The following is a 230,636-nucleotide window of genomic DNA, read 5'->3' as shown; positions in this document are numbered from 1 at the left end:
ACCCACTAAGTCAGCCAGGCGCCCCTAAAAAAACCAAATTTTCAAATTAAAAAATATTGTTGAAAAACGCTAACCTTCATCTGAGCTTTCAGGGCACCATAACCACTGATTATCATGAAAAAATTTGAAATATTGCAAGAATTACCAACATATGACACAGAGACCCGAAGTGAACAAATGCTGTTGGAAAAATGGATGCCCACAGGCTTGCTCCAGGCCGGGTTGCCACAAACCTTCAGTTTGTAAAAAATGCAATTTATCTGCAAAGCGGAATAAAGCAGATTGGAATCCCCCCCCTAACCCCCAAACAACCCCAGGAAGGCAGAATAGAGTGAGGTCTGCCTATATAGAATTCAAGGGTGGAAGAGGAGCAGACCCCCGGACGTGTGCTCTGAGATGGGCAGGGAGGGGGGATGGTGCAGAGATGGGTGGCTTTAGGCACAGAGGAAATGGGACGGGGTGGTGCCTGGTGCCCGCCCGAGAGAGGAAACACAGAATGGAGGTCAAGCCAAGCCATGGCACGGACCCAGGGGGATGCGGCACCCGTCACTGTGGGGGCCGCTCCGCTGGGATTGGGGACGGGTGTCTGCAGGGCCGGGTGGGGGGAGATGGGGCGGGGAGGAAGCCCTCCAGCGGCAGCGAGAGAAAGTCCAACCTCCACAGGCGTTCCGCGCCGCCAGGCCGACCTCCCACTCCCAGGGCGGGCACCGACGGAGCGGCACTGCGGAACCTGCGCGCCCGGAGACAGGTAGGAAAGCGGAGGGACAGGGACCGGGCTGCAGGGGCGGGTCAGCCCGGGGCCGCCGCAGGAACGCGCCCCGCCCGGCCCGCGGGCAGAGCCGCGTCGGAGGAAGTGGGGGATCCCGGAGGAGACCCCGCCTCCGGCTCTGTCCGCCAGGTCGCCGCTAGGCACCGCGCGCCCTCGGGCGGGACTGGGAGGTCACCGGCGGGCAGGAGACGTGGGCAGCCACGGGGACTCGTGCTGGGCAGCCGGATGCGACCCGCGGCCCCGCGCCCACGCCACCCGCCCCCTCGGACCTTGGCTGGGTGGGACGCCGTTCCCGCGCCGCCCAGGCACCGGGCTCCGCAGACCGAGCGCGCCCCTCCCGGAGGCGCTGCCAGGGCCAGCACGTGCGGGTCGCCCCGGCGCCCCGCGTGGGAGGCGCACCTTCCCGCCTTCGGGGGCTGCACCCGGCGCGATCCCGGCTGGTGGAGGGGCGCGGGGACGGTTCCCGAGCTGCGAGGGCGGGCCGCGGGCGCCTCCTCGCGACCGAAGCCGGGAAGATTGCTGAGAAGGGGGCGACGGGGAAGGGCGTCGCTCCGGCCTCGGACGTCCGGGTGTCCGCCAGGGGCGTGCGGGGAGGCGGCTCCCGGCGCGCAGGGACCCCGGGCACGGGTCCTGGGCCAGCCCCCGCGAGGAGGCGCAGACCGGCTGGGCCGCGGAGCCCCCGGGCCGCCGCTTCAGCCCTGATCAGGCCCCGCCGCGTTCCTCGGAGACACGACGTGAAAGGAGCCCACACGGCCGGCCGGTGGGCGCAGAGGGCCGGGCCCTCGGGCAGCTGGGGGAACCCCGCAGAGTAGTCCGGTGCCCGATACCCAAGGCTGGCCCTGGAGTCGGACGGTGTCTTGTTTCTGTTTTTCTCCCAAGTGAATTGAAATAACCTTTCTGGCTTTGGGGACCTTGGGATTGCCGCTGTGGGTCTTGATCTGGTGTAATTGTCGCAGTGGCGGTAGAACCTAGTAGGAATTATAAGTGCAGCCTTTCCTCCCGTCCTTTCCTCAGTCTCCCCCTTGGCTCTGCGCGCCTCCGTCCCTAAAGGCGGTGTCCTTTAGAGAACCATCCCTGGTCGCTCGTCTTGTCATTAGTCCTAAAATGCGGGCCTCCCCTCCCTCACGCTGCATTACAGGAGCGCGGGCGCAGAGCGGAGGTCGGTCGGGGTGGCGGTACTCCCCTCACCCCTCCACCCCCCCCTCACCTGCTAGCCCCAGGAACCTCTGATTTGACTGAAAATAATGACTAAATGAATCACTGTTTGCGCTAAGTTAACGAAGCATGTACGTCGCTAAATGTGCCAGGTGACATTTTGCTGAACTTGGCTAACGTATGCTGCTTTGTCCTTGCAAAATGAGGTCATTTTATACTTAAAAAAATTTATGACACTGGTAGAATTACAGATTTTTACATTTAAACGTGCAAGTCAGTACTTGTTTAATGTTTTGTACTGAAGGCGCATATTGCTTATGTCATTCTCCAATAGTGACATGTACACACACGCACAGATGCACATACTGTGCACGGACAGCACACACTGCTTGCACACTCACGCCACACTACACACATACACTGTGTACACGCACATGCTTCACACACTTCCCTGGACTCGTGCACACACTACACTCCCGCTGAGTCAGCCACAGCCTGCACAGGGGCGTGCGCGCACCCCCCCCCCCCACACACACTGCTTACAGAACCGACTTGTGGAGCTTTTCTTGTGCAGAGAAATGCTGACTTGGGTTTAAAGTAGGATACAATTGACGTTTTTAAAGCATTTGAGTTTTAAAAGCATCTTTGGAAAGTTTTTTTTAAAGCTTTTATTTTATTTTTTAAAAATATTTTTTTTTATTTATTTGAAAGAGAAAGAGAACAAGCAGGGGGAGCTTCAGGCAGAGGGAGAGGGAGAAGCAGACTCCCCACGGAGAGAGGAGCCCCATGCGGGGTCAATGCGGTGCTCGATCCCAGGACCCTGAGATCATGACCTGAGCTGAAGGCAATCACTTAACCGACTGAGCCACCCCGGCGCCCGCCCCATTTGGAGAGTTTCTTTGGAAAAAAAAAAATTATATATATATACATATACATACATACATACAGGAGCCTGGGTGGCTCAGTCGGCTGGGCGTCTGCCTTCGGCTCAGGTCATGATCCTGGGGTCCTGGGGGTCCTGGGGGTCCTCGCATCGGGCTCCCAGCTCAGCGGGGAGCCTGCTTCTCCTTCTCCCTCTGCCTGTCGCTCCCCCTGCTTGTGCTCCGTCTCTCTGTCATATAAATAAATAAAATCAATTTAAAAATAAGTTTTAAAAACAACTGGCATAACGGCTTTTAAAAAAGGAATCTCGTGCTAAGTTAAAACCCGTGAGACTGATTGCTCTGATTCCGAACCTGTCTCTCCGCAAGTATTTTATTGCCCTCTCTTTTTCCCCTTTGAAATCCTGGAGGAAGGTACTCTTGAAGTTTAAGAAGCCAGGAGTAGACGGGCCTTTTCTCCCCCACGTGAGAGCCACGGAGCCCTGCAGCCTTCCCTCTCGTCCGCCTGCGTCTCTGCGGTCCCCTGCGGGCAACCGGGAGGGAGGGACGCGTCCCGCCCGCCGGACCGCAGACGGAGCCCCGGGCCCGCCCCGCCCGCTCCAGCGCCGGCCTCTCCCGCAGGCGGAGATGCGGCTGCTCCTGCTCCTGCCCCTGCTGCTGGCCCCGGCGCCCGCGTCCGCGGTGAGTGCGGCCCCGTCCCGCCCGGCCCCCGGCTGGAGAGCGGGGGTGGGGGAAGTGCCTCAGCGGGGAGGACACCCTAGGACGAGGGACAGCCTCCCCGCCGCAGCCTGGAGCCCGTCTCCCCGCGTCGACCACCTGCGGAGAGGGCCGAAGAGGGGAAGCTGGGGGGAGAAGGCGAGCCCTGGGACCCCCAGCTCTTTCAAAAAGGGGTGCAGCCTTGAAGCGGCCTGACCAAGGGACCCGGAGCTGCCCTCCCCCCTGCAGGCGCAGTGTGCAGGACTGGCAACTTCCCACCGCCCTCCTCCTTCAGAAGGTGCTGGGTGCCCCCTAATGCTGGGACCCTCCCCACCCCGGGGGTCGTTTTCCAAGGTGGAAGAAGTGGAGGGGGTTAGTGAAGGCACGAACCAAGGTGCAGTGCCCATGCCTTCATCTGCCTGGGACCAAATTGGGCTGTGCCTCAGCTTGACTGTGTGTGCTTAGACCCCGCCCCCCTGGGGATTTAGCTCTAGCTAGAGCAGGGATGGCCAGTAGAACTTTGAGATGATAAAAAAAAATGTCCTAAAACTGTGCAGTTCTTACAAACACTTGGTTCTGTGGCCACTGAGCCCATGAAACATGGCGATTGCAACTGAAGAATTAAGTGGTTTGATTTGATTTTAATTAACCTAAATAGCCACGGGTAGCTAACGGTTACCACATTATAGTGCAAACTTGGAGAGTGGACATAGGAGCCAACTAGTGATCAGAGTATCTGTTTTGTTAATGGGGCCCAAAGGACGGGGCTCCCTGGAGACCGAACCTGGATCCTGAGGTTATACAAGAAACCTTCTAGGAGGCAGGACCCATCTCTGCGGAGGGGAGGGTCCCCAGAGGTGGGCTTCCTCTTGGACGCTGCTCCTGCCAAGCTTCTCCTGGCATTGACGGGATGGAGGGCACAGAAGCAGCCAGGTCCCATCGGGCCCCCGGAGAGCTCTTCACAACAGGAGCCCCACAGCCCTGCCCACCCCTCTGTGAGGCAGGCCGTCCTTGGGGAAGGAGAGCAAGGGAGATGCCACCACTGTGGAGTGTGAGTCAAGGATGAGAAGGGCTGCAGGGGCAGGCAGAGAGGGACATCAGTGGTGCTCAGTGGGCACTCCTCCAAAGCCCCATCGACCCAGCACTGGCCACAGTCAGAGCGGTAGGTGGGCCAGAGGCCTCCTTTCTCATGTCCTCTCCATCACCTGCCAGCTTCCCAGCAGTCACCTCTGCCACCCCGTGGTCGTTGAGGTCCCTGGCACAGGCTTTCCCTGGTGCCTGGCTCCATGACGGCCCCGCTCAGGTGGACACTGTCGTGCCAGGACCCCAGGATGAAACCAGAGCTCCTCCCTAACTGCTGCATGACCATAAGCAAATCAGGCCTTCGATTCCCTTTCACTGGGGGGCATGACACTCACCCTCAAGTTACTCTGCAGGTGAAATGAGTCAAGGTGTGCAAAACGCCCTGGGTCCTCTTAGGTGCTTTCTGCCTTAGAAACACCTGAGTAACATTTCTTGGCCTCCTGCCCACAGCAGGTGAGCTCAGGTGGGGCCGTGAACTGTGAACTCGCCTGTGCCCCCTCCACCCAGGCCAGGGCTCAGCTGCCTCCAGTTTCTGGCGGTAGCAGGGGGTGGGGTGGAGCCACCACAGGGTCCTTTCTGAGTGCGGACAGGGTTTAGGGAGGAATAAAGTGCAGATGCAGCCTGGCCATTGGGCCCAGGCGCCACCCATCAACCCCAGGCTGGTCAGGGGTGGCTTCCTCTGCCTCCATTCCCACCCCTCACACCCTCTCTCGCACCTACCCCTGCACAGTGTGGCCCTGGGAACAGCACAGCAGGAAAGAGGGCCCCTGAGTTGCCTTGAGGGGGTTAGTCAGAGGAGGAGGGGCTGGGGGCAGAGAGCAGCAGGAGCAGGTGGGGGCAGGCCGGCAGGAGGGTGGGCTGGACTAGCTCCTTCCAGCTCCCCACCAGCAGCTCATGGTTTGGGTAATTACCGAGAAGAAAACGTGCCTGTGCCGCCCGTGGCTGACGCCAAGTGTGCTTTCTTTCCTCGGAGAGACAGCGGGAGGGGATCTAGCAGGTGGCTCCCTCCCTCCTGCCCGCTGGTACCCCCCCCCCCCCAGTGGCTATCGGCCTGGCGGGTGCTGGGTACTGGAGGCAAGGGCGCGTTTGTAAGGCTCTCAGCCCCCTACGTGAAAGCTGGCTAATTCTGTGAAGGAGTGTTTGGGGCGCCTGGCGTTTGCTCAGGGAGAGGGAACCCCGGGCTCCCGAGGTGAGGTAGGGGAATGTTTTTAGGCAGTGGCCCTCTGGTGAGCCCCAGGGGGCTCTGAGTGCCGACTCCACTTCTGAGTGCGTCTTTTCCTCCAGGCTCCCAAGGTGAGGCGGCAGAGTGACACCTGGGGCCCCTGGGGCCCCTGGAGCCCCTGCAGCCGGACCTGCGGAGTGGGCATCAGCTTCCGGGAGCGCCCCTGCTTCTCCCAGAGGTAGGGGGGGCTGGGCGGGGCCAGCAGGCTGGTCAGGGGTCCGCTGGGCCTGGCCAGCTGCTCTGGCAGAACCCTCCGAGCTGTGGGTTTGTGGTGGGAGCAGCATGGATGGAGTACTTGAAATCAAGTCGTTCCCTGCTACACTCTGATTTCAACAATGAGCCTTATTTCAGGGGAGCTTGAGCCAGGCCTGCCCCCCCCCCCCCAGTCACTAGCTCCGAATGCTGTGTCTGGCCTGTGGCAGGTGCTGTAAATTCTTGGTGAACGAATGTGCCATCTTCAATTCCTAACCCGTGCAGTTTCTCTTCCTTGGCCTCTTTGTTACGTATAGACGTCTCCCACTTTAAGTGAGGTATCTGGCACCTACTATGTGCCCTGCACTCTGATAGCTGAGGCACAGAACAGGGGGGGGGTGACTCTTTGCCTGTCGGTGGGTTGAACTCACTATTCCTGAGAACCTCGTGTGTGGAGCAAGAGCCATGAGCTCTCATTCCAGGCACCATATGCTCCGTAAATAGCAGGTGGGTATGTATTACCTCTTCTTTTATCTCCAAAGGCAGAATTTGGGTCTTCTCTGGAAATTTGCTCTAAGAGGCAAGGTAGCCCCAAGTTAGAGGAACTCCAGGATAGACTTCTGAGTCTAGTTTTTCCCAAGTATAGACTCGGGTCTCATTATCCCTACCTGAGGGGTCTTTGTGTGCAGGCAGCCCTCCTCTGCCCAGTGTGGCCTGCAGGAGAGCCCTGGCGGGGGGTGTTGGTTCACGGGGTTCGGGTCTTCCCGGTGCTGTCATCCTCAGGAGAGACGGGGGTTCCAGCTGCGTGGGCCCTGCCCGGAGCCACCGCTCCTGCCATACCGAGGTAAAGCCCGAGGGAGTGGGGACGCCAGCTTCTGGGACCCCCTACCTGGCTGACCTCCCAGTCCCCGGGTGTCCTCCCGCAAGTGCACAGCCTGGGCTTCAGGAAGCCCCTTCCTCACCTCCCACCCAAATGACAGCCTCCCCTCAAGTTCAAGCAGCTCAAAGCCCCTGCAGGGGAGCGCTCAGGAGCCCTGGGGGCCTACACGCAGGTCCTGTGCTTCTGGGGTGAGGGGGAGGTGGTTGGTGGGGATGGGTCAGACCTCCCCACGTGCAGTGGGGTGGGCGGACCCCCATGGAGGCCCCACCTGCCCCTCCCTTCCCCACTGGCCCCTGCAGAGGTGCCCAGCCGGCGCCAGGGACTTCCGGGCCGAGCAGTGCTCCCAGTTCGACAGCCAGGACTTCCAGGGAAGGCGGTACAAGTGGCTGCCCTACTACGGAGGTGAGTGGAGGTCCCAGTGCCCACACCCCCGCAGCTGCACCCTGCCTCGTCCTGTGATCTCTTCTGTACATTGTTCCGGATCTCTTCTGTACACTGATTTTCCATTGCACAGTGCTTACCACAATATGATAGATGCTCTGTCAAATGCATTTAAAAACTCTCAGGACTCCCAGCAGTGCTCACAGCAACACAGTGGGGGGGGGGGGGCTCGTTTTGAGGTCTCTCCATCCTTCTTTCCCTTTATACATTTTCAAACAAAGCCTCCAGGCCATGTCTGTGCCATTGCTTTGCACCCTGCTTTGCTTGACCTGCTCCGGAAGCATTCCTCATGGTGCACAGAGGTCCTCCTGATGCCCACAGGCCGTGGGGAGGAGGGGTGCTGGTAGGGCTGGGCCAGGTTTGGGCCAACTGCAGGTGGGGCCTGAAAGGGGTTTGGTATGGCAAGAGCGCATTCACTCGGGATCTCTAGGGCCCAACGGCGTACTCTGAGTGGCTTTGAGGAGGGTGGGTAATTTTTAGAGCATTATAATTTAAGAAAAAAACACATGAGAGAGAGAGAGGGTGAGAGAGCGGGAATGCAAGCAGGGGGAGAGGGAGAGGGAGAATCCCAAGCCGACTCCATGCCCAGGGTGGAGCTTGATCCCACAACCCGAGATCACGACCTGAGCTGAGATCAAGGTTTGGCTGCTCAATGGACTGCACCACACAAGTGCCCTAAATATACCCATATAGAAAAACCAGACCACAGAGGAAAGGGTCACGGGGCGGGGGGTGCCTTCTCTGTGCTGGAGGTGACTGCATTCCTATTAGCACTTTTGGCTGTTTATTTTTTATTTTATTTTATTTTTTAAGATTTTATTTATTTATTTGACAGCGAGAGAGGGAACACAAGCAGGGGGAGTGGGAGAGGAAGAAGCAGGTTCCCAGTGGAGGAGCCCCATGTGGGGCTCGATCCCATAACACCAGGATCACACTCTGAACCCAAGGCAGACGCCTAACAACTGAGCCGCCCAGGCGCCCCACTTTTGGCTGTTTAAACAACGTGCTTATAATATTTAGATGGCTATAAAAATTAAAACTCCTAAATGAACTTGACCCCACATATTTCATAGGATTTGGTCTAGCATTCCATTCTAGTCCTTTTCACGTTATTTTCTCGATATACACTTATATATTTGTAACTGTTACGTAGCCCCATTCCGCAATGTGTGGGAGAAGCGTCTCCCCGTGTTATTTTAAGTCCCCGTACTTCACGGCGTAGCCCACATGCATAGTGGGCTGGTAGTAGTTGACATAGAGGAGTGGATTGTTAACACTTGTTTATAAGGGACTAGCTTTTTCCTGGTCCTGGGATTTTTCTTCTACTTGATCCCCAGAGAGGCCGTAGTTTTGTTTATGTCACTTCCCATGGGGGTGGGGTGGGATTCTGACTGTCTGGGGGAGCCCATTCAAGGACGTTCTCCCCCCCCGCCAGCCCCCATGCTTCTCTGTGCCCAGGATAGGACTTGCAGCTTGCTCGGGATCTCAGCTATCCCCTTTGTCCACCTCAGCCCCGAACAAGTGCGAGCTGAACTGCATTCCCAAGGGGGAGAACTTCTACTTCAAGCACAGGGAGGCTGTCGAGGATGGGACGCCCTGTGAGCCTGGCACGCGGGACGTCTGTGTGGATGGCAGCTGCCGGGTGAGCCCCCCCACCTGGGGGCTGGCCTGGGGCTTATTTCACCGTGTCTCCCTCCCCTGCACCAGCAGGGCCGGTGGCTCTCACCAGCTCGATGTCTTCTCACGACCAGCTCTTAGGTGTCTTTGCATCACAGATGCCCTGCGACCTTCCTCCTTTTGCCCTTTGGAAACGGGCACCGCAGTAGGAGCAACCCTCTGGGTGGCAAGTCACAGAAACCCCGCTAACTGGCAAAGGGGAAGAAAGCCACTGAGGGATGGGCTGGCTGGCTGCAGGGACTGGACTGTCTCCTCGCCTCTTGGCTTTACTCTCCTCTGGGTCCGCACGGGGATCCTGTGAGGTGTGCACATGGCCACAAGCAGCTTCCAGCTCCGGCTGGAAAGGGCGCCCACTTCCCAGGAGTCCCAGCGACCCGGGGTTGCCTCGGATTTGTCTTGGCTGGGGACGTCCCGTGAACCGCTCTCTCGGAGCAGGGCATGGAACCCACTGATTTGCCCCACCCACTGTTGGGAGCTCTATCCAAACTGGGAGAGAGGGGGCCCCCAAAGGAAAATGAGGTATTGTTGCCAGAGAAGGGGAGACGGGTGCCAAGCTGATGGGAGAGGTAGACCGTCAGCCACAGGCCAGACCCAGTGTTCACTCGGCCTCAGTGGCTGATGAATAGCTCCTGCCTCCTCCCTGATGTGAGCGTCGACCCGGGTTCAAATCCTGCTGTGTCTGTGACACCTTCTGGTGTCTTTTCTCTCCTCATCTCTGCTTGGTAGGTCGTCGGCTGTGACCACAACCTCGACTCCTCAAAGGAGGAGGACAAATGTCTGCAGTGTGGGGGTGACGGCACGACCTGCTATCCCGTCAAGGGCACCTTTGATGCCAATGACCTCAGCAGAGGTGGGGGTCCTGGGGGAGGGGGGCACAGGCAGTTGAGGCGAGGGTTTGTCGCCTGGCCCTTCCTTGCCTGTCTTCCGTTCCAGCTGAGTCACCCTGGGGGCCCAGAGGGGGTCTGATCTGGCACTCAGGTCATGCCTCAGGGTGGAGGTCAAAGCCTTTCACAGGAGCCTGTGGGCTCCGGCTAGTAAGGCCCTCTGCCCAGGTACCCAGTGTAAGCTCACACTGCCGGCAGGGTGCCCCTCCTCACCCCTTCCCCCTAGTCCCCAGCTGTCCCCTCCCCCTTCCCAGTCAGTGCGGGTGCCCCAGCCTGTCCACCCTTCCCGCCCTCCTAAAGTTGCTTCCCCCTTCTGGAGGACCCCTCCCCGAGCAGCACACCCCTGCCTGTGTCCTGCTTGCCGGTCCCTGACCCCGACTGTGCTGCCAGGGGCGTGGGTGGTCTCAGAGTGTCTCTGCCCCCGCAGGCTACAACCAGATCCTCATAATTCCCACGGGGGCCACCAGCATCCGCGTGGAGGAGGCGTCGGCCAGCAGGAATTTCCTGGGTGAGTGCGGGCTGGGGCAGTCTGGGCCGTGGCGGGACAGCGGGTCCCTCCGCGGCAGCTGACCGGTGGCTCACCCCTGCACAGCGGTGAAGAGCGTGCGGGGCGAGTACTACCTCAACGGGCACTGGACCATCGGGGGCGCCTGGGCCCTGCCCGTGGCCAGCACCGTCCTGCACTACGAGCGCGGGGCCGAGGGGGACCTGGCGCCGGAGCGGCTCCTCGCTCGCGGCCCCACCTCCGAGCCCCTGGTCATCGAGGTGAGGGGCGCCCAGTCCCCCGGAGGCCGAGGGGGAGGGTCCCGGGGGGGGGGCAGGCCTCAGCGAGGACCCTCCCGCCCAGCTCCTCAGCCAGGAGCCCAACCCGGGCGTGCGCTACGAGTACCACCTGCCCCTGGGCAGCCCCCGGCCCGGCTTCCGCTGGAGCCACGGCTCGTGGAGTGACTGCAGCGCCGAGTGCGGTGGAGGTGAGCCATCTGCATGTTGTGGGGGCACGTGGGGGAAACCCAGGGCTGGGGGACTCCATGTACCACCCCCATCCCCAGCCCCCACCCCCAAGCTGAGAGAACCAGCGGTGGCTTTCCCGAGGTGCTGGTATCTCAGAGGAGACCTGATTCTGTGTGCAGCAGAGGCCCGGCCGGGAGTGGATGACCAGCTGTCAGAGCGGGGCCCCAACACCCCAGATAACACCCCTCAAGCCTCAGTTTCCTCCTCTGTAAATTGGGGGATGATGATGGCACTTATCCTGGGGAGTCATTTGAGGCTTAATCAAGACGACGCTTGGGATGTGTGCAGAATAGTGCCCAGCCCGAGAATGCATCGGGTGACTGCTGACTGACCACCTGCCCTCGATGGCCGGGCCTCTGCAGGTCACCAGTCCCGCCCAGTGTTCTGCACCACTGACAACGAGGTCTACCCCGACCACATGTGCCAGCCTCAGCTGCGGCCGGCTGACCGCCGCCCCTGCAGCACTCACCCTTGCCCGCAGACCAAGCGGTGAGGCCCTTGCAGCCCCTCCCCCCATGGTGGGGCCCAAGTGCTTGGGTGGGAAGGCAGTGGAGTCTCGAGGCTACTCTAGGTGTTGAGCAAACAGTTGGGTGTCCAGGGCTCCCTACAGCTGTGGCGGAGGGGGGAGGAGGCAGCTGTCACTGGGGGAAGCAGTGGAGGGGGGCATAAGCGTGAGATCCGGGGCTATTCTGTCCACCTGTGTGTGCCTACACAGTGCCCAATGTCCAGGCTGATGGTGGGAGAGTGGGGGAGGGCACTGGAGGCCCTGTCCAAGCCGGCAAGGAACTTGGCTCGAAGGATGCCAAGAAGTGGGCCAGGGACTGGGTCACAGGGCCGGTGGGCATCAGCAGTGCCTTTGTTCACGCATGAAGGACCTCTTATCTGTACCGGCCCAGAGCGTGGCACCTTGCTGGGGCCCAGCGTGCATCCGGGGGCAGGTAATCTGCAGGCCGCAGCCTCCCCGCGGGGCTGGTGCCGTCCTTCCGCCCTCACGGCCTTGGTGGCAGTGGGCCTTGCAGGGTGGTGGCAGGCTTGGCTTTGCAGGGTGCAACTGGGGCTGTCTGTTCCTCCGGTGCCTCAGGGCCACTCCACACGTGGGTGAGCATGGCTCCTCTGGGAGATGCCCCCAACTAAGGTCAGATACAGAGGCAATGGAGTCTGGCTGGGATGACAGGGGACCTGGTGAGAAGGAGAACAGGGGACACAGGTGGGGATAGGAAAGCTAAGAGGGGGGCAGCCAGGCTCTGTGTTGTAGGGACCAGTCCTCTGTGGCGAGAGATGGCAAGCAGAGCTGGGGGGGCTTGGCCTTTTATGCAGAGCTTTCTGCCCGCCCACCTGTACAGGCCCAGGTGTTAGGATGGGCCAGGTTGGGGGATCCCCAGTCCACTCCTGTGTGTGACAGCTGGTGCTCCCTTGGGCCTGGACTCTGGCCCCTGCTGCTGGGCCAGCCTTACCGGGTTCCTGCTCCCCGCCAGCTGGCAGACGGGGCCCTGGTCGCCCTGCTCAGCCTCGTGCGGCGGTGGCTCCCAGTCCCGCTCTGTCTACTGCGTCTCGTCTGATGGGGCTGGCGTCCAGGAAGCCGCTGAGGGGGCGGAGTGTGCAGGCCTGCCTGGGAAGCCCCCCACCACGCGGGCTTGCAGCCTGCAGCGCTGCGCGGCCTGGAGTGCAGAGCCCTGGGGAGAGGTGAGGCCCCTCCACGATTGGGCTGGGGCGGGGGAGGAGGAAATCAGGTGCCGGGTCTATGGGCGGGGGTGCGGCGGAGCTGGCCTGGGAGGCTTGGCCTGAACTGGGGAAATAGATCCTGGGAGGTAAAGTGACCTGCTAGGTCGTCTTGGAAGCTGTTGCCAAGGCTGGGGCCAGGATCCCAGGCAGGGCGGGAAAGGCTTTGTCTTGGCACGAAGCTGCAGCTGGGCACCTTGCTTGGGGGTGAGGGGGGAGCTGACACTGTCCAGGGCTGCGGGTCACTGCTTCCAGCACCTACATATGTTCCAGCCTTGAACAAGGGAATGTGGAAAATGTCCCTAAGCTTGGCGTCAGCAGGTGTGGCATAGGCTATGTGACCTCAGAAGAGTGGCTCAGCCTCTCTGAGCCTGGGAGCCGAACATGGGCCGTAGGGTATCGTCCGCCCTCCCTGCCAGGCAGGTGGGCCTCCAGCTGTCTGACCTGGCTAGGCTCCTCCGGGCAAGGACCAGCTCCGGCCGACAGCCTGGTCCTTGCAGTGCTCTGTCAGCTGTGGTGCTGGGGTCCGGAGGCGGAGTGTCACTTGCCAGAGCGATGAGGGGTCTCTGCTCCATGCCACAGCGTGCTCCTCGGAGGACCGCCCCCCCATCACTGAGCCCTGTGTGCGTGAAGACTGTCCCCCCATCCATGACCAGGCCTGGCATGTTGGCGCCTGGGGTCTAGTGAGTGCTTGCCCACTTCACCCATCATCCCTGCTGCCCAATCCTGGTCCCTTGGGTCTCTGACGGGTGGCTGGACATGTGACCATCCCTGGGTCTGACCTGCATCACCTTCCCCCTACCTCTCTTCCTTGCGGGGACCCCCAGCCTCGGGGTCTCTTTTTGTGAGCCTGTTCTCTCTTCCCACGCCCACCCCGCGGGCCCCAGTGTTCCAAGAGCTGCAGCGGGGGGACTCGGAGACGCCAGGTCATCTGTGCCCTCGGGCCGCCCAGCCGCTGCAGGAGCCTGCAGCTGTCCAGGCCCAGGGAGGTGGAGCCCTGTAACACACAGCCCTGCCATCTTCCTCCAGGTAAGGGTGGGGGTGCGGGTGCAAGGGGGAGAGGCTACCGCCCCACCTCTCTCCCCAGCACAGACCCAGCCAGCACTTTCTGTGCCCTGGCCGCCCCCCCTGCCATGCTCTGCTGCTGCATCCGCGTCTGCCGGAGCCTTTGCCATGGGCAGAGGGCAGGTCTGGGCCACCTTACCGGCTGGCCCTGTTTCCCCAGCAGAGGCAGCACCCTCCTCCCGCATCCCGGCCACGGCCATCCGTGTCGTGCTGCAGCGATCGTGTCTGGCTTGTCAGGCCTACTAGCTAGGAGCTCCTTGAGCGCCAGGTCCCTGCCTTCCTCCTTGCTGTTTATACCCACCCTGCACCCCAGAACTTAGCAGGAGCTGGGTACTCAGTAAATGCTTGTTGAATGACTGAGTGAGTGAGTGCAGAGGAGGGGGTGGTCCAGGAAGGGCTGCCCTCACACACTGCTCCTGCCCTTGTCTTCCCCTTCTCACCCCCATCCCCACTGGCAACGAAGACGTGCCAGGCCCGAGGAGCTGCAGGAGGAAGGGCCCAGAGGCCAGAACTTGCTTGGTGTGAGGATGTGCTATTGAGGAAGAACGTGGGTTGGGGCTCAGCTGAGGGGTGAGTGGGCATGGTGGCCTTCTGATACCGCACAGAGGTGTGTTTGGCCTGGACGTGCTAGTGGTGGGGGCCCCGTGAGCCAGGATGGTGGAGTTCCAAGGGAGGCACGGGGCACGGTGGCTAAGAACCAGTGACCTGGACTTAATAGCGAACCTAAGTTTAAATCTCTACTCCATGGCTGACCAACTGTGTGGCCCTGGGCAAGCACCTCTCCTCCCTGATTCTCGGTTTGCCCATCTGTACGGGGGTTAATAAGAGTGCTTCTCTTACGGTGAGTCACTTAGCACCATGTCTGAACACACACAGAGCTCGGTAAGCAAAGGGGTGGCGGTGGTGAGGCCGTGCGGGAGCTCTTGGGTCAGGCTCCTGGGGTGCCTCAGCCTGGCCGGGTCCTCCTGGCACCATGGACGCCTTCCTGGAGGAGGTGGCCCTGAGCCTGCTCCCAGAGAGGCATTCACATAGGTAGAAAGGAAGGAAACAAAGCGTTTCCGGCCAGGCTGAACTGTAAAAGAAATAACCTTAATGGCGATTTTTGTAAAGTAATCTATGTTCATTGCGGAAAATTTGGAGAAATTAGGAAAGCAGCATAGAGACAAGTGAGATGGCCCTAACCCCATGCTTTACTGGGATCAGTGGTTAGTGTGCTGCTTTGCTGGGTGTGCGGGATTCTGTATGTGCTTTGCCCCCTTACAGCCACTTGGTGTGTGAACGTTTTCCAGTCTCATGATTTCTCAACAGAAGTCCGTTATGGGTGGGAAGTCAGAATTTAGGTGGTTTCTAGGGTGCCTGGGGTGGTTCAGTCGGTTAAACATCTGACTCTTGATCTCAGCTCAGGTCTTGATTTCAGGGTCCTGTGTTCAAGCCCGGTGTTGGGCTCTGTACTGGGTGTGGGTCCTACTTAAAAAGAAAAAAAAAAGAAAAAAAAAGAATTACATTTAAGGGCGCCTGGCTGGTTCTGTCAGAAGAGCAAGCAACTCTTGATCTTGGGGTTGTGAGTTTGAGCTCCACGTTGGGTGTAGAGATTGCTTAAATTTTTTTTTAATTTAATGTTTTATTTAACCTTAAATATTTTTAACAGGTACTCAGTATAAAAATTATAAATAGGATATTTTACATTCTTTTTTCACAAGATTAAAAAAATTAATCCAATGTACTGTCCACGTAACACCTTAATTCAGATGCAAAATTTCGCCGGCATACTTGATCTATATTTAGGTTTTATAGAGCGTGCCGTTGGAAAAGTAGATTCACACACCCAAGCTGGTTCAAACATACGCATTTTCTAATAAAGGAATCATCAGTTTTTAAGTTTAAAATTAATTCTAACTAGCATAAATGTAAAATGTAGTTTCTCAGCCACTCTGGTCACATTTCAAGCACCCAGTAGCCCTGACGGAGGCCAGCGGGGGCCCCAGAACCTGTCCTCAGCCAGGATGTGGGGGTGGTGGCCGAGGTCTGTCCAGGGGCTGGTGCTTTTAGGGCTGGGGACTCAGGCTGGGCTGCAGATTAAATTGTCTAATAGGCCCAGGAGAGCCACTGAAAGCTTTGGAGCTCAGCAGTGACACCCTGAAAGGTCTTGAGGACAGACGTGGCACCTGCCTGAGGGCCAGACTGAAAGGGAGGCCGTTGGAGCGGGAGCCTGGTGGGGAGCAGGCTGCAGAAATCCAAGCACCAGCAAAAGCCATGAGAACGAAGGGCCAGGCACTTGCCCAGCAGAGCCAGGTGCCCAGAGGGGGTATGGGAAGCGGTGCTGGACTCGAAGCCTGTGAAGGTGGAAGAGAAGAGTCTCAGGAGGAGAAGCTAGGGGTGTACTCCCGGGCTGGGTGGGGACTGGGGCTGCAATGCTGGAGGAAGGTGCGGGCGGAAACGGTGGAACTGGGGGAGAGAATGGGCACCTGCCTTGACCCAGGGTTTGGCCTGGGCGGGATGGAGAATGAAATGAAAACAAAGATTTTATTGCATATCTACTAGACTTTTCCAACCCTAAATTATTTTGTAAATACTCCCTGGAGACTGGCAAGATGTAGTCCAGAGGGGGATGGAATTTCACCTTTTTTTTTTTTTTAAAGATTTTATTTATTTGAGGGAATGCGTGAGAGAACATGAGCGGGGTGGTGGGGGTGGGGCAGAGGGAGAGGGAGAAGCAGACTCCTGCTGAGCAGGGGGCTTGACACGGAACTCAGTCCCAGGATCCTGAGATCATGACCTGAGCTGAAGGCAGATGCTTAACGAACTGAGCCACCCAGGCGCCCCTTCACTTCTTTTCTATAACTTTACTCCATTATGCAGTAGTGTGCTTACTGTGGAAAATCTGAAACGCACTAACAAATAGAAGGAAGGGAACCTGCCACCTGTTGCCCTGCCCCCCCACCCCCCCAGTGCTTGGAACCATGAGCATTTGGGGTGTGTCCTGTTAACGCATCATTACAAAAATTCTTGTCATCCATATTTACTCAGTCTTCTGCCTTGTTTTCTCCATTTTATGGCGAAAAATCTTGTTAATAACTCTGAAGTGGTAAAATATCATACCATAAAATTCACCCACTCTAATGGTAATTCATGATTTTTAGTAAGTTTACCAAGTTGGATAATATGGTAAAGTTTTTTTGTTTTTGTTTTTTCATGTTTCTGAGCAGCCCCTAATCCAATTCCCCAAGCTGGGAAGACAGACCGGGTTGTTTAATTCCAGCACAGTTACCATACGCTGTAGGTATTGTATTAGTTTCACGTGTACGATATAGTGATTCAGCAGTTCTGTACTCGGTGCTCATCATGATATGTGTGCTCGTAATCCCCGTCACCCGTCCGCCCACCCTCCTCCCCGCTGGTAACCATCAGTGTGTTTTCTGGAGCTCAGAGTCTGGTTTTTTGTCTGTCTCTTTTTTCTCTGTTGGTTTGTTTCTTAAATTCCACATATGAGTGAAATCATTCAGTGTTTGTCTTTCTCTGACTGATTTTGCTTAACATGATACCCTCTAGAGCCCTCTGTGTTGCAAATGGCAAGATTTCATTCTTTTTCTTGGCTGAGTAATATTCCAATTGGTGGCGCGTGCGCGTGTGCGCGTGTGTGTGTGCATGCGCACGAGCACACACACATACAATTTCGTCTTTATCCGCTCATCTGTGGGTAGACACTTAGGTTGCTTCTGTATCTTGGCTGTTGTAAATACTGCTGCCATAGACATAAAGGTCCATATATTTTTTTGAATTAGTGTTTTTGTATTCTTTGGGGAAATAGTAGTGGAATTACTGTTACATGGTAATACTGCTTTTAATTTTTTGAGGCAGGGTGGTGAAACATTTTAAACATACAGAATAGCTGAAGACCTACCTAGTAAGCAGCCGTGTGTCCACACCTGAAGTCTATAATGACTATTTTGTTATATGTGCATTTTCGTGATCTCCTTTTGTTCCTTCATCTATCATTCAGATTGTGTGTTGTTGTTGTTTTGAAACAATCCAATTGTTTTTAATATGGAATTTTTTTCTTAAGACGCATTTCTCAGAGCATACAGTTTTAACCACGGGGAAGCGCGTGCTTGGTGCTATTTTGTGTACTCACGATGCTGTAAAAGCACCATATTTCATCACCCGTAAAAGCTCCCTGTTCACACTACCTGATCACTCCCCACTAACCCTAACCCCCTTCCCCGGTCACCTGATCTGCCTTCTGTCGCTTCGGGTTTGCCTCTCCTGGGTATGCCGGGTGAAAGGAGTAGCACCGCTTCCTGCCAGCCTCTTCCGCCCAGCGGTGTCGTTGAGGTCCGGCCAGGCTGGAGCGTCCGTCGGCACCTGGTCCTCTCTATGGCTGTTAGCAATTCTCTGGGTACCGCAGCCGGCTTACTCATTCCTCAGCGGCTGCACATTTGGGTTGTTTCCGGCTTTTGGCTCAAACGAATACGACTGCTGTAATCACTCGTGCGTGAGTTTCTGCGTCGACCTTTGTTTTCATCTCTCTTGGTTATACCTCCCGGAGTGGGATTGCTGGTCTGTGATGACTCTGGGTTTAACCTTTGGAGGAATTGCCACACTGTGTCCACAGTGGCTGTACCGATACACATTTCCATCTGCGACACCTGAGGTTTCCAGTTCGTCCACATCCTCCCCAATATTTACTATTTTGGCCTTTTTGATTAGAGCCCTCCTAGTGGGTGTGAAGGAGTATCTCCTTGTGGCTTTGATTTGCATTTTCCTAATGACCGATGACTGGAGCATCTTTTCATGTGTTTATTGGCCCTTTGTCTATTTTCTTTGGAGAAATGTCTATTGAAGTTCTTTGCCCATTTTTATTTATTTATTTATTTTTTAAAGATTTTTAAGTAATCTCTGCACCCAACATGGGGTTGGAACTCATGACCCCAAGGTCGAGAGTCACATGCTCTACTGACTGAGCCAGCCAGGCGCCCCACTTTGCCCATTTTTTAATTGGATTGTTTGTCTTTTCATCAATTCCATCTATAAGTATCATTTTTTGTTTTATGTAGTTGGGATCAAACATAGATACTAATTTTATATCTGGCTTTTCTTTTGCTGAACATGTAACATTAGCTTTTTCTAAGTGACTAAAGACTCTTGAAACATGGGAAGCGTGTTTTATGAAATGTTCACTTCTGCTGTCCTGGGTGCCCCAGGCCCTGCCTGAGCAGTGGGGTGACAGCACACGGAGGTTAGGGTGGCCCCTGCTCAGGCCTGCCTGCCTGCTCCCTGCAGAAGTCCCCAGCACTCAGGACGTGCATGCCAGCCCCAGGGATCCCCGGATGTCTTTGGGCCCTCACGTGGCCCCCACCTCAGGTGAGAAGCTCAATGGAAACCCCCAACCCAGAGCCCAGGAGATAGAGGTTGAAGGTGGGGCAGGTGGTTTGGGGGGATGGAGAAGGTGGGTCTGGCATGGACAGATGGAGGTGAGCAGCCAGTTGGATACCTCATGTGTCTTTTCCTTCTTTCTAGATTCCAGAGACCACTGGTGGCTCCCCCAGGAGCAACCCTCGGTCCAGGGTAATCCCAGAGGAGCCCAGGGCCTCCACCTGCCAGGCCTAGCCCCCTCTCTGCCGCAGTCCCCACACCGGCAGCCCCTGCGGTCTGGCCTGGCACCCCAAGACTGCAGACACAGCCCCTATGGGTGCTGCCCTGATGGCCACACCACATCTCTTGGGCCCCAGTGGCAGGGCTGCCCTGGAGCCTCATGTCAGCAGAGCAGGTAGGGGCCTCTTCCTCTTCACCAGGTCGGAGAGGGAAAGGTGTGTGCTGTTGGGGGGGGGGATGGGCGCGGTTGGTATCTGACGGGGAGGCCTGCGACTCTGCACAGAGAAGGGGGTGGGGGTGGGGTTTGCAGAGCTCAGGAACAGGACTCTGGAGGTGTCTCTGGCTTCTGTGCTTGTGTGGTCTTGGGGACTCGGCTTTCTGTCTCTGATCTTCCTCATGTGCAGAATGGGGGTAAAAAATCTCGCTCTTGCTGCAGAAGTCGGCCTGTTGAGGCTCTGGGAAGGCACATGGGTATAATTCTAGCTTTCAGATCCAAACCAGTCTACTAGTGTCTCTGGTGCTGGAGTGCTGAGAGCCCAGACTTTGGGGCCAGCAGTCTGGGGGGCGGGGCGGGAGTCTCTGCTCAGCCACTTACCGGCCGTGTGCTGGGTGATGGGGCCAAGTTCCTTAACTTCTCTGATCTTGGCTTCCTCTGCTGAGATGTGGGAACACTGACGGCCACCGCCAAGGTTGCTGTGAGGACAGAACCGTCCCACGGTGCCTGGTGCATGGAAGGTGCCCTGATCCCTTCCTTCCCCGCTGCTGGCCGATGGAGCTGAAGCAAGCGCTGGGGTCCATCTGCTGTGACTTTGTGCAACCTCCCTGGGGACCTGCTACGTGCGCAGGCTCGGCGAGTTTCCGCCCTGTTTGGGTGGGGGGTGCAGTTGAAGATCCGTCAGGTATCAGGGCTCCGCCTCTGCCTGCTGGGTTACTGCTGCCTCCCTGGCAGCCTCAGGGGGTTGGTGGACGGCCTGTGTGCAGGGACACGCGGTCTCCCGCTTGGATCCTCGCTGCTCAGCCCCCAGCTTGGGGAGCCTCGGAGCCTGGTCCTGGGATGCAGGCAGCTTGGGGGCCCTGGAAGGGTTGGGGATCGGGGGTGGGTGGTGAGGAGACAGCTCTGTGATGCCTGTCTAGGTACGGGTGCTGTCCCGATGGGGTGTCTGTGGCTGAGGGGCCCCATCACGCTGGCTGTGCAGGGTCTTACAACAGTGACAGCGCCGCCAGGAGAAGGCCGGGGTCAAGAGCGGTGGCTTCCTCGGTAAGTGATGGGCCAGGAATCCAGCTCCCAAGCCTGCTCAGTGCCGCTATGATCCAGGCTCTCTGTCACTTGGGCTTTGGAGAAAGGAGGTCCTTGAAGGCTGCCAGCCCACAGAGCTTCTGAGATGGATCTGGGCTGGAGTGGGGGTGTGTGTGTGCAGGGGCTTCATCTGATCTTGCCCTGGCCTCATCTCCCCTGGGGCTGGGGTTGCGCATCATGGGCTCATAATTCTGTCCCTCCCTCTTCCTGTCCTCCTTCCCCAGGCAGCCTAGAGTCCCTACCACGAGCCAGACCTATTCCCAACATCCTAACTCTGGGCTTCCTCCCCAGGCCTCCGAGGCCCACCAGTCCCAGGCTCAGCAGAATGAGCCCAGTGAGTGCCGGGGCTCCCAGTTCGGCTGTTGCTATGACAACGTGGCCTCTGCTGCTGGCCCTCTTGGGGAAGGCTGTGTGGGCCAGCCCAGCTATGGTGAGTGGGTGCCCCTCCATCCTTCGTGGTGAGTAGGCTCTGGTCCCCCTTGGTCCCCCTTGGTCCCCCACACCTGCACAGAGCCCCACCGGGAGCTTCCTACTAGCTCGGTGATTCATTCATTTCTTCAGATATTTACTGATCACTTACTAGGTGCTGGGTCAGAGAACGGTGCTATGTTGTTCTCGTTTCCAACAGTTTGCACTTGAGACCACCTGCCTGCTTGTGGGAGTCGGGGAGAGCTGTAGGCAGGGACCCCACAAAGGAGGGCGTGTCCTGCCCATCCCCCACCCCGGAGCTCGGCCCCCTCTAGAGGCAGAGATGGAATGGTGGTCAGGCCAGCATGGACAGGGTGTCCCCACCCTGCCTGGATGCGTCCTGGAGGGAGGTACCTGAGGCCAGAGCATGGAATGTGTGGGTGGCACTGCCAGGGACTGTCATGGGGAGCTCAAAAGCCAGATGGGCTGGTGGTCAGGGTCGGCAGGAGGCTGGGCCCCTGGGTGGGCTTTAAGCAGGGCCAGCCACAGTCACACAGAGAGGAAGAGCAGGCTGTGCTGGGGAGGTGGGAGGTTGGAACGGGCAGGTGGGGGCGGCTGCAGGTGGGTGCGAGACTGGTGAGGGGTCCTGGGAACAAAGGCGGGCCCCTCACTGGGCATCTTCACAGATGTTGCTGGGAGCTGAGGGCTGGGGTCTTATCCTGAGCTAAGCACGTCAAAGCCAAGCCCTTAGACTGCTCTGTGCGTGCACGCTTGGGACCTGGGTCAGGCATGGGGAGGAGAGGGGCACGAGGGGGCCAGTCCAGGTTGCTCATGGCCCGGACCTTCTGGAGGGCTCTAGTTCTGTGGGTGGAGGTGGATGGGCTGATTCTGGAGCCCAGGTAGGTCTGGGCAGGGAGTGGACTCTGCCCCCAGTGCCAGGTCAGGCGCCTGGGCAGGGGTGTAGACGTCCCATGAGCTGGGAAGGGCCTGGCTCCTAAGTCTGAGGCAGAGGGGATGGTGGGTCCTTGTTGGCAGGGCTCTGCTGGGCAGCGTCCGCGGCTTGATGACACTCCCCCTCCCTGTCCCCTCAGCCTACCCTGTGCAGTGCCTGCTGCCCAGCGCCCACGGCTCCTGCACAGACTGGGCTGCCCGCTGGTACTTCGTCCCCTCCGTGGGCCGGTGTAACCGCTTCTGGTACGGCGGCTGCCACGGCAACGGCAATAACTTTGCCTCTGAGGAGGAGTGCGTGAGCAGCTGTGGGGGGCCTCAGCCTGCACCCCGAGGACCCGAGCCCGGGGCCTCTGGCCAGAGCACCCGCATAGACGGCGCCGGCGGCAGTCCTGGGGGCCAGCAAGAGGCCGGCTGGCACAGGACAGGGACCACAGTCCAGACGAAGCCCTGGCCTTCCGGTGGTCTCTGGAGGCGAGACCAAGAGCCGGGGCCAAGGGAGGAGTCCCACAGCCAGGTCTTCGGAGGATGGCCCTGGGGCGGGGAGCTGGGGCCCAGTGCCCCTGGACTGGGCGGAGATGCCGGGCGACCAGCGCCGCCCTCCCACAGCTCTTCCTACAGGTGAGGCCTCCCTCCCCCAGGTCAGGGGCTAGGGACCCCAGGCCAGGGGCTGCATGTGTCGGAGCTAAACCCTGAGGTCTTCGGGCCCTCCCTCCCCATCCCTAACCTCAAGTCCTCCAAGCAGCCCTGCCTGGAGGGCCTCGTTCCTGCCATCGTACGCATGGGGAAGCTGGCGTTGGAGACAGGAGACTTGCCAGTAGATGGTGTTGCCATCTTGGTCAGACCTTGCTCGTACACCCCAGGTCCTGTCTGGTGGGAAAAACTTACAGGCTTCATGACCTTCGGCAAGTCCTCCAATTTCTCCAAGCCTCAGTTTCTTGACCTGTAAAATGGTGATACTCTCTTTTAGATTTAGCGTGGGTTCCAGTGTCTTGGGACTGTGTCATGAGAGCTTTGGGGAGAGTAAAATGAAATAAATGAAACTTTAAATTCCAAAGGAGTCAAGCATGTGGTGTAGTTCCCCACATGTACCTGGCGTGAGCGGTGTTTCCCCGGCCTCTCCATGCGCTGGGCTTTGCACCTACCCTGCTGCTATCACGGGACCAGGTTGAGGTAGCAGCGTCCAAGGGCATGGTGGGGAGGATGGAGAGGGGGGAGTCCCGAGGCCACGGACTTCTGGAGCTTGGCCTCACAGGGGACCCTCTGACCCCGAAAGTGCCAGAGACAGGATGGGCGCCAAGCTCTCTGTGGTGGGACCCTGATGAGGGGGAGTCCCCAGTCCTGGCACTCAAGCCATCAGTGCAGGTCCTCACCCCCCACTCCCCAGGGTCAGCTTGGCGGGCCTGCAGCCGTCCCTGGTACAGGCGGCCCGGGGCCAGTTGGTGCGGCTCTTCTGCCAAGATGACACCTCCCTGGAGCCCCACGCCAGGTGGCAGAAAGACGGGCAGCCCATCTCCTCTGACAGGTGTGTGTGTGGCAGCTGACCCCCCCCCCACCCGCCAGCGGCAGCCCCCTGATGTTCCCTGGGATGGGAGGGTGCAAGCAGGGCTACAGTCCCCTCTGGGAGGAGTGTGCTGGGGCCTGACGTGGGCTGGGCGTATTGTCCTCAGGAGCCCACAGCTCAGGCCCCCTCCTCCTCACTCAGGCACAAGCCGCAGCCCGACGGCTCCTTGGTCATCAGTCCCCTACGGGCAGAGGATGCTGGCATCTACAGCTGTGGCAGCAGCAGGCCAGGCCGTGACTCTCAGAAGATCCAGCTCCGTGTCACAGGTCTCCAACCCCCCCCCCCCCCCGCCCGCCCCAGGGATTCTCATGGGCCCCAGGTGGGAGGCCCTGGCTGGGAGGGCCTGAGCCAGCGGGCTCCTACACTGGAGGGGCCCTTCCTGCTGGCAGGGACCTGTGCTCCAGTCAGGCCGAGGTGGAGGTCTTGCCCCTGGTGGTGCTCATTTTTCCACGTGTCCCTGGCCAACGTCATGGCCCCCCCTTCCTTCCACCACATTCTCCCCACAGCTCACCCCTTCTCCTGGCCTCATGACAGGGGGTGATGTGGCCGTGCTGTCTGAGGCTGTGCCAAGGCACTTCCCTCAGACCAGGTTCCCAGCCCAGGGCCACAGTCCTCGGGACTCCAGCCTAGTGGGGGACAGAGGGAGCCTATGGGCATCCTCCTTGCAGCCTCGGCCCACCACCAGGTAACAGCACAGCAGTGCCGTCCTGCTCTCAGCCTGCCCCATTGGACGGCCAGGGGTGATGGGGGTCTCCGTGGCAAAGGAGGGGAGGGTGGGTGGGTCACAGGGCTCTGCCCGGTGAGGACGAGGGAGACGTGGCTCCCTGAGCACGGCCTCTTAGGAGGAAGGGGAGCCCTCTGCCCCTCCCTGAACAGTTGAGGGTGGTCTGAGGCCCAGGACACAGGCTGAGGGAAGGAAGCACTAGGAGACAGAGGGCCTGCGAGGGCCTGGAAGGAAGTTTATAGAGGGGTTGCAGAGGGCTGGAGGGCCCAAGTCGAGGACCGAGTAGCAGAGGTAGAGGGCAGGGAGGTGACCGTCAAGATTCTGGTGCAGTGGGGGCAGACGGTGGGGAAGGCAGGGAAGCCGGAGGTGGCTTTTAGACTGCTCCAGGTCATTGTTGGTGGTGTTCTGACCAGAACAAAGCCGCTCTTTTAGGAAGCTCAATCTGGCAGGAGAGAAGAAGGCCGGGGGGGCAGGGGGGCTTGTGTAGATGGCTGTGGGGTGCTCGCTCTGCAGGCTGCTTCTGGACAGGAACCAGCCTGGGGTAGTGGACGCCCAACCAGGCCAGCGGATCTGGTTGACCTGCCGTGCTGAGGGCTTCCCACCCCCAGCCATCGAGTGGCAGAGAGACGGGCAGCCCCTCTCTTCCCCCAGGTTTGTGTTCAGCTCCTCTCTTAGCCCTCCTGTCCCACCCCCAGCCCCTGACCCTGTGCAGGCCTGGGGGAGGGAGCTGCCAGGTGACCCCTCTGGTCAGGCCTGCAGGACTCCAGGAGCAGTAGTGCTCCTTGAGCAAACCACCATTTGGGTCAGTATGGTTAGTGGACAGAGGCGATGGGCCACATTGAGGTGGGGGCTTCTTTTATCCCCGTTTCACACACAGGAGCTTAACGCCACACAGCTCCTAAGTGGCAGAACCGAGATTTGAGCCTACGGAGTGAGTATAGCAAGAATTAGAAACCCACACCAGAATTATTTTGTATCTGGAAACTTGAAATGATTTTTTTATTGTCAGGCTTAAAAGTCAGGCAGCTCCGAATAAACGCGAGTGCCAGCAGCTGGAGGGCCTCAAGGCCTCCGCTCAGATGGCCCTTTGCTCAGACCCCACGGAACAGTAGGGGCCACTCAGCCCCTCCCCAGGCAAAGGAAGACCCTGCCAGCCCCCTGGGATGGAGCCACCTGACTGTTCTTTGTCCCTAGACACCAGCTGCAGCCCGATGGCTCTCTGGTCATCAGCCATGTTGCTGTGGAAGACAGTGGCTTCTACGCCTGTGTTGCTTTCAGTGGGCAGGACCGAGACCAGAGATGGGTCCAGCTCAGAGTTCTGGGTAAGGTGGCGGTCCTGAGAAGGGTGAGTGGGGCTAGTGACCTCTGAGGTCAGGTGGCACAGGTGGGGCAGGACTGACGAGTGGCCAACAGTGCTTCCTTCCTTGGGCCTACTAGGGGAGCTGACCATCACAGAGCTGCCCTCTACTGTGATGGTGCCAGAGGGTGACACGGCCAGGCTGCTGTGTGTAGTGGCAGGAGAAAGTGTAAACATCAGATGGTCCAGGTAAGGCTCTACTGCACACAGGCCTGACCCTCAGGCCCTCACACCCGAAGCTGTACAGGCCAGAGAGGTGGCCCACCTCTCTGCAGGGATATTGCGGTTCCCGCCCTTCATTCTTCAACTCCTGCCTCCAGCAGAGGGGGCGGCAGCACCCTCTTCCCGACACGATGAGGCCCCACAGGACTGCTCTCTCTTGGTTGGGCTACACCAGGGTTTCTCAGTCTCGGCACTATTGATATTTCAGACTGGATAATTTTTTTTTTAAAAGATTTTATTTATTTATTCGACAGGATAGAGACAGCCAGCGAGAGAGGGAACACAAGCAGGGGGAGTGGGAGAGGAAGAAGCAGGCTCATAGCGGAGGAGCCTGATTTGGGGCTCGATCCCATAACGCTGGGATCACGCCCTGAGCCGAAGGCAGACGCTTAACCGCTGTGCCACTCAGGCGCCCCAGACTGGATAATTTTTTTTAAGATTTTATTTGAGAGCGAGCGAGCAAGGACACAAGTGGGGGGGGGGGCAGAGGGAGAGGGAGCAGCAGGCTCCCCGCTAAGCAGGAACCCAATGAGGGGCTCAATCTCAGGACCCTGGGATCATGACCTGAGCCAAAGGCAGACGCTTAACTGACTGAGCCCCCAGGCGCCCCGACTGGATGACTCTTGATTGTTGGGGCTCGTCCTGCGTGCTGTAGGATGTTCAGCATGCAGGCCGTCTACCCACTAGATGCCAGGAGGACTCCCTCTCAAGTCACGACAATTGACAAAGTCTAGAGACGTCTCTTAATGTCCCCTGGGTGGCATAATCTGCCTGTGGGGTTGAGAACCACGGGGCTATACTCAGCTTTGGGGACTTCAGTGGTCTTTTACCCCAGATCAGTTGCTCTTTTATTCATTCTTTCAGCAAACATTTCTTTGCCCCCTTCCTCCTGACTGTATGTCAGGAATAGCCTAGGCTCCGGGGATCGTGGTGTCATCTGAGCCCCCCAGATACTCCCAGACAGGAGATGACCCAGTGTCCCCTGAGCTCCAGAGGTTTGCCCTCAGTGCCATCTGTGCACAGAGGACTGAGGCTGCCTCCTCTCTGGGGGAATCAAGGAAGGGGTGGCCACACACGTGACTTTGGCTGGGCCTTGAAGACTGAGGAGGGGAAGGCTGTTCTTGACCAAGCCTCAAAGGTGAGTGTTGCAGATGACGTCAGGATGGGAAGGGGCCTGCGCGCAGTAGGGAGGGTGGCCAGGAGCCTCTGTAGGCTTCTGAGCGGCTGTGCTCCATGCAGACCTGCCCTGGTCAGGTCCGGCCTTCGATGATTCTACCAGGCCTGTATATTCAACGTGGCCTCTCCCTGATCTTTCTAGCAGTAAACATGTTCAGGCCTCCCCTCTTCAAAGCAAGACGAAAGATACCCTTCTCTGACCCTGCATGTCCCTGTAGACTCTGGCCTCATCTGGAGTCTCCCCTTTGTGCACAGCTGTTCATGGTGGTTGTCTCCACCTGCTGACCTCCCTACTCACAGCAGCTCACGTCCACCCCCACTCCAGGGATATTGCCCTGTTCCCAAATCTTTTGGACAAATATCAATCCCCACATGACCTGCAGTGTTCTTCCGCTGACCTCTTGCGCCTCCGACATGCTCCCTCCCCTTGGTTCCAGGAAACTGCTGTCCTCTGGTGTTCTTCCTCTTTTTGCTGGCTGCTGCTGCTGTTTTTCTGGCTGGCTCATCTTCTCACACCAATCCTTCAGAGGCTGGGGCACCTCAGGGGCTGTCCGTGGTCCTGGGGTCTAACTTCACCTTGGGTAACCTTGTTGGCATGTGGTTTCCAGGCTCATCCAGTGCTGATACACTGTCTGGATCTAGACATCAAATCCAATGCCCCCTGGTATCTCAGGACACCCAAAATGCAAAATGGTGGAGGGGCACCACTATTACCCAATAACCCAAGCCCGGAGCCTCTGTCATCCTTCATTTCTTTGCCCCCACCTCGCACATCTGAACTTCACCCATGTGTGCATGTCTGCCGTGGCCACTTTCCTGCTGTCTGCTTTCAGGCTTGTCCTTGCCCCAGTTGGCGAGCCTTTCCAAGGGCCGAAACTTGGTCAGTCTTGCTTAGCCCTCCCCCTGCACCCCCCCTAGGGTCCAGGCCAAACTCCTGTCTAGGCTGTGTCCACTTCCCTCCCTCCTCTGACTTCCTCAGGGAAGGCACCCCTAAACGCCTGTACCCCAGCCCCATGCCCTCAAGGCAGGGAGCGCTATGTCCCTCACCTAGCACAGGGCCTGGCACCTCATGACTGCTTGAAAGACCTTCGTTGATGAAAAGCGAGAGCAGGGTTCCTTTGTGGCTCAGGAGGCAAATTCATACTAACTTAGATCAGTGTGCTCAGTCAGGGTGAGTTGACTTCACTTTTATTTTGCTCTGAGAATGCTGTTTCTGACACCCTGACCCATCTCTTTCTTGAGGGTCATCTGTCCACAATGATTACCTCCTCCCTTTGTCTCCTGGGCCCTGGCCAGCTCTCCCAGTGTCTTCTCCCCTCCAGGAATGGGCTGCCGGTGCGGGCTGACGGGCACCGTGTCCACCAGTCCCCGGATGGCACACTGCTGATCCACAAGCTGCAGGCCAGAGACGAGGGCTCCTACACATGCAGCGCCTACCGCGGAAGCCAGGCCGTGAGCCGCAGCACCGAGGTGAAGGTGATCGCGCCGGGTAAGAGGCCGACGCCAGGGACATGCTTGTCCCGAGAGCTGGCTTTGTGCTGCCCAAGGCGGGGGAGGGCACGCTCTGCGGTCTGGGGCGCTCTTGCCCGAGTCCTGGCTCACGTTGCCAGTTCCTGGTAGCAACACCTGTGGCAAGGGACTCAACCTTCCCGAGCCTCCCTCCTCACATGTGCAGCGGGCGGCACCACGGCTGAGGGAGCTGTGCTGTGGGTGAAGGAGATGGTGCCGATGATGGGCATCTGGTAACAGCTAATAGGTGATATCAAATATCATTTGGACTTACTGACTTTGAGAAATAGGATTGACCTGAATTTCACTATAATACTCAAGGCAGACCGTTACATGTGTCCATTCTAATCAGGGTGGCAAAAAAATGGTGCTGTGATTGAAAAGTGCCTTTAGGACTCTGGACCATATAGCCCAGGAAGGAAAGGGCAGGGTTGGTATCACCCGTCTTACAAGTGAGACAGATACCCGGAGACCTTATGTGACCTTCCCACGAGTCACACAGCAAATCAGGGGCTAAGCGGGACTAGAGCCTAGTCCTCATATTTAATATTGTTTTCCTTAAATGATAATACTCGTAACTGGGCAGAATTTTACTTGCATCATTCTGTAGTTTGATATCTTAGCTTTATGTTCTCCAGCTCTTGCTCAGAGTTATGTATCAGTGGACCCAAGGACTCTGTTGTAAAACAGTTTCATAGCATTAAGACAGAAATGCTGCTAGAGCTGTTACATGACACAGTGCTGGGACACAATTAGATGCAATCCAGTTTGAGAGCTGTTACGATGGGAAAATCAGTGCATCTCAGCATTGCTAAGATAGACTGTGGTTTAATGTTGGATTCACAAGAGCTCTATAGTCAAGCCAGAGGGCAAGGGGGACAGGAAGGTCCTTGGTCTGGGGTCACTGACTGACCAGCAGGGCAGTGCCTCGGGCCGAACTGCCGGTTCTCATGAGGCCTGAAGCAGACTTTTCAGGAGCCCTCTCCTGTGCTGTCTGCCTGGATGCTCACAGTGGTCAGGGCCGCAGCACTGCACCAGGAGAGCTGCTATACCCAGGGGTACTGGGCCTGCTGCCTCCTGCCTGCTACGCTGCATGTGGGAAGTGGCCAGCGCTGGAGGCTGAAGGTCTGTGGTAGGAATGTTGCTTAGTGAATCAGACTGACATGTAGGCTTCCAGTTTCTGAGCTCCTTAGGACAGCCACTGGGACTTGACTTGAGTCCCCAAGACCCAGCTCAGTGTGATGTGAGCTGGGTGATGTGCTTGGCTTGATGACTGAGTGCAGGTGTGCAGGAAGCATGACTTTCGCAAAAGCGCTAACCCTCGGGCGCCATTTTTCACCTCCGCCCTGCCCAGGAGATTGATCTCTTGTCTACATACCAACCAAACTTAGGAGACTTGAGACAAACCAGAATGCAGATTTGTGTGAGAAAGAGAGCTGTCAGAGGACATGTTCATGTTTGTGGCTCATTGTAGACACATCTACATGGGAAGCCAAATTATAATCAGAAACCTGTTTGATGGCAAAGTCTGGTGGGGCTCCTGCTGATGTGTGGTCGCACGCCGAAATGTCTGACATGACCTGCCCCCTGGACAGGACACCTTTCTCCTGCCCTCTGCTGGATAAGTGTTGCTCACCTCCTGTTTTGTGGGCACCTTTCCTGACTAGAAGCTGTCTTTCCCCTATTTCATTTTGTTGATTATGCTTTTTGTGGGGTCTCACTGCTTGAGGCTGCCTCGCTGCCTGATTCGTGGTCTGATGGCAAACTGAAATTAGTATTAATGTCAGGGTAGCGGGCCTTGAGCTAGTCCTGCTCTGGTGTAAAGGACATGCTTCTGTTGAGGACTTGCCAACCTTCTTGCCTAAAAGACCGGGGTGAGAAACAGAAAAATACTGTAGAGATAAAACATAGGGGCTCACTCACTTTTCTGAATGAGACGGAATGAGGCTATGAAGCAAAATATGGTGAAGCACTCAAATTTTAGCCATGGTCACTGTGTGCCCAAGGTGCAGTTCCCATCTCCAGTTCACGTGAGGAGGCACAGGCAGAGCGCTGAAGTAACTGGGCCAAAGTCACCTGGCTGGCGCCGGCTCCAGCGCTGACATGCTTAACCACCATGCTGGGCACCTAACCTCTGGGCCCTTGACAGGCCCCGGGGCTGCCACTGCTGAGAGAAAGTCCATATCAAAGTTATTGATTTTTTTTAAAACAATATGCATAAATGGTATTTATATAAATGTAGGTACAACTGACCCCTGAGCCAGCGATGAGGGGTCCCCACCCTCTGTGCAAAAATCCACACAGAACTTTGACTCCCCCAAAACTTTACTAATGGCCTGTTGACCAAAGCCCTACTGATAAGTTAGCACATGTTTTATATGTATTATATACTGTATTCTTACAGTAAAGTAAGCTAGACAAAACGTTAAGAAAATCCTAAGGAAAATACAGGTACAGTACCGTACAATATTTAGTGAAAATTCAAACCCCTGTTTAAGGATCAGCTGTAGTTAGTACTCTCATTATACTGCTATTTCACACCTGTACAGAATCAGGTACTAAGACTACTCAGGTATAATCTTTTTGTTGTATTTTGGGAGGAAGCAGGGGGAGAGGAGATGAAGATGAGCCCCACGAGGTCTGACTTTAGGGAAGGTGCTATTCAGGCCTAAGCCCAGCTGAGTCAGAAGAGCCCTCTCCGGAAAGAAAAGGAAAGTTAACTAGATGAGGCCACTTCAGCCCTAAGATGAAGCAGTGGAATAAAACACCCACAGGGATTTTTTTTTTTTTTAATCTCCGTGCCCACTGTGGGGCTCAAACTGCCGACCCCGAGATCAAGAGTCACTCGCTCTACAGACCCAGCCAGCCAGGCGCCCCTCTCACAGGGATTGTTAAGTTACTGAAGCTCCTAGCACATTCAGAGGGGGCAGCAGCCAGCATTTTGTGCTTAGTGCAGTGTTAGGCTGTTCTCCTAGTTACCTTGCCTCATGCGCGCTTGCTCTCTCGGGGGGAAGTGGGAAAACTGGGAAGATGGGCAACGAAGTGACTGAGATAAACGGGCTACTGACGGCACAAACCTTTTGCGGTTAGAGGAAATCAGCAGTGAGAGAAAAAGAGAGGACAGCTCTAGCCCAACTCAAAATTTTACTTAGGGCTGATCCCCCCACCCTCCCTTCCCAATCCAGGGGCTAAGGCAATTGTCATTCAGCTCCTCAGGTCACAACAGCAAGGGTAGGGAGTTAATTTCAAGAGCTGTGTCACCCTGGGTCATGAATGCCTGAGAGTCTGCGCTGGGCTGAGGCTGCGGGACCACTGCATGCCCAGAGGGGGCCCACGGGGGGTGGGGGAGGGGACGCACACAGGTGTTAAAGGCGTCCGACTACAGGGCAACTGCACTTTTTGGAAATCTGGCAGTTCTGCTGCTTTCCTCTTAAGGCAAAGAAAGGGTCGGTGGGACTTTTCCGCCTCCACAGTGTCTTCACCCCTTTGTCTCTCCTGTTGTCTCCGCAGCACTGCCCACCCAGCCCAGGGACCTGAGCAGGGAGTGTGTGGACCGGCCAGAGCTGGCCAACTGCGATCTGATCCTGCAGGCCCAGCTGTGCGGCAATGAGTATTATGCCAGCTTTTGCTGTGCTAGCTGCTCCCGCTTCCAGCCTCCCGCGCAGCCTGTCTGGCAGCAGCGATGAAGGCGTGCTGCAGCCCCGGTCCTGAACAACTCTAGGGCTGTGGTCTCCGGCTGGCAAAGGGCTCTACCCTTCAGAGAAGGGTCCTTGCAGCCCGGCCCCCCGCCGTGTTGCGCCGCAGCAGAAGCTGGCACCCACCTCCCTCTCCGGCACCGCAGGCAGCGGTCAAGAGGAATCTGCTTGGATAAGGACACCCTTTATGGCTTCCCTCTAGCATTTTCTGTTATACAGGATCAATTCACTGGGTTCTAAAGTAAGGTATCAGGGTTCTCAATTCATTTAAAGCTGGGTGGGGAGCTGTGTAATAATGGTTTCAAAGTTAACATGTATCTCACACGGCGCACACTAATTCCTACCGTGTCAGGCAATTTTTCTTTGCTAGAACTCCCATCGCATCTAGGGTCAAACGATGCTCCACTGCTCTAGTCCACCTCACCCTTCCAGGCAGTATGGCAATCAGCTCCAACCTGTACGTACAGTTAACGGCATGTTTGTGAAAGCTCTTGCCAAAGTCAAATACGACACGTAAGGCTCAGGAGAGGGATGTGGGATGAAGGAGCAGCAGCGGATGATGAGAACACGACAGAACTGGGGGAGCTCCTTCCTGTCTCTCCTCAGGAAGCCAGTGCCCGAAGCCCTCCTCCTGAGGCCGACATGCAGAGCCTGCTTGTGAGGGTCCCCTCACTCCTGTATCAAGCTGACAGACCTCCTATGTGCAGTGACCAGCTGGGAGCCTCTCCTCCCCAAGCAGGAATCTGTGAGGCAGAACCAGACTATTAAAAATAAGCATCAGCACAATAGGGGAGCAAAGAAGGGGAAGGCAATATATTAACAACGAAGTGGTTTCAGAAATGGTTTGAGTTGGAAGAAGTCCCTCTCCATCTCTCAGAACCTCCAGTTCCTCGCTGCTAAATGAGAGCCTGGATTCAATGAGCTTCCAGGGCCCTTTCCACTTTAACCTTCTATACATCCTCCAGAGGACTGGCTGGACCTAAGTGATTGACAGGTTATTCTGGGACATAGGAAAGATAGGCCTTACAGGGAAAGCTGACTTATTTCCAACACACGGGCTGGAAAGGAGACCAACTGCATCAGGGATGAGTGATACTTTGTGGTCTACCTCTCATTCAACACAGGAAACATGGGTTAAGGGCAGAGGTATTTTTTTCTTCCCACTTAAAAAAATACAGAAGAGGACCCCCTTCCATTTACCATGGTTTTGCTGGTTTTGCTATACAAATTGGAAACTAAGGGCTACTTTCTTGGACTCCCCACTTCTCCCCAATTGGCAACACATTCAGAAGGTAAGTTAGCTAGCTCTTCTCAGAACTAGTCACAGAGTAGTGGGCTAAGGTTAGAGGAAAGAGTAACACTCAAGCTAGACCAGTGGTTCTCAACCTCTTCCATATTGGGAACTTAAAAAAAAAAAAAAAAAACACCAACCTGGGTGTTCACCCCCCCCTCCGCCTTTGATTTAACTGGCTTGTAGTATGGACCAGCGTGAGGATTTTAAAAGCTCCCCAGGTGATTCTAGTATGTATCCAAGGCTGAGACTCATCACTCCAACAGGGCCTTTCAGAAGGTGAATCTTGTTCCGGTGTATTTTCTGATTACTAGGCTGGGGGGTGGAGGGTGGGGCTGAGAGTCTGTACCTCTACTCAGCTCCTAGGTGCAGTCCATGCTCCTGGTCCAGACCACACTTGGAGCAGCAAGAATCTGACATCAGAGAGATGCTTAGGATCAACCAAAGCCTAAAGTATAAACACAAAAGTGAATTTTAAGAATATACTAGTCCTGATGGGCAAAATAGATGAAGGGGATTAATCCAGAGGTACAATCTTCCAGTTATATGTCATGGAGACGGAAAGTCTACCACAGGGCATACAGTCAATAATATTGTAATAACATGTATGGTGACCACACTTATTGTGCTGAGCACCACGTAATGTACAGAACTGCTGGATCAATATGCTGGACACCTGAAACTAACACTGTACGCCAATTATACTTCAATAAAAAATAGTAGTCCCAACAAAAGATTATCTAGCCACCAAATCAGAGTTCTGTAGCAGCAGCAGAATGGAGCAAGAACAGACCAAAAAGAACTAACAAACAGTGAACACATTTGCTAATAAAGAAAAGGGGAAAGACCAGCCCTTCATGGGCAAAAGCTTCTACCACGAACATTTATTTTTGTTAAAGCAGATTATAAATTCTCATCAGTACAAATATATATAACTTACATTTGATTGTAAGGCCAACGTTCAAAAGTAAAAATGAGATGGGATCTCACGTTGTTACCAGAGGTCAAGAGGCCACAACTGGCAACGGGATGTTCTGCTCACCACAAGTACGGGGGCGGACGCACACACGGCTAATAAAACTAGAATCTCCATCCCCACAAAACTTGTGGGGACAAAACCTAAAGGACAAAACAAAACCCACCAAGACCCACATGACAAACCAACACAGTAACCTGCGTTCCCGTAGATGGATGTGATTACGTCATTGTCACCTTAGTGTTAAGTAGAGGATTAACATAAATTGCAGCAGTATATAAAAGAAAATACATATTCTCTATAGTGTATTTAGATTGATTCCATTAAAATAATGACATTAGAATTTCATCACAGGTTTAAAACCAGGACAATACTGCTCTTTCATTTTCTTTAAAACTACAACCTAGTGACTGTATTGGTCATATGCATGATTGTTGCTGCAATGTGCTACTTACAATGAACGATACCAAATAAGCTAGGGATCCCATCTGCAACTCCCAACCTTTCCTCTCTCCACTTCAACAGGCATCACTGATAAATCAATCTTATGTACAATTTCTTACAGCTAACCCTTTTACCTTTGGCAAGATTACTTACAACTCATACAACTTTTTTAATATTGAGAACTATTTAAAATATTCTAAATGCATAAAAATAAAGATTTTGGCTTTTTTTGGATATATATTTATATTTATTCTTAAAGTGGAAGCTCAACTTTACTCCTAAAATATAGCTCTGTTGGGCAGCTGCTGCTGTGCCCTCCTGGGAATTCTGGCGGCACAGCCTGCCTCTCGTCCCCAGCCCAAGCACAGGCCACCATGTTCTTGATCTCTAAGACAGGCCAGTACTGAGAGGCGGCAGGTGAATGGCCTGAAAAACAAAGGGAGATTGTTTTGCTTCCCGTTGTGTTTTATATTCCAGTAAATGTGCTTTGAATACAGATTCCTGTTCAGATACTTCTGCCTCTCTGTTGCCAGAGATTTGTAAGGGGCTGAGGGAGGAGGAGGGGAACAGAGGGCAACATTTCTTTGACTTCTTTAGCCTAACTGCAAGACAACTCTTCTCTAGGAATGTTTTTTCCATTTTTTTCAAAATCACCTCTCCTAGCACTCTCTGTCTGGACATGCTCCTTGGGACCTTTGGGATTAGTGAAAAGTATACTGATTGGGAACACAAAGTTCCCTTTGCTCCTTTGACCTCTGCCCCTGCCCTTGCCTAAGTACGGACAAAATACATAAGCCATAGAGACTGCTTAAAGTTCAATTTCAAACGTCTTCTGTAAGTCACTGGAGAAAGGATTGGTGGGAGAGGGGTTAGTACGCTGCTTGGACTTGCTTTCTAATGCAGCCCACTGGGCTTCAAAAGGATCTACTGGGCAGGTGCCTGCAGGAACCTCTGTGTGCTTATCCCCTGAGGCCAACCTGCCATCGTCTACACCATTGAAAGCTGCAGAACCGTTGAGGTGCTGAGCAGGTGGCTTAAAGAAGGGACTGGCAGTAGTACTGCTTGTCTCATACTGAGGGAATGTCTGCTGCTTGACCAGGCTGGGAGACTGATGGGGGTGGGCGGCTTGCGGGTGGCCTGCAGTGCCAAACACGTTGGCTACCATCTGGGAGGGAGTGATGCCCACCACAGGCACATTAGGGGCTGGATAGGGCATCCCATTGGCCACAGGATAGGACTGGGCAGGGACAAAGGCTGGCTGCAGGGGTGGGACCACACCCACTGGCACGGGCTGAGAGGCGAGGAATGCATTCCCTTGGAAAGGCGGCGCTGGCTGGGTCATGGCAGTGGGTGGAGGCGGCTGGAGAACTGGCTGCAGAGGAGCAGCTGAGGCCTGGGGCTGCTGAGCCCGGACGCTCTTGGACACCTCTTCTAACCAGCGGTCAGCCTCAGAGGGAGTGCGTCTGTGACCAGCCTGGAAGAGACCTGGAGATGCAGCACCAGAAGATTGACCCCACTCGGTCCCTGGGAATGAACAAGATGGAGAGAGACAAAAGAATCAATCTTTTGGGGCTTCCTTCCTGCCTGATAACCTTGGTTACCTGAATGATCCTAACATGTGGAACAAGTACTCCGATGGGATACTTTGCAGTTCTGGCCGGTGGGAGAAAAGTCTCTATTACCAGCCGACGAAGTGTTGTTTTAGGACAACAGGAACCTGTCAGACCATGCTGCTGTCTCGGCCACACTGAGAAGCTGTCTAGATAGGGCTCGACTGCATGGAACGAAGGCAACTGGCTAGCATCAGAAACCAGCTTGCACATGCCCTAAAGAGCCCAAGGTGATTCACCTTCTGCTTTAACAGAATAGAAAGAAAATAACCAGTGACTTTGTGCTGTACCTCGTGGCCCCTGTCTCACTTCAAGACACATGTTATCCTTCAGGTGAACTGCCTTCATTACTATTTAAAATTTGTTCTGATTTTACAGTTAACAAATGTTCACTGTAGGAAAACTGGAAAGTACAGAAAAGCAAAAATGAAGTATTTTTGGCAGCCCTTCCTGTAGGCCTGCCACGGGCATGTCTACACATCTCCAAATTCAGTGGTCGACTCAAGGCAGGGCCCAGGAATCTGTATTTTATGAAAGCTCTAGGGGGTGGCTCTGTTTCATAGTCCTAAGAACTATCGAGTCTCATCTCTTGAATTCCTCTCCTTAACCATCTTTTCCTAATAGTAGTGTTTTTCCAGGGGGGAGCATACTGTTCCTGAAAGGATTCCTCCCTGGTTCCCACTCAGGTAAATAGCTGATTGCTGAACCGGCATCACTCATCTGATCCCAGAATCCTCACCACCATCCATGGCCACCTTACCCGAATGTGTGGCTGCAATTCCCTTGTTAGCAGCATCAGGGGCATGGGCCCAAGGGTTGGTTTCACGCACAGGCATTGCTACGGGTGCTAGAGCAGTATGGGCTGGCTTAGCAGCAAGCACATGGAAGGCTGAGTCAGTGCCATTAGCTACAATGGGAGCAGACAACATCGATGGAGTTAATTCATGCAGGGTGGACGGGTGACCCCCTGGAGCTGGGTCGGTCAGGCCAATGTGCGATACTGGTGGAACAGATAAGACAGAAAAGATGGTGTTGGGATAACCATGCCATCTTGCAATGGATACACAAACCTTTTGGCAAAGAGGGAATTAGAGGTTGTAATTAAAACAGCTATACTGATAAAAATGTCAAATGACTGTTCTAGGAAAATATGTGTAGAGGGGGAGAGGGAATGAAACCTAGAAAAACAATTCCCAATTAAGTTGAACAGAGCTGCTTTGTCTTACAAGCAGCAAAAATCTATTCTAGATACAGCTTAGCCTTTGGCATAATGATGTAGATAAAGCATTTCCTTCTCCTACCACTTTTCCAAAGGATCAAATTATGCCAACAATAACAATGGGTTAAATATAATGATCCCTTATGATCATTAATAATACTTCATTAATAGTACTTCACTGTGCATCATCCTATTTAATTCTCTCAAAAACTCCGTAAGGCTGGTATACTCATACTATAAATGAGAAATCAAACTTGGTATAGGTTTTCATTTGCTTAATAAATGTGTAATTCACTACAGAATTTCATCTCTCTTTTTTGAAGATTCTTCCCCTCAGTAATGTTCATACTATCTCAAAGTAATACTATTCTTTCCTCTCTCTTTTTTAAAATCTCTTAACCCTGCTCCTTTACTCCAGACATCTATTTCATCAGTTTCTGTTCCTGAGCCCAGCTCTCTATCATATTTAGTATGCAGCAGACAAGCAGGCAGCTTCCCCTGCCCTACGTTTGAATCATTCCCTCTTTAAGACTAGGCAACCATGCTTATGGCATTGGTACTATTTACCCCAGGGCTCGTCTAAAAGACCAGCTCACCCATAGACTGGGAGCCCCTTAAAGCAGGGAAAGGACTATGTTCTAGTCAGTTTTGTACATCTCATTATAAATAGGTACAGAGGCAGCAGAACGTAACAGGTATGATATTCAGAAAGACCTGGGTTTAAATCCTGGCTGTGCAATTTGGGTAATTTACTCAATCTCTCTGAGCCTCATTTTCCTTAACTGTAATGCTTACCTCAAAGGGTTGTTGTGGGGATTAAATGAGATGAGAAAATGCATGAGTCCTTTCCAAGGTGTGGCAGGCACTGTGCTAATAAGTGTTCAATAAATTGTGCCTATTATTGGTATTGTAAATATGTGTCAGATGAAATGAAAAGCCATTTGGTGCACATGATTATAATGGATTTGTTGTTGTTGTTGTTATTAAAAAGAGACTCTCTGAAGGAAAGCATATAGTAGCTTCCTCTGAAAGGAACGGGGTACTGTCTCCACAGCAAAACTTCTGAGCTCTTTCTCAAAAGAAATGAAGAAATGGTGTTTATAAGAGTTCAAATTCTACAAGTCTGTAATTTAAATTATATATAGACTCTCTGTGGACTTCAGAGTCAATACCAACTATTAACTCGGCATCTATGAAAACAACTTTTAGTATCTCCTCAATGCCTTTACAAAGGCAAATTTTAGGACACTTGTTATAGTAGATGAAATGAACTAAAGAGCCAAAAGAAATGCCTTTTTTCTTTATGAGCCTCTTGTGACAGGGTGGAGACTAGGTGAGTCCAGGCTTCTCAGCCTCGACACTACTGACAATCTGGGCCAGATAATCTGTCGTGGTGAGGGCAGCTATTGCGTGCACTGAAGGACGTTTTGGAGCACCCCGAGGCTCTATGCAGATGACAGGAGCAACCACCCCCCAGGCTGTTACACCCAAAAATGTCACCAATGAATGCCAAATGTTCCCCCAAGGGGGCAAAATTGCACTGGATTGAGAACCACTCTGCTAAAGAAAGCATACACTGGAACCAACTCTGAGGACTGCTGCTTCTAGAGAACTAGCTGGATACTCTGACACTTAACAGTTAAGTGGCAAATAAAGCCGTGGGTTGGGGACTACAAAAGCTCCTAACAGAATGGGAGCAAAGATGACAGGTACGTGCAAAATGATGAATGCAGACACTCTAGGACCCAGGAGTGGGGACAGAGCACAAAGACATTGTGGAACAGGCGAATTAACGAATCTGAGACATTATCAGACAGGGAAATTAATGGGTCTGACCAGCTCCTGGGAAGCTCAGGATGCCAACCTAGAGTCAGTGAGCCTGTGCCATAAGTACAAGCTCCAAAGAGAACAACTGAACGGGTCAAGAGGGCACCAACCTTGAAAGGCAGGAGACTGCGGTGCTATCACTGTCACTGGTTTGGTCATTGGGGCAGATGAGAAGGGATCCTCGGAGGGTGTGCTGAAGGCATTGGTGATCTGTGAGCACAGGGAGCTGATACTCTCTGCCTCTCCTTCTACTTCTGGCACTGCAAGGCAAATAGAAAATGGCTCCAGACAGAAAAACTGAATAATCCTGAAATATAACAGTATGACACAAGGTGGCATTTTATAATGCACCCTTATTTGTGAAAGGAAAAGTCTCCACTGTCAAGTGGGTCTATAAAAGCAGCTTCAAAAAATTGATATAAAATGTCAACAATTCATGTACTAAGGACTATCTTCCTCCCTGCCAATCCCCAGATTTATTTCCTTTCCTATGTGAAACTACCGAGAACTTGGTGTTCTGTTTTTGTGCCAGTTAGCTGGATCTTTCTGGAAGACAACTGCAACCTGTTTGTTTTCCAACTAGTTCCCAAGGTCTAAGTACAGTTCTGGAGCCACTTAGTAACTCCATCAGGAAATGGGTTAAAATGAGGCGTACCAGTGCAGCTCTTTTGCTCTGTAAGAAGCTATGACAATGTCATCACTCGTTTTTTCCCAAAGTAGCAAAGTATGGGGCCCCTGGGTGGCTCAGCTGGTTAAGCATCCAACTCTTGGTTTTGGCTCAGGTCATGATCTCAGGGTTATGAGACTGAGCCTGCGTCAGGCTCCGTGCTGGGCGTGCAGCCTGCTTAAGATTCTCACTCTCCCTCTCTCTCTGCCCCTTCTCCCACTTCCCCCCCGCCAAATCTAAAAAAATACAAAAACAAAAAACACCAAAGTATTAAGTATATGAACTGTGATAACATGAAAAAGCAAACTGAGGTCTAGGACCCCAGAGGTTTTGTTCTTAATGTTGATGCTGGGATACTTCTGGGGAAGCTGAAAATGTGTGCGCTGAACCTTTGTTTTGCTCAGCTATGAATAGTTTTTGTTTCCCATCTGCTCCAGAGGGAGACTGAAGACAAGGTCCTGAAAGCATCTGGAATTTCCCCAAACAGGAGCTGAGAGCTGGAAAGACAGTTGGTAATCATCTAGTCCATCTAGTCCAATTGTTGTGTAGGTCTAGTCTCATCCGTCAAAAAAAAACCTCTCTGGACTTTTATATACCATCAGTGGGAGTGTCTTAGTGAAACACAGCTTCCTCATATCCTGTTATGGCACTGGCTCGACATGTCTCAGAGCAAAGTAAAATAGAGCCCAACAAAAGCACTGACCAGATCTGACACTTTAGCTCCGGATCTTATGATGAGGACAGAGCTACCAGGGCTGGCTCAGCCGTACAGGGGCCACACAAAGGCCTGTGTGGCAGTTCTGAAAGGTAATGAATATGTGTGAGCAAGCCCACTGTCTCTGATGAACAACAGATTTTCGAGTTAAACAGGAAACCCGTTTAGAGTTTCCTCTGTATGGAGCCAACGAGCCACAAGGACAATGAGCACTTATCCATTTCTTCTGGTACATCTGACAGTAATGCTATTTGAATAGATGTGTTTCCAAAGCCTTTTAAATTAATTCTCTGTTGGGTCCCAAATGGTAGAATAAGAACAGAAACTTGAGACCCTTGATGTTTGGAAGCAGGCTGGCTGAGAGGCAGTGTACTTCCATCAGGACAAACCGCAAACCTTGTAGCTCAGTCTACGAATTCCCATCGTGGCTCTGTTACCTATTTGTTGAAGAGAGATGAACAATTCACGTCCCCCTCCACGAACCTTAGTTTTCTCCCAGTGGGTAGTAACACAAGATATACATAACCATCAACCGGCCTCAGAGAGAGGGGGTGGCTAGTTCGATGGGATTAGCGTCTCCACCGGAAGTGACGATAATGCTTCAGTGCTAGAGCACCAGAGAGTCCGGGGGATGCTGTATTACCTGCATTCTTTATGGGGAAATCAGTCTTCCTCTGCATAGTGGAAGGCAACTCGTTGATGCGCAGGGATAGCTGGCGTTTAAAGGGTGACATCTTCTGGCTAAGAGCAGGAAATCCTCGGAAAGAGCCTTGGCGAGCAAGTTGTTCAATGGGCGCATGCCGGCGTGGGATGGCATGAGGATTGTTCGTCTCCAGAGAGGCAGCGGCATCCGAAGTGGGAGAGGTGGGAGAGGACGGGGATGGGGCAGCACTGCCAGGGGCCACTGATGAACCAACAACTGTCTTATCTGTTTCAGCTCAAGAAAGTCAAGAGAAAGAGGACCTTAGCAGTCTTCAAGTAATTCCAGCTTATACAGCCGAGGAACTCAAAACCCTCCTAGTTCCTTTTACCCATGTCCTTCCCGGCGTTTCTTAAAGGACAGGTTAGAAGCAGGGCTCAGATCTCCTACATTTCAGACAGATAAAAGGTTTAATATCCTACTACATGTCATGGCATATCTACTAAGACACAAATATTAGATCTTTGATTCTCTTGCAGTGATGCATAACTTAAGACTTGAAGACACTGACCAAGATTTAAAAAAAAACCCCAGCACCTACGAACTCCTAATGTGACGTCCTTTCAAGAACGATGATTCATAGTTCTCAATGTTTGTTCACTTGGTTTTTGGGGGAGAGACGACTTTGGGAGTGCCAGAGTCAAAAAGGTTCAAGCAAGTATAAGTTAGATTAGATGTTAAAGAATGTCATAAATCAGTCTTTAAATCACAAACAATGTGCATTTGTGGCTCATCAGAATAAAAGCATACAGAGGTAAAATTTTAAATTGGATTACACCTAAATACAAAACTATTTCCCTGTGAGCACCCGCTGAGTCCCATTCTGACTGTGGTAAATCTCTGCCTCCGCTCACCATCCTCTAGATGTTACAGGACTCAAACACCTTGGCAGTCGCTATGTGTAACAAAGAGCATTTTTGGGTGGTATTACAGAATATGCTTCCAGTCTGAAAAATCACTGAAGCACACTAAATAATAGCTATACATATTAAATTTTCTGATAAAAATAGCATTTTTAAAAATTCTTTGGTATCTGGCACAAATGTTTAAAAGAAATTTTTAAAAATCATAAGAATTTAGTTTCAAATAAAATATGTATCTTTTTTTGGCTTAAGAATTAGAGTTGTAAAAAAAAAGCACGGAAAAAAATAAAAAAAAAGAATTAGAGTTGTTTGGGTCAGTAGTAGATTAACAGTGTTCTCTAAAATGGCTGGTTTAGAACTGAAAGGATATAGTAAAAAATGAGCAAGATTTTATTAATGTATATTTAAACTGAACTGTTTAATTCCAAAACATTCCTTGTTGGTTTCAACTCCAGCTGTACACAAGAATGCGAAGCATTTTCCCTAAGCCCTATCACGTACTTCTCCAATACACTCAAACCCGACTTTGGACGACAGACTCCTGAGTAACTTGAATGCCTGCACAGGCATTTCTGCTATGCTGCCATGTGTACCTGCAAAAAATTCACACTCTGCAAAATCACACACTAAAGTTAACAGGACTATGGGAACAAGATGGGTTAGCCTCTCAAAATCTATGGACTTTTCTCACTGAAGCACTAAACACAGCCATCATCTAATAAAAAGGGCACTGCTGTGAAATCTCTGCCTGCATTTGTACCCAGCATCACTATCAGTGGGCCCTCTGCAGCCTAAAGCTGGAACTTGTACTTCTTCCTTCAAGATGTAGGTCCTTGCTAGCATTTGCTTCTCAGAGAGATCAGATGCATCAGAATCAGAAGTCCATTCCAGGATGCAGATCTCCCCAACTTTGTTTTTAAACATGGGAGGTAACAGAAGGTTTAAAAAACTTTTTTAGATTTACAGTACCAATGACTACGAATTAGCTCAAACCACAAATAAGTCTGTTTTTACACAAGGCAAAATGTTGGGAACTCCAGCTTAAAATTATAATTTAATAGATCACTCCGGCTAAAATTAAATGAATAAATTATCTTAAGTAATGCTTATGATACTTCCTTGTAGTGGGCACTGTGCTTTTGCGAGCAGCCCCCGACACCTCCTTATCAGTCAGGCTCCCTCAGTGCAGCTTCTTCAAATGCATTCTCAGCCTCCTCCCCAAGATAGCTTCTGGTAATGCAAACAGTAAACAACTTGGAAGCCACCAAACAAGCCATTCTAAAGGAAAGGCCTTTGTTTAGGTTTTCAGGTTTGTTTTGAAGGTCTTCATGTATCGCTAAGAGTTCTCTCTGACTGTGAGAAAGCTTACTGCTGTGAGCTTCCACATATTAACCTGCAGGGAAAAACAGCTCAAGTAAACGCAAGTTGTAGCAGAACCGACTGTACCTTTCTTGGCATCTTGGATTTGTTTCATAATCTCCTCTCTTTCTGCTTGCTCGGTGGCTGTTGTGACACGGAATGATCCTTCTCTTGTAAAAGTGGTCCGACTGGCATCAAAAGTAGCAGTCACTCCACATTCCTTCTCCCGCTTCTGCTTCCGTTCTAAACAGGCTGCAAAAGCACAGCCTACTGCATGACTCAATCTTTCACCCTGTACATAACAGAAGGTTTAAAAAACTTTTTCAGAGTTACAGTACCAACAACTATAAATTAGCCTGGACCACAAATAAGTCTGTTTTTTACACATGGCAAAATGTTGGAAACTCCAGCCTAAAAATTGTAATTTAATAATATGGCAAATTAAATGAATAAATTATCTTAGGTAATGCTTATGATACTTTACTGTAGTGGGCACTGGGTTTTTGTGAGCAGCCGCTGAGACCTCCTTACCAGTCAGGCTCCCTCTGTCACTGATGTTAGCTCCGGCCATCAGCTCAGGAGACACCACTCAAGGTCTGAAGCCCTAAGTCTTGACACAAATCCTGCATTTGTCATTTAGGGGAACAGTGGTAATATGTACCAAGCATTTCTAAGAAACTACTAGAAAGGCAAGGCAAGTTTCAGGAGCCTAAATAGACTGTCACCATATCTAGGAACAAAAGATGCAAACTTAAAACTTTGGATAAACTAAATACAACTCCAGAGATGACTGGGGAAATATGAAAAGGAAAGCTTAGCTTTCTCAGTCTCCCCTTTCCAAATGCTCCCCTCCCCAAGCACCCTTCCCCATTCTAGCCCCCCATCACTTTGATGCTTTCTCCCTTACTTTGCCTATCTTCTCGCTCTCTCTTACTCCAACTCTCCCTCCCAACCACACACAGGCAATAGTTAAAGCAGGTTTTCATCCATACTCCCTACTTATAAAGGAATTAAACAGATAAAATTGATTTGTGTGTGGGAGGAAAAAAGAACTTATATAAACTAAATATTGTTTTAAAGATATACTGGATAACCTACAGTAAAATTTAATAAACTCAATGGATTATTTTTATCAGGGCTATCTGTATTTTAAACCATACCCCTAATTGTGGAATAAAAAAATTACAGATAATACAGTAACTGCTGGCATCACTAATAGTGAGAAGAGATATTTGAGAACAGGGAGTCCTTTGTGGAATTTTCAAAATCACACCATGTAGGCAGCTACTCCTACATATGGTTCTGAGCATGTAACTTCCCTGAATTTTATATGCCAATATCAGATACCATAGGAAATTATGAAATGCCTTTTGTCAGACGAATATAAACTGTAAGATTCACAAAACTGCTTATTAAAAATGGACAGTTATTTTTTATTCATCCACATGAGTTTCCATCTAACTTCTTAGGAGGATGATATAAGGGTAGGGCAGTGAAGCATGAAATAGGAGGGAGTACAAATGCAGAACCTGTCTGCATTTGAACAGCTCTGTTACAAGAACAGAGTTAGAAGCTTATTATTTCTCCTAGGCCTAGGGCAGAAGTTCTTGAAGACAGACCCACCCCAAGCCCCATCTGGCACCCAATGAATTTAGAAAAACTCTGAGGGTGGGGCCTAACAAACTATTTTCATTTTATTTTTATTTTTTAAAGATTTTATCTGTCAGAGAGAGAGAGACTGAGCATACAAGCAGGGGGAGCAGCAGGCAGAGGGAGAACCAGGCTCCCAGTAGAGCAAGGAGCCCAGTGTGACCCTCAATCCCAGAACCCGGGGATCCTGACCCAAGCCGAAGACAAACGCTTAAATGACTGAGCCACCCAGGAATCCCAGCTGACAAACTGTTTTAACAAGCCCTCCAGTGATTCTGATATAGGATGACCACTGGCCAAGGAGATTCAAAGAGCCTGAAGGACCAGGATTTGACAATAAAACAGTGTTTTAATTAATGTAAGGGAACTTTTTGGATTTTGTTTAGTGATAACAAATTACACTGCTTTATGACTTACTTAAGGTCTGAGAGACAGAAGAAGAAAGTAGTTTATTTACTTCAACTAGTTCTCAAAGCACTGTGTCAAACCAAGGAGGAACAGCTTTGAAAATATTAGCCATCATTTTTAGGGCCATGACTGTGTGCCAGACCCTATACTAAGAGTTCTTTTACTAATTATCTAATTTAGTCTTCATAACTGTTATCTCCATTTTATAGAAGTGGAAAGTAAGGCCTAAAGAATGTTAAGTAACTTGCCCCGAATCTCACAGTTACTAAGAACCAGAACCAGGCCTGAAACCCAGATCTGAGTCAGAGCCTGGACTCTTTTAACAGTTTAAACCACTGTCTCCAAAAGCTTTTTTTTTTTTTTTTAATTTTTTAAAGATTTTATTTATTTATCTGAGAGAAAGAGAGAGAGAGAGAAAGAGAGAGCACGAGCAGGGGGAGGGGAGAGAGGGAGAAGTGGACTTCCCACTGAGCAGGGAGCCTGATGCAGTGCTCCATCCCAGAACCCTGAGATCATGACCTGAGCAGAAGTCAGATGCTTAACCAACTGAGCCACCCAGGAGCCCCTCTCCAAGAGCTTTGAAAAACATTTTGGTAAATTTTAGAGTATGGCCACCACTTGCCTTTCAGATAAACCCTGGCAAGAATTTATTGAGTTGTAGCCTTCAGGAATGGCTATACTGCCTTACTCTGTCTGGACTTTAAAAAACTCAATAATTATAATTATACACTCAATGCTCTACTATAGTTAAGATCATCATCATCCAAGAGACTTGTCTTTTATGTCAGAATTCTGGGTAATTTACATGAAAGACGATAGGTTAATTCTTCTTCTTTTTTTTTTTTTTTAAAGATTTTATTTATTTGAGAGAGAGAGCATGGTGGGGGCGGGGGGGGGGGCAGAGAGGGAGAGGGAAAGAAGCAGACTCCCTGATGAGCAGGAAGACCAACACAGGGCTATCATGACCTAAGCCAAAGGCAGACACTTAACGGACTGAGCCACCTAGGCATTCCTAATTTTTCCCTATTTTTAAACAAAAGCAAAAATTTCTACTATGCAGCAATTTCTGGCATAGTTCATTGTACCATAATTTAGTCTTTTTTTTTTCTATTTATTTTTCTTTTCTTCTTTCTTTTCCTTCCTTTTTTTTTTAAGTAATCTCTACCCCCAACATGGGGCTTGAACTCATGACCCTGAAATCAAGAGTCACATGTGCCACAGACTGAGCCAGCAAGGCATCCCAGTATTTCTATTTCTTTATTAACTGAAAATATATCCCAACTCAGTTCTTTCATTTGTAGAATTCCTTTGGCAATAAATGTATAAGCACCTTTTAATGCCAATGTCTTTTTTTTTTTTTTTTTAAGATTTTTAAAAATTTGAGACAGAGAAAGTGACAGAAAGAGAGAGAGAGAACATGAGCGGGGTGAGGGGCAGAGGGAGCAACAGACTTCCTGCTGAGCAGGGAGCCTGATTCAGGGCTCAATCCTAGGATTCTGGGATCATGACCAGAGCCAAAGGCAGATGCCCAACCGACTGAACCACCTAGGTGCCCCTAATGCCAATATCTTCTACCCAAATGTATTAGCAAACAAATACATGTAAGAATCTTGAAAAGAGTTTTTTAAAAATTATGTTCAGTTAGCCAGCATATAGTACATCATTAGTTTTTGTTGTAGTGTTCAACGATTCATTAGTTGCGTATAACACCCAGTGCTCATCACATGCGCCCTCCTTAATACCCATTACCCTAGTTATTTTTTTAAACATTTTAAAAAGATTTTATTTATTTTATTTATATTTATAAAAAATAATATTTTTATTATTTAAACATTTTTTTAAAGATTTTATTTATTTATTCGACAGAGACAGCCAGCGAGAGAGGGAACACAAGCCGGGGGAGTGGGAGAGGAAGAAGCAGGCTCTCAGCGGAGGAGCCCGATGCGGGGCTCGATCCCAGGAATCCGGGATCACACACTGATGCGAAGGCAGACGCTTAACAACTGAGACACCCAGGTGCGCCCCCCCCATTACCCTAGCTCTAATAATGAAAAGTTCCAAGTAAAGGTTAGCCGCCACCATCACCAGAGCACTTTTACTTTCCTTTAATGACCTTGGATCTTGGCTAATCGTGTGACCTCTGTGAGCTGCAAAGTCACACCAAGAGTGCGAACTACCTAAATAAAAGGAATGAAAGCAGGCTAGTTTAGGCACTTCCAAGTGCTTTAAGAACAGGTACTTACAAAAAAAACGTAGTGGAAATTGCTTGGCTGAGCCAACCCAGGGTGAGTTTAGCTAGCTGAGGCTAGTCATGATGGAATCTACACTGTTGGACTCACCGTGTCCTTGACAGCCATGAAGCAATGACAGATCCAGCGCCGAGTGGTGCCGTCACGGCATATGTAAGAGAAGGCTCTATCAAAGTTCCTATCTGGGGCACAGAAAGAAACTTTTTCTATTGTCTGGTCAACTATGAGGTCCTAGAAAAAGGGAAACACAAAGGAATAGAGGATTTACCAGGTTATTCAAGCTTCTCAGAATAAACACAGGATGTTCATTTCACAATACAGAGTCTCTAAAATTAATGCATCGAGACTATGAAATAGTGAGATCTGAGGTCAGCAGTCTGAATACTAAGAATGTGATGTAGAAGAGATCCCGAGAGGCACTTTGCCCAGATGCTTCTCTCACTTCATCTCCACGTTCTAAACATACGCTTGCTGATTTTAGTTTTATCATAGTACATTCCATGTACAATTTGATAATATATGTAAACTAATATATTTCATCCAATTCCCATATAACTTATATTAACTTAGTGATCATTTGAGTATGATTTTCTTTATTTACTTGCTAAATGGCATTGTATCTACACAGCATAAACATTACACAAAATGTTTTTGAAAATCTTGAGGTTCTTTATGTGATACTCCCACAGCCCAGAATCCCTAGATGCTGAGATGGGGCTGTAAGTGCTAAAACAAATGACCAAACAAAATGGCTTTTATAAAGCATCACTATGAGAATTTCCGTTGCTCCAAAAACTTGCCAGCCAACTTTTAAAAATTTTGCAATTCTGGTGGCTGGTTATGATTTTATTTTTCATAACCTTGATTACTATGAATTTCCTCTTTAGCAATATGATTCTTCAAGTCTTTTGGATTGTCTGTCATTTTTCTTATTGATATGCAGGGGTTTTTATACATTCTAAATATGAGCCCTTTATAGATTATATACATTGAAAAATTTCTTTTCTATTTGTGATGGGTCCAAGGGTGAAAAGGCACCAATTACTCTTTTCACTAAATGTGGAAAGAACCAAACTAATTAATGCCAGCGCTATAAGTAGCCACCAGGGGGCAATACCACTTTCGAACTGGTATAAAACAAAAACCACCTCGATGTACAACACATTTCATCTAAAACGCTAAAGAAAACTATACAAGTTCTTAACAGCAAGCTAATTAAAATGATCACTGTTTCCAATAATAATGATGATGATGATGATGATGGTGATGTACATTAAGACTACTGCTTCTCTTGAACTTAAGAAAAGGGGGAGGCTCAGATGGAAGGTCAAAAGAACTAATGCAACTATATTAATAGTTATACTTAAAATGTATCAGATAAGTTATCCATCAAAACTGCTCTTTAGCTGCCACACTACCTCCCCCTTACAGTGACATATGTTTTTGAAAAATTGCCTTCTTGTTAAAATTTCTCCAAACTTTAGGTCTCTTAGGAAATTTTAATTAATGATTAAATGTGCTTATATAACACTTAATGCTCTCTAAGGTCAGAGTCTATGTCTCTGTTCTTCTTCAGGCATGTAGGATCGCTTTCTTTCAAATGCAAAATGCCATCTATGATATGAAATATTGTATAGATTCTAAGTAAATGTTAACCAAATGAGCCATTTACTAGTCCTTAAGATTTTGCTTAAACTGGGTTTTTAGTTAAACAACGGGTTAATCATTTCTAACATCACTTTCTAAGAATATAGTTCCCTTTATTAAGGAACAAGAAGAAATTTCAGATGTGGTCCCTTTTTTTTTTTTTTAACTTTGGTAAAAGGTCTATCATGTTTTACAGCAAATTTGTGGGGTAAATGCAAACGCTTACTACACTAAACATGCGATTATGTAAAGCAAAATGTTGAGAGAATTCTATTTTTCATAAGGCAAATGAATAACTAAATTTGTTTTCCAAACACTAGTATCTCAGAGACTGTACTTTGGACAAAGTGGAAGGATACAGAGTGACTAAAGCAGCTTAACGGCATTATATTTTATTATTAGGGATTTAAAAAAAACCATGAGCAGTAACATTTAAGCTCATAAAATTTTTACCTTAGTTTTCTCATCCACAACTCTGAGTCCATCTGCTGACACCCACAGGACTGCCTTAACTGCTTTCTTTCCAGTCTTTTAAAGAGAAAGCAAAAAGGAAGGGGGGAGACACAAACATATAATATTAAAAAAAAAAAAAAAGGTCATCTTCCATAGAAAATACTGACTTCTGCCTTCCAAAAGTCACAAGTACAGATGGAGTCCAAGTTCAGGAGGGGTGCCCAAAGCCAGATACTCAAACCAAACTGCAGAAACATTCAGGAAAAAACAAGCCAAAGCCATTATTTTAGAAACACAATGCAAAACAATAAGATAAAATTAAGTAAAGGGGAAGGGACAGGTGGACTCAAAACCAAGATATCACATTCCATAAAGGGCAAAGAATTTGCAATTAGATTCTTCACCCCTTTAAAAAAATCAACCAAGAAAACCAAGAGTCAGATAAATATTAAATACATAAGGAGTTACACCACAAGTAGCCTCTACAAATGTATTTACAGTAAAAAGTATTACATAGGTCTAAATTGAGATGCTGACCTATCCTTTGACTCCAATGTGTACAGCAGAACCCTTGGTCATCTGAAATTTTCATGTTAAGCACCCAAGAAATCTTCATTTTTCCTTTAACAACCTTTAAAGACCATTATTTCTTCTCTCAGGATTAACACAGAACTGGTTTAGTTTTTAATTTGATATTAAATTCATGAAGACATTTTGGGGACATAGGAGGATTAAAAAACTTGAAAAAATACTAATATTATTACATGAGTTCTTTTTACTGGCTGAGAAAAGACTTCTTTTGGCACACAAGAATCACGAGAAAACAAGCTGGTGTATGCTTTCTCCTGTGATGGAATGAAAATGGGACAGCGGGACTTTGTAATAGTAATTTAATAGTAATCAGCTTCCTGTCTCTTCAACTGCTCCCAGGATACAAGCAAAATAAAACAAAAGCAAAGTAAGGGCTAAGAATAGGTATCAGATTATAAAAAGTATAAATCAAAAGGAATCTGGTAGTAAAATTGCAGCAGCAGCCTCTGGAAGGTCCAGAAGAGGATAAAGAAATATCTACCACTCTCCTCTGCATGTGTCCAAGCCCAGTGCTCCTCCACATTTATTTAAATGAACTGTGTGCTCCACTCCAGGCTCATCATCTCCACCATCACCAGGCATCTGATAAGAGCCTATTACATGCCAGCCAGGGGAAACACAAGAGTTGACAATCCACTGAAAGGTGACACTTAGATAAGCAAAGAATAAATAATACAGTAGTAAGTGTTATAGTAGAGCAGCAAGCAATGTATAATGATGCCAGAAAGGAGGCATGGTCAAATCTATTTGTGGAATCAGGAAGGTTATTTGAAGGATTAGATCAGAGTAGGTACTGAAATAATTTTTCTAGATGCACAAGGTAGGGGTAGGGAGGCAGGGAAGTGACAGAGGTAGTGGATGTGATAGGCAGAAGCAGGAGAGCAGCACAGGACCATGGAAGCAAGCAACGTAGCAAGTCTGGACTCTATAAATACTTCAGTGTGACTTGAGAGTGAGACTGGTGAGCAAGGAGCAGTGGGAGATAAAAAGTAGGAAGACTAGTCATGGAGGGCCTTGTATGCTTGCCGAAGAATTCTATCTTAATTCTGTGGGCAATTAGGAGCTACTAAACGAATTTTTAAATGCATTTTAAAATATCACTGTGGCAGCAGTGTAGATGGATTGGAAAGAGACTGACAGGAGGCAGACAGACCACAACACGATTCCAGATGACAGAATGAGGGTTAAGCTCTCTTTATTGAGATAAGGGTAGAGATGAGAGAGTTTTAAATGCAAAACATAAGTGAGAAGCCAGAGGATGCCTCTCAGATTCCTGGCTGGGGTAATTAGGTAGAGAGTCTCGGTCCCACAACTAAGAGAACAGAGGAGGTGCAAAAGCAAGTTTAAGGGGGGAAGAGTAAGATTTCAGTTTTAGAAAAGCGAAGTTTGGGATGCCTATGCAATATACATCGGTAGCGATGTATAAAAGGTAATTGGATACATAGATCTGAATCTCAGCAGAGAATTCTAAGTTGGAATTTTAGTTTTGGGAAATATCAATCATAGGAGTAATAAGAGGGCAAAGGACAGGAGAGATTATCAACAAATAATTGGGAGAAGATGAGTCTTTGAAATATCAGAAAAGGAAAAACCAGAAGGACAGGAGAATGGAGAGACTAGGGCTATTGAAACTAAGGGAGAAGGGTTTCAAGAAGTAGTAGGGGGTCTAAAATGTCAAATGTTGCAAAGTGATCAAGCAAGAAGAGATGTGAAAAGTGTCCACTGGACTTAGCAATGACGAAGATGTGGTAAAGTGGTAAAGGCTGTCATAGTTAATTTTATGTGTCAAATTGGCTAGGCTATTATTGCACAGTGTTTTTTGTTTGTTTGTTTGTTTTGTTAAACAGTAATTTAGATGTTGCTCCGAAGATATTGTGTAGATGTGATTAACATTTACAATCAGTTAACTTTAGGTAAAGGAGATTACCTTTGATAATATGAGTGGGCTTCATCCAATCAGTTGAAGACTTTAAGGGTTAAAAACAGGTTTCCCTGAGAAGAAATTCTGCCTCAAGTCTCTAACATAGAAATTCTGTCTGAGCTTCCAGGCTGCTGGCGGACCCCACAGGTTTCAGACTTGCCAGCCCCAATAATTACATGAGCCAATTCTTAAGTCCCTACCTCACTCTATATGTACAGACAGATACCTAAATATATACATATACATATGTGTGTGTGTATATATATGCACAAAGAGAGAGAGAAACAGATGGTGGTTCTATTTCTCTGGAGGTCCTAATACAGAAGTGGAAGTCAGCCTAGGATAAGTTGAAAAGTAAAAGGCAAGAAGTGTCTGTAAATATTCAATACTCTCTAAAAAAGCTTTCCTAAGCTTTTGCACAGCAAAGGAAACCATCAATAAAACGAAAAGGCAACCTACTGAATGGAAGAAGATATTTGCAAATGATATATCTGATAAGGGGTTAATATCCAAAATACATGAAAGAATTTACACAACTCAACACCAAAAAACCCAAATAATCTGATTAAAAATGAGCTGAGGACTTGAACACTTTCCCAAAGAGATACTGATGGCCAAAAGACACATAAAAAAGATGCTCCATATCACTAGTTATCAGGGGGATGCAAATCAAAACCACAGTGAGATATCACCTTAGACCTGTCAGAATGCCTAGAATCAAAAAGACAAAAAATAACAAGTGTTGGTGAGGAGGTAGAGAAAAAGGAACCCTCATACACTGCTGGTGGGAATATAAATTGGTGCAGCCACTGTGGAAAGTAGTATGGCAGTTCCTCAAACAATTAAAAACAGAACTACCCTAAGATCCAGCAATTCCACTACTGGGTATTTACTTACCCAAAGAAAATGAAAACACTAATTCGAAAAGATCTATGCACCCCTATGTTTACTGCAGCATTATTTACAATAGCCAAGACATGGAAGCAGCCCAAGTGTCCATCGATAGATGAGCGGATAAAGAAGAGGTGAGATACACACACAGAGAGAGGAACATTACGTAGCCATAAAAAAGAACAAGATCCCGTTATTTGTGACAATATGGATGGACCTACAGGGTATTACGCTAAGTGAAATAAGTCAGATAGAGAAAGACAAATACTGTATGATTTCACTTATATGTGGAATTTAAAAACAAAACAAACAGCAGAAACAGATCCATAAATACAGAAAACAAACATGGCTGACAGAGGGGAAGAGGACGAGGGCATGGACAAAATGGGCAAACGGGAGTGAGAGAGATAGGCTTCTAGTTATGGCACAAGTAAGTCATAAGGATAAAAGGTGCAGCACAGGGAATATAGTCAATGGTACTGTAATAGCATAGTAATAGATGGCAGCTACGCTTGTGGTGAGCATAGCATAACAGGATTTGTTGAACCACTATGATGTACACCTGAAACTAACGTAACATTGTATATCAGCTATACTTCAATAAAACAATTTAAAAGTTGGAAAAAAAAGTTAAAAAACAGGTGCTGGGACCCCTTCCACACAGCAGTGGGTACCTTTACAGAAGAGATTCGAGTGGGGCTTGGACAGTCACCTTTGGCTTTTGCACCCAACCAGATGATTTGCCTTCAGGCTCACAGCCTTCAAAGCACTTCACTTGATTTTAAGATTTTATTTTTAAGTAATCTCTACTACCCAACGTGGGGCTCAAACCCACAACCCTGAGATCAAGAGTCACACCCTCTACTGAGCCAGCCAGGCACGCCAACTTCATTCGATCTTTATCTGTATTGGTCCAGGCTCTTGAGTCAAGAAAGCTTACAAGGCAGCTTTGACTAAAGATGATTTCCTTGTTTAAGAAATTCACCTTTCAAAAAGACATGAAAAAATAGTATCACACACACACACACACAAAAGTATCACCAAGATTGTTACTTCGACAAATGGAGAATAAATTTGTAGAAGAAAACAAGGAAAAGCCATCTCAGATGCAAACACCTGAGACTGCTTTTTTAAAAAAACCTTAGTCATGGGGCACCTGGGTGGCTCAGTCGGTTAAGTGTCTGCCTTCAGCTTGGGTCATGGTCTCAGGGTCCTGGGGTCAAGCCCCACATCGGGCTCCCTGCTCAGTGGGAGGCCTGCTTCTCCCTCTCCCTCTGCTCCTCCCCTCCTGCTCAAGCTCACTCTCTTTCTCTCTCTCAAATGAACAGATAAAATCTTAAAAAAATAAAGTAAAAGGAACCTTAGTCTTGGGGCGCCTGGGTGGCACAGCGGTTAATCGTCTGCCTCTGGCTCAGGGCGTGATCCCGGTGTTCTGGGATCGAGCCCCACATCAGGCTCCTCTGCTGGGAGCCTGCTTCTTCCTCTCCCACTCCCCCTGCCTGTGTTCCCTCTCTCGCTGGCTGTCTCTATCTCTGTCAAATAAATAAATAAAATCTTTAAAAAAAAAAAAAAAAGGAACCTTAGTCTTTTAAAGGATATAGAAGCAGCAGAGAAGTCTTTACAGACCCAGATTTACCCAATTCCACCACCAGAGGTGGTTTCTCTTGAGACTCTTCATTGGGCAGCAAAAGAATATATTGTCAAATGGGAACCGTTTCTTTTAGGAAGAGCACCATACACTATTGGTGTTGAAAATGAAAATGAAGCAGAAAGTACCATTCCAAATGAGGTGCAGTGGTAACTTCTTCACACAGTCTTTCAAAAAACCTGTTTAGTACGGTTGAATATTAAAGAATATGCAGGTCATTTTAGGAACTTTAAAAATCGAATATGCTCATATTGTTATTACCTCCTCAATGACAATGAAGATATGAGAATCTACTGACAAGTCTTAGGTTATCACTCTGAGACCTACTACTTCACAGTCATGAATTTGCTTTCTTCCAAAACCATGGAAGTGTTAAGAGCTAACACTGAAAGATGGACTGTTTATTAAGTAAGTCACTAAATGAAAAAACTATGATAAAAAATAAGTAAGTTTTCTACAAAAAGAAGGAGAGCTACAGGGCAATGAGAGGCAGAGGATCAAGGAAGATCTTTTAGAATTATGATAAACTAGCATGATATACTAGAAACAGAATGGGCTTTGGTATAAGATGAATAGTCTGAAATCAGTGCCACTGTTCATAAGCTAAGCAAGTTACAGAGCCCTCTGAGCTTCCATTTCTTCATCTATAAAGTATCTGTAGGATTGGTAAAAGGATCAGAGATATATACAGCACCTGAAGCTGAAAGAGGGTAATAAGTAATTGATAGCCATTTGTCATCAATAGTAATTTAAAAAAACTTCTCCCAACAATGAAGCTCCTTGAAAGACACACTTTCAATAGTGAGAACATATCATGCTTACATGATGAATGAGAAAAGCCACTGGAAAATGGAGACTGAAGGCCCAAGAAAGAGAAAAGTCCTCTAGGAGGTGGGATAGGATGGAGCTAGAATACAGGTTTTAGACTGGAAGAGGGATGTCCCTTCCGTGAAATGGAGTGATAGAGTGAAGCTGAGTAAAAAGAAGACAGATTTATAAAGGAGGGAGTTCAAGCTGAGGAAGTTCACTCTGGAGAGCCATACATTTAGCTGAGAAGGAGATGAGATTACCTGCTTTACTCTGCTGGGGAGAGGAAGACAGACAGGCACACTGAGATGGTAAACATGTATAACAGCAGTATAGGGGCTGCACAGCATAGTAACTTGGAGCATAAACTCTGGAACCAGGCTGTTGTCTGGGTTTGAATTCTGGTTCTGACACTTACTAGAATGACCAAGGGCAGATTACTTCTCTAAGCTTCAATTTCCACACCTGTATAATGATGTTAATTTCACATACTTTATGGGATGATTATGAGAATGAAATAAGTTGATACATGTAAAAAGGTTTAGAACCAGGGTGATTATATAATTTACTGTTCAAACTGGACCCTTTGAAAGTGAAAGGGGGCACTATTAAAACCCAGAAACAGGTGTTATCCTGGGACTATTTCAGACAAATTGGGACTGTAGTTACCCCACCACCAAGAGTAACTGCCCATATTTAACTAACTCTTACATAGCACTGAGGAGTTTGCTACAAGGTAAGCTCCATGAGGGCAGGGGTTTTTCCATCTTTATTGTTCACTGCTGTATCCTCAGAGCTTAGAACAATGCCTGACACAGCACGAGAGTTAAAGAAATATTTCTCGAAGGAATACATTTGCCAAATTATCTATTGTAGGGGATAGGAGACAGTTGATCAGTGACACAGAAGACTGCCAAATGGCACTGAAAATCCTGTGTAAGGAACTGAAATGTGCAGCTTTATCAAGCCATTCATTGTGCAATCGTTGCCTGCAGTGTTCAGTGTCTAAAGCAACAGACAGGACTAATTCCAGGTTGGGAGAATGAAAATAGAAAAAAAAAAATCAAAGATTATTTGCTTGATTGATTTAAAAAAGTTTTCATCTAATGTGGGGCTCAACTCGTGACCCTGAGATCAAGAATTGCAGGCTCCTCTGACTGAGCCAGCCAGGTGCACCTCAAAGGTCATTTTTGAATGGAATTGTTCATTCAGTCTCCTTACCATATATAGCAAAATGTAACATTTTCTTGGTCCAATTATACTGTTACGAAAACATCTCTGCGTTTTGAGGTATGTCTATATAATAAACTTTATGGTGCTGTACTGAGGCACTGTATTTGTCATAGTTCATGGCCTTTGATTTTCTAAACGGGGGAAGAAAACATAACATGGATTCTTCTTGCATTTGTTCCTACTTTGGGTGCTGATTCTTAGATGTCTCGACAGTCTGCCACAATATAGTTACTTCAAACAGGTATTGAGATATTAACACTCAAAGATACCTGCAGTTGAATTCAAATCCAGACTTCATCATACAAATTCTATAGCAGCAATGCTTCCGTACTATTTGTGCACTTTACAGTCTTTCGTTCCGATCATATAAACTAAGATCCTCAGCACTTTTCAGAAAATTATAAAACTCATAGAAGAAAGTTTTTGTTTTTGTTTGCCTTAAAACTGTCTATTTAATCCACTATCCAAGGAAATAAGGTCAAAGCTAACAAAAAGACTGAAATATAAAGATAACCCAGAGTAAGTATTAAATATAGAATTCAGGTACATCTTAGTGACGCAAACACCCTTTTACAAAAAAAGACTACATAATGCTTCAGAAACTAATAAAATGTAGTAGCTAGGGTAATGCAGATGTGAGACATGAAGAATTATTTCATCACTTGTTCCAACACTTTCTATTTCAAAAATAATTTCACGGTTATAGGTAGAATTCACACTGACTAGTCAATTATGAAAAACACAGTTTTACAACAAAAAGGAAACCACTTATTCTTCAAGCAAAGAAGATGGGTTTAACATGCACAGAACTTCAGTAACTTCAAATTTAAATTGGTAAAATCTGGGGCGCCTGGGTGGCTCAGTCGTTAAGCGTCTGCCTTTGGCTCAGGGCGTGATCCCAGCGTTCTGGGATCGAGCCCCATGTCAGGCTCATCCTCTGGAAGCCTGCTTCTTCCTCTCCCACTCCCCCTGCTTGTGTTCCCTCTCTCACTGGCTGTCTCTCTGTCAAATAAATAAATAAAATCTTAAATAAATTGGTAAAATCTGGGGGTGCCTGGGTGGCTCAGTCGTTAAGCGTCTGCCTTCGGCTCGGGGCGTGATCCCAGTGTCCTGGGATCGAGCCCCGCATCGGGCTCCCTGCTCTGCTGGGAGCCTGCTTCTACCTCTCCCACTCCCCCTGCTTGTGTTCCCTCTCTCGCTGGCTGTCTCTCTCTGTCAAATAAATAAACAAAATCTTTAAAAAAAATAAATTGGTAAAATCTGAAAAGGATCAGGCTAACCTATGAGTGAAAGATGATAAATGTCAAGTATAGCTGAGCTATTAACCACTCAACTCTCTCTATATCCAACTTAGAATTTTAAATTAACATCTGCCGAATAAACACCTTTTATTATGGGCAGACATAAACCAATACAGGAATTAAGCAGGCTCTGACACTGGAGAAAATGATAGCAGGCAGTGGATCTATTACAAACTGCTGAATTAGGACACTTGTACTGCAAGTAAGAGAAATGCACAGGTAATCTTCAAATGAAAACACCAATGAAGAAACACAAAGTGGTTGCAAAAATGACGCAGAAATAGTAACTTGACCTCAGTACACTGAAAGATCACTTTCCTCTAAGTATAAAAGGTACTCACAATAAAAGGCAATTGAAATAGTTAATTACAAAAAGAACTGCCCTCTACCTACCTATCCCCAGAGGGTTTTTTTGTTTTTGTTTTTGTTTTTGTTTAAAGTAGATCCCACTTAAAAAAAGAAAAAGGATGATGATCACATGTTAGTGGTATTCCTGGTAGGCAGATAGTCACAGTTGCTCTTCCACTTTACATATTGGTATCATCTAGGGAAGTACTTCAGATAAGTTTTTAAACTGTTTAAATCAGAGACTGGCAAACTTTTTTAATGAGGACCATACGTCAGATATTTAAAGCTTTGCAGGTTATAGAGTCTATGTCACAATTACTCCACTCTGCCATTGCAGCACAAAAGCAGACATGGACAATATATAAACAAATGGACATAGCTTTGTTCCAATAAAGCTTTATTTACAAAACAGTGGGCCATAGTTTTGCCAGCCTCGGATGTAAATCTTCATGGTTCCTGGAAAGTGATCATTAATTAAATCTTTTTGGAAAGACAATTCGTTACATTGAAATAATAGACCTGTCTGAAATTATGCCCCTGAATTATTCTTTCTTTTCTTCCTTCCCTCCTTCCTTTCCTTCCCTCCTTCCCTTCCTTCCCTCCTTCCTCCCTCCCTCCCTTTTCTCCTCCTCCTCCTCCTCCTCCTCCCCCTTCTCCTCCTCCTTTTTTTTTTTTTTTTTTAAAGATTTTATTTATTTATTCGACAGAGACAGCCAGCGAGAGAGGGAACACAAGCAGGGGGAGTGGGAGAGGAAGAAGCAGGCTCATAGCGGAAGAGCCTGATGTGGGGCTCGATCCCATAACGCCGGGATCACGCCCTGAGCCGAAGGCAGACGCTTAACCGCTGTGCCACCCAGGCGCCCCTCTCCTCCTCCTTTTTGAAACAAATGTGCTTAAATGCTATCTAATGTTTTAAACTGCAACTCAGGGGGCACCTGAGTGGCTCAGTCAGTTGGGTGTCTGACTCTTGATTTCAGTTCAGGTCATGATCTCAGGTTTGTGAGATGGAGCCCTGCCTCAGGCTCTGTGCTGGGCGTGGAGCCTGCTTAAGATTCTCTCTCTCTCTCTCTGCCCCTCATCCTACCCCTCTCTAAAAATAAATTTAAAAAATAAATAAACTGCAACTCAGATCTCAGTGCTGTCCAACTCCAAAGTTCTATGAGTCCCAAGACCACCAATGAGAAAAGAATATGTAATTAATCAACATAACTACAACTGTTATTTAAGGGCAAGATAATTCTGCTGGGCGTATGATAGATAAGAGCAAAAGGTTAAGCAGCTGTTCTAATGTTTAACCCTAAGCAAGAAACACTATAAAGACACATGGGAAGCATAATATGGCATAACTATGAAATGTTAAGAAGCAACTGCAGCAAAAAAACCAATCTGGGCAGGAGAGGCAGAGCAAGTTACTCTTTCTGAGCAACAGTGATTTCCCATTCTATTGTCTACAAACCAAAATGATTTTCAAGCGTCCCCAATGTGTAAAGAATCACTGGTCAGTCTTTCTGTCACACCTACACATAGAGATAACCCAGTCATTACAGAGTACAGAGATAATGACACACTAACAGGCAACATGAGATGGTATGCCTTGTAATAAATGAACAAGAAACTTCTTTTCTTTCACAGAAAAATTGGCTTTTTTTAAAATCTGAAAAGGACCTTAAAGTCTATCACTTGATATTTGAATTTCTGAACAGAATCATGTAAAGAACAAATTTTGTTTCCTAATTCCCAGATACAGTGAATACTCTGTAAAGAACAAAGGAGCAAAGGGGAAAGAAACACAACTTTCACCAGTATTTGAGACTGGCATTATCTCTAATGGCTGCTTCATTTACACTACAGTAATCCTTTTAATCTGGGACACTAACATACACTGTATTTCCTGCACTATAAGTAAGAGGAGACTTGAAAGGCTTTCAGGAAAAAATAAGGATGGTAGCAGACAGCATGCAAGATGAAGCAAAAACCAAAGGAAAGATTTCTGGAGGTAATTCAGTGCTTCCAGTTCGCCACATCACTTTTAATTGAGGGGAGAGGGGAACCTAGGGACTATTCTAATATTAAGTTCATATTTCAAATATATATATAATACCAGACAGAAAATTCCACAGGTTTCAACCTGCCTGAAACCAAATTCATCATACCCCTCCTCATAATGAATGGCTCCCCAATCATCTTGGTCAATCATACCCAAAGCTTGGGTCATATTTTCTGATTCTTTCTGTATATCCCTAGTTTGAATGAATGAATGAATGAATGAATGGGAGCATATTTTTCTCTCATCCCAGTGGTCCTGTAAATGCTGTTCCTTCTGCCTGAAATGCATGTCTCCTCTAACTTAGTTTAACTAGAAGTCATTGCATTGTATATCAGCCTGAGGTGTCACCTCCTCCTAGAAGCCTTCATCATAACCTCTCACATTCATTCTTCCTTTCTGCTCCAAGTAATACCTGTTCTTGTCACATGTTTTGGTAAACATTTCTTTACCTGTCTGGTTCCTCCCACTACAGGGTGAACTTGAAAGCAGTGCATTTGTCATTCATTCATTTGTTCATTCACTAACTCAAATATTTTGGAGCAGCTACTGTGGAACACATACTACTTGAGGCACTGAAGATTCCGCAGTGAAAATAGGTGAAGATTTCAGTCTTAAGAGAGCTTATGTTTCAGTAAAAGAGATGAATAAGTAAACTGTATGGTATGACAAATGGTGATAAGCCCTATCGGAAAAATAAAGCAAGGAAGAGGAATACTGAGTGTGTGTACATGGAGGAAGGTGGTATTTGGAATTTAAAATAGGGTTCTCAGTGAAAGCCTCATTCTTAGTGAATGCCTCACTGAGAATGGGGCGTTTGAACAAAGAATGGAAAGACATGAAGAAGCGAGCCATGCGTATATCTGGCTTCACAGTAGCAGTTATAGCAAGCACAAACAGCAGAAGCATACCTGGTGTGCTCAAGGAATAGCAAGGAGGCTAGTGTGGCTGGAACCGAGGGAGTGAGAGTAGGAGAAGATAGGAAAAGGGACAGAGGGAATTAAAAAGACTTCGGCTTTTATCCTGAGTAGGACAGGAAGCTACTGGAGGATCTGGAGCGTGGAGCAACATAATCAGCCCTCTGTCTTAAAAAGATCACTCAGGCTGATATCTTGAGAACAGATGGCAGGGGGGACAAAAATGAAAGCAGGGGAAGAAGAACACTACTGTAATGACTCAGATGAGAGGAGAAACCGGCTTGGACCAGGGCAGTAGTGTGGCAGTCGTGAGACAGGAAATGTTGATGAGATATGGATACAGAGTATAACAGAAAGAGAGGAGTCAAAATTAGATCCAGGATTTTTGGCTAGAGCACAGGTACAGAGTTGCTCTATACTGAGATGGGGAAGATTAGGGGAGAGTAGTTTGGGAGGGACAGATTAGGAATTTGTTTTGTGACATGTGATGCAAGTTGCCTGGTGTAAAGTGTTTAATGATGATGACGATGATAATAATACCTAACACTTATCCACTGTGGTAGGGTGTTTTGTACACTTCGCTTATATTTACTTATTTAATCTTCACAACAATCACATGAGGTTGGTATTAGTATTATCCTTTTTTTTTATAGGTGGGGAAATTGAGGTACAGAATAGTTAAGAACCTTTCCCAAGGTCACAAAGCTAGTAGGTGGCTGAGCCACGATTAAATGCAAGCACCTGACTCCCTAGAGTCTATGCCCTTAACCCCTATGCCATATTGCTTCTACGATGGAAATACCACCAAGGAGTTCAGAGAAGATGTCTGAAGATAGAAGTTTCAGTCATCAGCATAGAGATGGTATTTAAATCCATGACACTGCATGAGATCATCAAGGGAGAGGTGTAGGTAGAGAAGAGTCCACAGACTGGGAAGCAGGCAGCGTATGAGGGAAAACCAAGAACATGATCCCTGAACTCCAAGTGAACAGCGTTTCATAGCAGGAGAGGAACAGACTACGACAAATCTACTAATAGGTCAGATATGGTGGTAGTAGGATCCTTGGAATAACGATACAGAAGAAAACTTAATAGGAACAGCTTTGGTGGAGTGGTGAGGGTAAAAGGCTGATTAAATAGGTGTAACAGAGGAAGGGAGAGCAGAAACTTAAGGCACGAAGAAACATTTTTTTAAAAAAGACGATTTGTTTTGATCCACTATAGAAAGAAAAACTGAAATGGAAAAGTGTGCGGGGAGCATTGCTGGAGTAAGTTTAAGAGCTGGAATAGTAAGACTCTAGTGGAGAAGCTGGCCTCGGCTGGGAACACAGACAGTTCATCCCTGCATAGGAGGGAAAACAGAGCATACGGGCATGGATGTAGGTCGGTGAGGAGCTGTGGTGGCGGCACATGGGAGAGTTTTCTTCTGATTGATTCTATGTTTTCAGTGACATAGGAAGCAAGGTCATCAGCCAAAAGAGAGAACAGAGTAAGAAATTCTGGAGGCTTAAGGAAAAAGGAGGAGGTGTCAAATAATTACCTAAAAATGAGACAGTAAATGAATAAAAAAAAAAATGAAGACTGTCTTGATCCTCTTTGTACCTCAACAGCCTAGCAGAGTCCCTAGTGTGTTTTAGACGCTGTGACTTCAGCTTGAGAACCACTGTGTTTCTTGGGTTTTTTTTTTAAGACTTATTTATTTGAGAGACAGAAAGAGAGCACATGAGTGGGAGGAGCAGAGGGAGAGAGAGAGAGAATCTCAAGCAGACTCTGTGCTGAGTGCAGAGTCTGACATGTGGTTCAATCTCATGACCCTGAGATCAAGACCTGAGCTAAGTTCAAAAGTCAGATGCTTAACCGACTAAGCCACCCCGGTGCCCCATTTCCTCACTTTAAAGAAAAGGATCCAGAATGTAGGTAAGCACTAAGTATGATTTGTTATAGAGAAGAAAATCTGGGAAATCTCAACTAGAACGCAGATGTGAGTACACGTACTTAAGAGTAGTCATAAATACCACACAGTGTTTACTGTTTAGAATTAGGTAAAAACAATATAACCACATATTACTTTTCAACCATGCGTTCTCCAAAACATAATCATTTCTAATTATGCCATTTAACAACTGAAAAAGTGTAAGAACATGAGAAAAATATATTTGGCAGTACATTAACAGGATCTGCTAGAACAGATATAATATTTTTGGTGATTTTTATATAGTTAAAGTGCCCCTCCCCCCTTCAAAGTGACATAATAGCTCAGGGAAGAATTCACAAACTCAGATGCCTACAGGATTAAGAGCAGGCAACAAAATGAGTGAAACAGGCTGCATGTAAGGACAATAGAGAGTTGCAGAGATTGTGGCCAACAGGCAACCGAAGGGTACTGTGGCTACTCAGCTCAAGCCACTGCTGCCACATAGAAAGCATTCCAGTTTGTCAGATCTTCTAATTCTTTTTTTTTTTCTTAAGATTTTATTTATTTATTTGACAGAGACAGAGACAGCCAGCGAGAGAGGGAACACAAGCAGGGGGAGTGGGAGAGGAAGAAGCAGGCTCCCAGCGGAGGAGCCTGATGTGGGGCTCGATCCCATAACGCCGGGATCACGCCCTGAGCCGAAGGCAGACGCTTAACCACTGTGCCACCCAGGCGCCCCAGATCTTCTAATTCTTAAGATAGATATTCTACTTTTTATGTGAAAACTTTCAGTGTTTGAAATTTTGGCAACTAACTCAAACTTATAAACTGTGCTCAGGCATACAAAGCATGTTTGTGGGACGCATTCAGGCCCTTGAGCTATCTGCTGTACTTCTGATGAGAGAACATCAATATGGAGTAGGTGAAAAATACTGCACCAACTTTCAGAAAACCCTGGTTTCAGGGTAGGCACTGCCCTTTACTACTAACTGGGTGACCTCTTTGAGCTTGTTTATTCATTTGTAAAATGTAATTTCATGAACTATCCTGTTTTAATTCATTGAGTAGTTGTGAGTAGCAGATTAGAAAGTAGGTCAAAGCCTATCATAAAGCTCTGTGTAAATATAAGCAAATAGCTGTGAGATAATGGAAAATATATATTGGTCTCTGCCCCTGGTTCTGGGCACAGAGCTTCTGAAAACCTTATACTTTCCTAATTTCCCAAGCGATAAGAGCACTGTGAGCATCCCTTGTTCTAAAATGTGGTCTTTGACTCCATCCCTGACACAGAGCTCCTAAAGCCCTTGTAAATTCCTAAGTGATAAGAGCACTAGGAGCAACTTTTGTTGGATGAGACAACTCTGGGTAGGCTGCTAGATAAGGGCTGCTCATCAGAAAGAACAAGCCATGATGAGCAGCTTGGAATTTTTAGCCCCACCTCATATGCCATCCTCCAGAGAGGGAGAAGGGCTAGAAATGGAATTAATAATTGGTCATGCCTATATGAAGAAGCCTCCAGAAAACCCCAACAGTACAAGGTTCAGAGAGCTTCCAGGTTGGCAAACACATCATACCAGGAGAGTGTCACACTCCCTCTCCACAGGGACAGAGGCTCCTGTGCTTGGAATCCTCCCAGACTTCACCCTGTGTAGCTCTTGGTCTGGCTGTTCTTCTGTTTCTGTTATCACATATTTTAAATAAACTAGTAAATGTAAGTATTTCCCTAAGTTCTGTGAGCTGCTCTAGCAAATTAAACCTGAAGAGGAGGTTGTGGGAACCTCCAATTTGTAGCCAAACTGGACAGACATTGTAGGTAACCAGGAGACCTATTACTTACGGCTGGCATGTAAAATAGTGTGGAAGCAGTCTTATGGGACTGAGCCCTTAACCCGTGGGATCAGACACTATCTCCAGGTAGGCAGTGTTAGAACTGAGTTAAATTGTGAGATAACTAGCTGATGTCACAAAAAATTGCTTGGTGTATGGAAAAATATCTCATTTGGAGACCAGAAATGAAGTGTTTTGTGTGAGCAGTAAAGGAAACACACAAGAGAAAGACTCACAGGAGATAACTGAACTGAATTTTTCTAATATGATGGCTTTAAAAAGAGAACTAACGGGTAGCCTAAGAACATTTCATATCTCTGTATTCAGTCATTTCCTCATAAAATGTAAATGCAGATTACTTAGCTCATGGAGTTCCTCAAATATATTAAAATTATAAAATCTTTTTCAAGTGTTAACTGCCATGTAATTACTTGGTTAATCAAGTATTTGCTTGGTATGTCCAAATAAACTAACAAACCTGTATACAGTACTTCCTAAAAAGCTGAGTACATTTTTGGCTCTCCTAACAACAGTGAGCAATTTAATGTAGCTAGTTTGGAAAAAGTTATTTCAGGTTTTCAGGTTTTTTTTTTTTTCTTTCCTGTTTTAAGATGTGTATAAGCGGGGCGCCTGGGTGGCACAGTCGTTAAGCGTCTGCCTTCGGCTCAGGGCGTGATCCCAGCACTCTGGGATTGAGCCCCACATCAGGCTTCTCCGCTAGGATCCTGCTTCTTCCTCTCTCACTCCCCCTGCTTGTGTTCCCTCTCTCGCTGGCTGTCTCTCTCTGTCAAATAAATAAATAAAATAAAATAAAATAAAATAAAATAAAATAAAATAAGATGTGTATAAGCTTACATGGGCTAAATAATACAGTTCTGTAAACAGACTCAGGTTTATCTGTTCCCTATGGTGAACGCTTATGGAGGCACTCCTCCCATCAACTGGTGCAGGAATAGAGAAGTGACCGGTTGGTCAGATTCAGGAAACAACTTAGGAAAACGAGGAAGCAGTCCTCCTGGTCATGATTTATAAATTCAGATTCAGGTCTAATAATCCTTTCACCTCTACTTTTATGTAAATACGTTTAATGGAAACACCTCTTGATAATTGTTGTTCTCTTTATCTTGGACCACTAAATCATACATGCTGTGAAGGCTAAGAAAGTCTCAAAATTTATAAGAAACTTTTTAAAAAACTCCCTACCAATAGTTAATAATATTGTAGTAACTTTGTATAGTTACAGATAGTAAGTACACTTATCATAGCAAGTGTCTCGTAATTACTTATAAAATTGCTATCTCGTACACCTGAAACTAATACACGTCAACTATACTTTAATTAAAAAAATAAACTCCCTATCATATACTGTTCTATGAGATTCTCCATTTTTAGTTTTCATTAAACCAAAATTGGCCTGGCAAACTTGACAAACCAAGTCTCTTTCACCAGCCTATTTCTTGTAGCTTAGTGTGGAAGTGAGCTGAATGATGGCATCTTGAAAGATTTAAAAGGCTCCATTTTAAAAGGTTTTTCAAAAAAAAATAAATAAATAAAAGTTTTTCATTTAAGAGCACATTTCTGGTAAGATTATGGGTAATGCTTTTTCCCTGTTGGTTTTCCAAACTCTTTAAATGACTTAGTATAATTTAAAAAATTGTATGTTAGAATAAAATCACCCTGCCAATAAAAAGAATTCTCCCCTCAATAACAAAAGAATTCTGACAGTCGCATTTGTTCATAGATGCTATAATGAGACTGTTCAGCATCATTTGTTCCCTTTTTAAAAATTTTTTAAAAATATCTTATTTATTTATTTGAGAGAGAGAGAGCGCGAGCAAGTGAGCACACAAGCAGGGGGAGTGGTAGACAGAGGGAGAGGGAGAATAAGGCTCCCCGCAGTGCAGGGAGCCGACTTGGGGCTGGATCCCATCATGACCTGAGCTGAAGGCAGACACTTAACCGACTGAGCCACGGGGTGCCCCACCTCCCACCTTTTTAAAAGTTGTAGTTTAAATTCCAGTTAGTTAACATACAGTATAATATTAGTTTCATGTCAACAATTGAGTGATTCAACATGTCCATATGACAGCAGTGCTCATCTGCTTAGCATCTTTTAAGGAAACCCTGTGAGAGTAAAATTCAGTAGTATGATTTAAATATCTCCAAATTAATAAAATGTTAGTTTGAACCACTGAAAAAGACTCTTTAAAGCCTTAATAAAAAAGTAAATTGACTAGAGGTAAAAATCCAAAGTTAAATTACTACCTTCAAAGAACAAAGAAAGTGAAATGAGTTTATATGAAGCTATTTATTAGCATCTTTTAAGGTTAAATCTTTTATTTTTTAAAAGATTTTATTTTTAAGTAATCTATATACCCAGTGTGGGGTTCGAACCCATAACCCAAGATCAAAAGCCACATACTCCACCGACAGAACCAGCCAGGCACCCCAAGGTTAAGTCTTTTAAACTTTGGTTGTAACTAATATGAAAACAGAATAATTATAAAGCATAGTGATTAAGAATGTGAGCTCTGGAGTCCAATTATCTGGGTCCAAATTTTAGCTTCTACCACTAATTATGTCTGTGAATTTGGGCAGGTCACTTCCGTTTCCTCATTGTAAAACAGGGAGAATAATAATTTCAGCGTTATTTTAAGGATTAAGTGAGATGATTCCTAATTTTCTTTCTCATGCCATATAACATTTATCATGTTGCAAAGTGCAGTGAAACAGCTAAGAAGCACAGTGTGACCCAATTCAGCTACTCTGTAGGTACACCATGACTCCATTCTGTATAGCAATGAATACTGCCACTTTGGGATTGATTTCAAAGTGAGAGCTAGTTTTGTTCCCTAACGCCATGTTTTACAACTTTTTAAGTCTTCTTGTGGTATGTTTTTTCTATAAACCAAGTCAGTATTTTCTATAATTAGCCATCTATACAAGGTCTACACAGGTTTGTTTTACTAAAGTAGACATATTAAAAACTGATCACTTGGAATCTAGTTTAAATTGTATAATAATTATGGTGATGTGAAAATGCTTTGAAAAATTCTATTTGGAAAAGAATAAATATCTACAAAAAAACTTCCTTAACAATTATAATGCATATTTATACAGTTGACCCTTAAATACCATTGCACTGTGCAAATTTACTTATATGCAATTTTTTATAAATACAGTACAGTACTGTAAATGTATTTTTTCTTAAGATTTTAATAACATTTTCCTTTCTCTTGCTTACTTTACTGAAGAGTACAGTATGTAATACATATAACATATTAAATATGTGTTGATCAGCTATTTATGTTACTGGTAAGGTTACCAGTAGGCTATTACAGTTAAGTTCCTGGGGAGTCAAAAATCATACAGGAATTTCTGACTTCAGAGAGGTTTGGAGGCTCTGACCCCTGGCACTGATGCAAATGTCTATAGGATTAATTCTTTCTAGATATGGACCTGTTGATTTAACTCAAACTCAAAATGTCTACTAAGAAATTTTATTGCAACGAGTGGGTAAATGATATGACTTTCTCTTTCAGACTGACAGCAGTAACTGAATCAAGCCATTCAATCTAAAGTCTCTTCAAATCTGTTTATAAACACATTTATAAGTATAAAGGTGACATACCTGAACGTGTAAAAACCAGCCACAACTAACATATTTACTTGAGAATAAAATGGAAACTATTAGTTCTTTATTTTTTTTTCAGGATTGTCATCTACTTTATTTTTTTATAATAATTTTTTATTATGTTATGTTAGTCACCATACGGTATATCCTTAGTTTTTGATGTAATGTTCCATGATTCATTAACTATTAGTTCTTTAAAACAAATTTCCAAAGTAACAAAACCACCCAGTAAAAAAAAAAAAATTGATGGGATTTTTATATTCGCATTAACTCTTAGTAATTTATATCCAATGACAGTAGTGTTTTCTTATACTGTTTCAGTCTAAATTATTTTCTAGCACTTACTTAAAACTAAACAATGATAAATTCTGACACAAAAATGTTAGAAATGTATTTACCTATTTGTATATATATTCTTAATTCTAAGGAAATCGGGACATTAAATAATCATTACTTGAAAAGCATTTACAGAAGGAACATACCACACAATGACAGATTATTTGGTAGACTACTAATGAGGATAATTTTTCTCAGATTAGCATCCCAGGCTAAAAATGATAGAATCCCCAAAGATAAGTTTATGTACTTCCACTCACTTCACCTGAAATTTAATTTAGATTGAAAAAAAGCATTTGCATTGAATATAAAATCTGGGGTACATTCAATTTCCACTTGAACTTAATATTTCTTCCCATTTCTCTGTCAATACTGAGCACTAAGTAAAACCCACTTGTTAAAAATCCACCTAATATGCTAATATGAACAGCTTTGCAAGATCAAATTAAATTTATTTTAATACCTAGCCTTGAGGACATAATACTTTTTCAATCTATTTGCTTTCTTTATGGAATTTTAGTATGAACAGACACACAGTTAATATCATAGATAGCAACTTTCCAATTTATTAATTTCCATATATCAATTCCTATATTATAAAGAAATGAATGTCAGTGCTATACTAGGGGTGTAACTCCTTATAAAGCAAGCACGAATGTGGCATCAAACTTACTTTTCCAAAGAAGCCTTTGAAGAACTTCCTTTCCTGGAGGAACAGGGGGACAAGTCGAGCGCTATTATTGTATGGGCTAAATGTCCCAGGGTTTCACACCAATAAGCACATACAGAAATGGGGTAAAAGGCAAAGTAGGAGTAGGGGAGGGCGTGAGAGTTTTAAAGAGTTATCCATACCAGGAGTGACAGGGAAAAAGGACGGTGCATGAAAATGCAGGGAAACATACTGTATGGCCTAAGAATCCATGGAAAGAGAAGAAATCAGAACCCGCACCCGTGCAGAGCAACTAGTTAGTTTAGTAGTCTCTATTTACTTTTGAAACAGAGATTATCCAAATTTGGCAGCAGGGAAAAAGATTAAGACATATTGGTTTGGTGAGATTTGTATTTTAAATTTCCTAATACTGAGTAGTAAACACATTTTTCAATTTCCATATACATTTTTCAATTTAAAAATCAGTGGTCTACTATATGGAAGTCATCAATTAAAAAAAAAAACAGTCCACATTTGAATAACCACATAATCACATAAAAAATGCAACCCATAAAATTAAATTATGAGTGTGCAGCAAGAATTTTTGTCAGACTTTTTCTTACCAAGTTCAAGATTTCACTTAAAGAATCCTTACTCATCCATTGGGATCAATTTGTAAGTATGTGTATGTGTGGGCTGATCAATTCCACAACAATCATGGGGAAATAATAGATATGTTCTATTCCAGAAAATAAATTGTCTTTAAAGAACACAAAGCTAATGCTTTCACTGCAGATGAAAAAAATACATCTGGGAACCAAACAACATCTGTGGACCACAACTGAAATTTTAAAAATAGGGTTTTGTTTTAAAATGCTACTGTTTTAGGGGCGCCTCGGGGTGCAGTCGTTAAGCGTCTGCCTTCGGCTCAGGGCGTGATACCAGCGTTCTGGGATCGAGCCCCACATCAGGCTCTTCCGCTAGGAGCCTGCTTCTTCCTCTCCCACTCCCCCTGCTTGTGTTCTCTCTCTCACTGGCTGTATGTCTCTGTCAAATAAATAAATAAAATCTTAAAAAAAAAATGCTACTGTTTTAGAATAAACAAACCTGCATTGGCTGTTATAAGTATGTAACTCTGAAACTATGTAGCTAAGAGAGACATAGCTATCTATGGTTCCAGCACCAATTCTTAAGCATGTAGAAACTTTAAAGCTGGCCACCATTTAAGATCAGAAGAACTTATGCAAAGTAGATGTGTTCTAACCCAAGCTACCTTAACTTTACATTTCCTAACTTTGGTTGAACTATTTAAGCCTTTAGTTTTTATAATCAGTTTTTAATGTTGGATAAGTATCTAGAAAAAGACAACTGTACAGAAATTTTACTCTCTCAGACAATTTATAAACTCATTCACTACTCTCAAACGCTGAAGAGTTTGTTTTCTACCTAAGTTTTGAAAATCCCAAACAGCATCAAATATTTCCAAAAAATGTTTTGAGCTTAAGCTGGAAAAACAATAAACTGGGGTAGTTATTGCAATAAGACTGCTTATTTCTACTGCCAAGTTTGGTGACCCTAGTTTTGTTAGACTGTGAGTGACCACCAGCTTTTAAAGATGCAGCCAAAGTTAAAAGATTCACAATTCTTGAGGGATTGTGAGGTAAGGGAAAGAGATCTGTTAATATTTAGTTCAGCTCCCAGAAAAGCTCTTGTTAAACATGTAGTCTGCCCTCTTTTCATAAAAGACCTCAGTTGTTAATGAAAAAAGTTGACGTGCAAAATGCATTAAAAGATAGTAATTAGAGAATATTAGTGCTTAAAAAAAAACAAGTTATGATTCTTTTACCTGCTAAAACAAGAACATATATTAAAGCAAATATATCAAATAGTGAATAAAAAACCAACATATTAGAAACTGTCAGTATAATGAAACTAGTCTAAAACCAAGACAGAGAGGGAGAGACATTTAGAGACAATGGGAAGAAAAGACCTTTTAAAAGGAAGAGCATTTTGGACCAATGTCAAGCAAGATAACCAAGGCCCAATACACTTTTTACAAAATAGACTGATAAATGACAGTACTACTCACCCTGCAACTGACTATGTCAATAAAGGTACTGAAAATGGACAATAGTCATTTCTGTCATTTATCCAATACAATCTAAGTCCCAGTGTGGCTATTTGTGCACTTATATCACAAAGTAAATGAGTTGGAAATAGCTATAACTAACTTTTATATCATACAAAAAGAATTTAAACATATTTATGCTCTGAGAAGCAGATTTAAAACTTAATCTTGAAAAAAAAGGCGATCTTGTTTAGTTATAATATCTTTTCATTTGAGAATATTAATTATGCAAGTAACTTCTTGTTGATGTTACAGTGATCCTGAATAGTAAGGGACTAATTTGAGGATAAATAAGAACTATACTTGCAAATTATCTGGCTTCTTCAATTATTCACAAAAAAAGCTCCAGAATGTCACATTTTTAGTTCAAACATCATTCAAGTGATAGGTTTAAGATGTTTGTTTTGCTACTTAACTCGTACATCTGAGCTATATAATTCTTTAAATTTTAAAACTCTGGCATTCAAACTAGTTCCATAAACATGTTATTTCTTCTTTAATCTGTAAGCTTATATACTTCTACATTTGCTTCCATTTATTTGAAACTCTAAGGAAGAAGACATAGCTTTTGGTACATAACCATCTGGTACAGCAGATTATAAATGTTTGTTAGATGAATGTTTGGTAAGGCAGGGAGGCAACTAGAAATTTCTGTATAGTAAAAATATGAAAAGAAGACAAAAATCTCAAATATTTGTGGATGAATATGGTCTGAGAAGAACAACATCCTGAAGACTTCCAACTTTCTGCAAACTTCTCAGTATAGCATTAGAAAGAGTATTTATAGGAGGAAGTTTTACTGAGTATAATAAACAGAAAATTGACTCCAGTTACCCCAAAATTCAATCTAATTTTTTAAATTCATGTTTACCTATGTGAAATTATACCTAACATTTACCCCAAGTTTCTTGGACAGCATTAGTCTGAAAAATTTTAAAGAACTTCTTGAATGAAAAGTTCAGAAGTGGTCAATTTCCCCCCAAAGTTCTGAAGTTTAAGTATGTACAGAAAAGCAATCAACATACATAAAACTTCATATTAGTCATAAATGACCATAGGGAAATAAGGATCATTTAGAGATATACAAAAAGGTTTCATAAACTTTAAAACATTAAATGTAAGATATGGTTATGATAATTGTTATGAGATTTGACTTGACCATATTGAGGACTGAACTGTTTTCTATATAGTCCAGAATTAATGTTTGAGTGGCTACTATGTGCCAGACACTGTTCCAGGCACAGGTATAATTTCTTAAATGGCAATTTGGTTTCTATTTCTGGTGAAAATAAAGCTTATTAAATTTAATTGTCTAAATAGTCTTATACCTCAAATAATCATGCTTATAGTTTATAATCTTCATGGTTAAAAAAAAATAAAAAGGTGGGACACCTGGGTGCCTCAGTCAGTTAAGTGTCTGCCCATCAGGTTCCCTGCTCAGTGGGGAGCCTGCTTCTCCCTCTCCCTCCGCCACTCCCCCTGCTTGTGCTCTCTCTCTCTGACAAATAAATAAAATCTTTAAAAAATAATAAAATAAAAAAATAAAAAGGTAAAATCCACTCAATTAAAAAAATTATTTTTTAGGGGCGCCTGGGTGGCGCAGTTTTTAAGCGTCTGCCTTTGGCTCAGGGCGTGATCGCGGCGTTTCGGGATCAAGTCCCACATCGGGCTCCTCCGCTGGGAGCCTGCTTCTTCCTCTTTCACTCCCCCTGCTTGTGTTCCCTCTCTCACTGGCTGTCTCTATCTCTGTCAAATAAATAAATAAAATCTTTTAAAAAAATTATTTTTTAAAAAGTTTATTTACGTAAGTAATTTCTACACCCAATGTGGGGCTCAAACCCATGACCCCAAGATCAAGAGTCACATGCATTTCCGACTGAGCCAGCTAGGCGCCCCTAAAAAAGTTAATTTTAAAACTAAATGGTGAATAGTGGTTATCTCTGTGATTATAAAAAATTTTACATACTGTTTTTATTCATTTGTATTTTACACAATGAACTTATCCTATCTATATAATGAAGAGATGCTTCTAATTAAGAGTAGGCTAAAAAAAAATAGTTAAGAGGATTCACTGCTCATTAAACTAAATACCATTTAATATCTTCTGTGCAAATGAAAACCATCCCTAGTTTCCCCTTATTTAGAGAGTGAACATGAAGCCATACTCTGAATTAAAAGACTTTCTAAAGGCTCATTCCACAATGACCTTCTACCTGTAAGTTAAGTAAGTTATAAAATTTTGATATCTATTTGTAATTTGTTTCAGGTCTATTTGTCTATTCACTGATTTGCCTGTTGTTTTCAGTTATGATGTTTAAATATTCTTTAATGACTAGTAGGACAAATCACTGTATTACTTTTAAAATTTTCTAAGCTAAACTTATTATTCTAGTGAACTTAGAATTATTCTGTTAAAGAAGAGATTGAATTTATGTTTCTTGGAAAATTACACTGTGTGAGGCTGCATTTAACTGGAGAATATATTCAGGTAGACATGACAAGTCTATAAATTAGAGCTTCACATACCATAATAGATGAAAATAAGTCCTTTTAACATTAATGATGATTAGAATAGGAAGGGCTTCAATCATTTAAGAATTTAAATGACCAAAATCTGAGGAAAATGGTACATATGTAAGTATGTATATGTACATGTCTCTACATATTGGTTTATTTTTTTAGTTCCTTGTATACTATAATCAGTTATTTTTCTCCTCCTTTCCCTTCTACAACAGATTCACAGACATTTGTTCCAAAACACAATACACTTCTCTAAGTTTGTTGTTTCTTTAATCTTGTATCTTTTATATTGAGGGATTATAGATGAGATGTCATATAAAATGTACCAAGCAGCAGAAAAGTTTTGATTAAGCAAATTGAGGGGGAAAAAAAAAAAAAAGCTCTCATTAGTAGCCAAACTTGTGGCAGCCTACCATACCAGCAAACCCAAAGCAAACAAGTATTTAATGCTGTCTGGGGCAAGGGCATGCAGAAGTAATGGTTAAAGCTTTCATAGCAAAGGGAGGAAAAGGCCACACACTGGAGAGAAGGAAGGTTGTGAAGAAGACTGTCAGAGTTGATGAGACATTCTTCAAACCTATCCAAAATATGATATCGACACTTAAATGTGAACCTTTATGAACTCTGAATCCATTCTCTCCTTTTATTAAATACACAAGCATGTGCCTGGGATTTATTCTATGGTATAACAGGCAAAGAAAACATTTATCCTGGAAAAGGACTTCCCATTTCAAGTATGCTGAAGTTTGTGCAAAAGGCAGGGGAAATACATTGTTTATGTTAGAGGGGTGTACAGAAGGAAACTGGAGAGTAGTAGTCAAGATAATAAGCCCTCCCCCAACCGTAAACCTCACTAGCCATCATCACAGATAACTCTATCTTCTGCTGCTTCTTACAGTAAATTTAACACCAGTAATTTATAACCCAGTTATCACAGTTAGGTTAAGACACTAACTGTAACAGTTTTCTCTTGGTTTTAGGACATTATTCACCTGTAAGATTTCATACCACTTGTTTCATACCACTTGTTTCATTATCCAAAAGGTACTTTTGTCTGGCCTAAATTGACAAAGTAGGTCTTTATAATTTACGCCTTTGGATGGATAACATGAGATGCTCTTTATTAGAGAGCCCACATCTTTGCCTTCAGAGAAACCCTGGTCTTATTGGATAGTGAATCACTAAAATTTACTGAGCAAAATCTCTTAAGAAAATATTTCGGTATATAAATCAACAGTGGCAACCATCAAATACATACAGCTTTCAGTCTTTTTACAGCATCTTCACAGATGTGCATTCCTCTTGACTCATCAACTTCTACATGGCCAAGGTACTGCAGAAAGAAGAAAAAAGGGTTACTGCTATGCTTACTGAGTAGCTACCATAAGGTAGGTATTAGCTGGAAGAAAACTGAATATTGAAATTTCTGCACTCAAGAAACTGCCACTGTATAAGAGTTAAGATGTTACTTTACTTACCCTCAGTGTCCTCATATGAATGAGATTCAGAATAAATGTCTCAAAGAATTGTTATAGAGAAGTGAAAAAGTAGATGGTGGGCACTAAATGTTACCTAAATTTATTGGATCTGAACATAATAGCCTATGCTAGACACAGTTGCTTTATCTCTGAACAAAAATAATCCTAAAACAAACTGTATGTATATATATGTAAATATGTATACACACATATTGAAAAAGGCACAAATAAAAACAACAGTTATTCAAAGGCTGAAGAGATCCCATATTCCTCTTAGGGGAACACATAAGAGCAAGGCAGAAAACTAAACAAATTTTAATAAGCAATACATTTAAGCTTTAAAAGATGTGCAGAATTTGAAGAGGCAAAAATCGAAAGGTTGGGAAACTATTTTAGGTAGAGAGAACTTAATAAAAGTTATAGATGTGGAACAGCATAACTGTTATCAGCAAGGATTCCTGTTTGGCTAGGATATGAGGCATGTACAACTGGGAATCTGAATGCTGGAATGAGTCTCTACTTAATTCTAGAGTCGAGAGAGAGATAATAAAGCTTCCCCCCCCAAAGTAGTAATGCAATTCAAATTGTACCTTAGTATGGGAATAGCCTTGGGTAAGATAAAGCAGAAGGGATGATGAAAAAATTACAAAAGTGCTCTCTTCTCAAAGGAAATTTATGGTCTGGTTCTGGGTACAATTGAGTAGACCCACTCTTCCCTGTCCCACTCATTGAATGAAACCTTAAAACCTGAACAGAAAACATGGAGCACCTATTTCGAGTCTCTTTTGTAAAGAGTAGAAAAGATGAGTCCAAGAAGAATACCGGGATCCAAAGTATTTCTGGATTGGCAGGGAGTTTACCTCCCACTCTCCTCCTCCATTTTCCCCCTTCCCCTTTTTGATACTTCCAACTTGAACTTAACACAGCCAGAAATCCAAAAGTGTGTGCTGTGGCAAAGAAAGAACTCTGGGAAAAGCACTCTAGCTGTGGCTCAAGGATCAGATAAGGAAACGCCTTATCCTCAGAGAGAGTATAGGAATCTCCCTCCCTTTTATTTATCTGTTTCCATTGTCCTCTCACACCCCAGCTTCCCAAGATATCCTATGCTAGTGGTAGCAATGGAAACCTGCAAGAGCCACATCTCTGAGAGACGGGAACTTTCCTCTCGTCACAGTGAAATTGTGATTCCAGGAAGATGGGACCAATGCCCTTTCTGCTTTTTTCCCCTCTTTTGTCTATCTCCCATCATTTGGCCCTGCATGGAGGTGCATTTCACTGTGAAACTCACGGTAGAGCAGAATAACAAGAGCCCCAGGAAACACAGGCATAGACAGCTTAAGTAACTTGCCCAAGGTCATTCAGCTAGTGAACACTCAAACCCAAGCAGCTTGATTCAGAACACTCTTACAGGGGCGCCCGGGTGGCTCAGCTGTTGAGCATCTGCCTTTGGCTCAGGGCGTGATCCCGGCGCTCTGGGATCAAGCCCCACATCAGGCTCCCCCGCTGGGAGCCTGCTTCTTCCTCTCCCACTCCCCCTGCTTGTGCTCCCTCCCTCACTGGCTGTCTCTCTGTCAAATAAATAAATAAAATCTTTTTTTTTATTAAAGATTTTTATTTATTTATTTGACAGAGATAGAGACAGCCAGAGAGAGAAAGAACACAAGCAGGGGGAGTGGGAGAGGAAGAAGCAGGCTCATAGCAGAGGAGCCTGACGTGGGGCTCGATCCCAGAACACCGGGATCACGCCCTGAGCCGAAGGCAGACGCTTAACCGCTGTGCCACCCAGGCGCCCCAATAAATAAAATCTTAAAAAAAAAAAAAAAAAAAAAAGAACACTCTTATAATGCTTAACATGGAATTTTTTCATTTTTACTAAAATCTTTCCAATACTAAGTGCATAAAACCAATAAATTAAAATCAATTTAGGAAAGCACTCGACTTCAGGTAACAAAATACTTGAGGCATCTATCATAAAGATCATAAACTAAGACCAAAATGTCTAAAGAATTATAACAGCTGTAATTCTGAATGAACACTATATAAACAGCAAGAATGCTCACCTTTTAGTGAATCAAATAATGTACTATATATAAATAGTTCTAAGTTGAAAGAATATAATCTCTTTAGGGCAAATCTGAATAATACGAAATCCAATAAGATAAATTTACATATTCTATTTTGGGTTCTCATATGCAATGAATTTGGCTACAAATTTTACACTTTCTATCTAGATCCACATTTAGTTACATTCTTTGGTTTTACAGATGACCAACAGTGGTAATGTTTTCTGAAACTCAACATCACTGAAGCCATTATGGATATTGAGTATACATAAGAACCTCAAATTTTAGGGGCGCCTGGGTGGCTCAGTCGTGAAGTGTCTGCCTTCGGCTCAGGGCGTGATCCCGGAGTCCTGGGATGGAGCCCCACATCAGGCTCCTCTGCTGGGAGCCTGCTTCTTCCTCTCCCACTCCCCCTGCCTGTGTTCCCTCTCTCACTGGCTGTCTCTCTGTCAAATAAATAAAATCTTAAAAAAAAAAAAAAGAGAGAACCTCAAATTTTAGAGAATTTCTAAACTACTACATTAAAAATAATATATAGGGGCGCCTGGGTGGCACAGCGGTTAAGCGTCTGCCTTCAGCTCAGGGCGTGATCCCGGTGTTATGGGATCGAGCCCCACATCAGATTCCTCCGCTATGAGCCTGCTTCTTCCTCTTCCACTCCCCCTGCTTGTGTTCCTGCTCTCGCTGGCTGTCTCTATCTCTGTCAAATAAATAAATAAAATCTTTTAAAAAAATAAAAAATAAAAAAAATAAAATAATATATAATGTTTCATATCAACAAGAAAGGATGCTGATAGCAAATTTTCACCAGTGTACCTCTATCTGGCTCACTACAGGATAGCTTTAACACTAGATTCCATATTTAGTCATCTTTGCTTATCTTTTTTACATTAAATTAGAAAAATTTTAACTCAAAATTATAGGCTATCAGAAATGTCAAGTGTTTGGTAGTTCTGTCAACTAGTTCTAGATTTTCAGAATGATTTCACAGTCAGAAATAAGGAGTACGCCCTCACTGAAGGCTGCTTTCCATCAGATGCTACAGTGATAGGTATATTACACTCAAATTCTGGAAAGCTCTATTTTTTTTGGCTTAGAAGATAATGATGAATGGATGTTTAGATACCTCTTTGGATGAATTAAGCTCGAAAAAGGATTTCTTTGTGTTTTGTTGATATTTGAACTTTTTTCAAAGACCAAAAATAAATTCTCAATTTCCTGGTCCAATAAGTAAAGAAAATAAAGCAGTGGAAAATAGTAACCTGCATCACTGTTCTGACATTTTAAGAAATTCTGACATCTCGCTCTTAGCACCTTGTCATATATACTGCTAAGTTCTTTTAGTCTGTTTTGGTTTTTTTACTCTATCCCTACTTACTGACTTGAAATGCCAAATATATATTATTAAAAACTACTCTATCCTGGACATTCTATTTTGTTCTATTGTTATTCCTATTTTAATACCACAACATGTTCATTATAGTTTAAGAACGCTTTAATATGTTTTGGAATGATCACTTTCACTAATTTTAATTATTTCCTGGCTTTAATCTTTGGTATCGGGGCGCCTGGGTAGCACAGTCGTTAAGCGTCTGCCTTCGGCTCAGGGCGTGATCCCGGCGTTCCGGGATCAAATCCCACATAGGGCTCCTCCACTGGGAGCCTGCTTCTTCCTCTCCCACTCCCCTGCTGTGTTCCCTCTCTCGCTGGCTGTCACATAAATAAATAAAATCTTAAAAAAAAATAATCTTTGGTATCAACTTTGGAATAATTTTGTTCAATTCCTGTCCAAAAAACCCTTGGTGGGTTTTTGCTTTTTTTTTAAAGATTTTATTTATTTACTTGAGAAACAGCGAGCCAGAGCGCACAAGTGGGGTGGAGGGACAGAGGGAGAGGGAGAAGCAGACTCCCCGCTGAGCAGGGAGCCTGACTTGGGGCTCAATCCCAGGACCCTGGGATCATGACCTGAACCAAAGGCAGACACTTAAGCAGCTGAGCCAGTCAGGTGCCCCAAATCCTTGGTGTTTTAATTAAGATTGCCTTGAGTTCACTAGTTTAGAAAAACTGACATTATAATACTGACCTATTTCATCTAACAGTATTTATTCAAGTCTTTTATGTCTCTGAAGTTTTATGGCAGCCTTCGGATACACTCTTGTACATTTCTTTCTAGAGTAGTAAGCTCATTCCACAGCATTGCACCATTTAACATTCCCATCAAAATGTATGAGGGTTTCAATTTCCCCACATGGTCACCAGCACTTTATTTTCTCTCTTTAAATTATACCATCCTCCTAACAGGTATAAAGCAGTATCTTGTGATTTTGATTTGCATGCTCCTAATGACTAATGATATTGAGCATCCATCTTTTCATGTGCTAATTGGCCATCTGTGTATCTTCTTTGGAGAAATATCAATTCACATCCTTTGCTCATTTTTTCTTCATTTGACCTATTTATATTTTATTTTTTTAGTTTTTATTTAAATACCAGTTAGTAGTGTAATATTAGTTTCAGGTGTACAATATAGTGATGCAACACTTCTATACATCTCCCAGTGCTCATCACAAGAAATGCATTCCTTAATCCCCATCACTCATTTAGCCCATTTAGCCTGTCCCCCCACCCACCTCCCCTCTGATAACCATCAGTTTGTTCTGTATAGTTAAGAATTTGTTTCTTAGTTTGCCTCTTTTTCCCCTTTGCTTGTTTCTTAGATTCTGCATTAAAGTGAAATCATATGGCATTTGTCTTTCCTTATTTATTTCACTTAGCATTATACTCTCTACCTCCATGTTATTGCAAATGGCAAGATTTCATTATTTATGGCTGAGTAATATTCCACTGTATATAGACACCACATCTTTATCCATTCATCAATGGATGGAGACTTGGGCTGCTTCCATAATTTGAATATTGTAGATAATGCTGCTATAAACATCTGGGTGCAGGTGTCCCTCTGAATTAGTATTTCTGTATTCTTTCGGTAAATAACTAGTAGTGCAATTGCTGGATCACAGCGTAATTCTATTTTTAACTTTCTGAGGAACCTCCATACTGTTTTCCAGAGTGACTGCGACAGTTTACATTCCCACCAACCCTGCAAGAGGGTTCCCCTTTCTCTGCATCCTTGCCAACACGTGTTGTTCCTTGTGTTGTGTTGATTTTAGCCATTCTGACAGGCGTTAGGTGATACCTCATTGCAGTTTGGATTTGATTTGCATTTCCCTGATGATAAGTGATGCTGACCATCTTTTCATGTGTCTGTTGGCCATCTGTATGTCTTCTTTAGAAAAATGTCCATTCATGTCTTCTGCCCATTTTTAATTAGATAATTTATTTTTTGGGTGTTCAGTTTTTTAAGTTCTTTTTACATTCTGAATAGAAACCCTTCATCAGATACGTCATTTGCAAATATCTTCTCCCATTCCATAGGTTGCCTTTTAGTTTTGTTGACTGTTTCCTTTGTTGTGCAGACGTTTTTTATTTTGATGTAGTCCCAATAGTTTATTTTTGTTTTTGTTTCCCTTGCCTCTAGGAGACCTAGAAAGAATTTCCTGTGGCCTATTTCAAAGAAGTTACCACCTGTGTTCTCTTCTAGGATTTTTATGGTTTCAGGTCTCACATTTAGGTCTTTAATCCATTTTGAATTTATTTTTGTATACAGTGTAAGAAAGTGGTCTAGTGTCATTCTTTTGCATGTTGCTGTCCAGTATTCTCAACACCATTTGTTGAAGAGACTGTCTTTTTCCCACTGGATATTCTTTCCTGCTTTGTTGAAGATTGACTATATAGCTGTGGGTTCATTTCCGGGTTTTCTATTCTGTTCCATTGATCTATGTGTCTATTTTTGTGCCAGTACCATACTGTTTTGATTACTACGGTTCTGTAATATAACTTGAAGTCTGGAATTGTGAGGCCTCCAGCTTCTTCTCTTTTAAGATTGCTTTGGCTATTTGGGGTCTACTGTGGTTCCATATAAATTTTAGGACTGTTTGTTCTAGCTCTGGTAGACAATGCTGTTGGTATTTTGATAAAGATTGCATTAAATGTGTAGAATGTTTGGGTAGTATAGACATTTTAACAAAATTCGTTCTTCTAACACATGAGCATGAAATGTCTTTCCATTTCTTTGTGTCATCTTCAATTTCTTTCATCAGTGTTTTATAGTTTTCAAAGTATAGGTCTTTCACCTCTCTGGTCAGGTTTATTCCTAGGTATTGATTTAAATGAAATCTCCTTTGTCTCTCCTCCTGGAGCTCTCATTAGGCCTGTTAGTACTACGGGCCTTTTTAATTTGTTCATCCATTTCCTCATCTCTTTTTTGGATTTCCTCTTTATCACCTTGTGTTGCACTCTGGGTAACTTCATCAAATCTATCTTCCAGTTTATCAACCCTCTTTTCAACAAGCCTAATCTACTATTGAATCTATCCACTAAATTGCAGTAACAGTATTTTTCATTTTTTAGAAGCTTAGATTTGATTCTTTGTCAGATCTATCCCTTCTTTCTCACGGTCTTATTTTTGCCTTATGGGCTGAATTCATTTATGTCTCTAATGATTTTATATATACATATTTTATAGTAACCTCTATAGTCTATTAATTCAAGTTCTTTCAGCGCTAATCTTCTTGTCCTTTATTGTATAATCCTTATTGTATCTGCTACATATGATTTATAACTTTTTTTTAATTCTAAGTTCATTTTTACAAAGCTCAACTTTTCTGGAAAAAATTCATACATTTTGGATTATGGAGTGGTTTTACATTGGCTTCTAAAAGGTACCACAGGTGTAGTAGTAGCCTGACCTATGGTACATTAATTTGAGGATTCTTACACCATGCCAGTTATAGCATACGAAGTCCAGATCCACAGCTTCAATTTTTGGTGGGAGACTCCTTTTTTTCACCCAGGGTCTGAGCACAGGTAAGCTTCTATTTTTTTAATTTTTGTTTTTTGGGTTTTTTTTTTTGTTGTTGGTGGTGGTGGTGTTTTGTTTTGTTTTGCTTTTTCTTCTAGTTCTCTATTTCACTGATTATAAATCCCACTGAAGGTGCTGGTTCTACGCTGCGTTCTCAGTTCTAATGCTCTGTTTTTTATGAGACCAGGACCTTCAGAATGAACGTTAAAGCGAAGGTTCTAGCTTACAAATCTATCTCCTAGACTAGTGCCATGCCAGCATGATTCCTGCCTTGCTTTCAAATTCCCTCTTAATTTCTGGTAACTGGAGAAATCTGTCTTTATTGAAAGCTCAGCTGTGCTTTGAGAGAATTTCTATGTTAGCTTAATCCATGTTTTGCCAGAGTCAGAAGACCTATAATATTTCCCAACAAAACTAACTGGTTTGTCTATGTATTGATTCTAGTGTATCTTATAAGTAGTCAAAATACTGGTGTTCCCTATCATTTTAAACAGGGTTTTTTTGGTGATTTTCTAGGCTTTTCAGAGAGATAACATCTGCAGAAACAAACGACAAAAAAAAAAAACTGTTGCTTGAATTCCCACTTTTATAGTTTTTATTTTCTTATCCAAAGGCACTTATCACTATTTGGAAATCAGTGTTGAATAATAGTGCTACTTAAGAGCAACCTTATCATCCTCCTAAATTCAATGTAAATGTTTCACTCTGCATGACTCTGGGACAGTTTTACTTATTTAAAGGATGTATTATGCTATTCCTATTTTGCTAAGAAGATTTATTGGGATTGAATTATATTTTAGACTTTTTTTTTTAATAATAAAGTCTTTTTTTTTTTAAGATTTTTATTTATTTATTTGACATAGAGACAGCCAGTGAGAGAGGGAACACAAGCAGGGGGAGTGGGAGAGGAAGAAGCAGGCTTCCAGTGGAAGAGCCTGATGTGGGGCTCCATCCCGGAACGCTGGGATCACGCCCTGAGCCGAAGGCAGACGCTTAACGACTGCGCTACCCAGGCACCCAGGCGCCCCTATATTTTAGACTTTTTAAAAAAATTAGATGTAATCCACATCACATAAAACTAACCATTTAAAAGTGAATAATTCAGGGGCGCCTGGGTGGCTCAGTTGTTAAGCGGCTGCCTTTGGCCCAGGGCGTGATCCCAGGGTTCTGAGATCGAGCCCTACATCGGGCTCCCTGCTCTGCTGGGAGCCTGCTTCTTCCTCTCCCACTCCCCCTGCTTGTGTTCTCTCTCTCGAGGCTGGCCGTGTCTCTCTGTCTCTGTCAAATAAATAAATAAATAATCTTTAAAAAAAAAAGTGAATTATTCAGGGGCGCCTGAGTGGTTCAGTTGGTTATGCGTCCAACTCTTGGTTTTGGCTCAGGTCCCAATCTCAGGGTCATGGGATCAAGCCCCGTATTGGACTCTGTGCTCAGTGCAGAATCTGCTTAAGTTTTTCTCTTCCTCTTCCTCTCCCCCTGCACTCTCTTTCTCTAAAATAAGTCTTTTCAAAAAAGAATTTCAAGTGAATAATTCAGTGGCACTTAGTACATTTAAAATGTTGTGCAGTCACCACCTTTATCTAGTTCCAAAACATTTTCTTCACACCAAAAGAAAAATCTGTATGCATTAAGCATTTGCTACGCATAGCTGCACTTCCCCAAAGCCCCTTAACAACCAATAAATAGCCTGCATTCTGTCTTTATGGATTTACCTATTCTGGATATTTCATATAAACGAAATCATACAATATGTGACTTTTTGTGTCTGGCATATTTCACTTAGCATATTATTTTCAAGGTTCACCACACTGTAGTATGCACCATAGTTTGTATGTCCATTCTTCCACTGAGGGATATTTGGGCTGTTTCTACCTTTTGGCAACTATGAATAGTGGTGCTATAAACACGAATTTGAGTTTTCAGTTCTTTGGGGTATATAACTAGCAGCAGAATTGCTGAGTCATATAATTCTATGTTTAGCTTTTTGAGGAACCACCAAACTGCTTCCCACAGAAACTGAACCATTCTACATTCCCACTGATAATGCATAAGAGTTCTAGTTCACCACATCCTCACCAATACTTATTTTCCATTTATTTGTTTGTTTGTTTGACGTAGAGCCATCCAAAGTGGGTGTGACGTGGTACTTCATTGTGGTTTTGATAGGTATTGCCCTAACGACTAATGATGTTGAGTATCTTTTCATATATTTGTTGGTCATTTGTACAACTTCTTTGGAGAAATTTCTATTCCAGTCCTTTGCCCATTTTTAAATCAGGTTCTTCTGTGTACACACACACACACACACATATATATATAACATAAATATATAAAAATCTATCTCCTGGATACTAGACTTTTATCAGACATGTGATTTCCAAATATTTTCTCCCATTCTGTAGTTGTCTTTCCACTTCTTTGATAACTTCCTTTGGTGCACAAAAATTTCACGTTTTAATTAGATCCAGTTTATCTATTTTTTCTTTTGTTGCTCATGGTTTTGGTGTCATATCTAAGAATCTATTGCCAGATCCAAGGTCATGACAATTTACCCCTATGTTTTCTTCTAAGAATTTTATGGTTCTTATTCTTATATTCTTATGTTAACTTTTAATTTTCTGTATACAGTGTAAGATAGGGGTCTGGCTTCATTTTCCTTCTATGTGGAAATCAAGTTGCTCCATCACCATTTGGTGAAGAGACTATTCTTTCCCTGCTGAATGTTCTTGGCACCCTTGCCAAAAATCAGTTGGCCATACATGTACAGGTTCATTTCTGTACTCTCAATTCTATTACATTGTTCTACACATCTGTCCTTATGCCAGTACTACATTGTTTTGATTACTATAGATTTGTACTAAGTTCTGAAATCAAGAAGTCTGAGTCCTTCAACTTTGTTTTCATTGCAGTGATGAAGTCCTTTTCTTCTCAGGTCCATCAACGTGATGAATTATATCAAATTTCCTAATACTAAATCATTTATGGAATCCTGAATTAAACCCTATTTCAGTCTTTAGTATACTTTTAGATCCCACTTGTTCTATTTTTCTGCCTACTTTTTTCATTTATATCCACGTGTGGAATTGGTCTATGGTTTTCTTTTTGTTTTGTGCTATCTTTGTTATAGCAGGATTCTGTTAATGTCATAAAAAATCTGGAAACCATTCTCCCCCCCCCATATGCTCGTGTATAGTTAAACAGCATAAGAATTTTCTTTCTTTCTTTTTAAACAATTATGCCTTTAAAAAAAAGAGAATTATTCTTTGAGGTTTTTAAGGAACCAAACTGTGAAACAATCCATAATCTGTCTTCTGGGGGAAACGGTTTTGGGGTTTTAAAAACACTCTCTGGGTGCCTGGGTGGTGTAGTTGATTAAGCGTCCAACTCTTGGTTTTGGCTCAGATCATGTTCTCAGGGTCTTGGGATTGAGCCTGCGTCAGGCTCCATGCTCCATGTGGAGTCTGCTTGACATTCTCTCTTCCTCTCCCTCTCACGCTTGTGCTGTCTCTCTCAAACAAATAAATAAATAATAGTAATAATAAAATGAGAAAGTAGGGTTTTACAGTCTTTTAGTTACTGAGATATGAATATAGGTTTCAAAGTGTTTGCGAGGGATTTCATCCTATCATTTTGATCAATCCAACTGGTCACTTATGGGTATTTATGCCAGAAAAAAAAAAAAAAAAAAAGGTGAGGGAGACTTAATGGAAAGGACAGAACAAAAATATCTCCCATACAGACTGACCTCTTAACTGCATAATCTATTTTGGAAATGCAGAGATGGAAATCAGTGTTGTGTTTTCCTAGCCGATGAGAAAAACATGCCCAGTGAGATAAACATTATTAAAGAGGTCTCTCTTCTTCTCTGAGACACTATCTCACTGAAGAATTGCAGCTGATTTATGCTTTAATGGCTAAAATATTTGACACTGGGACTTCTTTTGTCTGTATGCCTTTTCCAAACTCCGTCTGAGTAAGGGACTTTTATTTGCAAAAATGAACTTTAGAAAAACTAGTGTGTGGAATTTCATTCTTGGATGAATTAAGTCATTTTTCCTTTTCTGGAAAAAATTATTTAAAAAGTAGTCCCCCCCTGTTTGGGTAATGTAGGCCATGAGAAGAAATGCACACAGCTCTGATATGAGAGAACATCTAGTCAACAGTTCCCAACATTAGCAAAAAATGACATCATAATCAACTTATAAGAAGGTGTAAGGCAGGGGCGCCTGGGTAGCGCAGTCCTTAAAGCGTCTGCCTTCGGCTCAGGGCGTGATCCCGGCGTTCTGGGATCGAGTCCCACATCGGGCTCCTCCGCTGGGAGCCTGCTTCTTCCTCTCTCACTCTCCTGCTGTGTTCCCTCTCTCCCTGGCTGTCTCTCTGTCACATAAATAAATAAAAAATCTTTAAAAAAAAAAAAAAAAAAAGAAGGTGTAAGGCATATTATCTGATATATATAACCTGTATTATATTGCAAATATAGGATGCAGATGTATAGAACATGATATCAAAACTTGTTTGGGGTCTTTAATCAAAGAGGAGTAGTTAAGTCAAATTATAATGGATTACTTTTATGTATAAATTTGGAGTACAATTACATTTGAACAAGTCACCTGACCTAAGTATATGTATTAAATCTAATCACAGCAGTTTAAAGCTGTAAAGAACTTAAAGAGATTCAAAACCCTCACCTTTGAAAGGTGGCACTAGGTGTCAAAAAAAGTTAAGTGATTTGCACAAGGTCATATAACTAGTAAATTAACAGAGCCAGGAATAAACCTTTGATCTTTTCACTTCTAGATCTTTCTTCTTTCAACTATCTATCTTCTTTTTACTATCTCACATTACTTCTGCAACTCTCCTATTTAAGTAATGGTGTATAGTTTACTGGTCTTATATACTAACAATGTCATTCTTCTTAAAAAAAAAAAGGTTGATCAAATAGGAACGGTCATCCAATTTTGGTAATGTTGTTAATGGCTCAATATTTCGTTCACAAAGGAAATTACCCTGACTTTCTAGTTAAACTATACAACTGCTAACCAAGCAGTAGACAAGGGGGATTTTGCTTTATAGAAATATTATAGCTGATAAGTAAAGAAAGGGTAACAGAATTAAAGTATCATCATTTTGCAACCCTTAATGAATTAATAATCCCGGGCAATGATCATGAATGGCTATAGTCATCACAAATAGATAATCAGCTATTGTGTGTCTTCTGATAGTACATGCCATCAATGAGGTATTCCTAGAAAAAAAAAAATCAAAGCTAAATCTGATCAAGTCTCTAAAAACCAACTCACAAGAATTACAGGAAACAGAGAAACATGTTAAAAATGAATTTTGGGCATTTTCAATTTGCTGAAGAGTGAAGAATTAGAATTCCGGACCAACCAGAGGAATAGGTTCCAGTGAACACCAAAGTATTTCAGTTTAAACACAAGAAAAGAATGTCCTAAAGGGAGATGTAAACCAGAAGTAGACAGAGCCTTGCTAAAACTGTAATCCGGCCTCAGTTCTGTTAACAAAAAACCTAACAACGACAATATGAGAAAGGAAAATTACCATCCATTCTGACTCAAAAGCACAGATGCGAAATTTTGGAACAAAATATTAGCAAAGAGAATCCTGAAATATACTCAATAAACTCCACTTGACCATTATAGATACTGATCAAGTTGAGTTTATTCCAGAATGTAAGGTTAGTTGACTATTCAAAAAAAATCAAGTAAGTATAATTTACCACCTAACAGAATTAAAGATAAAAATTATGTAATCATCTCAAAATTCAGTTTCCATTCATAATTTTAATAATTTTTAACCATGAACAGAAGGGAACTTGTTTAATCTGATAAACTATGGTAAGACTGAAAATGAGGCAAGAATTCTTGTTATCGCCAATTCTACCCAAAGTTATAAACATCATAACATAAACATGCAATGAAGGGACATACATACGTACACACATACATACATAAAAGTATAAGGATTAGAATATAAGAAATACAATAATAATTATTCACAGATTATATAATTGTATTAGTAGAAAACCCAAAAGAATATACAAATAAATTACTAGAATAAGTGAGTTTAGCAAGGATACTAGATATAATTTTAACATACAAAAGTCAATTGTATCATTTTGCAAAATATACAAATATCAAATCATTGTTGTACACCTGAAACCGATATAATGTCATATGTCAATTATATCTCAATTTTTAAAAAGTCAATTGTATTTCTATAATAGCAATAAGCAGAAAATGAAATTTTTAAAAAGTTACTGTTTGTAACAGAATCAAAATTAAATGCTTGATATTATCCTTCATTCATGAATCTACTCTTCTACCAATGGTCTTTCCCAAAATAACGTATGGCAAGTCTATCCTTCCCATTTCTCAGATCAAAAACCTTGGCACCGCCCTTGACTTCTCTTTCTCTTGATTGACACTCACAAATTTAATCCATCCATAAATACTATCAACTCTATCTACAAAATATATCCAGAATCTGACCCCTTCTTACCAATTCTACTACCATCACCCTGATGGAAGCCATCATCATCTTTGTCTGGATTTTCACAATAGCCACTTAACTGATCTCTCTGCTTCCACCTTTGCTCTTCTCTACAGCTGATTTTCAGCACAAGAATCAGAGTAATCCTTTTAAAATATAATTTATATAAAGTCATTCCTCTGCTCAAAATTCTCCAATGGCTTCCCATTTCACTCTAAATAAAAGCCAAAGTCCTTAAAATAGTCTATAAGACCCTATACCAGTGGTTTCTCAAAGGGGAGTATTTAAGAAATATATGAAGGCATTTTTGGTAACAATGACTTGGAAAGTTACTCCTAGGTAGTATACATAGATGATATCCTGCTTCCTGTATGACATCTGAATGCACTACTGGACACTTAGAATGGATAAAAAACTTGTCATTATTTAGACTCCAACTCCATTTTACATATATACATACACACACAATTAGGGTTAGGGTTAAATTAATAGTTTCCTTAGTATGTTAGGGGTCAGAGGTGGAAAAAAGGAGGTAGGTAATTCTTTTACATCTTACAATATTTCTTCTACATGAATTAGTCTTCTTATATTTTTAGTTTTTTTTGGGGGGGGGTCAGTTTTCGTCATTTATATAACCCAAGAGTATTACCAATTTTATCCATGTTTTCAAGTTTATTTGCATAGAATCTTAATTTTTAAAATGTCATTGATATCTGTGAGTTTTTTCCCATTTTACTTTTTATTCTGTGCATTCGTGCTTTTTTTCTTGATAAAGTACATTTAACAACTTCTCATTTGGCATTAACACTATGCACCAAAATCATCATCTTTTTTTTTTTTTTTAAAGATTTTATTTATTTATTTGACAGAGAGAGACAGCGAGAGAGGGAACACAAGCAAGGGGAGTGGGGGAGGGAGAAGCAGGCTTCCTGCCAAGCAGGGAGCCCGATGTGGGGCTCGATCCCAGGGATCAAGACCTGAGCTAGAGGCAGACGCTTAACGGCTGAGCCACCCAGGCGCCCCCACCAAAAATCTTCTGAAATACAGACTATACCTGTTATATGGTAGGTAAACCATGGATCAGGACCTAGCTTATTAGAAATACTGAAATAGTAAGAGCTCTACTTTCTGTACCATGGCTCTTTGGTTACATGCAAAATAAGAAAAGCTTGTGTGATACTGTGATTTACAAGAAATACAGATTTTGTCATTCAGATGACCACAGTATATTTCTTATATATATTTGGTCTTGGTCCACAGTTCCTGACTCACAGCTGCCCAGATCCTTGGAATTTCCTGAGTATTGAAAGTGATAAAGGTGTCTTTTGTTATGTAAAGGAGGCAACTTTCGGAAAGTATCTAAGGGTGGCAGCTGGTTGCCTCGAGGACCAACCATGTGATTAAAGGATGGGCTCTGCCAGTCCCACCTCCCAACCTCTGGAAAGAGAAGAGGGACTGGAGACTGAATCAGTCAATGACTTAGTCAATTATGACTATGTAATGATGCTGCCATAAGACAGTTTTAGGCCTTCCTTTTGAAGAGTTTCCCTACTTGGGTAATCACAACACTTCCATATGCCATCAAGCCAGGCCCCAAGCTCCATGAGGATAGAAGCAACTTTATTCAGGACTTCACCCTATGTACCTATCTCACCGTTGATTCATAGCCTTTATCATGTCCTTTCATAAACTGTTAAATGTAAGTGTTCCCCTGAGTTCTGTGAGCCGGCTCTAGCAAATTAATTAAACCTAAGGAGATCGATGGATCTCCAATCTGTAACTGCTTGTTCAGAAACACAGGTAACAAACAGCCTGGGACTTGTGACTGGTATCTGAAGTATGGGGAGGGGGTGAGGGGAAAGTCTTATAGGCCTGAACCCTTAAAATGAGGAATCGGTCTCCAGGTAAGACAGTGTAACAATTAGGTTGAATTCTCAAACACTCTACTGGTGTCCGAGAATTGTTTGGTGCTGCTGTTCTAATGGCCAACTCGCCCCCCCCCCCCCAAATCTGTTATTAAAATACTATCTCTTGTAATTTCTAACACAATGGCAATCCTTACCTTTTAAAAAGAAGTGGGCCCTAGAACAACTTGGCAGATCGCTTAATCAGCAATATTAGTCCAGGAGGTAAACACACGCAATTCCAGCATTCATATGCTCAATTCTCCATTTGGTCTATCCTATTTGTACATACTAGCACACTTCCTGGTTTAGGATTAAACCTAAAACCAATGGGATAAGAAAGTCCTTCCATCTCACTTAACAGTGAGTTAAATTAGATCAATTTACAAACAACACTAATAAGCATGAATTCTGTATCCAGTCCCTTAAGCCTCTATTCTTCCAAATTTAAAGATTTTATGAAATCCACAATCTACCTAATTGAAGGTCCACTTTAGCATTCTACAGATATTCTACATAATCAGAGAATTAAGATTTTAACTACAAATCAAAGGATCGATGAACTGGCTTAGATTCCACCATTTTAACAATCCCCAAAAAATTTTTTTTAAAGATTTTATTTATTTATTTGTCAGAGAGAGAGAGAGCACAAGCAGGGGGAGTGGCAGATAGAGGGAGAAGCAGGCTCCCCACAGAGCAGGGAGCCCGATGTGGGTCTCGATCCCAGGACCCTGGGATTATGACCTGAGCCAAAGGCAGATGCTTAATCAACTGAGCTACCCAGGCATCCCAACAACCAAAATTAATACTAGCATTTTAAAATATAATGTTAGCAATCAATTACAAGTAGTCTTAGTATATTACTTTAGTTGATGAAGCATACTGTTTTAATCAGAAGATCTCACAATTTTTTATCCCAGGACCCATTACACTGAAGACTACAAAGCATTTTTTTGTATGTCAGTTACACCTACTGATAATTTTACTATATTAGAAATTAAAACTAAGAATCTTACTTTTAAAAATTGAATTCATTGAATAATGATAATAAACTCCATTACATGTTAACAAAAACAACATTTAAAAATTTTTTAAAGTTTATTTAAGTAATCTCTACACCCACCATGGGGCTCAAATCTACAACCCTGAGATTAAGAGTCGTATGCTCCTCCAACTGAGCCAGCCAGGCGCCCCCATTTTTTAACTTTTAAAAGTTATTATTTTTTTAAAATTTTAGTTCCAGTGTAGTTAACTACAGTGTTATATTATGTTCTACTTTTTTGAACACAGGGGATATTATGTTCAAGTTTTAATGTCCTTGTCTACTAATTCTAGCATTGGTTATTTCTGGGCCTATTTCTCTTTGATTTTTCTCCTTATTTTAGGTTATATTTTTCTGCTGCTTTGCATGACTGGTAATTTTGAACTGGATGCCAGACACTGCAAATTTAACCTCTTTGGGTGCGGATATTATTGTATTCCTATAAATATCCATGACCTTTGTTCTGGGATACATTAGGCATTTTGATCATTCTGAGGCTTAATTTTAAGCTTTGTTAGGTGGAGTCAGAGCAGATTTTAGTCTAGGGTAAATTTTTATCCACAACTTAAGCAATATCTTTCTAAGCACTTTCCACAATGTCCTATGAATTAGTGATGCAGGCAGGCCAGGTCTGAGGACCCAGAGGGGGTCCCAGAGGACCAGCCAAGAGGGTCCTTGCCTTCTGGAAGGATGGAAATCAGAGACAAGCCAGCAGGAGGTGAAAGCAGAGTTTATTGAAGATATATACATAAAGAGAAAGAGAGAGAGATATAGAGTATCTGGGACAGTTGGAAAGGAAAAGAGCATGAATCTCCCATAAATGACATTTTTAATGAAAAATAACTGTATTTTCCAAAATGAAACAATTTTGTGAGAAGAGTGGCATTGTTTCACATTTCTGCAAATCTCTCTAACATCTGGCTTAAGAGAAAATTGGATTCTCAAATTTGCATCTACATTCAATCTGTCAGAATATGCTGTTTGGAAGTATATAAAGAAACTATGGCTGGGGCGCTTGTGTGGCTCAGTTGGTTAAGCGTCTGCTTTCAGCTCAGGTCATGATCCCAGAACCGTGGGATGGAGCACCAAGTCAGGCTCAGCAAGGAGTCTGCTTCTCCCTCTCCCTCTGTCCCAACCCCCACTTGTATGCGCATGCTCCCCCTCTCTCTCTTGTGCTCTCTAATAAATAAAATATTAAAAAAAAAAAAAGTATGGCTTCACACAGATATATAGTTGGAAAAGAAAGTACATCAGGATCCCACAAAAGGTTTTGGGAACTTCACTTAAAGAACCACTACATTAATTTTTAGGTAATACCTGACTTCTAACATTAAAATTCCTCCTGTGGGGCGCCTGGGTGGAGCAGTCATTAAGCGTCTGCCTTCGGCTCAGGGCGTGGTCCCAGCGTTCTGGGATCGAGCCCCACATCAGGCTCCTCTGCTAGGAGGCTGCTTCTTCCTCTCCCACTCCCCCTGCTTGTGTTCCCTCTCTCACTGGCTGTCTCTGTCAAATAAATAAAAATAAAATCTTTAAAAAATAAATAAATAAAATAAAATTCCTCCTGCATTAAAAAGATTATCTTGTTATTCTAGCAGAATTGCAAGACAAGTTTTGAAACCTACTTTACTCTAATCATTACTTTAATACTAAATTATTATACTTACATAGGCACCAGTATACTTAAACATACATGGCAGAGATCAAATGAGTTGTCGTTTCGCTTGACTACTGTCCAGTAATCTCATTTCTATTCCTGGTAATTGCATATTCTAGATCTCCCATTCTATGGAGTAGCTATTCCACTGTCTTCAAAAGTTAACTCCACGACTTCTCTCCTTACTCTTCTACAGATCTCTTCACTTCCTATTTCCTTGAGAAAATATGTCTTTAAAATAAAACTCCATCAATCTTAAGCCACCAAAACCATAAATTTAAGTGCATTTATTCCCCGTTTTCCACCTTTGCTACTGTTAAAATAGAAGCAGCATCCTTCCTCCATCTAAAACTAATCCACTCTCTACGCGCTTCTTTATAAAGTCCCTTCAGTTATGTTCAAGTCTCTCCTACATTAAACACAAGATTCAACATAAAATTAAACTACCAGTGATTTATAGACTTTAAATGAATAAACTTTATGGTATGTAAACTATATCTAATAAAATTGTTAAAACAGTTTTAAAACCACAACACACAGAGTTTCTCAACCTCACACTCCCTTTGTTATTCTGCCTTTCTGTTCCCCTTTGAAGACAAACTTTCATTAAAAAAAAAATTAACCACCTTGTTGAGATTTAAGACACATAATGAACCATATATAAAGTTACAATTTGCTGAGTTTTTGTATATACCTGAGAAATCATCATCACAATCAATATAATAAACAGCCATCAACACCAAAAGTTTCCTTGTGCACTTTGTAATACTTCCCTTCCACCCCTTCCCATCCTCACAACCTTGTCTGACAAACTTCTTGAATTAGTAATCTCTAGATTTGTCATCTTCTTCCTTATTTAGCATCCATTCACTCCTCAATCTAGATTCCATCCTCAGGACTCCCTGTACGTGCTATCATCAAAGTCACCACGATTTTCAAATTTTTAATCTAATGAATTTCATTTCTTCCTTGATCTCTTTACAGCATTTGACCACTTTCTCCTTCCTTGAAACCTTGCCTTCTGAGATCATACTCTTCAGGTTTCCCTTTCTACCTCTCATTCTTACTCTCCTTTGAAGATACCCATTTCACTGCCTGTCCCTTCTGTGTTTGACCTAGGCCTTCCCTTCCTCTTACTTCCTCTAGGCAATCTCACTTACTCGTGACTTTAATGGTAAGTTATATATAGTCAACCCTCATTATTCAAGGATTCCATATCTGCAAACTTACCTACTTACTAGAATTTATTTGTAATCTCAAAATCAAAACTCATGGTGCTTGTGGTGAGTGGGGATCTGCATGCACACATCTCATAGGCACCTCAAAAGGAATTCATCTCTACCCTCAAACATGTTCTTCCTCAGTGAGCATGCCCACCACCCTACTAGTTGTCTACATGGGGAACTTTTTACATCAACTCATTAGGTTCAGAATTCAGTGGTCCCTAAAGGCAAGGACAGATAAGACATTATTTTCCCAGCTATATTTGACTGAGGAAATTTATCTATTTTTAGGCTACCAAAAATTATTTCAGGTTCTGACTCTCCTATCCAACCACATGTCACTTGTATATGCGTGCAGGGTGGGAAGGGAAGACAGATAAGGGGTGGGGAGCCACAACATAGCAGAGAGGATGAATGTCTTGTAGAAAGATTTCAAGAGGCCATCTGGAGAAGACCATACAAAGAACACCCTAAATAAGTTCCCCTGTCTGCATAACATATAAATCTTACATCTTATACGTTTATCTCTAAAGTACATCCCATCAGCTGTTTCTTATGACAAATGACAGTAGCACTGAATGATACTGAATCTTCTTTATCTCACACAAAATACTTAAAAGCTGGAGCGCCTGGACAGTTGGTTGAGCGTCTGCCTTCAGGTCAGGTCACGATCCCAGGGTCCTGGGATCGAGCCCCACATTGGGGCTCTCTGCTCAGTGGGGAGCCTGCCTCTCCCTCTCCTTCTGCCTGCCACTCCCCCTGTTCGTGCTCTCTCTCTGACAAATAAATAAATAAATAAAATCTTTAAAAAGAAAATACTTAAAAGCTGTGTACTTCATAGCCAATTGGAAGTGCTTCAATTTACTTTACTTCAATTATTTCAATACTGTATACCAGCCTCTCAGAATCCTGTGAATGAGGTTTTTAAAATATACATATATGCTTATTATTACAAATATGATACATGCTCATAAGAAATGTCACTAGTTCCAAAGGATATACACTGAAAAGTAAAAAGATCCCCAATCCTTCATTCCCATTCTCTAATTCAGATTTACTTGTGTCTTCTTATAGATATTTCTCACATATATAAGCAAATAGATTTTTTACTTGTTAACTATAAACAGAATCATATTATATACATTGTCCTGTGCCTTGCCTTTATCACCTAATAATACACTAAAGTTACCTCTCTGTGTGAGCATATCAGAGAATATTCTTTCATGTTTCCTATGTCAATGACTGTCACCTCTATCATCAGTTTGGGACAAGAAACCAGGTGTCATCCCTAACACCATTCATTCCCTGGGTCCAGTACATTTCCAATTCCTGTTGCCTTTATCTCTTAATTAACTCTCAATTTACTTCATTTCTTTTCTTCTCCACAGTTACCACCCTAGTCCACAGTAAACATTATCTCTCCTTTGGATTACTGTAATAAACTTTCACCAGACTCTTCACAACCACTATGGACTACCTCCAAACCACACCATACCCAGAGTCCCAGTTTAGGAAGATGAAAAGTTCTGGAGATGGATGGTGCTGATATCTGCACAACAGTATGAGCGTCATTAATGTTACTGTACTACACACATAGAAATGGTTAATATGGTAAATTTTATGTTATATATTTTACCACAATAAAATAATGAACCCCATCCCCCCAGCAGGTAGTGGCTTCCTATTATTATTCTTAAGGTCCCAAATTTTCAACATGGCCTATGAGGCCCCACCCTACTTCTTTCCAGGTTCATCTCATCTAACTTCTTATACTCAGCCTTCCCTTTTTAAAATGCATTTATCTCAGTTTATAATCATATATTATTAATGCAAATATCTAATTAAAGTCTGTACTCCCACAAGGAGAATATAAACTCTACAAAAGCAAGAACTGTCTTTTTGTTTACCACTTAGCATATGCCTGGTACACAGTACGTATTCAAAAAAATTTACTAAATGTATGAATATAGATCTACCTTGTTCCCTTTTTAAGAGTGGCAAAGAATTCCACTTAATGTCTGTCTTTTCTCTCTCTCTCTCTTTCTTTCAGCGATAATACAAAGTTTATTGAGTGATAGAGTACAAAGCTCCCAAAGAAGGAGGGGACCTGAGAGGGCTGCCCTGGATGTCATAATTTCTTTAGCAAATCCCAGAATGATGGGCATTTAACTTATTTCCAGGGTTTTGCTGTCAAACAATGCTCATGACCACTTGAGCCAGTGTATCTATGAATGTACTTAAATGTAATTCTTTTTTCATTTGTTTCAAGTTTTTATTTAAATTCTAGTTAGTTAACATATAGTGTAATACTGGTTTCAGGAACAGAATTAGTGATTCACCACTTATATATAATGCCCAGTGCTCATCACAAGTGCCCTCCTTAATTCCCATCACCCATTTAGCCCATCCCCTACCCAACACCTCCCCTCCATCAACCCACAGTTTGTTCTCTATAGTTAAGAGTCTCTTATGGTTTGCCTCCCACAACTTTTTTAAGTTTATTATTATTTTTTAAAAATTAATTTCCATACCCAATGTAGGGCTTGAACTCACAACACCGAGATCAAGAGTTGTATGCTCTTCTGACTGAACCAGACAGGTGCCCCTTAAATGTAATTCTCTTTTTTCTTTTTTTGTTTCTTTTCTTCTTCTTCTTTTTCTTTCTTTTTTTTTTTTAAGTAGGCTCTATGCCCAGCATGGAGCCCAATGCAGGACTTGAAGTCATGACCCTGAAGTTAAGACCTGAGCTGAGATCAAGAGTTGGATGCTTAACCAACTGAGCCACCCAAGTGCCCCTAAATGTAATTCTTAAATGTAAAATTTCTGGTCAAATGAAAAGTGCATTTAAAATTTTAACTGAGGGACACCTGGGTGGTTCAGTCAATTAGGCATATGCCTTCAGCTCAGGTCATGATCCCTAGACCCTGGGATCGAGTCTCGCACTGGGCTCCTTGCTCTGGGGGGAGCGTGCTTCTCCCTCTGCCTGCCACTCCCCCTGCTCATGCTCGCTCACTCTCTCTCTCTCTCTGACAAATAAATAAATAAAATCTTTAAAACAAAATGTAAACCCCAAGTTTTAAAAATAACATAAAATTTTAACTGATATTTCCAAATTGCCCTCCTAAGAAGTTGCAATTTATACTCTAAGTAATCAACAATGTGTAAGAGTTCCCATTTCCACAATACTCAATTCGTATAATAATCAAAATGAGCCTACTCTTTGGGATGAGGTTGGGGGAGGTAGCAGAGAACAGTGTTAGTTTTTAAGTATGAGGGTTTTTTTCATACTTTAATATCATACCCAAAATTTTAAATTAAAATATTTATCATTCCTATAAAAGAAGTTTCAGCAAACAAATTAAGTAGACAAAGCTAAGTGATTAGGAAAATGCTTAGTTATTGACAGACTGTGGGAAAATTTGTGTATTTTATTTTATTTTATTTTTTTTTAAAGATTTTTTATTTATTTATTTGGCGGAGATAGAGACAGCCAGCGAGAGAGGGAACACAAGCAGGGGGAGTGGGAGAGGAAGAAGCAGGCTCCCAGCAGAGGAGCCTGATGTGGGGCTCGATCCCATAACGCCGGGACCACGCCCTGAGCCGAAGGCAGACGCTTAACCGCTGTGTCACCCAGGTGCCCCCCCCCTTTTTTTTTTAAAGATTTTTTATTTATTTAAATTTGTGTATTTTAAAAACCATGCATTTATGGGGCACCTGAGTGGTGCAGCTGGTTGGGCATCCAACTCTTAGTTTCGGCTCAGCTCATGATCCCAGGGTTGTGGGATTGAGCCCCCATGTTGGGCTCCTTGCTCAGCGGGGAGTCTGCTTGAAATTCTCTCTCTCCCTCTTCCCCTCCCATGTGCACACGCACTCATGCTCTCTCTTAAATAAATAAATCTTAAAAAAAAACCACGTATTTATTTAACCTGTAGATTCTACAAATCACTTTTCCTGTCATACAAATTTTTTCCTTTCTGAAGGTTCAGGCTATTTTTCAATCAATGGTGCTGAGGCAGTACAAGGAGGAGAAAATCACAGTAAGAATATTCACACATAAGAAGATGTAGAATGTAGGTGAAAATGTTAACATTTTATATTAGACTAAATTTTTTTCTTGAAGATATTAACATTTTGGTCTAGTTCCTTCTACATTTTTGCACCCACACTTATATCATCTCATAGAATGCTTATATAATTATAAATTGCTCTTCTCACTAAACAGTATAGCATGTACATTTCTTTCACGACTTTTAAATGTTACCCTTTTTCTCCAGAGTGTCAAGTAGTAGTAAGAAAAAACACCTGTATGGCACCCCCTTCGCTACATCTTCACTATGTTCTTAACTTCTTTGAGCTTCCATTTTTTTTTTTTTAAAGATTTTATTTATTTATGTGACAGAGAGACAGCCAGCGAGAGAGGGAACACAAGCAGGGGGAGTGGGAGAGGAAGAAGCAGGCTCATAGCGGAAGAGCCTGATGTGGGGCTCGATCCCATAACGCCGGGATCACGCCCGGAGCTGAAGGCAGACGCTTAACGACTGAGATACCCAGGCGCCCCTGAGCTTCCATTTTCTGATCTGACAAATGAAGGAATTTGTTTAAATGCCCTCTGTACAGTTAACAGTTAAAAGATTTAACTCTTTTAAAAAGATTTTCTAGAACATACCAGGCCTGTATTTAAGAAAACAGACTCCTGCTCCCTCTGCCCTACCACTTAGTAAGTATATCCCACTCAAAATAATTTGATTCTTGATAATTTGGGATTTTTAGATATTTCAGGATTAGTTTCTTTTTTTTTTTTTTTTTTTTTTTAAAGATTTTATTTATTTATTTGACAGAGCGAGACAGCTAGCGAGAGAGGGAACACAAGCAGGGGGAGTGGGAGAGGAAGAAGCAGGCTCCCAGCAGAGGAGCCTGATGTGGGGCTCGATCCCATAACGCCGGGATCATGCCCTGAGCCGAAGGCAGACGCTTAACCGCTGTGCCACCCAGGCGCCCCTCAGGATTAGTTTCTAATCAGAAGTGATCTTATTTGTAGCGATTCCAGATTACAGATCAGAAATTCCTAGTTAAAATACAAAGAGAAAAAAGTCACTAATTATATTTTTCTTATTAATTCTACTTTGAAGCAGAAGATGAAGGGATTAGTTTTTAGAGAGTTTTCTTTTAATTGTCCTAATCAATGGGATTTCACATGTAATAGGCTGTCAATTCTTTTCCACACCTAGAATTATAGAAATATGAGCTCTTACCTTAACAGGAAAGCTACATTTTCCAGTACGAACCCCTTCTTCATCTGTCTGCCACTGATGTGGACGACTGGCCTCTGGAACATAAACATCTTTCTTTCTCCTAAAACTTTGCCGTAGTTTGTTCATTTTAATTTTCACAACCTGCAGACAGAGTAGAAGAAATACAAAAAAGAAGTTATTACCTTCTCACATATTTAAACTTTGGATTACCATGCTGATAAAAAAACTAATGTCCCAAATGAAACATTTTGGTTTAACAGAAAATGAGCAACTAGTATCCTTCCTCCTAGAGTAAGTCTAAGCTCAAACAAATCATTTCACTTTTCAAAATAACAACTATAATACTAGTTCTTAAAAAACTACAATAACCTCTAAGATTTGAAAAGATGTTATTCAAAGAACTTTCAAGCATTTTAACTGTAACAATTCAATGAGTACTCCTATTGATCTACCCCTCAAATCCATTCTAATTCCTGAATAAGGAAATCTGTACATGTAAGCCAAATTATAGACTGCTAACAACTTCTGAAAACTTTCATACTTATTACAAAAACACCTTCCTAAACACTAAAATTTAGGGACCTTTTGGCTTACTATTAGAAAACATTAAACAAAGCAGGAACTATAACCTGTTTATAAAACATCTTTATAAAAAGGAAGAAAATAAAGCTTCTTTTAAACATGAAGAAGAGGGGTGCCTGGGTGGCTCAGTCAGTTAAGCATCTGCCTTCGGCTCAGGTCATGATCCCAGAGTCCTGGGATCAAGCCCCACGTCAGGCTCCCTGCTCAGTGGGGAGTCTGCTTCTCCCTCTGCCTCTCCCCAGGCTTGTGCTCACTCTCTCTCTCTCTCAAATAAATAAATATAACATTAGAATGTACTTTCATATCTACAATCATTACAGAATGAAAGTAAACTAAGAGCTTTCGATTATAAAAGTCCAAGTCTCACCATTAACACTGTAAATTAAAAGGTATTAAACTATAGTCAATTTTTTGTTTTGTTACTGGAAGAGGTAACTCTCTAATGCTTTCAAAGGTACAGGAGAAATCACAAATCTACAGGGAAGGAAGACCTAACTGATAAGAAAGAACAGAACATTCCAGTGAATAAACATAATGGATGTGTCCCTTTACAGAGGAGACCTCAAAATCTAAAACCAATACCTGTAGTTTTCTATTAAGGAACACAGCATTGCTCATTCTTTCCCTGAAGGGATTTAACCACCTCAGCCAGCCTAAGAGAGATCTTAACTTTTGAAAATGATGTGACAAAGCTATGTAAAGGAAACATCCTTTCTGTCAGGAGTGTTAAATAGCAAGGGATTAAACATTAATTCTCACATGACACCAATGAAAGACTTGAAAATCAAAGTTTGCATTCTGAGGAAAATCATTTTGTATCTTAAAATGCATAATGTCACAGCAGAACTATTACTAAATTAGCTAGTTTATACAGACAAGCCAATCTTACCACACATCTTCTTAAAAGGTAAAAATTCTGACAAATGGCAATGTAAAAAGTCCCTGGATTTTCTAAAAATGAATTTACTCTCAAATCAAAACTAATTTATACAGTATATAAAATAGGTATTAAATAATCAAATGACTCGACAAAAAGTAGTCTAGTCCTTTGCCTTTAAGTAGATCACTCCTTCCTAAACTATCTTAAATAAGAGTCTACCTTAATCTAATAGATTTAAAAAAAATTCCATAACCTTCCCTGATAATACACTGTTACTTCTTTATACCACACCTTAAAAATATATGCAAATTCAAATATAAAAAATAAAAAAGCACCTATATCCTTGCTCAAGTTGGCACTCTAAGAATCTTGAGGCAAAAAGCCCATGAGATTCCTTTCTTCTTAATCTTTCTCTTAGTAGGGGGATAGCCCCACTAAGAGTCATCCCCGAATTCACTCTTTCTCTAACCAATAATAACTCCACTGCTTTTGCCTTCTTAGTATACCTTGAAATCATTCCCCCACCCACCACATCAATTCTACTATCCTCAGACAGTTTAGTGTAAATTATTGCAAAAGGCTATTATTTAATGGTCGCTTTGCTTCTAAGAAAGGTTCACTCTAATCTGTTCTCCTGACTACTGCCAGAGTGCTTTCTAAAACACAAATATGACCATGCAATTGCTTAGCTTAAAATCCTTCACTCTCTTCACAACACTTTCAAGATAAAGTCCAAATTCCTAAGCTTGGCAAAACACAGTCATTTTTTATCTGACTTCACTCACCAATCTCCATTCACATGCTAAGCTCCAGCCATACTAAACTACTTACAGGTCTCCAAACAAGGCATGCCCTCTTTCAGAGCATATTTGTACATTCCTCTCTCTGCCTAGAAAGACCTTTCCCTATTATGCTTCTGGTTAAAGTCTACTCATCTTTGAAGTCAACTTGGAGTCTTCAGGGAAGCTAGCATTTTTTCTGACAAGTTCCTAGCTGGCCTGGGTTAGGTCCTTTCACTTCACAGGGTTCCCATTAATATCCTCTGATTACTTCTTTTACTGTACTCATCAAACCTTACAGCAAACTTTCTATTTCCTTAATAGCAAACTGTATCTTATTTGTTTAAGTACTATCCTGCAGTTTAACACAGGACCTCTCATATAAATGGCACACTATAAATTTGAATAAAAGATAAAATAGACCCCTATCATATTTAGATAATATTTACTAGGTAGGATAAATGTAGATATAGAAGACCAGAGAGAATCACTGGTGTTGGAAGGAGACTGCAGATGTAATGGTAGTCCAGGGTCACACTGACAAAGGAACCACTTTGACAAATTCTCTTAAAGGAAGCCATACAACCTCTGTCTAAATAATTTTAGTACAAGTTTATTTGCTCTTTGGGCAGCTATTTATTGTTGTACATTCTACTAACCAATAAGAGAACAGAGTGGAAGTGTCAACTGACTTGATGTCTAAGTATCTTGTGACTTTCAGTACTAATGTGGTTATCAGCGTTTCTACAAGAGTATAACATATCAGTGATTTTCAAACTATGCTTTAAGTAGCCCCAGGATTTCCATGGAGGAGACCCAGGGGCCACTGGTTGTTTGTAGACAAAGAGAAGGAAGTTAGAAGGCTAGATACAACTTATGAGGAGGGACTTTAGGTCCCTTTCACAGCTTCACACAAACTCCACTTTATCTGATTCACATATTGGGATTCCATATACGTTTAAGGAAAGGGTTTCATGGCTGAACATTTTTTTGAAAATGAGTGATATAATCAATAATAGTTCTAAAAATGAACTTGGTAAAATGAAAATATATATTGGTAGTATCTTGCTTGCTACTTCTTAATGGGTAACTACCAATGGCCTGTAAATAATCTAGTAATTAAGGTAAGAATTAACACATCAAAGGAAAGACCAAACATTGTTTTCAAGTAATCTATATATAATGATTTTGCTCACAAAGACAAAAGAGATAACAAGAAAAAAATAGAAAGCGTGTTAATTCAAAGTAAACATTTACTACAGGCCCTCAATAAAGTTAAACTTTATTCCCAAATAAAGAAAACCACACCCCTTGAGAAAGTCCTGGTTTGAACACAGGTAAAGGATATATTTTTGCCAGTTTAAAAACTGAGAACAAAAAATCTTACTTTGTCCTACAAGAAAAAAAAAAAAAAGAAAGAAAAAGAAATGAAATCCCCATTCTGCTAGATAACATTGTCGAATTCAGAAAATCTTTTCAAAGTTCTCATACTCCTTAACTGCTCTGCAAATTTTAACACTATGATTCCAGTTCTCCTCTGTACTCTTCTTTCCTCCTTGCCTCTCCCCACCCCAATAGCTCTATGCTTCTGGTTTATCTTCTTCATCTCTGTTGCTACTGATATCTCTGAGGGCTTCCTCTACTTTCTCCCAACCACTGAGTATATTCCCCAAATATCAGTCCTCAATCTGTGCTCTCTTGTTTACACTTTCACTCTTGGTGAAATAATCAATTCAAACTATTACTCCAACATGATGATTTCCCAATAATACTTTTAAATCTTGCTCTCATATTTAAATTTCTCTATTTGGAAACATTGATGTTGCCTCAAATACATCAATTTAAAGTTAAATCATCACCTCTTATCTCCCCTTAAGTCCTTAAGTCCTCCCCTTCTGACCCAATTTGGGTCAGTAAAAACAGAACTTACTGTGTGCTGGGCCCTATTGCAGATGCTAGCGGATACAGAAATTAATAAGACAACTTGCCTTTAGGTGGCTCTCTCCCCTCATAAAAGGTAATTTCTGCACAATATGGTGAGTGTAACAATAGCACTATATATAGTATGTTCTTAAAGCAGAGTCTAGGTTCAGGAAATATTTCCTATAGGAGATACCGCCTGACTTAACTTTTAAAGGAAGAACAAAAATTAGCCACATATAGTAGGAGGGAAAAGATATTCCAGGTAGAGGCAACAGCATCAACAAACGCATAGATGAAGGAAATCAAATGCTTGGACAGCAATGCAAAAAGAGTGCAGACAAGGAGCCGGTGCTGATTTTACCCTACAGACAACCAGAAGCCACTAAAAGGTTTTACACACATCAGTGTCAGAGTTGCAATATAGTTACATTACTCTGGTGGCAGTATGGAAAACAAATCTGAGGGCAAAAGACTACAGATGAGTTAGAAGGCATTTTAAATAGTCTAGGCAAGTTATGATGAGAGCTTGAACTAGGGCAGTGGTAGTGGTAGTGGTGTAGGCAGAAAAAAGGGGACTAAAGAAAAGTTTAAAAGTAAGAGTGGCAGAGAGAACTGAATCAACATGATATAACTGTGCCCCAGGAAATTTTTTTTTGCCCAGGATGATAAGACTAAACCAGTAATTAGCTTTACTGTTTGCTTCAGGAAATTCTTACAAACTAACTTATCTGGACAAACAGTGTATGCATCAGGGCAAAGAGCTCTCCTGACAGGATAACAAATTACTTTAAGAGCCTTTTCTTATTATGTCCACTAATTCCAAATACCTTGTCACAAACTTTGCCCACCCCAACCAGTTCCCCATCTTGAAGGATGTGCCTTAAACCATGTGAATCCCAATCTCAAAATCCTAGAAATACCCTTTCCTAACTTCCCCTAACTACCAAGACTCTGTCAAAGCTTTCCCTTGTTGCAGTAAGTTTAATAACCTCAGCTTTGCTGAATCAAGAGGATTCTCTTTGTGGGGAAAGTCAATAGCAGAAATTGGTGACTGACTATAGAAGGTGGGGAAGAGAAAGAAATCCAAATATGATGCCTAAGTTTCAGGCCTCAGCAAACTGAACTGTTGAATTTGAGGGGCTTGTTGATAGGGCTTTGAAGTAGAGATGCACGTAAGCCTTGAAGCTCAGGGAGAGGTCACGGCAACCATAGGCAATCAATGTAAGTGAAAACTTTTCCTGTGATGATCTCTTTATTTCCCTCTTCTTTCCTAATAGGAGTTAGGATGCAGTAATTAGAATTAAACCCAGAATACTCAAACATGATAAACAGAGGTGCACACACCACATAATTGGCCAGTATGTACTAATACAGCCATACCAGTGATTGTATTTTTGTAATGCTTACATTCTAGATGGTAAACAGTCACTGTGCTGAGCTCCTCTCCTGGGATCCACCCCTCGACTTTCCACAACTCAACAACTAATAGGTTAACACCTGGTTTAACAGAGTACTAAGGCCAGTGAAGGTTATGATTGGTCAGCAACAGTGTAAGTCAGATTCCAAAAGTCCCATCTCTCTCAGGCACAGTTGTTGGCTCCCTTCAGGGTCCCCAGAGGGTTGCCACCCTGCCTTCATGAGCCCCTGCCTGATCCCAGGTAGGCACAGTGAGGACAATGCAACAGCCCTCCATCCTGCCTACCAAGCTGGCCCCCATTTCTACATGTTCCCCCGTGAGATCAGGAATATACTTGTTAGGGGAGACAGCACCTTAAGCAGTGATACCAGCTCCCCAGTAGTCAAACAGATCAACTAGTTCTTCATTAAGAGTGGATAAAATAGCAAGATCCAATTATATGCTGCCTACAGTAAACCCATTTTAAACATAAAGACACAAATAGGTTGAAAGTGAAAGGACAGAAAACAATACACATTAATACTAGTCAAAATAAAGCTGGAATGGCTATATATTTGCTTCTCAATAATCAATAGAATAAGTTGGCAGAAATCAGCAAGGATGTAAACAGCAAAACTTGAACAACAGTATCAACCAACATGACCTGACTGACAATTACAGAATTCTTCTATTCAATGATAACAGAATATACATTCTTCTCAAGTCCATGTGGAATGTTTACAAACACAGACCACGTTCTGGGCCATGAAACAAGTTTGGGTTCAAAGCATACAAAGTATGAATGACCACAATAGAATTAAATCACCAAATATTTGGAAACTACATTTCAAAATAGCCCATGGGTAAAAGTACAAATCAAAAGGGAATTCAGAAAGTATTTTGAACTAAACGAAAACACAATATATAAAAATGTACAGGATGCTGCAAAAGCACTATCTAGAAATTTATGGCACTAAATCAGTGGTTCTCAATCAGGGATACTCGTCCATCTGGACACATTCAGCAATATCTGGAAATATTTTTGGTTATTGCCAGGGGGGTGCTATTGACCAGGGATACTGCTAAATGCCCTATAATGCATAGGACAGCCCTCACAACAAAACATTATTCAGCTTAAAATGTCAACAGTGCCACTATTGAGAAACCTTGCAGTAACTGTCCATATTTTTTAAACAAGGTCTTACTTAAACCCATGTTCTCAGCTTCCACCTTAGAAACTAAAGGGACAAAGACAGACAAAGTAAGCAGAAAAAAAGGAACTAGTAGAGATCAGAACAGAAAGCAGTAAAGTAGGAAAGCAAAGACAGAGAAAACGAAACCAAAAGCTGATTCTTTGAGAAGATTAATAAAACTGAAACCTGTTGCCACACTAATGGGGGAAAAATACAAATGACCAATATCAAGAATGAGAGAGGTATCATCACTATAGATTCCAGAGACATTAAAAAGGATTATAAAGGAGTATTATGAACAAGTTTATGCTAATAAATTCATGGACAACATGGAACAATACCTTACAAGACCCAAATTACCACAGCTTACTCAAGAAGAAATAGATAACCTAAACAGTCCTATATCTAACCTATTAATGAAATTGAATTTATAGTTAAAAATCTTTCCACAAAGACAACTCCTAGGCTAAATGGATTCGCTGCTGAATTCTCCCAAACATTTAAGAAAGCATACCAATTCCATACAAACTCTTCCCAAAAAGTTGAAGAGGAGGGAATATTTTCAAATTCTATCAGGCTAACATTACCCTGATACCCAAACCAAACAAAAACATTATTAAAAAAGTAAGCTACAAACAAGTATCTCTCATGAGCATACATGCAACAGTTCTAAACAAAAATTTAGCAAATCAAACCAAACCAAACATTAAAAGGATAATATATCAAGACCACATGGAGTTTTTCTAAGAAATGCAGTTAGCTAACATTGAAAAATCAATGTAATTCACCTTATTTGCAAAATTTAAATGTCCCTGTCAATATTTAAGTTTGCAGCTATATCTTTCCTTCTTTGAATTCAAAGATTATATACTGAACTGGGATTTTTTTTAATGAGTTAAAGTCAACTAATTTTAAGCATAATTTTTATATATATTTATGTACACATTTCATAGAGAGTTAGGATCTAGCCCTGATTTTTTTGTGTGTGAATTCCAGTGTTGTACTTCCAACTCCAACTCAAGATGTCTCCAAATCAAATTTATCTTTCCTTTCAAACAAGCTCTTTTTCCTGATTTTCCTATTTCTACATAACACTTTTACATCCATCAATGTTTTAAAATGACAACAAACTCTAGGTTCATCTCTGACACTTTTCCATAATTCTTCTATACCCAGTCCATCAATTGATGCTACTGGAGTATCAGTATCTCTGGCATTCAGTCATTCCTTTCTATTCCTAACAGCCCTGGTTTTAAAAAAAAAAAAAAAATCACTTTAGCCATGAACTTCTGCAACAACCCCTGGACTCCAAGCTCTCTTTCCTATAATCTTCCTACATGCTTATGCCTGATTAATATTCCTAAAATTCAAAAACTGTTGAAGATTCCACAGTTTAATTTGTGAGTCTGGCATTCAGGAGTCTCTAAAATTTGAACCACCTTTTTCTGGCCTCATCTCCCAGCACTTCCTTACAAAATCCTATGAAAATCAAGCCTTTCAAATATGCCACGGCCTTCTCATTTCTCTTTGTTTCTTCACACTGTATTTTCTAATTGTAATATTTTACTTTTGTCTTCTTTCAACTAAAATACTACACCACTGTATGATAATGAATCTGCTTTTACAGTAATTTTACCAAAGCAGTAACAAATGTTACTTGTAAAGAGCACACACACACACACACACACATACCCAGAAAAGTCCGAAGAATGAAATATAAATGGCCTATAATCCCACTAAGCAGAAAAACTTCCATTGACATTGGAGTTTTTTTCTTTGTCCTTTTCTATACATATACTTTTATGTTTTTCTTTTTATTAAAAAGGGATTGGGGCACCTGGCTGGCTCAGGCAGTAAAGAATGCAACTCTTGATCTTGGGGTTGTTAAGTTCTAGTCCCAGGACGGGTGCAGAGATTACTGAAAAATAAAGTCTTTAGTCACCATACAGTATGTCATTAGGTGACTAATATATCATTAAAAAAAAAAAAAAAAGTCTTTAAGGGAAACCTGAATAGCTCAGTCGGTTAAGGGCCTGCCTTTGGCTCAGGTCATGATCCCAGGGTTCTGGGATCAAGCCCCACATCACCTTGTTGGGGGGGGGGGTCTCCACTTAGCACGGAGTCTACTTCTCCTTCTCCCTCTGCCCGCCGTTTGTGCTTTCTCTCTCACTCACTCTCAAATAAATAAAATCTTTTTTAAAAAATGAAGTCTTTAAGAATAAGTAAATAAAAAATAAAAATAAAAAAGTGATCACATAATACCTTACTCTAAGCAAGGCAAATTGGAAAGTCTTTGTCCTTCTCAGAGGAGCATGCTTTTAGAATCATAATTCAGAGAAATAAGATTTATATGCTTTTGTTATAATCAAAACTTCATATTTGAAAAGAGAAAAAAGGTTTCACATTTCTTTAAAGACAAGATTTGTTTCACTCAGCACCTAGTACAGGCATTTGTTTATGTAAATTTTAATTTATATACAAAATACCTCAAACATTTTCATTTAAATGAATTCAATAAGTATTTATCGACTACCTACCATGCCATGCAGCAATAAACAATACAGAACAAAAACCCTGCCTCTATGAAGGAGATAGAAAATAAGTAGACAAATTATTTACAGTGGTGTGCTGAGTGGTAAGATCAAATGATAAATTTTCATTTATTCACTGCATTATTATTTCATTCTTTCCAAGTTTGCAAACCGGGTGTTAGGCATAGCCTTTATTAAAAATTTAATTATATAAATATATAATTAAATAAGTTATTTTAAAACAAAGGCAATAAATACTAAAAACCTCATCACTTCCTAATCATTTTACTATGTTTTATTATCTATGCTGCTGAAGTTATTTATGATTTTGGAGCTATATGGTAGAACAGTTCTGTAATGCTGGGCTACTGTACATCTGTCCACAACATCATGTTCATTGATGTTGGTGGCTTGAAATCGGCTATGGTGGCAGTATTTATACCATGGAACTTGGCAAAAACTATCAATCATAGCCTGTTTTGTGACCGTCTAGATCTAAGAAACTGATGCAGAAAATGTTGACTAAACTCAAAAGTGTGTGGTATCTATAACCATTACATTATGAACAGCACAAAAAAATTGAGAACATATTCTTCTAGTATTTGAAAACTATTAACCAATTCAGCAAAGAAGTTTCCCACGCCATTGACATATCAGTAAAATGTTGGTACACATCTTCATTGTTTCACTTTCATCTTACTCATTAGCTCAAACAGAAATATCAACCATCATAACTACACTCAGAGAACTAGTAGTGAAACACTTACTAGCACACCACTGACTTTTATGTTAGAAGATGGTAAATGCTTGCAGAAAAAGATGAACAGGGTTAAGAGAGGGATTAGAAGTGCTGGAGGAAGGGATAAATTTTTAAGTTAAGAAAGTAACACTTGAGCAAAGAATTGAAGGAGGTAAAAAAGTGAGCCACGCGAGGAGGACGAGAATTCCAGAAAAAGAAAATCTCCTGAGGTACGGGTAGCTTGCCTACAGTATCTGACAAACAGAAAAGGAGGTCAGTGTGTTCAGTGCAAAATGAAACAACAGACTAGGAGAGATGAGACCAGATAGGTTACACAGGGCAAAGTCATACAGGGTCTTACAGGCTAAACACTAATTTTTTCCTCTGAGAGAAATGGGAAGCCATTGGAAGGTTCTAAATAGAACTTATGTTTTGCGTTTGGCTGCTGGCTTAAGAATGGACTGAAGATTACCTTCTTGATTTCGTGGTTGAACCATTCATTGTTTATAGCATGTTATTTAGACTTCACTTATTTGCGTTCTTTGCAGATTTTTTTTCTTGTGATTGATTTCTAGTTTCATACCATTCTGGTCAGAAAAGATACATGATAGGATTTCAATTTTTGTGAATTTGTTGAGATTTGTTTTGGGGCCTAACATGATCTGCTCCAGAGAATGTTCCAGGTGCACCTGAAAAGAATGTGTATTCCGCTGCTTTTGCATGGTATGCTGTGAATATATCTGTTAGATCCATCTAGTCCAAGGTGTCATTAAAGCCACTGGGCACCTGGCTGGCTCAGTCAGTAGAGCATGTCACTCGACCTCAGGGATGTAGGTTCGAACCTCACATTGGGTACAGAAATTACTTGAAAAAAAAAAAGTCTTTAAAAAGAACTAAAAAACCCAAAAAAACAAAGCCACTGTTTCCTTGTTGATTTTCCATCTGGATGATCTGTTCATAGATTTAAGGGGGGGTTTAAATTCCCCTACTATTATTTTATTACTGTTGATTTCTTCCTGGATATCTGTTAATAGTTGCTTTTTTTATTTAGGTGCTCCCATGTTGGGTGTATAACTGTTTACAATTATATCCTCTTGTTGGATTAGTTCCCTTTATTTTATTTTATTTTTTTTATTATGATATGTTAGTCACCATACAGTACATCATTAGTTTCTGATGTAGTGTTCCTGATTCACTGTTTGCATATAACACCCAGTGCTCCCTTTCTGATTACTCCCTTTCTTTATCTCTTGTTACATTCTTTGTTTCAAATTCTATTTTGCTTATATAAGTATGACTAGCCCAGCTTTCTCTGCACTTCCATTTGCATTGTAAATGTGTTTTCACCCCTTCACTTTCAATCTACATGTGTCTTTAGGTCTCAAGTGAGTCTTGTAGATAAACTGGTACAGCCACTGTGGAAAAGAGTATGGCGTTTCCTTAAAAAGTTAAAAACAGAATTACCATATGATCTAGTAATTCCACTACTGGGTATTTACCCCCCAAAAAACAAAAATACTAATTCAAAAAAGATATATGCACCCTTATGTTTACTGTAGCATTATTTACAACAGCCAAGATAGGAAAGCAACCCAAGTGTCCATGAATAGATGACTGGATAAAGATGTGGTATATTTATACAATGGAATACTACTCAGTCATAAAAAAGAATGAGAGCTTACCCTTTGCAACAACATGGGCCGTAGAGGATATAAAGCTAAGTGAAGTAAGTCAGTTAGAGATACACAAATACCATATGATCTCACTCATATGTGGAATTTAAGAAACAAAACAAGCGAACAAAGAAAAAAGACAACAAACAAAAAAACCCAGACTCTTAAATACAGAAAATAAACCGCTGGCTGCCAGAGGGGAAATGGTGGGGGGATGGGTGAAACAGATAAAGGGATTAAGAGTACACTTATCATGGGGTGCCTCAGTCGGCAGAACATCCAACTCTTGGACTCAGCTCAGCTCACGGTCTCGGGGTGCTGGGACTGAGCCCCGCCTCGGACTCTGCACTCAGTGTGGAGTTTGCTTGGGATTCTCTCCCTCTCCCTTTCTCTCTCTAAAATAAATAAATAAATCTTAAAAAAAAAAAGCATACTTATCATAATGAGCAATGAGTACTGTATGGAATTGTTGAGTCAGAATACTGTACACCTGAAACTAATCTAACACCGTATGCTAATTATACTTGAATAAAAAGTGTTTTGGAACAAGATAGAGGTGGTGGTTGTACAACCTTGTGAATGTGCTAAATACCACTGAACTGTTCACTTAAAAAATGAAAAAGAAGAATGGATTGACAAGAACAAGAATGAAGGCAGAGAGACAATTAGGAGGCTGCTATTAAGTAATTCTATACATGATGGTGAATTGGATTCAGATGGTTAATAGAAGAGCTCCTGAAACTTTTTTCCGTAGAAAATGCACTACTCACTGATACAACCTGTTGAAATCACATTGAGACTATTTCAATGGGCGAGAGGTGTATGAGATTCCATTATTAATGCTGAAATTAAAGACGATTTTCTAAAACAAAGTAACAGCTCAACTGTTTCAAATAGGAAGTCTTATCTATAATGATCAAAAAATCAGCTTAACTGTCATACTTTTCATGGTAATTAACCTCACGCTTGACAAAATAAATTTCTTCAACACTGTCTATGTATAGAGTATATGAAGAATTACATGCACATACAGTAATTTCCTCTACATAGGAAAGAACAAAGAACAAGAAGAGATAATAAATATCAGGCATCCATTGTGTGAATGGTACTACAGTAGGAGTTTCATGTGCAAGCTTACAGATTGTTAAGAGATAACTGTCCCGGGGGCACCTGGGTGGCTCAGTTGGTTAAGCGTCCAACTCCTGATCTCACCTCAGGTCTTGATCTTAGGGTTGTGAGTTCAAGCCGCAAGCATGGGGCCCACTTGAAAAAAAAAAAGAAAGAAAGAAAAAAGAAATAACTGTCCCTAACCATGGGAAGCCCGCATTAAAGGGAAGAGGCATTAATTACAAGGTCAGCTCCTAAATGCTCCCTATAAAACATCACAAATAGAAAATGGCAAAATAAAACTCCAAATGAAGGAAAGCTTTCTAAATTGATTCTCTGTAAGAAAAATTTAACTGGTAAGCAAAGGTTCATCTGACTTGTTATACTCAACAACGAAGGAGGTTAAAATTCCTAAAAGAATCATCTTCTATGGCCAGTTCAGTCACATAAGGTATACCACTATTATGTCTTAAAACAAACAAAATTCTCTAATATAGAATAAAGAACAATAATTGTTTCACATGGTGAGCTACAAGCTGGAAATGGCCCTATCTATTGGGAAAACGTAATAAAACTAAAAAGACCAAGAATTAATGGCACAAAAGGTATGATTTCTAACAATGGCTTATCAATACGGTATATGTAGTTGGCTTCGCAGTTATAAAGTTGGATTATTTTTAATATAAAAAAAGTTTTAATAAGAGCTATTGACTACTAACTCTATAACAATGCAAGAGTTTTTCTATAGCGGTTATTTACATTGGAATGAACTACACAGTAAGATTCTGGGAACTATATTTTATACATATACCCCCAAACAAGGCACTAACCTAACAAAAGAATTTCCTCTAATCTATAAATGTTTGCAAAAGATCACCCATCTGAAATTGAAAGACATGCCACAAATTAGGAGAATATATGCCATATATAAACAAAATACTAGTATCCTAATATTTAAAGACTTCTAAAAAATAATAAGCCAATCAAATTATCAGTTTAAAATGGAGTATCAATGGAAAATGAGCAAAATACACTGTAAGTATTTTACAAAGTTACAGAAATGACCAATGAATACATGAAGAAAATGCTCAACCTCAGTAGTAATCACGAACATGCCAATCAAAACACCCTATGTCATTTTACCTCTATCAGTTTAGCAAATATTAAAGATCAAATAAGATATGGGGCAACAGCCACTCATTCTTATTCCCTTAATAGGAGCATAAATCGGTGCAACCATTTTGAAAAGTAATTTGGCATTGTGTAGGAAAGTTGAAGACACACGTACCCTTACAACTCAGCAATTGCACTTCTAGGTATACATCCCTGAGAAACTCTTATTCATGTGTACAAAAAGGTGTACAACATAATGTCTGTGTAGCATTATTTGTGGTTAGTAACAGTTAAAGAACAGTAACACTAGAATCTAATCATCCATTCAGGGAAGAAATACAGAACATTCACACACTGGAATACTACCTAGAAGTAAAAATGACACCTTAATAAAAAATAAATCTCAGGGGCACCTGGGTGGCTCAGTCAGTTAAACGTCTGCCTTCGGCTCAGTTCATGATCCCAGGGTCCTGGGACTGAACCCTGAGTTGGGCTCCCTGCTCATCAGGGAGTCTGTTCCCCCTCTCTCTCTGCCCTCCCCCTGCCTGTGCTCCCTCTCTGTCTCTCTCTGTCAAATAAATAAAATCTTCTTAAAAAAATAAAAAAAATAAATTGATCAAGAAAAAAGGAAGTAAAAATGAATTATTTATAGCCTAAAACATGGAAGAACCTCACAATGTTGAAGAACGAGGGAAGCAAATTGCTTATGTTATGATTCCTTTATACAGACATTAACTAACATTCAGAAAATACTGCCTGCGTAAATATTACGCACTTTGCACGTGATGACTCATTTAATCCTTATAACAGCCCTATCAGGTAAAAACTTTTTTTTTTCGAATTTTATTTATTTATTTATTTTAGATAGATATATATAGAGAGAAAGCAAGAGATGGGAGAGGCAGAGGGGGAGGTTGAGGAATAAGCAGACTCCGTGCTGAGCACAGAGCCCGACATGGGGTTGGATCCCACAATCCTGAGATCATGACCTGAGCCAAAATCAAGAGTAGGACACTCAACCAACTGAGCCACCCAGATGCCCCAAGTAAATTCTATTTTTAATCTCTATTTCATACATGAAGAAACAGGCATGGAGAAGTAACATGCTTTAATCACATGGTGGCATAACCACCTGTCATGAGAATCTGTGCGCTTAGACCCGACATTACGCTGCCTCTCAAAAATATGCAAAACTAAACAACATCTAGGGATACATACATAATTACCAAAACTATAAAGAAAATACAAAAACAATTAAGGGCAACGTTACTGAGGGAAAAGAAAGGGGGACATAACTGGGAAAGGTTCACAAGGGGAGTTCAAAGTTTCAATAATGTTCTAATCCTTTTTTTAAAATTTTAATTCCAGTACAGTTAACATACAGTATTGTATGAGTTTCTGGTGTACAATATAGTGATTTGACAATTCTATACATTACTCAGTGCTTATCATGATAAGTATACTTTTTTTTTTTTAAGGATTTTATTTATCTACTTGACAGAGAGAGAGAGACAGCCAGCGAGAGAGGGAACACAAGCAGGGGGAGCGGGAGAGGAAGAAGCAGGCTCCCAGCGGAGCAGGGAGCCCGATGTGGGGCTCGATCCCAGGACTCTGGGATCATACCCTGAGCCGAAGGCAGATGCTTAACGACTGAGCCACCCAGGCACCCCTTTCATGATAAGTATACCCTTAATCCCCTTCTCCTATTTCACCCATCCCCCCACCTACCTTCCCTCTGGTAACCATCAGCTTGATCTCTATAGTTAATCTATTATTTTTGTCTTTTTTTTTTTTAAGATTTTATTTATTCATTTGACAGAGAGAGAGAGACAGCCAGTGAGAGAGGGAACACAAGCAGGGGGAGTGGGAGAGGAAGAAGCAGGCTCCCAGCGGAGGAGCCTGACGTGGGGCTCGATCCTGGAACGCCAGGATAATGCCCTGAGCCGAAGGCAGACGCTTAACGACTGCGCCACCCAGGCGCCCCTGTTTGTCTCCTTTTTAATATGTTCATTTCTTTTGTTTCTTAAATTCCATGAGTGAGATCATATGGTATTTGTCTTTCTCTGACAGACTTATTGCACTTAGCATTATACCCTCTAGATCCACCCATGTTGTTGCAAATGGCAAGATTCCATTTGTTTCCCTGAGTAATATTCCATTATAGAAAACACTCCATCTTCTTTATCCATTCATCTACTGATGGACACTTGGGCTGCTTCCATTATCTGAATATTGTAGATAATGCTGCAATAAAGATAGGGCTGCATGTATCCCTCTGCATTAGTGTTTTTGTATTCTTTGGATAGTAAATACCTAATAGTCCAATTGTTGGATCACAGGGTAATTCTATTTTTAACTTTCTGAGGAACTTCATACTGTTTTCCAAAGTGGCCGCACCAGTTTGCATTCCCACCAACACTGCAAGAGGGTTCCCCTTTCTCCACATCCTTGCCAACACCTATTGTTCCTTGTGTTGTTTTTAGCCAGACTGACAAGTGTGATGTTATCTCTCATTTGTGATTTTGATTTGTATTTCCCTCATGATGAGTGATATTGATCATCCTTTTCTGTATCTGTTGGCCATCTGTGTATCTTCGTTGGAGAAATGTCTGTTCATGTCTTCTGCCCATTGGATTATTTGTTTATTTGGGTGTTGAGTGGTATATAAAGTTTTTTTTTTTTTAAGATTTATTTATTTGAGAGAGAGTGTGAGAGTGTGTGCGTGCACACCAAGCAGGAAGAGGGGCAGAGGGAGAAGGAGAGAATCCTCAAGCAGACTCCCTGCTGAGCACAGAGTCCGACACAGGGCTCAATCCCAGGACCCTGAGGATCATGACCTGAGCCTATATCAAGAGTCAGACACTCAACCGACTGAGTCACCCAGGCTCCCCATGAGTTTTCTCTTCTGTTCCATTGATCTATGTGTCTATTTTTGTGCCAGACAATACCATTTTGATTACTACAGCTTTGTAGCATATCTTGAAATCTGGGTTTGTGATACCTCCAGTTTTGTTCCTCCCCTTCAAGACTGCTTTGGTTATTCGGGGTCTTCTGCAGTTTCCATACAAATTTTAGGATTATTTGTTCTAGCTCTGTGAAAAACGCTGTTGGTACTTTGATAGGGATTGCATCAAATCTGTAGGTTGCTTTGGGTAGTATGGCCATTTTAACACTATTTGTTCTTCTAATCCATGAGCATGGAATATCTTTTCCATTGCGTTGTGTCATCTTCAGTTTCTTTCATCAGTATATTATAGTTTTCAGAGTACCAGTCTTTCACCTCCTCGGTTAAGTTTATTCCTAGGTATTTTATTATTATTGGTATAATTTTAAATGGGACTGTTTTCTTAACTTCTCTTTCTGCTGCTTCATTATTAGTGTATACAAATGCAAAGGACTTCTGTATAGTGATTTTCTATCCCATGACCTCACTGAATTCATTTATCAGTTCTAGTAGTTTTTTGGTGGAATCCTTAGGGGTTTCTATATATAGAATCATGTCATCTGCAAAGAGTGAAAGTTTTACTTCTTCCTTACCAAACTGGATGCCTTTTATTTCTTCTTCTTGTCTCACTGCTGTGGCTAGGACTTCCAATACCATGTTGAATAAAAGTGGTGAGAGTGGACATCCTTGTCTTGTTCTTGATCTTAAGGGAAAAGCTCTCAGTTTTTCACCATTGAGTCTGATGCCAGCTCTGGGTTTTTCCACATAGGGCCTCTTATATGCTGAAGTATGTTCCCTCTAAACCTGCTTTGTTGAGGGTTTTTATCATGAATGGATGTTGTGCTTTGTCAGATGCTTTTTCTGCATCTGCTCAAATGATTATCCTTTCTCTTGTTGATGTGATGTATCATGTTGATTGATTTGTGAATACTGAAGCACCCTTACACCCCAGGAATAAATCCCACTTGATTTTGATGAATAATTTTTTCATGTATTGTTGCATTTGCTAATATTTTGTTGACGATTATTCCATCTATGTTCATGAGAGATATTGGCCTGTAGTTCTCTTTTTTTTGTAGTGTCTTTATCTGGTTTTGGTATCAGAGTAATGCTGGCTTCTCAGAATGAATTTGGAAGCTTTCCCTCCTCTTCTGTGTTGTGGAATAGTTTGAGAAGAGTAGGTATTAACTCTTCCTTAACTGTTTGGTAGAATTCACCTATGAAGTTTTCTGGTCCTGGACTTTTTTTTTCTTGGGAGTATTTTATTACTGATTCAATTTCATTGCTGGTAATTGTTCTGTGTAAACTTTCTATTTCTTCCTGATTTAGTATTGAGAGGTTATATGTATCTAGGAATTTATCCATTTCTTCTTAGGTTGTCCAATTTGTTTGCATATAATTTTTCATAATATTCTCTTGTAGTCCTGCATATTTCTGTGTTATTGTTATTTCTCCTCTTTCATTTCTGATTTTAAGTCCCCCCCCCTTTCTTTTGATGAGTCTGGCTGAAGGTTTATCAATTTTGTTGATCTTTTTGAAGAACCAGCTCCTGGTTTCATTGATCTGTTTTTTTGTTTTGTTGTTGTTGTTTTAGCTTCTATTTCGCTCATTTTTGCTCTAATCTTTATTATTTCCTTCCTTCTACTGGTTTCGAGTTTCATTTGTTCTTTTTCTAGCTCTTTAAGGTGTAAGGTTAGGTTGTTTGAGATTTTTTTGCTTCTTGAGGTAGGCCTATATTGCTATAAACTTCCCTCTTAAAACAGCTTTTGCTGCATTGCAAAGATTTTGGACCACTGTGTTTTTGATTTGTCTCCATGTATTTTTTTATTTCCTATTTGACTTCTTGGTTGACTCATTCTGTGTTTTTAGTAGCACGTTATTTAAACTCCATGTATCTGTATATTTTTCCAGAACTTTGTGTGTGTGTGTGTGTGTGTGTGTGTGTGTGTGTGTGTGATTGATTTCTAGTTTCATAGTACTGTGGTCAGAAAAGATGCATGGTATGACTTCAGCTTTTTAAATTTGTTGAGACTTGTTTTGTGGGCTAATATGTCATATATTCTAGAAAATGTTCCATGTGTACTTCAAAAGAATGTGTATTCTGTTCTTTTAGGATAGAATGTTCTGAATATATCTGTCAGTTCCATCTGGTCCAATGTGTCATTCAAAGTCACTATATTGATTTTCTGTTTGGATGCTCTATCCATTGATGTAAGTGGGGTGTTAAAAGTCCCCTACTATTATTGTATTACTATTGATTACTTCCTTTATATTTGTTATTAGTTGCTTTACGTATTTGAGCGCTCTCATCATAAATACTTACATTTGTTATAAGTTCTTGTTGGATTATACCCTTTATGATTATGTAGTGTCCTTGTCTCTTGTTACATTCTTTGTTTTAAAGTCTATTTTGTCCAACGTAAGTATTGTTACCCTGGCTTTCTTTTCACCTCCATTTTCATGATAAATGCTTTCCCATCCCTTCCCTTTCAATTTGCACATGTCTTGGGGCACCTGGGTGGCACAGCGGTTAAGCGTCTGCCTTCGGCTCAGGGCGTGATCCCGGCGTTATGGGATCGAGCCCCACATCAGGCTCCTCCGCTATGAGCCTGCTTCTTCCTCTCCCACTCCCCCTGCTTGTGTTCCCTCTCTCACTGGCTGTCTCTATCTCTGTCAAATAAATAAATAAAGTCTTAAAAAAAAATTTGCACGTCTTTAGGTCTGAAATGAGTCTCTTACAGGCAGCATATAAATGGGTCTTACTTTTTTATGCATTCTGTCACCCTATGTCTTTTGAGTGTTTAGTCCATTTACATTCAAAGTAATTATTGACAGGTATATACTTATTGCCATTTTATTACTTATTTATGGTTGCTTTTGTAGTTCTTCTCTGTTCCTTTCTTCTCTTGCTCTCACTGGCTTTCTTTAGCCATATACTTGGATTCCTTTCTCTTTATTTTTCATATATTTATTACTGGTTTTTGATTTGTTACCATTAGGTTTGTATATAACCTCTTAGGCACATAGCAGTCTATGTTAAGTTGATGGTCACTTAAGTTTAAACCTATTCTTTACTACCCACCCCCACCATGTTTTAGGTATATGGTGTCATACTTTATATCCTTTTATTTTGTGAATCCCATGACTGATTGTTATAGATATACTTAATTTCACTGCTTTGGTGCTTCCTACTTTTCTTACTCCTGCTTATGGTCTTTCCTTCCCACTCAAAGACTCCCATTTAATATTTCTTGTAGGGCTGGTTTAGTGATCATGGATTCCTTTAACTTTTGTTTGGGAAACTCTCTTTCTGTTCTGAATGATAGCCTTGCTAGAAAGAGTACTCGTGGCTATTTTTTTTCCCTCTTTTTTAAATTTAAATTAAATTAGCCACCATATAATAAATCATTAGTTTCAGATGCAGACTTCAATAATTCATCAATTGCGTGTAAAACCCAGTGCTCATCACATCATGTGCTCTCCTTAACACCCATCACACCCAACTACCCCATCCCCCGGCTCACATCCACTCCAACAACCCTGTTTGTTTCCTACAGTTAAGAATCTCTCATGATTTGTCTCCCTCTCTGTTGACTTCCCATTCAGTTTTCCCTCCCTTCCCCTATGATCTTCTGCACTGTTTCTTACATTTCACATGTGAGTGAAACCATACAGTTGTCTTTCTCTGATTGACTTGTTTCACTTGTATATATATACACCACATCTTCTTTATCCATTCATCTGTCGATGGATATCTTGGGTCTTTCCATTGTTTGGCTACTGTGGACACTGCTGCTATAAACATTGGGGTGCATGTGCCCCTTTGGATCATTACATTTGTATCTTTGGGGTAAAAACCTAGTAGTGTAATTGCTGGTTCATAGGGTAGCTCTATTTTTAACTTGAGGAGCCTTCATACTGTTTTCCAGAGTAGCTGAACCAGTTTGCATTCCCACAAACAGCATAAGAGGGTTCCCCTTTCTCCACATCTTCGCCAACATTTGTAGTTTCCTGAATTGTTAATTTTAGTCATTCTGACTCGTGTGAGGTGGTATCTCACTGTGGTTTGATTTGTATTTCCCTGATGCCAAGTGATACTGAAGATTTTTTCATGTCTCTGTTGGCCATTTGTATGGTCCAGTTTCATTCTTCTACATGTGGCTGTCCAATTTTCCCAACACATTTGTTGAAGAGACTGTCCTTTTTCCATTGGATATTCTTTCCTGCTTTGTTGAAGATTAGTTGACCATAGAGTTGAGGTTCTCTATTCTGTTCCATTGGCTGTTTTTTTCTTTCCCCTCAGCACTTATTAAATATATCATGCCACTCTCTTCTGGTCTGCATAGTTTCTGATAAAAAATCACTGGAGAGCCTTATAGGGTTTCCCTTGTACATGGCTGTGTTTTCTCTTCCTGCTTTTAAAATTCTCTCCTTAACACTACTTTTTGCCATTTTAATTACTAAGTGTCTTGATGTGGACCTCCTTGTATTGATTTTGTTGGGGGTCTCTGTAACTCCTGGATCTGGATTTCTGTTTCCTTTCCCAGATTTGGGGAGTCATCAGCTATTATTTCTTCAAATAAATTTTCTGTCCCCCTTTCTCTCTCTTTTCTTTCTGGGATCCCTATAATGAAAATGTTAGGTAATGTTCTAATTCTTAAACTGAGTAGTAGATCCACAAGTTTTCATTCCATTATGCTCTATAACCTACATTATATTCTTTTGGATATATCAACTATTTTATAATTTTAATGAGGTGGAAAGCAAGTCATGTAAAATCCTTTCTGAAACTGAGGACAGAGGTGGCAAGTGTAGAAATATAAATACATACATACACATAATTAAGAGACATGTAACAAAGAGTAAGAAAACAAATCACTGGGATGCCTGGGTGGCAAAGTTGGTTAAGCAACTGACTCTTGGTTTCAGCTCAGGTCGTGATCTCAGGGCTGTGAAATCGAACTCCACACTGGGGCTCCACTCAGCACTTGCATTCTCTCGCTCTCAAATAAATTTAAAAAATCTTAAAAAAAAAATAAGATAAATCACATGTAGTTATAAAAGTTAAGTCTCACTTTTATTAAAAAGAATAAAGTCATTGATATTTAGTCTCTCCAGCCAAATCTGGAATGCCCCAGAGGCTTCTGAATGGCCTTTAGAGTTAGAACTCTTAGAGAAATGGGAACTTTTTATTTCTAGATTTTTTTCCCTCCTAAATTATATTTGTTTGCTTTTCTTTGTTCCATAGTCACAACTACACCTCTAACTTTAGGTCCCTCTCATATATAAATTATAAGGAAGAGTGGAAAAGACAGGAGTACACTTTAGAAACTTTACTATGAAGAAAAAAACAACCCAAAACTACAGCACGAATTTGATATACATAAGAGATGTAAAAGACACACTCAGGAAACTTGACCCGGACATTTAAGATTGTTTCCTTATAAGAAAAACAAACAAATGAACAAAGTTAGCCAAAATGGTAAAATTACTCTAATTTTTACAACAGTATTAATTAGCTCCAAATGTAACAATATATAAACTAAAATATAAAACTATGGGTACCATTTTGAACACCTGAAAAAAATATAGTAAACTCATGTATTTCCTTAGATTAGCTAAACTTCTTTTTTCAGGAGACTCTAAACTCACAGGATTATTCCAAAGAGAGCACTAAAAGCAGAAATCACATAAATTCAAAATTATCTTGGGAATACCTTATATCATCCATAAAGTATAACACTATCTTGCAATAAATCCAATACAACCAGGGCTTTTTTCTAGTATGGAACAGTTTGCTATTTTCAACTGAACACAGTTGAAGTAGCTGGCTTATGCTTAGGAGCTATGCCATGAGAAAAGCATCTACCTAGCACTAGAACCACATGGCATGCTCATACTATGGGAGGCACAAAAATGCTGTAGAGAAGAAACTCACTGAGTAGAATAGCAAAGCGAATTTAAATTTAAATTTATTTGCTTTTAACTATTTTACTATTCTTTGAACAAAGATGGTTGAATGTGAATATATACATTTCCACTGTATTATTCCTCACATTTGTGTTCCAGAATTCTACAGGGAAAGTTATGATAAAAAAAAAAATGCACTGTCCATCTGCCAAAAACATTTTTTTGGTTCACTCACTAAAATTTAAGCTAAAAATGCCATATTAAACCACCATTACCTTAAAGTAGAATACTATACCACAAGCATAAAGTATTTCATTTTTAAAATCTTCTTTGATGTCTATTTCTTATGATGTGTAACATGCTTTCAAGTTATAAACGACATTTAGAATGAAGGAAAAAATCCTTTTTAAAAAATTTTTTAAAGATTTTATTTGTTTGAGAGAGAGAGCACAAGCTAGAGAGTGAGACAGAGAGAAAGACAGAGAATGAGCAGGGGAGAGGGGAGAGGGAGAGAGAGAAGCAGACTCCCCACTGAGCAGGGAGCCCAACATGGGGCCCGATCCCAGGACCCCAGGATCATGATCTGAGCCCAAGGCAGATGCTTAACCAACTGAACCACCCAGGTGCCCCCAAATCCCTTTCATTTCATAAAAAAAAAAAAAAAAAAAGTAAGGATTCCTAGACTCCGTGGCCAAAGGATTCAGCAGCAGGTCATCTAGTCAATCTCCTACTCAATTAATGAATCCTAAGAATTCTGGATTACATTAAATATTGGTCTAACTGGCATAATTTCCCTAACAGGAAAAAACCTATAACCCATTAAGTTACATCGCTGGCTCAGTGTTCCACTCAAGCACTGAGCCAAATGAACAGCAACAAAGTACAGCTTCATCACCAACATTAAAGTAAAGATGCCCAATACTAAACTTACAGGATTAATAAAATTCATTTTAAAAGTTCAATTTTGTTATAGAAATTAATTTACAAACGGGGGGCGCCTGGGTAGCGCAGTCATTAAGCATCTGCCTTCGGCTCAGGGCGTGATCCTGGCGGTCGGGGATCAAGTCCCACATCGGGCTCCTCTGCTGGGTGCCTGCTTCTTCCTCTCCCACTCCCCCTGCTTGTGTTCCCTCTCTCACTGGCTGTCTCTCTGTCACATAAATAAATAAAATCTTTTTTTTTTTTTTTTTTTTAAAGATTTTATTTTTATTTATGTGACAGAGAGACAGCCAGAGAGAGAGGGAACACAGCAGGCGAGTGAGAGAGGAAGAAGCAGGCTCCCAGCAGAGGAGCCTGACGTGGGACTCGATCCCGGAACGCCGGGATCACGCCCTGAGCCGAAGGCAGACGCTTTAACGACTGCGCTACCCAGGCGCCCCAATAAATAAATAAAATCTTAAAAAAAAAATTAATTTACAAACAGATGCATGAAAAGGTAGAAAGAACTAAGGGCTGGTTTGGGTTTTTTTTTTTTTTTTTTTTTAAGATTTTATTTATTTATTCGACAGAGATAGAGACAGCCAGTGAGAGAGGGAACACAAGCAGGGGGAGTGGGAGAGGAAGAAGCAGGCTCCCAGCGGAGGAGCCTGACGTGGGGCTCGATCCTAAAACGCCGGGATCACGCCCTGAGCCGAAGGCAGACGCTTAACCGCTGTGCCACCCAGGCGCCCCTGGGTTTTTTTTTTAAACCTACTTCCCAAAAGAAACATTCATTTAGTTCCTATATATACAGAGGTGTTGGTGAATTTGAAATTTGTTTATACTCCAGTTCAACTTTTTTTAGTAGGCTATTTATGTTCGAGTATCCTGAATACAATACTGCCTTATTTCAGAAAACTCTGCCATCTATGGCATTGTCAAAGAAAAAATTTTAAAAGCGAATTATTCTAATTTATCAATAGCTAAAACTAAAAATTGTTTTGCTTTATCAGCTGTCACACCAGAGGTTTAAAAACAACAAATTAATCTTGGCTGTCCAAAAGATTGGTATCTGAGAAGGGAACACTGTCACAGTTTGAAAGTCAAAACTCTCCAGCCACATACTCCCAGCCCTGATTGCCATTTAGACCATGTGTTCTTGACCAGGGCATCATGCATCCTACATGCTCTTCGGATTTAGCAATGCCCTAAGATTATGTACAAATCTGAATGTGCATGTGTCTGTGCACTTTCTGGGGCCAGATTGTTCCACTTTCATCAGAATCTCAAAGGATAATCTAACTACCCCAAATTTAAGAACCGTGGATTTAAACAGTATTTCGTTATCCTTATCTATCACCTGACTTTAATTTTTGGTTTCTGCCTTCCTCATTCTAATCTTCCCACTATCTTGTCCACAAAATTCTTTCTTTGGTTTTGATATGTGGCTGCTTTATTCACTCCTGAAAGATAGTGAGAGAAAACTAGAGCTTCACAAAATGAGGAAAGAACCTGTCTACTTAAAACTGCAGTCAAAGGTGGTTTCAAATCTGAACCTGTAATAATATTTAAGAAACATTTTTTAAAAAGCTATCTCTTCTGAGAACTTTGTGTTTCAGTTAGTTACACAACCAATTTTATCTTTTAGTTGATCTCTTGCCTTTCAATTGAGAAAACAATTGGTGAACTGAATTTGTGATTCAGCTATACTCACCTTTACCTTTTATTTTATTTATTTTATTTTATTATTTTTTTAAAAGATTTTATTTATTTATTTGACAGAGACAGCCAGCGAGAGAGGGAACACAAGCAGGGGGAGTGGGAGAGGAAGAAGCAGGCTCCCAGCGGAGGAGCCTGATGTGGGGCTCGATCCCATAACACTGGGATCACGCCCTGAGCCAAAGGCAGACGCTTAACGACTGCGCCACCCAGGCGCCCCTCACCTTTACCTTTTAAAGCATGTTAAGACTTAACATAAAAATACATATGACCAAAAAACAATAATAACAATATCACCCTTATCCCCACAATACAAATACACATGACTGACTTAAGATGGTGTTCCTTCAAGAATTAAACCTTTACTTATAAAACAAAATGGTTTTCCCCTGATATAGCAAGGACTGATTTAGCAAGGAACATCCTGATGAAAAAGGGCAGAATTGCTGAGAACGCTATCCTACTTTTACACTGACTTCCCTCCTCTAAGCATCTGTTAAGTGTGGGATGAGAAAAAGGTGCTGGAATCTGGAGAGGCAGACTAGAATAAAAATATATTTGGTTCCAAGAATTTAAAAGAGAGAGACAGAAATGTCACTGGAAAAATTACAGAAATAAGAAGGTTAAAAACAGCTCTGCTCCCCTTTAACTGACAAGTAACTTCACATATTATCTACACACATCATCTCTCCAATTCTTTAACCCTCTGGATCTGACTCTTTCATTTCCCTCACAATCCTCTCCCCTTATCCAAGACATTAACACAAGACTTGTAAAATATTCTCTTAAATCAGTCCACTGCTCTTTATCTCCACCATCAGAACCACGGTCTAAAACTTTGCCTCTTACCTGACTAGTATAAGCCTCCTTCTGATCAACTGTGTACAAAGTAGCCAGTGTAACCTTTAAAAATGTAAAATGGATCATAGCAGTGAATAATGATTGCAAGGCTTTCTAAAGCATCTTCAAATTAAATCCAAACTCTCAGCATTTGAGAAGTCAGTATGGCAGAATAATTCACATTGTCCAAGAAAAAGTGCTTGGAACAGTACCCTGCACACCACAAATGCGGAGTAAATGTTAGCATATTAAGGTACAGCTCCTGCTTGCCTCTCTTACCTGGAGGTGACACTCTCCGCAACTATGAGCCTTTCAGTTAACTAAAAGCTCTTTCCCATTTTGGGCCTGCTATTTCCCTCTGTCTGAAAGGCTTTTCTCTCAGTCCCTTCAACAACTTCTGTCTTTCACTCAGATATCAAGTCTCAACCTAAATGCCTACTCCTTGATGAAGTCTTCTTTCCTCCTCTTTCTAAATACCACTCGCTATTATTCTGTATTGTACTACTCTTTTTATTTCCTTCACGCTGTTTATATTTTGTAATTTTTTTTTTGTTTCATTGGCTAAACTCTTGAACATCACCAGATGACTAAGCATCAATCCAATGAATTCTCTAACTTGCTTAATGTAGGAATCATCGGATTCTGTTCTTTCTATCTAAAATGTAGGTATTTATCTCCTCTTACCAACATGCTAATAAATTGGTCACTAATATAAGTATGTCACAGTCCATGCTATGATTCATTATATGTACACACCTCCCTTAATTGTTAATTAAATAAAACCCTGTGTCCAACAACATATTATGCTAGGTGCTGGAACAACAGGAACCAGGATGAGAAACTAAAGATTATTTTCACTCTTAAAGGCTTTAAGATTTTTTACTTATTTATTTGAAAGAGAGAGCAGAGTGAGTGAGAACAGGAGTCTGGTAGGGGAGTGGCAGAGGGAGAGGAAGAAGCAGGCTCCCCGCTGAGCAAAGAGCCTCATGTGAGGCTTGATCCCATCAGGACCTGAGCCGAAGGCAGACACTTAACAGGCTGAGCCACCCAGGTGCCCCACCCTTAAGGTCTTGAATGATACAAGCATAGGATGGGAAAGAAAAAAAAGAGGAGCATTTCAAGTAGGGGATGGGGTGGGATGAAGAGTCATGATATAGATATAAAAATGTATATTTCACCAAAACTAAGATACCAAAGATTGCAGGATATGTTGTATTAAGAAAAAAAATGCTGCCAAAATTAATTAATAATTGTTCCTTAATTGTGAAATATCACCAGTAATAAGATGCATACCAATATGAGAGATGGATCCCAGTTTCAGATATATTAAAGTGTAAGGAAAAGAGGAGGAAGAGAAGAGAGAAGAGGAGAAGGAAAAAGAGGAGGAAGAGAAGGAAAAAAAATGACCAGTTATTAATGTAAAATCAGTCTTCCAAGAATCTCAAAAAATCTCAATGATATGGAATATTGGTTTTCATTTGCCTTGCGTTATTTTTGCTTTTCCCTTTATTTTTAACTTTTCTAAATCACTTTGTACATCTCTTATATACAGCATAGAGTTGAGTCTTGCTTTGTGATCCAAACTGAAAATCCTGGGTTTTTTGAAAGGTGTGTTAAATATAACAAAAAGATAAATCTTTTAAAATCCACGTATTTCAAAACTCCTAACTGACTTGTGGATCATAGGCTGTGACTTAAGAAAGTATAATTGGAAATTATAATAGCAAATTAAAAACCTTAAATACATATAGTTAAAAATAATTAGGGGCGCCTGGATGGCTCAGTCAGTTAAGTGTGTAACTCTTGATTTCAGCTCAGGTCACCATCTAGGGGTCGTGGGATAGAGCCCTGCATCAGACTCTGTGCTGAGCATGAAGCCTGCTTGGGAATTTCTCTCTTTCTCTTTCTCCCTCTCTCTCTATCTCCCCCTCTGCCTTTTCCCCTCCCCCTCTAAAAATAGTAATAATGATGAAAATATTCCATTTCAAACCTTATGAGACACTTATAAATGTATAGCTTTAAATGCCTATATTAGAGGGGCATCTGGTGGCTCAGTCGATTGAGTGTCTGGCTCGTGGTTTCAGCTCAGGTCATGATCTCAGGTCATGGGCTCGAGCCCTGCATCAGGCTCCAAGCTCGGCGCAGAGTCTGCTTATTCCTCTCTTTCTACTCCTCCCCCCTCTTGCTCTCTCTCTCTCAAATAAATAAATAAAATCTTTTTAAAAAAATGCTTATGTTAGAAAAAAGCCTAATAACTGGTGAGTTAAGCATCTATCTGAAGGAATCAGAAAAAGAAAAAAGAAAACCCAAAGAAATTTGAATAAAATTCCGCTTCCGGTAGCACATTAGGATAGATCATTCACCTAATTCTCTCACTGAAAATAGCTAAAAGTGATGGGTAAAATTTTATTTCAAAAAATATTAAAAGCACTGAAGAGCTGGTGAGATCATAAAATAACCAGACCAAAATCTATGAGAAAGCAGAAACTCAAAGAGATAAGTGGCACAATGAAATAGTTTTTATCTTGTATACATCTGCCTAAAAAACCAAGTTAAGCTTTAATTTTGATAATCTCTTGGGAGAGAAGAGAAATCAAAGACTAAGACCCACCCCAAACGGAAAAAATCTAACAAGAGACCCTTTCTCCATAAAGCTGGGACCCGCCCCCATCCAAAAGTTTCACACTCAGGAAGAGTGAACAGGAAAAGCAAACCCGGTCCACCCCTTCATCACCAAAGGACAAGGAAATTTGTCTTCCTGATGCAGAAGAGAACAAGGATACCTAACAGGTTGTAAAGCCAAGCAAGCCCACACACATATTTGCCATCCAAAGTCACCCCATTAGGGTGGTCCAAAACCTCAAAGGATAAATTTAGTCACCAAATTGCAGTAGTTTGAGGTATCTGGGGGAAAAAAACTAAAGGTATATCCTCTTGAAGCAATGTGTTTCCTTCTTGGACCTCAAAGAAGAACCGCAAGTATTTTTTCCAGGGAAAATAAGCAATTCACAGTAAAAGTCTCACAGAGGATAAATAAAAAGAAATCTATACCTAGGTACAGCATATGAAAATTCAGAAAGCCAAAAAATAAAGAGTTCAAAAGCAGCAAGAGGTTAAAAAAAAAAAAGACACATTCACTTAAGGAAACAATTATTAGGCAGCTGATTTATCAATAGCAACAATGGAAACCAACTGTAAGAGAATTATCTTTTACAATGACTACAAAAAATACTGCCAGCCCATAATTTTAGACCTAATGCAATATCTATCAAAAAAAGTGATACAGACAAAAAAAGTGATATAGATTTCAGACAAAATAGCTGAGAGTTTATGACAGAAAATCTCATTGAGAATTCTAAAGAAAAAAAAATCTCCAAAAAGAAAGAAGTGATCCAGATGGAAAAATCTGAAATCCCTGGAAAAATCAAGAGCACACAAAGTTGGAACTGACATCAAATTCAGAGGCTCATTATCACCATTTTCTGCCACATAGACTGAAGAGTAGAAAAGCCAGCTGACAACAAGAGGAAAGGAAGAAGAAAGAAAGAAGGTCCTAGTAGCACTGTAAACCCCTGGGTCCAGCTATTCTCAAAGCCTAGTGAAATCCTGTCCTTGGAAAATATGAGATACCCTAATGTCCCTATATTACACTCTGCTTTTCATTTAAAAAGTGTGTAAAGGAGAAAGGCCAAAAATGTATGAAAAAGAAAACATATAATAGAGAAAATCGAAGTCAAGCACTGGTTTTTGATAAAGCTAAGAAAATACATAAACCCTCTAATAAGACTGATGAAGGAAAACAAAAGCCACAAAAAATATTAGGAATAAAAAAGAGAAATACTAAGCAGAAATTTAAAAGATAAGAATGAACAACTTTATGCCAAATACTTAAAAAACCCAGAAAAAATGGATTCCTAAAAAAGGAAAATTTTTTTCTAAAAACTGCCCTAACTACAAACAGAAATTTTAAATAAAACCATTTAGAAAACTGAATACATACCTCCCCAAAAAATATTAAGCTCATACACTCCCCTCAAAATACTAAGCCCAGACAGCTGAAAAGAAGTTCAACCAAACTTTCAAGAAACAGATCTTTCTAGTCTTACATGAACCCTTAGGGGAGGCAGGAGATAGAAAGGAATTGTTTCCAAACTCGTTCTTTGAAGCTAGTATAATCTGAGTACCAAAACCAAACAAAGATAACATAAGAAATAAAATTATGGGCCACTATCACCCATGAACTTAGATGCAAAATCCTAAATGAAATACTAATAAACTAAATCCACTTGTATATGAAAAAAAAGACCATCATATTAATTTTGGTTCAGTCCAGCGATGCAAGGGTAATTCAACATTAGGAAACCTATAAATGTCATTCACCACCTTAACAGAATAAGGAAAAAGACTGATATGATCTTCTCACAAATACAGAAAAAGTATCTGATAAAATTTAATACTCATTCTTCACAAAAGAACATCTTAGCCAACTAGCAACAGAAATGTCTTTAACCTATACAGTATCTATCAAAAATCTACAGCAAACACTATTCTTAATAGTGAAACATAAGAAGCACTTGCTTTTAAAAATTAAGTGCAACATAAGAATGCCTACTATTAACACTTGTATTGAATACTGTACTGGAAGTCCTAATTAGCACAACAATGAAAAAGAAAAGATGTAACTCCTGGAAAGGAAGACACAGTTTGCATTCACAGTATTTTAATAAAATAATTTAGTAAGGTGACTGAACATAGATCTATATCATATACCAAAAAAGCTTACATAAGCAAAAAGAAATGGAAAGGAAAAACAAAAGAGGAAAAATATACTATTTATAATAGTAACAAAAATAAGGTATCTAATAATTCAAAGAGAAGACCTGAGAGAGATTTATGGAGAAAAAGAAAAAGACTTTACTGAGAGATATTTTTAAGTATTTAAATAACTACAAAGACATACCATGTTCAAGGATAGGAAGACTCAGTATCATGAAATAAAGAGAATTAAATGTATGTGTACATTAAAAGTTACAAAGATCTTTTTTTAAAAAAAGTTACAGAGATCTTGGGCTCATATACAAGGCAAGTCCCATTTTATTCATTTATTTTTTAAAGATTTTATTTATTTACTTGAGAGAAAGAGAGAGAGCGAGAGAGAGAGCGAGCAGAAGCTGGGGGTGGGGGGAGCAGAGGGAAAGGGACAAGCAGACTCCCTGCTGAGCAGGGAGCCAAACATGGGGCTCAATCCCAGGACCCTGAGATCATGACCTGAGTCAAAGTCAGATGCTTAAGTGACTGAGCTACCCAGGGCCCTACAAGGCAAGTCCCATTTTAAAATTATAGCTTTGGAATACTTGCATAACTTGACTCAAATTACTACCATTTATGGCTATTTTTGCAATTGGTATAAACTTCTTAGTCACTAATCACAGATATTTTAACTAAATTGTAGTAATAATGGATATGGCACTTCAGAATTCTTACGGTTGCAAGAAAGAAGCATGAGTGAAGAGTATATGATCAGTACACGGCTGAGTTCTAGCTGAATGTGCTGTGGCCCCATTGGTTCAAAGAACAATCAGTGTGCACATTCAACACAATGTAAGTTCTGATAACTACTCCTGCAAGTGATGAAATGTTACTAACATTTTACATAACACATAAGGTTTTGGTTCTTGATAATTATATGTGAACACTGCCAAAATATCTCCTTAAAAGCCACCTGAAAATGTAAACATTTATTCTGAATATAAATTGCATCTATAAGAGGAAAACAGACAAAACACATTCATAATACAATGATCACACAGGGTTCAAAGGGTATCTACAGTGGACATATGTATGGTCTTTATACATAAAGTACACTTCTATGTGTGAGGTCCATAAGCAGTTGCCCAGTTTGCTCTAACACAGATCTGAAATTGATCAAATGTATGATTTTCCTTAGGTCTAACTTATTCAAATTTAATTTTGGTTTATGTGAATTTTGTGGTATCTTATATTGCTGCTTAAACTTTCCTTATTCAATTTCCTAACAGAATTAGAAGTAATGATCATTTGTTTTACTAGCTGCTAGGAGATGATAATACTAGTAGCTAACATTCATTGAATGCTTACTGTGTGTCAGGCACTGTTACAAGTGCTTTTGTACATATTAAAGAATTTAATCTCCACAACAACTTTACCAGGTGGATATTATTATTATCACCATTTTATAGGTAGGAAAACTGAGGTATAGAAAAAGTTAAGTCACTTTCCCAATGTCACACAAGTAAGTGGAAAAGCTTAGGGATTCATACCCAGGAGTCTGTCTCCAGAGCCCAGACCCTCAATTACTATGTTACACCTCTTTTCACAATATTTAGAAGATACATAAAATTATCATGGACAAAAAATTCACCATTAAAAAAATTATCAGTAACAGTTAAACAACAGTTAAGCAATATTAATAGCAATACAACTAATCATAGGTTGATACTTAACAGCTATTTCAAAGTTTCATGGCTATAATTAAGAAGTTGGACAGACCTGGCTCTGAATCTTGGCTGTGCCCTTTACAAGCTGTGTGACTTTGGACAAGTTTCGTAACTTCACCAAGCCTCAGTTTCCTCATCTGTAAAATGAGAATAATAAACATCTCACAAAATTGTTGTAACATAATTACTGCTACATTGCACTGATAGAGTAATTCCAAACAAAACACAGGTACACAAAATACAAAGAGGAGGTCCTCAATTCTCCCCAGAAAATAGGACTTTATTCTAATGATATAAGAAAGATGACTGCTCCAAGTTACCACAGAAACTATAAAATCCACACACCAATGTAGAACCACAACCTCCTCTAATTCATAACAAATAATTCCCCTAAGAGGTAAATGACTGAATCTTTAAAATTTAAAATACTGTATACACACAAAGAAAGAGACAAGTAGAACAGATATTGTTGTTTGCTGACAACTCCCACAAATTCCATTCCACACATATCCTTTCTAACACTGGTAGTAAGTATTCAAGGGTCCCAAAACATAAAGAGCTGTGTCAACAAGGAGTGATTCTTGGTAATGACAGGAAGGAATTTTTATAAGGAAAAAAAAAAGAAAGAGACATGCCATCAAAGCAGGGTAGAACTATTGTTACCGTCTAAGGAAGGACTATTCCATTTTAATTATCATTTCACTGGTCAAACAAGTTAAACTGTCACTATTGCTGACTTTAGACTCTCAATCAAATAATTTGACAATTAATAAACACATTTCTATCAATATCTGCATTTACCAATAAATTATCTATAATATTATCTATCTGTTATAAGGTTAGGTGTTTATTTGAAGGGGGTAGTTTTAGTAATACAAAAACCTTTTTTATTTTCAATTTATTATTATTATTATTTATTTGCAGTCCTGTTTACTGCAATATTTTTTACAATAGCCAAGATATGGAAGCAACCTAAGTGTCCAACAATAGATGAATGGATAAGATAGATGTGGGGTGTTGTGTGTGTTTATGTATCTATGTATGTAAACAGAACACTATTCAGCCATAAAAAAGGATGAGATTGTGCCATTTGAGAAAACACGGATGGACCCAGAGGGTATTATACTAAGTGAAATAAATCAGACTAAGAAAAACAAATACTATATGATTTTATTTCCATGTAATCTAAAAGCAAATGAACAAACAAAAATAGAATCAGATATATAAATACAGAGAACTGATGGTTGCCAGAGAGGAGGAGGGTAGGGAGTTAGGCAAAATGGATGAAGGGGAGTGGGAAATACAGGCTTTTGAATATGGAATGAATAAATCATGGGACTAAAAGGCATAGCATAAGGAATATAGTCAATGGTACTATAGTAGTGTTGTATGGTGATGGTAGTTACACTTGTGGTGAGCACAGCATAATGTATAAACTTGTTGAATCACGATACTGCACACCTGAAACTAATTTAACATTGTATCTCAACTATACTCAAATTTTTTTAAATCCAGAAAAGTATGAAAAAAAATACCTTTAAATAATCTTTATTTCACTAATTTTAGAACAAAGAAAAACTGTAAGCAATGTATTTGAATATGCCTCATAATTTTCAGAACCTTGGTAAAAACCTTTTTTTTAAAGGAATGACAGGAATAATATTTTACATAAACCCTATAGAATAATTTTGTTAGAAGCTCATTGATACTATTATCAAGGTGAGTTTTTATGAATGTCACCAGTCTAATAAGAATTATATTAAGTATTAAAATAACTTACAAAAATTATTAAAATGATTGTGTGTCATTGTAGCTCAAAGATTTAATAAAGAAAGAACTTCCACTCCCTAAAATATTCCCTCGTAACAAATAATTGCAAAAATGCCAACAGACACATGAAAAGATGCTCATCATCACTAATCCCCAGGGAAACTCAAAATCACAATGAGATAATCACCTCACCTGTCAGAATGGCTAAAATCAACAACATACGAAACAGGAGGTGTTGGTGAGGATGTGGAGAAAAAGGAACACTTGTGCACTGTTGATGGAAATGCAAACTGGTGCAGCCACTGTGGAAAACGGTATGTAGGTTCCTCAAAAAGTTAAAAAATAGGGGCGCCTGGGTGGCACAGCAGTTAAGCGTCTGCCTTCGGCTCAGGGCGTGATCTTGGCGTTATGGGATCGAGCCCCACATCAGGCTCCTCCACTGGGAGCCTGCTTCTTCTTCTCCCACTCTCCCTGCTTGTGTTCCCTCTCTCGCTGGCTGTCTCTATCTCTGTCGAATAAATAAATAAAATCTTTAAAAAAAAAAAAAAAAGTTAAAAAATAGAACTACCCTACAATCCAGCAATTGCACTACTGGGTATTTACCTAAAGAATATAAAAACACTAATTCAAAGGAATACATGCACTCCTATGTTTATAGTGGCATTATTTACAATAGCCAAGATATGGAAGCAGCCCAAGTGTCCACCGACTGATGAATAAATAAAGATGTGGTACATATGTATAGTGAACTATTACTCAGCCATAAAAAAGAATGAAATCTTGCCATTTGCAACAACACAGATGGAGCTGGACAGTATAATGCTAAGTGAAATAAGTGAGAGAAAGACAAATACCATATGATATGTGGCATTTAAGAAACAAATGAGCAAAGGCAGAAAAGAAGAGAGAGAGACACACACACAAAACAAGAAACAGACTCTTAACTATAGAGAAAAAACCGATGGTTACTGGAAGGGAGGTGTGCGTGGAGATGGGTTAAACAGGTGATGGGGATTAAAGAATATACTTGTTGTGCTGACCACCAAGTGAATTGGTGAATCACTAAATTGTCCATCTCAAACTAATATTACACTGTATGTTAACTAAACAGAATTTAGATAAAAACTTTCAAAAAATAATTATAAAAATGGCCTTCGAATTTTCTTAATAAATTCATTAAAATATTTGTCTGGAACATGGCAATCTGATTTTTATAAAGCACCCTTCTTACAGAAGTTTATTAGTTATATAGGAAATGTTTAGGAAGTCCTTAATAAACCTACTGTACACATGTCAAAGGAAATGAATATAGGACAACAAGGTGCTCAATGAGGTTACTTGGTCATGACAGAACTCCAAACAAAAATTCAGGTCCTTCTGCTCTGTATCTTAACAGTTTGGAATTTTTCGATTTAATCAGCATTTCCTTCACTACTTTACTTTCTCTAAGTGATGAGAATATTTTTGTACTTTTTTATGATTCTATAAATAACTGATAAAATCAAGTTGTTCCATCACAACTCCCATATATGAAAAGATGACTGTAACTTATGAATTTTTAGGTAACTTTTTTATCCTTATATAACTTGCAAATACCACCAAGTATTTACATTTTACCCCATTTACTTTGTCATTCTCTCATTCACACCTTTTTTTCTGAACCATGTGAGTAAGTTGCAGACATTGTACCATTTCAGCACTCAATGTCTCCATTATCTTCCTAGGAAGACAGATAGATAACTACAGTACAGCTAACCAAATCAGTATTGTATCAATGTTAAAATTTCTGTTACATAGAGTTCATATTCAAATACCACTAACTGACTTAAAAATGTCCTTTAAAACTATTGCTTTCCCCAGTCCAAAATCCAATTCAGGATCATGCACTGCATTTAGTGGTAATGTCTCCTTAGAATCCTATCATAAGGAACAGTTCCTCAGTCTACATCTTTTAAGACTAATATTTTTGAAGAATACAGACCAATTATTTTGTAGAACATCCTTCAATTTACCTTTGTCTGATGGTCTCTCATGTTTAAATTCAGGCGGTGCATTTTTTGTAGGAATGTCACAAAGTAACACTGGGTCCTTTGCACATATCAAAAGCTGCAAGAGGTTAGTGTGTTCTATTATCAAAGTGATGCTAACTTTGACCACTTGGTTAAAGGGCATCCTAACAAGTTTCTCCACTGTGAAGTTACTGTTTTTCTCTTTGTAATAAGTTAATATTTTGTAAGGAATTATCTTGAGGCTAGGTAAATATCACATTCCTCATCAACCTTTCAACCAATAGTTTGGTACCTGCAAATTATTTTTGTGTGAAAATAGTATTTAAATTGTTCTGGTCATTTTCCAATTTCAACAGTTCTACATTTATATGCAATTTTAAGGAAGAACCTTCCCTTCTCCCCCACTAAGTTATTTACTCAATCTTAAAATAGAAAGTAGTTATAAAAAAAAAGGTTTTAAAATTGCCAAATTATACCATCGCCAAAAACAAAACAAAACAAAACAAAACAAAAAACAGCCTACAAACTAGGGTTCCTTATTTGTTTATAGTTCTTTTTATCTTGAGTTTGAAAATATATACTATGCCCCAAAGTCACCTGGGTTCTCTTCAGCATGGTTACATTATTCATTTGAAACACAGGTTCATATGTTTTCTGTTTATATTTTAGATTTTATCTTCATCTTTATTATATTTTCTGATTTTAAGTATCTAAAACATCAGCATGATAATGTTCTCTGATATTCTGAATTGATGGCAATATACATTGCTACCAGACATTCTCTCTCAACCAGAGCTTGTAATAATAGAGCTCAACAGTTTAGGAAGTATATTTCCCATAAGAAGTGAGCCTTTCTGCAGCCAACTCCAGGTATCCATCATCACCCCACTCAGGCCCAGCTGTTTTCTGGGAATTACTGTTTCTAGATAGTGAAAGAAAGATAAAAGAAAATGGGTGAACCCTACTTGAGCAATCTTACATAGATCATTACCTGTAAAATGGTTTTCAAACTGTGATACTTACAGAGATTCCACAGGGTGTAAGGGGACAGGAACGAATGGAGAGAACTCCAAGTCCCAGCCCTGGCTTCACTTAAAGCTGCTATGGTCATATTGGTATAATATAGTGAACTGAAGCCTGAGATTCTGTTCATTCAGCTCACTCAAGCTAGTATTTACTGAGTATCTATGTTGTCCCAGGCAATGTTCTAGGTGCTTCAGTAAAAAACTTTTGTGGGACTTTAATTCTAATAAGTAAAGTATATCATTAGTTAAAAGGTAAAAGTTATGGAGAAAATTCAATAAGATAAAGGTGTTAAACATCAGGGAAGGAACACAGTTTGCACTATTAGGATGTTCAGTTTAGGTGTGAGAAAGGAAGCCTTTCTTTTATATAAATAACTTTTTTAAGTTTGAAAGTCACTAGAAGAGAAAAGCAGCCAAATTTTCCACTTAGTGCTAACCATGTGTCTACAGGTCAGGGACAGGCCATCAGAAAGAAAAGCATGAAACTTTTTCCCTCCTTCTTTCACAGGATCTTATGCCAAAATCCAGGAATGTTTTGGTTGGTTTCCTCAATCCAGCTCTTCTACTTTGTAAGTAATTGAATATTTCTCCTAGACTCTGGCAAACTCAGAAATATTAAATTTTAATTTTTCTACAAACTAATTTAGTGGGAAATGGTACATGCAGTATCAAGGCTCATACCCCCTCTTTAAGACCCTTAAACTACATTAACCATTATCCTATCCAAATCACACTATCACTCCTGAGTTTACAATCCACAAAAGACTATGATACCTAATCTTTCTCAGTTGTGCTAAGTCATATCACTCACATCTTAAACAACTGAGTTTGTCTGAATCTAAGTGCAGAACTGTATAATAATCGCAGGTAACATTTAATCAGCTCTTACTACTAAGTGCCAGCTATTGTTTTATGAGACTTAATGTATATTACTTCTTTTATACTTCATAAAAACCCTATGTGGTAAGTAACACCATTACCCCCATTTTATAGATGAAGAAACCAAGACGTGGACAGGTTAAATAACTGGCTCAAGGTTACACAGTGTACAAATGGGAAAGCTGGGATTATAACTCAGATAGTTTGTGCCATTACCTGTGCACATTAAATTGATTCTCAAAAAATCTTTATATAATGTGCTTTAAATTCTATCTCGTAGATTCAGCCAATTCAGACTATAGAGGAAAAAAACCGGTCTTCCAACACAAATATTATTTTTCAAAGCTTTAACTGAGTATTTGATCAGCATGCCATGAGGGAGCCAATTATTAACAAAAATGTGATGAAAAATATTAGCAAACTGAAACCAACAATGTATAAAATAAAATTATACACCACAACCAAGTGGGATTTACCTTAGGTATGTAAGGCTGATTCAACATTCAAAAATCATTTAATGTAATCCATTACATTAACAAGTTAAAAAAGAAACATCACATGATCATATCGATACAGAAAAAGCATCTGACAAAATCCAAATTCATTCATGATAAAAACTCTTCAGCAAACTAGGAATAGAGGGGAATATCCTCAATCCACAAAAACCTAGAGCTAACATCATACTTAATGGTGAGAACCTAGAAGACTTCCTGACAAGATCAAGAACTTCGCAAAGATGTCTCCTCTTACCACTCCTTTTTAACATTATATTGGAAGTCCAGGCTAATGAAAAAAGACAAGAAAAGGAAATAAAATGTATACATACTGGGAAGGAAGAAATAAAACTGTCTTTGTTCACAGATGACATGGTTGCATAAGCAGAAAATCCAAAAGAATAAAAAAAAAAAAGAACTTATGGAACTAATAAGCAATTACAGCAAAGTTGCAAGATACAAGGTTAATACACAAAAGTCAATCAATTTCCTGTAAACCAGCAATGAACAAGTGAAATTTGAAATTTAAAACAATACATTTATATGAGCACCTGAAAAAATTAGACACTTAGGTATAATTTAGCGCAATTTACCAAAATATGTATAACATCTATATAAGGAAAATTATAAAACTCTGATGAACGATATTAAAGATAAGCTAAATTAATGTAGAAATATTCCGTGTTCACGGATGGGAAGATTGACAAGATATCAATTGAGCTACTTGAGCTATAGATTCAGTACAATTCCAATCAAAATCCCAGCAAATTACTTTGTGGATATGACAAACTCATTCAAAAATTTAAAGGCCGTGTCAACTATACTCAAATAAAAATATTTAAAAGTAATAAAAATAAAATGTTAAGCCCACATACAGTTAACTGATCTTTCATATAAAACAGCAAAAGTGAGACAATGCAGAAAATAGTCTTTTTAACAAATGGTACTAGAACTAAGAAAAAAAAAGAATTTAGACATAGACTTTACACCCTTCTCTAAAAATTAACTCAAAATGGATCACAGACCTAAATATAAAATGCAAAACTATGAAACTACTAGAAGATAACAGGAAAAAACCTAGATCACTTAGGGTATAATAATGACTTTTTAAATGCAAGACAAAAGGCGTGATCTGTGAAAGAAATAATGGAGAAGCTGGACTTCCTTAAAATTAAAAACTTCTGCTCAGCCTAAGACACTGTCAAGATTCAGCTACATGCAAAAGAATGAAACTTGACCACTCTCTCATACCATACACAAAAATAAACTCCAAATGGATGAAAGACCTCGATGTGAGACAGGAATCCATCAAAATCCTAGAGGACAGCATAGGCAGCAACCTCTCCGACATCGGCCACAGCAACATTTTTCATGATACATCTCCAGAGGCAAGAGAAACAAAAGATAAAATGAACTTGTGGGACTTCATCAAGATAAAAAGCTTCTGCACAGGCAAGGAAACAGTCAAAAAAACTAAGAGGCAGCCCACGGAATGGGAAAATATATTTGCAAATGACGCTACAGATAAAAGACTGGTATCCAAGATCTACAAAGAATTTCTCAAACTCAATACACAAGAAACAAATAAACAAATCATAAAATGGGCAGAAGATATTAACAGACACTTTTCCAATGAAGACATACAAATGGCTAACACATGAAAAAATGTTCAAAATCATTAGCCATCAGAGAAATTAAAATCAAAACCACACTAAGATACCACCTTATGCCAGTTAGAATGGCAAAAATTGACAAGGCAAGAAACAACAATTGTTGGAGAGGATGTGGAGAAAGGGGATCCCTCCTACATTGTTGGTGGGAATGCAAGTTGGTACAGCCACTCTGGAAAACAGTGTGGAGGTCCCTTAAAAAGTTAAAAATTGAGCTACCCTATGATCCAGCCATTGCACTACTGGGTATTTACCCCAAAGATACAGACTTAGTGAAGAGAAGGGCCATATGCACCCCAATGTTCAGAGCAGCATTGTCCACAATAGCTAAATCGTGGAAGGAGCCGAGATGCCCTTCAACAGATGACTGGATTAAGAAGATGTGGTCCATATATACAATGGAATATTACTCAGCTATCAAAAAGAATGATTTCTCAACATTTGCTGCGACATGGACGGCACTGGAGGAGATAATGCTAAGTGAAATAAGTCAAGCAGAGAAAGACAATTATGTGGTTTCTCTCATCTATGGAACATAAGAACTAGGAAGATCGGTAGGAGAAGAAAGAGATAAAGAAAGGGGGTTAATCAGAAGGGGGAATGAAGCATGACAGGCTATGGACTCTGGGAAACAAACTGAGGGCTTCAGAGGGGAGGGGGTGGGGGAATGGGATAGGCTGGTGATGGGTAGTAAGGAGGGCACGTATTGCATGGTGCACTGGGTGTTATACGCAACTAATTAATCATCGAACTTAACATCAAAAACCAGGGATGTACTGTATGGTGACTAACATAATATAATAAAAAAATATTATTATAAAAAAAAGACACTGTCAAGAGAATGAGAAGACAAGCCACAGATTGGGAGAAAATACTTGCAAAAGACATATCTGATAACGGACTACTATCCAAAATATACAAAGAACTCTTAACACTTAGCAATAAGAAAACAATTTGATTTAAAAGTGGGCAAAGACTTGACAGACATCTCAACAAAGATATACAGGTGGCAAATCAACATTTAAAATGATGTTCAACATCAAATGTCATTCAGGAACTACAAATTACGACAATGAGATAACACTACACACCTATTATTAGAATGCCCAAAATCCAGAACACTGACAACACCAAATTCTGGCAAGGATTTGGAGCAACAGTAACTTTCATTTATTCTTGGTGGGAATGCAAAATGGTACAGCCACTTTGGAAGACAGTTTGGCAGTTCCTTAAAAACTAAACATACTCTTACCATATGATCTAGCAATCCTCTTCCTTGGTATTTATCCAAAGGAGCTGAACACTTACATCCACACAAAACCTGCACATGGTTGTTTATAACAGCTTAATTCATAATTTCCAAAACTTGGAAGCAACCAAGAAGTCCTTCAGTAGGTAAATGAATAAACTGTGATATATCCAGAAAATGGAATAATATTCAGCACTAAAAAGAAATGAGCTACCAAACCAAGAAAAGACACAGGGAAAACTTAAATGAGTCTAAGAGAAAAGGCTACATCTTGTATGATTCCCACTCTATGGTATTCAGGAAAAAGCAAAACTTTGGAGACAGTAAAAACATTGCCAGTGGCTGGTTGCCAAGGGGTAGAGGGTTTCGAGGGACATATAGGCAGAACACAGCTTTTAGGACACTGAAGCTATTCTGTATAATATTGTAATTTTACAGACAGTATGGTCATTATGTATTTGTCAAAACTTACAGAATACGTAACACAAAGAGTGAACCCTAACGAAAACTATGGACTTTGGGTATTAATGATATGTCACCATAAGTTCATCGACGTAACAAATATACCACTCCAGTGTCTAATGTTAATAGTCAGGGAGGTTGTGCATATGTGGGGGCAGAGGGACTATATGAACTCTGTACTTTCTGCTTAAGTCTGCCATGAACGTAGAAGTGCTCTTAAAAGTAAACTCTATTTAAAAAAAAAAAAAAAAAAAGTGGCCAGATCCAAAGAAGTACTTATAATAGGCCAAAAGACTTCTCTCCAGGATCAAGTAGTCAATGGAATCATGTTTGCCCTTTGTATATTGCATATTACCCAGTTATTAACTCACTTACCTGAACTACCAAGCAATCCACATTTCTAAATCTTACCCAAAAATTTATCTCAAAAGACCTACTTCCTCTTCCTATATCAGACAAAAACACCTAAGTGCTGCTTCTTAATTTAGTTCTAGAATGATTTTTTAAACGTAGTTCATAAAAATTGTGAGGGGCACCTGGGTGGCACAGTCGGTTAAGCGCCCGACTCTTGGTTTCAGCTTAGGTCATGATCTCAGGGTGGTGAGACGGAGCCCCATGTCAGGCGCCACCATGCTCAGTAAGGCGTCTGCTTAAGACTCTCTCTCCCTCTGCCACCCCCACCTCCTGTTCTTTCTCTCTTAAATATTTTTAAAAAATAAAAATAAAAAACATTGTGATTTGAACCAGAAAACATATGTTCATTTATTCAACAAATTATGTATTGAGAAGCAATTACAGGACAAGTACTCTTTTAGACTATGGAGATAAGACAGAATGAACCAAAGTCTCTACCCTCCTGGTGGTGTATTTGGGGAGGCTGTAAAAATAATAAAGAAACAAATATATAATACGTTGTATATGAAGAAAATCGGGGTAAGAGGAAAGAAAGTGATGGTGTTAAGGGGGCAGGCGAAAAATAGGACATTCTTTTAAATAAAGAGGTAATTCCGTCTTTGCTATTTAGGTCATATTTGGGCAGACAGATCTGAAGGTATTGGGTAGTGAGAGGGAAAACTCAAGTAGACAGGTGGGAGAAAGCACTCTGGGTCAAAGGAACACCAAGTGCACAAATCCCAAGGCAGAACTATGTCCAGTGTGTCAGAGGAACAGAAAGGCGATGATGATGAAGCTATAGCTTCCTAAGTGAAGGGAGAATAGGAAATGAGGTCAGAAAGGAAGCCAACTGCTTCATATGGCTTTACAGCATATTGCAAGGGGAGAAATCAGGAGTGTGGTAGTTTAGCTTGACAAAATGTAAAAGTTTATAAATAAGATAGTGATACATCAAATTTGCTTTTGAAAATGGCTAGCTCCAAGTCTATCACATGTTACATTCATCTTTAAATAGTCCTAATATCCAAGTCTGGAAGTAGTACCTCCACTGCTTTTTCACTTCTTTTATCATTTACTGCCTTTTACATATTATAACTATTGATGTATGTCATGCCCTATAGAATTTAGGCAACTTGAGAGTAGAATTCATGGTTTATAGTTGTTTAATAGTAAAAAGGGCCACCATTTATTGAGCAAATTTATCAATTAGCTCATTTAATCCTTCTATTATCACTTCCATTAGTATTTAGCACATGAGAAAATTCGGGTTCAGAGATATTAAATAACTGATGCAAAATTATATAGCTAATTAGTAGGGTAACATTTTAACTCAGGTTTGTCTGACTCTAGAGCCAATGTTCCATGTTGTCTTTAATCAACCTCAGTATCTCATTTAGAAGCTTGTTTGCAAAAGACACCTAATATATTTGTACTGAGTAAATAACTAAAATAAATAACTCTGTCTAGGGACAGAAAGAGAATTAGAGTCAGACCAGTGATCACATCAGAATTGGAAAAAAACGGGGAAAAAAAAACATAAGAAAATTCTTAGTAAAGCTTATAAAGAGCTCAGCATAATTTTGCACTTGCCTATCAGTCCAAGTACACTCGCTTTCTTTGATACCTTAAATCCACTATGCCCCTTTTCACTCTAAGTTCTCTTTAATCCATAGTTTTAACAACATCTTACTTTTCCTAAGTTAATTCTACTCATCCTTCAGAGCTCTGCTCAAATATCACTTCGTCAAAGTAACTGTCCTTGACCACCACCTCCCTCACCTGAACTAAATCTCTATAATAAGCAGGTAACAACCTATACTTCTCTTTTACGGTTTATCACAATATAAATAAAGGTGTAGGTAATACTTCTCCGAAAGAATAAAAGCTGCATGAGGGCAGGATCCTAATCTGTCAAGTTCACTGCAATGATTAATATATGCTTAAAATTATTTATAATATTGCTTTATTATAAGTTATTATTCAATAAGTTATTTAATAATAGACATCCATTATAAATTATTATACAGTAGAGTGCATCTGACCAATTCCCCTGGCAAGAAAAACTATAAAAATGGGATTTAAAAACAAACAAACAAAAATAAACACAGAAAGCAGGCAGGATGAGAGAAGCCAAAATACCAGAGAAAAAAGGAGATGTAGAGTTAAGCCTGCCATTCTCCATCACTTTTTCCTCCTGAGGCAACTAGCTGCATTCTAGACGTTTTGACAGTCTCCCAGGGCTGCAAAGACAGAAATCAGAGCTCCTGGCTTATCAAGACAGGCAGGATTTGAGGGGTTGAAATTCCACAGAAAAGGCAACCACAGAAAAATGAGGCTGGATGTTCTGTACTGCATTTGCCCTTAGGGTATTTACTGAATCCTAACCTGTGTGGGGAGCAAGAGGCAAAAAAAAAAAAAAAAAAAAAAGTGCCTATTTTAAAACAAAAAAAGGTAAGCAGAACTCTGGGTAGGCTCACAGTGCTGGGAAAAGAAAAATTACAGTTCAGGGCCTGCCAAGAAGGACAAGCTCTGGCAAATACCCCAGGATTCCATTTGATACCTCTGAAGGACAAAACTCTCAGAGTAAGGGGAAACTGGACTTAAACCAGCCCTTAAGAAGTCTAAAACAAAGCCTCAAGTCATCTCAAGCCTGTATTGAATCAAGGTCATTTGCTTCTACTTTTTAACTACCACTATAAGAAAATTAAATCCTCTCTAGAGAACAATATCATCATCCAGACCATCTATAATTTGTTATATGTACATTGTCTGACATTCATTTTAAAAATTACTAGGAATGCTAGGAGACAGGACCAAGTAACTGAAAGCCAAGAGAAAAAGCAGACAATAAAAAAAGACCAAAAGGGGATCCAGATAGTTTAATTATCAGACACAGACTTTAAAATAACTGAGATTTGGGGCACCCGGGTGGCTCAGTTGTCTAAGCATCTGCCTTCGGCTTGGGTCATGATCTCAGAGTCCTGGGATCAAGCCCCATGTCAAGCACCCTGCTCAGCAGGGAGTCTTTCTACTTCTCCCTCTGCCCCCCCCAACTTGTGCTCTCTCTCTCTCTCTCTCAAATAAATGGATAAAATCGTTTAAGAAATAAATAAATAAATAAATAATAAAATCTGATTAAAATGTTTGGTAAAATAGATGACAAGATGAGAATTTCACCAGAGAACAGAAATCTATATAAACAAATAAAAAATAACTGAAATTCTGGACTAAAAAATACACAAATATAAAATAATAAAACAGATGCTTGTAACAGCAGATTGGATACTAAACTAGAAAACAGTCAATAGAAAATATCCACATGAAGCACAAAAAGAGAAAAAAGGTGGAGAACAGAGAAAAGCACACGAGAGACATAGAGGATGCAGAGAAAGATATAACATACAGCTCTCCAGAATCCCAGAAGGAGTGAGTGAAAGAGTGGGAGAGAAACAATATTTTAAATATATTCCAAATCTGACAAAAGATATCAAGCTACAGATTCAAAAGGGTCTATGGAATTCAAGGTGCTTAGACACAAAAAAAATCACCTAGAAGAATTATTTAAAACTGATGAAAACCAGACATCACTTCACTAAGAAAAACAACAACAACAAAAAGTGGAGTCAGAAGACAATGGGATGTATTTAAAATGCTGAAAGAAAATAACTGCCAAGCTGGAATTCTATGCCCAACAAAAATATCCTTCAGAAAGCTTCCAAATTCATTCTATGAAGCCAGCATTACTCTGATACCAAAATCAGATAAAGACACTACAAAAAAAGAGAACTGCAGGCCAATATCTCTCATGAATATAGACACAATAATCCTCAACAAAATATTAGCAAATGCAACAATACACGAAAAAAATCCAACTGAATCCAACAATACATGAAAAAAATAATTCATCACGATCGAGTGGGATTTATTCTTGGGATGCAAGCGTGTTTCAATATTTGCAAATCAATCAACATGATACATCACATCAACAAGAGAAAGGATAAAAACATGATCATTTCAACAGATTCAGAAAAAGCATCTGACAAAGCACAACATCCATTCATGATAAAAACCCTCAACAAAGCAGGTTTAGAGGGAACATACTTCAGCATATAAGAGGCCCTATGTGGAAAAACCCAGAGCTGGCATCAGACTCAATGGTGAAAAACTGAGAGCTTTTCCCTTAAGATCAAGAACAAGACAAGGATGTCCACTCTCACCACTTTTATTCAACATGGTATTGGAAGTCCTAGCCACAGCAATGAGACAAGAAGAAGAAATAAAAGGCATCCAGTTTGGTAAGGAAGAAGTAAAACTTTCACTCTTTGCAGATGACATGATTCTATATATAGAAACCCCTAAGGATTCCACCAAAAAACTACTAGAACTGATAAATGAATTCAGTGAGGTCATGGGATAGAAAATCACTATACAGAAGTCCTTTGCATTTGTATACACTAATAATGAAGCAGCAGAAAGAGAAGTTAAGAAAACAGTCCCATTTAAAATTACACCAATAATAATAAAATACCTAGGAATAAACTTAACCGAGGAGGTGAAAGACTGGTACTCTGAAAACTATAATATACTGATGAAAGAAACTGAAGATGACACAACGCAATGGAAAAGATATTCCATGCTCATGGATTAGAAGAACAAATAGTGTTAAAATGGCCATATTATCTGGGGTACCTGGCTAGCTTAGTCAGTAGAGCATGTGACTCTTGATCTTGGGGTTGTGAGTTGGAGCTCCAATATTGGGTGTATTTATAAAAATAAAATCTTAAAAAAAAAAAAAAAAAAGCCATACTACCCAAAGTGACCTACAGATTTGATGCCATCCCTATCAAAATACCAAAAGCATTTTTCACAGAACTAGAACAAATAATCCTAAAATTTGTACGGAACCACAAAAGACCCCGAATAGCCAAAGCAATCTTGAAAAGGAAGAACAAAACTGGAGGCATCACAATTCTGGACTTCAAGTTATATTAAAAAGCTGTGTTAATCAAAACAGTATGGTACTGGCACAAAAGCAAACACACAGATCAATACAACAGAAAACCCAGAAATAAACCCACAACTATATGATCAATTAATCTTTGACAAAGCAGGAAACACCCAATGGGAAGGACAGTCTCTTTCTTCAACAAATGGCACTGGGAAAACCGGACACCTACAAGCAAAAGAATGAAACTTGACCACTTTCTCACATCATACACAAAAATAAACTCAAAATGGATTAAGGACCTAATGTGAGACCTGAAACCATAAAAATCCTAGAAGAGAACACAGGCAGCAATTTCTCTGACATTGGACATAACATTTTTTTGGATATGTCTCCTGAGGCAAGGGAAACAAAGGCAAAACTAAACTATTGGGGGGGAGGGAGTTTGGGTGGCTCAGTCAGTTAAGCACCTGCCTTTGGCTTAGTCATGATCCCAAGATCCTGGAATGGAGCCCTGCATCAGGTGCCCTGCTCAGCAGGGAGTCTGCTTCTCCCTCTATCCTCCCCTGCTCATGCTTACTTGCTCGTTCTCTCAAATAAATAAATAAAATCTTTTTAAAAATTTTTTTAAAAATAAACTACTGGGACTACATCAAAATAAAAACTTCTACACAGCAAAAGAAACAATCGACAAACTAATAGACAACCTACAGATATTTGCAAATGACATATCTGATAAAGGGTTAGTATCCAAAATACATAAAGAACTTAAACAACTTGACACCCAAAAAACAAATAATCCAATTTAAAAATGGGCAGAAGACATGAACAGACATTTCTCCAAAGATATACAGATGGCCAACAGACACATGAAAAGGTGCTTAACATTACCTATCATCAGGTTATAATGCTAAGAGAGATAAGTCAGTCAGAGAGTAACAAATACCATATGATTTCACTTATATTTAGAATTTAAGAAACAGCAGAAACCAACAAAGAAGAAAAGAGACAAAAAAACAGACTCTTAACTACAGAGAAACAAATGGATGGTTACCAGAAGGGAGGATGGGTGAAATACATGAAGGGGGTTAAGAGTACTCTTATTTGATAAGCACTGAGTACTGTATAGACGGTTGAATCACTGTATTGTACAACTGAAATGAATATAACACTGTATACTAACTATACTGGAATATTTTTTTAAAAACATGTTTAAGCATAAAAATATTACATTAGGATAAAATTCTCTGAAAAGGAGAATGAAAATAAGAGTTTAATGAGAGAGGTGCCTGGGTGGCTCAGTTGGTTAAGAGTCTGCCTTCAGCTCAGGTCATGATCTCAGGATCCTAGGATTAAGCTCTGTGTTGGGCTCTCTGCTCAACAGCAAGTCGGCTTCTCCCTTTTCCTCTGTGCTCTCTCTCTCTTTTAAAGATATAAGTCTTTAAAAAAAAAAAAGTTTAATGAGAAAGTGGGAAGAATTAAAATTTGTCACTGTTAAAGAAAAAAAAAATCCTTAGGGCGCCTGGGTGGCTCAGTCAGTTAAGTGTCTGCCTTCAGCTCAGGTCATGATCTCAGGATCCTAGGATTAAGCTCTGTGTTGGGCTCTCTGCTCAACAGCAAGTCGGCTTCTCCCTTTTCCTCTGTGCTCTCTCTCTCTTTTAAAGATATAAGTCTTTAAAAAAAAAAAAAGTTTAATGAGAAAGTGGGAAGAATTAAAATTTGTCACTGTTAAAGAAAAAAAAAATCCTTAGGGCGCCTGGGTGGCTCAGTCAGTTAAGTGTCTGCCTTCAGCTCAGGTCATGATCCCAGGGTCCTGGGACCGAGCCCCGAGTCGGGCTCCCTGCTCAGCAGAGAGCCTGCTTCTCCCTCTCTCTCTGCCTGCCGCGCTGCCTACTTGTGCTCTCTGACAAATAAATAAAATCTTAAAAAAGAAAGAAAGGGGGGCACCTGGGTGGCTCAGTCATTAAGCATCTGCCTTCGGCTCGGCGTGATTCCGGCGTTATGGGATCAAGCCCTGCATCAGGCTCCTCCGCTGGGAGCCTGCTTCTTCCTCTCCCACTCCCCCTGCTTGTGTTCCCTCTCTCTGGCCGTCTCTCTCTCTGTCAAATAAATAAATAAAATCTTTAAAATCTTTTTTTAAAAAAAGGAAGGAAGGTAGGAAGGTAGGAAGGAAGGAAGGAAGGAAGGAAGGAAGGAAGGAAGGAAGGAAGGAAGGGAAGGAAGGAAAGAAAGAAAGAAAAAAAGAAAGAAAAAAAAGCCTTCAAAAATGAAGACAAAATAAAAAACGCTTTCAGACAAAAACAGAACATTCACTACCAGTAGACTCACACTAAAAAAAAAAAAAAGGAATTATCTATGAAGAAAGGAAATAACCTCAGGTGGAAGCATGATAACATAGGAAAGAATCAAGAATACTCAAAAGAGCAAATATGTGAATGAAATTAAATAATTATGGATTTAAAACAATAAAAACAAAGCAAAAACAAACACTTGATCTTAGCCAAAAGGCCAAGAAGTGATAAAAGCAAAACAAACAAGGAGAAAATGATAAATGTAATGAAAGGGCAATAAGGTCCTTGTGTTGTCCAAAAAATAACAGCAGTAAACTTTCTGCAAAAATAGCCACAATAATTCCTTCATTCTTTTTGCACACTCCTTTATAACATGACTTTACTACTCTTCCTACTGAGAGGTGGAATCTATTTCTTTACCTCTTGAATTTGGACTTGGCCATGTGATTTCCTTTGGCTAATGGATGTTAGAAAATGTAATACAGCAGAGACTGGAAAAGTGCTTACACATTGGAATTTGTCCTCTCTTGTACTCTTAGAACTTTAAGCCAAAAATTGAATGAGTCTGCCTCCTAGAAAGGCCATATGGAGAACAAACTTCCCAACCCTACCCTGGCCAAAAGCTTGCCAACATATATAAGTAAGGCTATCTGGCCCCAGCCAAACCACCAAGAGACCACAGAGATTAATACAGCCCAAGTCAAACTAATAATCCAGAGTCGTGAGCTATTAAATTATTTATTTAAGCCACTAAGCTTTTTGTGAAGCAAAAACTAGCTGAATACAGAACTAATATATGTAAGTAGATCAGTGGTTCTCAAAACAAGGTTGATTTTGCTCTCCAGGGGACTTTTGGCAATATCCGGAGATATTTTTGGTTGCCAAAACTGGGTGAATGTTACTGGCATCTAGTGCCTAGAGGCCAAGGATGCTGCAAAACATCCTGCAAGGCCTCCAAAACAAAAAATTATCTGGTCCAAAATGTCAACAGTGCCAAGGTTGGGAAACCCTGAAAGCATGACAGAAAGAGGCAGTCTTTAGAACAATCCTACCCAACAGAACTTTCTTCAATGATGAAAATGTTCTGTATCTGTGCTACCCGATATGGTAGCCACTAGCCACACTGGGCTAGTAAGCACCTGAAATCTGGCTAGTTTGAGAGAAAAATTAGTGTTTTTATTTTACTCACTTTTAATTAATTTAAATTTAAGTAGCCACATATGCTAGTGGCTTCTATACTGGACAACACAGCTCTAAAATTGAGATGCTAGTGATACTGAGAATAGTGAAAATTAGATTGGATAACAGTGGAAAAAATGAGTTTGATAAAGTTAAGGCCCCTAGTCACCTGCTACAAATAAAAATTCCAAACATTCTTTTTTTGTTTCAGTATCTATAAATTCCAAAATGTACTACACTGATAAAACAATAAACTGAAAAAACAATTTTTTAAAGATTTATTTATTTGAAAGACAGAGGGGGAGAGAGTACAAACAGGAGGAGGAGCAGAGGGAAAGGGAGAAGCAGATGCCCTGCTGAGTAGGGAGTCCAACACAGGGCTTGATCCCAGGACCCTGAGATCATGACCTGAGCCAAAGGCAGACACATAATCAACTGAGCCACACAGGTGCCCCCTGACTTTTTTTTTTTTTTAAGTTTGAAGTGATTTAAGAAGAACTGCTACATTTTAGAGGCCTCCAAATTGTACCAGATGAAGAGTTTTTAATCAAATAATTTCAGGTAATTAAATATTCACTTACCACATTACTTACTTCCCTACAACAGTTCACTATTCTTTCCTATCCTCTTCTCTACCCCCATCCCAGTCACCACAAGAGAAGGAAGAAGTTGATCCAATGCTGGTACAATTCCATAGATGTTTTTTCAACTTGTCAGCATTAAGTAGGTCAGTTTTCTGCTGTAGTGGGTGTTTTGGCAATAGGTTTTCTTACTAGAATACCGTGGCTACTCTGCCTAGTAAGTGCATACCACAAAGGAAAAAAGATTCTGAAAAACTCCTAAGGAAAGAACGGGCTGCCTGATCTCTAGAAGAAAATCCCCGAGTCCTAACTGAATATCATCAGGAAATTCTGACGGAAAACAAAACAGAAAGAAAATTCCAATTCAAACTTTTCTTCTATGTTACGAAGTCTAAAGATTTTAAAGGCCCTCAGTATCTAGCAACCCACAAAGATTTGAGACTAATATGTACTCAGCCCAATCCTAATCAGTGATATTATAAATCAAAGAAAAGGTAGTAAAGGACATCCAATCTATGAGATGCTTTAAGAATTCTAATAGAAGCAACCTTACCATTAAAACTAAAATTCTGAAAAACCTCCCCTTTATAAGATATAATTTCCTTGTGAGGAAATATTTTTTTAAGTCAGAAATGAGACTTTTAATGATTGTATTACAGCAGAAAGCAAATTTGGTAGAAGTTTATTAGAACAAGTGATTTATACAGAATTTATTGTTACTTCTTTTATTTATTTATTTATTTATTTATTTATTTATTTATTTAAGATTTTATTCATTTGAGAGTGCGTGCGCGCAGAAGGGCAGGGGGAGAGGGAGAAGCAGACTCTCCGCTGAGCAGGGAGCCTAATGAGGGGCTCAATCCCGGGACCCTGGAATCATGTCCTGAGCTGGAGGCAGACGTTTAACTGAGGCATCCACTGTTACTTCTTTTAAAAATCAGTATTGTCTCTTTGCCGTGGGTCTGAGAACTCAGTTTTACATTTTTCATCATTTGTAAATCAAATATTAAAAAAGAAACCTGACAGGTACACATTCATCCAGTTTAATTCATATTAGATCAAAAAATTCTTTCAGGGGCAAGATCAACATCCCCTATTAAGAACAGTGTTTCAAATGAAAGAAAGGCTGAAACAATTATATTTACTGGATTTTTTTTTCCAGAAAATTCCAAGAATTTTGACAAATCTTGAAGTAGAAAATGTAAATCTTGCAGGCCAGATCACTAATTGATGTGACTATAGAGTACACTTAAGCTCACTAGGAATAAATTACATGAAAAAATAATGCATTATGACCAATATTCATACTGCTATAAAATGTTAATGTTCACAATCTATGGGGGTGGGGTGTGTATGTGTGTGTGTGTGTGTGTGTGTGTCCAAAGTCAGCTCCATCCTTGAGACCAATTATCAACTTAAGAGAAATCTCTCTACCTAAGGATGAAAAAAAGCTTGCTTGGAGACAAAAAGCCACTGAACTAACAATATTCTTATTTTCTAATATCTCCATTTCTGTTTGTGTCTTCCTATATCCCAATATCATCTAGGAAGACATAGTTCTTCCAGTCCTCTAGTATTATCTCTATAATTTTCTCTCTTATTATCAGTAATCTATCCATCTCAGAATATATTCTTTTGTTCATTTAAATTCCATCTGAATCTCTTTCATTAACTTATTTGGGACAGAAAATGGAATCCACAAGTATGTTTTGTTTTTGTTTTTTTAAAAGACTATGATATCGTGGCAAAAGCTAATAGATGGTTTGATACAGCATATATACTTTTTGTTCTACAGTTCTTTTGCTCTGTACACCATATCTCCGATAGAGCTGTAATACAGATGAGAGAATACTGGACTTGAAGTCAGAAGACCTGTGCTAAAAACCTCACTGCTACTTTCAAACTATAGGACTTTAAATATGTCACATAATGTCTCTGGCTTCCATTTTATACATATCTTCTCTTATTTTATAAGGTAGGCAAAAACTTAAAGCCAATACTATTCCTATATCTTAGGTAGGAAAATACATACACGACCAAAATTACTTAAAATCATGCCATTAGGGGCGCCTGGGTTAAATGTCTGCATTCAGCTCAGGTCATGATCCTGGGGTCCTGGGATCAAGCCCTGCCATCAGGCTCCCTGCTCAGCAGGGAGTCTGCTTCTCCCTCTCCCTGTGCCCTTCCCCACTGCATCTGCTCTCGCTCTCTCTCTAATAAATAAACAAAATTTTCTATAAAATTAAAAAAAAAATTTTTAAATATGATTAAATAATCACTGTTTAAGATGTGACCATAATGTCTATCTCCTGATTTCCACTGGCATTCTTTCCTCTCCAGTATACTATCTTAAACTATGTTAACAGGGACACTGCTTATGTGTATCACCTTAATTCATAGGCTTACATGACAAAAATGACCAGAAATTAACTATGTTTTATCTACTTATCAACAAAAATGAAAAACAAATGTATCAAAACCCCTAAAACATAACTCATGTTATAAAAGCATAACATTTGAAGATATTTTAAAAACAAACAAAAAAGGATAAAAGACAATGACAGATGAAAAGAGGAGGAATATAAATCCATAATACAAGTATTTGGTCCACCAATTCTATTTCTAGGAATTATACTAAGGGCAAAATACAAGTATACAAAGATATATAATGTAAAAAACATTCACCGTAGCACCATTTAGAACCGTAAAAATTATAAGCTTAAATATTTAAGGAAAAAAAGCAGGGGGACTGGTTGAATAAATTATGACACATCTCCCATGGCATACAATGTAGCTTTGAAAATTATCAACTGCTGGGATGCCTGGGTGGCTCAGTTGGTTGAGCGTCTGCCTTCAGCTCAGGTCATGATCCCAGGGTCCTGGGATTGAGTCCTGCATTGAGCACCTTGCTCAGAGGGGAGGCTGCTTCTCCGTCTGCCTGCTGCTCCCCCTGTTGTGCGCGCTCTCTCTCTCTCTCACAAAGAGAATCTTTAAAAAGAGAGAAAAAGAAAAGAAAAAATTCTGAAGTGTTAAAACAAGCCCCTCCTTCAAGAACACATTAGAATATTGGGATAAAGGGCAAATATGGTCTGAAAAAACATTCTAAAGTTATTATTGCCTTGATTTGCTTTTAAAAAGTAATTTATTTTGAAATTTCATTAAACATGAAAGTAGAATGAGATTTTTGTGTTTATCAAAGGAATTTTTTAAATGGTATCTACTCAAACATCAAAGATCATATCCTTTTTTGAAGTCTTCCCCAAACCAAGCCAAGCTGGAAGCTCCCCCCCACTGTTTACCAAATCACTCTTTCAATATCTTTATTATTGGAGTCATTACCCTGTACTGTCTTCTCTATGAGACTAAGTTCCTTGAGGACAAAGGCTAGGTAGGTCTTAAGCAGTTTTGCACTCCTGATACTTATAACATCCCAGCACACAGCAGACCCTCTATAAAACGCTTGTTGAATATCTACATTCAAACTCTACTTTTCCGTTTATGAGATATACAACCTTAGTCTACCTTAGACAAACCTCTCTCAGCCTCAGTTTTCTTTTTAGCAACAATGGGAACCATGACCTATTTTATAGCATTGTGTGAGGGATTAAAGACCTGTGTATAAACATATTTGACCTGACTGGAATATAGATGGCATGCAAATAATGCTACTTTGCTTTTTTTCTGATGACAGTATATCATAAAAAAATTAAGAGGGTGTCTGGGTGGCTCAGTCGGTTAAATGTCTGACTTCAGCTCAGGTCATGATCTCGGGTCCTGGGATCAAGCCCCGAGTCAGACTCCCTGATCAGTGCAGAGTCTGCTTCTCCCTCTCTCTCTGCCCTTCCCCCCACTTGTGCTCACATGTGCTCTCTCTAATAAATCTTTAAAAAAAAATTTAAAGAAACTCATCTACTTAAAGGGAACATTTCAATTGAATGAATTGTACAGACCATAATCTTGCAGAAATTTAAATTTTAAAAAATAGTTTCCAGCTGCACTTGTTAGGGAAAGTAATAAAACCACTAATTATTCCAAAGGTAAAGGGTCTTGTTCTAGTTCAGACAGGTGGGACTACTGATAATACAGATCAGTAGTTCTCAAGCTTTAGCATACATACATCAGAATCACCAAGAAGGCTTGCTAAGGCACAGAATGCTGGGCCCCACCCCCAAGACTCAGTAGATCTGGGTAGAGGCCCCAGAATTTACACTGCTGATATCTCCCAGCTGTGCTGATGATACTGGCCCAGGGACCACACTTTGAGGTTCACTGATACAGGTAATTCAGCAATCAAGTCCAAAGCCTTTCCCAGGAATTTTTTCTGACACTATGGGGAAGATTATCTCTCCTTCTCTAGGATTGCAGTCATAAAACCAATATAAACTAGAGCTGCTTGCAGCCTTCTTCCCTGACTACATAAAGAAAGCTACCAGTCTCGGAAGGAAAAGAGGTAAAGAAAAACAGAACTGAGAAATCAGGAATAAAAGTGAGAGCTCCTGACAGTCATTTGAGCCCCTAAATCTCTCCTAAATCAGACCTGACTCTGAATTATTCAATTACTTGGGCCAATAACACTTTTCCCCCTTTAAACTGGGTTTCTATCCCCTGGAACTATTACAGCCCTAACTAAAACTGTGGGGAGAAGGGATGGAAGAGATGAAGGCACAAAGTTCTAATAACACACAGTTGTCCATGATACTACTTGAAAGTGAAATACAAAATTTTAGATGAGTTTCCATATTGGCTCTAACCAAATAGTTTTGGGGGGTTTTGTTTGTTTTTTTGGGGTTTTTTAAGATTGATTTATTTATTTGAGAGAGACAGACTCCTAAGTCGACTCCATGCAGAGCGCAGAGCCTGATGCAAAGCTCAATCCCAGGACTCCAAGATCATGACCTGAGCAAAAATCAAGAGTCAGACGCTCAACCGACTGAGCTACACCCAGGTGTCCCTAACCTTATAGTCTGAAAGAAGCTACCACATTTGATGGGTTTCTTGGAAACTCATTTCCTCACTAGAATTTGTGACCAAAATCCTTTCCACAGGTTTACACTTAAATTTCAATGGGTACTGCAGGAAATGAGACCGTTGTGCCTAAATCAATACCTAACCTCACTTAACCTTATTAGCTATAATTTACAGTGAATAAGATCTCTAACTCTAGCCACATAGTGTCATAATTCATTTGGCCTTTATCAACAATTAAAATGTGTGATTTATTCCTCCATTCACTTATTAAGTCTCTATTACATAAAGATACCATGGTAAGTATGTCCAGCAGGTAGAAGCTCACAAGACAAACAACCAGACTTACGAGCCATCTACACTGAGATGACAAGGGAAGCCAGGAAACTGGTGAGTCTGCCAAGGAGCTGTTCTGCAAAGATCCTCAACCTGGTTCATAGACAAGCTTTGGCAAGGCAGGGTGTGTAGGGGGATAACCTATAAAGTCCCCAAAGTGCAGTTAAAGTTTAATAGGTGCATTTTTCTGGTAAGAGGGGTCATGGCTTACATTAAATTCTGAAAGGAGGACAAGACCCAAAAAAGGGTTAAGAACTACTGATCTAAGGAGAGGAAATATCAAGAAGAGAGCTATAAGGAATACTTCATTCAGGCACCTGGGTGGCTCAGTTGTTGAGCATACAACTCTTGATTTTGGCTCAGGTCATGATCTCAGGGTGGTGAGATTGAGCCCCTCAGCAGGGAATCTGCTTGAGATTGTTCCCCCTGTCCCTCCCCCACTTGCACCCTTAAATAAATAAATACATCTTTTTTTAAAAAATGAATACTTACTATTAAGAAGAGAAATTGAAAGGCATCTACCAATTACTAAGTACCTATGAGAATTATGCTGTGCACATTACATATCATATTGCATTTAATCCTGATAATAACCTTGTGAGAGGCATATCAGTAGTTCAATTTTACAGATAAGAAAACTGAGGCACAAAGAAATCAGGTGACTTGACCAAGGCTAAGAAGCTATCCAAACTACCACACTATACTGGAAGGGAAGATGAAACAACAAAGAACTGGGGGCTATCATTTCAACTCCAATGTTCCTCTTTCCTTCAGAGCAGAATCACTGAGAACTAACTGCTCAGGTCAAGAACACAAACTTTGGAGACATCACTTCAAACGAAATTACGTTACTTTACTTAAATTAAGACATTAAATTGTTAAATAATCAAATTATTTCTGAGGTTGTATAATCTGGAATCTTGGCAATTTGGCAGACCCTATTAATACCATCATAAAATTAAGTTTTGAGTTCAAAGCATTCATTCTGGGGGGGGGGGGAGTCCCTTAAGGATGAAGGTTTGGGATCAGGGCCAGTTTTAGCGTTCACAACTATTCCTCAATAAAAGTTCAAAATGAAAAAACGGGAGTGCCAATAATCAGGGCCAATGAAATATGGCAACGCTGCTTAAATTAGCCTTCTTTTCACCAATACTTATAAATTGTGGCTCCTAGACTAACAAAACTCTTTAAAATATTTACCACTTATTGTCTGTATAAGCCAAGAAGAGTCACAAGTTCTTACTGGGATCTTTTGCCCCTTCTAACAGCTTAGCAATATTTGTAGCAACTTTCACAGCAAGGAGATCTTAACATATTTTAAAGTGGTGTTTCAGGGGCGCCTGGGTAGCGCAGTGGTTAAGCATCTGCCTTCGGCTCAGGGCGTGATCCCAGCGGTCTGGGTTCGAGCCCCACATCAGGCTCCTCCACTAAGAACCTGCTTCTTCCTCTCCCACTCCCCCTCCTTGTGTTCCCCCTCTCTCGCTGGCTGTCTCTCTCTGTCAAATAAATAAATAAATAAATCTTTAAAAAAAATAAAATAAAAAAAAAATAAAGTGGTGTTTCAGAACTATATAATATGCCAAAGGTAAGAAGCATGGGTTAATCATTCACAGGGGGATTGAAGGTAGGTACTCACAGGTATAGCCACACAAGATGCTAGATGTCTTCTGCAAGCAAGGCATAGTGGTTTTGGTTTTTTTGTTCATTTGTTATTGTTTGTTTGTTTTATGTCTCAACTGTCCTCTTCTTAAAAGTAGAAATAATATTAAAATAATTTATTGTTGAAGACAATGCCAGTGAAATGAGTTCTAGCATGGATAAATGGATATCGATGCAGCTAGAAAAGAAGATATTTAACATAACTGTTTTTCTCTACATGGAACTAGAACCTAAAATGAAATTGATGTAGACTTCATGTGGGAATGGAAACTAGTACAGCCGTTTTTGAATACAACTTGGCAATATCCACCTAAACACACTTAAATGAACATATAGCTAGGAACTTATTACACAGAAATCATCAGACCAATCAGATAATTAATGGTATATCTATACCACTGGTTCTCAAGCTTTAGCATACATCAGAATCACGTACAGAGCTTGTAGGGAACCATAGACTGCTGGGCCCAATAGAGAGTTTCTGATTCTGTAGGTCTGGGCAGAGGCCAAGAATTTGCATTTCTGAAGTTTTTCCAGGTAACACTGATATGGCTACTCCAAGGACCACACTAAGAACCACTGATCTATATACACTTCTACACTTCTACGAAGCCATTAAAAATGAATTTGATCTCTATTTATTGATATAATGTATAAATGCAGTAGTGTGCTGAAAAACTGGCTCTGGATAGAATTAGGCAAAAAGAAGGAAGCCTTGATTTCTATCATTTGCCAATTTCCATGGTGGAACTACTCCCACCATAGCTAACATCAAGTTACCAATGATTTGGGCTTGCATAATTCTTTAACTACTGGTTGGTACTGGTGAGCCAGTGCACACCATCTAGAAAAACATCTAAAAGGATTAAAGTATAATTGTAATAGCAGTTATCACTGAGTAGGATTATAGGAATTTTATTTTCTTTATAGTTTTCTATGTTTTCTCAACTATTTTACAACAAATTTTTACTTTTATAATAAAAGGCTATTAACGTTTTAAAAAATAAAAAGAAGTTATCAAGTTAGATGAGTTCTCTATAGTTGAAATTTAGCAGCCCCTCTATCGGAAGAGACAAGGATATTTACATACATGTCTATCCACTCTTCCACTCTCCTTTGTTAACCAGGCCTTGACAAAGTGAGAGAGAGAGAGAGAGAAAGAATAAAGCCTAACTGGGAAGTCTTTAAACTCTAGCCCTGGAACATGGAGGGCTAGATATTGTCTTTATAAAATGAAGTGTTAATAGCTGCCCTAGAATCCAAGCAGAAAATAAACTGAGAGAGCCTCCAACTTGCCATTATAAATCCAGTTTCACAAAGGGAGCAAGAGCATAATCCCTCTAGCCTTGCCTCATCAAAATGGAGGCTTAGGCTTGATTAACAGTTCATCAAAGTATTGTTAATGAGAAAAAAAAATAGCACATATGTCCCACAATATAAAATTAAATAACTTAAAGCCATAGAATGAAATGGTATGCACCCATTAAATGGTAATGTAGATACATTCCCAGCAACACAGGAAAATGGTCATATATCATTGTGAAATGAAAAGTGTACGTTACAGAAAATAGCATACACAGGTATGTGATCCTATTAACAAAAGTATGTATTTGTGTATGAATTTATATGTGTATGAATATTTGAAAACCAGAAAGAGACAGCCAATGTTAATAGCCATTATCTCTAGATTAGGATATTACAGATGATCCGAATTTTTAAAAATATCTACAACAAAAAAATAAAACAACAAGAAAAAAAGAAAGACAAATTTAAAAAATATCTACAACAAATCTGTATTATTTGGGTAATTTTTTTAGTCAACATGCAGGGAAAACCCAAATGGTATCAATAAATAGATGCCAAATCTCACTCTCAATCACCGAAAAGTAAATTAAAACAAAACACTACTTGGGGCTCTTGGGTAGCTCAGTCGGTTAAGCATCCAACTCTTGATTTCCACTCAGGTTGTGATCTCAGGGTCCTGGGATCAAGCCCTGCATCAGGCTCCGTGCTCCGCACAACGAAGGCTTGGGATTCCCTCTCCCCCTCTCCCTCAGTGTCTCCACCCCCCAGGCATGCTCGCTCTCGAGCTCTCTCTAAAATAAAGAAAGGAAAAGAAAAGAAACACAAAACACATTATATCCATCAGATTGATAAGACTAAACAGATGGATAAGACCAAATGCTGGTGACTATTTAAGGAAATAGGAACCCTAATAGACTACTGGTAGGAGCATAAATTGGGTTACCGTTCTGGAAAACAATCTAGCAATATTAAGTGAAATTAAGTATGTGTATGGGCCATATGTCAGTAATTCCCTTCCTCAGTATATACCACAGGGAAACCATTGCATAATTCAACAGGGAATATGTGTAATAAAATGCATAATAGTACTATTTATGTTAGTTTTCAAACTACACCTAAAGATTCATTAAAGAAACAAGTAAATAAAATGTAGAAATCCACATACAATGGAATATTATACAACAGTCAGTAGTTATACAGTAGATTTCAAATATGCTTAAATCTTGGGGCACGTGGGTGGCTCAGTTGTGTAAGTGTCTGACTCCTGATCTCGGCTCAGGTCTTATTCTCAGGGTTGTGAGTTCAAGCCCTGCACTGGGCTCCATGCTGGGAGCGGAGCCTACTAAATAAATAAGTAAGTAAATAAGTTTAAATCTTAAGATAGTGTTGAGCAAAAAAGAATAAGTGAGATTCACAACACAATACCATTATGCCAAAGTCCAAAAATTCAAGCCAAGTTTTATCTTATATAACCAAAAGCTCACCTTCACAACTAAATTTAAAAGTCATTTTGTTGGGGTGCCTGGCTGGCTCAGTCAGTGGAGCATGCAACTCTTGATCCTGGGGTTGTAAGTTCAAGTCCTACATCAGGTGTACATATTACTTAAAAATAAAAATCTTTATTAAAAAAGAAAGTCCTGTTTTCCACAGTAACACTGTCCAGTTTCTGCAACTGGTTTTTGGAACAGATGAAAAATTTTCACTACTAATCAACAATATCCCTTTTACTACAAATAAAGTAAACCTCAAATAAATTTCTAAAGTAAATTCAATGACTGATTCCCTACCTATTATATGGATCCCAAATTACAGAAATCATAACTAAAAATAGCAGGAACCGATACTTTTTACTGAGAGTTTACATGGTGCCTCACTGTATATATATAATCTTTATTCCTTTGAACAATCCTGAGAAATAAACACTGCAGGTTAATAAACTATCTCGGCGAGACTGCATGATTTGCCTAAGACCACACATTTATTGTGTAGTGGAACTAGGAATCAAATCAAGTCTGTTGACTATGAACTCCATGCTCTTCTACTCTAGCACAACATCTACCCACCAAACAATGATAAATAATATCTCCCTGTCACACCATCAATGCAGCAGGCACTATATTAAGTACTTCACACAAAGTATCTCCTTCCCACTTCACAATTACCCTAAAAGTCAGGCATTATTAATTCATATGAGAAAATAGATGCTTACATATTCAAAAACCTGCCCTGGGTCCCAAAATTCAAGCTAAAGTTTACCTTGCATAACCAAAAAGCTCACCTTCACAACTAAATTTAAAATTCCTTTTGTTTCCTACAGTACCCAGTAAGATGTCACTATGTAACTGTAAAGCTGAACGTGCTGAATATCATACTGACGTCAAATGAATTTCTGAAGTAAAATGAATGCAATCATATAATTGTGACAGATGCTGTTAACTGGCTGCCCCAAAAGCCATTCCTAAATCCTTTCTTCCTCCTTGCATCTCACTACAGAGGCCAAAAGGCTACTTACCTGGGGCGCCTGGGTGGCTCAGTCATTAGGCGTCTGCCTTCGGCTCAGGGCGTGATCCCAGAGTCCTGGGATCGAGCCCCACATCAGGCTCATCCACTGGGAGCCTGCTTCTTCCTCTCCCACTCCCCCTGCCTGTATTCCCTCTCTCACTGGCTGTCTCTCTGTCAAGTAAATAAATAAAATCTTTAAAAAAAAAATTGAAAAAAAAAGGCTACTTACAGTTAGAAGTGACCACAGGACCCAATTTTGGTCCAGGAGACGTTAGAAGTAACTTGCTAGAACGCTAACAGGAAAGCTTTTGCTTGGTCTGGACCTTTTGCCTTCCTCCTTAAGTGTGGGTGGAAGGCTGGAGTTGTAGCTATCTTAGGACCATGAAGGCCAAGCAAATCACAAAGATATGGGCCCCAACATTGTTGAGCCACTGAAGCAACATGAGCAACTGCCTACTTCCAGGCTTATGAAAGAAAAACAGACCTTTCTTTGTTTAAGCCTTGTAGCCAGGTTTTCAATTACTTTACAGTTGGATACAATCCTTACACATCATCATTATCAAAAACTACCACAACTGTAATTTCTTGACTAATAACTAAAACCAAAGTTACATGCTAGTCCTGAATCAGTTTGACAAAGTTATAATCTCTTGATAAGGATTATTCTAAGTATCTGCTCAGACAGCTTTAGGAAATCTGAGCTGAGGGAAGTGACAGAAAACAAGAATGTAGAATCAGGAAGCATCCTGGGCTCTGAATTGCACACATAGTGGGAGCTCAGACATTCAAAACTATCACCAAGAGTGCATCATCAGGAGGGCCATCTCCTCAAACAATAACTTAAGCCTTCAGGAGTCAACTTCAGAACAAAAGTCCTGGAACATTAAGACTACTGTCCCCCACAAATTCATATTGCTAGTGTTCTTAGGCATTATGATAATGGTACTAGAGTTATACAGAAAAATAATTTGCTTTTATTAAATGTTTATTAAAGTATAGTGTCTTTTCTTTTTTTAGAAGATAAACTAAGTACTTAGGGGTGCAGTATCCTGATGCCTGCAATGTTCTTTCAAGTGGTTCACAGACAAGAGAATACACGCATATTAGAATATATCTATGTATCTATATAGATTATAGATATATAGATATAAAGCAAGTATGGCAAAACATTAAAGTTACTGAATTATCAGAGATATACAGATGTTCGATGTACTATTCTTTCAACATTCTTATATATTTGAAATGTTCATAATAAAAGCTGGTGTTAATGTTAGTTTTCTGGCTTGAGTATTATGCTATAACTATGTCAAATATAACCACTGGAGGAAACTAGGTAAAAGTCACACTGAACCTCTCTATCTTCTTTTTACAACTTCCTATTAATCTAAAATTATATCAAAATAAAATGTTAAAACAAAAGCGTTGGGAAGACTTTCCGTTTGGTAATAGAGTAAACAAACACCTCCATTTATCTCTCAATGAACTAAATTATAAAACCTGGAAGGAATGCATGAACAGCTATCTGAAGACCCTTAGAAGTAAATATTACAGGCAGATCTGGGAAGAGCACCAGAATTCAAAGTATCACTGTACTTGCTGCAAGTTTACCATTTTTTCCGTCTAGTATTTCCCAGCCTAAACACAACATAATCCAAAACTCGTAAGTGAGCACTATGGCATAGGTGGAAAGAAATACAGGAGAAGCCCCCTAGCCCCGGCTCAAACCTAGGAAAGGGAACTTCTAAAGCTCAGAAAAAGATGGGGCACCTGGGTGGTTCAGTCGGTTAAGCATCTGCCTCTGGCTCAGGTCATGATCCCAGGGTCTTGGGATGGAGCCCACATCCGGCTCCCTGCTGAGCAAGGAGCCTGCTTCTCCCTCTCCCTCTGCCTGCCGTTCCCCTTGCTTGTGCACGCTCGCTCTCTCTCTCTCCTCTCTCTGTCAAATAAATAAAGTCTTTAATAAAAATAAATAAAGCTCAGAAAAAGAGGGGTGAATCCCTTGGGAATTTATTCTCTCTTTCTACCCATCCTCTCATGTTCCAGTCCCCCAAGGTCTTCTGTGGTGGGTACAGCAGCAACAGCAAGAGCATCTGAAAATAGAAAGCCTCCAGGGGCAAAAATTCCGAGGGGAACCCTTGCCTTCAAGTGGGCAGACCAAACTTCATTTTGTTTTTTTCCTTTTCTTTATGTCCAGAGGGAAATGACTCCATAAGTTGTTTATGAACTCCTGAGCTCACCCTCAACCTGTGTAGGTATGGACCTAAAGTAAGTAACGTAACAAAAAATTTGAAAACTGAGATAACAGGTAGGCCTCCATCCATAAGGCATCACCCTCAAGGTCATGCAAGTGCCTCACCTACAAGGCTACTACCCACTCACTTATACAACAAGTATTAGATGAATAAGGCGCCTTCTTTGTCCTCAAGGAGGTAGCATTCTAGGAAAGGATGCAGACACACTAATAAATAACTGCAATTTAGTTTGAGAGCTGCTGTAATAAAGGTACATACCAGATACAGAGCTATCACAGAAAATGAAGCAATTAAATTGACTTGGATAAGCCGGGGAGCACTTCGGAGAAGTGATTTAGCTGGAGCTTAAATGGTATATCACAGTACCCCTTAAAAAGGCAAGGTGGGCAGGAAACAGCATTCTAGGCAATGGGAAAGAGTTGGCAAAAGCTCAAAGGCAGAACATCATATATTAAAGGAACTACGAGGAATTTGGTGAGAATAATCTAAAAGGTAGCACTGAGCTATAAGACTGAAATGTACCTAGAAAACAAAAAGGAAGTACAGGTCTGTTAAGGTACAGCTCCTTAAACATCACATTAAGAAATTTAGCTTTTTTCACAGGTAATAGAATATAATTTTAAGTGGTACAATCAGACCTGTGACTAAGGATAATTCTAGTTGTTTTCTGACTGTTCTGGACTAGAACACTGACCTCCAAACTGTTTTGATCCCTTAACTATTACTAAAAATATTTGAGTATATCCCTCAATATATGTATATTTATATTACATCTAGATATATTATACTCTACATATGTATATATATTAAATATACAAAGGAGAAAATGTTTAACTGATGAGATAGTGGCACCTGAGTGGTGTAATCTGTTAAGCATCTAACTCTTGGTTTCGGCTCAGGTCATGATCTCAGGGCTGTGAGATCAAGCCCTTGCATAGGGCTCCACACTCTGCACACAGTCTGCTTGAGATTCTCTCTCCCTCTCCCTTTACCCCTCCAGCTTGTGCTCTGTCTCTCTAAAATAAATAAATAAATTTTTGAAAAAATTGAGATGATAAATATAATAGCCAAGAAGTAGGAACAATTCAAATACCCAACAACTGATGAATTAATTTTTAAAATTGGTATATCGAGGGGCACCTGGCTGGCTCAGTCAGTAGAGCAGGCGACTCTTGATCTCAGGGTTTTAAGTTCAAGCCCCACATGGAGTGCAGAGATTACTTAAAAATAAAATCTTTTAAAAATAAATAAATAAAATTTGGTGTAACTATACAATGGAATATTCAATAATAAAAAGGAACAATGCTGGGGTGCCTACATGGCTCAGTTGGTTAGGTGTCTGACTCTTGATTTCAGCTCAGGTCATGATCTCAGGCTTCATACTGGGCATGGAACCTGCTTAAGATTTCTCTCTCCCTCTGCCCTCCACTTTCCTTCTCTCTCTCTACAAAAAAAAAAAAAAAAGGAAATTCTGACAGGTACTACATCAAATGTCCTTGAGGACATCACACTCAATGAAATAAGCCGGTCACAAAAAGACAATTCTGGATGATTCCATTTATATGAGGTACGTACAGTAGCCAAATTCACAGACAGAATCCTGGTTGCCAGGGGTAGAGGGAGGGGAGAATAAGGTAGTTGTTGTTTAATAGGTATAAAGTTTCAGTTTCACAAGATGAAAAGTTCTAGAGATTGGTTGTTCAACAATGCAAATATACTTATTAATATTACTGAACTGTACACAAAAAAATAGTTAATGTGGTAAATTTTATGCTATGCCAATCATTTCCTTACCACAAATTTTAATCACTTTTGTTAAACATTTCAAACATAAAAGGTGTTATATTTTTTAATAATGGGGGGTGGGGAGTTCAAGACAAGAAAGTCACACAACTTCTATTTTGCCAAAAATCTGTATAAGCATGAACCGAATGCCATTTTTCAAATGAGTCATTATAATTTTAGAAATCAGAGTAAGTAGGATAACCACTAATCCCGAAGAAATATAATTTCTGCCTTCCATAATTATTCAAAAATATTTTTTGTATTTTAAAAGAATATTTACATATTCATCTTTTCAAAGATTTTATTTGAGAGAGAGGGCGAGCACGAGCAGTATGCAGAGGGAGAGGGAGAAGCAAACTCCCGGCTGAGCAGGGAGCCCAATGTGGGGCTCGATCCCAGGACCCCGAGATCATGACCCAAGTCGAAGGCAGGCACCCAAATTACTGAGTCACCCAGGCGCCCCAAAAGTCATTCGTCTTCACAAGAGAACCTTATCATTTACCTCCTTCCATGAATTGAATAGAGTGCCACAGAGTAAACACCAGCATATTTGCAATTTCTATAGGGTGTTTTAGAAGTTTTTATTGTTGTTTGTTTTAGCTTCAGTCAGAAAACAGTATTTCACTCACTCAAGGGATTTTTTTAAGCCCTTAGGCACAGGCCTTGCAGAATGGAGGCAAGATAAACCCAGAAAAGATGTTAATCAGCAATTTACCTACTCAAACTTCTTAAAAGCAAAAGTGGGCTTTAAAAATGCTTAAAATAAAAAAAGAAGGCAAGTTAATGCTTACAGGCTTTATATATGTCTATACATATATGCATGTATCTGTTGTTGTTATTTAAGACACAATATTTTACACTACTCATTATTTCCAATCTATGTCTACTGGAAAACATCATGCTTTTAGATGAAAAAAAAAAAATTAAAACAGCTTTCCCAATTATTATACCTTTGAACTAAAATAAAATATACCATTTCACAAGCTCTGTCAATTCTGATTATTCACAGTTAAGGGCAAACTTCTGAGATTACCTCTATTGTCACAAGAGCTGGTTAAGTCCTTTCCCATTATAAGATATCTGTGAGTAGTTGGGAAATAGAACTGAACCATCTCTGCCATATTAGGCTCATATCTAGACAGCAAAAAAATTGTTCTGGGCCTAAGAGATAATGAGTGTGACAGTGTGTGTGTGTACACATACATACGGGTATATATTAATTATAGCTTATTTCCCACCTATAGTGAATGGACCAACATCTCCATGTAAGAGGACTATCTAAAAATATTATCCCATTACATTCAGGAATTAAGTACTAACTATATTCAAACCTGCCAAAGGCGATTCATAAAACTGCTAAGTGTGACCAATAATACAACCAAATAGGGGCATCTGGGTGGCTCAGTCAGTTAAGCAACTAACACGTGATTTCAATTCAAGTCCTGATCTCAGGGTCCTGAAAGGCTCCAAGTTAGGCTCCCTGCTCAGCAGGGAGTGTGCCTGAGATTCTCTCCCTCTGCTCCTCCCCCACTCATGCTCGCTCTCACACGCTCTCTCTCTCTCTAAAATAAATAAATAAATCTTTTTTAAAAATAGTAATAATACAACCAAATATTCTACAACTTTGAAAGTTTTCTTGTTCCACTGAAATTTTAAAATATTTACCAGAAATTTAGCAGGTAAAATTGTACAATCCTAAAAAAGATTAGTTTTCCTTAAAAGTAGCAGATAGACAAAACAAATGATGCATACAGAAACACTGACACTAGTTTCTCAAATCTATCATATCAGAAACCAGCTTCCCAAACAATTCTCCAATTATTAAAATAAGGAAAAAAAAAAAAGTAGCCTTTAAACTAAAATAAAAGCCATTTTTTCAAAAACAAAAAATCCAAGCTACAAATCTTATTTTGCATCTTGTTCATAAATTTTTGTCTCCATTTTTCAGTTTGCTGCTTTATTGATACAAAAGAAAATTCAAAATCTATCTCACCTCTTCCTGTTTAGGCATCTTATTTTCAGCATCATACTCTACTTAGACAGGGAAAAACACACAAAATTCTTACTGGACTCATACACCATAATTTCTGTCAATATTCCTCTTTTTATATATTACACATATTATTTATACTCTTATCTTAAAAGTAATACAAACTGTGACACATTATATTCTCCAAAGATGGCTACAATGGCAGATTCCATCCTATGAGCTCTTCTAATGAGATGCTGATATTCCTCCCTTCAAGCGGTGTGGTCTATATCTACCCCCTCTTCTGAACCTAGGTGGACCTTTAGGACTACCTCAACCAGCAGAAAAAAACAGAGTACCATTATGTGACTTCCAAAACGAAGTCAAATATGCCATGCAACTTCACCTTGCTCTCTTGGGATGCTCTTTCTTGGAACCGAGCCATCATGCTGTGAGGAAACCAAGCAGCCAAAAGGAGAGGTCATGTGTAGGTGTTGTGGCTAACAGCCCAGGCTTAGGTCCCTACCAAAAGCTAGCATTAACACATATATGAGTGTGCCAAGTGTTCAAATGATTCCACCACCCAGCCTCAAGCCACCCCCACCCTTTCAGCTACTTCATCTTAGGCCACATATTAACAGAGACAAGCTGTCCCCACTAAGCAGGTCTTGTCCAAATTACAGATACATGAGCAAAATAAATGACTGGTATGTTTTTAAACCACTAAGTTAGGGGTGGTTCGTTATGTAACAATAGCTAACTAACACAAGCTCATAAATACAATTTGAAAAATGCACAAAAAGAGAAAGAAGAAAACTTTCAATTACCCTAAGTTTCACCACTGTTAACATTTTGACACATATTTTACCATCAAGAAAATATTTTGCCCCACTCAATTAATATTCCAAATGCTTTGTTTTTACCAGGATAAAGGGCTAAATTTTTTAAGGTAGTCAACTGTTCTCATCTAACAAGAAATAGAAAGGAAAAAACACTAGCATTCATTCTACTTATCTTTACTATCTGTTTCACATACCTGTCCTTAGTGAGGTGTCTGAGGATGGTTGGTACACCAATATTCCAATCTATGGATGTGAATCAAGACCCTGGGTCAAAACAACAGCTACGCTGGACCTCCTCCCTGGAAGAAGCTGCTGAAGCTCCAAATCTGAAATTTTTAAGGAAAGAAAATACTAAATATAAACGTTTCCTTTTTTTAAGATTTTATTTCAGAGAGACAGAGAGTGTGCGCACACTAGAGAGCATGAGCGGGGGGAGGGCCAGAGGGAGAGAGAGAAGCAGACTCTCCATTGAGCACAGAGCTGGACGTGGGGCTCAATCCCAGGACCCCAAGATCAAGACCTGAGCTGAAGTCAGACACTTAACCGACTGAGCCACCCAGGCCCCCCTAAACATTTCCTTTCAATCATTTATAATTCCATCTTTACAGCTGAATGGGGGCTGGTAGAATGGATTAAAATTACATGTAAGCAATGCATAGGTTTCACTGAAGGTGGAGCTGGATAATGTGGATTCAAGTCCCAGCTCTACTGCTTACTAGATATATGATCTTACTTAAGGAACAAATTCTCTGTGCCTAAGTGTTATCATGTGATGAAGACTAAAGTGACTGGATCAAAATTTTGGGCTGGTAGTCAGAAGACCTGGGTTCTAAACTCAGTTATTCTGCCTTGCTATAAGAACTTTGATACTTCTCTGAGCTCAGATACATCATCTCTAAAAGAAGAGGGTTGAATCAGATAATGATTCCTGAAACCTAATCCTTAAATAGATGCTAGCCATGACTGAAAATTGATGTAAAGTTACCAACTGTGCTTACTCTGAGATTGTTCTTCCTACTTTTTCTGGTATTAAAATGGCTTCTTTTATGAGACGATGTGATGGACAGTACTAGTTGTTTTATAAATAAGAGTCAAAATCAAAAGCTGTAGCCCTGTGTAAGCAATACAGAATTCTTTTTAGAAATTCTAGTGTCTCTATGATTTCCATGAGCTCTAAAATCCCCTCAATTTCATTCTATGTATTGATTTGCTACTCAACTAGTATTTTTTTAGGTACCTAACATGTGACAGGGACTCTACTAGTTGCTGGGGGAGCCCAAAAATAAATAAGATTAGTCCCTGCTCTAAAAAATCTCCCAATCTTATAGGAAAGCAGATACGTAAACCTCAAAGACAATATAACGGGTTAAGTTTTCTAATAGAGGCTTTGCACCTTTTAAGAGGTAAAATAGCGGAATGAATGCGTTTTTAAATTAAGTAGGATTTTTTTTTTAAGATTTTTTTTTTAAAGTGATCTCTACATCCAACATGGAGCTTGAACCCTGGGATCAAGAGCTGTATGCTCCGCTGACTGAGCCAGCCAGGTGCCTCAAATTAAGTAGGCTTTTAAAGTGAGTTTTATAGTTGTATGAGGAATTCCTTAACCTCTTTAAATTATAATTTCCCGATTTGCAAAATAGGAATGATTACAGATAACACAGAGTTGCAGTAAATAGATAAGATGCTAAAAACAAAGGCCAATCCACCCAAAAGTTTGGCTTATATACTTTCCCGAAGACAAATTAAAAATGTATCATGTATTAATGATCAGCACAAAAGGGATCATTTACAACACTGATTTATACTCAGGGGTACCTTTCTCCACTAACCTCTAAACAACTGAAGGGGTACAACCAAGTTGCTCCATTTATATCCCTAGCACCTAGTGCAATTCCTTATAAATAGCAGGTATTAATAAATAGTTTATTAGAAAAAAAGACTGAATGAATGGCTTCTTTTTGTAGGATTTAAGTTATAAAAGCTGAAAGTAAAAATTCTTAAGGTTTCATTCAAAACTAATTTTAAGTGTATATTTTAAGTACTCAACCTGTCATATTGGAACCTGGATATGCAGGCTTGTTTTATTTTATTTTTTTTTTAATTTTTTTTTATTATATTATGTTAGTTACCATACACTACATCCCTGGTTTGCAGGCTTGTTTTAAAAAGCAAAATAGGGGCACCTGAGTGACTCAGATGGTTGAGCATCTGCCTTCGGCTCAGGTCATGGTCTCCAGGTCCTGGGATGGAGGCCTGCATTGGACTACAGGCTCAGCAGGGAGTCTGCTTCTCCCTCTCCTTCTGCCTCTTCCCCTGCTCACGCTCTCTCTCTATATCTCTGTCTCAAATGAATAAATAAAACCTTAAAAGAAAATAAATAAAATAAAAAGCAAAATAAATTCACCAATGTAATAGTGGTGTTGCTGAATAAGAAGAGGAGTGGCAGCTAACATTAATTAAGTACTTACTATGTGCCAAAAAACTCTTCTAGGCACATTCCATGGATTATCTCACTTAATCCTGACAAGAACCCTTATGAAATGAACCATTTATGTGATCATTTTATAATAAATGGACACAAAAAAGTCAAGTTACCTCCAATATCATAAAACTTCTAAGAGGTAGGGTTAGGATTTTTAAAAAAAGAAAAAAAAATCCAGCTGCATGACTCCAGAGTCCCCTTTTTAATTTTTATTTAACTAAATAACTTTGTTTGAAAAAAAAAAAAAAGATTTTACCAGAACTAGGAGTATTTGCTTCTAACCTTTTTTTTTTTTTTTAACAGAACAAGGAGTCATTTCCTACGTGCACTAAACACAAATACATGATACAGTCCCTCCCCTTGAAGGCCCTATGCATCAATGTGGTGATACTATTAATCAGAGGTAACATGAATAAGTAATATCCTAATTTGATTTTTATTACTTTAAATTTTTAAAGGTTTTATTTATTTATGAGAGAGAGACAGAGAGAGCAACAAGTGGGGAGGAGAGGGAGAAGCAGGCTCCCTGCTAAGCAGGGAGCCAGATGCAGGGCTCGTCCCAGGACTCTGGGATCATGACCCCAGCCAAAGGCAGATGCTTAACTGACTGAGCCACCCAGGTGCCCTTATTATTATTTTTTTAATTTAAGTAGGCTCCATGCCCAGTGTGGAACCCAACGTGGGGCTTGAACTCACAACCCTGAGATGAAGACCTAAGCTGAAATCAAGAGTCAGATGCTTAACCAACTAATTTTATTCCTTTAAATTTAATTATCTCAATGTTAGGTTTATCTGTAATTTCTTTTTCATTTACTTTATTTTTTATATATATTTTTAAAGATTTTATTTATTTATTTGACAGAGAGAGACAGCCAGCAAGAGAGGGAACACAAGCAGTGGGAGTGGGAGAGGAAGAAGCAGGCTCCCAGTGGAGCAGGGAGCCCAATGCAGGGCTGGATCCCAGGACCCTGGGGATCACGCCCTGAGCCGAAGGCAGACACTTAAAGACTGAGCCACCCAGGAGCCCCTCTTTTTCATTTACTTTAATTCCAGGTATTACTATCTTGAGTTTTCAGGATATATAGGAAAGGCTTATGCGGTCCTAAAGGAAATATCAATTTAAAAATGGAAGATAACAGAAACTTATTTTGTATGGAAATTTCCTTTCAAATAATCACATTAAAAAAAAAAAAAAAACACAGAATAAGAACAGCTGAGGGACACCTGGGTAGCTCAGATGGTTAAGCGTCTGCCTTTGGCTCAAGTCATGATCCCGGGATCCTGGGATTGAGTCCTGCTTCGGGCTCCTTGCTCAGTGGGGGCCTGCTTCTTTCTTGGCCTGCCACTACCCTGCTTGGGCTAGATTGCTCTCCCTCATTCTTGCTCGCTCTCTCTGACAAATAAATAAAATCTTCAAAAAAAAATAAGAACAGCTGAATTTTATTTCCAATACATGCTCTAGAAGAATTTCAGATGTAACTCGCAAAATATATTTTTAGGCAACAATGTATTTCACTTCATTTCTTCACTGGCTTGATTCTAGAACAGACTATAATGCCTCTGATGTTTTATTTGAGTTTTAACAGTTGTGTTAAAAGAGAAATAAAAAAAATACTACAGAGAAATAACAATAGATATAACATAATAAATGCTTTCCAAATATACAGAAATCTAATTGTTACTAGAGAGAACACTTGACATGTATTTGATTATAATGAGCCACTATAATTAAAACAAGTCATATTCTGTCCACAATTACATTCTACATCTTTCTGCCTCCATAACAACACAATAACCTAAAATTCTCCTTACTATACTGCAGCTATTTTCAAGGACGCCAATATTCCAATAACACTAACCAAGGGGCCATAAGAAGTTATGAAGGTTAACAGTAATTTTCCCAATATCTTCATATTGGAGGCTAGATGCTATATTTAAGGGGAAATATGACTATGGATTATTTCTAAAACAGTACCAGAAAAGGAAAAAAAAAGGTTTAAATTTCTATTTTTTTAAAAGATTTTATTTATTTACTTGAGAAAGAGAGAGAGAGAGAGGGAGAGAGCACAAGCAGGGAGGAGAGGGAGAAGCAGGCTTCCTGCTCGCAGAGAGCCCGATGTGGGGCTGGATTCCAGGACCCTGAGATCATGACCTGAGCCAAAAGCAGACGCTTAACCAACTGAGCCACCCAGGTGCCCCAAAAGTTTAAATTTCTAAAAACACAAATGGAAACACTAGCATTGTGAATTCACAGCACTAAATAAAAAGCTGCTGGTTCCAAGATTTGGTCTGCCAAACTTTTCCCCATGGATAAATGTTCAACACCCATTAAACATTTTACACCACTCCAAGACTAAGAGTCTTCTGCTATTCTATGAAGAAAAATGAACTCCCAGTTTGGTTTACGTTCCAAGTAGCTGTCCCCAGAGGAACAGATCGGAGAAGGGCAACTTAAGCACAACATTGAAGCTTTATTGAGACCTGGAAAACAAAGAAATCTTACATACTTCCCACATAGAATATGCCTATGGGAAAAAACTATATTATCTATTTTTTAAAAAAATTTTACATTTTTTTAAACTATAATCACTATGCCAATTAGAGTAAGTATAAGGGGAGGAAGTCTTTCCAATTACAATTAATTCCTCCTAGTCAAAACTTAACTCATAAATTGTTTATCATACCTGAAGTTCTTCATCTCTTTCACTTCTAATATCTTTTCAAATGTTTTAGACCCACCCACCACCCAATCTCAATTCTGAATGCCATTCAAAAAATAGGTGATTATCTCCTTAATACCCCCTCTTAATATATGATCATTAACAGCTCTTATATGTGATGTGCTACTTACAACTCCAAACCTGTGTTCCATAGTTCCAAACCGTTCTTCTCAAAATGGTAGCACACTATTATTTTCTCTTAATTATATACAAATTCCTTGCTACTCAAAATGTGTTTCACAGACTGGTAGCATCTCAGGTCCTACCTTAGATCTACTGAACAGAATCTATATTTTAACAAGAACCTCAGGTGATTCATACACAGAAAATTTTGAGAGTCACTATGGTAATTCACTCATTCAGGGTCCCTTTCCTCCTGCTTTACAGTTCCTAAACTATAATTTGGCATATAAGGAATCAGATCCTTTCTCTTTTGAGCATATTAAGATCTACCAAAATGAAGTGAGGAATAATCTTTAAATAAGATTACAGTTTCTTCACAACCTTCTTTTCAAAAAAGATTGTAAGTTCTATGAAGCCAGAGATTTCAATATACCCTCAAGACCAAAAGAGTGTCAGGTGAATATTTGTAGAAGAATCAGAATAGATACCAGATGATCCCTAAAGTCCTCTGACTTTTAAATCTTTGGCTCTTCCATTCGTTATGTAAGCAAAATTCTATCTAAGGAAGGGAAGCTAAAAAATGAGATCATCTAAATGTACAAAATAAAAAATATGCCACTTTAAGTGACTTGGTCCAAGTCAATAGGCAGGTAGGTTCACTATTAAGTTCATAAGGCTCAAAAACATTTTTTCATATCATTTTTTTTAAGTTTTAATTTATTTATTCATTTTAAGTAATATTCCACACCCAACGTGGGGCTCGAACTCATGACCTTGAGATCAAAAGTCACATGCTCTTTTGACTGAGCCAATCAGGTGCCCCAATATCATATAATTATTACTGGATTTTATTATTATATTTTAGGTCAAGTAACAATATTTCCTCTACATATACACTATCATCCAAGTAGCTAGCAAATGCAGAGAGCGTGAGTTGGGCACTTAGAGCTTAAGGAAGCCTAAAATGTACACATTGCTGGAAAGAATGTGTACATGAAAACTGAAGATTACATGGTATGATTAGTTTCCTCAAAGCCAGGAGAAATAAGTGCCTCCAATCTTTACTGTGCTTACACTGAAATACAGGGAAGAAATGAAAGGGAAAGAAAAGAATAAAAGTACAGAAAAGACACACACAAAAAAATTAGGGACCAGATATGGCAACAAGATAGAGAAAAGAACAGAGGTTAATAGTAATCAAAAGTCTCAAAGAATGTGATTTAGGGACTTAGAAAAGGCAAAAGCGGCTACAAAAGCAAAGAGCAGAATACCAAGTGAAGCAGCATCCATTTCAGAAACTTCCAATGATGACACAATGCAAGAAATTTTGAGGGGCACCTAGGTGGCTCAGTCGGTTAAGCGCCTGCCTTCGGCTCAGGTTGTGATCCCAGAGTCCTGGGATCAAGCCTAGAGTTGGGCTCCCTGCTCAGTGGGGAGCCTACTTCTCCCTCTCCCGCTCCCCCTTCTTGTATTCTCTCTCCCTCTCTCACTCTCTGTCAAATAAACAAATAAAAATCTTTAAAAAATGAAAAATAAAATAAAAAATAAAAAGAATATTTGAGAACAAGTAAATTTTAGAGTATCTCTGGACTGAGATACCTGTCTGGCTCAGGTGGTACAGCATGTGACTCTTGATCTGAGAGTCATGAGTTCAAAGCTTGGAGCCTACTTAAAAAAAAAAGGGGTGTTTTAAAAATATCTCTGGGGTTAATGTATCATTTCTCCCATCTACAATAGCCTATATATCTGAATTAATAAGGAACAAGGAAATATAACCCTAACCCTCAGAGATCAATAAAAAAGCAAATTACTTTGTTTTCTTTTCATTGAGTCTAGAAAAATTTTCATCGATCTCTATGAAGATTTTCATTAAAAATAAAAATGGTTAGGACCACCTGGGTGGCTCAGTTGGTTAAGCACCCGACTGTTAGTTTCGGTTCAGGTCATGGTCTCAGGGTTGTGAGATCAAGCCCCCCGTTGGGCTACGCGCTCAGCACAGAGTCTGCTTGAGATTCTCTCTCCCTGTCCCTCTGACCCTCCCCCCTCCCTACCCCCACACACACTCTCTCATGCTCTAATTAATAAAATCTTTTAAAAAAATAAATGTTAAAATAAAGTTTTGATTCCTCACCTACCTTCTACATATTTTCCCTATTTATATTAGATTTAGTCCAAAATGTGCAGAGATTTCTATTTCTAAAAAACATTTTCTAGAAATCTATTACATGCAAAAAAAAATTACATAAAGGTTACATTAGGGTGGGGAAAGAACACCAGAACAAGGGACCAAAACAGAAATCATAAGGAACTATAAAAATGGAAAGCATCTAGGGGTGCCTGGCTGGCTCAGCTGGAAGAGCATACAACTCTTGATCTAGGGGTCAAGTATGAGCCCTCCATTGGGTGCAAAGATTACTAAAAATAAATAAATAAACAAACAAACTTTCTTTAAAAAGTAAAACATCTACACTGCAAAAAACCACTATGAAAGAAAGTTAAGACATGAATGACAAATTAGGAAAATATCTACAATATAAAACAGAGATTTAATACCCTTAATGTATAAGAAGCTCAGCATGGGCAGAAATACATGAAAATACAGCTTACAAAAGAAGAAACAAAAGCATAAGCACAAGATGTTAAACTGCGCTAGTAATCAAAGAGATAAAAAAAAAACTTTAAAAAAATAATTTGCATTTATTTGAGAGAGTGAGCAAGTGAGCGAGAGAATGTGAGCAGATAGGGGCAGAGGGAGAGTGAGAAATAGACTCTCCCCACTAAGCAGGGAGCCTGACATGCAAGGCTCAATCCCAGAACCCTGTGATTACGACCTGAGCCGAAGGCAGACATTAACAGACTGAGCCACCCAGGAGCCCCAAAGAGATGCAAATTACTACCATTTCATATTGACAGATACTAAAAATATCAGTAACAGCCATTGTTCTATAAGGTATATGGAATCTAGCACTCCTATTCACTACTATTGAGATTATATCTAACAACAGTTTCTCATTATAAAAGCTTTCAGGAAAATAATCACATTTCAAAATATGCCCATCTTTTGACCCGACAGCCCCACTTCTAAAAAATTTTTCTAACTAAATGGATGTGTACAAACATATATGGACATAAGAGCTATTACATATGCCCAGTACACAGCAGGTGTTCAGTAAATATCTGATGAATAAATACTATTGTTGAATGATGAACAGTATTGTTTATAACAGCAAAACTACTACCATTACAGAATGTCTACAAATAAACCATGGTATATCCATATTTTGAAATTCTCTACAGCCATTAAAAATGATAATGCAGATCTATAGTTATTAATTAGAAATTCATCTACAACAAATTACAGATGTTGAAAAAAAACAGTAAAATGTATGGTGGTTCCTCAGAAAAAATAAACAGAATTACCATATGATCCAGCAATTCCGTTTCTGGGTATATACCCAACAGAATGGAACGCAGGTACTTAGATATTTGTACACCAAAGTTCATAGCAGTGTTACTTATAAGAGCCAAAAGATGAAAACAACCTAAATGTCCACTGATATATTAACAGATAAACAAAATGTGGCATATACATATAACAGAATATTATTCAGCCTTAAAAAGTGGTATTTTGACACATGCTACAACATGGATGAACCCTGAAAACATTATGCTCAGTGAAATAAAACCAGATAGGAAAGGACAAATACTATATGATTACACGTTTTTGAGATATCCAGAGCAGTCAAATTCCTATCATAAAGACAGAAAGTAGAATGGTGGTTGCTGTGGGCTGGGGGGAGTGGAGAATGAGGAGTTAGTGTTTAATGTGTACAGTTTCTGTTTGGAAAGATAAAGCTCTATGGTTGCACAACAATGTGAATGTACTGAATGCTACTGAACTGTACATTCTAAAATGGTTAAAACAGAAAAAATGGTTAAAATGGCAAATTTTATGTTAGTATACTTTACTACAATAAAAAAATTATAGAGACACCTGGGTGGCTCAGTTGGTTAAGCATCTGCCTTCGGTTCAGGTCATGATCTCAGGGTCCTGGGATCGAGCCCCGTGTCAGGATCTTCTGCTCAGCAGGAAGCCTGCTTTTCCCTCCACCTGACCCCCAGCTTGTGCTCTCTCTCTCTCCCGATCTCTCAAATAAATAAATAAAATCTTTAGGAAAATAAAATTAAATTAAAAAGTATAATGAAAACCATAACACGTCTTCTAGACCGGAATAAACACTGTGTTTATTATTTCTGAGTCCTATGTTCATAAAAAATGAGATTAAAAAAATGCATTACTTTGGTTATTCCTATTCCCAGTCCTATTCAGTACTCCCTACACAAGTCATCAGGAATAGTACCAAATGCATGCCGGTCAGAATGGATAAAATCAACATCACAAGAAACAACATGTGTTGGAGAGAATATGGAGAAAAAGGAACCCTTGCGCACTGTTGGTGGGAACGCAAGCTGGTGTAGCCACGGTGGGAAACAGTATGGAGGTTCCTCAAAAAATTAAAAATAGAACTACACTACTATCCAGCAATCCCACTAGTGGGTATTTACCCAAAGAATATAAGAACACTAATTCAAAGGGATATTTGTACCCCTATGCTTATGTTTATAGTAGCATTATTTACAACAGCCAAGATATGGAAGCAACCCAAGTGTCCATCGATTGATGAATGGATAAAAAAAGACACACACACAAATGGAATACTATTAAGCCACAGAAAAGAATGAAATCTTGCCATTTGCAACAACATGGATGGAGCTAGAGAGTATAATGCTAAGCGAAATAAGTCAGAAAAAAACAAACACCATATGATTTCACTCATATCTGGAATTTAAGAAACAATACAGAAGAGCCAAGGGGGGGGAAAGAGAGAGGGGGCAAACCAAGAAACAAAGTCTTAATTATAGAGAATTGATGGTTACCAGAGGGGAAGGGAAAGGGGGGATGGGTTAAATAGGTGATGGGGATTAAGGAGTGCACTTGTCTTGAAGAGCACAGGGTGATGTATGGAACTGTTGAATCACTATATTGTACACCTGAAACTAACATAACCCTGTATGTTAATGAAGTGGAATTAAAATAAAAACCTATATTACAAAAAAATAGTACCAAATGTAAATATTCTTCCTCTGAGGTTCAAAGCATAGCTCTGTAAATTACAGTTTGCATACATATTCTTAATAGACACCAAATCAGAGTTAAAACATGTAGCTTCTGTGTTTTTTACTAATTACTTAAAATGAAAGTCAAATTCCTATGTAAATTAACTCTCATACTCTTCAGCAAAAAATTCAAGCTATCTAGAATATAGCAAAGACCCCAAGTAACAGGAAATATCTCAAACATCTGAATATGGACATTAGAAAGTCAACAGAAAACTGAAGAATAAACTACTGAGATCTGAGCCTTTGAGACTATAAACTACAGTTTATAGTCAAAATAAGTAAAAGGAGGAGCCAAGTCTGATATCAAAGTAAACATCAAGAATAGAAAGCTCCAACCAAACCTATCTTCCCCCTCCCATCCTCTGAGAATGGTCTGACTCTGGCATAACTGAAAATATCTGGTTAGGTCATACCTAGGGAATTCATTCCATAGAGGAGTGGCAGGTACTTAAGGGGTCCTAGCTGAATCTTTATTGAGCTCAAGGACCAGGTGTTTCCAGGTGTGGGAGCAGTGTTCCTGCTTAGCCAGGTGCACTCTCACCTCATGAGATGCTGCCCTCTGGCACACTCTGTAAGCAAAGGGAAGTCAGGTCAACACACTGCTCTCCACAAGAAACGAAGACAACGATTTTAAACTGTGAAAACATTTAGGTCACAATTAGCACTTAGAAAGAGAGAAATAAAACAGAAAAGATGAGTGCATCACATATATTAAGGATGAATACTGATCTACGGATCCTCATTTTTCTTTCAACTCTGTGTGTATGGGGGAGGGTCATCATCGAAAATGTTTAAAATTTGGGGCACAAGCCTGGCTCAGTTGGTTAAGCATCTGCCTTGGCTTCGGTCATGATCCCAGGGTCCTGGGATCAAGCCTTGCGTGGGGCTCCCTGCTCAGTGGGGAGTCTGCTTGCCCCTCCCCCCAGCCTGTGCTTTCTCTCTCTAATAAATAAATAAAATCTTTTTTAAAAATGTTTAAAGGGGTGCCTGGGTGGCTCAGTTGGTTAGGCGTCTACCTTCGGCTCACGTTCTGATCTGAACCGTTTTGGGAGCCCCACACTGGGCTCCCTGCTCAGTGGGGAGTCTGCTTCTCCCTCTCTCTTTGCCCTTTCTTCCCCAGCTCGTGTTCTCTCTCTCTCTCTCTCTCTCAAATAAGTAAAATCTTTTAAAAAACAAAAATAAATAAATAAATAAATAAAATGTTTAAAATTCACTGTTGTAGAGAAATGTTTGTAAATGTGCACCCGAAGATAAGCAAGAATATGTTTGTAATACCAACAAAATGGAAAAAAAAACAATGTCCATCTTTAGGAGAAAAGATAAATTGTGGTACAGTCATACAACTAATACATATACCTGAGAAAATAAATAACAGTTATACACATTGATATGGGTGAATTTTAAAAACACAATATTGATTAGCCAAAGCAAATAAATATATGTAGTAAAACAAAACAAGAATATATGTGTACTATGGGGCACCCGGGTGGCTCAGTTGTTAAGCGTCTGCCTTCGGCTCAAGTCACGATCCCAGCATTCTGGGATCCACCCCCGCACCGGGCTCCCTGCTCGGCGAGAAGCCTGCTTCTCCCTCTCCCACTCCCCCTGCTTGTGTTCCCTCTCTCGCTGCCTCTCTGTCAAATAAAAAAAATAAAAGTCTAGGGGCACCTGGGTGGCACAGCGGTTAAGCGTCTGCCTTCGGCTCAGGGCGTGATCCCGGCGTTCTGGGATCGAGCCCCACATCAGGCTCCAACACTAGGAGCCTGCTTCTTCCTCTCCCACTCCACCTGCTTGTGTTCCCTCTCTCGCTGGCTGTCTCTATCTCTGTCGAATAAAATAAAATAAAATAAAATCTTTAAAAAAAAAAAAAAGGAAAGGAAAGAGAAGGATAGACATCTATAACATAGGTCAAAACCAACCTCCTAACTCTCCCTTGAAAGGCAATGTAGATTTCCATTAAATACAGGCTCCATCCAGGACACTCCACTAAAACAAAAGATTTTTGTTTTAAGAGCACAAACTGGGGCGCCTGGGTGGCTCAGTCAGTTGAGTTGTCTGACTCTCAGCTCAGGTCATGATCTCAGGGTCATGAGATTGAACAATCAAACACCCCTCCAGGCTCTATGCTTAGCCTCAGCTCAGAGTCAGCTTGAGTTTCTCTCCCTCTGCCTCCCTGACCCTCCCCCTACTCACACATCATGTACTCTCAGGAAATAAATAAAATCTAAAAAAAAAAAAAAAAAAAGCACAAACCTGAAATGAGATGCAAGTAGGTAATTTATCTATCCTCAGTTCTCAACACTTAAGATAATGCCTAACATAATATAAAAGAAAGAAAAGTAATTTAAAATAATACATTGTAATATTTAAATGCTCAGGTATAACCATCCCAGCATTCATACTACTAAGGAAATCGACACTTGCATGCATATACGAAATACCATGCACATGACATCTACAAATGTAGACTGACACAAATGAATTGTATTAGAAAATCAGATGCCAAAAGGGTCAATGCCATTGGTAATATGATTTTCCAAAACAGTTAACAACTCTTGTTAAAGTTTTGAAGAAACAAAGTACAATCTGCCCTCAGTTTACTAAGTAGTTGCATTTCTGGAAAATTCAGTGTCTATTAAAACCATGCAAAAAAATACTTTGTTTAAATGTGCTTAAATGTATAGCAGAATTAGCATCAGATAAGTACAAACATGTTTCTCACCTACAAGAGCTGGGAAAATGTTAAAAAATCATGCAGAACTGTCTCAGACATTGTGGAATGTATGGCATTCCTGGCTTCTGCTCATTAAATGCCAAGGCTGCACCCACCCCACCCTAATCATTGTGGCAACCAAAAGTGCACCTTAAAAGATTCAAAGATTCATAGGGGTCCTGACCCCACTGAGAACCAGTGACTTCTAGAAAGGCTAAGTCCCAATATGGTTTCCAGACAGCCTTTATTTTCACAACACCATAAAGCTAAAGGAAATGATAAAGCCTACCCAATTTCTAACTTTGGCAAAGAAGAGTGGCGCCTGGCTGGCTCAGTTCTCGGGGTCGTGAGTTTGGGCCCCATGCTGGGTATAGAAATTACTTAAATAAATAAAACCTTAAAAAAAAAAGAAGAAATCCTTATTCAGTGAAGAAATTATTAGAGAAAGTATAAAGGCAGATCAAAACCCAAGGATCCTCACCCTAAATGAAAGTGATACATCGAACCAAAGTTTGGCAATTTTTTCACCCATCTGATAGCAATCTTTGAGGACAGTGTTATTTTGCAAAATAAAACAAATGTCCCAATTGAAAAACACTGTAACACTCAAAAAGTATGCCATAGTTTACAAAGCATTATTTAATTTTAATCTAACAATTTTATAAGACAGATACCATTATTTTTTTATATTACTTTTAAGAACAATCTCAAAAAAGGTCAAAGTCACAGAGCCAGTAAACTGAGAGATAAGACTTCAAGCCCTCTGATTTCAAATCCTGTGTTCTTTCCATCAACTATACTGCTGCACAAAGATTCAATATGGCAATACAGATAAAAAGAAATTCGTAAGGGGCATCTGGGTGGCTCATTCAGTTAAGCATCTGCCTTCTACTCAGGTTATGATCGACTCAGGGTCCTGGGATTGAACCCCACATTGGGCTCCCTGCTCAGTGGGGAGCTCACTTCTCCCTCTGTCTCTGCTGCTCCCTCTGCTTGTGTTCTCTGTCTTGCTCACTCACTCTCTCTCAAATAAATAAATCTTTAAAAAAAAAAAAACAAAACCCACAACTCATCAGTCAATACAAGAAAAGTGTTAATGGCAAAAGATCAATATAAAGCCTCTTGAACTATTTTGATATATCATAGACAGCTGTACTACCTATAGTAGTTATTTCTCAATATGAGAATTTTTTAAAGATTTTTTTAAGTAATCTCTACACCCAACGTGGGGCTCAAACTTACAACCCCAAGATCAAGAGTTGCATGCTCTACAGACTGAGCAGACAGGCGCCCCAGAAGAAAGGTAAAATTTTAGCAATTACCATGACATATAGTATCTAATTACTTTCTAATATCAAAAAGATTCTGGATCATAATTTTAATCAATCTTCAACTTAATCAAATATTCCAGAATCTCACTACAGATTCTGACAGTTAAAAAGTTAACAAAGTCTTTTTAAAAACCTTTCCATTTAGGGGTGCCTGATGACTCACTAGGTTAGTTGACCAAGTCTTGATTTCGGCTCAGGTCATGATCTCAGGGTCCTGGGATCCACCCCTACATCTGGCTCTACACTCAGCGGGGTATCTGTTTGAGGATTCTCTCTCCCTCTCCCTCTGCCTCTGCCCCTCCCTGCACCATGCGCTTGCTCTCTCTCAAATAAACCTTAAAAAAAAAACAACAACAATCCTTTCCATTTTGGGGAGAAATACATAACCATTAAGAACTTCATGAAAATCTCAGCTTAACCGAAGTGTCTCTAATGTAGTCGCTAGATTAGTCATCTCAGTTCATTTGAGAATGACAACATGAAGGATGGCTTATTGAATTATAACTCATTCGTGACTGGTAGATTAACTTTAAAACTCTAAATGGTGTTAGTGCTATGGTTCTTAATTGATAATACACTTCCATAGTTCCAAACATCCATATGCACACAACAGTTTATAAGACAAGACAAAAATAAAAGCAAAGGCATACCCAGGGCTTGATGTAAGAGGAAAAAGGAAGTAGTATGTCTTATTATTTCAGCTGAAGAAATACGGAAATAAGATCATTTATCAGCAAGTACAATCTTCTTAGACACATTTCCAAAGGGCAGAACTAATATACTAAGGCTTCCCTAAAAAAGGGTGGACAATAACCTACATGACTCATCCCTCCACTAATTCAAACCCAAAACCCAAGAAGAAAGAATAATTTGACATTTCTATTTTAAAAGAAAAAAAATTTTTCATTTATGCTTCTAAATTCATGTGTAAGGTTTAACTGGCTGGAGTGAACTCTTTAGGAGTTACAACATGAAAGCATATTAGTTATAAACTACACACAAAAGCTGAAAGTCTTAAAATTTTATTTTTAAGTAATCTCTACACCCAACGTGGGGCTCGAGCTCACAAACCTGAGATCAAGAGTTGCATACTCTACAGACTGAGCCAGTCAGGCACCCCTGTCTTATTATATTTTATCCCTCCTTTTTGTTCCTCTTTCCCAAAGAGGAACTTTACTCAGTCATAATTGTGGTTGTCTAAGCCAAAGTCTCTACTTGAAACAAGACCTTATTTTCTCCCTCATGCACAGTTACTTCTATTTTCCTGACTTGAATTCACTTCATTACAACTTCCATAATCTCTGTGATATCTATACATACTGCACTAACTTTTTTGATTAGTAGCTAATGGAAAGTATATGCAATAGAGCTTAAAAGAATTATCAATCACCTGAATATTTCTAAAATGTTACCACAAATAGAAAGAATTAAGCACTTTGACACTTTATTATATTGAAAAGAATTGCAAGTCATCTTGAAAAACCTCCAATTCAAAGTTGCTAAGACATAGATTAAAATTAGATTTAAATATATCACCCAAAACCCTCAAAACATGCCATAATCCCCAGATACATTTGCAGAAATTTCAAATACTGATTGACAAGTGTTTTAGGGTTATTATATATTATACATTATACATAGATATCTGTATCTATAGATATATCTGTCTAAACACAGAAACCAGTAAGGAATTATAGGACTCGCTTGAAAATATAATAGCTGACATACATAAAGCACCTATTGTATGATAGGCATTGTTCATAGAATTCAGATACAAGTGTGTATATAACCTCATTTCATCAGCACAAAAAACAAGAGATAAGGGCTATAATTCCAATTTTAAAGATGAGAAACTAACTGAAAGATTAAAAAGGGTTCTAGTTGGTGCAGTAAATTCATCCAAAAACAATATACAAATGTGTCAAATACATAAATAAACAATGCATAAAAAATAACATACATATCTTTCAAGCAGTGATAGGGATCATAAATCCAAAATGGTAAGCAGTGCTGAAGCCAGGAGCCCACCAGAGTCCTAGTTCAAAAACAAGCAGTGGCAGCTGGGAGTCTGGCTTCCCTGGGGAACAGGGACTAAAAGTGTTCCATATAAGTAAGACAGAGGATTTATCAGAGCTAGGGCTGGGGTAGGGCTCCCTTCTAAAGAAAACAACTTGGGGTTTTTTGGCTCAGTCAGTGGAGCATGTGACTCTTAATCTCAGGGTTGTGAGTTCAAGCCCTGCGCTGGTTGTAGACATTCCTTAAAAATAAAAAATTTAGGGATGCCTGGGTGGCAGTGTTGGACTCTTGGTTTCAGCTCAAGTCATGATCTCAGAGTCGTGAGAACAAGCCCTGTATCAGGCTCCGTGCTCAGCTCAGAGTCTGCTTGAGACTCTCTCTCCTGCTCCCTCTGCCCCTTCCCCACAGCGTGCATTCACTGTCTCATCTGTCTGTCTCTCAAATAAATAAATCTTTAAAAAATAAAATAAAATCTTTAAAAAAGAAAAAAAAACAACTTGCCAACTCTGCCTGGGGCTTACAGTAAATAACTTATAGTAAATAACTCCCACGAAGGTTGCAGGACACAGACACAGCTTCAAAATCAAGACAGTAACCAGGACACCCATTAGCTCTGTAACTGGTTCTGCAATATCCACACTATCACCAATATCCCTGAGAGGAAGGAACTCTAAGCCTGGTTCTAGAACTGAGGTCCAGAGGCAAGCATAAAACTTCTAATACAAGGAGGGAAGTGAACATAGAGGGACAGCAAAAGCTCCCTCTCAATAATATCTGATAAATCTGAAAAGGGGTTAATATTCAAAATATATAAAGAACGTATACAACTCAACACCAAAAACACCCCAAATGATCTGATTAAAACAGGCAGAGGACTTAAATAGGCATTTTTCCAAAGAAGACATACAAATGGCCAACAGACACATGAAAAGATGCTCAAAATTACTAATCACCAGAGAAATGCAACCCGAAACCACAATGAGATATCACCTCACACCAGTCAGAATGGCTAATATCACAAAGAAAAGAAGTAACAAGCGTTGGTGAGGATGTGGAGAAAAGTGAACCCTCATGCACTGTTGGTAGGAATGTAAATTGGCGCAACCACTGTGGAAAACAGTATGGAGGTTCCTCAAAGTCAAAAACAGAAATACTATATGATCCAGTAATTCCACTACTGGGTATTTACCTCCCCCACAAAAAAAACCAATATTATTCAAAAAGATATATGCACCCCTGTGTTCAATGCAGCATTATTTACAATAGCCAAGGCATGGAAATAACCTCGCTGTCCATCAATAGATAAATGGATAAAGAAGATGTGGTGTAACACACACACACACACACACACACACACACACACACACACACAAGAATACTACTCAGCCATAAAAAAGAATGAGGTTTTTTGCCATATGCAGCAACATGGATAGACCCAGAGGGTATTATGCTAAGTGAAATAAATCAAATGTTAAAAGACAATTGCCACATGATTTCACTTATATGTGGAGTCTAAAAAACAAAACAGAACAGAAACAGGCTTATAAATACAGAGAACAAACTAGTGGTTGCCAGAAGGGACGGGGTGGGGGATAGGCAAAATACGTGAAGGGGATTAAGAGGTACAAGCTTCCAGTTAAATAAGTCACGGATATGAAAAGTACAGCATAGGGAATACAGTTAATAACAACTTTGTATGATGACAGATGGTGACTACATTTACTATGATGAGCACTGTAAAATGTATAGAATTGTTGAATCACTACATTGTGCACCTGAAACTAATATAACATTGTATGTCAACTGTACTTCAATAACAAAAACTTAAAAAAATAGAAAAATAAAAAATAGAAAATAATAAAATTGCACTTTCCATAATATATACAAGACAACTAAATCTGCTGTTGTATCTGAATGACGTTCCATTCTCCATTTCCTACATGTGTAACTATTAAGCCTTTTGGTGCTTCCTCACACCCCTGGGTATTTATAAAATAAATCCTCATTCCTTAAGGTAAGCAGAAAAAAACCTACCACTCTTAAACCTTTCCTACCTTCCCAACAAACCAATAATCATGATAATCTGAAAAGGCTGGAGGTGTTTTTTTTTTAAGTTTTTATTTATTTATTTAGTAATCTCTATACACAACATGGGGCTTGAACTCCCAAGCCTGAGATCAACAGTTGCACACTCTTCTGCGTCAGGAAGTCACCCCAGCAAAAGGTTGTTTTTTAAATGCAATAAAGTTACAAAAACCTATTTCTAACTGGAAAACTTTGACAACTCCAAAACTAAGCATCCAGTTTCCCACAGCTAAAGAAAAGTGTCTTTATAACTAAACTTGTTGATTATGTCTAAGCAAACTTCAAGTGATGCAGGATCTCTCAAATTTAGCCTTCCTATTTATCAACCAGACACAGTCCTATTATCAACCAGACACAGGACTTTCCTACCACTAGGAAGGGAGTGGTTTCCAGCTTTAGGATGACACAATTAAAGGGTTCCAAATAGGAATTAAAAATAGTCTCTAGAAGGAATAGCTCAGAATAAAAAGTGTGTTTTAAAAAAACAAATATCAAATTAGTAATCCATCACTTAAATTCTAGACCTATCTCTGCTAATAACTAGCTGTGTGACTTTGGCTAACCTAACCTAGACTTCAGGGTCTTTTTTTTTTTTTAAGGTTTTATTTATTTGTCAGAGAGAGAGAGAGCGCGCGCATAAGCAGGGGGAGCAGCAGGCAGAGGGAGAAGCAAGCTCCCTGCCAAGCAAGGAGCCTCATGTGGGCCGACCTGAGCCAAAGGCAGACACCGAACTCAGACACCCAGGTGTCCCTCTTTTTCTCTTCTAACATTGTAACATTCTTTTAAACATATGATAGGAGTGTTTGCTATACATAGACAAATTCAGCATTTACATGTTTCTAGAGATTCAAAGAACTTTATAAATGCTAATGATGCTTGTCTACCACTCTCTCCTTCCCAAAAGTCGCGTAAGTAGAATCTAAAGACAAACATTTTTTTTTTTTAATAATGATTTTTTATTATATTATGTTAGTCACCATACAGTACATCCCCGGTTTTCGATGTAAGGCTCGATGATTCATTAGTTGTGTATAACACCCAGTGCACCATGCAATATGTGCCCTCCTTACTACCCATCACCGGTCTATCCCATTCCCCCACCCCCCTCCCCTCTGTAGCCCTCAGTTTGTTTCTCATAGTCCATAGTCTCTCATGTAAAGACAAACATTTTCTTGAGACAGTTTTCCAAAATACCTTTTAATATGGTAACATATTATATGCTAGAACTTTGAGGTATAATTTATAAACACTGAAATTCACTTTTTCTTTAAGGATTTATTTGAGAGAGAACTCACTCATGCACACACACATGGGGGAGAAGAGCAGAGGGAGGAGGGAGAAACTCAAGCAGACACTGCTGCTAAGCACGGAGCCCCACTTGGGATTCAATCTCGTGACCCTGAGATCACGACCTGAGCTGAAAGTAAGAGTCAGACACTCAACCAACTGCGCCACCCAAGCAACCCTGAAATTCAAGTGTACACTTCTGAGTTCGAAAAATACATACAGTCATGTAACCACCACAATCAAGATACAGAACAGACAGAGGCAATATAGAATACCTCAAAAAAGGGGCACCTGGGTGGCTCAGTCATTAAGCGTCTGCCTTCAGCTCAGGGCGTGATCCCAGAGTCCTGGGATCGAGCCCCACATCAGGCTCATCCGCTGGGAGCCTGCTTCTTCCTCTCCCACTCCCCCTGCCTGTGTTTCCTCTCTCGCTGGCTGTCTCTCTCTCGCTGTCAAATAAATAAATCAAATCTTTAAACAAACAAATAAGAATACCTCAAAAAAATTTCCTCGTGCCCCCACCCCCAGCAACCACTAGTCAGTTTTCTGTCCTTTTAGTCTCATTTATTCCAAAATAGCATAAAAATGGAATCACACTGTATGTGGTCTTCTGAGTCTGGCTTCTTTTACTTAGCATAAGGCATTCGCTATCCACCTATGTTGCTGCATGCACTGCCAAATAGTATTCCACTGTATGAAGGTTCACAGTTGCTGTACATTTGAATTTGTCTCCAGTCTGGGGCATTAGCATAGAGGTTTCAGCTTGACTTAAGTTTTCATTTCACTTGAGTAATAAATACCTATTAGATCATCACAGTAAATGTGTGTTTAACTGTATATGAGAACCTGCCAAACTGTTTTCAAAAAGATTGTACCAATAAGAATTTTTTAATGGTTTTAAGGAAAAATGAGTTTAGATCTCATGTCACAAATTTCACAGAAAGATCCTAAACAGAACCAGATATTATTCAGAGGAAATTATTTTCCTGTGTCCTATATATAGAAAGCAGTTAACGAAGGAAGTTAATTTGATAAATATCCATATTTATCAAATAGACAAAGATTTTTTAATAGACTTTAAAATGCCAAGTTTGAAATCACACTCATAAACTCTATAGGTCAGTGTGTGTGTTTAAATCCATCTGGCTAGAATATGGATTTAAACTATCTATTTAGGGGCGCCTGGGTGGCTCAATTGGTTGAGCAACTAACTCTTGGTTTCAGCTCAGGCTATGATCTCAGGGTCGTGAGACTAAGCCCCCAGGTGGGGCTTTGCGCTCAGTGGAAAATCTGCTTCTCTCCTTCTGCCCCTCTTCCCAGTGCATGCACCGGTACTCTCTCTCTCAGATAAGTCTTTAAAGAAAAAAAAAAGGGGGCGCCTGGGTAGCGCAGTCGTTAAAGCGTCTGCCTTCGGCTCAGGGCGTGATCCCGGCGTTTCGGGATCGAGTCCCACATCGGGCTCCTCTGCTGGGAGCCTGCTTCTTCCTCTCTCACTCGCCTGCTGTGTTCCCTCTCTATCTGGCTGTCTCTCTGTCACATAAATAAATAAAATCTTTAAAAAAAAAAAAAAGACCCAATTTAAAAATAAAAAATAAACTGTCTATTTAGAATGGGAGATTCTGCGGGGCACCTGAGTGGCTTGGCCGGTTAAGCGTCTGCCTTCAAGATCATGATCCCAAGGTCCTGGGATTCAGCCCTGTGTTGGGCTCCCTACTCAGCAGAGTGCCTGCTTCTTCCTCTCCCTCTCCCTCTGCTGTATCCCCTGCCTGTGCTCTCTTGTTCTCTCTCACTCATGCTCCTTCTCTTCCAAAAAAATAAAATCTTTGAAAAAAAAAAATAGAATGGGAGATGCCAAGTGGCTAAGTCTACACAAATACCAGTTATTTGGGACATAAATGAGAAAGACAACATATAATAAAAAATTTGATCTTTTCAACGCACTTGTTCAACTGGCCCTCAAAAATAATTCTTAGTTCTTAATGAGACCACCTGCTTATGAAACTCTCCACTTCCTTCCTATCATTCCCCTGGCTTCACTTGTCTTTTTTATCCAGTATAGATTTCACAGTTCATCAATATAATCACTCCTTGCACTCAATTCAATGTTTCCCATGTCTCTCTCCTTCATACTCTCCTAGCAAAACTCCAGTTGACCTTCTCCATGACCATGACAGCGGTGGAATATTGCAGAAAATCACATATCCAGTCAGACTGATTATTGTCATAAATCCACAACTAACAACCTCAATCACGGCAATACTTTTTTTTTTTTTAAAGATTTTATTTATTTGAGAGAGAGAGAATGAGAGAGGGAGAGAGAGTTCACAAGAGGGGGTGGGTCAGAGGGAGAAGCAGACTCCCCACTGAGCAGGGAACCTGATGGGGGACTCGATCCTCGGACTCCAGGATCATGACCTGAGCCAAAGGCAGTCGCTTAACCTACTGAGCCACCCAGGCGTCCCACAGCAATACTACCCTTAAAGCTCCCTGTAGTGGCTGTTTTATAACTTTTCCTCAATCCTTAAACACTTCACCCACCTCTCCATTTCTCCCACTGCTTAATTTACAATACCTTCATTAAGAAAATAGAAGCCATCAGATGAAAGTTCCCTATTTTTTCTACAACTAAATCTATAACACCCCCCCAAACTGAACCAGTAATCATCTTCTCCCCTACTTTAAAATGAATAAGCATCTTGATTAATTTTTTTAAAGATTTCTTTTTTATTTTGAGAGAGAGCAAGTGAGCAAGCAAGAGCAGGGAGAGCGACAGAGGAAGAGAAGCAGAATTCCAGGCAGACTCCACACTGAGCTCAGAGCCCAACATGGGGCTGGATCCCAAGACCCTGAGATAAAGACCTAAGCCAAAACCAAGAGTCGGATGCTTAACCAACTGAACCACCCAGGCACCCCTCTGATTACTATTAAATGACCACTGAAGTTTGCTCTTTGTATTATCCCTTTCACTTAAAGGTTTCCTTCCTTCCATAATTCACTCTCTCCTGTATCATCAATCTGTCCTCTTCTAAAAGATCATTCTCATTATCATGTAAACATGTACCATTACCTCCTGTATTTACATGTTTTGTAGAGTATCCCATCATTCCCTACACAGCTATGCTCCTCCTCCCCCATTTCTGTTACCCTTTAGAGCCACACTCCTCAAAAAAGTATCAGCTCTCACAGTCTCTAATTCCCAACTTTCCATTCACTATTCAACCTGCTCCAAACTGGTCTACCTCCACAAGCTCACTGAAACTGCCCCTTAAACAGATGGCATACTTAAAGGAATAAATGAAGACAGCTTAATGGAGAACAATTTACCGAAGTGTGGTCAGATTAAGGTAACATATATAGAGAGCAATCAAGAAAAAAAGGAAGGAAGGAAGGAAGGAAGGAAGGAAGGAAGGAAAGAAGGAAGGAAGGAAGGAAGAAAAAAAAAAAAAAGAGGCCGTTACCTTTTCTGAACTCCTAGAAGGTACAAGCTCTCACCTCTCTGAAGCCTGAAGTTATCAGAACCAGAAAAGGCTATGGCGATGGAAAAGGTACCCCGTAGCTACAGGTAGAGGTATGCAGTTTTTGCGTAAACTGCAGCCACACAGGGAAGAAGAACGGGAATAAATACCCTAATCTCTTTTTCCTTCCACTGCCCAATCTTCTGTCAACTGTATCTCCACTGGCTGAACACAACATGAAGCCAGAAGGCAAAGAAGCCTGGGTGATGTCAACCATAGAGGTCAGCCTTCTGAAGCACAAAGAAGGGAAGAAAAGGGCAAAAACAGATCTGAAAAGACACAGAGAGATGACCAACACAAGATCATCAATAACTTCCACTTTGATAAATCAAACTGGCACTGTTCCTCTCTTGGCCTCCATGACATGACAAATCCTGGATTCTCTCCATATAAACTCTCTTCTCCTCCCTCACTAGAAGGAATATTTGGAGTTCCTCTCAGCTCAGTACCAGACAGCTGATCCTACCCTTTCCCCATGGCTCTCAATACCATCTATACAATGACAATTCCCAGCATCACCTCTCCTTAAGCTCCAGCCTCCCATATCCCAACACTATCATTTAGATGTCAGTTGGAAATTCACAGATCCAAAACAATGATTCTCATCCTCTTAAAAAAAAAAAAAGTTCTTTTCCCAGTCCTATATCTCAATAAATACCAAGCCAGAAATGTGGGAAATAGCTTTGATTCCTTTGATTTTTCTTTTTTTTTTTTTTTAAAGATTTTATTTATTTATTTGACAGAGATAGAGACAGCCAGCGAGAGAGGGAACACAAGCAGGGGGAGTGGGAGAGGAAGAAGCAGGCTCATAGCGGAGGAGCCTGATGTGGGGCTCGAACCCACAATGCCAGGATCACACCCTGAGCCGAAGGCAGACGCTTAACCACTATGCCACCCAGGCGCCCCTGATTTTTCTCCTTCACATCTAATCCATCAGTAAATCTTGAAAATTCTAAATGTATCTGAATTCATCCATTTCGATCTCTACTTCCAACACCCTTCTAAATTGCTCTTCCTGCTTTCTCTTTTGCTTCTCCCTACAATCTATCGGGTAATAGTCATGATGATCTTTTAAAAATGTGTATCATAGGGTGCCTGGGTGACCCAGTCAGTTGAGCATCTCACTCTTGCTTTCAGCTCAGGGAATGATCCCAGGGTCATGAGGCTGAGACATGAGTCTCCACTCAGCGGGGTGTCTGCTTCTCTCCCTCTGCCCCTCCCCCAGCTCACTCAAGCTCTCTTTCTCGAAAATAAATAAATCTTTTAAAAATGTATATCATATTTATCTTATCCTCTGCTTAACATCCTTCAATGGCACCCCATTTAGAACAAGATCCCAATTCCCTACAGCAACCTACAAGGCACTTCATGATTGACCTCTTTATTTATGCCTATCTAAGCTCATCTTACAAGCTCACTAAGCTTTCCTCACACTCACTAAGCTGTTGCCTGACTTCAGTTCCTCAAAAATTCAAGCTCTTTCTTACTTTACTCTTTCCACAAGCACAAAATACTTCCAGCTCTGTGCATGGTGGTTCCTTCTAATTCTTCATACCAATTCAAATGTCAACCCTAAGTGTGGCCTTCGCCAACCAGATCAAAACTGGTTTCCCTGTTATTCTCCCACCATAGAATACTATTCATTATTTTCATTGCATATTCTCAAATGGCAATCTTCCTCTGTACTTATTATTGTGCATCTCCTTCCCCTACACTATAAGCTTCACTGAGGGCAGAGATGATTAAATTAATTCAATTCCAACACCACTGAGGACCCACTACATGCAAGGAACTGTGGGAGTTACAAAGAATAAGTCAAAGTGACAAGGATCTTGTTCCCAGTAGGTACATAATCTACTTAGGGAGAAAAATGTATATGTAACTATAAATGCAGAGCAGATAAAATGCCATATCATACTGCTACAAAGTGCTATGGGATCAAAAGGGAAAGACAAAAAAGTAGAAAAAGTGATAAGAAAGCCCTCATATAAGAAGATGGTTCTATTATGGCTTAGAAGGTAACAGGGGGAAAAAAAAGCATTCAAGGCAGACCAAAAAGCCTTAATAAAAGGACAAAAATGGAAAAAAGTAAAGGACAGGGGCGCCTGGATGGCTCAGTGGTTAAGTGTCTGCCTTCATCTCAGGTCATGATCTCAGGGAACTGAGTCCCACTTCTGGCTCCTTGCTCAGCGGGAAGTCTGCTTCTCCCTCTGCCTGCTGTTCCCCCTGCTTGTGCTCCCTCTTTCTCTGACAAAAATAATAAATAAAATCTAAAAAAAAAAAAAAAGTAAAGGACATATAAGAGGTTAAAAAGATCAAACCAGCTACAGCATAGAGAAACTGTAGAGTTCCACTGAAATCATGTTTGATGATGTTAGTTAGGAAACAGAAAACAAAATTTTCAGTGAGTGTGCTATAGAACTCAACCTTACACACTACAAAATGAGAATATGAAGTATTTTCAAGTAAACAAAAACTAATGTCCTTTCCAGGTCTGAAGTTCAAACGATGGCGCTCATACAACACAACTAGTTTTAAAGTAAAAGTGCTCATTAAAAGCATATTTCATCAATTTCATGTGGAATTTATCATGACTTTTAAGGTGGTTTTAAACTGTCTAAACAACAATTTTTCAAAAATCCTACTTACTCTTTCCAAAATTTTAATCCAAAGGGAGTATCAAAAGAGGTGGCAGGCAGGGAGGCCAGGGGTAGGACCATTCAAGATATTTAATATTACACCCAGCCCAAATTTGAAAGTAACTTAATTAAATACTCCCAAAAGAAAAAGGCAAGTTTTTTAGCAATATTTTCAAAAGTCATAATTTTATGACTGATATTAACTTGTAACACTATTATTCATAAGCCTTTAGAGGGTAACTGGCTGTTGTTCACTGTATTCATTCACTAAGACTATACTGATTACCGATCAAATACCCAGAAAGTCTAAGCAGAATACACAAAAATCACAGAATTTTAGAGGTGAACAGAGATTTAGAAAAATAACCAAGATAATTTTAAAGAATAACAAAGTGGGGGTATGAAGCCTCACCATACCAGATATCTAAATCTACTACAAAGCTATAGTAAATAAAGACAGTGTGATACTGGCTCCGAGATAGGCAAACAGAGCATAAAAACAGGCCCACATTGGGGTGCTGGGTGGCGTAGTCGTTAAGTGTCTGCCTTCGGCTCAGGGCGTGATCCCGGCTTTCTGGGATCGAGCCCCACATCAGGCTTCTCTGCTAGGAGTCTGCATCTTCCTCTCCCACTCCCCCTGCCTGTGTTCCCTCTCTCGCTGGCTGTCTCTCTCTCTATCAAATAAATAAAATCTTAAAAAAAAAAAAAAAAACAGGCCCACATGTAAATAGAAATATGACATATGACTTAAGATCCTTACTGAAAATCAGCAACAAATGGATACTACTCTAAAAACAGCATTGGCACACTTATTTTTGATATTAAAAAAGCTGAATTATTTTAAAAAACCGAATTATATTCATTATATTATTCACTATAATTTCAGAATAATTTGAACATTTCAGTATTAAAAACCTTTAAAGATCAAGTCCAATACCATCACCTCATAAAAGAAAAATAAAGACCCAGAGAAGTTAAAACATTTAGCCAAATCACAGAGTGGGGCTACACAGGAATTAAATTCATATCTTATGATTTCTTTATTCAAGAATTTACAGGGGCACCTCGGTGGCTCAGGTGGTTAAGCGTCTGCCTTCAGCTCAAGTCATGATTCCAGGGCCTTGAGGTTGAGCCCCATGGTGGGCTCCCTGCTCAAGAGGGGGAAAAAAAAAAACTTAAAAAAAAAAAAAAAAGAATTATTGACATTCTTGGCATACCTGGCTGGCTCAGTCACAACAGCATGTGACTCTTGATCTCAGGGTCATGAATTCGAGCCCCATGTTGGATGCAGATTACTTAAATAAATTTAAAAAAAATTTTTTTTTAAATTTACATTCTCTCATTTAATACACACCAAATGCTTCCCATCTACCCCAATTTGTTTAAGTCACCCATGATATCAACAATACCAAATCAGAAGTGGAAGAAGACAAAAAAGGTGTGGCAAAATAAAAAGCTAATTTATACTTTCATTTCCTTCCATCCTCAAACCTTCTTTCAAGGAAACTGACCAAATAAATATATGGTTATCTGGCTGGATCAGTCCATAAAGCCTATAACTCTTGATCTCGGGGTTGTGAGATCCAGTCCCACACTGGGTGTAGAAATTATTTAAAAATAAAATCTTAAAAAAAAAAAAAATCCAGCCCTCAAAGATCAATCTTACCTAAATCCAAACTAAAGACAAAGAGTTTCAGTATGCAGGAGATTCAGGAAGAAAAGAATTTTAAGACTGTGATTCTTGTGTCAGCGCTTCAAAAGTATCTATGAATATCATATATTTAAGGAGTGCTGTTATTAGGCCCAACATTTTTCAGGCACAAGCTCCATCAACCTCATATCTCACTCAGTTTGTTTCCAGAGGATGTTAAACATTTACATTTAGAGATTTTCACAAAGACCAGTTAAACAAACACGGCCGAAGACTGTCTGAAAGTAGTTGTTCCAATTCCAAGGCTCAATTAAGGTATAGACAGAAATGACATCTCTAGGAGAGCACTCAATCTCAAGTTACTAGGGTTGTTCATCTGTTAATTCAGATAAAACTTTCCTTCCATAAATCACCCCCCTGGGATACATGACAGGAGTACTGATAGTGAAGTGAGGGAACCTTGTAGAGAACCTATTTAAAATTAAAATCCCAATTTAAACTATGACCACCACTACCACAGAAGGATATGCTCTATAAAGAACATAAAATTGACTGTATTTAACCACTTGAGCACTGAAGGGTAAGAATATGACCTCTGGAGCCAGACTGCCTATGTTTGAGTCCTATGATTTGGGCAAATGCTTAACCTCTTTGCCTCAAATTTCTCAACAGGAAAATAAGGATAATAAAGACAGGGACACCTAGGCGGCTCAGTCGGTTAAGTGTCTGCCTTGGGCTCAGGTCATGATCCTGAGGTCCTGGGGTGTTATACCTGCTTCTCCCTCTCCCCCTGCTCCCACAACTTGAGTTCACTCTCTCAATAAATCAAATCTTCAACAACAACAATAATAATAATACCTACCCTCACAGGAGTTATTGCGAGAATTAAATTAGTGCGTGTAAAGCACTTAGAACAATGCCTGGAATACAGCATCAGCTGCTGCTAGTATTACTACTACCACCCAATCCCACTACTAGACTATCAGTTCTCACACGTGGCTCAAATACGGGCTAGTTTCCCAGCCAGATCATGCAATTTTAATGTTCCTGAATCAATGATTCAATATACCAAATTCAAAAAACAGCTCTACAAAACATAGCCTCAAATCTTCCTTTTAAATCATTTACTTACCAAACAAAATTCTCACAAATATTAATGAACAGCATAAGTTTACTTATCTCCAAGAAATCTATGAATTATCACTATGATATGGAACTTCTGAAAAATCTTATGCTTGAAATAAATCTTTTTCATTTTAATTACAAATTGAGCTCTGATCTTACAAATCAGATTAATAAATCTAGATCCACATATAGTAATAAAATATACTGAACCTTTTACTAACATATTTACTATTAATCTGGAAATTTGCCCTTATAAAGATTTAACCAAAAAAAAAAAAAGAGAGAGAGAATGCTCAACATCTTTATTCATCTGAAAATGCAAATAAAAACCATTCTAAGACATCATTTTATACCCACTAGACTGGCTAAAAAAAAAAAAAAAAAATCAAAGAAATTAACAACCCAGGTGGTGGCAACGATAGGCAGGAACTGGATCTCACACACTGCTAGTGGATAACCATTTGGCAATTTCTTATAAAGCTAAACATACATCTACCCTGTGATGCAACAATTCCACTCTTAGGTAGTCAACCAAAAGAAATGAAACATGTTCACAAAAAGACTTGTACAAGACTGTTAATAGCAGCCTTATTCATAACAGGCAAAAACTGGAAATAACACAAATGTCTACCAACAGGAGAACAGAAAACAAAGTGTGGTATTCAAAAAATGGAATACTGTGCGACCTAGGAAGTTATGTCTTTTTATTTTCTTCAAATTCTCATTTTATTTAATCCCTAGTTGAAGCTAATTTTTATTCTGAAAATAAACTTATTTTTCGTTTAGTAACTCACTTGAGTTTTTTTGCCACAAGATAAACTTTTGAGGAATTTTTTAGTTGGTGCCATAAGTAGCAAATGACACCTGGCTGGCTCAGTCAGTATAGCATGCAAGTCTTGATCTCGGGGACTGTGAGTTCAAGCCCCACACCAGGTAGAGATTGCTTAAAAATAAAAAAATTAAAAAAAAAAAAAAAAAGAGGAGGCAAATAAATCTCAGGGTTTTATCAAGTGATACCACTTTTTATTAAGTAAAACTCTTAAAAGTATGTGCACATACATATTTTTTTCTTATGTATTCTTGGTGCATGTTCCTACTAAGTGTTCCCTCCAGAAATTTTCCATGTATATACAAAAAAGAAGACTCGCTTAAAATGGCTACTTCAATGGAAACAGTGTCTTAGGGAGATACAAGTTGGACTTAAGGTACATTGAATACTTAAATTGTGGTCTAGCAATGGTTTAAATGGCACTGTATTTAAAAGGGCATATAATCACTGTAACTATTTCCTTAACAAAAAAATAAATATACAAAACAAAATGAATCTCAAAAATATGTTAAGCACAGAAGCCAGATAAAAAGAGCATATATCCCATTTATATGAAATTCAAGAACAGACAAAATCAGAAGGCAGTTGCAGGGAGGGAGGGCAAAACAAAATTTAAAGGGACATTAACATTCAGCAGGGAGTCTGCTTCTCTCTCTCTCTCTCCCCCCCTTCCTCTGCCCCTCTCCACTGCTCGTTCTCCCTCTCTCAAATAAATAAGTAAAAAGAGAAAGGGACATGATCATTTATGTAAATTAAGTCCACCTTTGAATATTATCCATCCCTAAATCCCACATAAAAATTAGACACCACTCAAAAAAAAAAAAAAAAAAAAGGACAAAGAACAGGAACATAACTTCACTTAAAGGAAATACTTAAAGGTTAATGATAATATTTAAAATGTTCCACTAGTGATAAAATACAAATTTCAGAAACCAGTTACTATTTTCTCCCTATCAAATTAGCAAATATTTTTCCATGATAACACTGCTGGCAAGAGTATATATCTCGAGCTCATACACTGCTAATGGGAACGTAAATTTGTACAACCTTTCTAGAAAGCAATTATGCAATGTTTTGCTCTCTTGAGAACCCTCAGAAATGCACATCTTGATAATTCCACTTATAGGAATCTATCTTAACAATATAGAAATGTGGACAAAGATCTGTGTTTAGCAATATTCAATGAAGTTCTGTTTATAATAATTGGAAATTAATAATCTGAATGTGAAAACTATGGAAATTGGTTGTATAAATGATGATATATCCTTTAATGGAATACTCCTCAGCTGTTTTAAACTGTTTTCAAATAATTATAATGATATTAAAGTGTATGTTAAAAAAAGCAGGTTCCAGGGGTGCCTGGGTGGTTCAGTCAGTTAAGTGACCAACTCTTGGTCTCAGTTTAGGTCTTGGTCTCAGGGTCGTGGGTTCAAGCCCTGCGTTGGGCCACATGCCCAGTGCAGGGCCTTAAAAAAAAAAAAAAAAAAAGCAGGTTCCAAAATTATGTGTTCAATAAAAATCTGCATGAGGAAAAATAGATGATAAATGTTAATGTCATTAAAAAAATAATGAAGGGTCAGAGCACCTGGGTGGCTCAGTTGGTTGAGTGCCTGGCTCTTGATTTTGGCTCTGGTCATGATCTGGGTGGTGGGATCAAGCCCTGCCTTGAGTCCTCATCGTGCTGCACCCTCAGAGTGGAGTCTGCCTGAGGTTCTCTATCTCCCTCTGTGCCCCCATCATGTGCACGTGCGTGCGTGCGCACACACACACTTGCTCAAAATAAATCTTAAAAAAAATAATGAAGGGTCAATATCATAGAAACTATGATTATATTTCAGTGTCTGGGCTTTCTTGTAAAAGAACAAGTGATACCCCACACTAGCTAGGTCTACTAGAGGGGGAAAAAGGGACCAAAAAAATAAGAACATTCATTGAAGGAACACACCATTAGTATTATTTCAGATATGAATAGCCAACTTATCAAATGAAGTCAAAGTCCTTCAAGGTACGTTAACAAATCTATAAGAAAAAGTTACAGAATTCACTACAATGCAAATATATATCAATCATGTTTAATTTGAACTAGAGAAAATAATTAAGTGATTTAGTTATTTTCCACAGGACTAAGCTCAGCTCTTTTACAAAGCAATGAAAAAGGGAAAGGCACAGCAAGAAGTCAAGCCAGCAACCTGATTTCCCAGGAAATTAGTTCTTACTTGGCAAAGTACTGTCCTCATATTCTAAAAAAGCAGAACTCTACAAAGAGAAATGAGACACACAAAATTCAAATAGCATGTAAAAGATGTACACTTTTCCCTTTGCTCTTAAGAGCTCCAAAAAGAAAAAAAAATAATGCATATTAAAACATAGGAAAAAGGAACTCAATTTAGAGTTAAAAGTTTTGGTTTTTTTTTTTTTAAAGATTCATTTATTTGACTGGGGGGAGGGGGGCAGAGGGAAAGAGAGAATCTCCAGCAGACTCCCCACCAAGCTCAGAGCCCCAACATAGGGCTGCATCTTACAACCCATGAGATCAGGACCTGAGTGGAAGTCAAGAGTTGGTCACTTAACCAACTGAGCCACCCAGGATCCCCAAGTTAAATGTTCTTTAAACAAAGAATCAGTTTATCTCAAAATGCTAAATAAATCACACAAACTGTAAAAGAATTATATTTTTGTTATATTTTAAATGAAAAGGAAAATACCATGCTATTTCTCACTTTCAACTAGGATTACATGGAAAACTGTAATACTAATTATACTAATTCTTGATTTTGAATTTACCAAGGTTAATTAAGATCCTTATAATTTTTCCTCTATGTTTTTTTTTTTTTTAAGATTTTATTTATTTATTTGACAGAGAGAGAGACAGCCAGCGAGAGAGGGAACACAAGCAGGGGGAGTGGGAGAGGAAGAAGCAGTGGAGGAGCCTGATATGGGGCTCGATCCCAGAACACTGGATCACGCCCTGAGCCAAAGGCAGACGCTTAACGACTGTGCCACCCAGGCGCCCCAATATAATGTTTTTAATCATCACTATAGAACATTTCCTTGAACTTCCAATTTAAATAATAAGGCCTTAGTATTTGATTTTCCCTCAGAAAAAGGCTACGTGTTTAATTCAAAAGAAGTGTCTTTTTTAGATAAAAGGGTATTAGGATAGGTGAGTTAAAGAGCGGACGGGCACCTGGGTGGCTCAATCAGTTAAGCCTCTGACTCTTGGTTTCGGTTCAAGTCCCGATCTCGGGGTATTGGGATCAAGCCCCGTGTGTGTCATCCCTGCTCAGCAGGGAGTCAGCTAGATTCTCTCTCCCTCCACCCCTCCCCCCCTCACGTGGGTGTGCATGCTCGTGAACACACTCTCTCTCTCTCTCTAAAATAAATAAATTTTGGGATGCCTGGGTGGCTCAGTTGGTTAAGCTTCTGCCTTCATTTCTGGTCATAACGGGATCAATGGGGTCATGGACTGGTCTCCTTGCTCATCGGGGAGCCTGCTCCTCCCTCTGCCTGCTTTGCCTGTAGCTCTCCCTGCTTGTGCACACTCTCTCTCTCACACAAATAAAATAAAATCTTTAAAAAAATAAAATAAATCTTAAAAAACAAAAAAACAAAAAAAAAAATAAAGAGGGAGGTTGGGAGAGAGTGGAGAAAAAAAGAGGGGGAAAAAAAAGAGGTACAATAGAAACTATTCTTCCCTTAAGTATGATGTTTAAAAATCTGACCCTGATTTCCATTAAAGGTCCAACACTGAAGCTTGTGTAGAACTACGGACACAAGGCTGCACTGTAAGCAGAAAAATGACACCTGAACTTCACTTAATGTTCAAGTATGAAATAATATAAGGATGAAATTACACAATCATATATTTATTTTTTTAAAGATTTTATTTATTTATTCGACAGAGATAGACACAGCCAACGAGAGAGGGAACACAAGCAGGGGGAGTAGGAAAGGAAGAAGCAGGCTCATAGCAGAAGAGCCTGATGTGGGGCTCGATCCCATAACGCCGGGATCACGCCCTGAGCTGAAGGCAGATGCTTAACCGCTATGCCACCCAGGCACCCCTACACAATCATATATTTACATCAGTGGATTCACTTATAACCCGTTCTTGCAACTCTTGCAATGCTTCCCTTGGCACCATGATCCCAACTGCCACACTAGACCAAAAGGCCAACAAACAGCTACCTGGAAGAATTAGTAACAAAGCAGAATATATTAAACTTTTGTAACAGAGGTGCCTGGCTGGCTCAGTTGGAAGAGCATGTGACTCTTGATCTTGGGGTCATGAGTTACAGCCCCATGTTGGGGGTAGAGATTACAAAAAAAAAAAAAAACTTTCAAAGAAAGGAAGGAAGGAGAGGAAGGAAAGAAAGGAAGAAAAGGAAGGAAAGAAAGAAGGAAAGAAGGCAGAGGATGGAAAGGAAGGTAGGAAAGGAAAAAAGGAAGGAAGAAAGAAAATATTTGCAAATCCAGTATCTAATAAGGGACTTGTGTCCAGAATGTATATTTTTTACAACTCAAACTCAATAATAAAAGACAAATAACCCCATTTTTAAAATGGGCAAGGGATCCAAAAAAAAAAAAAAAAAAACAACCCATTTCTCCAAAGAAGATAAACAAATAGCTGATAAACCCATGAAAAAATTTTCATCATTAGCCATCAGGGAAATTCAAAACAATACCACAAGGAGTTATCACTTCACATCTACTAGGATAGCTATAATAAAAAACCAAAAGTAATAACAAGTGTTGGTGAGAATGTGGAGAAACTGGAATGCTCATTCCCACTCCTGGTGGAAATACAAAATGGTATATATAGCTGCTTTGGAAAACTGAGTTACCACATAAGCCAGCAATTCTACTACTACTAGATACATACCAAAGAAATGAAGGGGCACCTGGATGGCTTAGTCGGTTGGGCCACTGACCCTTGGTTTCCACCGGGTTATGATCTCATGGGTCGCGGGATGAAGGCCCGGTCAGACTCTGCACTCAGTGAGGAGTCTACTTAGGGTTCTCACCCTCTGACCCTCCACGTGTGTGAGCTCGCTTTCTCTCAAATGAATAAAGAAATCTTAAAAAAAAGAAAAAAGACATGTCCATACAAAAACCTGTATAGGAATGTTCATAGCAGCTTTGTTTGAATAGCCAAAAACTGGAAACAATCCACTGTGTATCAACAAGAGATTTTTTTAAATTGTGATGTAACTATATATTGGAATACTACTCAGCAATAAAAAGGAATAAATTTCTGATGCACAAAATAACATGGATAAATTTCAAATAAATTACATAGAGTGAAAGAAGCCAGACCTATCAGAAAAAGTACATACTACAATTCTCTTTACATAAATTTCAGAAAATGCAAAATAATCTATAATGATAGATTAGTGGTTACCTCTATGGGTGGAAAGGGAGAGATATATTACAAATCGGCACAAGGAAACTTTTAGAATGGTTAAGTATGTTCCTTATCTTGATTGTGGCGGATAAATAGGTAAAAACTCATCAAACTGTGTACTTAAAATATCTGCAACTTCATTGTATGTCAATTATACCTGAATAAAGCTGTCCAAAAACAAAAAAAGAGAGAGAGAGAGAGAGAGGGAGAAAAAAGAATGCATTTGCCGTGGGGGGGGGAACAGAAGTATGTCAGGGTTTCTGAAATGGCACACTTGGGTAAGGAAAAGGTAGAAAAAGTACGCTGAGAGCTTTTAAGGATGAACCTTTTTAAAAGTCAAAATAGGAAAAAAAATAAATTTTCTAAAAAAGTCAAAATAGTAACTAATCCTTATATGATAATAGCTGAATATTCAACATTCACTGACAGAGCAAATAGTCAAAACAACCAAAGCTACTATGAATTCGGTCTAGTCTTCAAAATAAAAATTTAATTCATCTCAACATTTATATAATATAGATAGTATATGTAATATATACGTATGTATATGTATGAAAGTAGTAAGTTGTAAGTATATATATGTTTTAAGTATAAATTTTAGAACTTACTACTTTTGTCTATAGGTAATATTTGATGAGCAAATGAATTAATTGTACAAAACATCCACCCCAATTCAAAGAGTTTGAAGAGTAACAGATTGAGAATTGCTGATAAGGATATTCAATGCCAAGGATATTCAATACTTAAATATTAGCTTAAAAGAATAGAAGCCAGGGGCGCCTGGGTGGCACAGCGGTTAAGCGTCTGCCTTCGGCTCAGGGCGTGATCCCGGCGTTATGGGATCGAGCCCCACATCAGGCTCTTCCGCTACGAGCCTGCTTCTTCCTCTCCCACCCCCCCTGCTTGTGTTCCCTCTCTCGCTGGCTGTCTCTATCTCTGTCAAATAAATAAATAAAATCTTTAAAAAAAAAAATAGAAGCCAGATCTAATGAAAAATTTACCTAACAGGTTCCATACCTATACTTCATAACCAAAAGAATTTTGGGATTAGTTATAACATTGCTAATCTGGGTGTAAATAATTAAGAATTTCCTGTGACCTTAAAGGCAAAAAATACAGCTGAATTAAAAGAAAGAGTCAGGTTATTCAACAGATGGGACTAAAAATAAGACAGTCAAGAAGAATTCAAGATTGAAGTTTAAGTTTCATAAATCAACTTAATATTGTATTTCTCTGTGTTACTGGCTTCCCTGGCTTTGCCTTTATTCAGGAGCCAAGCAGTGTTCTACAGCTTTCAATCTTTCTTCCTCCCTAAGTAACCGGGAAAAAAATCTGATAATCATTTTCCTAATTAACTATATGTACCTTAATATAAATAAGTTACTACAATTAAGATTTTGCTATCTAATCAGAGAACTTAGGACTTTGAACCTGATTAGAAGAATATAAAGAATCAGCAAGCAAGTGAGGAGAAACAGATCTGGTGGTAAGAAAAGGGGAAGACACTGAACACTAATTATTAATACACCAGCTCCTTGGTAACCCATTTAGATGACAGGGGGTCTCTTCCCACTGCTTAATCCTAGACTCCACTGGGAAGGACAAGTGGTATGGTTTGGCCTAGTTACAAGTGCTACGGACCTATTCCCAAGAGCTGCAGAAGCAGAGACAAGTGTCCAGCTTTCTAATTCCACATGGTCCTGCCCAGGCTCCCATCCTCTAGGACTAGCAATTCTCAGTCTATTATTCACTTGCATTCTGACCTGCTTTCCCGAGTGGAAGATAACAAAGGAAGAGTTATGGCAAGCAGTGGAAACTGCACAGAACAAAAAAATATGTCCATGGGAGAATGCTGCAAATAGGATCATCCTCCTTTACATATGTCACTCTAGGAAAACTGCCAAGAGTGGCTCACTACTCTAGACATACTTCCTACAGCTCCTCCAGACTCCTCCTTAAACACATGTCAGTGTTCTCCTCATTCTCCGTTAGTTTCAATCCTCCTTTTGCCCTGAGATTTCCGAGTGTGTATTTTACATTCTCAAAAATACATAGCAGTATCATAAGGACATCCTACTTATCAGAACCTTGTCTCACATCTGAACAAACATCCTAAAGCTTTATATGGTATTTCTAACTTTAATAATGAAATTTCCAATAGGATATATTACTGAAACAAATTTTCTTGGCAAATAAAAGGATTTATTTTAATGTCAAGATAAAAAAAATAAGATAGCAAAATTCTTTTTTAGTATTTAAGGAGTACAATTGTTTCCTTTCTCCTTAGCCCTATCAAGGAAACATGTATCAGAGTTCAGAAATTGGGAAAATTCAAGAGCCATTCTGTGGAAATCAAAATCTATCAAACACAATAGATGCTTTGGCAAGCCCAAAATAAAATGCTGGTTTTCAAGTACCCTATTAAATAAACAACTTTTTTTTTAAGATGATAAACTTACCAAGGGACCTTTTCTGATAAAAGTCGTTCCCTCAGCAAACTGAAAACCAAACATAGGTTTCTGTACTTTTACAGAACTAGATTTTCAGGCACCAACATTTCCATTAGGATTTACTGTATAAAGGCTAGAAGCAGAGAGAGCAGATCAGAAGCTATTTATAAAAGAGGATAAAACGCTACTGAAATAGAAAATAAACTTAATTAACTAGTGTTAATTGAACTTCTATTTTTTAAAATCATTTACTTGAATTTTCTTTGATATATGAAATTAAGTCTCACTAAATTGTACAGTCAGGAACATACAGCTTCTTTGGGATTTAAAAACCACCATTTATTCAACTACAGATTAATAAATCTCACTGTAAAGTAAGTTGAGCAAGCAGAGCTATTCATAGATAAGTGTGATTAAATTATGGGTGAATAAGTCAATTGAATAAAGTCCATTTATTAAAAAGCAAGTAATCAAACCAGTCAATGTTCACAATTACAAAGAATGAACTTTCATATTTTCCCACAATTATTAAGATTTTACATTCCTCCATCAGTTAGTAAAAAACTGAATGATCTCTACAAATGTACCCACCAACTGCACAAGTGATTTACAGAACAACCATTTTGGTGGTAGGGATACTCCATTTAACGCAATGCAAGGAATTAAAAAGCTTTCATCCTTGGAACCTTTGTCACAAAAATCAGTAAATTTATTCTGTGAAAAGACTGCTTATGTTTTTCAATTCAAATATGTAATGATTATATGTTTTGTAGTCTTCCAAACAAAAATAAAATTTTTAGTGAAATATAAAAATCTGAGAAAAATTATTTTTGAGAGACAAGAAATTATGTAAAAATCCTAATGCGGGGCGCCTGGGTGGCTCAATAGGTTAAGGGTCTGCCTTCGGCTCAGATCCAGGATCCAGTTCTGATTCAGGCTCCCTGCTCAGTGGGGGTCTGCTTCTCCCTCTCCCCCTGCTCATATCTCTCTCTCTCTCTCTCTCTCTCCCCCTCCAATAAATAAATAAAAAATTTTTTTAAATCCTAATGCAAAGACACCAAGAGTTTCTTCACAATTTCATAAAACATTAATGAGAGGGTTACATAAACCCCCTGAATTAAAGATTTTAAGGAGAACTGCAAGAATCTCTGTTTCCAATACTGCTTTCTCTGGTCTTATATCCACAAAAACTAATGTAACTCAACTCTGTCTAAATATAAACCATCTAGGTTTTTATAGAAGAAAATCAACCCAAGAACAGCACAGAAAATACATATATATTCTTAATATCGCTTTAAAAAGCTACCGTAGATTACATTTAACTCCCTCAAACAAGTTAAATTTACAACATATGCCACATCCAGTTCATTCTCAAGGGAGAAAAACATCAAAACAAAAGCTCTTGTTCAATAAACTATTTACTTTGTAGTTAAGCCTCTATCCCAGGTGCATTTTACTGTGGATTATTATCACTTTCTTCGCTCTTATTAAAAAACCTAGAAATCTAAAATACACAAGTATATCTGATTCCCTTAAAAACGCTTTTATATTATATGTTTTGTATTAGTGTAAGGCCATGAGAACCTTTAAATAACTTTCACTCTCTTTTAAAAAGACGATGCTTTTCTCCTTTGAAATGTGTCTTATTTGGCTTTTGGTTATTTTCTATAAATGAACTGTTCTCAAACCAGTCCATTTCAGCGTTACTTGTTTACTGCCAATATGTCTATGTATACATAGGTTTTTTTACAGACAGTGCTTTACAGTAAGTACAGTGGCATAAAAAGAAAGGGTAAACAAGAGGGCACAAGTGAAACAAACGTGTACCGCATCTGAGAAACACCACTCGATTTCATTTCTCTGCCTCAAATTTCCTTAAGTCCTCATACCAAAGATTCTCAATATCTAAAAAGAGGCACAACGCAGTATGCGATAAGGCAAACACAAGAGAAACCGAATCAGAAGCTGAAGAAACTTAATAGAATGTATCACCACCAGAGACAAATTACCAGAAAAAGAAAAATAAAGATATAAATAATAAACCCGGTCCTAGAAATCCCCTACTGAAGGGTTACTTTTGCTCCACTGGATGGCTCGAAACAGTTTTTTAAACTCTTTTGACTGTAAGAAATATACTTTACATTGTGACCTAGTACACACACGAGAAAAATTTCCCAATTATTTTCCTTACCGAGTGCAATTCTGTTCTATTTCATTTTATTTTCAATGCTGACGGTAACCCACTAAATTGATTTTATAAATTACTAATAAATCATGATCCACAGTTTGAAAAACACGGGCTTCACAGAGGGTATCCCTTATATTTGGATCATTTGTGCAATCTGCGTCTACCTGTCTCTAGCAGGGTAGACAAATATTTTAAGATTGCTACATTATTACTGTTTTCATTGAAGCAAGTGGTTTTTAAAGTGTGATCCTCTGACCAACATAAGCATCACCTGAGATTAATGCAAATTCTCAGGATCAAGCCCAAACTTACTGAATTAGAAACTCTGGAGGGGGCCAGCAGTTTGTATTTTACCAAGCCCTCCAGGTGATTCTGGTGCAAGCTAAAGTTTGAGAACCACAGCATTAAAAAAAAAAAAAAATTAAAAATTAAAAAAAAATTTTTTTTTAAACCCGGTCTTTTTCCTCTATTTAACAATCCAGTCAGTAAGTAACCAGGGCTTACTCCCTGGCAGTCACTATTCTAAAAGTTCTACAAATATTAACTCATGTAAAAAAAACCCTATGAAATAGACTACTATTATCCCTATTATATAGACGAGGAAACTTGCACAGAGAGGTTAAACTGTCCAAGCTAACTAGAATTCAATATTTTTTCTAATTTGGCCAGGGTTTCATGACTCCCCTCTTTCTTTCCCTTAGTTTCAGCTACTCCTCCCCTTTTCCCTTCCAATTCACCATCCTGTCAATGTCCTCGTTTTCTAATATCATTGGTGTCATCCTAAAAATTTTTTTTTCCTAAAGCACTGGAATGCAAGTCACTTAACCCTACTTTTAGCTTTTTCCCTTACATCTTAGTATTAATAAGAAGCTGAAGTTTCTTCTATTTCTGAAGTCCTTAAAATCTACTAATGGCCACACTGTTAATTTCTCCTATCTACCGTTCTGGCCAGTTTCCACAAGACCACCACTCTCTTCCTGAGCAACTTTCTCGTTCCCTCCTACTACGCCCTATCTACTACGCGCTTCCTACAAGGAAATTATTTCTCCCCGCCCACCCCTGTGTCATTTTGCTTGACTCCTCTCCAACTGAGGCAACTTCCACTCCCCAGTAGACCCTTCACCCTAGTCTCAAATCCGAGCTACTCCTAGAGGATCCCTGGTCGCCCGCGGATGCTCAGACCCAGGAGCTCCCAGTCCAGTCTTGGGTATCCCATCCCAGACCAGCAGTGGGGGCAGGGCGCTCCGGTTCCACCCCAGCTGTTCAAGGTCTCCACAGGTCCCACCCTCCTAAAACCCGCGGCTCCTGACTCCCCCGGACCCCTCCACCCCCGGACAGCCGCCTTTCTCAAGAGGGTCCTCAGCCGCCCCTCGCCCCGCCTTTCCTCGACGCCCTCGCTCGGACCCAAGCCGCTCACTGTCACCCCGAACTCCGACCGCTCTCGGTCTCCCTTCTCCCTCGGACCCGGGCCACTCCCAGTTTCCCGGCCCCCCAGCTCTCCCCGCTCGGGCCGCTCCTGGGATTCCCGGGTTCCTCTACTCCCTCGTACCCAAGCTGCCCTGGGTGTGTAGTCCCGAGTCACCCGGTCCTCGGACCAGGTCGTTGCCAGTCACCCCGGGTCACCCCCCCCCCCCCGGGACCCCGTCCGCTCCCGTCTGCCGAGGGATCTTACCCCTCACACACCGGCCGCCGCTCAGTGCCCCAGACCCAAGCAACGGGACGTCCCAAGGGACCTCCCGGCCAGAACCGCTTGGGTCCGGCCCCAGCCTATCTTGCCAACGCGAACTCCGCCGCCGGGAACCGGGCCATTCTCCCACCAGCCCAGTCAGCGCGAACTCGCCGCCGCCGCCGCCGCCGCCGCCGCCGCCGCCGCCGCCCTGGCCCCGGCCCGACCCGGCCCACAGTCCAGGCCCCCTTCCTCTGGCCTCCGCCTCCAGAGCGCCGAGCTGGAGTTTCCGCCCTGCTACGGCCCCCAGACCTCAGGCCCGCGTTACCGGCACTCACCTGACGCTGCCCCCAACCAACTCCAGCGCCACTGCCTCTACCTCGGCCGCCAGTAGCCACCAAGCGCCACCACCTCCCCCATGACAACAGGCCCACCCCATTTCATACTTTCTACCTCTCCATTGGGTAGTAGGGCGGCGGCTTTCTGCTTTAATTGGCTACGCTTAGCCGTCCGTCATAGCTTCCTCACCGCCCCTTTTCCTGGACCCGGTATTAGCCCCCGTCCGGACCTGGAGCGCCTAGAACCAAGCTTTAGTTGTCATTGGTTGGTGGTTGGGCAGTTCGAAGTTATGATAGGCTGCCAAAAGTGTCTGTTAAGTCAATTGGCAAGCGATGTAGTGGTCATGGTTGGTTCAAGCTTGGGCACAGTTTGGTTGCGCAGTAGAAAGCAAGGAAGGGGCAGACGCTCACAACCGAGGTTACCGGGGAAGGGTTAACTCTTTGTTGTAGAGTTCACTCTGTATACCCATCCCTTTCGCCAGTTCCCTTCCTATAAGGAGAAGTTTATCACTGCTAGTTTATAGGGTAGTACTTACAAAATACCAACACCAGAGACTGTGTTTAAGGAGTGTTTTCCAACTCCTTGGGAGAAAAGCACTTACACAGATAAAAATTTCTTCTTCAAGTCCCCAATACACCCAATTTCCTTGAAGTTCTTTCCAGAAGTCTCCATGCTAAAGGGCAAAGCGCAACCATTCATTTACCAGAAATCTGTCACTTCTGTTGCAGTTATAACGTCGTTATTAAACTGAAGTGGCATGTTGAGCGTTCTCTAGCTTCCAGACTCACCCCTGGCTGGCTCCTGTCAAGCGACCAAACAGCCATCAGCAAGTTTGGACTAAAGGGGCCACACTTACCCTTGTGATGCTCTGGAAATGAGAATTCGGTTCCCCCCACCTTCTCCCAACTTGATTTTTATGTTCAGCAGTTCTTAAATAGCCCTACTAGATGTGTGTCAGTTACTTGAAAAGCTTGTCTTTTTTTCCCAACCGCTCCTCTTCCTAGCAGTCTAAATTAGGACCAGTGAATGAATTGCAGCCCTTTTCTTACATTGGCACAATGCACAAGAATAAGTGATTGCATTTTTAATTCATTTGGATATAAGTCACAGTACGCATTTTTGAGAAATCTGGTGTTGCTATAAAAACTCTTGTGCTCCTAGAAATATATCCGTCATTAGATTTTGCTTTTTTCATTTCCACCCACTTTTCCTGCTCCTAAATAACAAAAGGCTGGCCTGATTACTCTTTAAATTTCCAAGTCAGATTTAAATGTACCTTCCTCACAACTCTACCTATAAAACACAAACCCATGGACCATGAAACATACCCAGGGATGGATTGGACAGGTCAAAGAAGTACCCCCTCACAAGCATTACATTATGGTTGGGAAATTCCTGTGGGACTGAGAATCTGGACTTCAGAAATTTTGTGCTTTGCCCCTCTGTTCTTCCTGCTAACTCTTTGTCCCATATCTCTTCTATTCACTCTTCTGTTCTTTGCAGAGCAAGCTACGAATAGTCTAAAACTGCACTGTTTGTTAACCAGGAAAAAAAAATTGTCTATTTTCTAGCTTATATTTTTAGTCAAGTTTGAATAAACTACCTGTCACCAAAACTAAGCAGAAATTATTCCTCCAGTAACTATAACAATAAGGTGTCTTTTCCTCGTTATTTTCCTGAACTTTACTCCCCCTTCCCTCATCCTCACCTTCCAATTTAGAAATAACCTCCCCTTCAATGACTCATAAAAAGCCTGTAAAAGGAAAGTGGAAAAGACGAAATAACTTCAGAGATGTCTGAATCATTCAGCTGAAGGAAAGATCAGACATTGACCATGATAAGATGGAAGCCAAGACATAAGGCAAGCCTGAGCTAACAACCATAACAAATGAAGTAACATGCAAATGTGAAGATTCCCCAATGAGAAGGAGGTATCAGTATGTCCTTTACACAGCCTTTTAATATATTACCAGTTTTCTTCTCTCTAGTCTTGGCAGTATGCCCTACCTACCAATTTTAGAGCAAGTTCGAAGGCAATTAATGTCCTGGCAGATAGGAAACAATAACGTCATAGGAGGGCATGGGCATTATTATGGTACTTGGGGTAATAATGGCTCTTGTACAGCCCTAGTGACTTGGTGCCATAGAGAACATAGAATTATGCCAGTCTCACTAAGAGGACTTGCCATCAAGTTCAGGAACTCAACAAAATTACTATCACAAAACTAGGAATACTGCCACAAAGGTCAGCTATTCATTCTATTCCACACACTGAAAAAAAAAAGTATTCATAAATGTTTTCACTCATACATACATATATACACTTCTACCACTACCATTCCTTGTGAAAATCAGATAAGAAAAGAAATGTAAAATAAACATGTTCAATCCAGTAAGAAGAGAAAAAAAATCTTAAAGAAGGAAGGTTTTCAGGAACATTCTTTGATCCACTAGAAAGCTATTTATTGTGTTATTAAAGTCCATGCAGGGGGCGCCTGGGTGGCTTAGTCAGTTAAGCCCTGGGGACTGAGCCCCACATTGGAGCTCTCTGTTCAGCCGGGAGCCTGCTTCTCCCTCTCCTCCTGCCTACCACTCCCCCTGCTTGTGCTCTCTCTCTCTCTCTCTGTCAAAAAAATAAATAAAATCTTTAAAAAAATAAATAAATAAAGTCCATGCGGTGCTGGGAAGGTTATTGCTTGTACCCCACATTTTTACTTTGCACACACAAAGTGACCTTATAACGTGATGAATCCAGCCAGCCTCTCTTTTCCTTCCTGTGCTATGTCTTCACCACTCTTCAGACCCCATCTTAGAAAGCAAGAACACTGGAGTCAGGGAGTCTGCATCTTTGTGTTGTGAGGCTGACTGTGGAGGTGGTGCAGATGATATCTGCTCAGAGCCACTTGAGCAAGACCAGGACAGCAGGTATATTAAAGGCAAAAATAGACTTTGTAAATCCCGATTAAGTAGACAATGAAGGACTTGGAGTGATGTCCTGATGTCTAAGGAGTAGCCCAGTTTGCCCTGGGCTCCAATGCATGCTGAGGCTACTTTCTGCTCTCTTTTCATCACATCACTTTTCAAGGGAGCAGAATCCAGGTTTCCTTTCATTGTTCTTATAGTCCAGGGGGCAATCTCACTGGGGAAAAGCTCCTTTTGGGGGTTTGTTTTTTGATCCCCCCCCCCTTCCTTGGATTCTACACACAATTCCAAATGGATTAGAGAAACACACAACTGGTAGAGAAGAAAATCATTCAGATAGTAGACAAGAGCCAGAGCTGCCTGCTTCTAGTAGTTGGAAGCAAGCCAAGATATTTGATAAGAGATAGTTCCCTGAATTAGGGATCCCTGAAGATGGAGACTGACAGGGATGAAAGGATTAGAGAGGAGGGGTTGGGGTGGGGGTTGGGAGGAAGGCCAGCAGAGAAGAAAGTAAGGGAAACTAGACAGAGCCAGGTGGCCTCAGACTGCTGAGTCAGCTTAGAGTCCTACCCCCATCTCCCTGCTGTGGACTTTACACCAGGTTGCACAATTACACCAACAAAGTGCAGCCTCTGTCACTGGTCGAAAGGAGAACCATGTCAGAACTTTACCCTATGGGATCTTTGCTCTACTGCCACCTGGAAATCCTCCCTGCACTCAAAGCCTGCTGCTCTGGCATCAGGGCAAAGCTGACGAGATCCATGCAGCCAGCCAACAAGTATATCTTCATTTGATTTTATGAAGGTGACCATTGGCATGAAGCTCTGGATGAAGAAAGGGAAACTGTCTGGAGGATGTTTTCACTGTCTCAAACTGGGGAGATTCCAATACAGAGAAATGCCAAGCTACTTTCCATGCTGGAACAAATGCACTGTGGTTTCAAAGTTCAAGGCTATCTTCCATGGATGGGAAGAAGCTAAGAAAGAAAGAAAGAAAGAAAGAAAGAAAGAAAGAAAGAAAGAAGTGAAAAATGGTGTTCTCTCAGGTAGAACCATTTGCTTTCCAATGCTAGGGCTCATAAGATTTTTTTTTCAAGATTTTTATTTATTTATTAGAGAGAGAGAAAGAGAGAGGCGAGAAGGGGCAGAGAGGAGAGGCAAAGGGTAAGAATCTCAAGCAGACTCCACACTGAGCATGGAGCCCCACACAGGACTCAATCTCACAACCCTGAGATCACGACCTGAGCTGAAATCAAGAGTCGGATGTTTAACGAACTGGTGCCTCCATATGATTTTTAAATAGCACACCAGACCTCCTCATTATGTAATGCATGCATTTTCATCCTCAAGAAAAATGTGCGTACCCCTTTACCCACCTTGCATTTTATAGATAAGACAGCTTGAGTGCTTGTAAAATGGATGGGCCACAGCTCCTAGCTCTGCCATTATGCTGTTGAATGGAGCCCCTGGTTACTATCACTAGATCTATGGGTGGACCAGCCACTCTTCCGCAGCAGGGAGTGGGCTGTGGAGCACCATTTAAACTTTTGTCCATCCCTGTTCTACACACAAAGAGTTTCCTGGAAACATGGCTATGCTCCAAAGATTTCAGAGAGTAGAACGCCTTCTAGAACTCCACTTTTCCAATCACTTGGAATCACATAAGAAAATAGACTTTAACTAAGACTCTTGAACCTAAATGTGTTCAAATCCTGGCTCTGCCATTTACTAGCTGTGTGACTTTGGAGAAGCTGATCCATGTCTCCAAGTTTCAGTCTCTTCATCTACAAAATGGGATGTGTTAGTTATCTTTTGCTGTATAACAAATTACCCCAAAACTTAGTAACTTAAAACAACATTTATTATCTCCATTTCTGTGGCAATCCTGATGCAGCTTAGCTGAGTCCTCTGGCTCTGAGTCTCTCACAAAGCTGCAGGGACCTCAAGGCTCAGTTGGGATGGATCTGCTCTCAGCTCACATCATTGTCGGCAGACCTCAGTAGCTCACAGGCTTTAGAGGAAAGCCTTAGATCCTCCTGAGGTATTGATATGAGGCCTCCCTCAGTGCCTTGCCATGAGGGTCTCCCCATAAAGCATCCCAAAGCATGGCAGCTTATGTCATTAGAGTAAGCAAGCAAGAGGGCAAGAGGGCAAGAGGAAGGGCCATTGAGAGAGAGACTGCTAGCAAGACAGAAATCATAGTCTTTTGTAATCTAATCACAAAACTGATATCCCATCACTTTTACGACATTCTATAGAATGTTAGGTCCCTCCCACACTCAAGGAGAGGGGATTATGCAAGAATATAAATACCAAGAGGGGGATCGTTGGAGCCATTTTAGAATTACCATACTTTAGGGGTGCCTGGGTGGCTCAGTTGGTTAAGCAACTGACTCTGGATTTCAGCTCAGGTCATGATCTCAAGGTCATGATCTCAGTGTTGCGAGACAGAACCCTGTTGTCGGGCTCCCGCTGGGCGTGGAGACTGCTTAGGATTTTTCTCTCTCCCTCTCCCTTTGCCCCTCCCCAACTTCTAAAAATAAAGAATTAGCCTACCTTAGGAAACAAAATAATAACAATACCTCTTTGTAGGTTTCATTTAAAGAATAAATGAGAGGGGCACCTGGGTGGCTTAGCTGGTTAAGCGTCTGCCTTCAGCTCTGGTCATGATTGAGCCCCATATCAGGCTCCTTGCTCTATGGGGAGTCTGCTTCTCCCTCTCCCTCCTCTTCTGCTCCTCCCACCTACTCGTGTGTCTCACTTTCTCAAATAAATAAATAAAATCTTTAAAAAATATATAAAGATTAAATGAGAGAATGTATTCAGTTCAGGTCCTGGCACATATTTTATAACTGGCATATGTAATAACTATTATTACTATTAATGCAATGGTACATATAGTAATGTAATAGTACAATAGAAATGAAATGGAATGATTGATTTTCTCTCCCTTCTAGCTATTAGAACAAAACCTTTATGAGGAATAAATGAGATAATCTACATAATTCGGGACTTACTGAACACATAGTATGTACTCAGTAGCCATTAGTTATTATTAGCTTTATATGAGTGTGTGATATCTGGTTTCCTCTCAAAGCTACTGAATATGCTATGACTATGGTAACTTTTCTGGGATGGACTTATTTTCAAATATTTTGTCTCATTTATCTATGCACACCCTACACTTGCCAGACCATAATGTCGGAGTTGGGGTTCCTAAAATATGGCCAACAAAGCTAAACTCCAGCCTAATTTCCTGCCTGCCCTATGCTAAGAAATGTATACCCAAAACCGGCAAGATGGGCTAATCATCACGCCCCCTCCTATATACAGAAATCTGAACCTGGGTCCATGGAAGTTCCAGAGAGGGGGAAGTGTTCCCAGAATGAGCAGGGACTTGGTTGTGTGGACTTTGTCCCTTTCCAAAAAAGGCTGGTCACTGTGCAGTCTGCTAAGTCAGTCCTTAACTGAAGATAAGAGAAAGGGGGATCCCACACAGGCTCTGTGGATGGAGTAAGGGCCCCCAAGAGGACCTTCCCATAGCTGGATTGGGAGCAGTAAGAACCAAGATACTAAAAGAAGAGCAATTTTGCAATTAGAAAGAGGGAGGAAGGGGTGCCTGGGTGGCTCAGTCAGCTAAGCGGCTGCCTTCGGCTCAGGTCATGATCCCGGGGTCCTGGGATTGAGCCCCACATCGGGCTCTTGGGGAGCCTGCTTCTCCCTCTCCCACTCCCCCTGTTTGTGCTATTTCTTTCTCTGTCAAATAAATAACTAAAACATTTTTTTTTTTTCAAAAAGAAGGAAATAAAGTGGGAGGAAGAGGGACACTGGGCTGGATCAGTCAGAAGACTGTGCGGCCCTTCATCTCAGGGTCGTGAGTTTGAATCCCACGTTGGGTGCAGAGATTACTCAAACTTAAGAGAAATTTTTTTTTAATAATTAAAAAAAAGAAAGTGGAAGGAAGAGAGTCCAGTTTGCAATGTGAAAGAAAGATCACTAAGAGGTTGGAGTGAGCCAGCAGGGCTGGGTCGAAGCTGGCATCCTTATAAGGAAGGAGGATATGGAGGGCTGGCCTGTGGCCAGAGAAAATGAGGAACTATAATCAAGGAAACCCCATTATTTTGGCTTTGAGTCATTTCTCAGGGCTCACTCATGATTATACGAGAAAAATGGGGGGGGGGGTTCCTAAAGGATAAATAATCTTTGCACCAAAAACACTATAGAAAGACAAAGGTCCAAGTGCACTGCTCACCTGATCTCACCTTTTTAGGCCAGGGGTATCTGTTCCCAAACGCTCTCTCTCCCCACAACCCCTTCTCCACCTGCCCGATAAGTGTTCGTGTTCTTTCCTTCTGTCCATGTTCCATGAGGAAGAAAAAACAATCCTCACAAGGAAATGCCTTAGGATCCTTAGACTGGAACTGTTGCTTGATGCACTCAAGCAGTTACTGGTGTGGTTGCTATACCGTTAGAGCTCAATAAATACTCACAGATGAAGACACTTTACACCTCTGCCTCCGCCCTGTGTAGCTGTGATTTAAACAGGCCCATGGATTTTCAGAGATGCACTAGCCCTGGACCCTTCTCCCCCTGACATGTCCCCAGACATTACCAGATCTGTGCATGGAAAGGTTCAAAGCAGAAGTTGCTGGGAAAGTTCTGTGAGGTTCAAGGAGCGGTGTGTAGCAATACCGAGTTCCTCTTCCTGTGACTGCTGTCTTCTCTCCTTCTGTGTTTCCTCTGCGTTTGAGAAAGAGGAGACTTGTAAGGTTCAAGACATGTCAGTAGCCAGAGAAAACCTCCGTCTGCTCCTCTGCAGGGTGGCCGACTTGAGAAAGGAGAGAGGGGGTGGGGAGATGAGGACTTGCCCCCCCGGAAGCCTGGCTACACAATGGGGATGGTGTATTTATTTACTCAGCCCTTTCCTACAGGCAGCCAGGACAGCAGCCATTTCATTTTGCACTCAGGAAGTGTATTTAGTGGTAGGCTTTCTTTCTTTTCCTGTTAGTTTCCTGCACGAGGACATCAGTGTCTTCTCAGGGCAGCAGCTGATAAGAGGGATGTTGTCTTTCGAGTGGAGACGGACAAACATATTTCCCGTCTCAGACCCGGACCCTTTCAAGGGCACAGAGCATTGGGCTTGGGTGTGGAAACCAAAGAACCTGACGGGGACGCCCCCTTCCCTGGTGCCGTCTTCCTCTCCCTACGGGGTACAGTCTTCACATCCTCCGCTCGTGTCGAAGCTCACACTTTTCCGAGGTAGCGTCCCGCCCTACAGAAGCAGAGCTGGAGGCAGCGTATTTGGCACAGCCGGGGAGTTACCTTGCAGGGCTAATACGAGGAGGCAGCTTTGGGTTTAACATTATGTTCGGGGGCAATTACACAAACAGTGTAGGTTTACCCTCGGTTGGATTCCATGACTAGTCCCTACTCACCTACTCACCTACTCTCACGTTCGAAGTTACGACTGCCAAGGAACCTCTGAGACCTCCTCTCCCAGCCACCACGGAGTTGGGCGCCCCTCTTATACACACGACACTTCCTCATTGGATACACACATCCCACATGTCAACTGGCTTCGAGCCTACCCCTCCTGTAGCATGTCAGCATTGTGATACCAAGAACCACATCCACGCTGGTCAGAGCTGCCTCGCACGGGGCCTGGCCTGCGGGAGTTCCCTAAATATTTAGTGAATGAATGAGTCAGGAGTTGTCTGGAGGAGCAGCCCCGCCACCCTACACCATCATTTATTCTGGGGTGGTGCTCTGGGAATTATAAAAAAGGCATGTGCTAATTACCATATAATGATCACTGGTGGTTACAGTAATTAGTAGGATAAAGCACAGTGGCGGAGCATGACTAAATAAAGCCCTCCGCCAGTGGGTATGGGCCCATCCCTGCGCCCTGAATCTGGAATCCCACTGCCTTTCTCTGTTGGACTCCCCTGGACAGAGTTACTCCTTTTGGGGGAAGTTCTGTTCGGCGTGGCCAACACTGGGGACAGGGAGAGCTCAGTTTCCTCTGAGTCAGTGAAACCATTCTGGTTGGGATATTAAATTAAAATATGGGGCCAATGGTGGCCCTCAGGCTCTGACACAGATTTCCCTTTAAGGGTCTGCACTGAGTCATACCTTCTCCAAATTATAAATAAATAAATAAATAAATAAATAAATAAATAAATAAAGCAAGCTAACTCCTCCAGGATGAGCAATCGAAGCAAAAATTCTTCCCATTGCGGCCAACATTCATGGCCTCGGCCCCCACTCTGGGAACAAGAGGGCAATCTGAGAGGGGAAAAAAAAAAAAGACTTTTCCTTCCCATTGCTTCCTCCCTCCCAAGCTCTGAGCCTGTGGCTTCCTGTTGCTGAGGGGAGGTGAGAATGGAGAGAGGGAAAGAGGAAGAATAAGCAGAGGGCACAGTACTTTGATGGCCCCGGGCTGTGGGGGGAGGTGGAAACTGGGAGGAAGGATGACAAGACGTGAAGAATCCCTGTAGATTCTTCGACACTTTTCGCATCCCAGACAACCGAGGCATAGCCCAGTTGCCAGGACACCGGGGAAGCAGAAATGCAGTCAGTGGGAGTTAATGACAGCAAAGGAGCAGGCCGTGTGGGAGCGCTACAAACCGCTTAAGACTGAGGGCAGCCCAGAGAAGGAGACACTGAGTGTGAGACCTTGAATCGGGAGGCCCACACTCTAGTTTCAGCTCGGTCATCAATTTAGGGGAGGACCTGAAGTGAAAGATGAATGTCAGAGATGTGGCTTAATCAGCTAGCGAGGGGACGGGCAGATGTTTGTGAGATGCCCTGAAATCTCTAGATGAAAAGAGCTGCCAGGAAAAGTTATTGTGTTGAGTGTTCCATCACATGGAAGCCAGAGCCTCTCTAAGCTCCTGTACTGGAATCAGGAGCCACAGTATTTTCATCTTGGGTGGACCAGTCCCTAGGGATCTACTTTCTAACAACCTTAGCTGAGGACAGGGTCATCGTTGAGGTCCGTAAAGAATACAACCAGAAATCTCATCTCTGGACTATTAGAAATTCCCAGCCAAGCTCTAATACTTTTTCTTAGATCCTGGCCAGGCCTCACTTGCCTAGAGGGGTGTACAAGCTATGACCTGATCATGCTTCTCTCTCTCCATATCTCTCCCAAACTCTCTTTCTCCTCTCTTTCTCTTTTTCCCTTGTACATAAGGCCACTTAGAAACGTTGACTCATCAAGGGACAGTTGGAGATTCCAAAATGATCACCCCAATTGTGGCTCTCCATCGCCAACCACTCAGCCTTTTTGTTTTAAAGGAAGTGGTTAAAACAGACCCTTTTTTCTTTTTATTTGGCAGGTATGTGACCCTGGCATTCTTCTCAATTCAACACATTGTATGCTTTCCTATAAATACTTCCGCCCCACTCCCTTCTCTGGTTTCTTTCTGCAAACCATTCAGACTGTCATTCCAAAGGGATGTTAGTCATTGAGCAATTCAGTAAAAGTATATTTCCCTTCCTGATCTCTTCAAAGTTAGCAGGCTGTCTAGACTCATAATAAGACTTTAACCCAAATCTGCAACAAGTACTTACCTGTCCTGAATGACCTAAGCAGCAGCCACCCCAGGTCACAATTATCACAGGAACAGATATTATTTTTCTGCTATTGCACAAAGTGGACAAAGGTTGTCTAGCTGATGCAGAATGGATCATTCGATAAAGCCAGAGCTGCTTGTAAACAAACAAACAAACAAACAATCACGAGAATGGGCATGTAACTGGTAGGCATGCTTTAGGAAGAAAGCTGAGCCAAATCTATGGTATCACAAAGAGCGTGGGTATAAGATCAATATGGACTCATCTTTGAAATCCCCAAACTCTAGGATTTCAATGTCATTTACAAACTTCCTGTAGAAATAAGCTTAGTACTGATAAAAAGGAATATTACGTCACACTGTAAATAATAAATGCATGACTTTCTTATCCAGGGAGGGAATATAATCAGAATACAGTAAATATGGGGGCGCCTGGGTGGCTTAGTCATTAAGCATCTGCCTTCGGCTCAGGGCGTGATCCCGGCGTTCTGGGATTGAGCCCCACATCAGGCTCCTCCGATGGGAGCCTGCTTCTTCCTCTCCCACTCCCCCTGCTTGTGGTCCTCTCTCGCTGGCTGTCTCACTCTCTCTGTCAAATAAATAAATAAAAATCTTAAAAAAAAATACAGTAAATATGTGAATTGCAGAGCCATATATGAGCGAACCAGCCATTTTTCAACCCTGGTCCTATGTCACCATCCCAGGCCCCTCTCTTAGTTGCAGGGATTTCACTTCACTAGGCTGGAGTAGGATCCAGGGATCCGTATGTTATTTTTGCAAAGCTCCCCCAAGTGATTCTGATTCATAACCAGGTTTAAGTTCCACTGCTCAGATAACCTTTTCTACAAGGCAAGAGACTATCGAATGGCCTGTGGGTTTGACCCAGCCCAGTAATCCCTATGAGCCTAATTGTCCAATGGCTTGGTTAGAGACAGGCACGGCTGGTATCCTTGTGACACGGAACAAACTCCAAAGCGACCTTTAGACTCTGGATCCACTGATCAAATCCAGTAGTAAAACAATCCTCTGGTCCTTGACTCATTTAGAAACTTCTCCAAGATTTGAGACTTGCCCACCATAGGGATGAATCAGTGGGGCTTTTTAGAACATGGTACTACCTTTGGAAGGAGATATTCAGATTTGCTTACCAGAGTAAGGTGCAGACTTCTTGCAACATTTCCCTTGTGGCTCTTTTTGCAGTGTTTAGCACAGTACATTCATTTGTGCATTCAGTAAATATTCATTGATTAAAAATTAGATATGTGCTCTATCTATGCTGATAGTTTGTTAGTGAGGATATAGATAAGTAAATGTGACAGTGTTAAAACGGACCAGATGTGGTCTCTAGCCTCTTAGGGGCCTAACAGGCTCTCAAAAAATTTTTTCTTTTTAAATTTTATTATAGTGGCTGAGTACAGAGGAACAGCCATCCCAGGAAATTCTACCTAAGGGTCATTCCACCCTCTTAGGAACAAAACATTTGAGCTCTTCAGAAGAGATAGCTAGCCCAACATCAAGAACAGTAAAATAAGATTGCCCTCTTTTCTTTTTAAATGTACCTAGAAATGAAAGGTAGAAACGGACTTCCAGAGGACAAATGCTATGCCTTATTCACCTTGGGTTCCCTAATACCAGATACATACAGTACCTTGCTCATGGTAAGTGGTTTTGAATGAGAACATGAATGAATGAAGCTTGAGTCTCAGTTCTGCTACTTACTGTACGTCCTGTACAAGAAACAGAATCATTCTGACCCTCTGCTTCTTCATGATTGGGACAACAGCTACCTTGTCCACTTGATGTAGGATTAGAAATCACATGTTTAAAGAGTCATCAGCACTGTGACTGCCATAAAGCAGGTACTCAACAAATTGTGGTCATGGTATTTAGTTGTTACCCCGACAACAGGTAACCAGAAGTTTCTAGGAACAATTTGCATGGTCAAACCGACACCTAGTGGTGCAATCTTAGAACACACATCAAAAGTACACACATTGCTGTTCTGAAACTTAAACTGGAGAATCACGAGGGGCGGCGGAGCACCTGCCTCACACAAGCAACATTATTTCATTCTTACCAGTTCTTTTTCTTTTTCTTTTTTTTTTAAGATTTTATTTATTTATTCGACAGAGATAGAGACAGCCAGCGAGAGAGGGACCACAAGCAGGGGGAGTGGGAGAGGAAGAAGCAGGCTCATAGAGGAGGAACCTGATGTGGGGCTCGATCCCCTAATGCCCAAGGCAGACGCTTAACCGCTGTGCCACCCAGGCGCCCCTTACCAGTTATTTTCTATCCTGATTGCATATTAGAATGACTCGTGAAGCTTTTAAAATTTATGGATGCCTGGAGTTCACCTTCAGAGATTCTGACTTAATTTGCTGGAGGTATGTATGGCACAGGCTGCAACATTTTTTAAAAAGCAGTTTTCATATGCAACCAGGTTGAGAACCACAACAATAGACCTATGAGATCATTGTACGTTCCATGGTACAAATTATCAAAGTAAACCTCAGAATGGTAAAGTAACCTGCATAGAGTCTCAAACATTATTATTATTATTATTATTATTATTATTATTATTATTATTGCTCAAACTGTAGCAGAAGGAAATTTAAACTCGAGCACATTATTTTTCTACCACATCACATCATCTTTGCAAAGACTTTTAGAAGTCGGATGTGCTCCGCTTAGCTTTTGTCCATGAGAGTCTCAAACTTAGGGGCATTAGGGAATCCCACGACCCTATGGGGTGAAGTACTGCAAACAACAGTTTGGTGGTGACGGGGTAGTGCGGTCCAATGAAGGCACTGATTTCCTGACTCCTCCCTCTTCCCAGAGCTCTAAACTCAACTGCTCTGGTGATGGATAGACGAGCAACGTGAAGTTATTTGATTCTGAAGTAAACAGCTACAAGATAAATTTAAAACTTTTTTTTCTTTTCTGAGATCCTGAGTATGTTAGAGAATTTACGCAGATTGAATTAATCATCTATTACTGAGTTTCAGGAAAGGGCTGCCTGTACCGCTACTGCACTTGCACGTCCGGCCAAAACTGTTGAGGTGAGAGATCTCAGCAGGTAAATGAAAACGAAAGGGTCTAAACCCTAACATGTAAGACTGTGTCTTAAACTGACCTCCCACAGAAGTTCTAAGGGGATGGATGGATGTTCTTGAAAGGCGTACAAAACATAACCTCTTCCAAACCCATCGTGTAGAAAGTGCCAGTTCAGCCCAGGCATGCAGAATGAACGGGACCTCACTGGGTCAGTGAGGAGGGCTGTGGCGTCTTACAGAGATGGGATCCGGGCCACTGCCTGGCTCCGTGACTTGCTGGGATGATTTCCCTGAATTTTGAGAAATGTTTCTTTGGTCCGAGCTGGGCAGCATATGGGAGCAGCCTGAGGGTGCTAAGGTTCAGCCAAGTGGGCAATATTCTAGAAACCCACCATGTGAAAAGCCTACATCAGGGGTCACAAACTGTCAGCCCAAAGACAGAGTTTGGCTCACAGATGTGTTTGGCACAGTATTGGCTTATAGTGTTTTTCTTTTTTCTTTTTTTTTTAAAGAGATGGGGGAGGGGCGGAGGGAGAGAGAATCTCAAGCAGACTCCACGCCCAGACGCGGGGCTCTGTCTCAGGACCCTGAGATCATGACCTGAGCAGAAATCAAGAGTCAGACACTTAACCAACTGAGCCACCCAGGTGCACCCCCCTTTCTTTTCTTTTGAGAGAGAGAGAGAGCCAGCGGGGGGGGGGGGAGTATTTTTAAGTTAGTTGTCAATATTTAACATTGGGGAGATTTCATGTAAAAATCTCAATTTCGTGTGTGAGATGTAATGTAGAGAGACTTGACTGTCCTGGTCACCTGCCATACCCTCAGTCTAGAACAGTGCCTGGAACATAATGACTGTTTAATAAGTATTTTTTGAATAAACGTTATTGAAAAACAGTCCTATAAGAGGAATTATTATCTTCATTTTACGGTGAACAAAAGAAATATCAGAGAATTCAAGTAATTCACCTAAGTTCACGCAATTGATAAGTAGCAGAATACTTGGACTCAGAAGTTTGACTCCCAAACTGGTGTTCTGTCCGTTGTGCTGCACTGCTCAGTGTCCCACACTGGTGGGCCTTTCAGAATCATAAAAAAGCTTTCAATTTAGCCTTTTTAGAGACAGTTTTATTGAGATATAATTATATACCATACAACTCACCCATTTAAAGTGTACAATGCAATGGTGTTTTGTATATTCACAGGGTTGTGCAACCATCACCACAATCTAATCTTAGGACATATTTGGCTCCCCTAAGAGAAACCCCCTTAGCAGTCAATTCCTATTCTCCTCTCCCTCCCCATTCCCATCCTGTCAGCCCCAGGCAACCACTAATCTACCTTCTGTCTCTATAAATTTGTCTGCTCTGGAAATTTCGTATAAATCATACAACATACAACTGGCTTCCTTCACTTGGTAGGATGTTTTCAAGGTTCAGCCATGTCGTACCTTGTAGCAGCCCCTCATTCTTCTTCCTAACAATATTTTATTGTACAGATATAGCAACTTTTATTTATCCGTCCATCAGTTGATGGACAATTGAACCGTTTCCTCTTCTTTGCTACTATGAATAATGCTGCTATGAATATTCATGTCAATTTAGATTTTTGCTATTTCAAAAGTTAGTCATTGTCATGTTTTGTGTTAAAAGCAATCATTTAAGTGCATACATTAAAAATCTACCATCCTTTTTTAAAATACAGTTTTGGCACCTTGTTTTTTAAAATAGAGCTGGAGTCTCAAAAACGTTAGAGTATCCAGCTCATTCATTCTTGACCCCTGAGAGGGTCTGATGCTGCCTCCAAACAGACAAGCCCATTTTATTCAACTACAGAAAAAAATTCCTCAAAGTGAGAGAAATTGTCTTATGCTTCCTGGTGTATCCATGATGAGTAAATAACACATACATTTGGTATTTGCTGACAATACAGATCATCAAGAAATGATGGTAGGGTGGTAGGATTAAGTGATGACCAATAGAAGATTGTGGAAGGACAGAGAGTAAATTCTAAGACAGATGCTTTCCTTTTGACCCACAAGCCCCACTTTGCTATTGGTCTGGTCAAGAAGCTTGCTGTGGATGGTAATTCACTAATGGATGCTAACTTAGATGTGAATCTTGCTTGAAAAATGGAAGTTTTCTCTAGACCTCAACTAAGAGAAGGGCAGCATGGTGTTTCTCCCACATGCTGGGCCAAACAGAAGCTTCCTTTTATTTTATTTGTATTTGTATTTATTTATTTTTTTAGACCAAGGAAGAATTTTTTTTTTAAGATTTTATTTATTTATTTGACAGAGAGAGGCAGTGAGAGAGGGAACACAAGCAAGGGGAATGTGAGAGGGAGAAGCAGGCTTCCCGCTGAGCAGGGATCCCGATGCGGGGCTTGATCCCAGGACGCTGGGACCATGACCCGAGCCGAAGACAGACACTTAACAGCTGAGCCACCCAGATGCCCCTATTCTTTATTTTTTAAAAGATTTTATTTATTTGAGAGAGAGAGTGCGCACAAGCAGAGGGGAGGGGAAGAGGGGGGTGGGGGAGGGACAGAGGGAGAAGGAGAGCAGACTCCCCGCTGAGCAGGGAGCCCCCACAAGGGTGGGGCTCCATTCCAGGACCCTGCAATCATGACCCTTGTCTAAGGTAGACACTTAACCAACTGAGCCACCCAGGTGCCCCCAGAAGCTTCCTTTTAGAGCAGGACAGGGAGTTGTCACTCGTTTAATCAACCAGTGGAGTTTCATGAATGTTGTGGCAGAAGAAAGTGAGAGGAGAGGTGAAAAGAGGAACAAGGAAAAGGAGATAACTGAGAAGAGAATGTCCTTCAGATATCTCAGTCGGGAGGAACAGGCGAGGCTCTTTATAAAGGATTTGTGACACTCTTGGAGTATTTTGTCATTGTAATATTTTGTTAATATCAATAGATCAGCAAAAGCATGAGGGTAAGGAGAGTGGATGTCCAGCTTCTATACTGCAATATAACAAGTAAACCAGTTTAGAATCAGGAGAGGAAAAAGGAGCTGTCATGGACTGCTACCAAGCTCATTCCTTCCTCCAGCTTTTCTCCTGTCCTTCCGCTCACCTACAAGGTCTTCCCTCTGCTCCTCGGTACTATCCAAGTCCTGTGCGTGGCCTGAGATGTGAGCGAGCTCCTGGGTCTCCATGACTACTCCAGCACCTCCCACCCCCACCCCGACTCCTACAGCACATCTGCTGGGTGTCACACATTTCCTACTAGATCAAGCATATTGCCTTTGAAAGATCCTTATATGTATGTCTTATAAAACCCCTTGTAAACTCCTCGAGCACAAGGGCCGTTTCTTCTGCGGCTGCTACATCTCCCACAGTGCAGACCTTCTAAGAGACCTCTGTTTGGCCTTGCTGACTGACTGAAGAGTTCACTTGGGCTCTCTTGTTCTTGCCAGCAATGCAGAGTGCACAATAAAGCCCTTTCACTAGGAAATGACAAAGTCAAAGCTAGAGGGGCTGAGAAAGTACTCGTACAGAATTCTTTATTGTCTCAAATGCCTCTTGGTAGCCAGATCCCAGAATCCTCCTGTTTAATAGATGTGGAAATAACCCCGATATACATGACGGAGGTTTTTGGATTCCTATTTCACTTGGATGGAATGTGTAAAACAATAAATAAAAACGTGGGCTACAGGAGTCAGGAAAAGGAAAGGTTTTCTGTTATGCAGTTAACTGATACTCCCCCAAAATTCTTTTTTCCCTGTGTCCCATAGCTGTGAGGCATTCATAGTGGAAATTATTGCTTTTTATATTGCTGGTGATAACAGTGCCAATAGAAGAGAGAATGTGATTAGGGGAAGAAAAAGGGAGCGACTCACATTGCCTGTGTTTTCATCTCTAAATGTCCCAAAGCTTTTTAAGGTGTAAATAGCAATCAATTTTTAGAAAAGAAAGCTGGAGTCACACTACTTTGAATACTGGGTCTCTCCTCTTCCATAGTGATTTATTTTATTTTTTTTTAAATTATTATTATTATTATTATTATTATTATTATTATTATTTTTGGTATCGTGTTGAGACAGGGAAATTGAAGGGACCCCACCAAAAAAAAAAAAAAAGCTGGTTTTATTCTTTACTCCTTTTCCTGTTTCTATTCTTGCTACGACCTGCACTCCCACTCTGCATCATGGCTTCTAGTACAAATAATGTATGTCTTCCTTGTAAAGGTCAAGGAGTTAATGATTTCTTTGGAATCTTGCAGCACAATGGATAGTATCTAAGGACTGACCGGGTGGGGTGGTCATGTACATTTTTCAAGACCACTGGCTCCAGACACCAAAAGCCCCGGGTCCAGGGCATAAGTGATCTATGGAGGACACGTGAGCACTCATCCTTGTTTTGACCAGTTCCCGGTCGCTGGAGAGGACTGGTAGACCAAACTACTGTCCTTGATAAAACCTCCAGACCCCAAGCAAAGACAAGACTCATGCTCCTTTTCCTTTCGGAGTCTCCCAAATGCTCCATCTGTATCTGCACTCCCTATGCCTTCAGTAAACTCTGCTCTCACTTCCTGCTGCCTCGATTTTGATTTCTATCCTGTGTGAAACCAAGGACCCTCTTGGTTGATGCTGCAGGACCCCCTCTGGGTCCTTCACCTGGCCTGCCTGCATCAGTACGCTCTTACAGAATCCCATCTAATGAAACCTATGCAGTCTGCAACTCTGCCATCATGGCTAAATCTTCAACATGTGACGGTCTGTTGAGGTTCCTGAGAATTGTCAATCGGCATTGTGAAACTGCAGTGATGCTTCCAAGGGATCTCGAAGTGTTCATGCCCACCTGTGTGGGGCAAGGGAAAAGAATCATGCCAGCTTGGTCTTCTTGTAACACTCTTGTAAAGAACTTGCTCTAGAACAAGACTAGACTTGTAGATTTTTAAAAAAAAAAATCACCTAAGCCATTTCTTTCCTAGACAAATGGTATTCTAGTTTGGGTTTCAGAGGCCTCTTTATATAGCTTGCAAAGGATGATGGGTCTTTTAATATTTCTACTCTAGTAAAATGTGGAGCTCTGACCTATCATTAG

The 230,636-nt window shown here is 41.0% G+C and overlaps 2 protein-coding genes across 53 annotated transcripts; one reads left to right on the top strand and one right to left on the bottom strand.

Annotated features, from left to right (window-relative positions):
* Positions 1–629: 629 nt before the first annotated feature.
* PAPLN (papilin, proteoglycan like sulfated glycoprotein) lies at positions 630–38,661 on the top strand. Of its 3 annotated transcripts, none has more exons than XM_057318354.1 (27): positions 630–748; positions 3,220–3,486; positions 5,869–5,984; positions 6,782–6,842; positions 7,178–7,280; positions 8,831–8,961; positions 9,723–9,846; positions 10,308–10,388; positions 10,473–10,645; positions 10,728–10,851; positions 11,254–11,380; positions 12,367–12,574; positions 13,111–13,293; positions 13,498–13,639; positions 18,956–19,036; positions 19,193–19,442; positions 20,402–20,525; positions 20,856–20,994; positions 22,064–22,541; positions 23,308–23,445; positions 23,626–23,750; positions 24,019–24,169; positions 24,722–24,859; positions 25,403–25,530; positions 25,646–25,754; positions 28,286–28,452; positions 31,983–38,661. In XM_057318354.1, the coding sequence occupies exons 2-27, from the start codon at positions 3,433–3,435 to the stop codon at positions 32,156–32,158; spliced, it is 3,831 nt and encodes a 1,276-aa protein (XP_057174337.1). In that variant the 5' UTR covers positions 630–748; positions 3,220–3,432; the 3' UTR covers positions 32,159–38,661. The 3 variants fall into 3 exon arrangements, with proteins under 3 accessions (XP_057174337.1, XP_026375338.2, XP_057174335.1); XM_026519553.4 differs by having other exon boundaries at positions 3,216–3,486; XM_057318352.1 differs by lacking the exon at positions 630–748 and adding an exon at positions 1,378–1,529 and having other exon boundaries at positions 3,216–3,486.
* NUMB (NUMB endocytic adaptor protein) lies at positions 34,328–219,832 on the bottom strand. 50 transcript variants are annotated; one of them, XM_057318357.1, is made up of 14 exons: positions 212,034–212,142; positions 170,485–170,616; positions 150,572–150,723; positions 133,781–133,865; positions 101,006–101,146; positions 76,214–76,288; positions 70,332–70,364; positions 50,246–50,320; positions 48,236–48,376; positions 43,926–44,130; positions 41,560–41,853; positions 39,645–39,794; positions 37,249–37,488; positions 34,328–36,402 (listed from the first exon to the last, which is right to left on the bottom strand). In XM_057318357.1, the coding sequence occupies exons 5-14, from the start codon at positions 101,129–101,131 to the stop codon at positions 35,687–35,689; spliced, it is 2,055 nt and encodes a 684-aa protein (XP_057174340.1). In that variant the 5' UTR covers positions 101,132–101,146; positions 133,781–133,865; positions 150,572–150,723; positions 170,485–170,616; positions 212,034–212,142; the 3' UTR covers positions 34,328–35,686. The 50 variants fall into 50 exon arrangements, with proteins under 50 accessions (XP_057174340.1, XP_057174345.1, XP_048076050.1 ...); XM_057318362.1 differs by having other exon boundaries at positions 37,249–37,395; XM_048220093.2 differs by lacking the exons at positions 150,572–150,723; positions 212,034–212,142 and adding an exon at positions 219,568–219,750.
* Between the last annotated feature and the right edge of the window lie 10,804 nt (positions 219,833–230,636).

Source organism: Ursus arctos, unplaced genomic scaffold, assembly GCF_023065955.2.
Source record: "Ursus arctos isolate Adak ecotype North America unplaced genomic scaffold, UrsArc2.0 scaffold_25, whole genome shotgun sequence".
NCBI classification, from domain to species: Eukaryota; Metazoa; Chordata; class Mammalia; order Carnivora; family Ursidae; genus Ursus; species Ursus arctos.
Note: the sequence above shows the minus strand (reverse complement) of the source record. Positions and strands in the feature narration are given on the sequence as shown.

Coding starts and splice junctions, on each gene's coding strand:
- PAPLN (XM_057318354.1), top strand. CDS start 3,433: ATGCGGCTGCTCCTGCTCCTGCCCCTGCTGCTGGCCCCGGCGCCCGCG. Junction 11,381..12,366: donor CCTTGCCCGCAGACCAAGCG/GTGAGGCCCTTG, acceptor GCTCCCCGCCAG/CTGGCAGACGGGGCCCTGGT. Junction 24,860..25,402: donor CAGCCCCTCTCTTCCCCCAG/GTTTGTGTTCAG, acceptor CTTTGTCCCTAG/ACACCAGCTGCAGCCCGATG.
- NUMB (XM_048220093.2), bottom strand. CDS start 101,131: ATGAACAAACTACGGCAAAGTTTTAGGAGAAAGAAAGATGTTTATGTT. Junction 39,795..41,559: donor TTTCCCCATAAAGAATGCAG/GTAATACAGCAT, acceptor TTTGCCTTGCAG/TGCCAGAAGTAGAAGGAGAG. Junction 37,489..39,644: donor GCAGTCTCCTGCCTTTCAAG/GTTGGTGCCCTC, acceptor CTGTTCCACCAG/TATCGCACATTGGCCTGACC.